Consider the following 288,358-nt stretch of genomic DNA (forward strand, 5'->3'; position numbering starts at 1 on the left):
AGATTTTAGAAGAATATCTCGGCTCTGTTGGCCCCTACAATGCAAGTGAATGGTGACCAGACCTTTTGAAGATCCAAAAATCACATAAATGCCACATAAAAGTAATCCATAAAACTCCGGTGGTTAAATCCATATCTTCAAAAGCGATATCATAGTGAGAAACTATGATCAATATTTAAGTCCTTTTTTACTATAAATCTCCACTTTCACTTTAAGACTGAAACATACTCTAGGTGGTATGTTATTAGTGTGAACTGTCCGCTTATCTTCAAGTAAACTACCGTTATGGCAGAGCAACGGTTTGATGAGAATATTGCTGAGCAAGTAAGGCAAAGTCAATATATTTATTGCAACTTATCTGAATAACACATCCAGTTTAGTAAAACGGACTTTTGAAATTACTCAATCGGCCCTTAAGTACTGAGGTTTGTTACCGCCACAGTAACGCAAGAAGGCATGCTGGTATGTTGCTAATAAATCCAAACGCTTGCATCTGCGTATACGTAATTGTGTGAAGTATGTTTCTGGCCATTACATAAATGAGCTAACAAAAAACATACCGCATTAGCATTTATTCATGTTGTTTAATTTTAATTTCTACATACTGTATACTAAAACCTTTTAAATATTAACATTTTTTGAACACAAACTATCAATGAACAATTGCATATTTACAAATTTACATTAACAACGATTAATAAACGCTGATTAAAAAAGATCATTGTTCCTTGTTAGATCATGATGTTATGCATTAAATAATATTAGCATATAGAAACTTATTGTGTTACCATCAAAATCAAATCAACAAAACCATCATGCCTGATAAATTTAATGGAAGCCCTTTGAAATATTATTCAACCATCAATTTCTCAAGCAGACTGTTAAATTTGCCAGAATAGCAGTGAAGCTATTTAATAATCATGTTGAATGAAAACAAAAAGTGTTTAATCTAACCTAAGCATCATTGTGTCATTCCACAGGAATAAGCTTTCCAATGAGTTTCTCATGGTTTTCTTCAAAATAAGAGGAAGTGCTACTTAATTTTTGATGAAAGCCTTCATAGATATTAAACAGGCTTGGGAAATGACATAAGTGAGTGAAATATCAAACAAGGCCATAACAAACATGGCTAAGCCTGTGGCTTCACAAATTCATGAATTTACTGATTCACAAGAGAGCTGACTGCGGGTGTTTCTGATTTCACAGGATAAAGGTGGTGAATTTGAGTGATGTTCGGTCATTAATCATTTCTGCAGAACAGTAGGAGGCAATGAAACACAGACCACAAGGCACGTTCAAGAGAAAGGACATCCCTTAAGAATGTCTCTCTCCACATGTGCTCAACTCCCTCCAGTTTTCCTTCATGCTTTTTATTAAGACACGTCAAGAAAAAAGAAAGTGCCTTAGATGCCTAAAAATGTAAGGAAATATGTCAGATAAATGTTTGAGCTTGTATAAAAGTCTCCATTTCACCACACAATGACAGAACAAAAAGGTAGGAGCCATGGTGCACTTCCAGAGTAAAAATCGCAGCACTCAATGTGAAGGCTGTAGGAAAGAAAGTCCTTCCAAAGAAACTCCAAGAACCATTTGCTTTAATTTCCTGCTACCAGAGCGTTTCCCTTTTTGATTTGTAACTAGTAGCACCTAATAAACATGCAAATAATAATTTCTAGAGCAAATAGTTTTCCAAAACAATTGTGGCAACATATGTGGACAACAGGATTAAGTTGTGAAATAAAAAGAAAAAATACACCAAGCTATAGAATGTTTTTTTTTTTTTTTTTTTTATCAAATTATTTATTATGTTTCCAGGAGTGTTGGTTATTCATGCTTTTGAGACATAACAAACATTACATCAGAAATTAGCATAATTAATTCTGATTCAAAGTAATGGCCAGCATGATCCAATCACTGCCAACCATGTTAAAATAAAATAATACATTATACATTTTGAATCTATATACTGATTACCATTGTCCCATGTCTACCAAACATTTTGAGTAGTCCAAACATCATCTGCAGCCTGAAACTTTTGATAGGAAGTTTGGATTGAATGGACCTATATATAGATATAGGATGCTCCCTTGCTCCCTGTTTAGTGAATGACTTGTTCGAAATGCACCTTATTTTAATCCTAACTCCATATAAAGCCTCTGAAAGCAACATATTTCAGCTTTATGATGAACCCATTGATTCTCAATGTGATAATGCACAGTAAACATAGGATTTCTAAGGAAAAGATGCAGTGTGGCGTTTCACGATAAATCGCTCAATTTTAAAATGGCGTATTGGATGATGTGACGAGGAGGAGGGCGTGGCCGGTGCTGAGTCACCTAATCAGCCGGGAGGGGGATAAAGACGAGCCGGGGAGAGACACATGCGGCCGCTGTGTGTGTGCACGCATCTGTGTGTTTTATGTTATGTTTCAGTTCTTTTACGTCATTAAAGTTATGTTGACTGTTCTGCCGGTTCTCGCCTCCTCCTTGCCCATCCTGAACCTGTTACACTGGTGCCAAAACCGGGGAAGGATGTGCTGTCGTGGAGTCCTTGCCTCTGCCATCCTCCAGGAGAGGAGCCGTGGCCGTCTGCCAGGGGACGGTGTCGCCACTGCCGGCCGCCGGGTGTTGGAGGAACCGCTGCATTTGCCAGGAAGGGGAGGAGCCATTCCATCTGCCAGATGTCGGAGAACTCGCTGCCGTCCACCAGGGGAGGAGCGGCTGTCGTCCGCCAGAGGGCGGAGTAGTTGCTGAGGAACAGGCGACGGTGTGGAGCGAGGTTTTTTTTCTCTCTCCTCTCTCTCTCTCTCTCTCTCTGTCTCTCCCCCTCACTCTTTCCCTCTCCCTCCCCTCAGGCTCCAGAGAGGTGAGGAAGACCTGCCGGCAGAAGGACGGCTGAAAGGGCAATACCTCCCCTCCAGGAGGAGGAGGAGCCGTTGCCGTCCGCCCGGGGGTGGAAGAGTGGCTGAGGACCAGTCGACAGCGTGTCCGGGGCTGGCGAGCCCGTCTCTTCTCTCTCTCTCTCTCTCTCTCTCTCTCTATCTCTATTCCCCCCGCCCCCACCTCTCCCTCGTCTTCATGTGTCGAAAGTTTACCCTTTACTGACAGCCTCGAGAGTCTCCTGAACTGAGATCAGTCGGTTTAAATGAAGCAAAAATACAATGTTCACGCATGTGTACGTGAGGTCACATGACGTTAAGCCACCTTTTTACTGTCTGTAATTTCTGGACAGTTCTGCTGCAGCTGTGAGCGCCTGCTCATAAAAGGTAAGAGCTATTGGGCTAAAAGGGGTTGCGGCCTGGTCTGCATCATATCATCATCATTGTCCACTTTTCAACCGTCGTTCTCAACTGTCCTATTGATTGAAGGCAAAAAAAATAAAAAAATAATATATAAACCAATTGCACAGGCAATTCTTGTAGTCTCGTAATTTTGCTACCGCATCTTATTGAGTACAAACACAGCATGAAACTCCTGATAATCTGTTAATGTCTTATCTGGTATTATCTTAATTGTGACTGTGTTTGCACCTTCATTTATCCTTCACTGCATATGCATTTTGCAACCACTAAAGTTCCAGTGCTTTATATGTTTATAACACACCTAAGATCATCTTCATTCAAGATGCTATTGTAAACAGTTCCTCAACACATGAGGGAGGAATATGTCTTCTAGAGTTGACAGTCCTTTGAGGGTTCTGCTGTAAGAGAAGAGCCAGAAAATTTACCAGAAAAGCAGCCAGCAAACCATAAGAAACTGATGAAACTGAAACTCATCCTCAAAACAAGGATGGAGTAAACCCCTGCCTTAAGCTTCATCTATACCAGCACCACATGAATCTTACATAGTGCACCTCCACCAAAAGAAAATGAGTGAAACCTCTCATGCATAAATATGGCAAGAACATACTCATCCATTTCACAGCTGTTCTTGGTTAGCGGTTTTCTTAGAATGTTTCACATGAACTCTCAGAGCAGTAAGAGCAAATGAACATGAATCATATTGTCTAAAACTAATCTAGACATGCCATTATATTTCCAGCCTCTGGAATACATTGTGTGTAGTTTGGGTAAATTAGGTAAACTAAACACAGATAAACTAAAGAATATTATTCAAAATCATCAAATTACGGCATCTACTCTTTTATGATGGGAGCATTTAGTTGCTTACTTGCGGTGTAGATGGCGTGCAAGTGTAACTGGACTTGGTAACCTACTGAAAAAACAGCTTAAACCAGCCTAAGATAATTTGTTTGTCTTGGCCGGTTTATGCTAGTTTTCAAGCCTGGCAAAACTGGTGCTCAGCTAATTAAGATGGTCGGCCGGCTGGTCTCCCAGTCTGAATCAATCTAACCAGGATAAGAGACCACCTTAGACCAGCATTCCAGCTTAAAATCATCCATCCACTCTCATATTATGGGAACATTGTAGTTTTGTTGCATCTCTTACCTGCTGTGTAGATGGGGTGCAAGAGGAACTGGCCTAGGTACCCCACTAAAAAAAAAACAGCTAAAACCAGCCTACCTAGTCCTCCAGCCTGGCCAAGCTGGTCTAGCTGATTCTCAACCAGGCTGACCAGCAAATAAGTGCCCAAAACCTCTCTAAAACCAGAAAACCAGAACAGCCTGATCAGCTAAGACCTGCAATCCAGCATTGGTTGGTTTAAGATGGAGGTTTTTTCATCTGGGTATGGACATCAAGAATATTAATCTGATCAGTTCCCCCTTGTCCATTAAATCACATTTAACAGGATGTAGTACGTAGACCGGAACTTACATCACCCTTGTTTCATCTTAAGTCTTTCCAAAAACGTCATTGACATATTGCTGAACATCTGAAAAGTTGATTAATCTCAGTCAAAACCTGAGGCTTCACACAGAGACATGCACTCCTCTCGCATTCGATACCCCACTGACAGCTGAAAACATTGCACACTCACCTTCACATGTGCACAGGCCACAAACTGCAATGTGGAACAAATTAAACTGGTGGAAAAAAAAAAAAAAAAAAATCATTTGGTTATGCAAGAGAAGGTGATGAGAGAAGAATTATATTTTTGAATGAACTAGTAAAGAGGTTGTATATTTTTGAAAGACATAAAATTGTAGAAACATTTCAGTAAAATGTAGATTTGCTTAGACGCAGTGGTGCCTGCAGCTGTACGCTGTGAGTACCATAAGTGCTTGCTTAAGGCTAATTCAGGCAATGTCCAGATCTTTTTGTCGCTTTCCTAACGGCATTGTTTTCAAAGTACATAGTATTGGAGAGCATTTTTGGTGGCATTCAAATGTGGATAAGGGCCGTAAACATTGCTAAATCCATGCGTTTTTTAATGGAAAACATATTTGTGTGGACGTGGCATCAAACTGTCCCAACATTTCAAAAATTCTAAAGTTTTGAAATTTCTCAAGGCAAGTGGATTTAGAATGTTGAGAAACATATGTCATTTTCACACTGCCCCAACAAACAAACTGATCCAACAAAACCCAACAACCACGTTTGTTGCAGTTTATTAAATGTTATACATTTAAATACCTTTTGACCATTATCTTAAGACCATCAAATGGGTCAGGTTTCTGTGCACATAAGATGAAATCCTGCAGCTTCTGATTGGTTTGCTTGTACAATACTTGCTGGCCTTCACTTTGAGCTTACAGCCAGACTGAAGGCGGCAAAGGAAGTAACTCTCACCGCCCACCGCAATTATCTCACGCTCTTTCTAATTGGACAGGAAACACAAGGCCATAATCAATTAGCAGTCTGCGGTGAGCTCAGGAGAAAGAGTCTGGCAAGGCTCTATGTGAAGACAAAATTTGGGGGCTTGTCCAGGATCAGACTAGTGTTAAGCTATAAAAACAGGAACAGTTATGAAATGGGGTCACCAGGGCCTTCCCAGTTGGTGGGTGTAAAGCCGGCCCGCAGAACAAATTGGAAAGCTGATTATTTGAGTCATGTTAGGAGGCCTGCATGCAGCAAAGTATTTTCAGGGTCAGGTAAAAAGGTCAACCACATGTTTAACTGCATCTGAAAAAGAAGTTACAGTGTTGACATTAAACCTTGTGAGGTAAATGTTTATAAGTAGCTGTAGAAGTAAATCTGGACAATTTTATAAATCAAAATGACATATTACATGAAGTGTTTAAATGAGGTGTTAATGCCGCAAATAATAACAAAAGCTTGAAATAGTCTGGTCAAAATGTGAATTTGGCTCACACTATAATTTTATTCAAATGCAAAACAATGTATGAGAGCTTCAGAAAGTACATTTGAAAATCAGATAATCCGTTCTACACACTAAGAGAAGTACTGTAAGGGATAAGACTGGTTTGAGAATTTAGAACATTTTAAGAAAAACAATCAAACAAAACATATCCAGTCCATTTTAAAAAAATAAATAAAATAGGCTTACTATAAGTATTTAGTGTTGTGATGTCATATCCAATACAGCTGAAGAGTATAATGCAAAACCGCATTTTTTATACCCTTCCACAAGATGGCAGCATTTCATTAGCTACAGTATACAGACAATGTGAGACTAAGCTTCATGTAAAGACACAGAATGAGACACCATAATTACTCTTGGTTTACTATGTAACAGAAACATTTTTATGAATATGAACTGACCCCAGAAGAATAAACAAAGGAGCTAAAACAGAAAAATATTTATTACATTTATTGTATTACATTTATTTATTACAAACAAAAATATTTAAGGATTCAGAGTGGGGTTTGCTTGTGCGAGTATCTTTGTTGATGTGCATATGCCTTGACAAAGCAAGCCAAATTTGCATTCAAAATTGCTTGTGGTCTTCACAGTATACCACAATACACTCATTAATGGGGCCTCATTTATAACACGAGTTGAACACATTTCTGCGTAAGTCATATATGAATGATTTACACAGAAATTTGTTCATTAATCCATTTGTACAATGTAAGCATGGCTTTTTAAATTCAATGTACACAAAAGTTTGCTTTGCTCATGTTTCATGAATAAGGACCAATATCTTTATCTGTCATTTATTTTAAATTGAAATGCTTGACCATGAACTGTTTGAAATGACCTTTGACATGCTGAACTGCTGTCTGTCTGTTTCCACAGGGCCGTATCCTGGTTGTCCATCTGTCATACTGCACTATTTAGTTGTACCGTAGTTTCAAGCTTGAAGTATCTGCCCGGTTAGAGCAGCGTTTCTGTCTCTAATGAGAGCGACCGTAATCTGAGCAAGTCTCTCCACAGACCTTTCCCACTGCTCTGGCACCTAAAAATAATATACACATACATAAACACACTGGAATATACAAACATATATTGATCAAAAACAAACAAATGTGAGTGGGTCTTGTGCTTTTCAGTTTTTTCCACTTCTTCGATGTAAAACGTATTCTCAGCATAAGCAGAGGTAACACTCTCTACAGTTTACAGGCTGTGATATTTGGCAAACCAAGAAAAAAAAAAAACATCAGCTCTTCTATTGTGCTTATATGGTTTCAAGTTTGTTTTCAGTTCTTTTGTCTAAAAGTTTGGGGTCTGTTCTCTAAATGGCCTGATGTCAAGGAGGCATTTATGCTTTACATCAGTGATTAATTGCCAGACAACTCAAAGTCTCTCCTGGTCTTCATATTTCCCTGGGAATGGAGTGAGTTCACATTTATAAACTGCATTAGACAGCAGAAATGACAAGATAAAGAGAAAAGCAGTGGCTCTCAACTAGCTGTGCTTCAAGACCCAGATTTTACATTGGACATCAAATGGCGACCCAACAAAGTTCCAAAATTGCTTATCGTACAAAAGTGATTTGCCTAATTTGGCTAGTTTCTACTAAGTAATGAATTTGCACCAAAAAAATGCAAATAAGATGTACTTATTCTGCTATGCTAACTATGAACAATTACATGGTTGGTCGCATTTCATTTTGCATTTTTCCTGCTGTCTGCAACCTTTTCAGAACAGTCCTATGATCCAATTTTTGGTTCACTACCAGTGTTGGGTGTAATTGATTACAAAGTAATTAGTTACTGTAATCAAATTATTTTTAGTCAAAAAAGTATTGTAACTCATTATATTTCAAATTCCTGTAAACAGGCTAGTTACTGACTTTCAATTAAGGTAATTACTTTTAGGTACATTATTGGGTTACACACATTTCTAAAATATCATCTATAATACATTTAAAATACAACTTCATATGTTCATATGTACGTCTATTTGTGTTTCTGTGACAGCTGAAGGGTGTATGACAATGAACTAGGAGGAAATACACTCGCCGAATACTTTATTTGGAACACTATGGTCCTAATAAAGTGCCCAACGTGTCTTCTGCTGTTGTAACTCATCCGCCTCAAGGTTCGACATGTGCATTCTGAGATGCTATTCTGCTCACTACAGTTGTACAGAGTGGTTATCTGAGTTACTGTAGCCTTTCTGTTTCAGTTACAGAAATAATCAAACCAACCCGTCTGGCACCAACAATCATGCCACGGTCGACATAACTGAGATCACATTTTCCCCCCATTCTGATGGATGATGTGAAAATAAAATGAAGCTCCTGACCCGTATCTACATGATATTATGAATTGCACTGCTGCCACACGATTAGAGTAATTTACCCAACACTGGTTGCGACCCACCAGTTGAGAACCACTGCTGTAGAAATAAGTACTTTTCAGCTGATGTTGGACCTAAATCTTGGTTTACTTTAATAACATATGGAGTATAAGTATGTTTCAGATTAAACAAAAAAAAAAAAAATGTCAATTGTTTCCCCTCTTCTCATGGGAGCTCTCCTCTACCACTCTTATATGCAATTTCTCAAATCCATGGATAAAAAGTTCTTAAACTTAAGATTCCTTGTGTCATGACACATATTTTCCATAAAAAAAACTCTACAGGATTCCATTTAAAAGATGGAGGATTAAATAAACCCAAATCTAGTGATTAAAGAAATTAAATTTGTGAAATGTCCAAAATCGTGATAAATTACTGTATTGCGGGGGCTCCTGAACTTCTGCAGCTCTACAATATGTAATGCAGGTTTTAATCTTCATTTAGCAACAATTTGGAAGATAAATGAACAAGAGGAGGAAAGAAGAGGAGGTTTCTTGTTTTTCCTTAAAATGTAATTGTCACTGTTCTCTTACTTAATTACGGGTGCAAAACTCTGAATGAAGAGCCAAAACATCTGTAAGTGGTCAAGAGAAATGACTATAACCTCTTTTACCTCTGAAATCCCCCTACCTTTCAGTTCTAATGTTCTAATGCTACTCCACAGATTTCGCACAGAATTAAAATACATCAAGTTTATGGCACAAATTCCTGTATCATCCAACTTTGTAATGGAGTCTAAAAGAATGAAGAATGACCTCTATGTATTTGTTTAGTCAGAAAATCAAGAACAAATGGGCTCAACCTTAATGCCACCCACATGTACTTCTCGGGTTAAAGGAAAATAGCACAATGTTTTTGGAATATTTACAAATGTAGAAAGACGAAAACCTTGCCTACTTGACCACAGCTAATGACAACACTACTCACGTGGCCTTTTGTGTTTTTGGTGTGACACGACAGCCCAACTGGGAAAATAATATATGAGCAACTCTTCTTTTTTCAACAAAAGATCCCCAAGGAGGATCAAAGTTTTAAGTCCGCAAAAACCTCACACTCCCATGTTTCCAATGAGTAGTAAGCTAGTGAAATATGAATCACATGCCATAAGAAAGCAGTGGATCAACAACTTATTTCCTGGCTGGGGCATATTCGGAGTTGTCATTTTCGAGCTACCACAACATTTAAAAAAATCACAGTGACACATGGGGGGAAAAAAAGATAATAATACCGTTCAGTCAACACAGTAAATGGACATTTACACTCTATTATCTCATTTATGAGTGTGCAGTGGTAATCAAACCCATACAAGGATGAAAAAGGAAAGATCAATCAATATACATAAAAATCTGGTTGACAAAAATGTAAATGGATTATTAGTTTAATGCAACAATACAATTGGATTATTCTTAAAGCTGTGTTGGTGCTTTTAGCAGACACTTTTTATCTAGAGGAACTACAAGTGGCACAATGGTGATACACAACTCATTTACATTTTCATTTAGTCATCTAGCAGATGCTTTAATCCAAAGTGACTTACAAACGATTACTTACAACCCCCTAGGGTTTGAACCTCCAAAACGTTGATTGTCATATAAGTGTGGAAAAAACTGTGATATTCACATGCCTACAGGTAAAAAAAAATTCTAATAAACACCCTCTGGTGTAATGACTCTGAGCTCAAGGCTAGTAATGGTTAAATGAATGGGGGGTGCCTGGTAACTCAGCGAGTACTGATGCTGAGTGAATCCAGCCAGGTCTCCTAAGCAACCAAATTGGCCCGGTTGCTAGGGAGGGTAGAGTCACATGGGGTAACCTCCTCGTGGTCACGATTAGTGGTTCTCACTCTCAATGGGGCGCATGGTAAGTTGTGTGTGGATCGCGGAGTATAGCATGAGCCTCCACATGCTATGAGTCTCTGCGGTGTCATGCACAGCGTGCCACATGACAAGATGCGTGGGCTGACAATCTCAGAAGCAACTGAGACTTGTCCTCTGCCACCCGGATTGAGGTGAGTAACTGCGCCACCATGAGGACCTAGTAAGCAGTGGGAATCGGGCATGCCAAATTAAGAAGGAAAGGGGATAACATTTTTTTTATTTTTTTTAAATGAATGGAAAACACAACCCCATTACCATCAGCACTTTCTTAAACGGTTTAAAAAGGGTATTATGTCAAAAAATATGCCCAACTTAAGCCGCACTTAATGTATGAATGTTATTGCATTAGATTGCAAAATATGTGGCATCTGCAAACAATTGATGCTAGACTTTTCTCTAGAACTAACTTGACCTTTCTGCAATTAGGCCTACTTTTAACCAACAGTTTCAAGGTCATTTTAGTGGAAACATGAAGTTCCTCTCAAAGAAGTCCAAATACTTAAGACCACAGAATATAAACTCACTGAGCTGCACTTAATTAGGAACACTTAATTAGGAACACTATGGTCCTAATAAAGTGCCCGATGAGGTCCTCTGTTTTTGTAGCCAATCCGTTTCAAGAGTCGATGTGTTGTGCATTCTGAGATGATATTCTGGTCACTAAAATTGTACAGAGTGGTTACCTGAGCCTTTCTGTCAGCTCAAACCAGTCTGGCCATTCTCCGTTGACCTCTCTCATCAACAAGGCTTTTCTGTCTGCAGAACTGCCACTCAATGGATGTGTTTTGGCACCATTCTGAGTAAACTCTTGAGACTGTTGTGTGTGAAAATCCCAGGTGATCAGCAGTTACAGAAATACTCAAACCAGCCCATCTGGCACCAACAATCATGCTACGGTCGAAATCACTGAGATCATATTTTTTCTCCATTCTGATGATTGATGTGAACATAAACTGAAGCTCTAGACCTGTATCTGAATGATTTTATGCATTGCACTGCTGCCACACGATTGGCTGATTAGATAATCGCATGAATAAGTAGGTGTACAGGTGTTTCTAATAAAGTGCTCAGGGAGTATATTTTGAGATGGCACAATGCAAATTAACACTTAAAAACGTGCTTTGTTTTGACAGAATTTTTTTAATCTTTTACATAAAAGTACCTTTTCAAAATGGAAAAGGCATCTGGTTCTTAGAGTGACCTGACACAGCTGCAGGGCACAGTTTATGTACATGACTGTCCCATTAATATGATGTCCCATTGTCATGCAAGGAAGTTGGTCGTTCAATCCAAAATTTATATTTCCTTACATTCTTTAGACATGGAAGTGTTGCAGTGTTGAAAAAGTTATGATTCTAAATTTAGATATGAAACCACAATGAATAAATCTAAGACGAACATAAAATAACTGATCCTTAATCAGTATATTTTTCCATAGTATTACATAATTTTTCCATTTCTTAGAGCAGAAGCTTTACTAATGACCTCTATTCTGCTTCATTGTCATGGCCAACACTTAAAAGCACACATGGAACAGGAAATTCGACTCTTGGAATTTTAATTTCTTCAAGTCTCTGTACAGTCAAATGGGATTGCTCGTCTTTTGTGACTTTGAGGATTTTCCATATAGTTTCAGTATCTTTTCCAGGCTTTTATGGGATGGATAAAACATTTGATGGGGCCCTAGGCCAGTGCAGTTCACTTCATAAAGGAAGTCAATGAGACTGGGATGCTGTTTATAACTCCACTAATTGCATGCTACAAAGAATTGAGTTTTTCTTCTAATCCAACAGATCAAAGTTCTATTAAAAGACAATAAAACACTCAGGGTTTAATTGTATCATATGAACCAGATTGACCTCTTTTGCTATCTTAATACTGATCTTACGACCTAAAATACAATAGATCAATTAGGTAATTCCAAAGAAATAAAGACAGAAATGGGAGAAAAAAGAAAAGTGGCTGTAACCTTACAGAAAGTGACTGTGTCCTTTGAATTAGTAATTTAATAGAAAGAAGAACATTTTGAATAGACAGATCAAATCTAAATAATGGACAGCTGACATGCACTCATTTTCTTTCCATTATAAAATTCCCTCTTTTCTTTTTCTTTTTTTTTTTTAATGATGGTCCCATTAGTGGAAAACAATTCCACTTACATCATTTGAAAACTCTTCAAATGATGTAAAACAGACAAACTTATTTTAACCTGAAATGGGCAGAAGTAATTAAGTTCTCTCTATGTTGGCCTCGAGTTCCCCCGATTTGATGAAGTTTTCAGGTTTTAAAAAAAAAATAATAATAATAATAATTTCTTAGCTCTTTAGCATTCCAATATGTTTCAGGAATAATTTATTTTACATGGTAAATAATCTATTACAGAGAAAAAGAAAAAAAAAGATCAAAGAGCATGAACTCTTTTTGTTGCTTTTCATTACAGCATATTACAGATCGAAGTAATTTATTTCACGGAACATCACTGTATAATTATTTTAATAGTAATCCCAGCATGATTTTAGATTGTTCCAAAGGGCATCTTGTATTCTTCAAATGGAAGCAAGAAAATCTGACCTATTCTACAAAGGAGTGAACACGTTCAATGTCACAAATTCGCTTACATTTAATTATTCACCTAGATATAGTGCAGAATCTTAAATATGTTTTACTACTTTTACATCATAACCTTTCATTTGACATTTTTAACATACTAAAACTTTGTTTACTTACAGGTTTAAATTAGATTTTCAATTTGTACTCAGACTTTTGAACCCCATTGTTTATCTACTGTGGTATAAACAGTTCATCTGTACTGGTATATTGTTATAACACCCAGCCCTAATTTTCTTGCACTTTTTTTCTCAATTAAGAAAACTGACTCTTGAGGTAGAAATATGACAGTTAGTGTAGCAGCCGACCACACTATGAGCCCTGCACAAACTGTCCTTGAGAATACCACAGCAGCAATCAACATTTCCAACAACCGCACACTGGTGGGCCCTTTCAAGACAGGGCCTCAGCAATTAGGAATTTAACAATGACAATTTGCACCCTTCAGTCTCGTTCTTTCCAGGCAGTTACTGAGTTCTCTGCTACTCATTCCCAACAGGCCTGCCAGCATCTCTGCTATAATGGTCAATGTAAAAAGCTTCAAACCACTGGATGCCAGTTGAAACAGAAAGAAACATTTTTCACAGCATTGAAGCCAGGTCAATACACCTACTAGACTTTTACTGCCGACACTTTCAGCCAAAGTGAATTTTTTAAGTAGTAAATTTTCAATAAGTAATAGAACTTTTCAGTCATGACATCAATTTGTAATTCAGCCAGGAAGGCTAACTTGCCATGGTTCCCTCTGGAATTTCTAATGGGTTTTTAGAATACTGATTTCTGGCATAGGAGTAAAATAAGGTCTGTTTTTAAAATTATTTTGAGACTTTTGCATTTTGTTCTATAATTTATATTCAAACATGAATTTTGAAATGATAGTGTGCTTTAAAAACGTACATTTCGAACACATGGTTGACAAATCAGACAACTGTTGCAGTTATTATGTAGCAACTTACATTTTTAAAAGCACATAGCGGTTTCAAATTTCACGTTTGAGGTATGAACGTTTGAAATTTAAGTTGTATATCAAAACACAAAAGTCTTTTCATGTAATGTTAACCACAGACTTTATTTTACTCATGTATAGGAAACCGCTATTTAAAAAAACAATTATAAATTCAAGAGAAATCCCATGGCTTAAAAATGTTAATTCACTTCCAGGTTGTAAGACTACAAACAAAACAATTCTTAATAGAGTGCAACAGTCTGGTTCCAAAAGTAAAAGTCCCATTCATTCTTTCCATAGTGGAAATTATTTAAAAACCTTTAAAGACAGACCTACTTTAAGCTCAGAGGTTGTTATTCGATGGTACACTCACTGAGCACTTTATTAGGAACACCTGTACACCTACTTATTTATGTGATTATATAATCAGCCAATTGTGTGGCAGCAGTGCAGTACATAAAATCATGCATCTACAGGTCAGGAGCTTCAGTTAATTTTCACATCAAACATCAAAATGGGGGAAAAAAATGTGATCTCAGTGATTTTGACTGTGGCATGATTGTTGGTGCCAGACGGGCTGGTTTGAGTATTTTTTAATGGTAGACCATCTTAGTTTATAACCACATGTCAAGAGGGAAGTTAGGGTTAAACAGGATAGGTTTTGGGGTTTACAAACAATGATAATTTAACACTGATAAGTATTTAGGAACAGTGACTGACGACAAATTGAATTTTGAACCAAATGTTGATGCTGTCTGTAGGAAAATGGAGCAAAGATTGTTTTGTTTTTTTAGGAAGCTGAAAACATTAAAAGTGTCATTATACAATGATAACTTTATTTTATAAGAGTTTTACTGAATCTGTATTATCTTTCTGTATGATGGCATGGTTTGGCACTATCACTCTTTCAAACAAGTACAGACTGACCAGCATTGTTAAAGTGGCAGGGAAAGTGATTGGGGAAAGACAGGCGCAGCCCAATTATATTTTTAACAAACAGGTTTTAAGTAAGGCACAGTTAATTCTTAGTACTCCAGGTCACCCCTTACAAACAGATTTTGAGGTGCTGCCACCTGGTCGTCGATTTAGAGTGCCAAAAGGCGCTGGTGGTGGTGGTGTAGTGGAAGGTTGTTGGTTCAATCCCCACAGCCACCACCATTGTGTCTTTGAGCAAGGCACTTAACTCCAGGTTGCTCCAGGGGGACTGTCCCTGTAATCAGGGCACTGTAAGTTGCTTTGGATAAAAGCGTCTACCAAATGCAGAAATGTAAATGCAAAAGGCAGGACCAAAAGAATTAAGGACTCATTTGTGTCGTAGCCATTGGATTACTGAATTATTCCTGAAGAGTAATCTGCTATCCTAAATTGTGGTAAACATTGTATATATGCTGTGCTCTTATGTAATTAAACTTTTATCTGTTTTCGATATTATTGGTGTATTTATGTAGTATTTAAGTGTTTGTATAGACTGTGGTACCAGTGCTGCAAATCCAATTTCCCCAAGTGGGACAATAAAGCATTAATGAACTGAACTGATATTCAGAGTAGACAGTGGCACCCTAATGTGGTCTGTTTGTTAATCATTTTTAAAGTATTAGTCTTTGGCACGTAACTTGTCCCACACCTTTTGTGCTAAGGTCATGGATAATACAGTAACTCAAACATGCAGCCTTTAGGGAAGAGGTGTGCTATTACTTTTTTAAGCAATCAGAATTGCAATTTTCACCTGGCAGATGATAAAAAAGTGAACAAATAGACTCAGGAGCCATATCTAAGGAATAGAACATCATAGTCATATTAAAAAAAACTTTTTTAACTTGGGCCAGTAAACAACCACCTAGCAACCATTCAGAACACCCTAGCAACCACCTAACAGTTCTATAGCACCCACCTAAAAGCACCCTAGTAAATGCATAGCAATGCGCTAACAACCACTCTGAACACTTTAGCAACAACAATGCAACGCCCTGGCACTTTTTGCCGAAATGAATCTAATATCGAAAGGGTTAAGACAACCACTGACAAACTCTTTAGTTTAATTTAGTTGAACTATGAACGAATGTCAGCTTAAAGGGATAGTTCACCCAAAAATTTAAATTCTCTCATCATTTACTCAGCCTCATGCCATCCCAGATGTGTATGACTTTCTTCAGCAGAACAAAAATGAAGATTTTTTGATGAATATGTCAGGTCTATTGGTCCTTTCATTGCAAGTGAATGGTGACCAGAAATCTGAAAGTCCTAAAAGCAGATAAAAGCAGAATAAAGTAAACTATACGACTCCAGTGTTTAAATGTATTCAGAAGCGATATGATAGGTGCGAGTGAGAAACAGATCAATATTTAAGTCCTTTCTTTACTATAAATCTCCACTTTCACTTACACTTTCACATCTGAAAGTCTCATGTGGCGCCTGTTTAGTTTCACTTTCACATCTGAAAGTGTAAGTGGAGATTTATAGAAAAAAAGGATTTAAATATTGATCCGTTTCTCACCCACTGCTATTATATCACTTTTTTAAAAATATGGATTTAACCACTTATGAGTCTTATGGATCACTTTTATGATGCTTTTATCTGTTTTTTGGACCTTCAGATTTCTGGCCACTATTCACTTGCATTGAAAGGGCCAACAGACCTGACATATGCATCTAAAAATCTTGGTTTTTGTTCTGCTGAAGAAAGATAGTCATGCACATCTGGGATGGCATGAGGGTGAGTTAATCATGAGAGAATTAAAATTTTTGTGTGAACTATCCCTTTATAAATAAAACTTATAATTGTTTCAAACATAAATTCTAATATACAGTTTGTATTATATAAATCGGCTTATATGGTTTAAGCATCACTTGACAGTTGCTAATCTCCTCTATCATCAGTATTTCTAGAAAAAAAACAGCAGCCAGAGGCGAAAGATGATTCACCTTACTGTTTTTCAAATTGTACCACCAGCACGAATACTGTAAAAGTGGACAGATTTATGGGATTGTGCCTACAAAATGTGTCCTTGCAATGACCCTGTCATTCCCATTCACTCTCACCTCATTTGAGAAGGATCTGCTCACTTTGAGCATCATTATCTCTTTTCGTTTGTGAATGTTTCTTAAACTGGATGGCACGTCCACATTCCTATTGAAGCACTGCGTGGCCCAATGTTGATTCAGGAAGAGCTTGGATAAACAAGTCAAGGTACACTGAAAGAAAATTAAAGTAATAAAGAATGTTTCCATTGTGCAGTTAAAAAGAGACCGCTGTCTATAGTTTCTCATGTCTTAAATAAGTTTCCTCCGTGAATCGTCTGTCTGTCTCGTGCTGTCTTTCTCTTTCTTTGCAAAAGAGCCTCGGGCGTAACCTACCACATTCACGGGAATGGGGCGAAGAAAATACAGGAAGCTTTTGTTTCCATACCTGTGAATACTTTTCTATTTCAACAACTCAGTGTGAGTGATTTCTGTGTTTGTACTTGAGACGTGGCGACAGACAAGTTCCCAAACAATAATAGACCACAATGCTCTCTTCCACTGGCAGATTTGTTGGAAATGGTGAAATATGTAATGATACCATAAGGCCCACATGTAGAAACCAAACATCTGCAGTTAACAATACAACCTATTTAGTTCAACGCATTACACATTACACTTGTGACATCCACTGAAAAGTTGAGGATCAACCTGGGTCATGTATGTTATTTCCTTGATTGCCAAAATGGCATCAACATTGCAAATTGTACATGCCCGCACTTTGACTTGATGCATTAGGAACAAGCCTCATCACGTAAATATTTCACCTCTCCCTCTAACAAAAGGGTGTCATCATGTTACCAAGCTGTCCAAACAAGAATTATCATAGACTAAACAAATCATTGTTTGCAGTCGAGTAAAGGTGAGAGCGTGAGTGCAAAATTGAAGATTGCACAGAGGAACGCAAACCACCTTGCAATGAAGGTCTGCTACACTGTTTATACAGATAAAACATAAACAGCCCGTTGCCCACACTAATACAGAAATTAATACAAGTTGTGCCCTGTTCACATCATGAATGTTAATCCTGAATGCCTGGATAATCTGAATCAGGCAAGGAATTTCTAAGATTGAATCTAAGCCACTAATAAAATATGCATTTTAACCAAGTAAAACCTAATTTTAAACTTTTTTTTTTAGTAACTTATAGATAAAAATAAAAAAAATTAAAGAATGAGGCTTCTGAATCACAGGTCACACCTTTTTATTAGGAGAAATGTGATATGATTTCACCCAAAAATGAAAATTCTCTCATCATTTACTCACCCTCATGCCATCCCAGATGTGAATTTATTTCTTCTGCAGAAAACAAATTGAAAATTTTTAGAAGAATATCTTAACTCTGTGGGTCCATACAATGCAAATGAATGGTGACCAGAACTTTGAATCTTTAAAAAATAAAAAATAAATCCCATAATGGCAGAAAAAAGTAACAAATAAGACTCAAGTGGTTAAATCCATGTCTTCTGAAATTATATGATAGGTGTAGGTGAGAAGAAGATAAATATATATCACCTTTGACCAGTCCTTTTTTACCATAAATCTCCACTTTCACATTCGTCTTCTTTGGGGTTTTTTGACAATTCGCATTCTTCGTGCATATCGCCATCTACTGGTCGTGACCAGACTTAAATATTGATCTGTTTTCCACCCACACCTATCATATCACATATGAAGATATATGTTTAACCATTGGAGTTTTATGGATTACTTTTATGCTGCCTTTTGTGATTTTTGGAGATTCAAAGTTCTGGTCACCATTCACTTCCACTATATGGACCTACAGGGCTATTCTTCTAAAATAGAGATATTCTTCTAAAAATCTTTGTTTGTATTCTGCAGAAGAAAGAAAGTCATAAACATCTGGGATGGCATTAGGGTGAGTAAATGATGAGAGAATTCTTTTTTTTTTTTTCTTTTTTTTTGGGTGAACCATCCCTTTAAGGAATCTGAAAAAAATTAAACATCTTCAAACTGTTTGATCTACATTACAAAATATATATCATGTCCTGAATTAAAGATGTGATCATGGCCTCGATAAACCTTGATTAAGTGGATTTTGGTATAATGTGTGATGGTGAGGATTTTTAATATTGAATGTGATGGTAATGGTGTGTAAAAATAATTCAATTTTTCACTTTTGAGAAAAAATTGAATTAAATTATGTGTTATAAAAATGACATATTGAAGGCCTAAATAAATACAACATAAATTAAAAACAAGTTTTAAAAGTGTCATGTCATGAGGAATAAAATTTTCCTTGATATTTTGACATATAAGAGTTCATTGTACTATAAAAACACTGTACATTTCAGAACTCAAAACTTAATCCCTAATGCAATAAAAGCATTTATTCAAACCAAGCTGCAAAAACGCCTCGTTCTCTATTTCCGCAACTACCCTACATCACCAGGGGCCCATTAAATCATGATCACCTCGAAGGCGAAAAAACATCAACTCCTACTTCACTTCACTGCACCCTTGGCCCCGCCCACTAGTGCTTCAGTTCGTAAACTGAGAGAGAGCAGGACAGACAGGCCTACTATGGCCTCACTATTCCTGAACACCAAATGGGACCCATCTGGAATATTTAGAATTATTTTTGTATATAAACATGCACTAGACAGATGTCTTTGACCATTGTCATGTACTTCTGGCAGCTTTTAAAAGATGCGGTGTCAAGTTACAACTCTGAAAAGGAATAGCCATTCGGTTTCATTCGGCTGCTCTGCCTCTTGTTGTTTTGAGCACATTCTCGTGCCCATCTGCGCTATTTTTTATTTTTGGTGTAGGTAAAGATGCACTAGATGGATGTCTAAATGTGTTTCCGGCAATGTGCATTTCAGTGCAGGATGATACTGGAAACTGGATGTGCGGGCGTCTAGTTCACACCGTGCTTTGGACTATGTATTTGCATCAAATGGAAGTGTCCTCAGCATATTTCAGTGTGGATTGCTTGTTTTTTTTCGGCTCATATCAGCATGGATTGCTTGTGAATCAGTCATAAAACAATTCAAGCTTTGCAAAGGAACTGTTATTGAAGGATGGGACAGTTAAAAACACTTGGACACGATCACAAAACCGTAAGTAACCAGTTCCATTCATTAATATTTCAAATGTCAAGACTGTTTGATAGTTTATGGTGATGACACTCTTTCTACACCGGGTGTGTCCGTTGACGTGATGCAATGACTTGAGGCTGTCTACGCTGGATGCGTCGACACGCACTTTCTAAACTGTTTTTTTTTTCCATACATTTTTATTTACTTTACCAGCACAAAAATATGATGTTTGTATAGACAGTCAGATTAAATCCAATATTATGCTAAATTTGTATAGGTTCTATACAAGTTAAGCTCAATCAACAGCATTTGTGGCATAATGTTAATTACCACAAAAACTAAATCGACTTGTTCCTCATTTATAAAAAAAAATAAAAAATTGTATGAACATTAAGGTGCTTACAATAGAACTGACTGGGGCCAGTCAATAAATGTTAAAATACACAGTTTTAAAAGTAAAGCCACAAGACATAAACATTGTTTGTTTTAAAATATTTGTAGTGTGATCACTTACTATACTTATCTTTGCAAAGTTATACCCAATGTTACAGATTCATTGTCATGATGACGTAATGCTGGTAAACTTTGTAATCTGGTTAACGACCTAATGTCAGTAAATCCCAGATTTTATGACACTGAAATCATGTTAACACGTATAATATTTACCTGTTTTGGCTATACATTTGAAACAGTGTGTATTTTTATGTAAATGGACTGGCCACATTCACTTCCGCTGTAAGCGTCTTAGTATGACTTTTGCTTTTTTTTTTTTTTTTTATTAAACGAGGGACAAGTCAAAATAATTTTTTGTGGATGTAACGGGATAAGGTGGGCAAGGAGGAGGCGGGAACCAGCTGAACAGTTACCGCAAGTTTTAATAACATAAAGGAACTCAAAACATCTTGAACACAAACACAGACACACACACACAGCGGCCGCATGTGGCTCTCTCTCTCTAAACCTGGCGCCTCCGGCTCATCTTTATCCCCCTCCCGGCTGATTAGCCCGATTCAGGGAAAGGTGTGTGTCCTCACAGCCCGGACACGCCCTCCTCCTCATCACAGTGGTAATCAACATTATGCCACCCATATAACCATATATGGTGTGGTTAATGGTTTCCAGTGTTGCATAGGTGAGAGTTCATTCAAATGTTTGAGCTTATCAACAGCTTGACCTGACTTACAACCAAGAAAAGCACTAGGATTTTTACAAAAATATAAAATAGAGAGCCTTCTCAGAGGTGAGCCACTTCAAACAAATCACCTTAACAAAGCTTATGCTAAATCCTGAAACACTCCCGAGCTAAAAACAAGATTATTGCGGAGCGGACATTGAATACCTGACAGTGGGTGGTCGCCTCAAATCTAAAACAAGTGTTCTGCTGTAGACAGGCCGCAGGGGGCAGAGCATGCCACCATGGTCTTTAACTGATTAAATGTTTACAAACCAATTCGGTCATCGCTGGTAAGCATCGACCTCTAGCACAAGAAGGTCTAATTTTTTGTAAATGTTCTCGGATGGAATGTTGTGTCAAAAAGAGTTTGCATGAGTATGCACGAGCATGAGTGGGAAGAGGGGAGCGAATCAATGGCTCATGTAATCAGCCAAATCAAAGCTGAGTAAACACATTCAGTGGGTTAAATTCTTTCCTTTGCAACTCACGTTCACACATGCCAGCATGCATCTGAGACACTAAGGGCATTAAATATCCGTCAAGATACCATATGCTGTCAGGGTCCAGATCTTTTAGTTTAACTCTGTGGTAAAATATCACATGAAAAGCACCCCAGCCTGGAGTTGTCAGCAGGGATCTTCAGGCCTTGACTAAGAAAAATGCAGGGACTTTACTGACTTTTCCTCCAGCAGTGCGTTTGTATGCCAGCCATAGTGATGAGGAAAATGTAAAAAAAAACAAAAAAAAAAAACAACTAGACATGGAGAAAGGGGAAATATTTTGAGAAATGACTCCTGGAACGTAAATCTGACACTAAGCATATTGCCAAATACATTTACACTGTCAAAAGGCAGACTAGTGTAAAAAGAGATGTTAAGGTACTCCATCTTTTTAACAGAGGTGAGTTTTGAGCAATTAAAGGATTTGATTCCTTTTTATGGTTCTTTAATAATTCATGGCATTGCAGGGCTCAACTATAAGAATGGAATGATGGTCGAAGCCTATGTAAAAGTGTTTTAGGCCAGTTGATGTAGTTGTCACTTAACCTATACAGTGCAACAATTTGGTTCCAGAAGTAAAAATCCCATTCATTTTCTCCACAGGGGAATAGATTTTTAGCAAATACTTCTAAACCTTTAAAAACAGACCTACCATGAGCCCCGAGGTTATTAATCAACGGTGTATGTTTCTGTTGAAGCCATCAATCCATGTTATTTAAACTTCATTTAAAAAAAAATTGTGTTTAATAGCAGAATTTCTGGTGAAAACTTACACTATCCATGATCCTGAAGGGAATCGATCCATCAATCAGACAGTCGGGGCGAACAAAGTGCGCCAAATGAGCTTGCAGCGATGCCCTACTCCCACGATGCAATATAAATGACGCAATCGAGTCAGTGCGCCTACACTCTTAAACTACTTTTTATAAACTTAACAATATCAATTTGATTACGTCTTTTGCCATGCTTAATGGGATTGTAGTTCATTCCCTCATTAAAGATATTAAGTACACAGTCTTGTAAATTTGGTTTTTGTCCGCACATCTGGATATATGCCAGGTTATTATGCTCTTCGAGTATTTGATTAATTACTGCTGAAATGATCATTTGCAAAATGTCCAGAAACATCTCTTTTAAATAAAATTAATTTTACCGACTACTTTCATTTGCCGGTAATAGCGGGATGTAAATTGCGCAGGGCAAATTGCATGGAGATTTGTGAATGAAGCACAATCTTTAATGAGCCTAATTTACATAGAAAGGAGGCGTGTTTGCATGGAAAGGAATGACAATGACTTCATTTAAATATTGAAGACGCAGCACAATTTCAGCACCGATTGCGCCCACTAAACATGATTGCGTGTAGTTAGTGAATAAGATGCAGGTATTTGCATTGAAATACTATGTGCAAAAGTGCCGCAACTGTTTAGTGAATCTGGCCCAAAATGTTTGAGTGCTTTTTATAAGTCAAAGTAGCTCTAACCCACACCTCCAATCTAGTTTCATAGTCAGGTTTGCCAACTCCCGACTTTAATTAGCTTTTTTGTCATCTTTAGCCTTGGGGTTCACATACTTTTTACACAGCACTGTGAATGTTCAATGGGATGTGTTCAATAAAGACATGAATGATTATAATTGTTTGCATGTTGTTAGCTTAAGCACATTGTGCTTTGTCTATACTTGTGACTTTATTATAGATGAGATCACATTTTGTGACCAATTAATCCAGACGACCAGTTAATTCCAAAGGGTTCACATACTTTTTCTTGCCACTGTACTTTTGGAACCAAGACGGCTGAAAAAGTGGATGGGTACTCTTGCGCTCTATTATGACAGTGCTGTATTTTTTGGTTTTCATTTGGTTTTCTGTGATGTATTCAACATTGTTGGTACAAATTCTGCTAAATTAAATACGGCAATGAAGTAAAGTTCTAGCTTGTTAACATAGATGAGGATTTTTCAAACTTATGAAAATGGGTTGAAAATGATCAATAAAAAATAAAGTTTTGCCTGGTAAGCCATCGTTTACCAGCAAAAGTATGTTTATGAATATATAAATACCATGGAGATATTGCAAATTAAAAACAATAAATTGTTGGACATAGTACAGAAAATATAATGTTTATAACAACAACAACAAAAGTTAACACATTCTGAAAATATGTTGCTAAAAATAACATTTTTGTGGTGGGGTCATTAATAATATTGGCAGGGCAACTGCTGGCCCAACAGGGGGAAAAAATCCTTATTGTATAATCCTTATTGAGCCCTGTTTTGTATTTACCCTTTTTTTTCTTCCATATTTTTTCCCCCCCTTTTTCTCCCCAATTTGGAATGCCCAATTCCCAATGTGCTCCAAGTCCTCGTGGTGGCATAGTGACTCGCCTCAATCCGGGTGGCGGAGGACGAATCTCAGTTGCCTCCAGGTCTGAGACCATCAACCCGATGTTTCACGCTATTCTCTGCGGCATCCACGCACAATTCACCACCGAGAGCAAACCACATTTATAGCGACTATGAAGCGGTAACCCCATGTGACTTTAACCTCCCTAACAAACAAGCCAATTTGTTTGCTTAGTAGACCAGGCTGAAGTCACTCAGCACGCCCTGGATTCGAACTCGTGACTCCAGGGGGTATTTATCCTTTTAACAAACCTCCATTATGTACAAAAACTCTTTTGTGTAAACCCACAAAATATGAACCTACTGGCAAGCAAAGTTAAGCAAACACCATCTAAAGGCTTTATTGCTGGAAAGACTGTACTGTAAAATTCAGGATGCACCTAGATTGGTAGAAAAACCCAGAAAAACCCTCTAAGTATCCAGTTTCAAAAAACGTTCTTTCAGGTGTGGATCTGTGCAGGTAAGAGAGTCTCTCCCTCTCTTTCTCTTTTCTAAGGAGTAGCTAATCTCCTCTCAGGTTTAAGATTCCTCGGCTGGATGCTTTGAGGAGAAGGAAGTGAGGGGTGGTTAAACTGTGGGACTCTCACAGGAGGGATTAGAGCGGCCATATATCATTGTGACAAGCCTTTTCAGCAAGTGACAGACCACTAGGCCCCGTGTGTGGGAGAGATTCTGTGACACTTCCTGTCACTCATTGGCCAGTCATTGATGGGGCCAGAAATGACCTTTATCACACAGTTAGATCACCTTACTGACACCTTATTTTGATGTACAATATAGTGTTGGAAACTCTATGAAACCAAACAGGTTTTTAAAACCCCTATTACAAAGCCAACATACTTCTAAACTATCCCAAACTTGGGTTAGGGTTTGTTCAAAATACCTACACCATGACCAACATTTTAAACTGTAACTCATCCTAAAGCTTTTAAGCTACATATATCAAACTAGGCTATCTAGTAATGTCTTATATTTTCACTTTCTTTCTTTCATTCATTCTATTTATCCATCCATACATTTATCTTTCCATTTAACTTTCTCTTTCTTCCTTTTTTCTTTCTTTCTTTCTCTCTCTCTCTTTCTAATTATCTTTTCTTTTTTATCCATCCATACATTTATCATTCAAGCTTTCTTTTTTCTCTTTCTTTCTGTCTGGCTTTCTTTCTCTTTTTTTCTTTTTCTTTCTTTCTTTCTTTTTTCCATCCATACATGTATCTTTCCATTTATCTATCTATCTTTGTCCTTTTTTCTTTCTTTTTATCAATCCATACATTAATCTTTCCATTTATGTTTCAGTCTTTCTTTCTTTCTTTCTTTCTTGTTCTTTTCTTTTTATCCATCCATACATTTATCTTTCCATTTCTCTTTCAAGCATTCTTTCTCTTTCTTCATCTATCTATACATTTATCTATCCATGTATCTTTCTTTTTTCTATTTACCATCCAAACATTTGTTTTTCTTTCTTTGTTATCTTTTCGTTTTATCCATCCATTCATTTATCTTTCCATTTATCTTTCAAGCTTTCTTTTTTCTCTTTCTTTCTCTTTTTTCTTTTTCTTTTCTTTCTTTTTTATCAATCCATACATTTATCTTTCCATTTGTTTCAATCTGTCTTTCTTTCTCTTTCTTTCTTTCTAGTTCTTTTCTTTACCCATCCATACATTTATTTTTCCATTTATCTATCTATCTATCTATCTATCTACCTACCTACCTTCATCTCTGCCTCCTTGTTTGTAAGACCTACTGTATATAACCCTCAAACATCAAGGAACTTTGTCAAGCCAACATTCAAAATTTGTCTTGACGAGCTTTCCTTTTCCAGTTAATTCTTCTTATTACTTCATAACATTTCTACAGGTCTGTGTGGCTCCTAGCTGGATACTTCCCTCAGCCTGGATTTAACAGGAACTTAATTGAAAACTCTGCACATTACAAACATACTATGGAAAGTTATTTCTTATATAAGGCTTTTTACTGTAAGTTAACATCACACAAACACATTACATTTCAATATATGTGGAGGGTAATTAGCATGAAATACCCAAGACACTTGGAGGTCCATAACATGGGTGTTCCTGTCATGGTTCTATTGAGAAGCGTTGAAAGAATCAGTCAAATTCTATTAAAACTCTTTGGGTCAAAAATGCAACAAAATAATCACAAATCTCAGGCAATGGAAACTTTTCTAAGTTACTGACCAAACTGGACACAGCTATGGTAAACAGTACCTGGCACAGAACTAAGCAAAAGAATTAATAATACAAATAAATGTGTATTTACAAGACGTTTGTTTACTGATCCTTATTAAATGCCATTGTTCTAAAAAAAATAAAATAAAAAATGTACTCTCAACATGAGCATAGTTCTCCACATGTACCAACATCTGGCAAGAAAAAACAAACCACAAGATTCCAATCAACAATCCTCTTGAAAGACTGCAGCAACATAATTCCCCAACATCATCTTCTACCTCCATCACCACTACCCTTTTCACTGCAAATTTTAACAAAGATTTCTGACAGTGTACTTTTCAAAGTAGTTTTTATGCAGCGTTATCTTAAAAGTTAAGTGTTAAACTTTGTTGAAATAGCGTCACCAAACAATATACAATTTTTCTCAAATAGTAGTTGTGCCTAGGGGTGGAAATGTTTGCTCTGACAACAATTCAATTACAATTCTTTCCTTAAAGATCGGAAATAAATAACTGATGCAAAAACACACACCCACAAACTGCTGAAGAAGTGTTATGATTTGAAAGGTGTTGCTTGGTATTATTTAATAAAAACAAATATTTAAGAGTTAGTTTAAAGTGTGTTCCTTTACCCTTTCTATCAATGCCATGACTTTTCAGATAATAATGTTTAAAACTCTGTGTATATGAAGAAATTAACATATAAAAAAAGTGTCATCTGATTGAAGTCTGTCCCAAATGCACACTTTTATCACTCATGTACCCAAATGGACTTGCAGACAGGGCCTTAATCTTTTTCTCACCCACACCTATCATATCACATCTGAAGATATAGATTTAACCACTGGAGTCATTTTAATTATTTCTATTCTGCGTTTGTGTGCTTTCTAGACCTTCAAAGTTCAGGCCACCATTCACTTGCATTGTATGGATCAACAGAGCTGAAATATTCTTCTAAAAATCTTTGTTCGTGTTCGGCAGAAGAAAGAAAGTCATGCAAATCTGGGATGTCATGAAGGTGAGTAAATGATGAGAGAATTTTTATTTTTGGGAGAACTATCCCTTTAAGAAGAGTTTAATTCTTAAGAATGTTTTGCAAATCTGGGCCCTGATTTTAAAAGCCTTCAGATCTTCTGTTCCATAGTCAAATTCCTTAGTTACTGGACTGTATGAATAATGGAATAGCTTATTCAGTATAGTATTAGGCAATGGAAAGTGTTTATATTTAACCGTTGGTTGATTCAAAACTCCTTAGCCACGACTAGCAGGAGAAAACATCTGAAGCTTTTACCGACATGCGCTGAATCTCAAAAATTATCTCGATAATATCCTATATTAAGAGGCATGGCCGCTAATTTAAAAAACTTCTATCACATATTAAGGTAGTTGGGCAGGTCAGAACTCACAAAGCGAGTCTTGGCAGCAATTTTGCAAAGCATGAATAAGCGCATCTGGGAGGAATTACACTCATTATTACTGGCCCTATGAGAGTGATTTATGCATGGTCTTTTTCTGCACTTCCACTATCTCACAGAAATAAGCATTTTATCACGACGAACACACATTGTCTTCATTCTCTCCTCTGTCCGACACAAACCTGGGGCTCAGTCATGGACTGAACCAGCACTACAAAGAGTCCAGCGCTTCTCTGGCCCCACAATGACGAATGTACGGTGGAGAGTTTTAATCACTTCTCACAGTCACGTCAACAGGAGACACATGTTTCAGACCCACTGACCATGCAGGGAACCGAAGCTCAGAGACCTTTTGTCCAGGCCATATTAAGCTCTTTCAGAAGACAACCTAATTATCTACTACAATTTGCAGCTGCACTCTGGACTTTGTCCTTAATTAGTTTACAATTTACAAAATATTTCAGAGTGGATTTGCATTTATGTCATTTATTGACATTTACATTTATGCATTTGGCAGATGCTCTCATCCAACACTAAATATATACATTTTATCAGTATATGTGTTCCATGGGAACCGAACATATGATTTCAGCATTGATAGCACCATTCTCTACGCATTGAGCTACAGGAACAATGTTTTAGGTTACAACATTTTCTATCTACTCTGAAAAAGTACATTTAGCAGAAAAGATTAAGTACTTTCTTCATTGAATAAGTTAAAGCATGAACTTATAAATATTAAGTAAATTCTACATTTTTTATTCAATTCAAGCATGTAAAAATGAATGCTCTAGCTTATAAGTAAATATTATTTATGACTGTTTATCTTTACAATTCGTCATAATGTATCAATCCTAAAGTAGAACCCCTTGTCATATTTATTCGCTAATTTCAGTAAATTTCACAAGTAAATAAAATAAGTACATTTTATGTAACTTTTTGAAGCTGGTATTCCCAGCATGCACCGGGCTTGAATTATTAATGAGCTTGCATGGTTTCACTGTTTGCAAGTTTATTTTATTGTTGATTTTGTTGGTACGCTTGGTAAATTCTTGTTTTGTGAAGTTAATTTTCTACTCAAAATTACTGTTCATGATCAAAAAGATTATGTTGATTGTTGATTGAATTTTTTTGGGCTGAGGTCTGTGTGCGCAGCTTTGAATCTTGTTTCTATTGTCAGTAATGCAAGGTGATGTTGTCTAATAGACTAAATGGCATGCAATAAGCTGTCATGTGTTACATGATTAAACGTGTTTGCAAAGAAAGTGGGAAATGTTCGTATACAATGTTCATTTAAGTACAGTGTACATCAGATTTGTAAGCAAACGTTACTAAATTAACTGAAATGTTTAAGTTATATGTACTCAATTTAATCAATATTATGTTTGGAAGTTAAGTAAATTTTACTTATTTTTATACCATTAAAATGTACTTAGAAAAATGGTGCAAAAACTTGCGAAATAAAAATTAAGTAAATCTTACTAGTCATTTATTTCAGTGTACAGAATATCCTGAAAACACAACAGGATTGATGTGAACTCAGTAAATACATGTTTTGTTCTAAAATTCTGTTCACAATTCAAATTTGTTCGTTGGTCTCTACAGATCTGTAGCTGGCTTATACAGGACATTAATTTCCTGAATGTTATGATTTCTAATAGAATTGATCCCAAACAATAACACATTTAACTAGATTTTTGTACATTTACTGGAAAAAATGTGAGTGATGCTTGCCTGAATGAAAAAATTGTATGGTGTTGTAGGTGGTTGCCAGGGCATTGCTATCCAGTTGTAAATGTGTTCTGAGTGGTTGTTTCCATGTTGCTGTGCCGTTCTGAGTGGTTGCCTACTGGCCCAAGTCAAAAGAGCTAACCTCCAAGTCTCTATGATATTGAGATCCCTAGATATAGACCTTATTCACAGCAGCACCATTTTTTATTTTTTATCGGAAATGACAACAAGGCTGTAAGGGACAGGCATACAGTATCTTCAATATTTTGTACAGTACATTTGTTTAATGTATTTTTGGATTGTTCCATTGACAAAACATTGAAAAATATCTTTACAAGAAATTTCAGTAGACAAAAAACTCCAGACAACATGAGTTGTGGACAATTAGATGTGATCTATGAGCTTTTTGATAGCTTTATACAGTGCATGTCATTGAAGTCTATCCCTCACAGCCTTGTTTTCATTCCCTTAAAAAAATGACTCCATTTGTCAAAAACTCTGAACTTCATTCAGATATCCCAAAGATGGCACTAATGTGAATAAGGGCTCAGGTTCCTCCTTATATTGCAAGTCAATCAGATATTTTTGTCTGTTTTATCAAAAAAAGTTTGATTAATTCATTAATAATTAATGATTGATTAGAAGTGTAAAAGCACGGTTTGAAAAACTAGGCACAGTTTGAGACATCGTTCATGTCTGTAGCACAAATGGGGTTTGTTCAAATCCATAGCCCTAAATATGAGCAATAGTAATAATGATTGTATACTATAGCGAAGACCACTTATAATCTTATTAAGATGGAAACAATTACCTTGGAGTGATCAGTCTGAATTCCATAAAGCAGAATATTTCCTTGTAAGACTTCAGAGGCCAGACCCATGAAGGCTTTTAAATCATCTGCTTTTTGGGTATCAAAGGACTGCTTTGTCATGTTCAGCTGAACCTGTAAACAAAGGGGGGAAAAAAACAAAATCCACTGAAAACAGGAAAATATAACCCCTTCAAAATCCCTACTTAATAGTAATAATAGCCCCTATTGTGGAAAAAACCTATTTAGAATATTGCTGTGAAATAAGCCAGTTTATTTTACGTTGTTGGGCCCTAAATGTACCCCATTTGCTCTAATATTGTATATTCTCTCAATCTGCAGTGTTTAAAATCTTTTTTTATAAACACTCAGCACTCTCTGTGGATTTAGACAGGTTGTGCTCCCATGCAAAAAGCAAAAACCAGCTCATTACCAAAAAGTTTCCATCGCAACTGACCCAGCATTCACTGATCCGTTAAATTAATGCAATTTCTTTTTCCGTGAGCTTACCTCACATTTTCAGGAAGATGTGGCTTGTACGCACGGTACGCATCAAATAATAACAGGCCTTACTCATTCTGGAAATTGCTTGAAGTAAAACATATTGCTAACAGAGGTCATACCCCTGTGGAAATGGGAAAACTGCTGTTTACTCTGATTCTAATCATTTTTTGCTTTTTTGCAAGCACATTTTCAGTGGGACTTTGCACTGTAAACATGCTGGAGGAAAAAAAACTGCTTGTTTCCCAGGCGGGTCTAGGTGGGTCTAGACTAGCTAAAAACCCCAAAAGCGAATATATTTTGAGTATTTGATATATCGCCCAATCCTATTGATGTTGAAAGCATCTGTGAAATTCAAACAATAAGAGAAAACATAATGATGGGCAGTAGAAGTTATCCAACACAACAATGGAGGGACTGGTCAGGATGCACATATTTCCATTCTGCAAAGTCTGGAATCCCACCACTGGATCCAGACCTCAGAACTGCAGAAGCAGAGATGTTGCATTTTCAAAACACATTTAAGAGGCAAGGTAGTCAAGGTGAGAGAAAGATTACATTTCCAGTGATTAAGATCGTTTGAGGAAAACATGCTGAAAGAGAACCAGGGAACAAAACATCTTGGGTTTTTCAACTCCCAGCAGTGCTGTTAGGCAGATGTGTAGCACACAGATGAAAAATGAATTTTCTTTGGTCAAAACGTTAACATTGATTTTAATTTGACCCCTCTTAGATTGTGTTTGGTTTGGACAAGCTTGTATTTTAAAGGTAATTGCTCAAGCTATCTTCAGTACTGACTAACTTAAATTATCTCAATTACATACAAATAACAGATTAAGTCATGGCTACATCTTGCATTGTAAGAGTTAATATACACTAACATCTAAGCCAAAGATTACAGTTTCTCGAAAATCAGCCAACTAAAAAAAACAATACTGGACCCTGGACAAGAGAACATGAGGGCTATAAATACACAGACAAGGGTAACATGACAACCAATGGGAAAACTGAACTAATAACAAGATAACCAGGCAATGAAACAAGAACCAATGATAAAATAGACTGATAACAAGACTCATAAACCAATGAAAAGACAAGATTAATAAACATGGTGAAACAAGAAGGTCACATGACAAGGAAACCACATGACATGAAACAGGAAGCATGACAATAATTTAAAGATAAAAGACATGACTAAATGAAGAACATGAATCAAAACATGAACAAAAACACATTTAAATGTGACATTTACAATTGCCATCTGATCAGCAAAAACGGGTGATCAAGTGTAAATACCCCCAATGCAAAGACAACTAGGAGTAAGCAATTCACAGGTTCATTTCCCCTATAAAATGTAAACACTGTGGGTTTTTTGGCACTATCAAAACATTGCTGTATGTTTGAGCATCTTGTCCAGCCCGACACAGCAACATTGACCATTCAACAATGGCAGGAGTTTGGGGCAGGACTGTTTGTTTGACCAATGGCAGCAAATCTTCTCTCATTTCTGTGTGTTCAAACACTGAATGTCAGGGTTGGCACTATACCAACAACCTAAGCTTACCATAATCAGTTGGAACAGTCTCAAGTGTAAAAACAATGTAAACCAGATCTTAAAAGTGCTATAAGCAATTTTAGCTGTTCTGAAACTTCCTCCAGACCAGCAGTTGAATTAGCCACGCGCTTTTTTTCTCTCAAAATGCCGCACTCCAAAGACACACACAAACAGACACACTTGAGACTGTTGTGTTGGAGCAGATGGAGGGCAATGGGTCCTCCTGAGCATTTCACCGTCTGACCCCAAGCGTTTCGCGGGAGCAGGACACTGCACTTATACAAACATTTATGGGGTGCCCTGTGAACATGCATAGTGACTGACAGGCAGCAAGTGTTCTGATTGTCTAAACAAATAATCTGATCATCTTTTGCCCCACTGTTTACCAAGCTAAGTGCTGTTACAGAGAACATGTGATATTTCATGGCACCTATTTCAGGGATATCTGACAGTTTATAGGGACATTTACTGCATTTCATTTCATTGAGAAAATCACTTACAACACATTTAAAAGGGTGTTTTGCCATCTGAGACCCAGATTGCTAAGGACAATGGGGTGTACAAGAACTTACCCAAACAATAACTACTGGATATAAACGAGAGTGGTTTGTGTCCTCAAAACTTTTCACCATTTCTAGGACCCCTGAGAAGTTTGATCCATTCTCCTAAAAAAAAAAAAGACATAACAAATAATGTTAGAGTCTGAACAAACTACTTTGCAAGGAGGCTAAACTTTTAACATTATGCCTGAAAATACAACTATGAAAATTCTCAGCAAATGAGATTACTTCTACAAGCAGTGGCCCCAAAAAATATTTGGGCACCCAAGCCACACCTTAATTGAATTAATTAAATTGCATTAGATAACAAAATATAAAATCAAGTTACATCAATGAACAAATGAAGATAAACTAAGTTCACTTCTTTGCCGTTTTCCCAATCACTTTTAACCAGCTGGTCCAAAGGTCATTTTTAGTGGATGTATGAAGTCAGTTCCCCTCCTCAAGTTTACACAGGTGTCCTAGCAGACTAACCATGGGTGTAGTAGATCATCACATTAACTTTGGACATGTTGTACAAAGTTTGACAACCAGAAAGTGTCCAAATACTTTTTGTCTTTATTTTGTACAGTCAATCTATTGCTTTATAATTTAAAGTCAAACAAACGTTTTGTGAAAGTTTTAGCTAGAAAAGTGTGCTTGTGCTATCTTTCTTTAAAATAAATGTCACTTGGCTTGATAGTTTGTTATCCAATACAATGACATTTATACATTCTTAAGTGTGACTAGAATGTCCAAATAATTTTTGGGGCCACTGTATGTTTAACCTGGCATTGCAGTGCATCAATAACATGGAATTACAATGTGTATGTGTACACAAGTGTTGACGTACGGATATCTGAATGAAGTTCAGAGTTTTTGACAAGGAGTCTGAATTAATTTCCTTTGCACATGGAATGATGTCTGTCACCATCTGGCAAAAGCAGAAAAAAAACCCACAAGATTAAATGAAACAAGCAATGTGACAATCATGGCCATCCAAGTACTGATTCACAAATACTTCTAGGTTTTAATGACTCAGCCCATTTTTTTTAATTTTTTTTATAAGAAACAACACTGCATCACATCAAGCACAGATGCTCTGCATACAGCCATATCTAGATTGGAATCCAAAATGAAAATTCTGCCATTAATTTTTGTTTCACCCTCATGTTTATATGATATCATGGACTTCTTTTATGGTGCTTTTTCTGGCCCTTTTAAAGCGTGACAGCATGTGGTAACTATGAAATTGTTTTATAGAAAAATAACAGCACACGGGTTTGGAACAACATAAGGCAACATGGTGAGTAAACAATAACAGAATTTTCATTTATAAGTGAATTATTCCTTTAATGGAAACAGAACAAAGTTGTAATGTCTACAAATGGTGTGCCTGTCCCTGGCAGTGTCTAACATCTTGTACAGAGATGATATAAACAGAAATAAACAGAAGCGTCTGGCACGGATTCAACCTTGACAAGAAAACTGGAAATATGAAATTGTTATTGGAAACACATGTAGGGACTTATTTGCTCTTGAAAGATAACCAACTGCGGCTTTAGGCGTGCTTTGGATTTATGTGGATTATTCCGACATGTGAACCAGGTTGGGCATGAGATCTTGTTTACAGTTTAGCTGAGAATATGGACTTTTTAAGACTTCATAATGACCAAAACCAAAAGAAATTAGTCCAACAAGCAGCACCTTTTACGTCTTCACATAAATCCTGGTAATGCTATAATTGTTCGATACATTTACAAACATATATCCCTTCTCATTGTAATTGGAGATTTGTACATAATTCAACAAGTGAAATCTGCTTTTTCTGGCCAAGGAGTTCACTTTTAACCACAGTAACACACTGCGAATTACCAGGCTGACAATCTAGAAAGCTTGTGTCTTGGTTTAGTCCAAAGTTGACGTAGGAATACATTACAGTCAAGAGTTATGCACGGTCAGTGAAATGCCATCTTACCAGGATTACGTTTAATCAATGGAATTTTATAGTCTCTGATGGATTTACAGTGGAAATCAAGACATTTTTCGTGTGAGATTTACTTACATGGCTTAATCTTATATACACACTACATACGTGTTCTCAGCGCAATATTATCTTAAGTTTCCACAGCTGAGGAATGTGATCACTAGGTTATGATGGACTAAATTTCATGTAAACCCCACAGTTGAGATCCACACCTTATGGTACATCGATTTGGATTTTAAAGCTGAAGTAATTTTTTCTATGTTAAAATACTTTCTTGTATCCCTGCTTAAAGAATTAGTTCACCCAGAAATTAAAATTCTCTCATCATTTACTCATCTCAGTAGTGTATGACTTTCTTTCTTCTGAAGGACACAAACTAAGGTTTTTAGAAGAATATCTCAGCTCTGTGGGTCCATACAATGCAAGTGAATAGTGACCAAAAATTTGAAGCTTAAAAAAAGCACATAAAGGCAGCATAAAAGTAATCCATACAACTCCAGTGGTTTAATCCATGTCTTCTAAAGCGATCTTATCAATTTTGGGTGAGTACAGACCAAAATACAAATCATTTTTCACTGTACATCTTGCCATTGCAGTCTCTACGCACGATCATGATCTTAAGCTTGATTACACTTCCTAGTGCTTGACGCATGCACAGAGTGCTAAATGGTGTTAGAAAGTGTAATCTAGCTTGTTAACATGATCACCAAGGAGACTGCAGATGTCAAGATTTTTAGTGAAAAAGGAGTTATATTTTGGTCGGTTCTCACCCAAAAATGGATTGGATTGCTTCAGAAAACATGGATTAAACCACTGGAGTAGTATGGATTACCTTTATGGTGCCTTTATGTGCTTTTTGGAGCTTAAAAATTTTGGTCACCATTCAATTGCATTGTATGGACATACAGAGCTGATATATTCTTCTAAAAATCTTTCTTTGTGTTCTGCAGAAGAGAGAAAGTCATACACATCTGGGATGGCATGTGTGTGAGTAAATGATGAGAGAATTTTCATTATTGGGTGAACTATTTCTTTAATATGCAGAGACAACTATAAGTAAGCCATTTGCAGGTTGATTTCCATGAAAAGTGTCACTGTGACTGTGGCGCTTTCAAAACAATGTCCTATTTGTTTGAAGCCGACACAGCAACAATGACACAACCAACGTTGTGAGTTTGGAGGCAAGACTACCTGCTTGCCCAACCAATTAAAGACAGAGAAAGTGTTCATGAAACCTATCTGAAAACAGTCATTATTTTTGCAATTCCGTTTGGTGACACTAAAGGTGCAAAATTTCAACATTTTGACTTTAATCTTCTATTTCCAAGCAGAACTAAGAAAACATGTTTGCCCCAACTGAACATGATGAAAGCCTTTGATGAAAACTAGGCGGTAACCTCATATTCTCAGTAGGTTCTTATCTGCATTATACCCTGGTGTAATTATTACATCTTGCTAAAAGGATCACCTTATCTTTCTCTGTTCTTTAAAACCAAAACACATACCCAGAGCCAATGGTACAACCTGTACTCTTGAAACGGGCTCAACTCAAGTCCCACATTGCTATAACAGAGACACTGTAATGGGGAATTAGATTTACAAAAGGCACTGGGACAAATTCGATTCCTCATCTGTAATCTCCGCCTTTTCTTTCATCTCCCTGGAACATGGAAGCATTTCGAGTCACAGGACCATGAGGAGAACTGACCTTGGCCGGCACCTGGGGGAGCGGCAACATCTGGAACCAATCAGGCCTAGATGAACGCTGCGTGGTCTCCTGCGCTCATGTTTGCAACATTATCATGAGGAGGACATGTTCTTGACACCATTTGATAAATAACTTGGAACTGCTACATAGTAGGATGGGCTTCCATGGCACGGAGCCAGAGTGTAACACGTCATATTTCCTTTTTGTGAGTACATAGGTAGATGGATCTCCCGAAGTATCCTACAGCGAGAGCTATAATGTGAAGACATGACTGGAGTTGGACTGATTCCAAAATGAAAGTGGAATAAATGGGAAGGTGGTCACACTTTCACAAGACACCTTATCAATTTCAACGAGTATATCTAATGGTACGGCTAGAGTGTCCCCCAACCATCTGTGATTTCTCATGTAGTAGTAGGGCAGGTAGAAGCTTGATTGGTGAGAAGGTGGAAGGAAACTGGGGTGGAGGCAGTGGAAATGGAGCTGTTCTTAGACAAATAGCTTTTAAAATCAAGATACAAAAAACATTTCAAGCTTTGCTGGAGGACTTTAAAAAACACTGGAACCGAATGATTTTCATAATGTTTGGTTCTGTTAGTGGTTCTTGAACATCCTCATTCCTCCACCAACAAGGAAAGAACATCGTAATAAAAAAACAGTGACAATGTTTATTGCCCCACTTGAATTTACAACGCATTTAAAAAAAAAATTTAATGAGGGGAGAGTTTACAGTCAAGAGAGAGAGACTGGGCGCTGCGAAATATTACAAAGACAATAAATAGACAGCACGTCTTTCAAATGCATTGTTCTCGCTGGATGGATTTCTTGCGCGCCACAACCATTATAGTCTAATTCAAGGATAAATAACTCTTGAATTCGTCAAATGACTCACTCCCTCACTGTCTCAGTCAAATTTTTATTTACTCACTGAACCGTAAGTCATTCATTTTATCATGTTTAACTCAAAAATTAACTTGAAAAAGAACTGTATGTACATAAAGCTTGTGAGACTTAAATCAGTATAATTACTGACTGGTTGTTTAAAGACTGGAAGTTAAAAATACACATTCTGAACAGAGTTTTGTTGTGATTAAAAGTACTTCAAGTAAAAAAATAAAAAATAAAAAAAAACATTACATAATGTTACCAAAAACAGTATTGTTAATGTTTAGTATTTTTGACTAGCATATGGTCAGGGTGATTTAAGGCTGCTTTCTCAAAATTACTAAAAGAATTGTTAACAGAATCATTCATCCAAAGCAGAGACTACTTTAAACAGTGAGTTGAGGCAACAACAATCATAACCATAAACCGATGTCATCTTTAACGTACCATGTTCAGGGTTGCCAGATTTTTTTGGAGTGTTCTGGCCAGCTTGACAGCTTCTGCATCAGCTTCTGTGATGATATAAGCTGACATCGAAAGAGTCTCTACAGGGGAAATGAAAGGAATGCTTGAAGACTAAATGGATAATAAACTACAAACTACAGAGTATCTTTGATATCACTATGAATAAACAAAATTGCATTATTCTGTTTGATCTTTTGGAGGAACAGTGGGTTTTAATGTAATGTAAATAAGAACAAAAGGAAATCCAATGTGCAATTAAAGACTTCAGGGATACAGGATGTTCCTAAGCTTCTCTCACATTGAAGGGCATCAATGTTAATCATAGGTCTTAGTAACAATACATGCATTTAAACTCAAGCTCTTTACTGACCTTTCACCACAAGTAAAAGCAGGGATATAGCAGACTAGGCAAAGGAAATTTAGCCTGCTTTTAACTCTGAAAGTTTACATACTGCCAGAGGGATCCTCTATTGTAAAAGACAGACCTCAGAAAACCGTAAGGGTCCTAATAATCAGCCAAGTACAAAACTGCTCTTTAAAAGGACATTTGTAAGCAATTTGTTGTTTTATTACACTTAGTTGGCAGTGTGGAATCGGGTTACATTCCAACAGTCGCTAATTGCACTGGGTGAAAAGACTGCCACAGTTAAAATCTTAGACCCTGAGTGCATGGAAACTTTACAAAAATCATGCACAGCATCAAAGTCACATAAATACGCACAAATATAGATGACAAAACTTTGAATTCCACATTAATTTTTCATCCAAACCCATAAACTGACTATCTATTTGGTAATTAATAGGTAATTTTTATAATTTCTCATAAATGCTATATAAAAAGGACAGTGTGTGTGTGCATCTTGAAATGGCTGAATGTTTGCCTTTGTGTTTCACAATCTCTTTGCATATTTACACACACACACACATTAGTAACAGTCTCATTTTGCCAAATAGTGTCGCTGGCCATTTAAAACCGTGTCCTGACATTTGAAATATATCATCAAACAGAAATTAAGTCTGCTGTAACTCCAGTGAATGGTGATATTGTATTTCAATTAATGATTAAAAAGGCCTATATTTTTAAGATAAAATAAACTAAATAAAATACCTTTAATAATAGCCTCCGCAGCTGCTAGATCTCTTTTATAGGTCACCTAAAAAGGAAATAATGATGTTTAAGCACTATAAACTTTACAGAAATGGATTGTGGCAAAATAACTGCTTGTGCTTAGCTGGAATATGCCCAAATGTGATTGTAAGTTTTGTGATTGGACAATCTGTTAGCAATGATTTACTACGTGTAGCAATATGCATATGACAGTAGCCCCAAACAAGTATTTGGACATGCTTGGACACTTAAGTCACACTTAATGCACAAATTTCATTGCATAGATAACAACATATCAGTCCAACTGGCATCTGGACACAGATGATGCTAGGCCTTTTGACAGGTGTCCTAGTACAGGGGTTTTCAAGCTGGGGTCCGGAGATCCCCAGGGGGCTGCGAAGGGGTGCTAGGGGTTCAGTGGAAAATTTCAGATCATAATTTTCATAATTATGAAATTTATGAATTAAGAATTTTCATGTTCATAATTTTAAAGAAGTAAAAAGCTTTATTTACCAAGTTTGACATTACTGCTATTTCAGTTTAATCGAAATGTTTCTCTTCAGGTTTATACACTCAACATAACTCAATAATTGGGTAGAAAAAAAAGGTATGTTGACAGCGTATAACAAAGTAGGCTATATATTTTCCAGATAATTAGGGAGGCACCAATTTGATACCATTTTACACACACAAAAAAAAACTACAGGCCAATATCAATATTTTGCCACTTACCTTACTTTGTCATCAGATTACATTTTGTTTAGAAATAACGCATTCAAAATGTTCAAAGAGTTACAAAAGCTATTTTATTATACAGTTTTAAACAATAGAACTCACATTTAGCATATTATTATCACATTACATAGATCATTAGAAATTCATATAAATAATTATTAGCGGTTAAGGCGGTTAAGGCTCTGGGGTTACTGATCAGAAGGTTGGGGGTTCAAATCCCAGCACTGGCAAGATGCCACTGTTAGGCCCTTGACCCTATCTGCTCCAGGGGTGCCGTATCATGGCTGACCCTGCACTCTGACCCCAGCTTAGCTGGGATATGTGAAAAAAGAATTTCACTGTATATGTGCAAATGTATAATGTGTGATAAATAAATAAAATTATTAATTATTAATTATTATTATTATTAAATTTAAATAAATATATTTCTACATATATATATTATTTGGGAACTGCTTTTCAAAACACACATTGTTTCAAAGCAGCTTTATAGAAAGTCATACTTTATTTCATTTATTTTGGTAGGTATTTATTTTTATTACACAAAAATTATTATAAACTTAATACAAAGGAATACATTTACGTATTTAATTATAACTAAACCATCGGTTTTTGTATATCTGCATTTTCTTGTTTCATCTGTTTAAAAGTTTGAAAACCCCTGTCCAATTAAAATAACAACAGATGATATGTAGACATGTTCCAATAAAGTTTGACAACAAGAAAGTGACCAAATACACTTCTTAATTTTGAACAACATATCTGTTATATCATTTGAAACCTAACAAAAGTCTCTGTGCTTTCTATCTTTAAAATCAATGCAACTTGGTTTGATATTTTGTTATATTAATCATAGACATTCAGACATTTTTACATGTGGGTTAAGTGTCCAAATACTTTGAGGCCACTATATATAACATAAATCATATGTATGACAGAAATAAAAGCCAAACCTAATGTCCCTTACTTTCCACAGAGTCGGTGGTCCTTCTATGAGCTTTGCATTTGTGCCACAGTATTGCAGAGCCAAGTGCAGGCACTCTGTGCCAAACTCAAAGTCAAATTCACTGCACTGAAAGGATAAACCAGGACAAAATTAAACAAGAATCTCTCCAGTTCAGTCTTGTTTGGTAAATACTGAATGAATGCACTCTTTTACATAGCTATGAGCAGAGTCACTAATGACTATTGGCTAAATCAAAATGTAAATAAATGCACTAGAGATAAGGAGGCTTTTCAAAATGGTAACATAAGCCAAATCTGCACACATTGAGTGCCCATTAAGCTTTTAAAGGTTCACTGTGTATCAACCGTCATTCAACTCTTATTCAAACACCTGTGGATAGATTAACTCTTAGGTCATAAGGTACTGTTTCTTACAGAAATAAGCATTGGGGCATGTGAGAATTTTGTACAAAAAATGCCCCTGATTCTGTTTCCGTTGAAAAAACTGAATAGAGTTTTTGAAGCTAATCGCTCTAAGACAGCGGGTGGATTACAGGGTCTAAATCATGCCACCCGAGATGATAGGAGGGCAATATCTACAGTCATATTTCATCCAGGGTGGAGTGGAGCGCTTAACTTACAGGGCTCTGTAATTTCAAGGCAAATTAAAGGAGAATTTTTTTTGCAGAGTCTTGCAATCATTTAACCATTGCCATTTTTTGCTTTTCTTCAACGCATAGCCAGTCCCTCACGGGGTTGGCTGTCTTTTCTTTTGTAAAGCACTAGCTCTCAAAGATTCAGTGGTTACCATGCTGAAATGGTATCAGCCATTTGGAGGCTACCACAGAAAGGGGTTTGACATATGGCCTTTGGCTACATCCAAAAACCTGCCTGTGCAATGCTGACTTACTCAAAACACCCACCTGAAATAACCCCTATTGTAAAAAGCGTCAAACCCCATGAATATGACATAAAAAAGAAGTATGTACTACCTTGTCATGCAATGGAAGGGTCTTAAAGAATATTGGGTTTAAAAAGCAAGAAGTATATAAATCTTTGTAGACAATTCCCAGAAGAGTTGGGGTGTCAGATAACGCCTGAGTGGGTTTGATACTATCCATTCTTAAGACTCTTAGGTATTTCTAAATGTCTGGGTCTTATCTTTATTTACAGTTAATTGAGGATGGACAGCTGCAACTTGACATGGAAAACTGATGCTAATGTTCAATATTACAGAGCCAAAAACAACAAGACTGTAAAATCAAAGTTTTCCAGCAGCAAAAACTTCAGCACCCAGGAAATGATTCTCTCAGCAGACCTATGATTCTATATATATTACTTTTGGACACTTCTATCTGTAAGTGAAATGTGAAAGTCTGACTAAGGGGTTAGTCATATTAAAAGATTATGAAGTCTTTACAGCATTAAATCGTCAGTCGGGTACCATGATCTCTATTGGTGTCGGCATCGGCCATTCAGTCCATATAGGTTGACCACTATACCATTAATCTCCTTGTTTTTGCTGCATTTATTGCTGTAAAGACTTCATAATCATTAATGATTTAATGATAGAAAAAGAGACATACATAAAATTCCAATAAAATAATGCAGATTATGGTGCAAATAAAGGTAGATGCTATTTACACCCCAGTGCAAATAGTGGCAAATATTATTTTCACCCCAACCCCATGGTTCAAATAATGGTAGATACTATTTGCACCCCTAATTAAACACTAACAGTATAGGAGCATCTCTGCAGCGTTTTTATTGTGTTGATTTAGAGCCCCACAGACACATTACACTAACCCCTACCCCTTCCCCTAAACCTAACCCTAAACCTCCTTTACAAAATTAACCATGGTTACAGTAACCATAATATCACAATGGTATTTCATAGTAAAATCATAGTAACTACAAAATTAAACATGGTGACTACATAAACAACACCATATTACTGTAGTAATACCATTGTTAATTGCATCAAATCTATGGTTTTTGCCAAAAAACATGGTTACTGCAATGTTACTATAGTAAAACTACCTTCATATTCATTTTATATATTATAATAATTCGTGTAAAGAAAATATTAAGAGAGGAGTCAGGAAACAGAATGGGAGAAAAGACAGCAACAAACTCGGAATCAAACCCGGGTCGAAAAGGCACAGTTTCACCAGCGTTACGCCCCACGCCACTGAAGCAACACTCGCAACAATGCAGTTTGTCGTAAATTTCTATGTTTCTAATAGACTATTGGGGTGCAAATAGCATGCTGTGTGGCAGGTGTTATTTACACCTGTGTGAAAATAGTCACTTTGATTAAATAAACACTTATTTTACACAGTACTTATTGTTGGTAGATTTTGGAACTGACATAAGGGGTAAATACAACTTCTGTGAATCGGCCGAACAGGCATGGTTATCGGCTATTAATACCGATAATCCCAAAAATGGCAGAGTATTGGCTGTTTAATCGGCCTGGCTGATAAAGCAGTCTGTTATATTGTATAAATTAAATACATTTTGGGAAACAAAAAGTGTTAGTTCATGTCTTCAGACAAAGATCTGCACAACTTCACTTTTCTCAACTTGCTGTAAACTACACTTGGTTTTTCATTCACCACTATTAGAAACATAACAATTTCTGTGCAGCCATTGTTTAGGTTGACCTTGAGAGGTGATACTGCAATAAAACTGATTTTACGGTCTGCTAACCCAGTTCGGACTAAATAATTACGGTTTATAATTTTGCTATTTTGCCACACAATGCATTACCACGGGAATAATATTAATAACCATGGTGCCTTAGAGCAGAAGAACCTGCAGAGTTTATGCAAATCTCAGGAACAATCAACAAAAAAGGCAAGCTGCCCCAAGATTTGAGCCCTAACTGCAAGATAACTGCAAGTAATTATTTATGTAAAGACATACATTTTGAAATCCCCAAAATTAGCATAAAAGCCATTTCAGAGGGCCTCAATGTGTGTTTGAGGTTTGTAGTGAGAGAGGACAGTAAAAACTGTAATGGGATTTAACTTTGCACATTAACATTTGAGTTTGGTGCAATCCAATATAGAGAAAACAGTGTTAAGGTTGCTCATACCCGCTGGTAGGCCTGGAAAATGATGTCATAAAGAAATCCTTGAGGCATTTCACTGGCTCTGTATTTTGCTCTCTCCAGTGAGTGGTCCAGGTAGCCCTCTGACGTGGTGGCAATAACCGTAGACACCAGAGGACGTATCGCTCCTGAGGCCTAACAGAACAACAAGGGTGGACAATACGTCAATTCAAAACATGTCCTGTCAGTATAGCTGTTTATTCATTATTACAATATGATTTATTTGAATTTGGAAATTAATCGGTATCATTGATTAAAGACACAGCTAATATTCTTTTGAGTGAATTATAAATATGTCTTCAGCTCCAGTACATTTTGTTAGGGTTAGGGCCATGATGATACAATTCAACTCTTTGCTTTACTTGCGGTTGGGGGGGATAGGGATCATTTGGGGGGCAAAGCCCACCCAGCACGCCTCTAGATTCGGTCCTGCAGCAAATGACTAAAACTACATATTAAGTGTTTGTGTCTTCTGCTGAGATATTCTGTTCTCGATGCATAATGTGTTACTAATTTGTGTTTTGATGTCTTTGCCTTGGAAGGATGGGAGCATGGGATTCATGTTCTGTGACATGTCTTAAAATTAAAGGGATAGTTCACCCAAAAAATTCTCTCATTATTTACTCAACCTCATGCCATCCCAGATGTGTATGGCTTTCTTTCATCTCAAGTCACAAAGACTTTTAGAATAATTTCTCTAGGTCCATGGCATGAGGGTGAGTAAATGATGAGCGAATTTTCATTTTTGGGTGAACTACCCCTTTAAAAGTGCTAATCTATCATAAAATTTTGTCTGTACTACATACATTACTTAGAAACATACATGGCCGAGGTGTGCACAACAAAATAAAATTAGCAAAGCAAATAAAAGCTGAAAACACAAAAATAAGCCACAACACAAAGGAAAAAAACAGTAGTACAAACCCCTTGCTCTTTAGCAGCCAAGGTAATTTTCAGAAGAAGGTCTTCTTCCACAAACGGCCGTACAGCATCATGGATGATGACCACTTTTGGTTTGGGAGTCAATGAGTCATCTGAAGTATTACTGAAGGCCTGAAGTCCATTGAAGATAGACCTGTGTCTGGTGGTTCCCCCATGGACAACTTTTACCTTTGTGTGATTAAATTTTCGGACAATATTCAGCATCAAGTCGTGGTTCTCCTTAGCAATGACAACAACAATAGTTCCAATCCATGACAATCTGTCGAGAAAATACAAGATGGAAAAACAGGTTACCTTTGTGCGACCTTCGGGACATTTTTGTCTTTTGGCTGTGTTAATGCCAACGGCATAAATTTTGACAAATGTTTGTATTTTTGGGGGAATTTTGATATTTCAACCTCAGTTCCTAAAATACATCTATAATACACTGTGTACACAAAATAGTTACACTCAGGACAGAAACCCATTAAAAAAAAGCAATATTTGTTCCCAGTGCCATTAAAGCATAAAATCAAGAATTCTATGATATTATGCTTTCATTCCGGAGCCCTGGCTTCAAAATTATTATTTTTTTATATTTTCCACCAGATGGCGGCATTTTTCTCATGTTTAGCCTATGGAGTAAATACATGCTTTTTTCCTATTTTCTGTTTGCTGTATTATAGGGCACTGCAGGCCAACTGAATAAATTATGCAGCTAAAATTGTGTGGGTGTGTTGGTATGGATGTCAGAGTGTGTTTTGTATGTGTGTATTGAGAAATGCGTGTGTGTGTGTGTGTGTGTGTGTGTGTGTGCGCAGGGTTGGGAGGGTTACTTTTGAAATGTATTCCACCACAGATTACAGAATACATGCTGTAAAATATAATTTGTAACGTATTCCGTTAGATTACTCAAGGTCAGTAATGTATTCTAAATACTTTGGATTACTTCTTCAGCACTGGTAGATTTTTTCACTTGTTTTGACTATAAAAACTCTGCCAGTACAGTAAGACAAAATACACATGTTAAAAATACATTCTTTGAAAAACTGAAATATCTTATGCAGTGTTGTTTCTAAAACAAGATAAATCAAACTGATCTTGTTTTAAGGATTTTTAGATATTTTTACAGGAAAACAATACAAAATGGTTATCAAGAATACGATGTTTGCCCTAATATCAAAGGTCTTTCTAGAAAAAAAGAAATTATGATCCAATGTGAAATTTTCTTGATAAAAAAAATATGATTGTGCCTGGTAACACGTGCATGTAAAATGGACAGAAATAGCACTTAAACTTAGTGTAAAGCTGACAATTTACACAAGGATTATTTCTATTTCTTCTGCTCCAAACTTACTTCAAACTTACTTCAGACTTACTGCTCTGTCTGCTCGTATGAATGTAACACATCATAAGAAAGTGTTTCACCGCTGTTCAAATGCACTTTGGATCGCATCATTTATATGTATAAATGTTTTCCATCTGAAAGGACTAAATATTAAATGAAACAAATGACAATAAAATGCAAAGTAATCTCTTCTGTAAATACTTTTTGAATGTAATTATATTCTAATTATCAATGATTTAAATTGTAACTGTAGAGGAATACAGTTACTTGTATTTTGTATTTTAAATACGTAATCCCGTTACTCCCCAACCCTGTGTATGTGTGTGTGTGTGTGTGTGTGTGTGTGTGTGTGTGTGTGTGTGTGTGTGTAAAAAACAACAGTGGCATTATGTAAACAAACAGTCTGAACAGTTGAAAATGAATGAATATTTGGTAGTTATGTCAGTGAAAGTGGAAAATAATATTAATATATAATATTTTTATGGCAGTTTTTTGACACAGACATTTTTGTCCTCTAAGGTCCTGAGTGTGTGTGTATTTTGTTTTGTTTTGTTTTTATCTGACACTGCACACAAAAATAATAATGCATCAAAATCAATGTTGTTGCTAATCATTGACATATCCCAGACTGTGATAATAAAAAAATTCCCCTTAGCATTTAGTATATGGAAAATAATTCATTTTTTGTGTTTTTTCATAAAAAACAACAGTGGCATTTAATAAACAAACTGGCATTTAAAGGGTTAAAATCTTGAAAATGAATGACTTTTTGGTAGTTATGATCAGGGCTAATGTTGGTTAAAAAAATTTACTCATTGAAAGTGGAAAATAATATAAATATATAATATTATTATGGCAGTTTTCTGACATGGACATTTTTGTCCTCGAAGGATCTCCGAGTACCTTTTTTTTTATTGACGTACAAGGGTTAAAGGGATAGTTCATCCAAAATTGAAATTCTCTCTACATTTACTCACCCTCATGCCATCCCAGATGTGTATGACTTTCTTTCTTCAGCAGAACACAAAGATTTTTAGAGGAATATCTCAGCTCTGTAGGTCCTTACAATGCAAGTGAATGGTGGCCAGAAATCAGAAGGTCTGAAACAGTTCAATATGTAAGTAATTTTTTACAATCAATCTCCACTTTCACTTTAACATTCAGATGTGAATTTCAGATGTGAAAGTGAAATTGGAGATTTACAGTCAAAAAAAATCTTAAATATTGATCTGTTTCTCACTCACACCTATCATATCGCTTCTGAAGACATTGATTTAACCACTGGAATCTTATGGATTACTTTTATTCTGCTTTTATCTGCTTTTAGGACCTTCAGATTTCTGGTCACCATTCACTTGCATTGTAAGGACCTACAGAGCTGAGATATTCTTAGAAAAATCTTCGTTTGTGTTCTGCAAAAGAAAGAAAGTCACACATCTGAGATGGCATGAGGTTGAGTAATTGATGAGAGAATTTTCATTTTTGGGTGAACTATCCTTTTAATACCTGTCAAATGAGACACTACCTATTCATTGGAAAATGGAATGAGGGAACACATTTATTCAGTTTACTTAGGTAAATTCATACAGTTAAAGCTGCAGTAAGTGATATATGCCATTAGCAGCAGCACCAAGCGGAACTGCAAAAATAACTAGATGTAACATTTTCTTTAGAAAATGAGTAGTGCTTGACCGTGCAAACTCACCGCCACAATGTCAGAGCGTTGCTATGCGGTTTCTAAGGAGTTCTGAGTAGATTCTGGTAGTTTTTAGCATTTTGCTATGCAGTTTCTAGGTCCTGAGTCAAAAGAGCACAGTTTAGCCTTCCATTGACCATTCTCACATGTCCGCGTTCGCAAAGCGGAAGTCGTCATAGTTGGTTAAACTTGAATGCCGGTGAATAGACCTTTTTCACAGACTGTGATGACACGTTTCCGCCTTATTTAGCAGCGTAAATCTAAAAAATAAAAATAAAAATATTTTATAAATGTTTTAAATATTGTGTACATTTATAACATTATGCTTACTGTTATATTACCATGCAATTCTTTTAAAAAAATGTATTACCACAGCTGCGAGGGGGTTTCGATTACAGCTGCCGAGAGAGTGACAGTAAATCTGGCATCCTCTCCCATTTTACTGTCTTAATCCACCGCTCTTTATTTTTTCTTCTTCTGGAAAGTCATTCAAACGTAATAGTGTTTTTTATTTCTTTTGCTCTTGGAGAAAATGTGTAAGTGAAAATAATATTTGCTGTGATCTCCCATTCACTCCCATTCACCGCTGTCGAAGTTTACCCTGCAAACGTTTACTTCCGCGTTCAAAAACCCAGAGTGTGAAAAAGGTCTGAGGGGGACCACGGCTTATGTAATTTTTTGCTTACCCATTTGCTCCAACAGCAAAAAAATAAATCAGTGATTACCCTTTCACAGCTTTGCAAAAGAAGATACAAATATACAGTACTAAACAACAGCAGTAAGAAGAAAGAAATAAGCCAAAATTTCTGTCACTTCCTCATCATTTGTGTAAGAAGCCTCATCGCAGATATGGTAACTGATTTTTTACAACTTATTCCAGGATAATATAAAAAAAATAAATGAAATATAAAAAGTGTGCTACATTTACGTTGTTAAAAAAGGCAGAAACGTGTCATAAAAGGTCTGTGAAAAGGGTCCATTGGTCAAACATACAGATAACCCCGCCCCCAACTCACGCCATTGGCAGACAGGTGCCTCCAACTTTTCTGATTGGCTAATACACACAGGCACCGGTCAGATTCTGTTTTTTTTTTTTTATTATTGCCTTTACAGGTAGTAAGACAATTATTTACTGCAGCTTTAAAAGTATGCTTTTGTTACTGGAAAAAAGTGAACAGCTTTTAAAATATTATATTAGAAGCTAGCTTTTGTTTTATTGTACAATTGATCAATTATATCAAGTGCTTTAAGCACTTTCCAAATCTCGCAGCATCTGCAGATGTTCTTAATAAGGATTGCAAAACGCAGCATGCACTGGCCAATGTCTACAAGCAGTAGGTGTCCTTGGACTTCTGCCTGTCCATGGGGGGAAACTAATGGACATAATTGTGACAGGCATAATGATTTATTGCTGTGCTGTTCTGCCTCTAATTCATCTAGCAATAACAAGTCATGTATTTGGTGAATAAAAATAAGTTAAATGTAACGATCAGAGGAAGTCTCACCTCTCGAAGGCTTGAATCGTGTAGCTTATCAGTGGTCTGTCGAGAATCGTGCAGAATTGTTTTGGTGTGGGTAGTCCCATTCTCTCCCCGGAGCCACCGGCTGGCAGCACTACAGCTACCGGGAAATCCACCGCGGTGTGCCCGGGCCGGTCCCCACTTCGCTCTGCGGCACCTGCGAATAGACAGCCGGGATCAAGAGGCCTGTATGACGAAGAACCGCTCTCTTCTTGCATTTCTGCACGATTTTAATATCTTCCTCATATGTACTAACCCTATTCATCGGAAAAACCTCGTAACTTGATTATGCATTGACATCGGCGCGGTTTGAGCAGTATTTCGCCGGAATAATGTTGCGGTTGACCCGCGGTTACTCTGTCACGCTGTCCACCGGCAGACTGACGAAGGTTGACAACAAGCTAATAATAAGACTGCAACACAAGTGTTCTCATAAGTGCCTCAAATGCATGTTTAAATAATCTGCCGAATCAGAACCGAAAATAGTATGATATTTTAATAACCCTTTAACATTATTACTAGGTCTCTTTCTGTATCTCCATATATCTGCATATATATATATATATATATATATATATATATATATATATATATATATATATATTTTTTTTCTTTTTTTTTTTTTTTTTTTTCTTTTAAAATACCTGTTAAGATATTTTAAGTCAACTCCACCCCTTCTTTATATATGCACATTAGCACGTGTGGTTATAGGATCCACAGAAATGCACAAATTATTCACATATAGCCTAATAAGTAAGGATTTTAATAATTAATTTGATCATATTTTCCAAACAAAAACATTGAATGAATCCTGCCACCTGGCTCTATTTACGTTTATATATATATATATATATATATATATATATATATATATATATATATATATATATATATATATATATATATATATATATATATATATATATATATATATATATATAAGTTACAAAAACGTTTCAAGCATGTTCATGTATTTTATTAATGAACCATAATAAGTCCATTAATATACACAGTAATTACTACTTAGAGGTCACAATGCATCACCTTATCATTGTTATACTGAGACACATTGAGATGTTATAATTTTAATGTTTTTACACCATACTGTAACAGCCAATATCAACATTGTCACTATAGTGCAATATCTTGTCTGAATAATGCTTGGACAAACTGAAAATACATGATTTAAAAATATATAACATCAACTTGTACAAAAAATATTATATTTTATAACACAGAAAGGTCCTGCAAAACAATTAATTACACAAAAGACAGTATGTGTGTATTTACAGATACTTAATTTACAAATAGCTATGCATTTCTCAGGTTTGAGAGATGCAGTTATTGTCACTGTTATATATAGCATAGACCTACACTGCAAGTTAAGTAACATTTATGCAATTTTGTTATTCTACACATATCAGGCATTGACGACAAATACAACACAAATCGCAGGTCCATTTCCATTCATTTTGCAAAACAATATGCTGTTGTTGCAGATAATGAGCAATGGTCAGTGTCAGTCTTTTTTGGCATTCGTATGGACATACAGTATCTTTGGCACAGGGTCACCTATGGGATTCTTTGTGAATTTGTTGGTAATGACATTTGTTTTTCTTTCCAATGACTGCAGATAACTTCTGTCTCACTGTGAAGTCAGAGCCCTGCACTCGCTCTCAAATGCAGCACATTTGCTCCAATGAGTAGACCCCACAAGCTCTCATATTTAGTTCGTTTAGATGGGAAAATCAAGTGCTTTGGTCAGTTATAGACCAGAGACTCATGCCAGTTCTCATTGAGCTTGCCGTTCCGATGCCTCCCTTGCCTTTTGGGTTTGTGAGGCATCTGGGTTTGAGTGTATCCATCAGACTTGTTTTCCGATTTGTTGTGTTGCCGTGTGTATCTTTTGCATTTGCAGGAGGTCACTACAGTGATCTTGTAGGTCCTAGTGCTACCATCCTGACATTGGAGCTGAATCCGTTGGGTTCGGGTCTTGTCATTCATGCAGCGCCATTCCTGACTGTTTTGCCGGTTCCAGAACTTTCTACCATATCCACCGATCCAGTTGGGCAGCATCTGCGCTGAAAGGCACTGTCCTGTGCACACCAGTTCTTTAACAGGGTTTATGCTGGTGCACTGTCCATCTGAGATGTACTTTGTTGATCGCAGTTCTCTGCAGCCCACTGGAACACGTTCTATAACAGAAAGTGAAATAAACTTTAGAAGATTTTCAATCAAAAATAATAATAAAAATTCATATCTGACAGATTTTGCAATACTTGGATTGATATCTTTGCTAAGTTTGGAAATAATATAAAAACAATCAGGGCTCCCACAGTGATTTTCAGGCTTGGAAAAGTTGTGGAATTTCTATAGTGAATATATTTTTTCTAGTTCTACAGCTCAGTTCTAAAATATTTCAACAGCTAGAAATTGCCATTTGTGCGTTTAATCTCCATAAAATTATTATTCTTTAAATCTTTATCCACCTCAAACTGTGTCCTTTGAATGAAGTCATTTAAATTCATTGTTCAAAAGGTATGGAACCCCTGCCAAGAGAATGCATCCGGATGTGCTAAAGTGCTTTTAAAATGCTCAGTTAGGGATAGGTCAATTGAGTACCGTAATATTTTCAAGATTTTAGGAGAAAAACTTTAAGAATACACCTTGGTGTTGTGCTGAAGTATACCTTAATGGTCTTTCACCTTTACCTCAACAAACAACAGCAGTATAGATGATGTGCTTTGTTTGGTATATTTCAAGACCCCACCTATAACGGCCCTTCTCTGAACTGGGAGGAAATGGTTTAGGGTACAGATGAATGACGACTAAGAGTCTCTTATTGTTTGATAAGCCATTGCTGCTGGCAATACTGTCAGCATTGTTCTGCCTGGAAGCAATGTCTCCTGTCAGTGTAACCCAAGCCAAAATCCATTCACAGAGCAAAAGCACACCTCAGTTACAATGTGCCCCCCTCTCCATGACAGGAGGTGATGAATGAGGAGTGGAGGGCCATTTTCTACCGCCACACTTCAAGTTATGGCATTTCAAAACAAACAGGGATCCCATAGGAGACTTCCTGAATAACTGAGCTGCACCTACACTCTCCCAGTCTGACGGGATTCACTCAGCGGGCATTGTGCTCAGCTCCCTTTTATCTGCACTGCCCGGTGAGGCTGTGAGCCAAGAGAGTGTGTCATTCATATCATTTTGCCATCCCAATAAGTCACATAAATTCACAACCCTTCTACTGATGGACAATGTTAGAACAAAGCTACTCTTAAAGGGACAGTTCACCCAAAACGAAAATTCTATAATCATTCATTCTCCCTCTTGTTGTTACAAACCTGTATGACTTTCATTCTTTCTTCTGGCAGAATGTGAAGTACTGATAGCCTCAGTCGCCATTCACTTTCATGGCATCTCTTTTTTTCCATACAATAAAAGTGAATGGTGACCGAGACTGAACATTCTGCCTAACATCTCTTTTGTGTTCCGCAGAGGAAATAAAATAATATGGGTATAGTACAACGTGAGGGAGAGTAAATGATGACAGAATTCCAATTTTTGGGTGAACTATCCCTTTAAACCCATGGTTGTCAACCAGGGTCCCCTGGGGGTCCATAGAAATAGTGCAGAGGCTATATGGACAGATATATAAACATATATTCAAGACATATAAAACGTTTTGAATCACCATTAACTATTGATAAGCATTTTACAATGTTGTTTCGACATTAATAAAATATATTATTCAGGTTTACTGAAAAAAAGAAAAAAAAATCTGTTCTTTATATTGGAGTGTGTGGGTTGGGGGGTCCCTGGACCTGTAGCTAATGATTGAAAACCTTTGTCTTAATGGGTTTTTTGTATTGTTTTAGTTAAGTTAAAATTATTAATGGGAGGGAAAAAAAATATCAAGGCAGACTTGGGAAGATCTTCTCAAGGAACGCAAAATAATTTAAGGGGATTAAACTTCATACCAGAATGTCAAAATAAATCTCTTTTAACTATTTTAAAATGCAATATAATTTAATAACATTAATTAGCGTCGTGAAGTGACGCACGTGAACTCACCGCCTCTCTCGTGTGCTGGGAACCCTCTGCTGCCGGTGCGCGCGCGATTCAGAGACGCGTTGCTCTGAGCATCCTGAACGGGACTGACCACATGAGTGTAGAAAATCTCCGTAGCATCGTTCTTCAAAGTCAGACCACTCCTTATTAAAAAGCAGAATAAAAACATAAAATTGCACGATTCGGGTGCGTTTATATACATAATTAAATAACCCACAGACGGTTTCCCGATAACAAGAAGAGAGATGCGCCTTGTGTCTGAATGACTCCCTCAGTCACTATCATATCTTGGGTTATATATGCATGCTCCCGCCTCCAGCGCTGGCCAAAGCTCAGGTGAATTTTTAAACAAGCAGTTTCTCCCCTAAACTAACCACTCCCAGTGAAAAAACATCTGGAATGAAAATGAATGGTTTACTGGCCCCCCCTGAGAGCTCTTAATTCACTTAGGGATATTTGTGTGCAGTTATACTGTACATGTGTATGATTTTTCTTAAATTAAAGAGTGCAATGTTCTCATTGTGAAAAGTGACAGAGATCCATTTACCAGAGTTGTTGGGGTTAATTACTCACTCTGACTGGTTGGAACAATTAAAGTGTCTGGCAAAGGTGTTAAAACAAGTCATTGCAAATGAGTATGAAAATAAATTCTTTTGGAAAAGCTGACAGGTTTGATTGAGTTGATTGATTGATGACAGAGATTGATTCTTGAATGATGGGCAGATGTATGACACCCAAACAGATTAATCACAGCTCTTTTGTCACAATTGATTGTCTTATTTTGTTTGACTGATGCCAATTTTTCTCTTGCTGCATCCAAATATCCTTCCCTACTATATACAGTATATAGTATGCCAAAAACAGTATGCCAATGGAATAGTATGTCAGAATCCTCAGTATTCATAAAACAGTAATTGTGAAATACCTGAATGACCTACTATTTCCAGTGAGATTCTGAAGTGCAGATCGACTGGACACTTTACTATTCCATAATCCCTCTGGAGAGGAGGAGACGTCACGTTAAGAACACTGTTTTAAAAAGAATGGATGTGAACCGCGAGTCGGACGACTCTTTTCAACTAAGTGATATACTGTATATACCAAGAAAGTTGTTCCTTGTGCTTAAATTGTGCTTGTTTAACAAAACCAGAGTAGATTATTTTTGCAGTTATTGTTATTATGTCATATATTCAGGTCACAGGTCAATACCCATGTCCCCAGCTTAAGTATGTCTGAAATATATTCATACATGCATATCTAAATAATGTACTGTTTTACCAGTCGAGAAGTGCATCCATCATCAAATACAGTACATAATATGACAGTACGCGATTTTGGACACAGGGACAGCCTTTCGTGAATGAATTGTTCACTCCAGTTTGTTCACCCCATTCTCAAAAGAATGATTTGTTCACAAATCTGACTGATGCAGTTCTCAACTGACTAACGAAATGATCCGGTCGCAGTGGTTATATTTACTGGAGGGTAAATATTATCAGTGAATGATGACTTAAATGTCGCTCTTTTCAAAATTGTATGGTAATCTGATAGTGTTTTAAGTTCTTTTTGAAGTTAAAAAACATGTAAACTGTCGATTTATGAAAAATAGCTGTGTGAAGCTTTGGTGTTCCAAAGAAAAATAACAGTATACGATTTTGTAATGATGGTTCAATACAAGTTAAACTCAATCAGCATTTGTTGAATAATATTGATTACTACAAAAATTACTATTCCTTTTCTTTAAAAAAAGCAAAAATTTGGTCTACAGCGAGACACTTACAATGGAAGTGAACATGATTTTAGTGTGATAAAATTACCTTTTCTGTGTAAAGTTATAGCCAATTTTACAACTTCGTTGCCATGATGATGCAATGCCAACAACCCCTAAAACGACAGTAGAAATGACGATTTAAACAGCTCAAATAATAACTTTTATAAAATTCACATTTCTGTCTTTAAACGGTCCAAAAAAATGGCCCCATTCATTTCCATTGTAACTACCTCAATGTAACCTCGATTTTTGATTTTTTTTTTTTTTTTTTTTTTTTTTTATAGAAAAGGAGGAACGAGTCTAAATAAATTTTTGTGGTAATCAACATCATGCCACAAATTGTGTCGATTGAGCTAAACTTGTATTGAACCCGGAATATTCCTTTAAACAGATTTAGAGTTTGGGGTTAACTATTCATTGAAGATAAACAACATTTTAGGGGAACGTATGCCCCCTGGTGGCCAAGCAGAACCATCTATTGTAAGTAGGTTTATAGGACTTCAAAAGGTTTGAGTAAAAAATATCTTGTCAAGACTAGTCGTCAGTCCCCGACTTGGTTGATTTGCGCGTTACCCACATGCAGAGAGAGATTCTCTGGTCAAGGGCGCGCGCGTCCACTGACTGCTGAACTATGATTGGTCATCAATCAAACAAGAGTGAAGTGTTTCTCTTAGCAATGGAGATAGGTGTGAGGTAGTCTGCATTTGTCTAGTTATAGTGACTTATTTTAGTTTCCCACCATTGTTATTTTGGCATGACTCACATTTTTTTCTTTATTTTTCTCCCACAAGGAAAATAAAGACGCTTTGCAAAAGTGTGTGATAAACAGTGTTGGGTGTAATGCATTACTAAGTAATTAATTAAAGTAATTAAATTACTTTTTCATAAAAAAGTAAAGAGATTACTCTTTAATTTTTCAGCAATTTAATAACAGTTACTTCTGATGTAATTGCGTTAAATACTGTATAGATAGACTATAGAACAGTTTTATATAAAATAGTGAATTTAAAATCGAAATATAACATCTAATGTTAAAATGTATACTTTCTAATTTAATCCAGTCCCCTTACATTCTTTGGCCAGTTCATTAATAATTTATTTGATTTTATGTGATTTATTTGAAAGAATTAAAAGAACAGTTTCATGTCTATCCTTGTATTTTTCACCTGGTCGAGGTTGATAAGGGTTTTAGAACGTAATGCAATTACTTTTCAGACAGAGTAATTATACAAAGTACAATAATCTAATTACACTGTAGATGTAATTAGTAGTTAGTAATTAATTACTTTTTTAGAGTAACTTACCCTTACCCACTGGTGATAAAGCCTGATGTGGATGTGAGCCAACTTTATCTCTTCAGAAGTAGGGTGAAACGATTAGTCGACGTTATCGACAATAATTTTAGTTGTCAAATAGTCGTTTGATGTCATTTAACATAACATGAGATCACATTAAACTCTGATGATGATGCGCGAGAGCAGCACTGAAGCTCGTGCCTGAGGAGAGGAAGAAAACGCAGCTCACAGTCCAGATGCACTCTAAACTGTTTAAGGTGATGTAGATAGCAAAGTATGAGGGAATTATACAAAAATACCAAATAAGTAAACATAGAAACACTCTCGCTGTGCAATAAGTGGAGCTGCCGCTCCCCTGAAGCAAAACTTGCGTGTCGAGCGTCTTTAAAGGAAACACCCCAGTGTAACATCTTAAATGCAGTTATATTTAATGCATTATAGCTTTATTAAAGTTCAAATAATAAGGAAGCAGATCATGTAAATAACTACAAACTCTGAAACTGCATTTCTCTGCATTTCTCTCTTCTATGAGTTGCGCGAAGTGTCTTGATCTAAGGGGGAGAGATTGAAACTGCATCCGGCTGAGGAACACTCTGTCGCGGGGAAGCTCATCCCTCGAGCGCGCGCGCTTAATGCAGCTAGATTAAAACGTGATGGCTCGCGACTTATTGTATCATAATACAGGTGTGTGTGAGAGAGAGAGAGTTAAAGATGAATAGAAGTGAACAGAAAGGTGATTGCCCCATTATACACTGCAACAAAATATGTTTTTGATTTGTTTTTATTTTGGCTTGTTTTCCTATATAAATATCTAAAACAACTTTTAAACAACGTACATTTACTTTAGCAGTTATACTGCAGAAGAAACTAATTTTATCTGAGAATGTTGAATATAATATTAAAAATAAAAATTTAAAAATATCAAAAAATCCTTTAAAAAATATGCATTCATCTGAGAAGCAGCATATAATATATTTAGACTTGCTTTTAGAGAATAGATCTTGAATACAAGTATATTTAGTCTTTACTGCACTCGCAGAAGTATAACTAAGTGAAAAAATACACTTATATACAAAATACACTTATATTTAAGATACATTCTCTTAAAGCAAGTCTACATTTCTTATATGTTGCTTCTCAAGTAAATGTATTTTTAGACCATTTTAAATGGAAAACAAGAAGAAAAAAACACGATAACAATAGGATTTTTTGCTGTGAATTTTATACTGAATTAAACTTAACAAAAAGTAAAACATTTTCCCCCTTTAATTCAGTGAATATCTTTTAGAGGTATTATGTCTCTATCTCCTTCAACAAAAAATATATTACAAAAAAAGGTTAATTTTGGATATGCAGTTCCCTATTCAACCACTAGAAATGTTGTAAAAGTTGCACACTGCCCTCCTCTATTGAATGACACTGGTTTTGTGCCTCTATCTCCTTCAACAAAAAGCTATTACAGAAAGGTTAATTTTGGACATGCAGTTCCCTATTCAACCACTAGAGGTAAAACGAAAGGTTGTAGAAGTTGCGCACAGTCCTCCTCTATTGAATGACGCTGGTTTCATGTCTCTGTCTCCTTCAACAAAAAAGTTATTACAAAAAGAAAGTTAATTTTGGACAAAAAGAAAGTTAATTTTGGACAAAAAGAATGTTAATTTTGGGCGTGCCGTTCCCTATTCAACCGCTACGGGTAAAATGAAAGGTTGTGAAAGTTGCGCACTGTCCTCATCTATTGAATGACGCTGGTTTCGTGCCTCCATCTCCTTCAACAAAAAAGCTACTACAAAAAGGAAGTTAATTTTGGACATCCAGTTCCCTATTCAACCAGAGGTTGTAAAGGTTGCGCACCATCCTCCTCTACTGAATGACGCTGGTTTCGTGCCTCTTTCTCCTTCGACAAAAAAAGTTTTTACAAAAAGAAAGTTAATTTTGGAAATGCAGTTCCCTATTCAACCACTATGGGTAAAATGAAAGGTTGTGAAAGTTGCGCACCATCCTCCTCTATTGAATGATGCTGGTTTCGTGCCTCTATGTTCTTCAGCAAAAAAGCTACAAAAAGGTGGTTTATATTGGACATGCAGTTCACACACACCAAGCTGTTACAAAAAAAAAAAAAACACTGCATTTTCTCCACGGACCCTTACTTACCGCTATGACAAGAGGAACTCTTCCCAGGGTAACTCGCATTGCAATGGCTTTTGCAGGCCAATGCTCATAATATCGAGAACAATATCAAAAACAAGCTTGTGGGATATTATTAGCTTTCCATGTTTTACAGTAACACTATTTTAGAAAATATTTGCTTAGCCATTTAAGAGTTATCGCCGTTTATCGCTGAATATCGCCAATATGTGGTCAGTCATTTGCCATCTGTGCAGTTTTTAGACAGAAAAGGTTGGCATCCAAAAACATCTACACTTATTCCAAAATGCAATTCACAAAAGCGACCAAAGAAGACTTGTCAAAAGTAAAGCCACAAGACGTCAACAATATGCATGTTAACATGATTTTAGTGTGATAAACTTACTAACCTTTTCTGTGTAAAGTTATTGCCAATTTTACAACTTCGTTGCCATGACGATGTAATGTCAACAAACCTTAAAATAACTAAAAATTATGATTTAAACAACTTTACAGCAAAAATAATACATGAGTTTTAACAGAAGAATTAATGTAAGTGCTTTTATAAAATTGTAAACTTCACATTTCTCCCTTTAAATCCTTAAAACAATGTGGCCCTATTCACTTCTATTATAGTGCCAAACTGTAACCTCGATTTTTGCTTTTTTTAAAGAAAAGTAGGGACGAGTCTGAATAATTTTTTGTAGTAATCAACATTATGCCACAAATGCTGTCAATTGCGCTTAACTTGTACTGAACCTAGAATATTCCTTTAAATTACACCTTTGACTAATGTTTAACCAACACTAATGTTGCAGCCTGAGCCAGGAGTTTTCTAACATTTCTGACATATGTAGGTATTTTGCAACCCAATCCTGACACACGTGCTCCCATAAACCGCATAAAGTCATTTATTGAATTTACCATCAATGCAATGTGATTAAAAATCAATGTATGATTGACAGAAGTTAAACAAGGGGAAAGAAGGCAAGCATTCAAGCTGTTTCGCGTAGAAAGACAGAGGATACTGGATTCTATTGCCTTCGGCAGGCGAGTATTATCGCCTCCTGCAGGAAGGAAAATGACCAACACGATCATGAAACAAACAGGTAATATAAAGCTCCAACTAGAAATTCATTAAGGAAATTAACCAGAATCTGAAGAATCAAAGAACCTAGCCTACCTAATCTAATGGATTGTTTTTGTTCTCAGGTCAACACAGTTTAAGGAAGAGGTTAGTGACGCAAAGACGAACAGATTAAGAATGAAACATCTTAAATGTTTTAACTTAGGCAAACTTAATGTCACAAGAATTTACCTTGTTTTTTTTTTCTTTATCTGCCTTTCTGATGGCACCGGAAACCCATCAGTGAGCAGAACTACACGGAAGTCCATCATACAATTCTTCATTATGAACTGGATTGGTACGAGTATGTCTCAGTGAAACCATCTAGAAGACTCGAGCAAACCTGCAACCAAAATACTAACTGTCAAACTTAGAGCTCCACAACCCTACGCACAAGGGACACTTAGTTTAACCACACATCTGACATGGCCAGACACTAAATTAAATCCCTGAAAAACAGCTATGTCAAGAAACATTTTCAAGACTTAAGAGTGTTTAAGATATGCCCTCTTAAACAGCTGTTGCAAGTGATTTTTGATTTTTTTTTCTTGGAAAAAAAAGGTGATCTAACTGTTCGGTAATAGACTTTATTCACTTTATGAAATATTACGGCATTTCAATATTTACATGTCTTAGAAAAGTAACCACTGCGTACAGCTTTATTATTACGACCGGAAATTGTTTGCCTTATAAGCTGATGCCAACTTCTATGAATCTTATCTCCTGTCATAAAAACAGAAAGAGAAATTTAAGGCATAGTCGTCAATGTCTTGCAGCAATATATTATAATATCTTTCCGAAAGCAAAACCCCCATCACACATACGACTGTCAATAATAAATCAGTTATGATACTATGATTTTCGAAAACATAAATACAACTATTTTCAACATAAACATCAACAGATTATTTCAAATATAAACAATATTTATATTTGTCTCCTGTTGACCCTTCACAGTGTGCAATTGTGTGGCAAAGCCTTCGGTGGTTTTCCCCCGTTTTATGTGCTTCTGAATTTCATCTTCTGTGAGTACCATGAACAATGCTGTTGTAACCTCTGGGTAAGGTCATGGATTGGCTCTCTTTTGACTTAAATGGATCTTTGATTATTATGATGATAACAACAATATAGTTGCTGGATTGAACCTGTGTCTATAGGGTAAATTCTTAATGACTCAGTCTGAAGATACAGGGACTGTGTCAGAGGTAAGATCCTCAGTTTGGTTATCTGATGTGGCGTCACTCTGGCTGACAGAGAGCTCTTCCAAAGTGCCAGTCGTCTCCTCCAATGCTCGATTTTCCTCAGCTATTGGTGAGAAAAAAAGGTGTACTTTCAGTGATGCATGAAAGCAAAGTGCAACCTCAATCCCTTTACGAAAAACGTTCTGTGGCAGTACGATGGTACAATAATGGTTTCAGCTTGTAACACCATGCTGCTCTGATATACAGTATATCATGTTACTAAATGATTACCATATTCATATACTATGGTTTTTACAGGGTATTCCAGAGAATTATATCCCAGAAAGCCATGGTAATACAATGATACTTCTTCGTAAGTGTCATAATTAAAGTTTAGGGCAGATTCGTTTAGGATACCTTTGGCCTGATTTTGTAGTCGTGTGGCTGACTCAGCTTCATGCTTCTCTCTGTTCCTGTAATATTTTACAGACCTTCTTATGGGTGAACCAATGCAGCTTCTGACAAGCCTGGTCACAGTAGATCACCTGAACAAATGAAAAGATCGCTTTTGAGTGGTCTTTGAGAGTTAACTGGTTAATGTCAAGCCTGATTTAACCTCCTGAGACCAGAGCATGATTGCCGTGTGCATTTTTCACTAGCAGCCCCCAATAAACATGCAAAAAAAACAAACAAAAAAAAGTACAAAAGTTTGCCTACCCTTGGAGAATTGGTAATATATGTACCATTTTTAAAGAAAACATGAGTGAGCAGGCAAAACACATTTCTTTTATTTCTTATGGGATTCATATTCAACTGTAGGTTATAACAGAATGGCACAATCATAAAACAAAACATGGCAACAAAGAAAAAAATGAAATGACCCATTCAAAAGTCTGCATACCCTTAGTTCTTAATACTGTGTATTGCCCCCTTTTGCATCAATGACAGCATGCAGTCTTTTGTAATAGTTGTCTATGAGGCCCCAAATTCTTGCAGGTGGTATAGCTGCCCATTCGTCTTAGCAAAATGCCTCCAGGTCATGCAAAGTCTTTGGTCGTCTTGCATGAACCGCACGTTTGAGATCTCCCCAGAGTGGCTCGATGATATTAAGGTCAGGAGACTGTGATGGCCACTCCAGAACCTTCACCTTTTTCTGCTGTAACCACTGGAGGGTCAACTTGGCCTTGTGCTTAGGGTCACTGTCATGCTGGGAAGTCCAAGAGCGTCCCATGTGCAGCTTTAGTGCAGAAGAATGCAAACTGTCTGCCAGTATTTTCTGATAACATGCTGCATTCATCTTGCCATCAATTTTCACAAGATTCCCCGTGCCTTTAGAGCTCGCACACCCCCAAAACATCAGTGAGCCACCATGCTTCACAGTGGGGATGGTATTCTTTTCACTATAGGCCTTGTTGACCCCTCTCCAAACATAGCGCTTATGGTTGTGACCATAAAGCTCTATTTTGGTCTCGTCACTCCAAATTACAGTGTGCCAGAAGCTGTGAGGCGTGTCAAGGTGTTGTCAGGCATATTGTAACTGGGCTTTTTTGTGGCATTGACGCAGTAAAAGCTTCTTTCTGGCAACTCGACCATGCAGCTCATTTTTGTTCAAGTATCATCGTATTGTGTTCCTTGAAACAACCACACCGTTTTTTTCCAGAGCAACCTGTATTGCTCCTGAGGTTACCTGTGGGTTTTTCTTTGGATCCCGAACAATTCTTCTGGCAGTTGTGGCTGAAATCTTTCTTGGTCTACCTGACCTTGGCTTGGTATCAAGAGATCCCCAAATTTTCCACTTCTTAATAAGTGATTGAACAGTACTGACTGGCATTTTCAAGGCTTTGGATATCTTTTTATATCCTTTTCCATCTTTATAAAGTTCCATTACCTTGTTACGCAGGTCTTTTGACAGTTTGTTTCTGCTCCCCATGGCTCAGTATCTAGCCTGCTCAGTGCATCCACATGAGAGCTAACAAACGCATTGACTATTTATACACAGACACTAATTGCAATTTCAAAAGCCACAGGTGTGGGAAATTAACCTTTAATTGCCATTTAAACCTGTGTGTGTCACCTTGTGTGTCTGTAACAAGGCCAAACATTCAAGGGTATTTAAACTTTTGATCAGGGCCATTTGGGTGATTTCTGTTATCATTATGATTTAAAAAGGAGCCAAAGAACTATGTGATAATAAATAGCTTTATATGATCACTTTCCTTAAATAAAAGACAGTTTTTTTGCATGATCAGTCATATTTTCAAAATCAATGCAAAAATGTCACAATTTCTGCTAGGGTATGCAAACTTTTGAGCACATCTGTGTGTGTGTGTGTGTGTGTGTGTGTTATATATATATATATACACACACACATATATATACACGCAAATAGTTTTCCAAAAAATGTGTGTCCTTATTTGGGGACAGCGGGACCAAGTTGGTATTATTGAACAAATTTTCACTAATACCAAGCTATAGAAAGTCAGATGTTTTCAGATGTATAAAATTGTTTACTATGTTTCCAGGAGTGTTAGTTATTCATGTTTTTGAGACGTTACAGTCATCACAGCTGATTTTCTGTAAAGCTGCTTTGGAACAATGTGTATTGGGAAAAGCACAAATAAAAAACTACAAATTATTTGACTTGATTTGACTTTTATTTTACAATGTTTTTTTCTACTTTTGCAACAAACACTCAATGTTCACTCTTTGCACTGTAAAACAAACAAGTGATAGCCAATGCTGAAGCATTTTACCAATCAGAAATTTGCATAATTAATTCTGATACAAGTAATGGCCAACATGTCCAATCACTGCCAACCATGTTAAAATAAAATTATACATTATAAATTCTGAATCTATATAGTAATTACCATTGTCCCATGCCTGCCAAACATGTTGAGTGGTCCAAATATCATCTGCAGCCTGAAACTGAACTTTTGAATGGATGTTAGGAGTTAATGCACTTGGCTGCATAGGAAAGTCATAGGATGCTCCCTTGCTCCCCATTTAGTGAATGACTTTACCTCCAGTGTGCTGTCTGTCTGCACTGGTCTCAGAACAGTTCGAAATGCACCTTAGTTTTATCCAAATTCCATATAAAGTAACATTTTCAGCTTTTGGATGAACTCGTTGATTCTCAGTGTGATAATGCACAGCAAATAAAGCGTTTCTTAGGGAAAAATAGTGCTATATTTAGTGTGTTTAACAGCGTGCCGTTTCTCAATAAATTGCTCAAATTTTAAAATGGCATATTGGATGAAACTAGAGACTCTAATCTTTTGACTCAAACAGGTTTCAATGTAAAAACGTAATGAGGTTTCTTACCAGAAGTAGTTTTGTTGCCGTTTCTCCTAAAGACAAACTCTGCTGAGATTGGCGCCATGTTGTTTTGTCACATGGTTCGGCACGTTAAAAGTTTAACCCTTTACTGACAGCCAAGAGTGTCATGAACTGAGATCAGTCAGTTTAAATGAAATTAAATTATGCATAGCGTATAGTGAAGACAAAGCATAATGTCCGTGCAGGAGATGCAGGGTCGCATGAAGTAAAAAAAAAAAAAAAGTCATCTAAGTCCTGGAAAAGTTTTTGATTTTGATTTAGAAGTTTTTCATGTCTATTAATCAAGTGACAAAAACAAGTGAAAAAATCTGTGCTACCCTGTTTGATTTTTACCATTTTGCAGATGGAGCATCTCCTCTCTGCTCCTTTCTCACCACAGGAGGTACAGAAGTCTGCATCCATGAAACCCACCTGGCCCGTGATGGCCTGAGTGAGCACTGACAAAGCTGTGGGGTCATTACCCTGTCAGAAAAGCACTGGTGAGACTTGAGGAACTTCCACACATGGAACACAATTCTCTCTTTTTTTTTTTTATTTCTTGTTTCTCTGTTACTCTCTAGTGAAAGTAGTCATAAATTTATTACACTCACAGTCTCTTCAATATGAGCACACAGGGGTCACTGCAATGCTTACTCACCACCTCCACTGGAGCAATACTTCGGACCAGCTGCTGTAATAATGTGGCATCACAATATGGAAATTTCCGGATGCACTCCCGGATGAACTTCTCCTGGGACACTAGGAAGCCATCGCTGTCTCGCCCTTTCAGAAGGCTACAAAAGAAGCATATTCAGAGAGAATTCAATTGATAACATTTGTAAAAGAGTTACAAATCAAATTTGGAGGGTTTGGATTTGTACATAAAATAATTAAGACAATAAGAATACAAGTAATAATCCCATGAAGTGACAGTCATAACTTAAATCGTAACTTCAAAGCAGACATACAGTACTTGAATTAAAACTAAGGTTGCTGCTGGAAGAGGTATTAGGGAGGCCAGCAGGGGGTGCTCACCCTGCGGTCTGTGTGGGTCCTAAGGCCCCAGTATAGTGACAGTGACACTGTACTGTAAAAAGGCACCATCCTTCAAATAAGACGTTAAACCGAGGTCCTGACTTTCTGTGGTCACTAAAAATCCCAGGGCACTCACGCAATGAGTAGGGTGTAACCCCGGTGTCCTGGCCAAATTCCCCCCATTGGCCCTTAACAATCATGGCCTCCTAATAATCCCCATCCATGAATTGGCTCTATCAGTCCACTCTCTCCTCTCCACCAATAGCTGGTGTGTGGTGAGCGTACTGGTGCACTATGGCTGCCGTTGAATCATCCAGGTGGATGCTGCACACTGGTGATGTTTGAGGAAAGTCCCCTGTTCACTGTGTAAGCGCTTTGACTGTAGTGTCAGAAAAGCACTATATAAATGTAACGTTCATTCATTCATTCATTCATTATAAGCATTACACTGCAAAGATATCTATACCTCTTGACGAGGCCATCGAGTTTGTCCTGGCGATCTTTTAGGAAAGATCCGCATTTCTGCAGCACACAGCTGAGGTAGTGCATCTTCATGGCCAACACCTCATTCATATCCTGCTGCTTCACACACTTCTCGCAGATTAGCTCCAGAACCTGAAAGACGTCCTAAAAACCTTACTCACTGCCTTGTTAACTCAAATCACTTTCGTTCCAGTTCAACTGAGCATAATCAGGACATGTGCATTAATAGGACATTCAAATATCTTTGCCATTTTCCAGTATGTTTATGTGTCATTTAAACTTAAAATCTCTCTGGATTTGTTGTAATGAATCTCAGATTTGCTATGAAATTTACACGGCACGTAAAAGAGTAAAAATGCAACTGACCTTGTGACACTTCTCAAGTGCCTCCACGTCCATCAGAAGAGGGTTTTCCTTCACCAACATCACTATCTTAAGCCAAACAAAAAGATCATCAAGTCTTATTTGAAACTGCGTTTTATTTGTAGTGGAGTTATCACGGTCATATTGCACAATTTTCAGTCTAAAAAATATTACCTTTACAGGGTTGAGATTGGTACTCATAATAATTTTGTGCAATGGTCCAGTGAGTTTGGTAGGGAGTTTTGGTTCCTTTTCCAGCCCCTGGGGTTTTGTGTAGTAGTCCAGCCTCACTCGGGAGAAGAAATTATTAATGACCGTCACACAGTCATGCTGCCCTGAAAAACATCTGTGCTTAACCTAATTTACTGTACACTTTCAAAAAATAAATAACTTGCTTTCCACTTTCCCTCTTTGAATCTGAACTTAAAGGGGTAATGATATGCCTTTTTTATTATTTTACAATGTTCCTTCAGGTTCACTTAGAACATTAGTAAAGTTATGTATTTGTAAACATGATCATTTTCCACCCTAATTCTGACCCTCTTTTAGAAACCCTTGGTTTTGGTGCTGCTTCTCCTTTAAGACTTGACCGTAAATGCCCAATGTTATGATTGGCTCTCTGCTCTTTACTGACCTGCTCTCTCTACTTGCCATCTCACTGATCACCACTACTAGGCGGACTTCGGAAGTGATAAGGTAAAGTAGGTGTTGATGTGCTGTTTTTGAGGCAGTCAGATGCAAATGATGATCATGTCTACCACAGTGTAACATCAAAATATGAAGGAAGTAGAGAACGAGTCGTTTTGGCAGCTTGGTTTAAACAAATGCTCTTTTTGCAGTGAGGAGAAAGTTTTGAGTTCTGAAACTTACAGTATGTTTTTATAACATACTGTAATATAACAAAGGTATCCGCGTGCACGCACACACACACACACACACACACACACGTTTCCCACAAGACAATAGTGTTTGCATACCAACAAAAGCCGCCATTTGTGCTGCCGTTCTGCCAACTGAGTTCACAGCATCTGTCTCTGCTCCAGCATCCAACATCATCCAGGTGATATCCGTCTTTCCTATATAATGAAATCGTGTACAATTTTAAGTGGATCAGCTCCATTGCTTTGTATATAGGCAACTATATTTCAGCTGTCACAGACTAAAAAATATAGTATTAAAAGACTATTTTTCTATATCTTGAGAACCCATTTTAATCTTCTTGAAATATATCCTTACAAGGTCACTCAAAAAGCCATTTAATATAGATGAAATATGTGTTTATTCTGACCTGAGAGCCCCGCAAACATGAGTGCGGTGTAGCCGTGTTCATGCTCGTTGCAGTTGACATCTGCTCCGTGCTGCAGTAACAGTTTACACATATCTGCCTTTCCCTTGTATGCAGCATGCATGAGGGGGGTCATGCCAAACTGAAAAAGAAGCGTGAAAAATCAAAACAACTGTTAATCAGTGACGATTGTTTCTCAAAAATTTACATATATTGATATATTAACATATTATTGCTGATCTGGGGAAACAGGAAGGCCCTGATTACATTTCCAAAAGCATGAACCTATACTTAATATAATGAGTGTACTTGTTGCTTGCAATGCTGTGTTTTGAATTTGAGCAGGGGTGAAAAATGACTGAGTAATTAAATCTAAGTGAAAATATGTCTGTCCCCTTTAAAGTCAGATAGACGGGAGGATCTTGTTGTTTGTTTGAAGTGGGGAGTTTAGCAAAAACTACACAGAGTATTCAACTGCTCACACAAATGTAAGGCACAAATCAAGCAAATGTTTCCATATATTTTTGGTTTATTTGTTTTAAATCTAACAGGAAGATGAAACAAGAGGTGGCCATTCAATACCATTTTAGACGGCTGCTTTGGAAGCCTCCAAGTATCTCTAACATCTGACTTGGACAGGTCCCTGGAGGAGCCTTTATTGATCTAAAAACCTCTTATCGGTGTATTGTTTTACCCTGAAAAAAAAAAAACTTTTTTTCCCCAATAATGGACCACCACTAACCTTGCAATTTAGCTCAGGGAAAGAATACAATCATGTGCAAAACAAAGAACCAAAAAGACAATTTATAAGCACTACATTTCCTAACCTCATCCAGACAGTTGACCCTGACATCTTTAGATCCAAGCAACCTGGAGGCTTCTTGCACATTTCCTGTAAATATTTAACAATAAAGTGATCAGACACTGCAGCAAACCTAATCTAAATTATACATCAAAAGCCTTACTGCAAGATTTAATGCTTAATATCCATCAAATTCTTCATATAAAACATGTATTTTCATCATCAGGTAATAAAATACTAAGAAAGCTTGAATAAAGTCAATTTTACTGAAACAGATGAGTTGTTATCCCATAATCTGAATATAAATTACAAAGTTTATCAAGACATATGCAGGCTTTTAATCTGCAACAAATCAAGCAGTTATTTAAAAACAGAATGAGAAAAGTGACATGAACACTTGTGATTGATAAATGAAAACATAAATGTGATGATTTTCAGAGACGTTCGCTGTGTTAATCTGTTAATCATGCAATTAGCCTGTTAGCATCATGCTATCATTACCTGCAGAAATAACTTGAAGCAGCTCTTTCTCAGTATTAGTCAGGTCTCCTTTCTTTGGTGCAGACATTATTATAGATTAAAAGACGCTTTTGGTCTTAATAATTGAAAAACAAAATGATTCTGATGGACGTGACAGCACTGCTCTGCAGTGGTTGATTCACAGTGAGTGACTTTAATTCTGACAGTGACAGGTAGTTCGTCGCAAGTGGACTGAACCAACTGAAACGTAGGGGGGATCTGTTTATGCATGTTCCTTTTTTACAATTATTATAGTCCTGTTTTTTAGATATGTTATAATATACCATAGTCTTAGCTTGCTTAAATAGTCAGTTTGTGTTTTGTATAATGTTGCTGTTGTAGAAGGTCATTTTGTACACATTTAGCGACGGGTGCGTAACCCATCTGTTTGTAGGCGTTTCAGTCCCGTGAATTCTAGTAACGTCATTCCGAACATTTATTTTCAAATTAAGAGACACTTTGGCGTAAGTGTGTTTCTTACATGTACTTCTCCTTAGTAGACTATCGGGTCATCAAAATGAAACTGTTTGAGATATAAGTGTAAAATAATAACGACCAGCACCACGAGATAGCAAATACCAGCACGTAAAAATGACACTTTAAAATTCCTGTAAAATAATAATAATAATAACAACAACAACAAATAGTAACAATAGTATATTAATTATTAAAAATTATTATTAATTTATCAAGGATGAATTACATACAAAACATTATACCCGACTTGACAAATTAATATTTTATTGTGTATTTCAAGGTTTCTATGTGAGAGAAAATAAGCACATACAAGTTCATCGATTTACCTTGTGTTTGAAGTGCAGTCAAGCTTTGGCTTATTTCCATACAGATAAAGAATGGACCAATAGCCTGTCGATTAGAATAGTCATACCTGACTAAATCCTGGACAACTTCTTCCTTATCTTAGAGCAGTCTTACCTGAGTACACCTGCGGACTATGGTTTGAGTGTACATGACATTTCATCATGGCTTGTGGTGGGTTTGTTTGTTCCAGAAATGCCCTCTGTTTGCTCAACATTATTTATGTGGTAAGTCTTGAACATTATTGATGTAGAAGTGTATTTATAAGGCAGTTTACACAAATTCTTGTTTTCACTTACTTTTTCATATTTGCATTAAGATTCAAAGAAGTATTCAATGTAAGTACTTTAATTTAAATGAATTATGAGTAACTGTTAGCATGCAGGTAACATTTTACAATAAGGTTCTATTAATTAACTTTATTAATATTAGTTAATGCGTTAGGTATCATGAACTAACAATGAATAATGATTATTAATTTAGGTGGTAACACTTTACAATAAGGTTCCATTCGTTAACATTATTTAATACATTAGGTATCATGAACTAACAATGAACAATGTTTTTTTTTCCAACATTTATTAATCATTGTTAGTTTATGTTAGTAAATAGTGCATAAACTAATGTTAACATATATTACTTTTGATTAAAAAAAAAAAAAAAGTATTACTATATGTTAAAATTAACATTAACCAAGATTAATAAATGCTGTAAAAGTATTGTTCACTTTTAGTTCATGTTAACTAGTGCTGTTAACTAATGTAAACAAATGGAACCTTATTGTAAAGTGTTACCATTTTGGCTAATGTTATTTTATAAATATATTATTGTTCATTGTAATTTCATGTTATTTCATAATGCATTAACTAATGTTAACTGATACTTTCAATGCAAAAACAAAACATTTTTTTCTCAATTCCCAATGTGCTCTAAGTCCTTGTGGTGGCGTAGTGACTCGCCTCAATCCAGGTGGCGGAGGATGAATCTCAGTTGCCTCCGTGTCTGAGACCGTCAATCCACACATTTTATCACGTGGCTTGTTGAGCGCGTTACCGCGGAGACGTAGCGCGTGTGGAGGCTTCACGCTATTCTTTGTGGCATCCACGCACAACTCACCAGGCGCCCCACCAAGAGCGAACCACATCATAGCGACCACGAGGAGGTTACCCCATGTGACTACCCTCCCTAGCAACCAGGCCAATTTGGTTGCTTAGGAGACCTGGCTGGAGTCACTCAGCACACCCTGGATTCGAACTCGCGACTCCAGGGGTGATAGTCAGTGTCAATACTCGCTAAGCAACCCAGGCCCCCTCGCGAAAACAATTTATTAGTAAATGTAGAAATTAATGGTAACAATTTAAAATAAGGTTGTATTCGTTAATATTAGTTTACTACATTACTTAACATGAAATAACAATGAACAATACTTTTAAAGCACATTTTAATCTTGGTTAATGTTAAATTCAACATACAGGTCCACTAATACTTTTTTCTTATTATTATTATTAAAAGTTGAATACATTAACATTAGTTAATGCATTATCAACTAGCGTTAACAATGAACAATTGTATTTTCATAAATTAATGTTAACCAAGCTTAAATGCTGAAATAAAATGTTGTTCATTGTTAGTTCATACTTAATGCAATTACTAATGTTAACAGGTAGAACCAAATGTTAAGTGTTATCAAATTAGCATTCACCAAGATTACAGTAATACATGCTGTTTAAGGATAGTTCATTGTTAGTTAATGTTGACTATTGTGATATCTAATGTAAAGAGCTACAAGTATTGATTCAATTGCCAATGTCCCTCTTGTTGATACAAAGTGAATCCATGAATCTCTTATTTCTTTGTTCTCAGATGGTAAGTCTTCTCATGATTAGTGTAGCAGCATGGGGCAAATGGTTCGGATTGGTCTCCAGTTTCAGAGTGATGGCTGCTGTCATTGCAGTTGGACTCTTTCTCTTTGCTGTGGCCATTGTGGGCTTGTACGGAGCTCTAAAGCATCACCAAGTCCTTTTGTTCTTTGTATCCTTTGCAGTGACCCATTTCTTCAAGAACTCCTCTACTTGTTAATAATTTAAATATGTTTGTGTAAATAAGATTTAATATGCAAATTGAACGCTGAGCAACTCAGTAGCTGCTTTGTCAGCACACTCATGGATCATTTGTTTCTTCTTGACATAAACTAACTATAAGAATCAATCATGCTTGAAATACTAGGCCATATTTTTTATAGACTTAGTGTCTTTTAGTATGCTCTGGAAACTGGTCCAAAACCTACTAATTTATTGCATGTGCAATTTAAGTTTTTTATAATCAACAAATGTTTTATTTGATCCAAATGAAACAAAATACAGCCTTAACTGGTGTTTAGTACATGCTCATTCTTTTCATGGTATTCATAGTGCAGTTTTCAGTATCATGTGCCTGCTTGGCGATTAGTAAAGAACAACAGGTAATTACAATGTCTTTATTACTTTGACATGGTGATACCAGTTTCCTCATTCCTCAAGCAAGGTGGTATTAAATTAAATTTCAAATGCTTTGTTATAGAACCTTCTTCTGGAGATAGGATGGAATAAGTCTGAATCAATGCAGAAGGATTTGGAAAGAACGTTGGATTGTTGTGACTTCAGTGAAGTTAACTACAATGGAACATGTGAAGCAGTAAGAACTTCTCTTTATCCTGTCTAGTCTAATAACAAGGGTTCATGTAATGTGATATCTTCTGGAACTTGTCTGGAAAATATTTACATTTTAATATGTAAATGAAAACAAAAATCAACATGCTTCTTAAATGATAGTTGATAGACCATTCACACCTTTTGAACAAATAGTCTGATGGAGATTACCTGGAATGTGAAGTCATGCAGTGTATACAGTGAGCTTTGGTAAATATGTAGTTTCAAGAACTAATCTTTGTCTTACCCATATTCACCCAAGGCCAAGATTAAAGGTTAATATTTTATAAATCTTCTAATGGTACACAGTAAAAAGTGGTAACCTGCAATTGTTAACCCTTAAAATGAGTTCTGTTGGTGTAACCTAATGTATTCAAGTTAAATAATATTTTTGATTTGAATAAAACCAGTTCATTTAGATTAACCACATGGAGCACAATTTTTAGGTTAACATTTAACATATTTAACAAAAATAAATTAACTGGTTTTATTCAAGTCAAAAATATTAACATTAATGCATCAACTTGAATAAAATAGGCTATGCCAACAAACATAATTTTAAGGGTTAGATCAGGTAGAAATAGATCCTTAAAGGGATAGTTAACCCAAAAATGAAAATTCTCTCATTATTTACTCACCCTCATCCCATCCCAGATGTGTATGACTATCTTTCTTCTGCAGAACAAAAACGAAGATTTTTTGAAGAATATTTCAGCTCTTAAATGGTGACCAGACTTTTGAAGGTCCAAAAAGCAAATAAAAGCAACGAAAAAGTAATCCATAAGACTCAAGTGGTAAATCCATATCTTTCTGAAGCAATGTGATAAGTTTGGGTGAGAAACAGATCAATATTTAAGTCCTTTTTTAAGATCAATCCCCGCTTTCACTTTCACATTCTTCTTCTTTTGTTTTTGGCAAATCACATTCTTGCCGGGGAGGAGAATTTATATTAAAAAAGGACTTAAATATTGATCTGTTTCTCACCCAAACTTATCATATCACTTCTGAAGACATGGATTTAAACATTGGAGTCATATGGATTACTTTTACACTGCCTTTATGTGCTTTATGGAGCATCAAAGTTCTGGTCACCATTCACTTGCATTGTATGGACCAACAGAGCTGAGATATTCTTTAAAAAATCTTCGTTTGTGTTCTGCAGAAGAAAGAAAGTCATTCACATCTGGGATGGCATGAGGATGAGTAAATGATGAGAGAATTTAAATTTTTGGGTGAACTTTCCCTTTTAGTTAACAATTGAAGGTGACCACTTGTTTTACAGTTGTTGGGCATATTTAAAGTTTAAATGTAAGTTTCTAAGGTTGTATTCAACCAAATGTGGACAAAAATAAAACACTTCTAAAATGATGGTTTTGGATGAATTTGACATGGAGATCATGACTGTGTATGAAGTCTTACTGTCTATGTGATGAGCTTTGGTAAATATGTTGTTTTCACTATGGTAGTAAAGTTTATTTTCTGTTTTCTCTCTGTCCTCTCTTTGAACTCAGAACTGTTTCAATGATCACAGTTGTACACCGTGTTCAGTGATAATCCAGGACTATGCTGATGACGCTCTGCATTTTGTTGGAGGAATCAGCCTTTTTTTTTGTTTTACAGAGGTGAGTGATTTTACAGTGGTGTCCATTGTGCTAAAATGTGATGTTTTAGAGTTTGAATGAAGCTTTGAACACATCTGAATGTGATCATTATCATGACATACTAAATTGAAAGAGATTTGTATTTTTCCTGTTTCAGATTTTGGTTGTCTGGCTAGCATACAGGTACAGGAATCAGAAAGACCCTCGACAAAATCCTGGTGCTTTCATTTAAAACACTGTGGTGTGGCACTTGTGTTCTTCTTTTTGAATGGACTTATCATTTGTGCTGTGCTCTCTTAATAACCATATTCATTATGTAATCCGTTTCCAATTTTAGTTTGAAAATAGTAATGTGTTAACTGCATGTGATTACTGCATCTGTTGGGTACAATAACAAATCCAATGTTACATTCATCTGTACAATATTTGCCATTATAATTTTGCTCCATGGTGGACTTCACAATAAATGTTTATTACCACTAAATAAGTAAGTAGGTTAGCTGGACTTGAACTTTGATCCCAATTGACAACTCTTGCAAAGATAAAGATTTGTTATGTAAATTAAAAGAGTTACAGTTTGACAGAAAATAAACTTTATATAAAGACTTGAAACATATAAATCAAACTACAGTATAATGGTCATTATGTTAAGTTCAGTAAGCCAAATTTAAATGTAATGACTTTGTTTGAACACTCAGTAATAATAGACAATAAAACCAAAGCAGGTTTTTGAAGTGAAAATTTTGGATGATTCATAATACAGTATCTTGAGATCTAGAGAACATGTTCTTTTTTAATACTTATTTTTAAGAGTACAGAAAAATGTTAAGGCATGTTCAACTGACTATTGCCAAACATGTCTGAAGCTTACACACTGAAACTTTGCAAACTACACCCAACCCAATTCCAACAGTCTGTCGGACCAGGATATGAGCAGGAAGTGCTACATCATTTATTTGTATTCCACATAACCAATTGTGTAGCACTCCTTTGTTGTTAAACTGCACTGTAAAAAAATGTCTGTACTTTTAATGGTAAAAGACTGTAAAACTGCTACAGAAAAAAAAATAAAAAAACGTTAATTTATTATTGAGTAATTACAGTAAAATATTGTAATATATTTTAAGACAACAGTAGTTTTTACAATAAAATGTTGTAAAAATAAAATTTTTTAGATGTAAAAGGTATGATTTTCCTGTATAATTAATGGTAAAAATTTACATGATGTTTAACAGAAGAGTACATGTACTTTTTACAGTAAATTATTGTTAAAATTACAGTAAAAAACAATAATCAGGTGATCCCACAATTCCCTGCATGACCCATCATATTTCATTATATTTTATGGGAATAGTTTTGTTTCTTTTTATTTGTAATATCAGTTATGTACATTGGGGTGTTCTGTGTTATATTTGATGTAGTTTAGTTAACTGCATTATTTAAATTTTACATGTGTTACCCTGATGGTGTTTAGTGTTTGTGTGAGTGACACTGAGCACTGTCTCTACATGTTTATTGGTCATTGCTCCTGGTAGGGCCACTATTGATGAACTTCATGTCATCATGTGCCCTTCTGTAATTACTATGGGGAGTAACAATACATTATAAAGTGAAAAGCAGTATTTAACAGTTTCAGAAGATTAATATCAAGTTTATGATATGTTTTTACTGTAAATTTAACAGATTTTTTATTTTTTACAGTGCCAGCATCATATAAATTACAACAGTTTTAAACTGTAAAATTTACAGGTTGTTCTGTAAAGTAGTTTTACATTTTTACTGTATTTTTTACATCATTATTCTGGCAACCACAGCTGCCAGTTTTTTTTTTTTTTGTAAAAACAACAGGATTTTTTTTACAGTGTGGTATACCAAATATATTTACTGAGTGCTGTCCTCTGCTGGCTACATACCAACAAAACACCTTCACCTGCTCATTTGCACACAATAGGGGTTTGGATCACAATTAACCACCTGCCTGAGAATTAACATGCAAAGAAGCAATTTTGCATTTTTGTTTCAAATTCAAGTTTTTTTTTTTTTTTACTTTATCTGTATCTAAAAAACTTTTGATCTGATTTTACACACTATTATGCTACAATACTTACCTCAAAACCTAGTTATTAAACTTTTTAGTATGTTATTCATGGTATTTTTAAGCATACAAAAAGAGTTTTTGAAAACATTTTGAAAATTAAAAAGAAAGGAAAATAATCTAGTGTGCAAACTTGCAGCTGTCCTTTATTGCATTTGCGCCACCTTTTTGGTTCAAAGTTTAAGAGGAATGCATTGCATTTGTGTTCTGTTTGGAACAAATTGGAATGTGTAAATTGTATAACTGTATAACTGAATAACATTTATTTGCACATTTATAATCTCTGAAACAGAAGTCATGGTTTTAAAAATTCTAACATTTGTGTTTTTAAAGAGTTAATATTTTACCATATTTTCTACATATAAAACTAAATGCATAAAACCATATCAAAGTAAGTTAAATAATTAGCAAAGACAAATTAAATTTAAGTTTAAAAAAAGTTTGCTATTCTGAAACTTAATCAAATAAATATTTACAGACCAGAACAAATCACAAAATATTCCCAGATTCCCTCAAATAATTCCCCTTTGCTTTCAGTTTCTGTCATTGATTTAGCACGGTTACAGTCAGATTACAGTCACTGATTTCAATAACTTTACATTAAAGTACATTACATAGATAACAGATTTTTCTGAAATAATGTTATGTAGAATACATGTAAAACATGAATTGTGTTCATATGTATGTCTTTTTTTAATCTGTGGCAGCCAGACAATGGAGAAACGTGTGGTGCTGAGTATTTGACTTGCATGAAACAATAAAAAAGGAGGAAATATAAACTTTACGGTGCGGAGAACTTCTATATAAAGTGTCTTAGAAAGAAGCTTAAAATTAATTAGTAATGTGATTACTTTTTTGATGAACTAATCAGGGGCAGTTCTAAGCTCAGTGGATATTCGGGGCTTATCCCAGACCTCTGTGGATACATACATCCTTTGATTAAACATCCTTTTATTAAATATTGAAAAAAAACATGTTTTTTATAATAATAATTAACATACTGTACATGTTACATTTGTGAAGTGTCATTTAAATAAATTAAATCTTTAAAAAAAAAAGATCTTTAAAATCTGAAATTGTGTGCTTTTAACTCTATGTACTGTAAAACGTAATTTAAAAAAACATTATTTTTGTTTCTTTTAGCTTTCCATAGATAAATGCACATTACATACAAGTAGCAGTTTTACATAATCAACCATTTTTTTATTATAATTTTTTTTATTATATTATTTCTATTTATAATATCATTAATTTTAATTATTTTATGAAATTATAACTTATATTATAAATCTCCACTTTCACTTCTATATTCTTCTTCTTTTGTTTTGGCAATTCACATTCTTCATGCATGTCACCACCTACTGGGCAGGGAAGAGAATTTATAGTAAAAAATGACTTAAATATTGATCTGTTTCTCACCCACACCTGAAGACATAGATTTAACCACTGGAGTCATATGGATTACTTTTATGCTGCCTTTTTGTGCTTTTTGGACCTTCAGCTTTCTGGCCACCATTCACTTGCATTGTATGGACATACAAAGCAGAGATATTCTTCTAAAAATCTTTGTGTTCAGCAGAAGATTAGTTATACACATCTGGGATGGCATGAGTGTAGTAAATGATGAGAATTTTCATTTTTGGGTGAACTATTCCTTTAATAAAAGATTTTAGTAAAACAAATGTCCCATAATTCTCAAGGAGGGACTACCATGAGGGGATTCCTGTCCCATATTAAAGCGGAACAATGCTCAAGGGGGACCCCTGAAAACATTTGTGGCTTTACTAAAAACATTCAGGGCTTAAGCCCCGGTAGCCTACCCCTAGTGCCGCCCATGGAATCAAAAATTCAAGACAGTAATCTGATTACAATTTTAGGAAAGTAATTAGTAATTTTTAGTGGATTACTTTTTGTAGAGTAACTTATCCAATACTGTTAGTAACAAGGCATGCACACTGACAGCAATTTAAAGGAATAGTTCACCAACTTGTATACTTTTTAACTACAAATGTTCGCTTCCGTATAGCTTTGTGACGTGCGCTCATGAGAGGGATGACTAAGCTCATTGGTAAGGTCACGCATCACGTGGAGTCAGGAAACACGTCATTGTTTACATTGGTTTTTTTTTATTATTATTATTTGGAAATTATTTTTATTTTATTTTATATTGTTTTTAAATTGTTTTGGACTGTTTAGGTTTGTGAACGGCACAAGTTTCTCTTGTAAACAATGGCGCGCTTCCTGACTCCTCCACGTGACGCGTGACCTTACCAACAAGCTTATTTCATCCCTTTCATGAGCGTGTGTCACAGAGATGTACAGAAGCGAACATTTGTAGTTAAAAAGTATATAAGTATTGTTTTGTTTCTAAAAATAATCAATCGTAGAAGAACTTTATTTGTCAACTGGAGTCATGTGGATTATTTTGCACCCTAAATATGCATGGAGGACATTCACTTGCATTGTTTAGAGGAGGAGGCCTGAAATTAAATCCTAAAAGTCTTCAGTTCTGTTTGGATGAAGAAAGAAACTCAGATACATCTTGGATGGCCTGAGGGTGAGTAAATTATCAGCAAATGTTCATTTTTGGGTGACTATTCCTTTAAAGCAACAATTTAAAGTGACCATAAGTCATTTATTTTCAAAGAGAGTTGGCGTTATCTAGCAACATGAGCAAAAGTGACCACTGGCAATACAACAATGTTGAACAGAGCGGAAACGTATGCAAATGAGCGGCCATATGATGTGGCAACTACCAACGGGAGTGTAGAAGATGATTCACCGCTTGACATAGTTTAAAACAGCTGTTGAGTAGGTATGCCAACTAGCAACATCACAGAGACTTGGAGATGGGTGGTTTAATTGCTGATAGTGCGAACGCCCCTTTACACAGTCAGTTTGACTGTTTGAAAACCATTTCCTCTTGTACATAGCCACAATCTCTTGAATCCGCAAAGTAATCACAATGAAATACATTCTGTTCTCTTAAACAGCTTAAGTCTGTCTTTGCCTAAACTGAAGCTAGAGGTGCCTGCTATGAATACCTCAGAGTGTCTGTCATCTATGATAAATCCTGATGTCTCTGTAAAATCTTGGAGCATTGTTTCAAAACTATCCAAAGTCTCACTGGTATTACAAAGGAAAATAAAGGCTCTGTCTTTGTCAATGACTGATTTTAGGATTTCTCCTTGGACTGTAGGTCCCAGAAGCATCTGCTCACAGTTTATGGAGTAGATAAGAGGAAGAAGGCAGATGCTTATTAGTAAAGGAGTCAATGGGCAATCTTCCTTCAGACCTTGTGTTGGGCAATATGGTGAATCTGATCTAGTGTGCTGACGACTCTTTACATCTGCCTCTGTCATCAACAACAGCTCCAGTACTGATCTAAATCTGTCAGGCAGGTCCGCTGACTTTAAGCTGTTAAACAAATAGGGCCACTTCAATGCACTTGGGTCTACTTTTAATGTAAAAATCAGCATTGGGATTTGGAAAGCACTAGTGAAGTCTTGAACAGAAGCATGTGGGTTGCTTTGACCTGGATTTAAAACATGTTTAATAACACTATTCAACCTCTCAGCCAGAATCAAAGCCAAAATTTTATAATCCACATTAATCACTGAAATCGGACTGCAATAATAATGAATGTTACGGCTGTAGGTATGATCATAGTTTCCCTGACTTGGTGATTCAATAACTAAACAATTGATAGGCTTGAGTTCAAGGATTTGGTTGAAAAATCCTTGCAGGAGGTCAACTAGTTTACTTGCAAAGTGTATATAGAAATGTACTGTTAATCCATCTGATGTTAGACAATCAGACTGAGGTAGGGAAAGTATAGCAACCAGGATTTCCTTCCTCGAAACAGATTCACATAAAACAGAATTCAGGGTGGATCTAATTTCTTCAAATCTCTCTGTTTGGTGTAAATGATCAAGGAAGTTAAGAAGACTCCTGGATGTGCAGGAAACATTTGATGTATGGAGATGCTCAATGTATGATTCTGAACCTAAACACACTAAAAAAATCATACTGTCAAAATTTCAATACATCCAAAAAAAGAGTGCAAAAAACATTTTCTACAATTTAATTGTATGATAAAAACAACAGCAAAAAATCTATCTGCCAGTAAGGTAAGAAAATTTTAATTCAAGGTATGTTCTCTGACAACAGGTCTTAATATCATGCACAATTTTGTTGTCAAGTTAATTTAGATTGTTTTAAGGAATATTCCGGGTTCAACATAAATTAAATCGACAGCATTTTTGGCATAGTGAGCCCGTTTACATGCACACCAATAGGCTGATTACTCTCTAAAATCAGCTTATTTAAAAAATCTGACAAGGCAAGAAATCCGCATTTACATGACATTTGAAATAATCATGTTATTCTCTACTTTTGATGTCAAACGGTGAAGAGGCAAGTGCTCAACATGTGTGCACATTGGATGAGCTGGTAAGAACACCGGGTAAGGTGTTTACATGGCATGCGAAATCGGCATAATGGGCAAAAATCTACCCATGTCGATCGAGTTATTCATTGTCACGATCACGCCAGGCTCTCCCTCACTCACTCAGCCTTCTCACTCACCGGATTACTAATCATGCACATCTGATACACATCAGCCCTCATCACCAGCACTATAAGCAGAGCACACACACTCTCAGTCATTGTCTGGCCTCGTCTGATGCTACAAGACTACTTACCTCGAAACCTACCTACTACGAGCTTCTACTATACCCTACCAGTGTTGTCACCTTGATCTAGTCATTCCCAAGTCAACTTCCAGTCATCCAGTCTTCCCAGTTGCCATCCAGTCATCCAGTCACCCACGTCATCCTCCTGTCTTCCTTCGTCTCCTCGTCTTCTCCCAAGTGTTTGCGTGTGCTCCGGAAACCTGTAAGGCAAACCCTCAGTTGCTACCATACCATCACACATTTCAAGAACCTCTCCTCAGATCATCTTACCTGTTTGAACACTGTGTTCCAGCCGATTCACTATTAAACTTACCTGTGTTACATGTCCCATCTCTCTGTCGTCTTAATCAGTACGTGACAGAAGGCCAAACCATGACGACGAATCCGGCAGGAACTAATCCTAATGATCCTTTCCAATAACTTGTTGATGTTTTACTGCAAACTCTCACCTCTTCTGTTTCTTCACAGTCACCGAGCACTACCGTCACACTTCCTGGTACCACTTGTTCACCGGTATTCAATGTCAGTTCTGTGGTCAATCCAGTGCCCTACTCTAGCTCGGTGGAGGACTGCAATGGCTTTCTGTTTCAGTGTTCGCTCGCCCTGGAGATGCAGCCACAGCGCTTCAATTCTGATAGAGCCAAAATAGCCTTCCTCCTGACATTACTTACCGACAGAGCTTTACAATGGGCAGAACACTTATGGACACAGGCTAGTCCCATCATGCAGTCACTGGATTCATTCTTTGCTCACTTCCGTGAAGTTTTTGGACAACCTGCTGGTGACACCACAGTGAGTGAAAAATTTATTAAACTCCATCAAGGAAAGGACAATTTTCTCAATTACTCCCTCAAGTTCAGAACCCTTGCAGCGGCCAGCGGATGGAACGAACCGGCATTACTTACCACCTACCGTCACGGGCTGAATCCAGTGCTTCAAACCGGACTTCAAATTCCTCAATGCCGACCCGCTGTTTACAAACACGCAAGTGGAGCCCTTTGTCTGGGCAGTCCGGGAAACAGAGCCGGCGTTCTCATCAAAGTAAGACTCAGCACAAATTGACCCCTGCTACCCAGTATTCTACTGGCAAATGTTCAGTCTCTGGAAAACAAGCTCTGCAAGCTGAAAGCGCAGATCTCTTTCCAACGAGAGATGAGGGACTGCTGCATTATCTGCCTTACAGAAACTTGGATGTCTGCGGAGATTCCAGACTCAGCCATTGAACCCGCGGGGTTCTCTGTGCACCGAGCGGACAGAGCGAAAGACCTCTCAGGTAAAAGCAGAGGTGGTGGTATATGTTTTATGATCAACAAATCCTGGTGTGATCAGAGGAACGTATATTCTATCAAGTCTTTCTGCTTTCCTGATCTGGAATTTCTGTGTTGACCATTCTGGCTACCGAGGGAAATCACAGTGCTCATTATCACAGCTGTGTACATCCCCCCACAAGCCGACACAGACCGGGCAATCAAGGAAGTGTATGGGAGTATAAGTGAGCAGGAAACCGCGCACCCTGAGGCTGCGTTCATTGTGACCGGGGACTTTAATAAAGCCAGTTTCAAATCAGTCGCACCAAAATACCAGCACATTAGTTTCAACACATGAGGGGACCAGGTTTTGGACCATTGCTACTCTCCCTTCCGGGATGGCTACAAATCCCTCCCCCGCCCACCATTTGGCAAATCGAACCACTCTTCCATTCTGCTTCTGCCCGCTTACAGGCAGAAACTGAAACAGGAAGCACCCACCCTCAGAACGATCCAGTGCTGGTCGGACCAATCAGACTCTATGCTACAGGACTGTTTTGATCACATGGACTGGGAGATGTTCCGGTCCACCTCTGATGACGACATCGAGCTTTACGCTGATAGCGTAATGTGTTTCATCAAAAAGTGCGTGGAGGACGTAGTTCCGACCAGAACAATATGGATCTACCCGAACCAGAAGCCATGAATAAATAGCGATGTTCACGCGGCACTTACTGTGCGGACCTCCGCTTTCAATTCCGGGAATGCGGAGGAGCATAAACAAATCAGCAGATCAGAACAGCAAAACGCCAGTACAGGAACAAGATTGAAGGACAGCTTAACACCACCAACTCTAGAAGCATGTGGCAGGGAATTAACATCATCACGGACTTTAAAGGGAATAAAAACTCTGTCATGAACACCGCTGCCTCTCTCCCGGATGAGCTAAATACTTTTTATGCATGTTTTGAGGGAAATAACACCGCCCTCGCGGAGAGAGCTCTCGCGGCTGAAGCTACAGAGGTTAGTTCACTCTCCGTCTCTGTAGCGGATGTAACCCAATCCTTCCGACAGGTGAATATCCGCAAAGCCGCGGGCCCAGACGGCATTCCGGGCCGTGTCATCAGAGCGTGCGCGAACCAGCTGGCTGGTGTTTTTACAGACATTTTCAACCTTTCCATCTCTTTGTCTGTAGTCCCCACATGCTTTAAAACATCCACCACTGTGCCTGTTCCAAAGCAATCAAAAATAACTTGCTTAAATGACTGGCGTCATGTTGCTCTGACCCCCACCATCAGCAAATGCTTTGAGAGACTAATCAGAAATTATATCTACTCTGTGCTGCCTCTCTCTCTTGACCCAATGCAGTTTGCTTACTGCAACAACCGCTCCACTGATGATGCCATTGCATCTACACTACACACTGCTCTCTCCCACCTGGAAAAAAATAACACTTATGTGAGAATGCTGTTTGTAGACTACAGCTCAGCATTCAACACCATAGTGCCCTCCAAGCTAGATGAGAAACTCCGGGCTCTGGGCTTAAACAACTCGCTGTGCAGCTGGATCCTGGACTTCCTGTCAAGCAGACGCCAGGTGGTTAGAATAGGCAGCAACATCACCTCATCACTGACCCTCAACACTGGAGCCCCACAGGGCTGTGTTCTCAGCCCACTCTTGTATTCCTTGTACACACATGACTGTGTGGCAACACATAGCTCCAATGCCATCATTAAGTTTGCTGATGACACGACAGTGATAGGTCTGATCACTGACAATGATGAAACAGCCTACAGAGAGGAGGTGCACACTCTGACACATTGGTGTCAGGAGCACAACCTCTCCCTCAACGTCAGTAAGACAAAGGAGCTTGTGGTGGACTTCAGAAGAAAAGACAGAGAACACAGTCCCATCACCATCAATGGAGCACCAGTGGAGAGAGTCAGCAGCTTCAAGTTCCTGGGTGTCCAGATCACTGAGGAACTCACATGGTCCATCCACACTGAAGTCGTTGTGAAGAAGGCTCATCAGCGCTTCTTCTTCCTGAGACGGCTGAGGAAGTTTGGAATGAACCGCCACATCCTCACACGGTTCTACACCCGCACTGTAGAGAGCATCCTGACTGGCTGCATCTCTACCTGGTACGGCAATAGCACAGCCCACAACCGCAAAGCACTGCAAAGGGTGGTGCGAACTGCCAGACACATCATCAGAGGTGAGCTTCCCTCCCTCCAGGAAATATATACAAGGCGGTGTGTGAAAAAAGCTCGGAGGATCATCAGAGACTCCAGCCACCCGAGCCATGGGCTGTTCTCACTGCTACCATCAGGCAGGCGGTATCGCAGCATCAGGACCCGCACCAGCCGACTCCATGATAGCTTCTTCCCCCAAGCAATCAGACTTTTGAACTCTTGATCTCCCACGATCAAAATACATCAGCACTGCACTTTATTACTCTTTATTACCATCACCCTACTGGTCCTGGAGCACTCAACAGCTGATGTGATCCTAGGGCGCCCATGGCTCTTCCGGCACAACCCACAAATATCCTGGAGTATGGGCGACATCCTGAAGTGGGGCTCCATCTGTCACGCTACCTGCTTCCCATGCCTGCCCGTGACCAAACGTCCATGTTCCCCTGTGTTGCAGATAAACTCAACCTCCATTGAGAGCCCTCCAGATCAACTATCTGTGGACATTGCTGCATGTTAGGCCCACTTCCAGGATGTCTTCTGCCCGAGACGAGCCTCCCAGTTACCACCACACCAACCGTGGAACTGTGCTATTTACCTGATTCCTGGTGAACCAGTGCCCAGAGGTAAAATATACCTGTTGTCTCTCCCAGAACAGCACGCCATGGAGGAGTACATGACTGAGGCTCTCAAACAGGGCTACATCAGACATTCCACATCCCCTGCTGCTTCCAGCTTCTTCTTTGTGGCCAAGAAGGGTGGAGGTCAGCGGTCCTGTATCGACTACTGATCTCTAAATAAAATCACTGTCAAGTTCCAATACACACTTCCCCTCGTCCCTGCTGCACTGGAACAGTTGCGTGGAACTACACTTTTCAGCAAGCTTGACCTGCATAGCGCCTACAATCTAATCTGGATCTGGAGTGGGGACGAATGGAAGACAGCCTTTGTTACTCCTACTGGCCACTACGAATACTGGGTCATGACGTAAGGCCTGGTGTTCCAGGGATTCATGAACGAGGTGTTCCGGGAGTACCTCCATCGCTTTGTCCTGGTCTAAATTGATGACATCCTGGTATACTCCCGGAACAAGGCCAAACATCGCCACCATGTTCAACTAGTGCTCGCCAAGCTAAGGGAATACCATCTCTACATAAAGGCTGAGAAATGTTTGTTCCACCAGAGCTCCACCCAGTTCCTTGGTTACATCATCAGTGCAGAGGGCATTAAGATGGATGAGGGGAAGGTGGAAGCCATCAAAACCTGGTCAGAACCTACCACCATCAAAGAACTTCATCACTTCCTTGGGTTTGCCCATTTCTACCGACGATTCATACAAAATTACAGTCACAGCTCCACTGACCTCCCTCCTCAAGAACAAGCCCAAAACTCTATCCTGGTCCCCTGAGGCCACCCACGCCTTCAACCAGTTAAAGGTAGCCTTCACATCTGCTCCACTGCTCCACCATCCCGACCCAGAGAAACCCTTCATTGTGGAAGTGGATGCCTCCACCTCGTGTGTGGGTGCCATCCTCTCACAGCCGCAGGGGAATCCAGCCCATCTCCATCCGTGTGCATAGTTCTCCAGAAAACTCAACCCGGCGAAGCACAATTATGACATCAGCAACAGAGAACTCCTAGCCATCAAATTAGCTCTGCAAGAGCTAATTGGTTGGAGGAGGCCCGTCATCCCTTCCTGGTCCTAACTGATCAACAGAATATCTGAGAGATGCCAAGAGATTGAATCCCCGGCAGGCTCTGTGGGCCCTCTTCTTCACCTGGTTTAACTTTTCCATCACCTATCATCCAGGGTCAAAGAACTGCAAGGCTGACGCCCTTTCTAGACTCTATGCTCCTGAGGACATTTCTGACCAACCCAAATCCATTCTGCCACCCAATCTGGTGGTCAGCCCCATCCAGTGGACCCTGGACGATAGGATCACCGAGACTGCCACCACTGAGCCAGCTCCGCCAGGCTGTCCACCCAACAAAACATATGTTCCGTCATCACAACGTACCCCTCTCATTGAATCCATCCACTCCTCTGTTGGCACTGGTCACTCCGGGACCAATCGTACCCTCTCGCTCTTCCAGGAACGGTTCTGGTGGCCCAGAATGGCCATGGACATCAGAAGGTTCATCCAAGGTTGTGGAGAATGTGCAATAGCAAGAACACCTTGTCACCTTCCGGCTGGAAAACTCCTCCCGTTGCCTGTTCCAAGAAGACAGTGGTCACACCTTGGAGTAGATTTTATGACTGATTTACCTGCATCTAATGAGTTTACCTGCATTGTTGTCATTGTAGATCGATTTTCCAAAGCCTGCTGCCTGATCCCTATGAGAGGCCTGCCCACAGCCTTAGAAACCGCAGAACTGCTCTTCAACCACTTATTCAGGTACTTCGGCCTACCTGAGGATATCGTTTCCAATAGAGGACCAAAATTCATCTCCAGAATATGAAAAGCCTTCTTCTCACTCTTGAGCATGACCGTCAGTCTCTCCTCAGGATATCACCCCCAGACTAATGGGCAAACGGAGAGGAAAATCCAGGAAGTAGGACGCTTCCTCCAAACCTTCTTCCACGGCCATCAGAACTCATGGTACCGGTTCCTGGCATGGGCAGAATATGCCCAGAACTCACTCCGCCAACCTGAGACTGGTTTAACACCATTCCAGTGTGTACTTGGCTACCAGCCACCACTGTTCCCCTGGGATGGGGAACCCTCTGAAGTTCTAGAGAGCGAGAGGGTCTGGGATGCTGCCCACCATCATCTGCAGCGAGCAGTGCGTAGTCATAAGGGACACGCCGATGCCTGGAGATCCTCGACTCCCTCCTTCCAGCCCTGACAGAAGGTGTGGCTCTCCACCAAGGACATCAGGTTGCACCTGCCCTGCAAGAAATTAAGTCCCAGATGCATTGGTCCCTTCACCATCCTGGAACAGGTCAACCCGGTGATGTATAAACTACAATTAACCCCCCACTACAGACTTCACTCAACATTTCATGTATCACTCCTCAAAGCCTTCCACCCATTTGTGTCTGCTTCCTCCACAGAGCCTGGCCCAGCAGAAGAACCCCTCCTGCCACTACTCATGGAGGATGGACCCATCTATGCCGTCAAATAAATCCTGGACTCCCGGTGCCGTAGGGGTCGTCTTGAGTACCTGGTCGACTGGGAGGGATATGGACCAGAGGAACGCTCCTGGGTAGCTTGAGATGACATCCTGGATCTGGCCTTCACTCAGACCTTACACCTAAACCATCCTGATCGTCCTGCTCCACGTGGACAGGGCTGGCCATGGCACCGCGGTGTACGGTCCTCTGGAGCGGCCCGAGGGTGGGGGGGTAATGTCACGATCACACCAGGCTCTCCCTCACTCACTCAGCCTTCTCACTCACTGGAGTACTCATCATGCACATCTGATACTCATCAGCCCTCATTACCAGCACTGTAAGTAGAGCACACATGCCCTCAGTCATTGTCTGGCCTTGTCTGATGCTACAAGACTACTTACCTTGAAACCTACCTACTATGAGCTTCTATTATACCCTACCAGCATTGTCACCTCTGTAGGAAATTCTCTACCATTAAAATCATAATACAATGTCTAGTTGTATCCGCTCACAATTTCTATTGTAAGGAATTAGCTTTAATAAGGGAATTATGATTAATTCTCTTATTGGAGTAATATTATTGTCATGGCTTATTGAAAATAATATTACACATATTTAGGTATAGCTTTGAAGCGAAATCTTTTAAAAACAGGGATGAGATTATTTATCAAAATATACCACAGTCAAATTATCTCTGAATACAGACAAACTTTATTGCTATTCTAAACATAAACTAATCTAACACATAAAACATGAAACAGGTTGGTGAGTAAAGTGACAGAATGTGAAATAAATGATCAATACAGAGAAAATGAACTTTACGGAGTCTGTTGACAATGCCTTAAGAACCATTTATCCTTCTTCGAGTCTAAATCGATTTGTAGTCGGATTACCCAAAGTATTCAACTAATACACCAGCACTTTGAGCAAAAGTCTGGAGATGTACTTGCGTGTTGTTGCGTTTCCTTGCATTGCGTTTCCTTGTGTTGCTTGGTTCTTTGGCGTTTGAAGAAAGTTAATTCCGTCGATGTCTTGGACTGTTATTATCGTGGATAGTTATTGTCTGGATGGCTGATAAAGTGGGCTTTGAAGCGAGGCCTTCTGCAAGGAAGACTCACAACTCCTGTTGGGTGTGTGAACCGTAGAGCAGAGAGTGAGAGGCTTCCTTGGGACGAGTCCCGAGTTTTCCTTGGACTCTACATGGTACGGAGGCTGCGGAACTGGGGCAGTGGTAGCTCAGCGGTTAAGGCTCTGGGTTACTGATCAGAAGGTCAGGGGTTCAAGCCCCAGCACTGCCAAGATGCCACTGTTGGGCCCTTGAGCAAGGCCCTTGACCCTATCTGCTCCAGGGGCGCTGTATCATAGCTGACCCTGCACTCTGACCCCAGCCTAGCTGGGATATGTGAAAAAGAAGAATTTCACCATATATGTGCAAATGTATAATGTGTGATGAATAAAGAAAATTATAATTATAATTATAGAACTGAAGAGCAAGAGACAGGACCAAGACACCATTCCAAGAGCTGAGTTCAAGAAAGAAGAAGAGAGAAGAGAGAAAGTTTTTCCTTGGTAGGGAAGTTTTGAACTGAAATTGACCGCACCCCAAAGGTGTCCTGAGCCAATCAGAAGTGACTTTTCAGTCACATGGTCGACTGGTCTGTCCTTTTCAAAGTTGATTTACAATCCTTTGTGTGAAGAATCCTTACATTCTTCCCACTCAAAATAGTGAATGTTTAATCATGAACATTTATATCTTGAAAACAGTGCGAGAGATATGACATTCGTTGTCATCAACATTCTCTACATAAACAAGCAAGTATTTCCATACTAAATGTGACATGCTTTCATGAATATTACACGTGTAAGTAACAAAACATGAAAAACCCCTAGTTATAAATCATACTGGTTAATTCATTGGTTTTACAACATGGATAATACATTACACGTTATGAGAAACCTGATTGTCAGGGTATATTATCAAGTCAAGCCTTGAATAGTTGCCATTCTTAGTAGAATGGGATGAATCGTACAAGATTAAAGATTATAATCATCATAATCATTTGTCAGTTATAAGTGATTTCAAATCACTAGACATATTTTAAAAGGTACATCAGGCTATTATCATTCATTTGTCAGTTATAAAAGTGATCACAGGTCATAAAATAATTTTCAGGATAATCTAGCAAGGCTAGGTTTTGCATACATTGTGGGTCCATGCGGTCTCTGCTGAGCTAAGAGAGAATGTCTTTGGAATGTGCAGATGGGGAGAGGAGGTGTCCCGGGGGAGGAATGAAATGTCACTGTTTCAGGTCGATGTTGATTTTGGGCCTTGGGACTGTCTTCACGAGTCTCCATTTCCTGATATGGCTGCGGATTTATGCATTAAGGTCACAAGGTGTTACTTGGCTATTTGGTCTTACAGAGGGTTTAAGTTTGTGGAACAAAGAAGGGTCGTCTTATTGGTCAGCTCTATCATTACAAACCCTAGTTTGAGATTAAGCAGGCATGGGAGAGACGGTCTCCTTCAGCAATTTAGGCACCATGGATTTGTTTTATGACTCTCTAATGGCTCGGTGGGGGATCTCTCTGATCTGTGGAATGTGGTGTTGTGTTCATCTAATGGCTTTGTTTGTGGATAATCCTACACCTCAATCTAGTCATTCTCAAGTCAACTTCCAGTCATCCAGTCACCCACATCATTCTCCTGTCTTCCTTCATCTCCTCATCTTCTCCCAAGTGTTTGTGTGTGTGCTCCGGAAACCTGTAAGGCAAACCCTCAGTTGCTACCATACCATCCCACATTTCAAGAACCTGTCCTCAGATCATCTTACCTGTTTGAACACTGTGTTCCAGCTGATTCACTATTAAATTTACCTGTGATACATATCCCATCTCTCTGTCGTCTCTGAGTCCTAGTCAGTACGTGCCAATACATAAGCTGTTTATGGCCTTTACACCAATAAAGGAATGCAGTTAAGCATAAACGTGTAAGAATATGCATGTAAACATGATCAGTGTTGATTACCACAAAAATTTATTTTGACTTGCACCTCCTTTTCTAAAAAAAGAAATGAGGTTACAGTGAGGCACTTCCAATGGAAATGAACGGGGCCAGTCCGTAACTTTTTTAAAAGTATAGCCAAGAAAAGGAGGGGCTGTCAAATATAATTTTTGTGGTAATCAACATAATACCACAGATGCTGTCTATTATGCTTAACTTGTATTGAACCCGGAACATACATTTAAGGATGATTTGATATTTTTACATGAAAACAAAACCAAAATATTGATTATGCTAATTAATAAAGTCTAGTATGTAAAGATATGATCTACCTCCTTGCTCCATGTGTTCCAACTCTTCAGGAAGTTCAAAGGTTTGCATCGTGTCTGAACAACTTGACAGTTTTTGCAAGGCTATTGCCTCACATAGGAGTCTGACCTTCACTCCTGGCCACAAATCTCCTTTCCTTTTGGTCCTTATTCCTGAAATTGTCTTTATTGTCCTTGAGATTTGTTCCATACAGGCCTTATCTTTGAGAAGAAAATAATCAAACTGCGTTTTTGTTCCATCTACTTGAATCTGAATGGATAGAGGGGCGTGATCAGAAACGTAGTCTTCTTTATCTGAGTACTGTGGTCTTTCGTAAATACGACAAGCAGTCACGCTTGTTAAATTGTGACTTTGCAAAAAGAAGTAGTCCAGTCTTGATTGTCCTTTTCCGTCAAAGTATGTAAAGCTTTTTATCTCAGGGTAAAGGCATCTCCAGACATCTACCAAGTTGAAAGTTTCCAAAAAACTCTGCAGAGCATCAAAAGACTTTCTGTGACTTCGGTTTCTTAAATTTGATGTTTTGTCAAGATCAGCATCCATTACTGTGTTAAAATCCCCACCAACCACAAGAAATGCTGTTGGTGGGATTTGGGTAGAAAAATTTGTGAACTGTGAAAACATAATTTTTTCATCATTTGAGTTATATACATTGATAAACACAAAATCGTGCCCGCAAATCTGACAAGAGATTATAATGTATCTTCCTTTGATATCACCATCAACTTTGAAACCACCACATCCGAGGTTCTTTTTGAACAGTACGGCCACCCCACGTGAACTTCCTTTGAATACCGTGAATGCTGCCATGTCATAACCACATTCTAAAGCCTCGATTTTAATGCTTCCTGTTGAGTATATTCTATCTGGACCCACATGAGTTTCTTGAAGAAATACCACATCGGCATTTAGAAGACTTAAATGATGAAAGATCTCAGATTTTTTGTGGTTAAAACCATTTACATTCCATGAAAGAATTGTTAATATTTGCTGCTTGTCATCACTTTCAGTCATCCTGAAGTAATCTCTTATCTTCTCTCAGTTCTGAAGTTCAAAGGAGGTCCCTGAATCAGGCTCATAAATAGTTAACAGGTGTGCACCTTTGAAAAGACAAAACAACACAATGAATATAATAAACTGCAGACATGTGCTTTTTTTTCTAACTCAAAGGACTGGATCTTCTGTCCAGTTGTCACACTACTACATAAGCAACATATTTGTATTTATATGTATTTATAAGCTGTGTCTTTGTTTGTTCTTATCCTTTGTTAGGCTGTGGTGTTTGTGTTCCTGTTTCTCATGTTTAAATGTGTTTTTGTTCATGTTTTGATTCATGTTCTTCATTTAGTCTTTTATTTTAAAATGTTGTTGTCATGTTTCCTGTTCCTGTTTCATGTCATGTGGTTTCCTTGTCATGTGACCCTCTTGTTGCACCATGTTTATTAGTCCTCTCTTTTCATTGGTTTATGTTTATGAGTCTTGTTATCAGTTCTGTTTTATCATTGGTTCTTGTTTCATTGCCTAGTTATCTTGTTATTAGTTTTCCCATTGGTTGTCATGTTACCCATGTCTGTGTATTTATAGCCCTCATGTTCTGTTGTCCAGGGTTGAGTATTGTTGGTGTAATGTCAAGTCAAGTTTTACTGTATATTCTGTTTTTTTTCACTTTGGGCTTACATCTTTGGATTTGTAAATAAACTGCATTTGGGTTCTCACATCATTGTACTCGTCCGTTCCTGTCTTCAGCCTGTCCTGCATGCTTTGTTACCGGCATGGGAAACCTTGCCCAGCCCAGGAAAGGATTGTCAGATTGATAGCTCTTTTTCGATTCTGTGGGTGGTGGTGTATGGCCGTTCTTAGTTGGTGGAGTGATTTGTCTGGTTAATTCTGATAACAAATGAGACTCCGGCATGCTAAATAGCTATGCGGCCCCTGTGCAGTTGGTTTTCAACTTCTTAAAGGGACAAGTGGTGTTCAGCCACACGAGATGGAGCAATAACAGGTCTGTGATGCCCTTAGATGTCCGGGGCTGCACGTGCACCACAGTGGGCGAGACCCACAAGAGACACGGGTAACCCGCTGAACCCCACTCGTGATTGGGACTATTTCCCATCGAAGAGGAATTCCCAGTAAACGTGGGTCATTAGCTCGCATTGATTAAGTCCCTGCCCTTTGTACACCACCACTGACCAATGAAAGATCTTTCACAAGTTTTCCTTTTTGAGTGTAGACATGACCAGACTGTTTACACAAGATGCACAAGATTGGTCATTCCAGACTTACACGTATATTTTTTTTTTTTTTTGTAATTAACATTTTTTATTAAATCTTATAATAACAAGAAACACACACACACACACACACACACACACACATATATATATATATATATATATATATATATATATATATACATATACACACAACATTTAAACCAGGATGCTTAGAGGATGTAAGCCCCGACAGGCCTACAGACTGGGGACTCGATTTGATGGCGCGGCAGAAGCGGAGATCCAGTGTCAGTTGTCCAAAATGTCGGTGATGTTGACGAAGGTTCTTGCTGACTTAGAGGATCTCGCTGTAATACGTTGATCGATTACGGCAATGGAAATAAAATTCTCTGAGATAGTTACAAGAGTGACTGATGTTGAGAGATGAATCGATTTTCTGGAATCTTCGGAGATGGAATTAACCATTAATCCGCCCACAACCAAAGTTGATTTGGAACATCTCCTTGAAAAGCTTGAGAATGGAAGCCGCAGGAATAACGTTCGAATTGTTGGAATTCCTGAGCATGAGGAGGGCAGAGATTTGGTGAAATTCCTAGATGAGCTTTTCCCGAGTCTGCTCGACATAACAGGCCACAAGCTGGAAATCGAGCAAGCTCACAGATTTGCTGAGGGAGACAGGCCCCGATCAATTCTGGCCAGATTTCTTAGATCATCCAATAAAGATCTTGTGTTGTGCCAGGCGAGGAGCAAAGGGAAGCTTTCTTGGAAGAACCATAATATTTTCTTGTTCCCGGACTTTGCGAGTTCGACAAATTTTACACTCACTTGGATCTTTGTCCTTTTTAAGAATCAGACTGATCCGGGCTTGTGTCATGGTTGGAGGAAGCTTTCCATTCTTTAATGATTCAGTATAAACATCTAACAAAAGTGGATCCAGTTCTGTTGCATAGGATCTAAAAAATTCTGTGTCAAAACTATCTGGCCCCGGAGCCTTGCCAGTAGGTAGGAACTTAATTACCTCGTCGAGATCCTCCAAGGTTATCTCAGAATCAAGAGAGTTTTTTTTGCTCAGTCTTCAGTTTAGGAAGATCTAATGGTTCCACAAAGTTTTTAATATCTACATCAGTAGACGAAGACGTGGAACTATAAAGATCAAGATAGAACTCTTTAAAGGCATTATTAATATCAATGGCTGAGGTAAAAATTTCACCACCAGCAGATTTCACTGAGGGAATGATAGAAAGAGACTCTCTCTGCTTTATATATCTAGCCAAAAGCTTCCCTGCTTTGTCACCCGACTCAAAGTATGACTGTCTTGCCCTGAATAACCAAAACTCCACTTTCTGCAACAAAATAGTATTATATCTATATTTCAATCAGGTCAATTCTCTGAGGCCATCAGATGACATACGGCGCTTCAGCTCTGCCTCTGCACTTTTAATATTTCCTTCCAACTCCACAAGTTCTCGTGCTTTGGATTTTTTGATGAATGAGGCATATTGTATGATCCGACCCCTAAGAACCGCCTTAAGTGCCTCCCAAGCCACGCCCACAGAGGATACTGAGAACCAGTTGGTCTCCATGTAAACACTGATTTCAGTCTTTAACATTTGTTGGAAATCAGGATTTTGCAAAAGGGATACATTAAGGCACCAACTATATGATTTATTTTTCTCTATATGTAGCAACATCTCTAAACTCACCAGGGTGTGATCCGAGACTAAAATGTTTCCAACTGAGCAATCAACAACAGATGAAATGAGGGATTTGGATATCAAATAAAGAATAAATCTTATGGACTGATGAAAAAAATTTATAGTCTCTACCAGATGGGTTCAAAAGTCTCCAAATATCTGTAAGATCAAGATTTTTACACATCCTGTGAAGCATCAATGTTTCTCTAGGGGGCTTACACACTTTTGCTTCATTTTTAGATTAAAGTCTCCTCCCAAAATTATATCATGAGGGGAGTCAGCGACTTGCAACATCCCTTCAAGATCTATAAAAAAGCCCTGATCATTAGTGTTAGGTGCGTAAATATTAGCCAAAATCAGACTTTGCCCCTGAATTTCTGCTGAAACAATAATGACTCTTCCTAATTTATCATTAAACTGTTTGATACATTTGAATTGTAATGTTTATTTACCAATATAATGACTCCCTTGCTCTTACTTGAGCCAACACTAAAGAAAACATGTCCACCCCATATCTTCCCACATTTTTCAGCTTCAGCGGGTATTTCAGCGTTGTGGTAGGAGGGACACAATGTCTCGTTCCCTCCATCAGGGAACGGAGGTTACACAAGTAACCACGACGTTCCCTATCTGTCACTCACTCTACGTTGTGTCGATGTAGTGACACTAGGGATCCCTATACGAAACGCCACAATTGGCTGAACTGTGTTACGTGAACTGGCGGTGTGTGGTGGGCAGACTGCTGTGTGCCTCATAGCCAGCACACCAGGTCGACACGTAACCTCCCCCAACATAGTTATGAGTGTCGAACGGCCCTTTTTGGGGACAAGTCGACTACCCAAAGATAGAGACAGGCTTAACCCAGTCGTGGCCTCTTTTCCCCTTCTCTTTTTCCACTCCCTAAAATAGAAGGGGGATTATCCGACTGGGCTGCCAGGTCTAGTCGGGGGGGTGTCCCTCCCAAGGGGAAGACACTGCGGAGACCAACCCTCACCCAAAGAGAGGGGGGATATTTAAGTGGAAGAATATGTCACATGGTCTTTCCAACCATGTGGAGATCCTTCAAGGTAGATCCTGCCCAATGGGGGAGGAGTTACTACAAACATGGAGACTGGGACAGAGGGGTTCTGCCCAAGGAAGACGCAGTTTGCCAGCAGGGAAACAAACTAGGGGAAGATATACACTGAACAAAATTATAAACGCAACACTTTTGTTTTTGCCCCCATTTTTCATGAGCTGAACTCAAAGATCTAAGACTTTTTCTATCTACACAAAAGGCCTATTTCTCTCAAATATTGTTCACAAATCTGTCTAAATCTGTGTTAGTGAGCACTTCTCCTTTGCCGAGATACTCCATCCACCTCACAGGTGTGGCATATCAAGATGCTGATTAGACAGCATGATTATTGCACAGGTGTGCCTTAGGCTGGCCACAATAAAAGGCCACTCTAAAATGTGCAGTTTTATCACACAGCACAATGCCACAGATTTTAGAGTGGCCTTTTATTGTAGAGTTCAGCTCATGAAAAATGGGGGCAAAAACAAAAGTGTTGCGTTTATAATTTTGATCAGTGTATATCGCATGGGGTTAGCCTTACAGGGAACCACCACATGCGGAGCACCTACCCCAGAACAGGGCTCTTAGTTAGCGTGTGTACTGGGCCGGCAGCGAGTCTCTCTGGAAACTCAACTGTCACAGGGCTCGGAGGAAGTCAACCAGGGAACAAAGTTTGTGAACGCTACTGGGAATTAATGGCGCACGTCTTCAGTTCCAAGGGAGGTGGAAGGCGCTATGTGCAAGCGATACACCCGGCCGGCTATCCCGGGCTTATCCGCTTGTGTTGCGTGCCACTACCTGGGACGAAACCGGTTCCACCCGGAGGTTGTAGAAGCTTGCAAAGGTGTTGGGTGTTGCCCAGCCCACTGCTCTGCAAATGTCTCTTAGAGAGGCACCTCTGGCCAGGGCCCAGGAAGCTGCTACACCTCTGGTAGAATGGGCTCATAGCCCTACCAGGGGCGGCATCTTCTGGACGAGATATGCCATAGTTATGGCATCAATGAGCCAGTGGGCAATTCTCTGCTTGGAGACAGCGCTTCCTTTCCGCTGTGCACCAAAGCAGACAAAGAGCTGCTCAGAGATTCTAAAGCTCTGTGTGCAATCCAAATAGATGCGTAAAGAGCACACCAGACACAGCAATGACAGGGCTGGGTCTGCCTCCTCCTGGGGCAGCGCTTGCAGTTTCACCGCCTGGTCCCTAAAAGGGGTGGTGGGAACCTTGGGCACATAGCCCGGTCGGGGTCTCAGGATCACGTGAGAGTAACCCGGACCGAACTCCAGGCACGTTTCGCTGACAGAGAACGCTTGCAGGTCACCTACCCTCTTGATGGAAGTGAGCGCAGTCAGGAGGGCAGTCTTCAAGGAGAGTGCCTGAAGCTCGGCTGACTGCAAAGGCTCAAAGGGGGCTCTCTGTAGACCCTGAAGAACTGCGGAGAGATCCCATAAGGGAATGAGGCGCAGTCTGGAGGGATTCAGCCTCCTGGCGCCTCTTAGGAACCTGATGATCAGGTCGTGCTTCCCTAAGGACTTACCGTCGACTGCATCGTGGTGTGCTGCTATGGCGGCAACATACACCTTCAAGGTGGAAGGGGACAGCCTCCCTTCCAACCTCTCCTGCAGGAAGGAAAGCACTGATCTGACTGCGCATCTCTGCATCTGGGGTCTTCGCGTCGGGAAGAACACCACTTAGCGAATAGACGCCACTTAAAGGCATACAGGCGCCTCGTAGAGGGGGCAATAGCCTGAGTGATCGTGTCTACCACTGCGGGTGGTAGACCACTTAGGTCTTCTGCGTCCCGTCCAGGGGCCAGACATGGAGATTCCAGAGGTTTGGTCGCGGGTGTGAGAGGGTGTCCCGTCCCTGAGAAAGAAGGTCCTTCCTCAGGGGAATTCACCAGGGGGGAGCTGTCACGAGGAGCATGAGGTCCGAGAACCACGTCTGGGTGGGCCAGTAGGGTGCTACCAGGAAGACCTGCTCCTCTTCCTCTCTGACTTTGCTCAGGGTCTGTGCAAGCAGGATCACTGGGGGAAATGCATATTTGCGTAGGCCAGGGGGCCAGCTGTGTGCCAGCGCATCTATGCCGAGGGGAGCCTCGGTGAGGGCGTACCAGAACGAGCAGTGGGAGGATTCTTGGGAGGCGAACAGGTCCACCTGTGCCCGTCCGAATCAACTTCAAATCAGCTGGACCACCTGAGGGTGGAGTCTCCACTCTCCCCTTAGGGAAACCTGCCGTGACAGTGTGTCCGCCGTAGTGTTGAGGTTGCCTGGGATGTGAGTGGCTCGCAGCGAATTGAAGTGCTGCTGACTCCGGAGGAGGAGACTGCGGGCGAGTTGTGACATACAACGAGAGCGCAGACCGCCTTGGCAGTTGACATATGCTACCGCTGCCGTGCTGTCCATCCGAACTAACACGTGCTTGCCCTGGATCAATGGCCGGAACTTCCGCAGGGCGAGCAGAATTGCCAATAACTTGAGGCAGTTGATGTGCCAATGCAGTCACGGGCCCATCCAGAGGCCATTTTGGAGGCATCTGTCGTGACCACGACGCGCCTGGAGACCAGTTCTAGAGGAACACCTGCTCGTAGTAACAAGAGGTCGGTCCAAGGGCTGAAAAGACGGTGACAGACCAACGTGATGGCCACGCGGTGTGTCCCATGGCGCCATGCCCGCCTCGGGACTCGAGTCTGGAGCCAGTGCTGAAGCAGCCTCATATGCATCAACCCGAGCGGGGTGGCCACCGCCGAGGATGCCATATGCCCCAGGAGCCTCTGAAAAAGTTTCAGAGGAACCGCTGTTCGCTGTTTGAACACCTTCAAACAGGCCAAACTGGGCACGCTCGTTCGTAAGGCGCGCCATCAAGGAGACTGAGTCCAACTCCAAACCGAGAAAAGAGATGCTCTGAACCGGGAGGAGCTTGCTCTTTTCCCAGTTGACCCGAAGCCCTAGTTGGCTGAGGTGTGAGAGCACCAGGTCCCTGTGTGCACACAACACATCTCGAGAGTGAGCTAGGATTAGCCAGTTGTCGAGATAGTTGAGAATGCGAATGCCCACCTCCCTTAGCGGGGCAAGGGCAGCCTTTGCGATCTTCATAAAGACGCAGTTTTTGTTTTTAAAAATGTAATATTGCAATTAACATTTACCAATATTAATATATTCTGTTAAAGTGTTTGTTCATGTTAACTAATGTGGTTAACAAATGGAACCTTAATGTAAATTGTTACCAATACCAGTTTAAGGTGTTGAGCTGTTGTTAAAAAAGTTTGATGGTAAAATCCATGAGAAGTGTCCTAAAAACCAATGCAATATGATCATTCAGGAACTGCTGAAAGCATGGGATGAAACTTCACCTGAATATTTAAAATAAACTGCTAGAATACCTGCGGTGTCAAGAGGATTCATGAATGAACAAAGTTTGAAGAACACAGCATTTATTTACATAGAAGTAGTCATTTGTTACATTATAATTGTCTTTACTGTATTGCTTGATAATTTTATAGAATCCTTGGTGAATAAAATTATATATAAAAAAAAATTGTGATTCTAAAGTTTTCCCATTACATGTATTCCGTTACTCCCCAACCCTGTATATATATATATATATATATACAGGGTTGGGGAGTAATGGAATACATGTAACGGGAATACGTATTAAAAATACAAAATATAAGTAACTGTATTCCACTACAGTTACAATTTAAATCATTGGTAATTAGAATACAGTTACATTGAAAAAGTATTTTGATTACTGAAGAGATTACTTTGCATTTTATTGTCAATTGTTTCATTTAATATTTAGTCCTTTCAGATGGAAAACATTTATACATATAAATGATGCGATCCAAAGTGCATTTGAACAGCGGTGAAACACTTTCTTATGATGTGTTACATTCATACGAGCAGACAGAGAAGTAAGTTTGAAATAAGTTTGGAGCAGAAGAAATAGAAATAAACCTTGTGTAAATTGTCAGCTTTACACTATGCTAAAATGCTATTTCTAGCCATTTTTCAGGCACGTTACCAGACATGATCATATTTTTTTATCAAGAAAATTCACGTTGGATCATAATTTATTTTTTACTAGTAAGACCTTTGATATTATGGCAAAAATCTTATTCTTGATAATAATTTTTGTATTGTTTTCCTCTAAAAATATCAAAACAATCCTTAAAACAAGATACATTTGATTTATCTTGTTTTAGAAACAACACTGCTTAAGATATTTAGGTTTTTCAGAGAATATATTTGTAACGTGTATTTTGTCTTACTGTACTGGCAGAGTTTTTATAGTCAAAACAAATGAAAAAATCTACCAGTGCTGAAAAAGTAATCCAAAGTATTTAGAATACGCCACTGACCTTGAGTAATCTAATGAAACACGTTACCAATTACATTTTACAGCATGTATTCTGTAATCTGTAGTGGAATACAGTTCAAAAGTAACCCTGTATATATATATATATATATATTCAACAGTCAATACTTTGCACATTAAATAAATAAAATAAAACTTACCACTTCAAAAAGCATCCTGCTTTACTCAAAGGTATAACAGCAACAAAGATACTACCACTTCCTCTCACCACATAACACACATGCAAATTATTATTTCATAACTGTGATCACATTTCAGCTTGTGTGACTGGACAAATATCATGTAAAACCTCATAGATTGGCTCCTGCTCTCAATGTAAATACATGTTATCTGGCTGGGAGTACATTCCAATGTATAGATACCTCCTCCTCAACTCTGGTTCTATGTATGATAATTTCATGATGGACACACATTAAAATAAGAAGAAAAAATGAGTGTAGGCAAATGTTTAGCCCAAAACTTTAGGTTATGTGTTTTGATGATGAATTCTGAATGAATGATGGTATCTTTTACAGAGTATAAAAAGTATTTGCAATACAAAGTATGCAAAGAGTTGAATTTAAATTCAGGCAAATAGCCTGTTAGCTTTTTAAAGGAAGAGACTTTCTTTCCAAAGGTACTTAAAAGGAAGTGTGTATGTTGTGTAATGTCTGGCGACACGTTTGTGTGTTTGTGTTGCACTGTATTGTTTCTCATTTTTTCTTCCTCTCACTCTTCTATTCTGGACAATACTATTCAAATAAGATATTTTGCTTATTGTTTAAAACCAGTATTACAACAAAACTCATGTGCATCTTTAACAACATATTGTGATTTTATCATCCAGTAATTACTCAGTAAAATTCTCTCACCATTTACTCATCCTTGTGCCATCCTAGACGTGTATGACTTTATTTTTTTCTGCTGAATACAAACTGTAAGGGGGTTCAGTGGAAAGGAGGAGGTGAGAACCGGCTTGACAACTTAAATAATAATTTAATAAACAACTTAAACACACAAACAAAAACCACACAGTACAGCTGCCTGCAATTCTCTCTCTCTCTAACTTTCGTCCCCGGCCGCCTTTATCCCTCGCGCGCCCCATCAGGCTGATTGGGGACCGGGTGTGTCTCATTCCAGCCCGGCCCCGCCCTCCTCGGCTCTACACAAACAAAGATTTTTAGAAGAATATCTCAGCTCTGTGGGGCCATACAATGCAAGTGAATGGTGATCAGCACTTTAAATCTCCAAAAAGCACAGACAGTCGTATTAAAAGTGATCCATAAGACTCCAGTGGTTTAATATATGTCTTCTGAAGCGATGTAATCACATTGGGTGAGAAACAGATTTACTTGCATTGTATGGACCTACAGAGCTGAGATATTCTTCTAAAAATCTTCTTTTTTTTTTTTTTTTTTTTTTTTTTTGTCCAGCAGAGGAAAGAAAGTCATACACATCTGGGATGGCATGAGAGTGAGTAAATGTGAGAATTTACATTTTTGTGTGAACTATCCCTTTAAGTCTCACTAGCCCTAAAGGAATAGTTCACTCAATTATCATTTACTCACCCTCATGTTGTTCCAACCCTATATGACTTTCTTTTTTCTGCAGAACAGAAGAGGAGATAATTAAATTATAATCGAATTCACTCTTGTTAGCATAATTCTACATAATGTTCTCATAATGTTAGAGAAACTCCGGGTTCTGGGCTTAAACAGCTCGCTGTGCAGCTGGATCCTGGACTTCCTGTCAAGCAGACGCCAGGTGGTTAGAATGGGCAGCAACATCTCCTCATCACTGACCCTCAACACTGGAGCACCGCAGGGCTGTGTTCTCAGCCCACTCCTGTATTCCCTGTACACACATGACTGTGTGGCAACACACAGCTCCAATGCCATCATTAAGTTTGCTGATGATACGACGGTGGTAGGTCTGATCACTGACAATGATGAAACAGCCTACAGAGAGGAGGTGTACACTCTGACACACTGGTGTCAGGAGCACAACCTCTCCCTCAATGTCAGTAAGACAAAGAAGCTTGTGGTGGACTTCAGGAGAAGAGATAGAGAACACAGTCCCATCACCATCAATGAAGCACCAGTGGAGAGAGTCAGCAGCTTCAACTCACATGGTCCATCCACACTGAAGTCGTTGTGAAGAAGGCTCATCAGCGCCTCTTCCTGAGACGGCTGAGGAAGTTTGGAATGAACCGCCACATCCTCACACGGTTCTACACCTGCACTGTAGAGAACATCCTGACTGGCTGCATCTCCGCCTGGTACGGCAATAGCACCGCCCACAACCGCAAAGCCCTGCAAAGGGTGGTGCGAACTGCCAGACACATCATCGAAGGTGAGCTTCCCTCCCTCCAGGACATATATACCAGGCGGTGTGTGAAAAAAGCTCAGAGGATCATCAGAGACTCCAGCCACCCGAGCCATGGGCTGCTCTCACTGCTACCATCAGGCAGGCGGTATCGCAGCATCAGGACCCGCACCAGCTGACTACATGACAGCTTCTTCCACCAAGCAATCAAACTTTTGAACTCTTGATCTCCCACGATCAAAATACATCAGCAAGGCACTTTATTACTCTTATATCTCACACCGGATTGTCATATATTATATTATTATTATATTATATTCTCTCTTAACAACACACTGGCAACTGACTATCAACCGACAGCCTGAATGTCAATACAGTACAAAACAACCTACTGTACATTTTATATATACTATATATAATTTTTATTGTATAATGTGTATTCTATATTGTGTGTATTGTATAATGTACATTGTATGTTATTATTTGTATATTGTGTTATATGTAATTATGTGTATATTAGATTTTAAATTGTGTAAAATCTAAATTGTAGATTGGTATATGTCTCATCACTGTCACGACTACTATGTTGCTCGGAACTGCACCCAAGAATTTCACACACTATTGCACTTGTGTATATGGCTGTGTGACAATAAAAGTGATTTGAATTTATTTGAATTCAATGCAGTTGCAGTAGACAGTGATTTATTCATTCATAAAAATAAAAAAAACACTCAAAAGTGTTATTAAAGTAGTCCATGCAACTTGTACACCATTTTCAAAGTCTTCTGAAGCCATACAGTAATTTTTTGTTGTTGTGATGAACAGACCAAAATGTAAGTTGTTTTTAACTGTCAAATCAAATCAAATAATTCAAAAAAGCTCTAAACAGTGTCGAATCCAATGTGGTGGCGATGTTAACATTGTAAAAATGCTACCTCAGTCGCCCAATGGTGGAATCCAGTGAAGTGGTGAAGGAATCTGCGTGTTCGTCTTTTTCATGCGTGTGTGGCTGTAGTGTCATTACTATCTGATTTAGTTAAGACTGAATCTGACTTCATTAATAATTTAATCTGACTCCAATTATATTATACCCTGAATTTAGTTTGAGATTCCAATTATCATTGATCGTCAGCTGATATCTTCTCTAGATTTGGATACTTGATTATACTAATTAATACTATACTTTTATATTGCACTCATTTATTTGGATTCCTGTTATTAGAGTCTACGCACCGGCCGGGTTATACGTAATCATTCCACAGACTGGTCAGTTTTGGATCATTATCCAGAGGTAATTAACTATATTGTGCAGACAAGTTGCTCACTGCATACTTTTATCTGAATAATAGTTTTGTTTAGTCCCCCAAGATCGGCATAAACTTAATTAAAATAACACTACTCTCAACCAGTGGAGTGACTTCTACTATCTGGATAGGCCGACCAATGCTACCGTATCCAGATAGTACTTTTAATTAGATTCCATGGTTTCCTATGTACCCTTGGCCAGAATAATATTAATAGTAATCAGAGGTAATGACTACCATTATTTAGGTGAGTCAACCAACATTTTCTTGTTCTAAATAATTAACATATTTAGTACCTACAGTCTAGGTACAGTACACTTAGTTAATGTCAGAACGAGAGTGAGACAAAGGGACACAAATGCAGAGGAAACAGTTCAAGGATTTATTAACAACAGCAAATGTCAATGGGATAGGTGAGGTCAGGTGACCCCGGCACCGGCTGCAGTGGCAAGAGAAGTCCTAGGTGCGTGGTAGCCACAAAGTGGGCTAAGGGAGGAGTGTGTTTGTAGGATGAGCGTGTGCATTGTGGAAGTCAGGAGCAGATCCATAGGAAGTGTCCGTTGAAGATGGTGTGGTGCGGAACACAACCCAGGTGAAGGAGGACTGGCATTTCCCGGCACAAGGGCAGAGACGAGGAATCCTCCTCTGGCGATTCGTGAGTGGCGAGGACAGGCGTTAGGTGAACTGGAAGGTAACCACAATTCCCTATAAGTGGGCAGAGACAGGCAACCAACAGACACATGAGAAAGCACCAACTAAACAGAGAGAGCAAGGTTAATGCTTGACAGGTCAAACAACTAGCGAAGATAGAGAGGACACACAAGGAATAAATAGGGATTGCAATTAGAGTGAAACAGATGTAGCAAGCACGTTAACCAGTGGCATGATCAGCGCCTCCCCGGGAACGATCAGCGCTCCCATGGAAATGCTGATCATGCGTGCTGGCACCACTTGTGAGACGGTGTAGGGAGAAAAACAAAACAACAGAATAAACCTGCAAAGGCACTGGAGCTGTGACAGTTAATGCCGAATAGTCAGCCAGAAAGCTCAAGTCTCAGAAGACATGCCCAATGCTCTATCAATGCTGAGCCGTTAGTTTGTACTAACACTGATTGCAGATTTGTGTCAAAAAGGACTTAACATAATCTACTAAAGGCAAGAATTTCAGAATAAGTCAGAATAGAATAAAGTTTAACAATTTATTAGTCAGGTAAATATGTATCAAGCCAATTACATAATCAATCAATTCAGAAATAATCAATACAAAACATCTAATTCTCAAAGATGAGTCTTAAGAGAAACAGATGCATACCTAACTTCAGCAAAGTACATAGTGTAAGCACCACAGCGATTTCTGGCTACAGAAAATCCCAGTGAATAATGTAATAATTTTTAATTTAATAATTTCCTTAAATACCCAGACCACAACCAAATGGAATGACAAGAAGAAATTGGGGATGAATAGGTTTGGAAGTCCTGGGATCACACCTTGTCTGCATACTGGAGGTAGGCATGCCCCCAGAATTGGTCAGAATTCCTCTAAATTCTCAAAACTGTGTTATCATGTATTTTACAGTTAAGGTAATGAGACCTTCGTACCTGTCATACTGAGACCTTTTCAATGATATGAAACATGAATAGCCAGACATATAATTAGACATTTGTTACCTACAACATTTAAGTGTGTTTTAAAGTGATTTCGAGCTGAGAGGGGCAGGAGGGGGGGGGTAGTAGGAGAGAGAACAGATATAGAAAGACAACAATGAGGCAATTCTTGCTCAGATGGGTGTGAGATGGTATCTTTACAAGAAAATTTCTATGCTGATTTTCTCAGAGGTCAGACATTTGCTCTTTGCCTCCCTGGGGAGTTTTGTCCTTTGAATGCAAACACCTTGGCACCCTGCCTTACAACATCAAACCTCAAGGGTTCTTGTGTGTCTTATGACCAAACATCATGTGACAAGAACCGATGAGGTTTAATGTTATCGACGTAGCCGCTATATTTGATTTCATGAGTTGAGAGTGAATAATGACTTACATTTTGTTTTGTTCATCAATTAAAGTGATCGTATGGCTTTAGAAGACTTATATTGTGCACAATTCGTGTCGACTAATTTTACTCTGGTTTTATGATTAATAAAGGTATTAGGGATGCACGGATATGGACTTTCTGCACCGATACAGATAACCAATAATTCATAGCCCATTGTGGCTGATACCGATAACCAATATAAATTTTTTTACAAAAAGTTCACATTTTTATTCCTTTAACCTGGAACTGCTTGCTAATTCATTAAAAGCTTCTTATTTGAGAAATATGTGTCATTTAAAAGCTTGGAATTTGGACCTGCTGCTATTTAAGGTTTGGCGGCTGTAACATGAACCTGAAATGTGCCTATATTACAGATGTATGCTGATTTGAATGACAAATTTTGTAAATGACAATTTGTATAAATTGTATTGTGCCAATTTATATAAGTGTGACTCCGTAACAGAGAGATGTTTAGTGCATTAAACCAAAATGAGGCTATAAACTGTATGTAATGAACATTAAACAACAAATCACACAATACAAACCCTAATCTCTGTATACAAAGTGTACTATTTATGCTACCAGCCAGACTTCGAGTGCAGCGGTGGTTTGTACGTGTTATGTATGTGTGCTTATACGTGTCTCATTCACAGACACTCATCTGTGACAGTTCCAGGGGCAGATTTAGGCATGGGTGACATGGGAAGCTGCCCGGGGTGGCATCTTGCCAGGGGTGGCATGATGTTTGGACTAGTTTTAATCACAAAGCTCTGCTGTAAGTAATGATGTGCAATTCAATCCGGGTGGCGGAGGACAAGTCTCAATTGCCTCCGACAATCCACGCATCTTATCACGTGGCTTGTTGTGCATGACGCCGTGGAGACTCCCAGCATGTGGAGGCTCATGCTACCCTCCACGATCCATGCACAACTTACCACGTGCCCCACTGAGAGTGAGAACCACTAATCGTGACCACGAGGAGGTTACCCCATGTTACTCTACCCTCCCTAGCAACCGGGCCAATTTGGTTGCTTAGGTGACCTGGCTGGAGTCACTCAGCACAACCTGGATTCGAACCCACGACTCCAGGGGTGGTAGTCAGCGTCAATACTCACTGTGCTACCCAGGCCCCCTACTCTTTTCTTATTAATTGTTACACTAGCTAAATTGTTAAGCATGTCACTGTAGTTATTTAGTATATTATTATTGTTTTATTGACACGTTTAGAAAGTTAGCTTGGTAACATCACATTGCAAACTAATGCTAGATTTAATATAAAGACTTTTTCGAGTTTGACTGCCTGTCTAAATTATTTTTCATTGTATTCTATAAATAAACACTTCAACATCTTGAAGAACACCCGTAAAATTAACTATGAAGCTTTAAATTAGCCATATGATAATCAATAATGTGCAAACTTCTAACAGCATTTTGCAAAATCAGGTGATCATTAAATTCTTATGGTTATTGCTGATAATATATTTGTTAAGTAAACATGCTTTGCATTTTTCCTCAATGCAAATAAATAAATACATTTAAAAATACTGAAACTTTCCCACCACTAGGCAAAACTAAAAATGTTTACAGCATCATACATTTCCATTTTTCAGTGAAAGGCACCTTAGAAGATTCATGAAATCACTTGGTATGTGGCGGTGGATTTGCGACAGGCCCCTTAATGAAATTCGCCAAGCTGTAATGGTAAAGCACAAGAGATTCTCAGCCACAAGCAAATAACAGTAACAAATTATCGGCGCAATAATAATAGACCATTTTGATTTTTCTGGTTATCTGCAAATATATCGGCGGCCGATATATCGTGCATCCCTAAGAGGCATGGTTATGCAGTTTTGACAAATGTTGCATGGTTTGTACTGATCTGACATTTTGTTTTCTTCTTGCAGTGTGACGCTGATACTCCATGTCAAATTATTGAATGTTTTGTGCTATTTATTAAATCTGATGAAACATCATTTTAAGGATGTTTTTATATGTTGTATTGAGTACAATTTTGCACATCATGAAGAAAAAAAGGGCTTTATGATTTGGTCTTTTAAGGACAGTACCCTTAAAAGACCAAATGTGCACCATTTCCAAGGGTCCATTTTGATATCAGAGCACTGAGGTCCAAGATAGTCTCCAAGGGTACATAGAGTGTTTGCCTCTTTTTGTTCAAGTCGTAAAGGTACAAATACAGCTCTGGAAAAAATTAAGAGACCATTCCAAATGTTTCTTAAATTAGCATCTCCACATACGGTATATGGCAGCCATTCCATTCCAGTCCAGTGTCTGTTGAATTCCTGCTTGAATTTTTGAGCCAGGAGTGGCATAAAATCACCCAACAGCAATGTGAAAGACTGGTGGAAAGCGTGCAAAGATGCACGGAAGCTTTAATTGAGAATCAGAGTTATTCCACCAAAATATTGATTTCTGAACTCTTCCTAAGTTAAAACATTAGTATTGTGTTGTTTAAAAATGAATATAAACGTGTTTTCTTTGCATTATTTGAGGTCTGAAAACACGGCATCTTTTTTGTTATTTTGCCCAGTTGTAATTTTCTGCAAATAAATGCTCTAAATGACAATATTTGTATTTGAAATTTGGGAGAAATGTTGTCAGTAGTTTATAGAACAAAACAAAAATGTTCATTTTACTCAAACACATACCTATAAATAGTAAATCCAGAGCAACTGAACATTTGGGTGGTCTCTTATTTTTTTCCAGAGCTGTATGTACCCATGTTAATGGGTACAGCAGGTGCACCTTTGAGGGTTCTGCCCCAGTGACAAGCTGTTATACCCATAAAGGTAAAATTTGGAGTGTATATGACTGAAGATGCTGATCTTCATGTGCTTTATGGTTAATGGTGCTGATTTCAATATAAGATATTTAATCTGTGCTCAGAGTAAGCACAGAATATAATGGTTAAAAATGGAAAACAAAGAGCTTACAGCTGTTTAAATATAAGTAGTCAACACCTTTAATGACAGTGATGACATGCAGTGAATGCAATGTCACACACAAACTATAGAAAACAAAAGGGACTATTGAGCTAAACGTGCAAGTTCGCTGGCCCTTACCTATGGAACACAGGGCCACTTCAATGCACCTTGATCTAAAAAACAGCAATGGTTTTTAATCAGATGTCATTCTTCAGGTATCACTAATGCTGTCTTGTATAGAGGCATATGGTTTGCTTTTATACAAACACTATTATACCTTTCTGGTAGAATGAATTTTATCATCCACATTAATCAATATAACTGGTCTGCAGTAATACTGAACATCATGCACGGCTGTCAATATGACCTGTAAGAGTGATCACCTGCAGAACACTAATGCAGTCTTGAACAGAAAAGTTGAACAGTTCCTGAACTCTTCCTGAAGTTCTCAACAACTCCCTGAACCTCATTTAGAGAACCTACAAAAGATATGTATTGTTAGTTTCAATGTAATATATACTACATTGCCAAAAGTATGTGGACACATTAACAGCACACTCAATATGTGCTTGTTGAGCATTTCATTTAAAAACCATTAACATTAATAACTCTTCTAGGAAGGCTTTTCACTAGATGATGGAACATGGCTGCAGGGATTTGCTCCCATTCAGACATAAAAGCATCTGTGAGGTCAGGCACTGATGTTGGGCGATGAGGCCTAGCAGGGTTGGGGAGTAATGGAATACCTGTAACGGGATTATGTATTTAAAATACAAAATTTAAGTAACTGTATTCCACTACAGTTACAATTTAAATCATTGGTAATTAGAATACAGTTACATTCAAAAAGTATTTTGATTACTGAAGAGATTACTTTGATTTTATAGTCATTTGTGTCATTTAATATTTAGTCCTTTCAGATGGAAAACATTTATACATATAAATGATGTGATCCAAAGTGCATTTGAACAGCGGTGAAACACTTTCTTATGATGTGTTACATTCATACGAGCAGACAGAGGAGTAAGTTTGAAATAAGTTTGGAGCAGAAGAAATAGAAATAAACCTTGTGTAAATTGTCAGCTTTATGCAACGTTAAAATGCTATTTCTAGCCATTTTACATGCTACCAGGCATGATCATATTTTTTAATCAAGAAATTTCATGTTAGATCATAATTTCTTTTTTTTCTAATAAGACCTTTGATATTAGGGCAAAAATCTTATTCTTGATAATAATTTTTGTATTGTTTTCCTGTAAAAATATCTAAAAATCCTTAAAACAATATCAGTTTATCTAATTTTAGAAATAACACTGCATAAGATATTTAGGTTTTAAATATTTAGAGTTTTTATAGTCAAAACAAGTGAAAAAATGTACCAGTGCTGAAGAAGTAATCCAAAGTATTTAGAATATGTTGCTGACCTTGAGAAATCTAACTGAATACATTACAAATTACATTTTACAGCATGTATTCTGTAATCTGTAGTGGAATACATTTAAAAAGTAACCCTCCCAACCCTGAGGTCTGGCTTGCAGTCTGCATACCAATTCATCACAATTCATTTTCCACACCAGACTCAGCAAATAATTTCATTATTGTCCTGTTGCCTTAAAGTTGGAAGCACACAACTCTTTTAAATGTTGTATGATGCAGCATTGTTGTCTGGGAATTAGACCTGTTAAATAGAAGTGTCCACATACTTTTGGCAATGTAGTGTATTCAAGAATTAAATGATCATTTACGGATAAAGCTTTTTGTGATTCCACTTTAAGTCAGGACAAACTCCAGTTTAGCCATGTACGTACATGAGGGACAAAACTCTAGGTTCTCCCAACAGTACTGTCCTGGTACTGTATATTTAGATAAGACAATTTATTGACAAAGCACATGACAGCATGTATACTTTGGAACAGAATATACATTTTACAGTATGTGAAATGTAAATTGTCAAATGGGGTGGCTAGATCTGAGTTTCTGAGAATAAATAAAGCAACCTTATTACTTTTGTCTGTTGATAGACGGTCCCTGAAAGAGAAAAGGTGTCAATGTGCTGTCTATTTTATTAGCTATTGGATCATATTTCAAACATTACCTATTCTGCTGTTTGCATTCAGAGTCTGGTACAATGTACTGAACTGTGTAGATTGTATCTGTATGCATTTGTTATTCAAGCAAATGTTTCACCTGACTGCTTCCACCAACCATATACTAACTTAGCACTTTATTAAGAACACTATATTACTACTGGGTAGGGCCTCCCTTTGCTCTCAAAACAGCCTTAATTTTTCATGGCATGGATTCCACAGAATGTTGGAAAGTTTCCTTTGAGATTCTGGTCCACTGCTTCATGCAGTTTCTGCAGATTTGTCAGCTGCACATTCAAGCTGTGAACCTCCCTTTCCACCACATTCCAAAGGTGTCCTAATGGATCCAGAACCGGTGACTGGGTGAACATTGTCATGTTCATGAAACCAGTTTGAGATTACTTTTGCTTTGTGACATAGTGCATTATCATGCTGGAAGTAGCCATTAGAAGATGGGTAAATTGTGGCCGTGAAGGGATGAACATGGTCAGCAACAATACTCAAATAGGCTGTGGCATTCAAGCAATGATTGATTGATATTAATGGGCCTCAAGTGTGCCCAGAAATCATTCCCCACACCACTACACCACTGCCACCAGCCTGGGCTGTTGACACAAGGCAGGTTGGGTCCATGGATTCATGCTGTTGGTGCCAAATTCTGACCCTACCATCTGTGTGCCTTAGCAGAAATCAAGATTCATTAGACCAGGCTACGTTTTTCCAGTTTTGGTGAGCCTGTGCCCACTTCAGCCTCAGCTTTCTATTCTTGGCAGACAGACATGGAACCGACGTGGTCTTCTGTTGTTGTAGCCCATCCGACTCAAGGTTCAATGTGCTGCGATGCTATTCTGCTCACTACAATTGTACAGAGTGGTTATCTGAGTTACCATAGCCTTTCTGTCAGCTCAAAGCAGTCTGGACATTCTCCATTGACCTCTCTCATCAATAAGGCATTTCTGTCTGCAGAACTTCCGCTCACTTGATTTTTTTCTGCTTTTGGCACCATTCTGAGTAAACTCTAGGGACTGTTGTTCATGAAAATTCCAGATCAGCAGTTACAGAAATACTCAAACCAGCTCATCTGGCACCAACAATCATACCATAGTCAAAATCACTGAGATCATATTTTTCCCCATTCTGATGGTTTATGTGAACATTAACTGAAGCTCCTGACCCCTATCTGCTTGATTTTATGCACTGCAATGCTGCCATACGATTGGCTGATTAGATAATGGCATGAATAAGTAGGTGTGCAGGTGTTCCTAATAAAGTGCTCAGTAAGTGTAGTAGTTTTTAAATCTTTCGTTTTATTCTTATATCCTTTCTATTAGCTATATTCATTTATTACTTATTTTCTACAAACCTACACTATCTCAACAGCACTGTTTCTTTTTCATTCTCTCTTGTGTACTTGTGCAAGTGCTGACTCTGAATGACAACAAACTGAATCGTGATATTTGGGCATGGTCAAAGATAGATCAGATAGAATGCCGAAAAGGCATTTGATATGGTAGAACGGGATTATCTTTTTAAGATTTTGGAAATGTATGGGTTCGGGAGTACATTTACTGGTTGGATTAAGTTACTTTATAGACACCCTGTAGCAGCGGTACAAACAAATGGGTTAATTTCAGATTATTTTACTTTGGATAGGGGCACCCGGCAGGGTTGCCCTCTTTCCCCATTATTGTTCTGTCTTGCCCTGGAACCATTAGCAGCCATGATAAGAAAGGAGGATGATTTTCCAGGGGTGACGGCGGGAGCTGTGGCGCATAAACTTCTGCTTTATGCAGATTATATTTTGTTATTCGTCTCCGACCCCACTAGATCTATGCCTTGCCTCCACAGAATTATTAACTCCTTTTCCAAATTCTCAGGATACAAAGTCAGTTGGTCTAATTCCGAAGCTTTGGCTATGACAGCATACTGTCCAGTAACGGCCTTACAGCCGGGTGCCTTCCAATGGCCCAAACAGGGAATTAAGTATTTGGGAATTTTATTCCCAGCAAATTTGTCTGATTTAGTCAGAGTTAATTTTGATCCCTTAATAAAAAGGTTTTCGAACGATGTGGGCAGGTGGGCTTCGTTACACTTATCGATGATTGGGAAGGTTAATGTTATTAAAATGAATTGTATTCCAAAATTCAATTACCTGCTACAATCTCTTCCTGTAAATATCCCCCTCTCTTATTTCAAGCAATTTGATAGTATCGCGAAGTCCTTCATTTGGAATGGTAAACGTCCCAGGTTAAATTTCAGTAAATTACATAGGCCGATTGACAAAGGTGGGCTAGGCCTACCCAAGATTTTGTTTTATTATTATGCATTCGGTCTTAGACATTTGGTTCACTGGTCGCTTCCACCTGAGAGAGCCCCTCCCTGGTTTTGTATTGAAAAGGAAGTTCTTGCCCCTATCTCGCCACTGTAAAGCCTTTCGATTAAACTAGCTGGAGAGGTTAAGTCGCACCCCGTTATTTTGCATTTGCACTCGATATGGACAAAAGTGTCCAGAGTGTTTAATTCTGATATTTATTTAAACGTAGCCTCGAGCATATGGCTGAACCCTAAACTATGTATTAATAAGTCCCCTTTTTGTTGGTCAGATTGGATTGTGAGGGGGGTTAATACACTTGGTGACCTGTATGAGGGTGGAGTATTGAGATCTTTTGAAAATTTGATTCAACATTTTCGGATTCCCAGATCTCAATTTTATAAGTATTTACAGCTGCGCCACCTGCTCTGCTCTATTTTTGGGAGTAGCATACACCCCTCTAGAGCAGCAGATACTCTGGAAGTGGTGACTGCTGCTTTTGGGAAGGGTCATGAGGCATCAGTGTATTACTCCGTTAATTCAGAGTCTGGGGGACAGAGCTTTAAATTCTCTCAAAAGATTATGGGAGGAAGATTTAAATTTGTTATTGGAGGAGGGAGTGTGGGCTAGGATCCTAAAAAGCATCAGGTCTCCATCTAAAGATGCAAGGGTTCGCCTCATGCAATTAAGATTTTACATAGATTTTATTGGACCCCCTCTAGATTGTACAGGATTGGTCTTAAAGACTCACCCACCTGCTGGCGATGCCAGTCAGAAGACGTTGACATAACCCATGTTTTTTGGGGTTGTATTAAAATCAGGAATTTTGGTTGAGGATCCAGCGTTTTGTGTGTGACGTACTGGACACTCAGTTTTCATTTTGCCCCAGACTTTGTATTTTGGGTGATGAAGGGGTCCTGAATATAGGAGATATATATATGAAAAGCTGGGTACTAACCAGCGTGATGATTGGCAGACAGCTAATCCTTAGGGGTTGGAAGTCAACTGATGCACCCTCATTTCGTGAGTGGCACACCGAGTTGGGTAAAGTGGCAGCTTTCGAAGAGATGACTTCCAGATGGCAGGGGAACCTGTCGAGTTATGGCAGAAAATAGGGCAGTTATTTGTCTCATTTGGAGAAGTCCTAGCGGGGAGCAATGGGGGGAAACAATTTTATTTATTTTTTTCTTCTTCTTTCCCTATATGTTGAACTTTGTCTTTTCTTTTTTTTTTTTTTTTATGTACTATTTGTGTGTCTGTTTATATGTGGGTATTTATTTTGTATTTGTGTGGGTGGGTGGGTGGGTGGGTGGGTGGGTGGGTGTTATAAAGGGTTTTAAGTTGATTCCTAATGTATAATTTTGTGGTTAAATTTATTCTTGTCCGTCTTGGAATCAATAAAAAATGTTAATAACAAAAATTATGAGGCTTAACTGATAGTCCATTCCTTCCGTATACCTTAAGTATGCACTGTAAAAAAAAAAAAACAATCCTTATGATCCTTTTTTACATTTGATCCCAACCACAGAAAAAGTATTAATATATGTAAAATGTATTAATTTATGCCATGTTTTGAAAAGACGACCCGCAATATTCATCAAAACATCTCCTTTCGTGTTCCACATACAAAAGTCACACAGGTTTGAAACAACTTAATGCTGTTGAGCAAATTATGACAGAATTTTAATTTTTGGGCGACATGGTAAAATATCAAGCAAAATGCATTTGATTTTCCTCACAAAAAAACTAAACACATAATATGCACTAAAACTGGGGCAAAGTTGTTTAATCACAGGCATTTTTTTTTTCATTCATGGTACCACATTACATTGCAAAAAAGACTTATCAGAGCCATGGGAGAGGTAAAAGGCAAGGCAAAATGTTATATATCAATAGAACTTTAAATAACAGCATCATTCTTCGTAGTGTTCAACATTATTAGTTCTGTCCATTTCATTCTTACCTGACATTTCTTTCAGTTACAAAACTGTTTCTGACTGGACTGACTCATTAAAACAGATAATATTTATGGTATGTCCCTCCGGGTCAACCCTAGTCAGAAGACACATTGATCAGATGTTTAGTGTGCATGAGAGCACCACATCCAGTCACACATGATCCACACATAGAACACATAAATCTACTGAACAATGCAAAGATGTGGATCAACTATCAGAACCCTTTAATAAAAACATATCTATAGAAAGGTTTCCTGGGGGAGAGAAGTCATCTGATGACGTGTGTAAATTCCAAGAAATAAAACACAAGCCCCACGCAAGGGACAGGGCTGAGGTGGAAACATGTAAGATGGCTGGTAGGAAAGTTATGAATCTGGAGCAAAGACTTGATGTGTGTTTGGAAACCGTCTAGAATTGTAGTCAGGGTCGTCCTTTACTCGTTTCTTGATGTCATTTTTCAACTGAGAGAAAAGCAGAGATTGTCGATCAGTTTTGTTGAATGTTGTTGTTATATTGCTATTATTATACTGTTACACTTTTTGATTGCTCGGACACGCGCCAGTTTTTTTTATATGTATACACAGCATTTGGACATTTAAGCTACACTTAAATTTACAAATGTCAAAATACTTTTGACACCAATCCATTTCAGTTCAAAGGTTTACTTTTTTTTTGTTTTTTGCTTACATGCATAAGAAATCATGCATGGTTTATTCATAAAATTCCATACAATTGCCCTTAATACAGTCAAATTATCATATAAGATGCTTAAATATATAATAAATGCATAAAAGAAATACTGACTTTTTACCATTCAGTGTCATTACACAGTACCTGTTCACTGTACGTTTCCTGAACTTCTGGTCTTTCTAATTCTCCTTGCAGGGCATTTGGGGCTGTGATGGGTGTTACACCTGCTGACCTCACGGCTTGGCTCACTGCCTCTGAGAGTGACAGTTTGGGCCCATCACTCTTTACCATCTGTGAGACACACATGATAAAATGTCATTGTGCTTTGCAAGCAGAGCAAGGGTATACAAATCTGGCAAGCAGGTTAATGACTGACAGAGAAAAAAAAAAGGAAAGATTAGTCAAGAACAATTTCTGTATGGTTATATATTTCAGAGCAAAGCAGAACTAGAAATATTTATTCCATTACTTTTTATGAATGTATTCATTCCAGGCCTGGAAATCTTAACTGTAAAATTGTTCTATTTTTAGATTATCAGCATTGGTTGTTAGCTGCTTGGTCGATGAACAGAAGATTGTTAGTTACAAACTGTGCTAACAGCCTTGTCAACAGATAAATGTAGATTTTCTCTTTTCAAATAGTAGACAACTTTTTATTAAATATACACATATACATTATATACATATATATATATATATATATATGTGTGTGTGTGTATATGTGTGTGTGTGTGTGTGTGTGTATATATATATATATATATATATATATATATATATATATATATATATATATATATATATACACACACACACACACACACACATATACACACACACACATATATATATATATATATATATATATATATATATATATATATATATGTGTGTGTGTGTGTGTGTGTGTGTGTGTGTATATATATATATATATATATATATATATATATATGTGTGTGTGTGTGTGTGTGTGTGTGTGTATATATATATATATATATATATATATAAATATAAAAAACACAATCGACTGATAGTTGAAGTGAATAACTTTAATTATATTGTAACAATGGCACCTATCAAGGGGTGGGATATATTAGGCAGCAAGTGAACAGTCAGTTCCTGAATTTCATGTGTTGAAAGCAGGAAAAATTGGCAAGCGTAAGGATCTAAGTGACTTTGACAAGGGCCAAATTGTGATTGCTATACAATTGGGTCAGCGCATCTCCGAAACGGCAGGGCTTGTGGGGTGTTCGTGGTATGCAGTGGTTAGTACCTACCAACAGTGGTCCAAGGAAGGACAACCGGTGAACCAGCGACAGGGTCATGGGCGCCCAAGTCTCACTGATGCACGTAGGGAGCGAAGGCTAGCCCGTCTGGTCCGATCCCACAGAAGAGCTTCTGTAGCACAAACTGCTGAAAAATGTAATGCTGACCATGATAGAAAGGTGTCAGAACCCACAGTGCATCGTAGCTTGCTGCTTATGGGGCTCCGTAGCCACAGACCGGTCAGTGTGACCATGCTGACCCCTGTCCACTGCCGAAAGCACCTACAATGGGCACGTGAGCGTCAGAACTGGACCATCGAACAATGGAAGGTGGTGGCCTGGTCTGATGAATCATGTTTTCTTTCAGATCATGTGGCCGGCTGGATGTGTTGTTGTGGCAGGGAGGAGGGCGGGGCCGGGTCTTGATGTTGCACACCCTGCCCCTAATCAGGGTAATCAAGCCCTCGAGAGGAATAAAGGCGACCAGAGGCGGCAGTTCCAGAGAGAGTTAAGGGCAGCTGCCCGGCATGTGTTTGTCTTTTTGTTTTAGTTTATTATTAAATTATTTAAGTTGTTAAGCCGGTTCTCTCCGCCTCCTTTCCATTGAACTGCGTTACAGTCGTTTACCTGGGGAAGAGATGGCAGCAGGATGCACTATGGGAAGAAGGCAGGCCGGTGGAGGCAATGTGATGCTCTGGGCTATGTTCTGCTGGGAAACCTTGGGTTCTGGCATTCATGTGGATGTTACTTTGACACGTACAACCTACCTAAAGATTGCTGCAGACCACGTACACCCCTTCATGGCAATGGTAATCCCTGATGGCAGTGGCCTCTTTCAGCAGGATAATGCACACTGCCACACTGCAAAAATTGTTCAGGAATGGTTTGAGGTGACAAAGAGTTCAAAGGTGTTGACTTCGCCTCCAAATTCCCCAGATCTCAATCCCATTGAGCATCTATGGAATGTGCTGGACCAAAAAGCCAGACCCATGGAGGCCCCACCTCGCAACTTACAAGACTTAAAGGATCTTCTGCTAAAGTCTTGGTGCCAGATACCACAGGACACCTTCTGTTTTGGTGGTACGAGGGGGACCTACACGATATTAGGCAGGTGGTTTTAATGTTGCAGCTGATCGGTGCGTGTATGTATACACACACATACACACACACACATACACACACTCTGCTATATTCACTTATGAGTCAAAACATTATGACCACCTGCCTAATATGCTGTTGGTTCTCCATGTGCTGCCAAAACAGCACCAACTCACCAAGGCATTGACTCTACAAGACCCCTGAAGGTGTCCTGTGGCTCCAAGACATTAGCAGTAGTTCCTTCAAGTCCTGTAAGTTGCGAGGTGGAGCCACCGTGGATCGGACTTGTTGGTCCAGCACATCCCTAAGATGCTCAACTGGATTGAGATCTGGGGAATTTGGAGGCCAGGGCAACACCTTGAACTCTTCATCATGTTCCTCAAACAATTACCAAACATGTGTGCAGTGTGGCAGGGCACGTTATCCTGCTGAAAGAGGCCACTACCATTAGGGAATACCATTGGCATAAAGGGGTGTACCTGGTCTGCAATGATGTTTAGGTAGATGGCACGTGTCAAATTTACGTCCACATTAATGGCCGGACCCAGGGTTTCCCAGCAGAACATTGCCCAGAGCATCACACTCCCTCCACCAGCTTGTCGCCTTCCCACAGTGCATCCTGGTGCCATCACTTCCCGAGGCAAACACAGCACACCTACACAGCCGTCCACATGATGTAAAAGAAAATGGGACTCATCGGACAAGGCAAACTTCTTCCACTGATCCAAGGTCAAGTTCCAATGCTCCCGTGCCCATTGTAAGCACTTTCAAGGGTGGACAGGTGTCATCATGGGCAATCTGACTGGTCTACAGCTACGCAGCCTCATAAGCAGCAGGGTGCGATGCACTGCATGTTGTCACATTTCTCCTGTAACCATCATTAAAATTTTCTGTGACTTGTGGCACAGTAGACCTTCTGTTGGTTCGGACCAAACAGGATAGCCTTCTTGCCCTCACGCATCGATTAGCTTTGGGTGCCCAACACCAAGTTGCCGGTTTGTGGTTCATCCCTCCTCGGAACACTGTCGGTAGATACTCAAAACTGCTGACCCAGAGCACACCACAAGCCTTGCCATTTCAGAGGTGCTCTGACCCAGTCGTCTGGCCATAAAAATCTGGCCATTGTCAAAGTCGCTCAGATCTTTACTCCTGCCCATTTCTCCTGCATTCAACACGTCGACTACGAGAACTGATTGTTCGCTTACCATCTAATCTACCCAGACCTTGACATGTGGCCTTGTTAGGAGATGATCAATGTCATTCCCTTCATCTTTGAGTGGCCATAATGTTTTGGCTCATGTGTGTGTGTGTGTGTGTGTGTGTGTGTGTGTGTGTATATATAAGCTCAAATGGTCTACTACTAACTGTAATTATAATTAGGCATTAAATTGTTTTTCACTGATCAATGAATGTGCATTTGGGCAAAGATAACACCAACTGCCCTCTTAGAGTATTGCTTATATTTAAAAAATAATTTGTTGTAACTTTGCTACTTTTAAAGTGTTCTGAAGAAATAGATAATTTAATGTTTACCTTCCTGCGCTTGGCTGGCATCCCATGAAGATACGCATCAGAGAGAGGAGGTTGGGCCTTCATTTTCCTCTGACTGATCTGATCTTGTCTGATAATGGGAACCCACTCCTACGAACAATAAAGCAGTAGGCTTAATGGCTCACCAAGCCTACACTCAAAACAACATTCAGTCTTACAGTTTCCATGATCTGAATGAATATACATAGATAATGTCAAATGCCTGGGGTATGAAGGACCAGCTCATGGAAACTTGCATTTATTTTTGAATAAGTTGTAGGCTAAAGAATAACAATAACATGTTTAAGAGTTAGAAGTCTTTTTTTTTTTCAGCACTTAAAATGTTGATCGGAAAGTATGGCACTAAATTTGTGCAAATTACTCTGTTTCAGTTCAGAGTAAATGCATAAGCAGGTGAATTTCATGTCAAGAAAATGTACGGGTCATAATTCACCAGAAAAAGAAAAAAAAAAAGAAATTATAAATCGCATAAAGAAAAGGAAGACTATTTTTGATCAAATTATTATTTGTTTTATCGCCACATGATTTGTGACAATTAAGCACATTTCTCCCCCATTTCTCATTACTGTAATGCAAAAAAAATAAAATAAATACATATCCAATTCTCATTAATGTAAATAAACTCAGCAAAAAAGAAATGTTCTCTCACTTTCAACTGCTTTTATTTTCAGCAAAATTAACGTGTAAATATTTGTATGAACATAAAAAGATTCAAAAACTATGACAAACTGAACAAGTTTCACAGACATGTGACTAACAGAAATGGAATAATGTGTCCCTGAACAAAGGGGGGGGGGGGTCAATATCAAAAGTAACAGTCAGTATCTGGTGTGGCCACCAGCTGCATTAAGTACTGCAGTGCATCTCCTCCTCATGGACTGCACCAGATTTGCCAGTTCTTGCTGTGAGATGTTACCCCACTCTTCCACCAAGGCACTTGCAAGTTCCCAGACATTTCTGGAGGGAATGGCCCTAGTCCTCACCCTCTGATCCAACAGGTCCCAGATGTGCTCAGATTGTCTGCAATGACAACAAGCTCAGTCCGATGGTGCGGTGACACACCGCCCCAGACCAAGACGGACCCTCAACCTCCAAATCGATCCCGCTCCAGAGTACAGGCCTTGGTGTAACGCTCATTCCTTCGACAATAAACGCGAGTCTGACCATCACCCCTGGTGAGACAAAACCGTGACTCGTCAGTGTAGAGCACTTTTTGCCAGTCCTGTCTGGTCCAGCGAAGGTGGGTTTGTGCCCATAGGTGACGCTGTTGCAGATGATGTCTGGTAAGGACCTCCCTTACAACAGGCCTACAAGCCCTCAGTCCAGCCTCTCTCAGCCTATTGCAGATAGTCTGAGCACTGATGGAGGGACTGTGCGTTCCTGGTGTAACTCGGGCAGTTGTTGTTGCCATCCTACCTGTCCTGCAGGTGTGATATTTGGATGTACCGATCCTGTGCAGGTGTTGTTACACGTGGTCTGCCACTGCGAGGATGATCAGCTGTCCTTCCTCTCTCCCTGTAGTGCTGTCTTAGGCGTCTCACAGTACGGACATTGCAATATATTGCCCTGGCCACATCTGCAGTCCTCATGCCTCCATGCAGCACGCCTAAGGCACGTTCACGCAGATGAGCAGGGACCCTGGGCATATTTCTTTTGTTGTTTTTCAGAGTCAGTAGAACAGTCTCTTTAGTGTCCTAAGTTTTTATAACTGTGACCTTAATTGCCTACCGTCTGTAAGCTGTTAGTGTCTTAACGACTGTTCCACAGGTGCATGTTCATTAATTGTTTATGGTTCATTGAACAAGCAAGGAAAACATTGTTTAAACCCTTTACAATAAAGATCTGTGAAGTTATTTGGATTTTTACAAAATTATCTATAAAATACAGTGTCCTGAAAAAGGGAAGTTTCTTTTTTTGCTGAGTTTTATTTATTTATATATATATATACACACACACACACACACAAACATTAGGGTTTAATAATAAATCAAAACTATATCATATTTTAGCATCTTCAAAGTAGTCACCCTTTGCCTAGAATTCGCAGACATGTACTCTTGACATTTTCTCAACCAACTTCTTGAGGCATCACCCTGGGATGCTTTTAAACAGTACTGAAGGAGTTCCCATCTATGTTGGGCACTTATTGCCTGCTTTTCTTTATTATTTGGTCCAAGTCATCAATTTAAAAAAAAAAAAATTTTTGTAATTAAATTAATATGGTGGCACAATTATATTTTTGTCTACAAAACTAATTTCAAACACTTAAGCATACGCCTTCAGATCAAAAGATGTGTAACATCATGAGAAACATTTCAGGCAAGTGTTTCAAAACTTTTGACCGGTAGTGTATATGACTGGAAAAATAGTCTTTTATTTGACTGAAAGTCACAAAATGCAAAACAATGCAGGTGCATTTTGAAATGTTTTAACTAATCATCTTGTAATGAATGTCACTTCAGTTCTACTTTGAGTATGAATTATCATATGCAGTAAAAGAACAATATACAAGCACTGTAAAAGGTTTTGCCACAAACGCAACTGACTGGCTTCTCTCCTGTATGATTTCACATGAGTCTCTTCAGACCTGGTTGATTTAAGTTGAGAGCTGCAGTGATTCTGTAGGTGTCTTTGCATAGTGCTTGTGTTTGCCACGGTGTAGGGCACTATTTTCTTACAGTGCTAACATATTGGCTGTGTCTCATTTGGAAGGCTGCGTCCTCCGGAGGTCGCATTTGTCGGCCGCATATGTCATCGAGCTGTCTCGTTTCATTTTTTTTTTATTGGGAATGCAAAAAAGGTTAACAATTGTATAAATGTAAGTGCTTATACATAAAAGGCATTGACAATAGATAAAAAATAAGAAAAAGACAAAAAATAAAAATAAAAAAAATGAAACGAGACAGCCTCGATGACGTATGCGGCCGATAAATGCGACCTCCGGAGGACGCAGCCTTCCAAACGAGACACAGCCTTTGTTCATATCTCGTCTGTCACTCTGTTGCCGTTTATTGTTTCCACTGGGTACATAAAATGCTGCCACACAAACGATTTAAAAGTGGCGGGGGCATCTTCTATGCTAATTTCACCCTCACACTCCATCATGCTGATATCGTGAGACAGCTTTTCACTTCAACGAGAAATATCGTCACGTTTTAATATCGTAAGATCTCGTGGCACGAGATCTTGTCACACCCCTAATATACATACACAGTACTGTGCAAAAATCTTAGTCACATAAGATGTTTCACAAAAGCATTTGTCTTAAGATGGTTAATTATATCTTCAGCTTTAGTGTGTCAATAGGGAATATAAATGTTAGACTCCCAAACATTCCTTTTGCAAATAAAAAAGATTAGAATAGAAGAACAGGGAGCCCTGCAACAGATGTCATGGCCCCCACAAAGCCCCCCACTGAACATGGTGTCAATCTGAGATTACATAAAGAGAAAGAAGCAACTGAGACAGCCTAAATAGATAGAACAACTGTGGCGAATTCTCCAAGAAGCTTGGAACATCCTATCTGCCAACAACCAAGACAAAATGTGTCCAGGTGTACCTAGGAGAATTGGTGCTGTTTTAAAAGCAAAGGCTGTCACACCAAATATTGATGTAGCTTTTTTTTTTATGTTTACTGGACTTTGTATGACATCAAGTGATAAATGAAAACTATTTATGTCATTATTTTTGAAGACATCCTCACTATGCAAAATTTTTTTCACAAGTGCCTAAAAATTTGCACAGTACTGTGTGTGTGTGTGTGTGTATATATATATATATAAAATTCTATTTTTATTATTATTATTATTGTAAAGCTTTCTTACATAATGGTAGTATTTGTTACTGTCTTTAATTTGTGCTGATTTTAACACATTGTATTACAGTATGGTAAAGACAATTTGGTTTCTGAAAAAAATAAAATAAATAAATAAATAAAATGAAAAGAAAAATTAGCTCTTTTTGATTTTGGGGTGAAATATGACCCAGACATGTTTTTTGTGAGATTCACCAACATGGAAAACGAATAATGGTTAAACACAGAAAATAGATAAAGAAAACTCACAGGAGGCAATGCAGCTGCCCAAGCTTCAGCATCCCTCCCTGTCTCCTCTCCTCCGACAGCTTCCTCTCCTTCTCCAGCTGAACCTCCCACAGCTCCTGATTCCTGGGAGGAGGCCAGAGCTTCCTCTGCTGTAGTAGCAGGTGTGGGAGAATGACTGTCCCCCATCTGAACCATGTATGAGAGAGGATATAAATATAATGTAATATACAGTAACCTTAACCATTCCCTTCAAACCCACTTTCTATATTAATTTACCTCCATGTTTTGAGGCTCAGGTTCCTGTGTGTGCCTCTCTGCTGATTCTTGACTCTTTAAGACAGACAGACATCTGTATTGCATTTTTTTTTTTTTAAGTCAACATGAAACAGTAATCACAACCTCTTATTTCTGATGTATTTTAGAAAGTGTGCATTACCAACAACACTGCCCTGCAAAGGCAAAAAGCAGTCACTCCACATTTAGTCACAACAGCGGTATAAATGAAATTGTGTCTCTTAAGACTTTGATCTGTCCTGTGAGAGACGGGTTTGACTCAACTATGCTCAGATTCAGAGAAAACAAAATGAGAGTATTTAATAATCCACATTTGGCTAGACAATTAAAGCCATTCATTCTTAGTTTCAGAGTTGACATACAGTAGTTACTATGTTTTGGCTTTGTGATGCAAAAACAGTAGCCTAAATTAATAGACTGCCCAGCCTAAGTGATTCAGTTCACCTAAGCAAAGTAGATTCGGAGGTGGAGGTGGAGCAAGTTATTGCATTTTATTAAAAGATTAAGGACAAAAAAATTTTTTTTTTCTTTGGAATGACATTAATTTATGAATTGTAAACAATAAGAAAATAGTGTCAATTCTAATTTCATGTTCACTTTAACTGAAAATATTTCACTTAAAAAATAATCGTAAAATAAGTTATATTTAATATATATATATAAATTGTATGTATATATTTATTTACAGGCTTTGTCACTTTTATAGTGTTGGAGACAAAGGGAACAGGAAATTTTAGGGGAGAGAGGTGGAATGGGATTAGGTGAAATTGCAGGAAGGATTCCAACCTGCATAAAAATATTTACAGTAAATAATGAACAATTTTCAAGCATATTCTACACACAGTTTGTATCATGTTTACCAAGACTACATTGACTATGCAAACATCATGCATTACATACTAAACAATGATCAAAACTGTTCTTAAGATAGAATCTTATCTGTAAATGTGCCATGTGAGTAAAATCAAACCTGTGTGTGGATGACATAATGCGTAATTTGTTCCTCTGTGACCGGGATATGCTCCAGTATAACTTGCAGCCTCATGGTCATCATACTGGTTAACCAGTTCACCAGGCTGGGATTAACCTCAGCTGACATTGTTCTCTGGGGAGAAGAGAAATTACAGATTCAGGTATAGACACAGTCAAAACACCATATATGTCTAGCCTAAAGCCTTTCTTAAAACCTAGATTATAAAGTTTGCTATATAAATGCAAACCTCCACCAATATGGAAATGTTTTATTTACAGAGACCGCATCGTAGGCTTCAGAATAGAGAGGAAAGGGGGTGTTGGAATCTGAAATCATCGGTTTTGGGTACTAACAATGCGGTGGTTGATGACAGCAGTAAGGGCACTTTGTTCTCCATTCAGACAGTAGAGGTTGAGGGCCAGACAATCAAAGAGAGCTCGGTTACACAGCTGTAGGAGCCGAGGTCCAAATGTTTGATCTGATGAAATGTAAACACACAAAATATTAGATAATAATGTTCTTCTTTAAAAAAAAAAAACATAATTTACTCCAGTATAACTTTCTTTCTTCCATGGAACACAAACACAAGATGTGAGGGAAAACATTATCCTCAGTCCCCATTCACTTTCATTGCATCTTTTTTCATTAAAAGAAAGTGAATAGTGATTGAGGCTTTCAGTTATTTTGCGTTCCACGGAGGAAATTCACACAGGTCTGGGTTTGAAATAACGAAGAATTTTTGGATGAATTATTCCTTAATACTAAATAAAGAGCAATTAAAATAGTTTTTTTCCCCCTGTATTCTACACAAAAAAATTCCAACAGTGGCTTGAGACATAACTTCAAAGCCAAGACATATAAGAAAATAAAAAACTGTATGCGGATATTTAAAATGTTTTGAATGTGTTGTGTTTCTGAATTTACATGGAGACTGATGTCATCTCACAATGCCTATTGTCTCGACATACCGCTGCAATGCAGTATGTGGGTGGCGATGCCAGTTAGTTGCTGTCTGAGAAAAGACCGGTTTGTCTGGGTGATATCCACTCCATCACGGACTGTGACAGTTGACTAGATGAGATGAACATAAGAGTCACATACATCATTCCCCACTATGTGCTGAGCAGAAATCATTTTAATCTTGGAATGGATCAGGAGGTTCTTACAAAACTTTCTGTGATGTATTCCTCAAGTTCAGCGATTAAATCATTGGCTGCTGTCTATTAAAACAGAAAGAGAAACCAGAAGACATAAAACAAGTAACAGAAATAGACAAAAATAAATAAAAAATAAAAAAAGTGTGCAGGGAAGCAGCCTATTAATTTGGCTCAGGGTCTGTGGTTAGGGCAAAAATGAAAGCAAAAATTATGTATGGATTCTGTGCTGGCCTAGAGAGACAACACACAGATGTGCATGCTAAATTTATAGTTAAAAACTTTGTGTACACTCTCTGAATGCGGTCACAGCGATAACATTGTATATACACACATATGTGTGTTATATTAGTTGCGTGCTAATAGACATGGTTTGTTTGTTTCTTTCATTTTTTACACCATGCCAACTTCTATGGCTATATTCATGACGGGAACCAAGTTTAGTTATTTAAAATAGTTAAATAAGTTAAATGAGGTGTTTAAGATTCATTTTTCCTAAAAACCTTAAAACTAAATTTGGATTCACTTGATTAAAAACCTTTTCAAAAGAATCAACTGAATAATACAGGTTCCTCAGATGTGTAGAGGTATGACAGTCCAGTAAAATATGTTTAATGGATAGTGGATTCTGACAAGATGAGCACTTTGGTGAATTTTCTCCTGAGAGTAAAAATTGGTGTGCGAGTCTTGTATGTCCTATCCGGCATCGTGTATAAATGACTTGATCGCAACGATTATTAAAAGGGAACACATATCTTGTTCCAACAACAAGATTTATTTCTCGTAATTTGTTGTTTAAACATTGATCCCAATCTGACTGCCATTTGTTTTTGATATATACATTCAGAGTTGGTTTCAGATCTGTGGAAGGTATAGGGCATTTTACTAGTTCAGTAGATAGTGCTTTTTTGGCAGCTCTGTCTGCTTGTTCATTACCGGAGATTCCTGAGTGTCCAGGTACCCAGCAGAAAATAATATTAAAACTCTTTGCTTCAAGAGATGACAATTTGATTAAAATCTTCATGATTGTTGGGTGATCAGTTTTAGTAGCTTCCAATGCTTCAAGACATGATTTTGAATCAGTTATTATTAAAAAAAAAAATTGTGGAGCAGTCTCAATAAACTTCAGTGCCAGTAGTAGAGCGTTTGCCTCTGCAGTGAAAACTGAACTTTGGTCAGGGATGCGGATACCCTGACACGGTTTGTTGCAAAAGCTGCTGCCACTTTATTTTCAGATTTAGATCCATCTGTGTATACTGGGATATGTTGTGGGTATACTGCTCTTATGTCCAGAAATTGTTGATGGAAATCATTCGGATGTGTTTTGGATTTTTGGTTCTTTGTTAAATCCAGATGGATTTTAGGCTTTTTGAGATCCCATGGAGGAATTTTGCAGAAATGTGCCTGTTCCACACTGTTTAGATCCACTTTCAGATTCTCCCGATGGGTTTTTATACGTAGGCCAAATGGACGAATGAAACTTGGTTTTTTTTTTTCATATATTGTTGAATGCTGAAGTGGGAAAACTGCTGAATAGGCTGGGTTTTCTTTAACTGTTTTAAGTTTGGTTGCTTATTGTAAGGCCAATTTTAGGCGTCTGATTTCAAAGGAAGGTTCATTGGCTTCCGCATAGAGACTTTGGATTGGTGATGTTCTGTAGGCTCCCAAAGCTAGTCATATACCTTGGTGGTGTACAGTGTCCATAAGTCGTATGTATGACTTCCTAGCTGATCCATAAATGATACTTCTATAGTCCAGCTTTGAGCGTACCATGGTTCTGTACAAGTTCATGAGAGTTGAGCTGTCTGCTCCCCATTTGGTTTTGGGTAAAACCTTTAAAACATGCATAGCTATAAAGCATTTATTTTTAAGTGATTTATTGTGAAGAATAAAAGACAGTTTGTTGTCAAAAGTGATACCAAGAAACCTGTTCTCTTTAACAACTTTAATGGGGACTCCATCCATAAACAGCTCTGGTTCATTGTGTAGCAAACGAAGCTGACAGAAATGCATACAGATGGTTTTTGTTTGTGAGAACTTGAAACCGTTCTGTGTTGACCAGGAGTGCATATTGTTTCTCTTCAATTGTATTTTTCGCTCGATAGTATTCATGTACTTGCTCTTGTAGCAAATGCAGATATTATCTACATATACAGGTGCATCTCAATAAATTAGAATGTCATGGAAAAGTTCATTTATTTCAGTAATTCAACTCAAATTGTGAAACTCGTGTATTAAATAAATTCAGTGCACACAGACTGAAGTAGTTTAAGTCTTTGGTTCTTTTAATTGTGATGATTTTGGCTCACATTTAACAAAAACCCACCAATTCACTATCTCAAAAAATTAGAATATGGTGACATGCCAATCAGCTAATCAACTCAAAACACCTGCAAAGGTTTCCTGAGCCTTCAAAATGGTCTCTCAGTTTGGTTCACTAGGCTACACAATCATGGGGAAGACTGCTGATCTGACAGTTGTCCAGAAGACAATCATTGACACCCTTCACAAGGAGGGTAAGCCACAAACATTCATTGCCAAAGAAGCTGGCTGTTCACAGAGTGCTGTATCCAAGCATGTTAACAGAAAGTTGAGTGGAAGGAAAAAGTGTGGAAGAAAAAGATGCACAACCAGCCAAGAGAACCGCAGCCTTATGATTGTCCAGCAAAATTGATTCAAGAATTTGGGTGAACTTCACAAGGAATGGACTGAGGCTGGGGGTCAAGGCATCAAGAGCCACCACACACAGACGTGTCAAGGAATATGGCTACAGTTGTCGTATTCCTCTTGTTAAGCCACTCCTGAACCACAGACAACATCAGAGGTGTCTTACCTGGGCTAAGGAGAAGAAGAACTGGACTGTTGCCCAGTGGTCCAAAGTCCTCTTTTCAGATGAGAGCAAGTTTTGTATTTCATTTGGAAACCAAGGTCCTAGAGTCTGGAGGAAGGGTGGAGAAGCTCATAGCCCAAGTTGCTTGAAGTCCAGTGTTAAGTTTCCACAGTCTGTGATGATTTGGGGTGCAATGTCATTTGCTGGTGTTGGTCCATTGTGTTTTTTGAAAACCAAAGTCACTGCACCCGTTTACCAAGAAATTTTGGAGCACTTCATGCTTCCTTCTGCTGACCAGCTTTTTAAAGATGCTGATTTCATTTTCCAGCAGGATTTGGCACCTGCCCACACTGCCAAAAGCACCAAAAGTTGGTTAAATGACCATGGTGTTGGTGTGCTTGACTGGCCAGCAATCTCACCAGACCTGAACCCCATAGAGAATCTATGGGGTATTGTCAAGAGGAAAATGAGAAACAAGAGACCAAAAAATGCAGATGAGCTGAAGGCCACTGTCAAAGAAACCTGGGCTTCCATACCACCTCAGCAGTGCCACAAACTGATCACCTCCATGCCACGCTGAAATGAGGCAGTAATTAAAGCAAAAGGAGCCCCTACCAAGTATTGAGTACATATACAGTAAATGAACATACTTTCCAGAAGGCCAACAATTCACTAAAAATGTTTTTTTTATTGGTCTTATGATGTATTCTAATTTTTTGAGATTGTGAATTGGTGGGTTTTTGTTAAATGTGAGCCAAAATCATCACAATTAAAAGAACCAAAGACTTAAACTACTTCAGTCTGTGTGCATTGAATTTATTTAATACACGAGTTTCACAATTTGAGTTGAATTACTGAAATAAATGAACTTTTCCACGACATTCTAATTTATTGAGATGCACCTGTAAACTACAGAGCACATCAGAGCCAATGACTTTTGCAATGCTATTTATTTTAATACTGAAGAGGGTTACTGATAGGATACTTCCTTAAGGTACTCCAAGTCCTTGTTTATGTAGGTTAGACAAAGTGTTTGCTATTTTAACTCTAAAAAGTCTGTTCGATAAAAAACTTTCAATGAAGATTGCCAGTCGACCTCTAAAATTAATTTGAAACAAATCCTTTAAAATTCCATGTTTCCATGTCGTGTCATAGGCTCTCCAAATCAAAGAAGACAGCTACAACATGCTCTTTTCTGGTAAAGGCGTCACTAATAGAGCTTTCAAGACAAATAAGGTGATCTGTAGTGCTTCGACCTTTCCTGAAACCACATTGGGCATTACTTATGTGGTGTTTAGATTCCAGTATCCAGACCAGGCGATCACTGACCATCCTCTCCATTGTTCTGCATAAACAACTGGTTAAAGCTATTGGGCGGTAGTTTATGGGGTCGTTATGGTCTTTTCCTGGCTTTGGAATAGGTATTATTTCTGCTTCATGCCAGGCAGATGGGATTTTTTCCGATATCCAGATGGAGTTAAAAATTCTAAGGAGCATTTTCAGAGAAAGGTGGGGTAGATTCTTTAAAAATTGATAGTGGATTTTATCCAGTCCAACAGCTGTGTCATGGGATTTTTTAATGGCTTGCTGTAGTTCTTCCATAGAAAAAGGTTGGTTGTATGGCTCTGTGTTACTGGAGCCGAAGTTAATCTTTTCTTTTTCTTGAGCAAGAAAGTTCGAAAAGCAGGATGGCAGTTCTCAATAGAAGAATTGATTGAGTTTTTCAAGTTTTTGCTAGAATGTTTGCAATTTCTTGTTTTGAAGTCAAGAGTGTGCCGTGCTGTTTGATGTGTTGTATTTGAGGACCGTTGTTTTTTCCCTTCATTTTCCGTATCAGGTTCCATATTTTGTATGATGGAGTACTTGTTCTAATAGACATGGTAAAACTGTACATGTATGGCTATATTTTGAACAAAGCACTTTCAAACAGACAACTACAATTACTTTCTGGTTTGCGTTTCCTTTTAGTGAAAACAAAACCATCAAACCCTGCAAACATTTATTGGGATATACATCTGCCAACAAGTGCTCCCTGATACTGCTTAAGTATGACTTACAGTGATATTAGCCTCTGTGGGTTCACGGCCTTGCAGAAAGTGCTCAGTGAAGAACTGGGCAAGCTGGGGCTGGATACGACCAAGTGGCTGGTGCTGCCCGTGAAGCAACAACACCATATCCACCATGGAGAAGTTCTGACACACCAGAGCCAGAAGATCACCAAAGAAACCTAAACACACATAACCACATGTAAGTGTAGGACAAGTTTCACACCAAAGCTAAATACTTAAAGAGTCAGTTCACCCAAAGATGAAAACTAAGTCATCATTTACTCACTCGCATGTCATTCTAAACCCATATGATTTTCTTTCTTCCATGGAAGGAAAAGGAGATGTTAGGTATAATTTCTCAGTCCATAAAGGCCCAGATATACTTCATACGAAATAGAAGTACGACCAGGTATGACGTCATTTAAAACTAAATCTGGCCAAAAATAAGGTGTTTTTGCATTCATTTCGATGGTTCGTAACGGCTCGCCTGGGCACACTTTTAGGAAAACTTCTAACAGGCTGCTAAACACCTTGCTGCCATTGGTCCACGTCATCGGTAGGTGTGACCTGAAGCTCCACCTACTACTTTGTTTTCATGCAATTATTTTTTTTGTTTAATTAATCTACAAAAGGAATCAATAGTCTAAAGTGCCCATTCACTAATGTACCATCTGCAGCAAAAGGCATTCAAACATCTCCCCAATGTAAGATATGCCCCTATCATTGTCTACAATCTGAACATTAACACTCTTTTATAAACCTGTCTTTGCAGTAGTATCAGTGTCATCATAAATTACAATAACAGATTTATTCGGCGCATATTTTGGCTGCGTATAGCGTGTTAGCACATTAGCGTCATGAATTCAGAATGTAAACAAGACAAATTAAACATTATCTACTGCATATATACAGTTGAAGTCAGAAGTTTACATACGCTTAGGTTGAAGGCATTAAAACTAATTTTTTAACCACTCCACAAATTTAATATTAGCAAACTATAGATTTGGCAAGTCGTTTAGGACATCTACTTTGTGCATGATACAAGTAATTTTTCCAACAACTATTTACAGACAGATAGTTTAACTTTTAATTGACTATAATCACAATTCCATGGGTCAGAAGTTTACATACCCTAAATTATCTGTGACTTTAAGCAGCTTGGAAAATTATAGAAAATGATGTCAAGCCTTTAGACAATTAGCCAATTAGCTTCTGATAGGTGATGTACTGAATTGGAGGTGTACCTGTGGATGTATTTTAAGGCCTATCTTCAAACTCAGTGTCTCTTTGCTTGATATCATGGGAAAATCAAAAGAAATCAGCCTAGACCTCAGAAAAAAAAGTGTGGACCTCCACAAGTCTGGTTCATCCTTGGGAGCAATTTCCAAATGCCTGAAGGTACCACGCTCATCCGTACAAACAAAAGTACTCAAGTATAAACACCATGGGACCCCACAGCCATCATACCGCTCAGGAAGGAGATGCATTCTGTCTCCTAGAAATGAACACAGTTTGGTGCAAAAAGTGTAAATCAATCCCAGGACCTTGTGAAGATGCTGGAGGAAACAGGCAGACAAGTATCTATATCCACAGTAAAACGAGTCCTATATCGACATAACCTGCAAGGCTGCTCAGCAAAGAAGAAGCCACTGCTCAAAACGGCCATAAAAAAGCCAGACAACAGTTTGCAAGTGCACATGTGGACAGAGGTCTAATGAAACAACAATTGAACTGTTTGACCATAATGACCATCATTATGTTTGGAGGAAAAAGGGTGAAGCTTGCAAGCCGAAGACCACCATCCCAACCGTGAAGCATGGGGGTGGCAGCATCATGTTGTGGGGGTGCTTTGCTGCAGGAGGGACTAGTGCACTTCACAAAATAGATGCCATCATGAAGAAGGAAAATTATGTGGATATATTGAAGCAACATCTCAAGACATCAGCCAGGACATTAAAACTTGGTCGCAAATGGGTCTTCCAAATGGACCCCAAGCATACCTCCAAAGTTGTGGCAAAATGGCTTAAAGACAACAAAGTCAAGGTATTGGAGTAGCCATCACAAAGCCCTGACCTCAATCCGATAGAACATTTGTGGGCAGAACTGAAAAAGCATGCACAAGCAAGGAGGTCTACAAACCTGACACAGTTACACCAGTTCTGTCTGGAGGAATGGGCCAAAATTCTAGCAACTTTATGTGAGAAGCTTGTGGAAGGCTACCCAAAACGTTTGACCCAAGTTAAACAATTTAAAGACAATGCTACCAAATACTTAATGTTTATGTAAACTTCTCACCTACTGGGAATGTGATGAAAGAAATAAAAGGTGAAAGAAATAATTCTCTCTACTATTATTCTGACATTTCACTTTTTTTTTTTTTATTTTATCCCCATTTCTCCCAATTTGGAATGCCCAATTCCCACTACTTAGTAGGTCCTCGTGGTGGCGTGCTTACCTCAATCCGGGTGGCGGAGGACAAGACACAGTTGCCTTTAAGAACGCCAATCCACGCATCTTATCACTTGGCTCGTTGTGCATGACCCCGCGGAGACTCCGCATGTGGAGGCTCATGCTATTCTCCGCGATCCACGCACAACTTACCATGCACCCCATTGAGAGTGAGAACCACTAATCGCGACCACGAGGAGGTTAGCCCATGTGACTCTGCCCTCCCTAGCAACTGGGCCAATCTGGATGCTTAGGAGACCTGGCTGGAGTCACTCAGCACACCCTGGATTCGAACTCGCAACTCCAGTGGTGGTAGTCAGCGTCAATACTCGCTGAGATACCCAGGCCCCCGACATATCACATTCTTAAAGCAGTGATCCTAACTGACCTAAGACAGGGAATGTTTTCTACGATTAAATGTCAGGAATTGTGAAAAACTGAGTTTAAATGTATTTGGCTAAGGTGTATGTAAACTTCTGACTTCAACTGTATTACTTTAAATCTGTGGTTCTCAAGACTAAAATTGGGTGTGTCAGAAAAGTGCGACATGCAAAATGTGCAGTACTGGGGGGCCTCCAGGACTGGTTTGAGAACCGCTGCTTTAAATCATCATCGAGTGGTTAAAACAGCTTCTTTTACTGACCTCATGTGAATTCCACTCATAGAATAAGGCATAAAATAATTGATAACACATTTTAATGTCACATTAGTTTATATTTTACATGTAGCATCCTCATATTTAAATGCTCCTCTAAATACCTCCCATGGCAGCGTGACTGGTGTCTGAATGTTCACAAACAGTATACCATTGTAAACGTCTGTTTAGATCTTTTTACCCTGAACGAATAAGAACTTCTCTGGAAGTATATCAGGGCCTAAACATTCCACCTAACATTTCCTGTTGTGTTCTATGGAAGAAAGAAATTCATACGAGTTGGAACAACATTATTTTATGAATAAATAATGGCAGAATTTTAATTTATGGTACGCTATCCGTTTAAAGATTAGAGATTTGAAAAGAATGAGAAACATTTAAAATGCAGCTTGTCTTAGCAAGCCCCACAAACAAGGAACAAGAAAACAAAATGGACTAAAAGGGAGTCAGAAAAAAGGAGCTCACCCATAGCATCTCCAGTGCCAGAGGTGAAGATGTTACTAGTCTGGGAGAGCCTCTGGATGAACTGAGCGATGCTCTCAGTTTCGTTTTGAGGGGTACCTAGAGAGCCCATCATGGTGGAAAGGACGCCCTGCACTATCCCAGTGAAGAGCTCAGGGTTCAGGCCCTCACCGGCTGCAGCAGCCCCAGGAGCAGACGCTGCATTTGGGGTGGCCCCAGGTGCAGTGGGGGTGGAAGCAGGAGGCTGTCCAGTGGGAGGCTGAGAGAAAAGTGTTTGGGAAGCCTGATGACAGAGATGCATATCATCTTATACATACCAGCATGCATTACAAAGAACAATGAGAAAATGGCAGGCAAAAAGAGACAAATCAAGCAATAAAAGCTGAAACAAAAGACTTATTTGATTAAGTCTATAAAGAGGAAATCTGTTTGCCTGCATGAAATCTGTGACGCCCTGGATGAAGGTTGGGACCCCAGGCATGGTGACTGTTATAGAAGACCCCTGGCCACCTGCAGCAACAGCTCCGCCTAGAAGAGACCCCAACAACTGCTCCAGGTTTCCCCCTAAAGGAGTTTCCTGAGGGGGTGGCGGTGCAGTTCCAGGATGGGGAGTACTGGTGCTGGTACTAGTGCTGGTACTATTAGACTGTGTGGGTCCAGAGCTACTGGTGGTGGTGGATGGAGTGCTTGTGGAGGACGACGTGGAGAAGGTGAATGTATGCTGGGAAGATGTAGAAGTTTGACCGGCTGAGGATACAAAAGAGTGAGACAGATTAAACCATACTTGAATGGATTTGCTGACACTTTCCTTCACATTCAGAAAATGGCTTTAGTTAAGAGAAAAATATGCCCTTCAAGCATGCTGTCCCAAAGACATGAGTGTAGCCATCAGGTATCAATCAAAATACTCAGAGCACATGAAATGTTATCAGTTTGACAAATGAAATTTGAATTGAATTGAACAAGAATTGACAGTTCTTGTATTATTATGCAAATGTACCCATCTGTCCAGCTGCCCCTGTCAGAAGCTGTCCGACCAGACCACCGATCATCTGATTGAGAGCAGCCGGAGGGATGTGCCCAGGCTGAGGGGAAACACAAAAATCCTAATAAAGCATGGTACAAATTAACACACGGTGCTCAAGTGCTGAATCTGAGCCTGACTTAGAATTAAGCGATATAACTTGAGCAAGAATATGAGGAACTATCAACTAAATTAAGTTTTATATTATTTTGTTTACAGAATATCACACTCGCAATCCTGTTGCTGTACTGAACATCAGCACAGCTGTGATTCAGAAGTATGCACGGGGCCACACAATTATAGCTCTGCATCACAGCATGACTTGTTTAACAGTTTTATAAACAAGAAAAAAATATTAAATAACATTTTAGACCGAATACTGATTCCACACTTCTTCATGTGTTCTGCATTGCTTCTAGAGGAAAATCAGCGGAATTATACAAAATAGATGTAAATATGATAAATTATTAAACAGAACTGAGAATATTATACACATATAGCCAAAATCATTACAACATTTTTTAAATGAAATGAAAAATATACATTCACAAAAACTCCAATTTGGACCATTTAAAATAGATTGAAAAGACTGAAAAATAAATGTAAAGATAGAGAAAAATACAAATATTAAAAACATTTGCTTTTACTTTGAGCTTATATAGAAACCAATTTGAATAGTTTTTTTTATGTAAACAGCATTGATTTAAAATGCAATGTATAATAATGAACATGCAAGGGGTGGCAAACGTGTAGAATATTGTTAAGGGAAAGTGTTTGAATTCTCTTTCTAAAATAAGACACTTTTAATTCTTGTCAATATCATGCAAATATGTTTTTACAACTTTAATCTCTAGACTTACAAGTATTCAATTCTCAGTGCGCATGTTCATTTAAATTGTTTATTTATTATTACAAATGACTAATTGGAAAGTTCTCTGATGCAACGAAAGGCATTCAAACATATTGGTCCAAAACAACTCCTAAAATTTCCTGCCCTCTTTGGAATTTACACTTCTGCATTCTAGATATACCATGAGAATTTCATTCACCTGTCCTGGCTGTTGGCCCATCATCGGTGGAACAGCTGCTCTGAGGTTGATAGTGGCCCCTCGTGTGGCAAAAGTGGGACTAGCCATCCTATGTGTAAATGAGGGTCTGGTGAAAACCACTCTAGCCTGTGGGGGGTATGAGGGCATAGGGGGAGGAGTAGAGCCAGAACCAGCATTTGCTGCAGGTGTGGTGGTCTGTTGCCCCTGCTGACCAGCAGAGGCAGCGTTTGCCATGGCCATGGCTTGCTGAGTGGCTTGGTGCACAATGGCTTGCATGAATTCTGGAGGTAGACCAGGAATCTGGACAGTAGTGGGGGCACCTGCAACATGCAAACACACATGCATTTACACACACATATGCTCAGATTGTTACCATTTTTTTGCCTCTCTTATTCACTAACATTCTGCCTAATATCTCAATATGTTTTTCACGAAAGTAAGAAAGTCACACAGGGTTTGGCAAAAAATAATGGTGAGTAAATGACAAAAATATTATTTTTGGTTTAACTATCCCTTTAAGGTAAAATGATCTGTGGATTTACCAGGCTGTCCAGTGCCAGCAGCATTCTGTTGTCCATTAGTCTGAGCAGTGTTTCCTGAGTCTGAAACATTTAAACACTATTAATTTCCATTAAACAATGCACTAAACGTCCAGTACACACAAATGAAACCTACCATCAATGTTCATCTGCATCATTACCACAGGCTCCATGGTTTGATGGCTGATCCGGATTACTCTGGGCCCTGGCTGTCCACCCTGCTGACTGGCTGAAGCAGGCTGACTGGAAGACGTCTGTCCTTGCCCTTGCTGATCTGATTGGCCAGTAGACTGAGGTTGACCCTCAGCTGCTGGTCTGCCATTGGCTGACATGTTCAAAGTCGTTCCAAGATTCACCTAAAAGCAAGATAAATGTTGGAATGGGCATAATTTATTAATTTTGTAGTCGAGTAATCTAACTCATAAAAAAGAAAAGTAACGCACATAAAAAATTATTCACAAATGTGTTAAAATACACCAAGTTTAACTACCTATGCTTTTCTTTTGAAAAAAATATCATTATATATCATTATAGCTACATACTGTACATTCACTCAAGGCAAGATTTAAAAATAACAATTAAAGATAGAAAAAACAAATAATAAAAAAAATCATTTGATCTCACCCGGAGCTTACCTAGAAACTACTTTAAACTGCTGCCATTAGAGAAATGCAAATATACAAACTCTGAGTCTATAAAAAGGATTCAACAAAACTGACGGTTTCTAAAGTAAAGTAAGTAAACTAAAGTAAGTAAACTAAAGTAAGTAAAGTAAAATTAAATATTAATTAATTGTTTGTAATTTAATGTTTTAAATGAATTGATTTATTTGTTTTATCTACTAATCAACAAAATCAAAAGCTTTAAACTGAATTACCATTATAAACACCATTTCCTGAGACTTTGGAAAATCACTTCTACTGAAAACACCTCCACACTCATCTATAAACTGTTCTAAATAAAACGTGAGGAAAAAACATGAAACTTTCACTTTCAGAGTCATGCACCACACGTTTCGCAATGCACAAGTCTCTGCCCCCATTTACACCTTGTATAAAGATGCGTCTCAAGTGATCCAATCACATGTGGTCAGGTGAGACACATCGCTGTTTACACCTGGTCCCATAAATGCATCTCCTGTGACCACTTGTGTTTGTATTTCAAGGGGACAAAGAAAGCGTGGGGGAAAAAAGTACAAATTTAATCAAGCACAAATACGACATTGAGCAGAATATGTAATTTTAGTGAAGTATCTGTATTAACTGAGCTTCAGATTTGTGTGCTTCTCATCTGTGTCCCTGCATGTCGATACCAGACAATCTAAGAAAGTTCTGTGAAGATCTCATGAATATGCAAGCGCTTCTTCAAATTTTCAGATCTGAGGTTTGTATCCTTTTAAAGCCACTCATAACCGTTTTAGCGCAGTAGCTGATTGGCAGGTGCTTCACTGCTGTCCGGGAAGCATTAGGACAGATTAGCATTTACACCTCAAATACGATCTGTTCACAAGCATTTTTGACTTCCTTCGTATGTGGTTTTTGTGATCCTATTACAAAACATTTTTGCACCCCATTAACACTTGTATTTATATCTGAACACTTGGGATTGGATCACGATTTCAAGACGCGAAACACATCTTAATACCACGTGTAAACATGGTCTCTGAGATCACATCCTCACCTGCATGGGGACGTGATGAACGCCCCCTGGGGTCAGAACAGAGGAGGTGTAGTGCGACATGGGCCGAATAACGTGCAGGTGTCGTGGAGGGGTACTCAACAGGTTACAGCGCAAGTCGCTCAGGGCAACCAGGGCGTTGCCTAGGAGACGGAGAGCTTCCCCCACCACATTGAGAATGCGTTGGTCCTCATCCCTCTCTTGGGTCTGTTGTTAAAAACAAAGATACTGTAAAACTATTTTGCCCATTCAATAAGTTAATGTATACTGTATTATATATTGTATTATAAGATCAAAATATAATAATTAAATAATTATGACAACTCTTTCCATGCACTATATACATATGAACAAAGATTAAAAGACCTTATTAAACTGCTATCTGGAATACTTGATTTTAATTGGTCAGTTGTGGAAATCTACAGCCAAATATTTTAGTTAGAATGTTTAATTTTTTGGTTATATATTCCTTAAATTTTTTGTCAGCTGATTACCCAGAAACGCAAAATATTGATATACTAAATGGACTGTACTTCTGTCCCTTACAGCAATATGGTTAAAGGATTAGTTCACCCAAAAATTGAAATTGTCTCATGATTGACTTACCTTTAAGATATCCCAGATGTGTATGTCTTTCCTTCTTCAGCATAACCGAAATGAAGATTTTATAAGCACATTTCAGCTCTATATGTCCATACAATAAAAGTGAATGGGTGCCAGGAGGCTGCTGACTGTTTGAGGGACCAAAAGGCGTGCACTTCCGACTTCCGCCATCATGCTTATGTCACGCGACAGCTCCGTGATGCGTCGATTGCTAGCAGGAAGCATTTTTTTAAACTAATTATTGATTTATTTTTTACACAAACCTATCGATTTGCATCAGAAGACATTAACTGATCGACAGGAGTTGTGTGGAATACTTTTATGCTGCCTTAATATGCCTTTTGGACAGTCGAACAGCCAGCAGCCTGATGGCACCCATTCGCTTGCATTGTATGGACAGAAAGAGCTGAAATGTGCTTATAAATACCTTCATTTCCATTCTGCTGAAGGCACACATCTGGGATGTCTTAAAGGTGAGTCAATCATGAGAGAATTTTTGGGTGAACTATTCCTTTAATAGAGCCCAACAACTAATGAGTGAGCTGCTTACATTATTGTTGTAGTCTGCAGTTGTGGCCGCCTCTAGAATAAGGTGAGCTCTTTGAATGAAGGGCTGAAGTCTCTCCTCTACCCTCCTCAGCTCTGTCAACATCTCCACCAACTCAGCTGGGCTTGGGTGACTGATGGGATTACAGCATCAATTAATTGATCAATTCAGCATCTGTTTTAAAATATGGATCGCCAGGGTAACTCTAATGTATTTGGGCAGCTTATGAGATTGGAGGAAATCAAAAATGTATACAGACATGATGTTTGATTAGGTGTGGAACAGTAACAGTGTATGATAAACCACCACAAGTAAGTGCAGGTGTAGTAAAGAATAGTTCATTTCATTACAGTATTGTGTATTGTAATGAGTTAATAATTAAACACCAAACAGGACAGTTTACACATAAACATAACCTTTAGTTTGGCATGCAAAAAAAGCAAGTCACTGGTGGTGAGAATGTTGGTTTGTTTGACTTTTAACTTGTGAGTAGGATAAAAGAGTTGTGGGAGCTTTGCTTTTCAGTGGCTTAACAAAGGCACCTTAATTTAGGTAAACTCCCACAAATGATTTAAGTTTCTGCGCTGATTTGTGATTGGTGACTAAGACTAACATACTGCCTAACATCCCCTTGATATTGAAAGTCATACAAAACTGGAACAACATGAGGGCGAGTACATGACAGAATTTTCCTTTTTGGGTGAACTATCCCTTTAAGGCAAACTTTAAACTTTTTTTCCTAGTGGTAGCAGCTACTTATCGAATAATATATAGCTCAGCAGTTTGTATGAGCAAGTTGTTAATTTACTAACTAAGTGAGGTTAAATGAGGAGAAAACCACATTTCCTAACGAATAAAATGTGAACAATGTCTAGGTAGATTGAAGTCATGCCTACTGCTTCACTACCGAAACTCTGTCTCCTGGTTTAAAGAACTCCCTCGGTTTCTCCTCACATTGTAGGTGTTTGGTTTTAAAGTATCTTTATATTTCATACAAATTTCAATTCTAAGGGGAAAATAAACCGAGACAAAAGGAACAGACATGGCTATCAGGTATTGTGAAACTGAAAGACTGAAAAACAAAAGGTTAGGTTTCTGTATCAATCTCTTAGTCATTCTATTGAAAGTGCAACACACAGAATCCAACACTTTGCCAATAAATGCACTTTTTCCTTTGGCAATTTACCAGTGATTTAAATGAGGACATGTTCATTGCATACTGATGATTTCAATGAAAAATGAAGCACTTAACCAAATAATTAATTAGATTTCTTAAAAATGTATGTTCATTTTGAGTTTGTTCATTCATTATAAACAGATACTATAGCGTTCAAAAGAGGAAGAGCAGTTCATTTGTGACATGTATCATTATTCACCAGGCTGAGACTCTTCCGAAATGTTAATCAAGAATGATTAGGATTTTCATTTAGATATCCTTCCCTAAATACCACATCCATAACAGGTCTGTTAGATCTATTAGAAGCTCAGTTGTAGTCAGAGTTTAACAGAGTTTTATGTAATTGCATAATTAGGATACAAAAACATTCTGTATTCTGCTACAAAGCATTTGCAAGTATTTAGTTACTCCCCAATTCTGCATGACTGCTGGGTCAAATGTTTGATTTAAAGCTTGTGAGTAAATGTTTAATAACAGATTAAAAATGGCCAGTGATCAGTTTGGCAAAAATCAATCACCAAAAAAGTGCATCCTTAAACCACACATTAAGCAAATAATTCTATTGTGATCGTGACTAAACTGATCTCACCTGAGGCCTGCTGTAGGGGGTGGAGCACCTTCCGTCTGTGTGGAGGAGGAAGAGGATGGTGGGGTGCTGGAAGGAGGAGGGGAAGTGTCCATGGGCTGTGCAGAAGGAGATGGAGTGGAACTGGAGGAGGTGGGTGGAGGTGCAGAGTCCTCCTGGGAAAAGGAGCCAATGATTTCAAGAGAGAGAAAAGGAGAAAGAGTAAGGTAAGAGAGAATGACAGAGAAGAGGGAATGAACAAAGAAAAGGATGGAGGAAATCAATAATCAAATAACAAATGTGCAAGCATATTTATTTCTTCTTGAAACCATGGTATGTAATTAGCAATGCAAGGTACCTCAAGTATTTGGATCAAAGCACTGGTGTCCCTCAGCAAGTTCTCAGCCAATAGCAGACGAAGTCTAGGCTCACTTTGCAATGACTGGTCCAAATCTATTTGAACATTCACAGATCCATTGCCCTGCAAGAAAGCAACAGGGAATAAAAAACACAATTTATAAAATGTATTGTTCTGGTTTTAAATTCTGATTGGATGTGCCATGTTCGAAAAAACTGTGTATTGCAAACGAATGCACAACTGTGACTAGAGGTCAACCGATATAGTTTTTTTAATGGCTGATGCCGATGTCCAGAGAGCAGGGTGGCTGATATATCGCAAAATTGGTTATAATAGTAAATGACATGTACATAAATTGTCTAAAAAATTAATTAACTTATATTTAACATTATATTTACTCAAACTTTCACACAAAACTTTAACTTGGAAAAAATAATAACAAAAACAAATATTTAAAAAAATAGGATTTTGTGTGTTTTAGATGGTAGATAGCAGTTTCTCTTGGTTTCTGTTTAGTCTTTCCATTTAGTAATTGTTTTCACAAAGAAACTGTAATTTGGAAGAAGTAAATAACAACAATGCGCACAGTAGTCTAGCAACCAAGGACTGTATGTGCAAATTAGCAATTGCATTTTCTCACAAAAAGACTGAATCAAACTAATTCACATACAATACATATGAATGTGAAGCACTCTTACTTTAAAGTTGCTCTATTGCTCTTGTGCAGATCCAGCGAGTGCAGCAATCTACTTACCACATCCGGCTTACTCGGCCCAGATGGCCTGATTGGAGTGTCATGGACTGACCGACGCACAACATCTGTTAGTTAGAGGGACACCGTTTTTATCCAAGCTATTATTAAATACGTTTAAGGGGAATTTGAGCGCTCCACTTGAAGAAAACAGATTTGCGCCAGTTTTGTGAAGTTTGTGAATTAAAGGAATAGTTCAACCAAAAGTGTCTCTCATGACTGACTCACCTTTAAGCTATCCCAGATGTGTACAACTTTCCTTCTTCAGCAGAACCGAAATTAAGCTCTTTTTGTCCATACAATGCAAGATAATGGGTGCCATTAGACTGCTGGCTATTTGATGGTCCAAAATGCATATTTAAGCAGCATAAAAGTAATCCATATGACTCCAGTTGATCAATTAATGTGTTCTGAAGCAAACCGATAGGTTGGTGTAAGTACCAAATCGATAATTAAAACATTAACTTTAAATCGTTGCTTCTACCCAGTGCTGTATTTCTATTTGAAATGACTTAACTCTCACGTGACTTTCGTTCCTCTGTTGTATACAAAGCGCGTGCCTCCGACTTCTCGCATGAATGCGCCATTGCGCTTACGTCACAGATGCGTCAACTGCTGGCAGGAAGCAATATTTTAAAGTTAATAAAGTTTTAATTATCAATCTATTTTTTGCACAAACCTACCGATTTGCTTCAGAAGATATTAATTGATCGATTGATGATTTTCATTTTTGGGTGAACTAACCCTTTAAATCGGTTTAAACTAGATATCTACATATTTGCAGTTGATATATGATAGAATTTGTTTTAATATTTGCCCTTTTAACATTAGACAAGATAGTTACCAGTTACAGAGAACCAGGGCTGAAACAATTAGTCGAAGTTATCAACAATGTCGACAATAAAAAAAAAATTGTCGACAAACATTTTTATTATCGAATAGTCGTTTGATCTCATTTAACGTAACATGAGATCACATTAAACTCTAATGATGATGCACAAGAGCAGCACTGCAGTTCGCGCCTGACTGAGGAGAGGAAGAATTACACAGCTCACAATCCAGATGCACTTTAAACTTTCCAAACAGCTTCAGGCGATGTAGATTGCAAAGTATGAGGGAATTATAATGCAAAAATACAAAATAAGTAAATAACACTCTCATTATGGAATAAGTGGAGCTGGAGCTGCCACTCCGCTGAAGCAGAACTTGCATGTCGCGTGTCTTCAAAGTAAACACCCTGGCGTTACATCTTAAATGCAGTTATATTTAATGCATTATAGCTTTATTAAAGTTCAAGTAATAAGGAAGCAGATCATGTAAATAACTACAAACTCCGAAACTGCATTTCTCTGTGTGGTCAGCGCCTCTTCTATGAGTTGCGTGAAGTGTCCCGATCTAAGGGGGAGAGATTGAAACTGCACCCAGCTGAGGCACACTCTGTCGCGGGGAAGCTCATCCCGAGCGTACGCTTGCTGCAGCTAGATTATAACGTGATGGCTCGCGACTTATTGACTCATAATGTGTCACCGTGTGTTTCTTATCGTGACGCAAATTGGCAATACGCAGCTTTATTAATAAGAGAGAGTTGTTGTTTTTTTGTGAGTTAAAGATGGACTGAAGTGAACAGAAAGGTGAGAGAGGTAGTCTTCGCCTGAGGTAGTCTGAGGTAGCAGCTATACTGCATTCTTATTATCAGAGAATGTTGAATTTAATATTAAAGATACAACTTTAAAATATCTAAAAATCCTTTTAAAAAAAGATGCATTCATCTGAGAAGCAGCATATAAGATATTTAGACTTGCTTTTAGAGAATAGATCATGAATATAAGTGTATTTTGTCTTTACTGCACTCACAGAAGTATAACCAAGTGAAAAAATACACTTATATACAAAATACACTTTTATTTAAGACACATTCTCTTAAAACAAGTCTACATTTCTTATGTTGCTTCTAAAGTAAATGTTTCTTGTTTTAAGGATTTTTAGACTATTTTAAATGGAAAGAGACAAAAACACTAGAAAACAACAGGATTTTTTGCAGTGAATTTCTTTACTGAATTAAACTTAATAAGAAGTATTTTTTTCCTTTAATTCAGTGAATGTCATTTAGAGGTACTTTTAAAAGAGGATTTTGCCCTTTATTGTTAGTAAGCACGTTTAATACAACATTTTAAGTTGGGGCACAAGCTGACTAATTGGTTAAGAGCTAATGATTAATCGTTGCAATAATCGCCAAATAATCGTTCTAATTAGGGATGCACCGATCCGATACCTGGATCAGTATCGGGCTCAGATACTGAAGTTTTAGACAGTTCGGGTATCGGTCTGACGAGGCCGATCCAAATCAGTCATGTTCGTTACTGTCGAGCTCCAAAAATGACATAAAAGTACCATAAAAACACCATTAAAGTAGTTCATATGACTCATTTGCATTTTATTCAAAGTCACTTGAAGACAAGTGATAGCTCTGTGAATCGCAAAAGGCTGTTTAATAATTAAATATATAGTATACACGTGCAGCGCTAGCGCGTAAGTGAATGGCGCTGCTCTATTGACACACACACACACACACACAAGCCGCTAGCACTCGCAGCTATTTTTAGCCTTCATGCATGTGCAATATTTGAGCGCTACTCACGAACATCATCTCAGATGCAGATGCTCAATAGTTCGGTTCACTTATAATATGCATTTAAAATGGCACTGGAGGTGCATTTTACCAGAATTTGAATAAGAAGCGAATTAAACTACTGTGAACTTGCCTACAAACAGACACATACAGGACTTCCTGGAGAGTTCAGAATGTCAAAATAAAAGCCCAAGGGTTTTAAAGATCTCAATCATGCACCTTTATATTACTGTATACTACTATTATAATGTATTATTATTATTATCATTTGTTTACAAATTATAACAATATTTAAGTTGAATGGGTTCCAAAAAATAACTGTGTGAATGAAAAGTGAGCTGATATCTTATAACTAAATTGAACAAAAAAAGAGATCTGAATCCTTTAAAGTCCAGATACAAATTGAAAACGTTTTGCGCAAAAAAAAAAAAAAAAAAAAAACGGCTTCTTTTCTAGTGATGACTTACTGTTGATTTTTCTGCTACATTATCCAGTATACTTGTTAACAATAAAGTTTTTCTTAATAAGCTTCACATTTATATTTAAATAATGTGTAGTTAGAGGTTTGTGTTTCTTTACATATTAAAGAGCACACCCAATTAGTTCCACACAATAATGTAAAGATATTCTAAACTGATTATGCAAAAAAACAACACTGGTATCGGATCGGGATCGGCCGATACTGACATTTCCGGTATCAGAATCGGAAGAGAAAAAGTGGTATCGGTGCATCCCTAGTTCTAATAATCATTAGATTAACCAAAACAATCGTTAGTTGCAGCCCTACAGGGAACTGTTTAGAAGAAAGAGAGAGAAAAAGAGAGAGAGAGAGAGAGAGAGAACGAAACACCGAGCACTTTAAACATCATGAGCTCATACGCATTTGTCGCGGATCTGATATGCTGGACCATTTAAATGAGACTATTGCACACCAGTCTATTAATGTGGTAACACGATGGCACTAAAAACAAAAAAAAACTGAGTGGTCATTTACACGTCTCAGACTGCTCCTTCACGTGCAAGCAAGTGATTCTCGGAGCACTCGCGGCATAAGAAACTAATACCCAAGCAAGAAAATGTATCGCCCGATGCCGATAATTTAAAAAACAAATCTGCAAAATATCGATCTACCACTACCTGTGACTGCACTTTCTATATTTATGTGCTAGGTTTTAGCCTACGGTTAGGCTACTAAACTAAATTACTTGGCAGAACATTTGTTTCACTTGTAATAATAAAATATTTATTAAATATTGTTGTCATTTTGCTGATGGCAGGTCGCATCCTTTACATTTACGCATTTGGCAGACATTTATGCATTTATTTTTTATTATCCAAAGTGACTTACTCAAGGTTGACATTTTTTAACAGTTCCAGGCGACCCTGTGCTAACCAAGCAACTTCCTTTAAAAAAATTAGAATACATGACGAACAAAGGCCTGCAAGCCTCAGCTACTGAAGAGCACACTTTAAAAGCTTCAAAATCACACTGGAACTCACCCCGGTACTTGTACTAGCTCGAGGATTCCTAGCACTCTCTCCTAGACCTGTCATCATCTGCTGAATGGACATCTGAAGAAAGACACCACATGAATTAAAAGCAAGTATCCACATTTAATCTACAATTGTCCATTCACATTAAGCCACACATTTATATCCCAAAATCTCTACCTGAATTTGCTGAGGGTCCATTATGTTAACCGGAAGATTAAAAGTACCCAGCATAACATAGCTGTTGCCATTGCGGTCATGTGTAGGTCCGAGAGGGGTCCCCTGAGAGTTGCTGCTAGCATTTGGGTTCTGATTTCCTCCCTGTGTCCCACCAGAGGACCCTGGAATGCCACCCGAGCCGGAGCCCTGCTGGGTAGTCTGTGGTGGGGCACGCTCCACCAGGTGAATGACTTTTCCATCCACATCTGTATAAAACAAGAGATGGCAGGGACAGTTTAGAGAAATCACAAGACTACAACCTCAAAAAGGGGTAAATAATTCAAGGCACATTCTGAGTTGTACTTCAGCAAATCATAAGTTATTTTGGTCAGATATATATATATATATATATACACACACACACACGTGTTAAAGCTGAATGTAATGTTATTCCAAAATCTGGAGGACTTACTTTCTTCTCTGGAACACAAAAAGGTGATGTTGAGCAGAACTACACCTAAGTTACTATTCACTGCCTTTTTTATTATTATTATTATCATAATAAAACAAATAAACAACAAAACAAGCAATGAAAGTCATATGGGTTTGGAACAGCACGAGGATGAGTAAACACTGACAGAATTTTTATTTTATTAAAATTATTTACTCTCCACTTGAGATACCACAGTAGCCTGTTTTTGCTCTGGAAATGAATCAAATTTTCTCTTCATCACGATGACAACACCAAAAACATTCAATCATTTTCTTCTGAAGTTCCCTCGTCCCATGCAAAGCAGATCTGATTCAGAAACAGTTGTTTTCATGCAAATCAACTCACTGTACTCTGTTAAGGTTTTCTCATCTTGAAGCACTCTGCCTTGGTAAATAAGTCTTTGCTTGTCAACAGGAATTCCAACTGAGGGTGAAATGTGCTCCTTGAACTCTTTCACGGTCATCTAAAGAGTGAAACAAGAAGCTGTAATTTTAGAAAACATTCACAAGTAGCTTAAGACTGTGTAAGATCACATGGCTTTTGGAATGTTTTGAGGTGGAATAACGACATGAGGGTAAATCATCAGTATAAAGGACAAATGAAAGTCAAAATGTACATTATGAAAAATCTAGCTCACCTGTGATTGTACTTTGTAACTCCTGCTCTGAGAGTCCAGGGTTTTGACAGTCACCTCTATGTTATTGCTTACTTGCTCTTCCATACTGACTGGAGTATGCTTAAAAAAATCATAACCAGTCATTTGCAAATGTGACACTTTAATACATAAAATCCTATATTAGCCTAAATGACGTTTCTCTGGTACTGTCGTACCAAAGGAAATGTGTTAGGTTACAAACGGGCCACAACCGGCATCTTAACTGCCATGCACACCCCACCTTTCCAGAAGTTTCTTGACTTTACTTGAACCTACATGCTATATACATACAGCCGGTAATATAGCCAATCATAAGTATATAAACCACAAAGATACGTCGATAAGTTCTAAACACCACACACTAGCCGTCTGCTATAGTCATTAGCTGCTACGTAACCACCAAACAATCCAGCGTTTTTAACATAACATAAAAACACGTATTACAGATACATCACTCATTCACCCTTAATAACTGGTTCACAAATACAAATTTTGAACTAATAACAATAATTAGACAAACAAAAGTGTACACAATGTTAGCTCGCTAATACGTTCCCTACCTTGAAACGCTGTTATTCCTGGTAGAAATTAGCTGTTTTATATATATACACTGACCTTTCTAACTTTCTTAACAGTATAGTTGTATTTAGCGTTTGTTGGTACAACACCGACAAAAGCTTCACTAAAACATTTTTAATTAAACGAAGCTAATAGCATCAGGCTATCAAGCTAGCCGGTGACGCGCGGCTGTCTTGAAGGTAACACCCCGTCAGCCAAAGTCTCGCGAGATTCTCATTCGCTGTTACTAAGGTTAAGTTTAAGGTTCATGTAATTGGCAGGGTTAGGGTTAGGTGACAGCTATGGGCAGGGGTAGCTGTAGGGTTTCTGTGGGACCCCAAATAAACACAATAAATACAGTGTGCGAACGTCGCATGCAGCTCTCGCGAGACTTTCTCGCGCGGCAGGCTCGAGAAAGTGTACCATGACGTCACAAAGAACTCATCGACTTCTGCTGTAGAGGAGTACAAGATTGTATTTAATAAATGATTAATTGTCAAAAAATTGTCGGTGTTATTAGTAATGATGATAAGGTTTAAAATAAATTGTGTGTGTGTGTGTGTGTGTGTGTGTGTGTGTTTTGTTACACTTTCTCATCCCATTGTTTACACAAATAAAGATACAGTACATGTGCATTTACAAAGGCCTCTTTGCACAGAGAGAACAGAACTCTTGAGAGTCTCCAGATGTACATCCAACAAAACAATGAACACAAGAAATTGAAATATCACAATATATTCATAGAGTGCTAAAGTGCATTTTTACAAAATCCACCCTTAGGTTCCCGATCGCAGAGCCCCCTTGTCACTTTCAGGGCCATAAGTGGTCACTTATAACTAGAAATGGCCTTAAATGTATATGTTTTTTAAGTGTGGCATATGTGTCCAAATAATTTTGGGGCAACTGTAAATATATGTTCATGTGTGCTATGTAATGGCATGGCGTGCATGTTTTGCTTTTTATCAGTGATCTACGGAACAATGGAAGACCACAATTTCCATTTATGTTATTCATTTATTTTCTGGTTGGAAAGATACAGTATATACTGTACATGCATTTTTTTTATGTCGACACGGTCAGTACTCTTATACCTTTAAACAAAGTTTGCATTGTGTTTGAGTATCTGCATATACAGTACATACATGTAGATACTTAAAATAATGAAACCGGGTAAATCATCTATCGGTCATAATTGCAACATGTCAACATTAAAAGAAATAAAAAATGTTGAGGGTTAAAAGGCAGAAATTTGAAGCTTATAATTTTATAAAAGCACTTAAATGAATTTTTCTGTTAAAACTCATGTATTATTTGAGCTGTAAAGTTTAAAATTTAAATAGTCTAAAGTTTTTTTCTTTAAGATCATTACTGAAGAAATAGCAAATGCACCAAATAAGTTTATTAGGCTGCAATAAATATTTGCAGAAGATACACTATATTGCCAAAAGTATTCGCTCACCCATCCAAATAATTGAATTCAGGTGTTCCAATCACTTCCATGGCCACAGGTGTATAAAATGAAGCACCTAGGCATGCAGACTGCCTCTACAAACATTTGTGAAATAATGGGCCGCTCTCAGGAGCTCAGTGAATTCCAGCGTGGTACTGTGATAAGATGCCACCTGTGCAACAAGTCCAGTCGTGAAATTTCCTCGCTACTAAATATTCCACAGTCTACTGTCAGTGGTATTATAACAAAGTGGAAGCGATTGGGAATGACAGCAACTCAGCCACGAAGTGGTAGGCCACGTAAAATGACAGAGCGGGGTCAGCGGATGCTGTGGCGCATAGTGCGCAGAGGTCGCCAACTTTCTGCAGAGTCAATCGCTACAGACCTCCAAAGTTCATGTGGCCTTCAGATTAGCTCAAGAACAGTGTGTAGAGAGCTTCATGGAATGGGTTTCCATGGCCGAGCAGCTGCATCCAAGCCATACATCACCAAGTGCAATGCAAAGCATCGGATGCAGTGGTGTAAAGCACACCGCCACTGGACTTCAGAGCAGTGGAGATGCTTTCTCTGGAGTGACGAATCACGCTTCTCCATCTGGCAATCTGATGGACGAGTCTGGGTTTGGCGGTTGCCAGGAGAACGGTACTTGTCTGACTGCATTGTGCCAACTGTGAAGTTTGGTGGAGGGGGATTATGGTGTGGGGTTGTTTTTCAGGAGCTGGGCATGGCCCCTTAGTTCCAGTGAAAGGAACTCTGAATGCTTCAGCATACCAAGAGATTTTGGACAATTCCATGCTCCCAACTTTGTGGGAACAGTTTGGGGATGGCCCCTTCCTGTTCCAACATGACTGCGCACCAGTGCACAAAGCAAGGTCCATAAAGACATGGATGAGCGAGTTTGGTGTGGAAGAACTTGACTGGCCTGCACAGAGTCCTGACCTCAACCCGATAGAGCACCTTTGGGATGAATTAGAGCGAAGACTGCGAGCCAGGCCTTCGCGTCCAACATCAGTGTCTGACCTCACAAATGTGCTTCTGGAAGAATGGTCAAAAATTCCCATAAACACACTCCTAAACCTTGTGGAAAGCCTTCCCAGAAGAGTTGAAGCTGTTATAGCTGCAAAGGGTGGGCCAACATCATATTAAACCCTATGGATTAAGAATGGGATGTCACTTAAGTTCATATGCGTCTAAAGGCAGATGAGCGAATACTTTTGGCAATATAGTGTATATTGCCAAAAAAACATTCCTGAGAAGTTTTGGTAAAAGTTTGATCTTTTGTGATTTGTTGAAGACTCTGTGGCTTTAAATAAAATTTTTTGTTAATTATTCATGCAATGCCTAAGTATACATTTTTTTCTTTCAACAAAACATCTTATTCACTAAGATACTGAAAAATGAATTGCCACTAAATGATTATTCGTTGCTTTCTTTGACACTGATTACGCTAAAAAAATAGTTATGCAGCATATTAATTATTGACATTTAAGTACAATGAGGGGGCAATGGAAAATGGAACAAGATGAAATGTGGGTCAAAGTGGGAACCAGAAGAGGGGAAATGGGTCTGTGGAACAGTGCAGAGGTGTTAACTGATGAGAAGAAGACCCATATAAGCATGATATCAATATATGGTACACTAAGCAGAATAAATGCCTGACACTGCACAACTGGGTGAAAGGCACATGGTACTTTATGAGAAAAGTGGCATCTGACATGATATTGGTTATTTAATTTGATAGCCTTAGTGTCATATTAAATAATATTTTGTACTTGAATAAACCTAGTTATTTTAGATGGTTCCACATTCCACACATTTTTACATTATTTGCCAAAACACTTTTTACAGTGTATATTTTATACAATGTTATTCTACATTACTTCCTCCACAAAATATCCCCCACTAGTAAAATATTTATCAATGCATAATAAACATTAATTCATAATCATTATTCAGTACTCTCATGTAACATAGATCTTACACATCTCACAGCCAAAAAAAAAAAAAAAAAAAAAAAAAGAAAGATTGCAGCATTTGATGTGATGGAAACATCAGACTACTGTTTGTTACAATGAATAAAAACATGCACAACCCACTGAAAAAAAAAATCTAGTTTAATGTGTAACTTACATTAGATGTTCAATTACAGTAAGTGAAAACCAATCATGTCTGAGGGGGCTGAAGTGTTTTGGCAGTAGGATCATGCATCAACTCTAGGAGTTGCACAGCTTGTTGAATATTTCCGTTGTCTGCAAAATAACCAAACTGTCTTTTGGTATAAAAGATGAACAAACAGTATCTGCTTTGAGAAGGACGTAAGTTTTTTCCATGATTATGCAACACAATGGCAGTGTAATGGATAAAATAACAGCAAAATCATAGTTTATACTTTAAATCGATATGGCATGAAACTCACACTCTGTTACTTAAATGTTTAAAACAGTTTAATTGCAATTAATTCCAGTAATATCAACATGTACATGGATATTTAGGAAACAGTAGCAAGCCTTTTAGAGTTCCAATTCTCTGTCATGAAGTATCAAACCAGGTTAAACACTAATTTCACTGCTGTCTAGGAGAAAACTTTGTCACATTTACTCACCCTCATGTTGTTTCAGACTTGTATGGGTTTCTTTCTTCAGTGGAACAACATCGGAAATGTTATAGACACAATGTCATTCTCAGTCACCTTTCACTTACGTTGCCTCATTTTTTTGCATCTTTTTTCCATACAATGAAAGTGAATAGTGACTGAGGCTGACATTTCATCTTACATCTGATTTTGTGTTCATTTTTAGGTGAACTATCCTTTTAACCCTATAAAGCTGTGTGGATCAAACAAGATACACAACGTTTGACAGCTCCTGTTTCACTCTCTGTTCAATCTGATGACTCAAACAACCTATGGTATGTAAGTTTCACATGTTTATGGCACCATCTAGTGGTTATTTGTTAAATAAAAAGTGGTTTCAATGTTTATATGTAATGATTATATTGTTCCTGATATTTTAAAATGAGCATTTGCTGAATATAAGCAACTTGTGCTTGAAATCCGTGAATCAAATATTATACAACAGGCTTTTGAGGTATAACTCTCAATCACCATTACATTACATTCATGCCCACCACAAAAAAATCACAGAGCTTTGAAAATTTTAAAATATACATTTTATAAGATATATTTAATTGTGAACTAATATTTCTGTGTATTTTCATGCAGCCTGCTCTGTCATTATAAAGATCTCATTATTTTACATTACAAGCTATTATGATGTCATCTTAGCATAAGTTCCTGAGACCTAGCGAAAAAAGTTTTACAATTTCCCTTTTTAAATGTCAGTATAGTGGTTGGTGCATAAAATACATATGATAAAAACATTTATTGAAAGAAGATTATTTTATTCATATTGTATTTGATGTTCTGAATTGAACTGTGCTACATTTCAATCCATATTTATAGACCAAGGAAAATATGTTGCCATGGCCAAACTCTCAAACATTTGGTATCCCTGAAAAGCCCAGGGAGTCCTCTAATAACGCCCCAAGATTGACCACTGGAGCATGTATGGGCTAAGAAAAACTTAAATAATAAATGTCCTACACAAAAATGAATTGCTGGGCCTCAAGAGGATAATGACATTTAAAGCCTAATGTATCAAATATTATACATAAAATGTGAATTTTTTCGTACAATTTCTTTTTATAGTTTGTCAAATGGTACTAAAACAGTTTAATGTAAAAAAAAAATAATAACAATAATAGAATTTTCTGACAATTCTTTCATATGTAAGACTTTACAGAGATTAAAGAGAGGTTAAAGAGATCTCATTTGTGATTTTTATTTCCCATGGGTTCTGTGCTGTTTGGCAAATTGACAGGTCCATGGTGACTTTTTAATGCCATTCATTTTCAACGCAACAGAAAAGGGGCAAACAAATTGTAGATGAATGAGAGTCCCTCTTAGCAAAGTTTAAAAAGCCTCTCTTTGTGCCACACAATAATTAAATAAAATACAGTAGAGAAACTAAATTGATTATTGACATTAATAATCATTATTACATATTACAGTAAGTCACTACAACAATACATACAGTGGAGTCCAAAAGTCTGTATAAGACTCCCTCCTGAAGTGACTCTTCCAGCCACTAGGTAGCGCCATCATCTAGAGTCACTAACTATGTTATCTATTAAGTTGATTTGTGTCAACTGTGTCTTGTCCTATCTAAGTCTGCCCCAGAAAGAACCGCCATGGAGTAATACATCAAAGAGGCCCTTAACAGCGGGTTAATTCGCCCCTCAACCTCATAAGCAGGGGCTTTCTTCTTTGTGGGGAAGAAAGATGGCGGCCTTCGGCCGTGCATTGATTACCAAGGCCTGAATCGTATCACTGTAAAGAATTGCTATCCGCTGCCACTGAACACAGCTTTCGAGCTCCTACAAGGAGCAACCATCTTTACCAAGCTAGACCTCCGAAATGCCTACCACCTCATCAGGATCCGAGCTGGGGATGAATGGAACTGGCCATTACAAGTATTAGGTGATGCCCTTTGGGCTGGTCAATGCACCAGCAGTCTTCCAGGCATTCATTAATGATGTCCTGCGGGACATGCTAAACAAGTTCGTATTTGTTTACCTCAATGATATTCTCATTTTCTCCCATGGTTACCAAGAGCATGTCCAGCATGTTTGGCTTTTGTTATCTCAACTACTGAAAAACTTTCTCTTTGTGAAGCTGGAGAAGAGTGAATTCTATGTGTCTACTGTCTCTTTTCTTGGGTTTATTGTTTCCAGTGGCAGCATTCAGATGGATCCTGGCAAGGTCTGTGCAGTCCTGGACTGGCCCCAGCCCTGCTCTGTCAAACAGGTCCAGCGCTTCCTGGGGTTTGCCAGTTTTTACAGAAGGTTCATCAGGAACTTCATTTCAATTGCAGAAACTCTAACCGCGCTCACCAAGAAAAAATCCAGGCAATTCCTGTGGACTGAGAGGGCTAGTCGAGCATTCAAGGTACTAAAACAGAGGTTTACTTCTGCACTTATTCTGACCCTTCCAGATCCTGAGTTACCCTTTATAGTGGAGGTGGATGCATCAGACGTGGGGGTTGGAGCAGTCACAGAGAGCCAGGAGTGACAAGAATCAGAGAGGAACTATGACATTGGCAACCGGGAGCTGTTGGCGGTTAAGTTGGCACTTGAGGAGTGGAGACACTGGCTGGAGGGGCCAAACATCCATTCATCATCTGGACGGGCCACAGGAACCTCACTTACATCCAGGAGGCCAAGAGATTGAATTCACACCAGGCCCGATGGGCCCTCTTCTTTAACTTCACCCTATCATACCGCCCAGGCACCAAGAATTCCAAACCAGACACCCTCTCTAGGCATTTTGACCCACCAGAAGTACAGGGCAGACCCGAGCCCATCCTACTGAGTTCAAGAGTGGTAGCAGCAGTCCATTTGGGGATCGAGCTGGCAGTGAAGAGGACCCAACAACACCAAGCCGTTCCAGGTAATGCCCCCCGGGGCACCTCTTTGTGCCTAACTCTGTACGTTCTGATGTGTTGCAGTGGTGCCATGCGTCCCTTCTCTCTGGACATCCCGGAGACACAAGGATTTTGAAATTAATCCAGAGGTGGTTTTGGTGGCCTGATATGGAGAACGATGTCCGGGCTTTCGTGTCTGCCTGCTCTGTATGCGCCCAGAACAAAGAACCCAGAGCCCACCCTCAAGGACTGCTGTTTCCGTTACCTATCATGACACGTCCCTGGTCCCACATCTCCTTGGATTCTGTTACAGGCCTGCCAAAATCACAAGGTAACACAGTCATTTTGGTGGGGGTGAATAGATTCTCTAAAGCATGTCATCTTATACCTTTGCCTAAGATTCCCACTAAGATTCGCCCTTGAGAGTCCCAAACACCTGGAATTTGCATGCAACCACTCATTCAGGTTTTGTGCTGAGGAGCCGAGACTGGGTCCCGGCCATTTCAGTGGGTAGTTCAGAGTTGTGGCAGGAGGGAAACAAAGTTTTGTTCCCTCCATCAGGGAACGGAGGTTACAAAAGTAACCAGGACGCTCCCTATCTGTCACTCACTCAACGTTTTGTAGATGTAGTGACACTAGGGGTCCCTATAAGAAACGCCACATCTATCTGAACTGTGCTACGTGGACTGGCAGTGCAAGACAGGCAAACCATTGTGTGCCTCGTAGTCAGTGCACCTGGCCATCACGCAACCTCCCAAAACACTCCTACAAGCATCGTACAGTCCCCCACACCTTGGGGACAAGATGACTGCCCAAAATGGGGACAGGCCGCCCCAGCCATGGCCTCTTCTCTTCTTTTTTTTCTCCCCAAAGAAGAATGGAAATCGTTCAGCTGGGGGCCATAAATGTCCACGTCAGGGGGGTGTCCATTCCCAGGGGAAGACACTGCAGAGAACACATCCTGCCTGAAGAGGAGGCAATTGTGTGGAAAAACGTCACATGGTCTTACCGAGTCTTGTCAGTAGTGTCACATGTGGAGAAGTCCACATGGTAGGTCCTACCCAGAGGGGACAGAGCTCTACAAACACGGTGACAGGTGGCAGAGGGAAACTCTGCCCAAGGGAGATGCGGTTTATCAACAGGGAAACCGTCTCATGGAAGATACATCACATGTGGTTACAAACAGGCAACCAGCGCATGTGGAGCACCTACCCCAGTACAGGGCCTAATAGCACACGTACTGGGCCGGCATCGATTTTCTCCGTGAACTTGCCTGCCACAGGGCTAAGGAGGAAGGACATCCAGGGTCCACAACCGCATGTCTCCCCCTCCAGGAGGGGAAAGGCACTATACGCAAGTGGTACACCCGGCTAGTTGTCCCGCAAACTTACCTGTTCGTACCTGTCAACACACGGGATGAACTGGCTCAACCTGGAGATTGGGGAACCTCGCGAAGGTATTGGGTGTTTGGGCCCGCTGCTCTACCGATGTCTGCCAAAGAGGCTTCATTGGTCGGGGCCCAGGAGTACGCGTCCTTCAGGTCTACCGCCTTGTATCAATCCTGATGCCAGATGCTTGTTAAAATGTGTTTACACGTCAGTATTTTGAATGGGAGTCTGTGGAAGGCCCGGTTCAGAACTCGCATGTCCGGGATTGGCCGATACCCACCGCCTTTCCTTGGTACGATGAAGCAGGGGCTGTAGAACCCCTTCTTCATCTCGGCCCGAAGGTGGGAGCCCAGTCGAGTCCTTGGCATCAGACTGGACCAACTCGCTCTCCGATGCTGCGATCAAGAGCTCATGCACTTCGCAAGCGGCGAATGAGATCTCGAACTCGCCCTGAGACGAGCCGGCGGTCTCATCCCAGAACTCGACCAGGGCCAACGAGCGTACTGGGAATGGGAGGTCTATGGGGGGTTACCCGGCGGAGCGGCTCCCATTGGGGTCCCAAAATCACCCCCAGTGCTAACCAACACGGCCTCAAACCCGTAGGTAGAAGGACCGAGGCGGGGAGCCGCTGTGGTGGCTTTCCCTCTAACGAAGGAAAGCCACGACCGCAATGTTGCCATGGTCATGTTCTCGCAGTGAGAACATGACCCGTCCACGAACACTGTCTCCGCGTGGGCAGCGCCCAAGCACGTAAGACAGCGATCGTAGCCATCGGAAGCGGAGAGGTAGCGACCGCAACCAGGAATTAAACACAGACGGAAAGGCATCTTTAAAAAGACACTCTCCGTCAGTGCCACTATTTTGTAGGGAAAATATACTCTTTTATTGCAAGAATTTATACTCTTTTAGACTGTCGAAGTGCCCAGGGGCATTCTCTGCATTCCACCGGTGCAAGAGGGGGAGAAGCCGCTGTAATGCGCCGTAAACTCCAACAGTTCTTTAGAGGTGAATGGAACAGCAGAGGATTCAGCTCGCTGAACACAACCGCTCGGCTCCGAAGAAAAAAATCTGAATGAGTGGTTGCGAGCCAGCTCCTTTTATACCCGTATGTCCGAGTATAATGCATGCAAATTCCACTCACCAATTCCCATTCGCCTTTTCTCAAAGATCAGAGGTGTTTTGGGCTGCCAAGGGTGACCCCTAGTGTCACTACATCGACACAATGTCGAGTGAGTGACAGTTAGGGAACTACTGTTTCTTGTTGCATAATGCTTTCTGTTACACATACTATTTTTTTCAAAAGTATATATTATATACTTTACAGTATAAAAGAACATAGGCCCTTACATTCATTCTACTGCTTTATCTTGATTTGGATCTATCTAGGTTTAGATCTGATGTATTTGTATCAGGTACCCAACACAATAGTGGGGAAAGCACAGGGCATTATGTAATTGTGTGGCTAACCTCATAAAAAAATTCACCTCACCGGTTTCCCTTCCACAGATGGAATACTGAACAGAATTAGCCACATGTTCCCAAAGTCTGATCACAGTGTCTCCAATTCTACCTCTATCTACCTCTATTTCAAACTCCTGCACCTGCTCTGAACTCACACATCTACATAAATGGCCATCCTTTCCCCCCTCCCCTACAAATGAAAACAGAGAGACTCTTGCACGTAGCGCAAGACTGACCTGAAAAAAGTACCAAGAACAAGTGTGAGAGTTTCCCACTGAACAGTCTCCACCTACAAACTGTTAATGACCTTCTATTCTTATCGATAAATCTAATCTCATTGCCAACAAACATCTATTTGTACGTTCTTGAGAGTTTCCATCTAACTGAGATGGGGGCCCCCACCTTCATCAACAAGGAAAGAATTGAACTTGCCTTTTTACACTTCAAGGCATTTTTCTTTCATATCTATGCTAAATACAGTACTGTGCAAAAGTGTTAGGCTCATAAGATGTTTCACAAAAACATTTGTCTTAAGATGGTTATTTATATCTTCAGCTTTAGTGTGTCAATAGGAAATATACATTTTAGACTCCCAAACATTCCTTTTGCAAATATAATAGAACAGAAAAGAAGAACAGGGAACCCTGCAACAGATGGCATGACCCCCAACAGAACCCCCACTGAACTCTTCATTACATGAAGAGATGGAAGAAATGGAGACAGCTTAAATAGATAGAAGAACTGTGGTGAATTCTCCAAGATGCTTGAAACATCCTGTCTGCCAACAACCAAGAAAAACCGTGTCCAGGTGTACCTGTGATAATTGGTGCTGTTTTGAAGGCAAAGGTAGTCACACCAAATATTGATTTAGCTTGTTTTATGTTTACTGTACTTTGTATGATGTTAATTGAAATATGAAAACTATTTATGGCATTATTTTTGAAGACATCCACACTATGCAACAGTTTTCACAAGTGCCTAAAACTTTTGCACAGTACTGTATATGACACAGAATATCTTATATGTAGTAGGTATCACAGTATTGTGCCACACTATCAATACAGTAAATGAAATGCTACTAACACTTGCAAATAAGTACCATGATACATTAGCCTGTCTGTGGGCTGTTTATAGTTGCCATGCAACACAGCAACTTGGCACATTAATATAGAATTTAATTGATATTCTAACGGTTTTGAACGTGGCTCATCCAATCAAAGATAGAACTATCTACTTTACCACCAAGCAATAAGGTATTAGAGGCCATGGTATTTTGTAAATGTTTTTACGGTTTAATGGGATAGTGCACCCAAAAATGAAAATTCTCTCATCATTTACACACCCTCATGCCATCCCAGATGTGTATGACTTTCTTTCTTCTGCAGAACAAAAACGAAGATTTTTTTGGAAGAATATCTCAGCTCTTTAGTTCCACACAATGCTATTGAATGGGGTCCAACACTTTCAATCTCCAAAAAGCACATAAAGGCAATATATAAGTAATCCATATGACTCCTGTGGTTTAATCCATGTCTTCTAAAGCAATCCAATCGATTTTTGAGAACAGACCAAAATGTAATTATGTTTTAATTATACTCATTGTACTGTTTGATTGTGTTGCCATTGCAGTCTCTGGGCACAATCATGATTTCAAGCTCAGTTACACTTCTTAGTGCTTGACACATGCACAGAGTGCTAGATGGCGCTAAGAAGTGTAATCGAGCTTGAAATCATGATCACCAAGGAGATTTATAGTGAAAAAGGAGTTATATTTTGGTCTGTTCTCACCCAAAACCGACTGGATCGCTTTAGAAGACACACGTAGACTAAACCACTGGAGGCCTTGTAGGCCATTGTTAAGGCACAACATGCAGTGGAGTAACGTTATTTATTAAGCAATTTTACAGCCTGATCTCATAAAAATGATGTGAATGTGCCAACATTTGTGCAAAATTACATTAGTGGCTTCTTACAAGTATCGTGGCAGATCCGAGAGGAAATGTCCACTACAAGCAAATTAAATTATCTCCTAAACAAATTAGGTTTTAAAGGTTAATTCTCTTTTGAGTTAACTTAACAACACCTACCTCCCTACCCTAAACCTTGAACCTAAACCTAACCAATAGTGTGATTTTGTGGTGCTTTTATAACACTTACGGCACACATGTCGACTTACATGCTCTTCAGGACTCAACCTTGGTCCTGTGCATCGCAAGTGCAACACTCCATCAGATGAGCAACATACAATTTGATTGCACTCGAGCAAGCTTTTAAATGTAGTTGGTTATGTAATGCAAACGTTAAAATGTATCACCTTACAAGTCCTGGACTAAAAGTGTTTAGATGTCATAAGCTAGCATTGTGTGAGGAACAGGGCAAAAAGTAAGTGTGAACAGAGAATCTGCCTTTTTACCCATGATTTGTGTGAAAGGGTATAAAAGTAATTGTTAATGTAGCACTTCTAGTGTTCATTTCACCATGTGAACATACAACAAGTGAAGCAAAAAATTATTTTGCAAAAATGTAGGTATAGTAACGTGATTCTATGACACCAGGTTGGATAAATTTGCTATTCAACATAAATAATGATCAGGTTATGCAGTGATATAATAAACAGGTGTTTCGCATCATAGCTATTACTATTTCATGTATTTTAGGAGTGCTGTATTTACTAATCGTCATCCAATACCCAAAATATCAGTTTTATAATGTAACTTCAAGTACTTAAACAATATCATTTTGGTAAAACATACTGTATAACTGTAAAGAAGCAGGTTGTGTTGAAACTATGGTGTTGCAAAACACTATTAAAGAACCTATGTGTTCCAAGAACCATATAGAGGTGAGATCTCCAGACAAATCAAGTTGTTTTAAATGTGTTTAGAGGATACCTTCACATATACTGTATTCATGGAAAGTGGTCTGTCTATGTTGATGCAGCCAATCAGAATCACTTAAGAGACAACAAACAGGGAACAGCACCAAAGTACATGTGCATGTTTGTCTTTGTGTGGGTTGTTTGTGTAGGACTATGTGGTATGTATGCATGTGTTCATAGGAAAGTACAAGCCACTGAATTGGGGATGTCCCAAAGGGGTTTACACATCCAAGAGAAAAAAAGAAGAAATACAGTGGATCTGAGTGAAAAAAGCAACTTCTTATCAGTGTAAACACGATAGTCACCTTCCCCCACAGAATAAAAAAAAAACACACTCACACACACCTGCATCTTTCAGACACACATCAACCCCCAGTTTCTCCCAGATGAAATCATCTTTTCCCATTTTGCACCAAAGTCTTGTAGAACAGAAGAGAAAGTGTCTGGTTTGATTCGTTTAGGGTATTGGGTATGCAAATATCCACATTTGATGGCCATATCATTAAACTTTCATCTTCATTGTGTTGGCACTGACATCTCTGCATTTTGAGTAACGATAGATATGTCAATTTAAAGGTTTGTACCTTGACATCATTTAGTTGGGTCAGATGGGTCAGCATTCTATATATATATTATAGTGAAGCCCCCTCTATGAAACCAACAAAGCCTGATCACTTTTGGTCCCTTATAACTCATTTCTGTCTAATGATGGTCTGACCATCCACCATCTATCGTGTTTCCAACCACAACCACAGAGTGAAAGAGAGGAAGACAGAGAAAACAGAGAGTGTTAGAGAAAAGGTCCAATGGTAGAAAAAAGAGAGTATGATAAGGGGAAACCCTGTGGGAGAGCCCATGCCTACTGTTGAAGCTCATTCAGACTCAAAGTGACATTTCACACTACAGCACACACTAAGGTGAGTGAAGCAATCTCTATAATTGCCATAGTTCATCTGATATTGCAATTTTATTTCTTTGATTTCTTTATGGCAGGGTCTTAATTCATTAATTAATTCAAGGATTGTTTTTTCCATTGGGGTTTTGATGGTATAGAAGCATGGACTGGAGCCATGGTTCTGCATTTAGCCACAGATTACAGGGAGGATTCTTATCAGTGACAAGTGTAGTTGTACATCCTTATGGAGTGCACATTCAGGGCCACTATAGACAATGATTGGGATATATAAAAATTTGTGGTTGATCCATATGGATTTTCCAACAATCAATTCTTAACATTTATTTTGGTCCCGGACAATCCAGAATATTTGCTTCCACCTTAGCCAATTACAGGTATCTATGTCTTGCTTACAACAGTTATTGGGATAGTTCACCCAAAAATGAACCACCATTCACTTTCACTGAAACTTATTTTTTTCATACAAAGAAAGTGAATGGTGACTGAGGCTGTCATTCTCCCTGACATAGCCTTCTGTGTGCGACGGAAGCAAGAAAGTCAAATGGGTTTGGAACAACATGAGGGTAAGTAAATGATGACAGAATTTGCGTTTTTGTGTGAACTATCCCTTTAATTGGTCAATTATGGTTAATGCTAGTTTGCTTATTAATGCTGGTTGATTAAATGCACCTCAAGATAAAAAGATATTGGAAAATTGAGTGAAATGCTATAAGATAATGATAGACTCTTCGGAAAGCTTCTCCAGACAATTGTCATTTGTGTTATGTAATGCATTTCTTCTTTCCAAGAACAAATTAATTATGCAAATCTTAATGTCACCAAATCCAAATGACACATGAGCAGTTACAATACAATCAAATAAACTTCCATTTGATGATAAGGTGTAATCCATGCATACAATCACATATAATGTTCTACTTCAAATTACTGTTAACACTCAGTACTTTATGTTCTTCCCACCTGTGTGTGAAGTCAGGGTAATATTGTGGCTAACATGGGAAATCACCTTGCTAAGGTGAGAGGCAATCGTACCATTGCTGTTTTTAGACATACACACATGCTGAATATTTTAGGCTGGAAACAGTTTGGGGGAGAATGTCTGTAGCTCAGGCGTCTCTAAGTGAAAACAATATAAAACTTTAATGAGGTTTGTACAGTACATGCATATAAGAGAGTTATTTACATACAACCTCAATGACAGCTTAAGCATATTTGTTCACCATATATTATGTTCTCCTTTTTCTCATTTTTTTGATTGTCATTATTTTGTGGTGGTATTTGAATGGTGTTGTGCGCTTTAAGACTGTACAGGTAGATAAAACCCATGCACCACATGTGGTGGCGTAGTGGGCTAAAGCACATAACTGGTAGGTTATATAAAAGGTTGCTGGTTCAGTACCCACAGCCATCACCATTGTGTCCTTGAGCAAGGCACTTAACTCCAGGATGCTCCAGAGGATTGTCCCTGTAATAAGTGCTCTGTAAGTTGCTTTGGATAAAAGCATCTGCCAAATGCATAAATGTAAATGTAATGTATTTAGGTCAGTAGGCTACAGTGGTTTCTTCCACATCATTCACTGTAAATGATTATCTTTAGTTTCAATGATGCATTTTATTTCCTTTTTCTTGGTTTTTGGCAGTCACGAAGATGACCGGCTCGAGTAATCCCAGGTTCCGTCTTATGATTGGCTGGTGCTGCTTGATGTCTGCAGCTCTAATTATAATGACTGTAATTCTCGCTACAAAGACCGGTTGCCACAATGAGGTACAGTTGCTGATCATGATTATATAGAAATGCTTTCAGTGTAGTTTAAACTGAGTAATAGTTGTCTTGTAGTACCTGATATGTCTTAGCTGCTTGTTTTCAGACAATATGTATAGACTAACTTCCTTTTTTTAATTGTTTCTTCACTAGCACAATACAAACAAGACAGCAAACAGATACAAAGAACACAGTTCAAAAGGTTTGATTTGTTTTGGTCCACTTTTGCACAGTAGAGATTAAAGGAATATTCTGGGTTTAATACAAGTTAAGCTCAATCGACTGTATTTGTGGCATAATATTGATTACCTCAAAAATGTATTTGAACTCATCCCTACTTTTCTTAAAATAAAAAGCCAAATGTTTCTCAAAAGTTACAATGAGGCACTTAGAATGGAAGTGAATGGGGCCAATGCGTAAATGTTAAAATACTCACTGCTTCAAAATTATAGACACAAGACGGAAACGATATGTGTTAACATGATTTTTGTGTGATAAAATCGCTTACTAACCTTTTCTGTGTAAAGTTATAGCCAATTTTACAACTTCATTGCCATGATGACGTAATGTCAACAAACCCGAAAACGACTGTAAAATGACGATTTAAACAACTTTCCTGCTCAAATAATACACAGTTAAGTTTTAACAGAAGAATTAATGTAAGTGCTTTTCTAAAATTATAAGATTCACATTTCTGCCTTTAAACCCTCCAAAAATGGGCCCCATTCACTTCCATTGTAAGTGCTTCAATGTAACCTCGGTTTGTACTTTTTTTATAGAAAAGGACGGATGAGTCTAAAGGATTTTTTGTGGTAATTAACATTATGCCAAAAATGCTGTTGATTGAGCTTAACTTGTATTGAACCTGGAATATTCCTTTAATGGGAAATTATCCCATTATAATAACTGTAATGAAAGTAACAGTCTAATTCTGTATTACAGAAAACGACACCCCTCTTAAAGACCAAATGATAGGTGAGAAATTTTAAACTACTCTTGATAGGGCATTGTTGATTGTGAATAGTGAGCAAAGGTATGTATATTTGACTGTAATACAAATTTGAAATGAACACAAACAATGCAAAGTATCAGTTCTGTCTATAGTCTTATGCTCAAATCTTTTGCTAAGTTATCGTTTTATTTTGGGAAATATACCTTTGGCAATGTTAGTTTCTCATTAGGTTTTAAACAATAGCTTTCAATTTGGAAAGAGAAAATAATTGGGTTTTACTTTCACTTTCAGGTTTCCTGCCTGGCCAGTCTTTCAAAGACTATATCCGTCTAATCAGTGGTGAGCAACATCCCCCCCCCCCCCCCCCCCACTCCCTTTCTCTATGTCTCACTTTCTCTACGTTTCTCGCTTCTGTCTCTCTTCATGAAAAAAGATATTGAGGGACTTTTGATTGTCATTATTTTCTTTGTTTCTCTATTGAATTGAGGAAGTTAGACATGTGGCTCTCTGCTTTTAAAGAATCTATTGTTGTCTAAAAGTGACTTTAATATTACCGAATCTATCTATCTATCTATCTATCTATCTGATTAATTACTTTTAGCCTAAATCTATTTCAAATTTTTAGACAAAGCTTTGCCAAGTCAAAATCAAAGTTTGAACTTAAACTATCTAGCTATACACAACAAACACTTGCTCAGATTCACTTTTACAGATGCACATCGTACCTGTAAATAAGCAGTGTACAACTTGATGTTTTCTTTGAGGTTACGTGAGGTTATTGGGAAGCTCACCTTCACTCTAATAGTAGGAAACTGTACAATTGTTTTTTTTTTTTTTCAAAACACTATCATCGCCTCTATGAGAATGTTGCTTCCACTCATTTATGGCACAAACCAGTTTCGGTGACCACAATGAGTTTTTGAGGTGATGCTGAATTTTTTTATGCAGAGGCGTTGTGAATCAGTGGAAATATAACCAGTGTGTATGTGTGTGTAAGTGTGTACAATTCTGTACATGAGGAAGGAGGTGGACACGTTTCTCTAAAAGTCTCACTTCAGATCCTGTGTGAAGTGCGTTGTCATGTAACATACATGTGGGATGAATAGCGGCTTGGGCCCCCAACAAATGGAACAATGACAGAAGAAAATGAAACTAAGAAGAGCAAGAGAATTAACCCTCATATTATGTTTTGGGTCTAATAGACTCCAAGGCTATTTTGATCTATAACTTGGCAAATATACTTAACATTTAAGTATTAGTTTGATTTCAAAATTTCAACATGAAAACATGCTTCAAACATCCCCATGAAATATGTTACATTACATTCAGCAAAGGCTTTTATCCAAATTCAATTTAAATGCACTATTCAAGGTATACATTGTATCAGTTTGTGTTCTTTGGGAATCAAACCCATGATCTTAGCATTGTTAGCACCATACGCTACCAGTCAAGCTACTGGAACCATTACATTACAGGAAACATTACATTTGTTTGAGGTCTTAGAGATTGAAATCTGAATAAATGCAAAGAAAAAATAATTTACTTTTGTTGGGGTCATGTCACGTGACCCCAAACAGAAGAAACATACATAAAATTAATATTAGTCACATTTCTAAAAAAGTGCATGTCTACTTTGTGGTAAAACAGAGGGCTAAAGCATCAATAACATCAGCCTACTGGGTTTTGATTTGGTCAGAGGAACTAAGCAAACAAATTTAAATGGGAAATAAGAGGCTCATTTTGAAATTGGTCTCTGGGATGCCATATACAACAGTGAAGAGAATCTCAACAGAACATGAGGGTTAAATAATACAATTTAAACTGAATTTTATCTTGGTCGTTTTCTTCAAATGGTTTAGAATTGAAGTTATGCTACTGTACAAATTACATCATCATTTACTCTTTCTTTTTAAGAATTTTAAGGAATGTTCCGGGTTTAGTACAAGTTGATTTCATTTGTGGCATAATGTTGATTACCACGAAAAATTATTTAGACTCATACCTTGTTTTTTATTTATCCCTTCATTTATATATATATATATATATATATATATATATATATATATATATAAATTATAATTGTGGAACAGTAAGGCACTTACAATGGAAGTATATGGGGCCAGTCAATAAACATTAAAATACACACTGTTTCAAAACCACAAGATGTAAATGTTATACTTTTCTGTGTTATGTTATATCCAATATTACAATTTCAGTGCCATGACAACGAAACCCTGTAATCTCTTTATTGGACATAACTTTAGTGTTACATTTTTTTTTATCTGTGTATAAATGTATACATATTGTGGCTATACTTTTATAACAGTGTGTAGTTTAGCTTTTATGGAATGGCCCCATTCACTTTCATTGTAAATTCCTTACTGTTACTGCTTTTTTAACTAAAAAGGGACGAAACGAAATTATTTTTCGTGGTAATTGACATGATGCCACAAATGCTGTTGACTGAACATTCATTTGGCGACTTATGATATCTTTCATATTTAGGATACTGCTTTCAGATTGCACATAATTAATCTCTCTTCCTCAGATTCTGTAGGAGACAGCCAAAAATCCTGGATCTGTAGTCCCACCCCTCTGTGTGACAGCAGCTCATTCTCCCTGAACAACAGCTCTGTGGAAATTAAAACCAGTGGTTTGTACTACATCCATGCCCAAGTTGGCTTCGATCTCAGTCAGCGACACAATCAAGTGACGAAGAAGCCGGAGACTATTACTTTGGTCAAAAATGGCAAGAGAAAGCTTAGTGAGGTCAAACGCTATGAAGCAGGATCTGTGTCAATGATACGAATAGTGCAGCTAAAGGAGGGAGATAGCATCGGACTGGATATACAGGTAGCATCTATGATCCTATCAACTGAGGATTCACATACTTACTGGGAAATTCTATTGCTTTACCATATATATTAATTCTAGGACATATCCTCTCAGGAGCTGAAATTATTTTTCAGACCCTGAGATTGTTTTTGTTCTTAAGGATTATGTAAAAGAAGTAAAGTGTCTGTGGATTTATTCAGAACAAAAAATGCACTGTTCCAAGCTCAGTTCTTTCTAATAACCTATGGTCTAATGAATATGTAAAATATTCATTGTTTGTATGGTTAGTTCTCAAAACTTTTAAGGGTTCCAAAGGAATTATTTCATCCCTTTTGTCTTTTATGTTTGTTAAAATATTTGTAGAGTTTTAAATATATCGTATTTTATATAAAATATTGTAGAGTAATTGTTAAATATTTTTGAGTTATTATATTACAATATTTTGTCTTAAATTCTGATGCAAATGGTTTATTGGTTATTTGTGTATTTTATTTAATTTAATCTATTTTTATTTTTTACATTTAAAGTTTAGGTAGAAGTAAACATGTTCTTTAAAATTTCAGGAATTTCATTATTTAATCAATTCAACTTATGATAAACAAGAGTCAATATGATGCATATGCTTTTAAATAAAGTGTATTTTTGAACTTGAATGTATTTGTAAACTTTTTTAAAAGAAAAGTCTATTCACAGATACACACTGCACGTCACCCAGAAACAAACAAATGATATCCTGCTACCCATTTACTACACATTGCCACATGATGGAGCTAGTCTTTATGAGAACAGCAGTTGAATGTGGCTTTACTGCTGACCTTCTGAAAGCAAACCACTGAATCTTAAACCCACTTAAGCCACAGTCACAAACAGTGTTTTTGATTGATAACCAAACACATCATATCTGGATGGCCCAAGGCATGAGGAAGCTTTTCATCTTTGCAGATCTATGTTTAAGTGAAGGTCAGGGAGGTACTGCATGATATGTATCAAAATTTAGTATACAGTCTGGTTTTAGTTCGTTTTCTAAAACAATGTTGACATTTGACAGTATTGATGGGGTACTGTACAGCACAAACTAAAAATTATTTCCAAAAGCCTACCCTCGCTGAAAAACTGTAACCGCAAGAGGCACTGACAGCTAATTTCATGTGCTGTGAGTCACAATTCTGAATTCCCCGTATCTGTAAATCCTCTTTTTAGTTTATTCCTCTGCCCACACTTAAACCTCATCTCACCCTAGTCAATTCAGTCATGTCATAATGTCGTTGACGAACATTGCAAGTTAAGGATGATTTTTATAATTTATAAAATGCATTTGCAAAAGAGAAAACCGGTAATTTGATGTTGTATAGAAAAGGGAAAAAAGCTAAATGTAAAAATTCTTTCATCATTTACTCGTAAACTTTACCCTTATAACTTTCTATTAGTTGAACATGCTGTCAAAAATCATTTAGGGGAAGAAAAATGTCTAAACAGACTAAAGTTAGGTTTTTCTGTTCTTCTTTCACAAGACAGACATCCCCAAAGTCCTCTATATCACTGAAATCTTAAGAACAATGCACTGTTTCATGTCCATGTACACAACACTTCCCTTTTTGGCCTAAGACATATTTTGTCAGTTTATGGACAGATAGCTATTTAAAAGCATGTTCATGTTTTTAAAACCAAACTCTGACTTAAATGTCACTTTAAGTTACAGTTGAAGTCAGAAGTTTAGATACACAGGTTGAAGTCATTAAAACTAATTTTATAACCACTCCGCAGGTTTAATATTAGCAAACTATAGTTTTGGCAAGTCGTTTAGGACATCTACTTTGTGCATGACATGAGTAATGTTCCAACAATTGTTTACAGACAGATTGTTTCACTTTTAATTGACTATATCACAATTCCAGTGAGTCAGAAGTTTACATTCACTAAGTTAACTGTGCCTTTAAGCAGCTTGGAAAATTCCAGAAAATGATGTCAAGTCTTTAGGCAATTAGCCAATTAGCTTCTGATAGGAGGTGTACTGAATTGGAGGTGTACCTGTGGATGTATTTTAAGGCCTACCTTCAAACTCAGTGCCTCTTTGCTTGACATCTTGGGAAAATCAAAAGAAATCAGCCAAGACCTCAGAAAAAACATTGTGGACCTCCACATGTCCGGTTCATCCTTGGGAGCAATTTACAAACGCCTGAAGGTACCACTTTAATCTGTACAAACAATTGGACGCAACTATAAACACCATGGGACCATGCAACCATCATACCACTCAGGAAGGAGACACATTCTGTCTCCTAGAGATGAACGTATTTTGGTGTGAAAAGTGCAAATCAATCCCAGAACAACAGCAAAGGACCTTGTGAAGATGCTGGAGGTCCTATATCGACATAACCTGAAAGGCTGTCCAGCAAGGAAGAAGCCACTGCTCCAAAACCACCATAAAAAAGCCAGACTACAGTTTGCAAGTGCACATGGGAACAAAAATCTTACTTTTTGGATAAATGTCCTCTGGTCTGATGAAACAAAAATTGAACTGTTTGGCCATAATGACCATCATTATATCCGGAGGTAAAAGGGTGAGGCTTGCAAGCTGAAGAACACCATCCCAACCGTGAAGCGTGTGGGTGACAGCATCATGTTGTGGGGGTGCTTTGCTGCAGGAGGGACAGGTGCACTTCACAAAATAGATGGCATCATGAGGAAGGAATATTATGTGGATATATTGAAGCAACATCTCAAGACATCAGCCAGGAAGTTAAAGCTCGGTCGCAAATGGGTCTTCCAAATGGACAGTGACCCCAAGCATCCCTCCAAAGTTGTGGCAAAATGGCTTAAAGACAACAAAGGCAAGGTATTGGAATGGCCATCACAAAGCCCTGACCTCAATCTGATAGAAAATGTGTGGGCAGAACTGAAAAAGCATGTGCGAGTAAGGAGGCCTGCAAATTACTCCGTTAAACCAGTTCTGTAACTTATTGTGAGAAGCTTGTGGAAAGTTACCCAAAATGTTTGACCCAAGTTAAACAATTTAAAAGCAATGATACCAAATACTAACAAATTGTATGTAAACTTCTGACCCACTGGGAATGTGATGAAAGAAATAAAAGCTGAAATAAATCATTCTCTTTACTGTTATTCTGACATTTCACATTCTTAAAATAGTGATCCTAACTGACCTTAGAAAGGGAATGTTTTCTACGATTAAATGTCAGGAATTGTGAAAAACTGAGTTTAAATGTATTTGGCTACGGTGTATGTAAACTTCTGACTTCAACTGTTCATAAAAAAAATCAACTGCTTGTCACGTAGAGGTTAAAACACCTATACAAAACCAGAAAAAATAGAAAGTGCAGCCTCTACCTTTTCCTGAGTAAAACTTGCTTTAGCATGTAGGATTTGAAGAACTGCTTGTCAGCTAAATTCTATGGTGTTATGCAAACAACTGAACTTTATTTGTGGATGTTAGTTTGTGCATAGTCAACCATTTCCTGTTAGCTTGTGGTTTTGTGCAATCGAATGCAAAGAGCAATCTAAATTCTTCAGAATACTGGCCCCTCCATCCACCTGCAAGATATTGTTTTAGTGTATCTACATAATCACACAGATGGCTATGCAACAGTGTTCGAATCTGTCCATATAGTATTGATATTGTTTCATATTAAGTTATTTGGTAACACTTTACAATAAGGTTCCATTAGTTAACAACATTAGTTAACATCAACTAACAGTGAGCAATACTTTTACAATCTTGGTTAATGTAAATTTCAACATATAGTAATACATCTCTGAAATCAAAAGTTGTGTATGTTAACATTAGTTAATGCACTTACATGAACTAACAATGAACAATTGTATTTTTATTAAAGGAATATTCCGGGTTCAGTACAAGTGACAGCATTTATGGCATTACGATGTAATGTCAACAAACCCTAAAACCCTAAAATGACTGTAAAATTACGATTTAAACAACCTTACAGCTCAAATCATACATGAGTTTTAACAGAAGAATGAATGTAATTTCTTTTATAAAATTATAAGCTTCACATTTTTGCCTTTAAACCCTCCAAAAATTGGCCCCATTCACTTCCATTGTAAGTGCCTCACTGTAACTTCAATTTTTTTTTTTTTTAAAGAAAAGGACAGACAAATCGAAATTATTTTCATCAAAACATTATTTAATTTTTATTTTACATTTTTGCTGTTTAATGAATCGTTTGTGTTTCAGGCAAAATTAGCTTGCGTTACATGGCAACGCAAGCAAAGTGCCAGGTAATAACTACAGTTCATGAGGTGGCATGGAGATTATTTGGTTAGAATGTCTTGTTCCTCTGAACACCTTCATCTGACAAACAGAGCAAAGAAAGACTGTGCTTTTTCAAGCTTGTGGTAAAAGTGCTAACCCAGTGACAGAGATGAGTTGTGAAACCAGCCGTGGTTGTCACAAATCCCTTTCTCCGTGGAGCATTATGAGGACACAAGAAAAGGAAAATGATGTTAGGGGTTAGAACTATGGAACTCATGGGAGGAATCCTTACATAATTATAAACCCAGTCATAATAATGTTTAACCACATTAATTTAACCTTAAACATTGGGGGCTTTCCCACACTTCCCTCTAACATAGCTCTGCCCTTTGATCTACATTGCAGGTGCTCTTTGAAGGTGGCGTCCTCTAGAATTTTCTACAGAGAGCAACCTCAGTCTGCCATGGTCACAGATTTGCAGGGCATGTGAATCTACACTGAATGTATGGCAATAAATATTTTAAAAGAAAATCCAATCTTGCTGTTTGCATTTTAATATGTACTGTAATGTTTTTCTCACTTTGCCAGGTGTAAGTAAATAAACATAGAACACAATTTGAACTTATTAAATAATGAAATAATACAAATTTAATGGTTTAGCTCACCCAAAAAAGAGCAATTCTTTTATCATTCGCTCACCCTTATGTTGTTCCAAACTTCCTTTCGTCCACAGAACACATTTTAGGCAGAATGTTTACACTGCTCTTTTTGTATAGATGGATGTTATTAACCCTTAAATGCATGGTCATTTTCCTATAAAATATAATTTATGGAAGTGCTTACATAGTACCTCGGGTCTCTAAAGACCCTATACACTTTTGGTCTTTTTGCAATTTTGGCATTTTTTGTGTTACACAATTTATAAAAGATAGATTGAGGAATACTAAAGAGGTGTGAGCACAACTCCAAAAAATGGATGAGGTACAGGGGGTGGAATGAAGTCCCGGGTCTCTTAAGACCAGAGGAAAGCGTTTAAGGGTTAAGCTCCAAAAATAACAAAAAACAAAAACAAAACATAAACAAGTATGGACAATAAGCACTAGTATTGACTACTTTTATGATACTTTTAAGAAGTTTTTGTCATTTTTACAGCATTTCAAACATAAGTGTTTTAGGTATGTACAGATTTATTTTGCTGTTGTCCACCGCATCACTTTGATGTTACTTTCCTTACAACTTCTCAAAATATTACTTTATTCTCTTAATACTATGACTTAATTCTCGTAATTTTACTTTATTCTCAAAATATTATGACTTTACTCTAGTAATTGAAGTGCATCAATGCAGAAGAAAACTGACAGAAATGTCACAATTCCACGCAGAATGACTAAAATCCAGAATCTACACATTCTTCTGGGCTATAAAGAAATTCAGACTGGTGCCAGCATGACTGAGTTTGTCGCATCTGGCAAATCTTAACTGCGGGGGAACACAATGAAACTCCTTGGCCTTTGATTTTAATCAGATAAAAAAGTTGATGGACTGTTCTATGACCTCCATGGAAACCCCCATTGTTCTTCAATATAACCAACTCTCTACACTTAAAATTATTATACTAATCATGAAGCTTAATTCATGAACATTTGACATGGACTTTGGACTTGCTTATTTTACTACTTTCAAAATACACAACCATGTGTAGGATTATACTTAAAAAATTGACAAATGCATCCTATGCAGATGATAACCCCGACAATTATGTGTCTTATAATGTGTAATGTATTATCCATGTTTAAAACTAACAAATGAAATATTAGGATGTTTTTATCATGCATTATAACTGAATTATAACTGTAATTCATCTTCTGTCAATGCTCACTTACCAACCCATGTTTATGTTTGTCTGTATGTTAGTTTAGTTGTTTGTTAGTTTAGTTGTATGTTGTAGATTAGTTATAAAGTCTTGTTTGTATTCAAAGAGAATTTGACTGTGTATTTTATCAAACCATATCGGTCCCTAGAAATCTATCGATCCTAAAAAGCTGCATTGCTCATAAACTGTATTTAAATATATTTCTGATATTATTTTCAGTGGCCATGAAATTAATATTACTGTAAGAATTAATCTTACATGCCGATCAACTCATCGCTGCCTGAAGACTTTGATCGGACGTAAACATTAATTATTTGAATATTCCCCAAATCAATCATTAATCCCCTTATTGAGCTAAATTCCTTGCATTAGTGGTTGGAAAATGACGTAGACATAAGCTTAAAGCCAAAAGCTAACCATTATGCAAATTCACTACATATAACTGGTGATGAATGCTGGCAATTGTAAATATACTGTCACAAAGTTGCTAATTCCCAACATAATTTTTACTTTATTCTCACTAGATTATGACTTCAATCTCATAATGCAATGACTTTATTCTTAAAATATTAAAAACATTTCTCAAAATCGTAGATTTTTTTCATTTAACATGGCACTAAAATGCCTTCATAAGATTTAGACATGTTCAAATATTCAGAAACACGTAGCCGACTGGTCAGAACAGAAAATCCCAGAACCTTTACGAGGATACTGCTGCGGGTGAACAAGTTTAATACACAAGCACATATGTATCACTGAATAATGGAGAAACTTTGTATGAGAGAGACCTGTTTAATGCCATATTTATGTATAAATGACATCCAAATCGGACTAATAAAAGTATAATCATTTCCATTTTTGTACGGCTAGATGTAATCAAAATCATCAAATCTCCAAAAGTATGAAATGCAATGTACTATTAACATGTGTGTGTGTGTGTGTTTATGTGTGTTACAAACTTGTTCTGAAACTTCTGATTCTTTGAACACCAAAGGATTTATAAGTATATGTAACATTTCTAAAGTCGTTCAAACATAAAAGGGTTTACATGTTAGTTGCTGTAAATACGTGGATATTGTATGTTTCTATGCCAATGTTCAAAAATACACATGTGATAGAACCATAATTTATACTAATGAGATCATGTATGAATGACATGAGGATGAGTAAATGATGACAGAGGACAAAGCCATTTTAAATACATCACTCAAAATGTTATAGTCTAGTCATTTTCTGCTCTCTCTGATGTAATTTAACAGATAAAACTCTATTTACAGCAGAAAACTTCCGAGTGATATCAGTGGAAGCTCGAACGAGTTGGTATTTTATGTTTGTTAAGGGACAAGCTTCAACGACTACATATAGATCCAAATCACTGCAAATAAATGTCATTTAGCCATGACAACTACAGAAGAGGACCTGATAAATATCACTTCTTGTTGACATGAAATGCATCATTACATCAGATGCCACAAATAAGGCCAGAGGTGTCAGATCATCAACGAACAGCATGGGTAAGATAGAAGGTTGGGCAAGGAACAATTAATGAACAAACAGTTTCCATTGCATTTCCTCAATTAGGCAACAATAGAAAAAAGTGATAGATTAGGGAATAATTACACAAAACGGTGGGTGAGTCAGATGATGCAATTCTGGAGCAGTCATTATGTACTGTATTCAGCATGCCTGCTATATATGTATCAATTATTTTAAAAAGTGACACAAAGCAGCTTGAAGGGATGACTCACTGTGAATGAATACATAAATAAGATCCTGTGTGAGCAAGACAGGAACGAGTTAACAGGCTTTCTTTAGTGTTGACTGAAACTTGGGCGGAAGGGGAGGTAGAGATGGGATGATAGTGAAGGCTGCTGTGGTCTCATACTTTATTTCTTTTTTCAGTGATTAGAGTGAAGGAAGAGTCATAATGGCATTGTTACACAGACAGCTTAAACCACTATATATAGTATAGTCATGTTATGCGGACATTAAGTATATATAATGTACCTCAGAAGCAGCACTATTTTAAACAGAGCACTGTATAGTGGGGTTTGAAAGTCTGAGTCCACAAATTTGGAAATCAGGCCAGCTTGAGAACATGTATTCGACAGGGAGAAATACCAAATACTAAGATACTCTGAAATGTAGTTTTATCCTCAGTGTTGATCAATAAACAGAAAACAATTATCTAATGTATGGTCTAGAGAGGTAAATGTCTTAATGCCAGTTCAGCATCCCCAAAAAACTCAAAACAGCTTTTTATTGCATATTTCAATATTGCATTCCTGAATAACTCCTGATTATCCAATGCAAAGATCTTTCCAGTTGCATGACTTGAAAAGCACAATCCACATCTGCTGAAATTTATCATGGTTTTAGTGGTGGTTTGACAACCCCTAACGTCATATGTTTTCACACTCAAATATTTACTTTGCCTGCAAAGAATATTGCTACAAGCGAAGAAAAATGAATAAAACCTCATTATAACTCACTTTGTGTTTCCTTGGGGTTTAAGAAAACACAAATGACAGATTAAGGTTCAGATTTCAATCAATGGATCTGTATTGCAAAATAGTGAGTTTAGTCATGTTTAACGGTGTAACATAAGAACCATCAGAAAGCTTTTATGACTCCTACATCTCAAAAGAAAATTAACATAAATATACTTCCACTTCAATAAACACTGTAACCTTTGATAGTGAGAGTGAGTTTAAGATAATGTTCAAAAGGGAGCAGAGCCTGAGAGAGAGAGAGAGAGAGAGAGAGAGAGAGAGAGAGAGAGAGAGAGAGATGGAGACTGAAAAGGAGGGAGAAAACAGGTCTGTAAAAGCCAGAAGAATTTCAAGGCGTGGAATCTCCCAGTATAGGAAGTATGTCAGCTGTGTTGAAGCATGCTGTGTTGGAATGGGTTGTGCTATTCCATCATCAGCTCGAAACTGAAAGTGCCTGTGGCTCATTACCATTAACCACTTGGTATCAGGCATCCAGTCAGTTATGGGGCAAGCTTTTATATGAGATTATTAAATATCATATATTTGCTAATGCATTATTATACTTGATTATGAAAGCATTTAAATAAACCAAATAATTTACATTTCTTTAACAAGTCATTAATTAACATTATTGCTTAACAGATCAGTAGTTCATTTAAATTAATATTTTATATGTATGAAATATAAATTACAGTTTTAACATTTCTTTCTATTTAACTGTGCACTAACTAATGATCTGTTAGCTTAAGTGTGTTATTTCTGCGCCATTTGCGCCACCGAACGGAACTGCAAAAATCAACATTGTCTACGAACAGCTTTCCAAATTGTTTTTCCCGTCTTTTAAAATGAACCTACGAATTGCTTACTTATAGTTTGCTCTGTCTGTTAAGCTGGGATAGGATATTTTATTAAGTATTTTATCAAACACCAAAAAACACACTTCAGCTTTAAGCATAATACAATGCAATGTTTACTATTATTCTATTAAAGCAATGTTCCGGGTTCAATACAATTTAAACTCAATCGACAGCATTTGTGGCATAATGTTGATTACCAAAAACAATTTTTTGACTTGTCCTTCCTTTTCTTTAAAAAAAAAGCAAAAATTGAGGTTACACTGAGGCACTTACATTGGAAGTGAATGGGGGCCAATTTTTGTAGGGGTTTAAAAGGGAGAAATGTGAAGCTTATAATTTTATAAAAGCACTTCCATTAAATCTTCGGTTAAAATTGTGCACTATTTAAACTGTAAAGTTGTTTAAATCTTAGTTTTTGCGGTCGTTTTAGAGTGTACAGCACTACGCTGTCATGTCAACAAAGTTGTAAAATTGGATTTAACTTTACACAAAAAAGTTTAGTAAGTGATTTTATTACAGTATCACATTAACATGCATATTGTTTTCATCGTGTGGCTATACTTTTGAAACAGTGAGTATTTTAACGTTTACGGACTGGCCCCATTCTTTCCATTGTGTGCCTCACTATAACCCAGATTTTTGCTTTTTCAAAAGAAAAGGAGGGACAAGTCAAAATAAATTTGTATAATATTCATTTAATGACAGCTATTATAAAGTGCTACCAAAGAATCACCAAAGTCATAACATTTTACTTTTAATGTATACATGTTTACAAGTTTATTGAAAGTGTAAAAGACTTTAATTTTACTGCTAATTAGTATGCAGAGCTGTGTGATAGTACTCAAAGTATGCATATGTGACTGCTATGTCTAGAGAGTGTGTGTAAGTGTGTGGGTGGAAAGTTGGTGTTTGTGAGTTGAAGGCGTTCTTTCCCTTCTCAAACCAACCTCCGTTCCTCAGACTGGTTGTTCACTGACATCACCGGAGTTTCCCCCTTGTTTTGACTATATAAGCTGAAAAGTAAACAGAACTTCATACCACAAACTAGCACAAAAAGGAACACATCGCAGAGAAGTAACAGCATGGTGAAATACGAAACGACTGTAGTAGATCTGGAGGCCGGTGTAGGGGATGTTTATCAGCCGACTGTGACATCCATACCGGTGCAGTCGTCCAGTAGTTGGATTTGGAAGGCGATCGTCTTCATCGGCCTCTGTGCCACAGCTTCTGTCTTCTTTGCCTGGCATTTGATGGTAAGACCAAAATTTTAATGTGGGAAGTTAACCACCATTACTCAAGTACATGGTAGAGTGACCTAATTAAAAGTATTGTTTGATGACGAAACATCTTTCAATATCTTTCACAGAAACAGGACGAAAGGGAAATTCAAATCTTCGAGTCTGGCAAGCAGATCAGCACACCATCAGGTAAATGACATTCTTGGCATACCTTTTCTTGTTTTGAAAGCTAAACCTACTGTTCACTGTTAAAACAACAGAAATTGAACCTACAGACAAATGGAATACTTACTTTGCTGGGCATCTTATGTTAGACGTAGAATGATTAACATCACTGAAACTGACTCCAATCTTCTTATCCACAGAGCATGGAAAAATCCTGAAGCAAATAGCCGAGAACACAAAGGCTGCCATTCATTTACATGGTTAGTTAATCTCAACCTTTGTCTTTGACCTTTCTTTGCACTGGTTCTTACAATACATCAGAGGATATCTCATTTTAGGAGACTTACTTTAGTCTTCACAGTGGAATTCAAACACCTTATCAGATCCTAAAAAACAAAGATTTAAATGGGAAATGTATACATAGATCTATAGACATACTGTAGATGGATGTTACAAATGGCCTGCCAGTTGCAATAAGTCAGGATTTTTCATCAAACATTAGCTAATGTGGCTTGCAGTGTAGTGGAAATTAATATCCACTTAGCCAGTAACAGAAAGCATCCACACCCAAATTTGGCTTGGTTGTGGGGGAGGAGGGTAGAGGCAAGAGGTGGTGAGACTCCCACAGAGGTGATTTCTTCATTACCTACTCCTTTGAAGATAAAGTCCATGAAGAGTTATTACTTCAACACCCCAAAAAAGTGTCATCCTTCAAAACTAGCTTACAAAAAAAAACAGCAAGTTTTTAGGTTACACATTACAAACACAATCAGTATTCGTACAAAGCTTTTAACATTCTTTCTAAGTACCAAGAGTCACATTCTCAAACATTTATTTTCTCTCTCCCCAGGTGCTCTAAAGTCAGGTTCACTGAAGTGGGTCAGCGGTGTGGATCAGTCCTTTGAGCAGGGTGGCCTTAAGCTGGTAGGCGATGACATTCACATTCCCGCAGATGGCCTTTACTTTGTGTACAGCCAAGTGTCATACGCCGTACAGTGCAACTTTGACGAAGACAACGCTGATGACGGACCTCAGAAGTACTTAAGCCACAGTATTAGCCGTTTATCAGATGCCATAGGGAAAGAATGGATGCCCCTGCAGAACTCAATTAAAACCGTCTGCCAATCAGGAGATAGCGAGAAGACCACGTACAGCACTGTCTACCTTGGCGCTGTCTTTAGTCTTTTGGAGGGTGATAAGCTGTCAACCAAAACCACCAGTGTATCTGACATTGAGGAAAATTATGCTAAAACATTTTTTGGAGTGTTTGCATTGTAAGGTTTATGATCCTTTTCTATACGACTTAGTTGCATGACCTATTTTACAAACAGGGATGCCACCAGCACAAAGGCACGGTGTTTTATGTTAAAACTTTGAAAGTATGTTCTCAGGGCATTTGTTTAGAAGTACTTTGACTTATGCTGAGAGCTCTTATTGCATTAAAATGTAATGTTTTGATTCTAAAACAGAATAGATGCAATGAGAGCCATGCACTAAGTACTATGTACCTAGTCATGAGTATACCAAGGGCACTACAACTTTCATGTTTATTTTAAGCTAATACAATATTTATCATCTTACTTATTTCGTTGTAGAAATAGTGAGGAATGTAAATGTTCGAAAGAACTATGTTTTTGCAGCACATTTATTTATTTATAATTTATATTAACGTATTTAATTTATTTTATTGTATCATTTAACTATTTATTAATAGTATGAGTATGTATGCTATAATTTCTTTAATGAACTGTTCTTCATGTCTGGAATTGTTTTTATACACTCCTCTCTGATTCTGACAATTTTACAGTGAAGCACATTACTATCCTCAATAAACTTTAAAGTAATAATGCAATGCAAAAATCTCTTTCCTATCAGGTGCACTGTTCAACACACACATTCCCCTCAAAAAGAAGAAGTAACATCATAATAGGGGATTTTTGCATTCCAGTGTGTGACTCGTAGATCTTTATTCTCCTAAAGAATTACTTCCCTTTATTTGTAGAAAAATGATGTCACTGTTTAACTCCCTCACAAACATTCACTGTTTCCTCCCAAGTGTGACTGCACAACACCCCAGAGCATTGAATTAACAGGACTGCATCCCTTTTCCCATTGCCCTTACACAATTCAGTGCAACTATGGAGCTAATCCAACCATTTTCAGGCCAAGGACCCCTTGGTGGGTAGAGAGATGTAGCCGGAACCACCGTTACATACTGAATAAAATTGAGTGTTGTGTTTTATGCCTATAAAAACATGGATGGTAGGCTACCATATTATTGTATGTACATACTTTATGATGTTTACATTGCAAAGCCATTGAAATAATCATTAAATGCTGCCCTGCTAAAAAAAAAAAAAAACAGCTAAAACCAGCATTAGCTGGTTGGCTAGTTTTAGCTGGCCTTAACTGGTCTGGCTGGTCATGCTGATTTTAGCTGGTCAGGGTGGTCTTAGTTGGTCAGGCTGGTCAGGATGGTCTTAGCTGATCAGGGTGGTCAGGATGGTCTTAGCTGATCAGGGTGGTCTTAGATGGTCAGGCTGGTCAGGATGGTCTTAGCTGATCAGGGTGGTCTTAGATGGTCAGGCTGGTCAGGATGGTCTTAGCTGATCAGGGTGGTCTTAGTTGGTCAGGCTGGTCAGGATGGTCTTAGCTGATCAGGGTGGTCTTAGTTGGTCTCCCAGCCTGACCAGCTAATAAGAGTTCAAACCCCCTCTGAAACTTGTTAACTGACCAGCCTGTCTAGGCTGGGCGACCAGCTAAAACCAGCCAACCAGTTTTTAGCTGGTCTTTTCAGCAGGGATGTACAGCAGGGGTCTGCAACACTTTTTACATGAAGTGACATTTTTAAATTCCCCTGTAAATCCCTGTGCCAAACCTCCTCCAAAAAGACAGATAGATAGACAGACAGAAAAACAGACAGACCCTGTCCATGAAGAATAAAACAACTTTTATAACAATGAGAGTCACCGTCTTGTGTGTGGAACGTCATGGACCCTGTATGCCAGTTTGATAATCTCAGCGGTAACTATTTATTTACGCCAGGCAAGTAAGCTATTGTTCTGAAAGCAAGCTGCCATCTGCTCAACTGCACAGCGCAACTAACGCAAAGCAGACGCGTTTACTCACGCGACATTCCACTGCAGCGCTGCTGAATCTGATGTCTGTCGCGCATTGAGCAGCTCGTGATGAGCGGTGGGCGCGTGAAGGGTTTGTACGGGTTGCGCGCTTCTGCTGACTAACGCTGTTTAGTCACACTTAGATTTGGCATGCAGCTGCGAAGGACTTCAACATGTCGATAATTCATACTCCTGTCTCTCGCGTGCAAGAATACAATCATGTTGAGCTAAAGTTCATACAGCAAAATGTATAGAGTATAATTAAAATAAAAGCTCACCCCACTCTCAAATGGTGTGCAAATTATATAAGGAATTTCTATAGGTAATGAACTCTCGTTCTTCTTGCAGACCCAGTGTTATTCGCGCCTTTTTTCACCGTTGTCCATACCATCTTAAAGGTGCAATATGTAACAATTTTCATGTAATATTAGACCTTTTTTTTTGCCAATGTGTGAACATCAACTTAAAAAATGAGTCCTTCTCGGACTTCCTAGGTTGCCAATTAAATCCTATAGACTGATTTTCATACGAAGGGAGCGGGTCGCTTTTACCGGGATAATCCAAAGTGTGACGTTTATGCGTGCCCGCGAGAGCCTTGCCTCAGTAATCGCTTCTCTTCCGCTATTCAACAGCGACAATAAACTGCAACACTAGGTAATGTTATCCTAGAGATGGAATCCAGCAAACATCCGGCTCCCAGCACAACACCGACTCCTACACAAACTCTGAGTAAGCCAAAAAAAAAAAACAAACAAAAAAAACATTTATCTACTGAATCCCGTCTGGCTAAGCGGGAACATGATCGTGGTCTAGCGAAAACTAGAGTGAACATCGGCAGGGCATTTGATTCCTGGAGGGACCTTCTTTTGGTTTTGGGGATCAAAACCGAACCTGAATAGGGGGTTCTTCTTATTGGACAGGTAAGCTTACATAACTGCAAATCATGTGAAATATAGTGCTATTAGGATTGATCTGTGTAATTTTAGCTAAACTACAGTAACACATGAAATGAATGCTAGACAATGTTCAAGATAATGCAAAAAGCTCCATTCATTAGTGTAACGTAACTTGGTTATACAGAAAATATATACATTCTATTATTATAAAACAATAGCGCATCGATATATCACAATGACAGTTGTGATGGAATCACATCAATACTGAATTGTGTCAACATATTTATAATGTACAGTCTATTTTATAAACAGCTACTGTCATCATCCACCAAATTTAGCTAACAGCTATTGATAAAGCTGTCTAGCTAGCTAACGCCGACATAGGTTATCGTATAAATGCAGTCAATATATCATGCAAAGAAAAGTGATTACTTCAAACTACAGTCTTGCATAGTCAGACCTATATCCACACTTTGTTTTAGCCCTGTTCCAGCACTGGAGAGTCAAATATAATATACAGTCTCAAAGTTTGTAGTAAAACAATCATAACTGTGTAATTTTAATTATGCTACCTCATCTGTCAACATCTCATGAGTCGGTGAATCACGTTCAGTCTCTTTGTACGTTACGTCATTGTTTTGGTCGATACTTGCTCGCTTCCCTATGGAGTGTGTGCCCGAGCATGAGCAACAGGTAGCTGGCTGCAGTTCACTTAACGGCCACAGGTGTCATTAATAACAAGGGTTTCTGAATCTTACATACTGCACCTTTAAAGACCTTTTACACAAACCTTCTTAAGCTTTTGCGATGTACTTGTGATATGAAATCTGTAATAAGTTAATAAATTATGTACTTATGTTTTGTCAACGTACTGTCCGACTCTTGTCCTTACGAAAGGCACTCGAGCGGCCTATTGTTGTTATATGGAGTTATATCTGTGCCACAATAGACCTTATTCACATCAGCGCCATCTTTGATTTTTGACGGGAATGACAACGAGGCTGTGAGGGATAGAAGTACAGACTCTTCAGTGGGTTGTACTGCAGTTTAAAGTGTTTTTGGATCGTTCCGTGGACAAAACATTGAAAAAACGTCTTTTCAAGAACATCCAGTAACAAAAAACTCCAGACAACATGAGTTGTGTAAAATCAGATGTGATCTAGGAGCTTTTTACAGCTTTATGCTGTTCGTGCAATTGAAGAGATGTGAGACTATCCCTCACAGCCTCGTTTTCATTCCCATTAAAAATAAAAGATGGCGTTACCATGAATAATGTCTATAGACCTTTTTAACTGACTGTGATGTCGCGTTTGTGCCTTATTTAGCAATGTAAATCTTGCAGTTTTTTTATATTATACATTTTTAAAATATTGAGTGTAAGTTTATAACATTATGCTTATTGTTATATTACCCTGGAATTAGTTTTAAAAAAACGAATTACCACAGCTGCGAGGGGGTTTCGATTACATCTGCTGAGATAGTGACAGTAAATTTGTAATATAAAAAGTAAAAGTCTTAATCCACCGCTCTCTATTTTTTTCATCTTCTGGAAAGTCATTCAAACGTAATAGTGGACTTTTGGTAGAAAAACTGGCAAATGGGTAAGTGAATATAATATTTGCTGTGATCTCCCATTCACTCCCATTCACCACTGTCGAAGTTTACCCTGCAAACATTTACTTCCGCGTTCAAAAACCCGGAGTGTGAAAGGTCTGGATTCTTTTCACGCGTTCGCGGAGCGGAAGTCGTCATAATTAACTTGAATGGCAGTGAATGGGGGACCACAGCAAATTAAAATTTTGCTTACCCGTTTGCTCCAACAGCAAAAGAAAAAAATCAACAATTACACTTTCACAGCTTTGCAAAAGAAGATACAAATATACAGTGCTAAATAACAGCAGTAAGAAGAAAGAAATAAGCCAAAATTTCTGTCACTCCCTCATCAGCTGTGTTAGAAGCCTCATCGCAGATATGGTAACTGATTTTTTAAAACGTATTCCAGGGTAATATAATACAAAGTACAATGTTATAAATTTACACTAAATATTTGTAAAATTGGAAATACATTTTTTTTGCTACATTTACGTTGTTAAAGAAGGCTGAAAAACGTCATAACAGGTCTGTGAAAAGGGTCCATTCTGTGCGAGCAAGATTATATTTGTAGCACACAAAAATGTTCTGCGCCAAGATGATTTTGAGCACTCAAAAAGTTATTTTGCATCCACTTGAACTCAAGTATAATTTGTAACTTTTGTGGTCACAATCCGGTATTTGATAACACTGTAAAACGTCAACAGATTTCCTTATGTAATATTTAGTATTAAAGCACTTAATATGCACTTTTACCAACCAAATAGCTAATAACACCAAATTTAACCAATTTTAAAGCTAAACCATGCAGCTTTATATTTATGCAAAATTTGAAAACAATCAGATTAAGCAGAATAAAGTTCATAGAGTAAAATTTAGAGAGTATAATTAAAATAAAAGCTCACCCCACTCTATTAAGCGGTGTGCAAATTATACAGTGACTTTTAGCAAGGTAAAACCTCTGAAAGGAATTTCTATAGGTAATTAAATATACTTTAATACTCGTGTCACGCAAAATCTTGTAGACCCAATGTTTTTGGCAGCAAATTTATAATTAGTTAAAATAAAAGCTCTAAAAATGTACGTACTGCACAAAATCTTTTTCTTACTGAGTATTTTTGCCTTGTTTTCTAGTAAACATATCTAAACATTCTTAAAAGAAGATAAATTTACTTGGCAAGCAAAATGGCATAAGAGAGTTTGTCTTGTTTTCAGAGAAATCTAACTAAATTTAGTGAGATTTATGCTATGCTAGCTAAAACTATTTGCCAATGGGGTAAGAAATATAAACTTAATTCAAAGTTCAAACAAGTTCAAACTTGTGAAAACCAGTTCATTTTTCTTACCACATTGGCAGATTTTTTATTTTTTTTTCTTGTTTCAAGAATAAAGTTTATATAAAATTTTGTCAAATTTATCTGAAAACAAGACTTAATATCTTGTGCCATTTTGCTTATCAGGTAAATATATATTGATTTAAGAATATTAAGATATTTTTACTGGAAAACAAGATAAAAATACTAATTAAGAAAAAAAAATTGCAGTGCAGGAATTGTAAAATACATAATAGGAACATTTAAAAAAATGTTGAGTTTTGGTATAGGTTTTGGCTGATTTTGGGGCTAGTTTTGTTTAGGGCTGTCTTGTTACTTTTGGGGGGTGGGCTTCCTTATCTTGCTCCATCATAAAAAATCCCAGCTGTACTCTCAGTGCAAAATAATGAGTTTATTGAATGTTGAAATCCAGAGAGTTTGCATATTTAGAGAAACTTTCTTAAGCTTAAAGGTGCTGTAAGCGTTTATTTTTTTATTTTATTTTTAATGGAATTGTATACAGAAAATGTTCTTTCTCCCTAAAAGATATCACGGAAATAAGTGTCCTATGATATCTCATCAGCCTCAGTGAAAGGACTGCGGGCCGCAGTCACATTCTTTGATCAGCCAATCAGAAGACTTTGATTTCTGCTGTCAATCGCTTTGCAGATTCACATAGTGTAGCAGTTGTCAGCTGAGAAGACATGCTGCTCTACTGTTTGGTGTCAGTCTCAATGCTATCTTTGGAGGGTCGTGTGTCTTAATTCAATGTCTCAGTCTTGTGGATGTTCCATAACTGCTAAAATCGCTTACAACATCTTTAACATACATACATACATACAGGCTCATTTTTGTCCTTTCAAAATGACAAGGGAATTCATATTATTTATACATTTGGAAGTATTAAGTATTATCAGTATTTTCTTGTTGTATAGTGCACACACCTGACAATCAAACAGTACATTTAAAAGGGAAATCCGTAATTTAGAGAAATAGATGCCTTCGAATAACAACAACTCTACCATAATTGTTAGTGGTCACTCTGCTCAGATGTTTACAAAGGTAGAACCACTTCTATCAGTTCAAAAGGCACTGTTTCAGTAATTACAGATTGTACCTTTACTGTGTGCCAAGTGTTACAATATATAGTCACACACCCTGAGCTACATTACTAGAATGCTTATACTAGAGGGAAAACAATGCCCTGTACTATGCTTAGTTGCCCAGCTCACCAACTGTGAATAATTGCTTGTTGCTTGATAGTTTATACATGAGTACTATTCAATGATAAAGATACAAGAATGAAACATGCAACAATGTACATATACTGTCTTAAATAAAAATTTCTAAATATTGTATTATTGTGAAAACATTAAAGTAAAATAAAGTGATTGTCTTGTCATAGAAAATTAATATATAATATTGCAGTTAATGTAAATATACTGTACATAGTGATTGTCAACAAGTACAAAATTCTAAGCATTGACCCAATTTTTAATTGCAAAAAGGAGACTTAGCAGATTAACCTGTTATGGTTATACTGTAGTATGTGATTTGTGCCAGTGTTTATGACATATCTGCTAGAGGATTGGGAATACATAATATTGATACGTTTAAATGTCACAGAGTGGCATAAATATGATTTTAAAATTGTACAAAAGAGTATATTTGTGTATATTTGTGAACATCTACCAATAATACAATGCAACAATTGTGTAGAGGACTCATTTATCTACTACAATTTGTAGGAGGCACAAAAAGATTTTTAAAACCATCTGTAAATGATAAAAAAAAATAATAAATAAATAAATAATTAAAAAAAATATATATATATATATATATATATATATATATATATATATATATATATATATATATATATATATATATATATATATATATATATATAAACAAACAAATAATAAATAAATAAACATAAAAAATATATAGTATTTCACAGACCAAGTACTGCTCTTGAATTTGGGATGAGAAAATTTAACTGGTCAGGCAGCTAGTTTTCGGAGACAACTTTCCACATTCAGAATTCAGCAACAGTGACATCACCAAAAAAAAAAAAAATAATAATATAATAATAATAATAATAATTCATATTAGAACATTTTTAATAAAATATGGTTAGTGGCATTAGCTCCAGGCTCTGTGGTGTCTACAAAAATTGCCCTGGAAGAGCAAAAGCTGCAGAAGCTTTTTTGAGGCCTGTGCTTATTTTTCACATGAACTGTGAAGTACACACAAATCACAAACGTCTAAGATGATTTGACAAACAAAAAAAGTATAAGTAATATAGCGCTCTGACTGTACCCTAATAAATGTTAAAACAATCCAACACTTTTCTTACATAGTCCAGGTCAAAATAAAGCACCCATACTTCATTCACTTCCATTTCATTCTACTCCACTTCTACTACTATGGCTGTAACAAATGTGAGCAGAAGAGGGTGATACAAGGACAGGAAAGCCATTAAAGCACACAGGCACGCAGCCTTAGGGATTAGAGGAGAAAAAGCATATGGGGAAAATAGAGTATCGACCAGACTCAGGTCAAATACCTTTAGGAGTACGTAAATCACAGGTTCAGCTAAAACCTTGTCTCATTTTCTTTGTGATCTGGATGAGAACGAGCAATTCACCAGATACACAGTTGCTGCAATGCAAGGCCTGTCTCATTAAAGCGACACTCAGCTAGTCTTTCAAATGTTAAGTGAAGCACGAAGGCATGCTCTTCTTCAGACACGGTCTTCTTCCACTGACACTTAAAATATATCAAAGAAACATTTGACCGGTTCTGGCTCCAGCACCTCAGTAAAACTTTCTAAACACCCTTGTCCTAGTGTTTAAAAGAAACTTCTATCCAAAGGGATTTACAACGGTCCAATTCCAGTTCTTCTTGAAGAACCCAGATTTAAGTGCTACGCTCAAGGGCACAATAATGACAAAACTCAAACGTGAATTAAGTAACTCATCTCTTTTGGACTTACTCCTGCTCAGAACTTCTAAGCATGCAAACAGCAGTTCAGATCTTTTAATTTTGAGTTAGCCCAATCCAGCCCTCAAGGAAAGTTAGAAAGCTTAATAGATAGAATACCCCCCCCCACCCCCAATAGATTCATACAGTGAAAGCATTTTAAATCGTTTCCAGAATTCTTGAGCTATCAAAAGTAAACAAACAGGAATGTCATGGAAGGTCAGGAAGCCAAACGTTGAGTCATAAACCTGCCAACTTAGAAATAAAGAGAGTGTCCTTAAACTACAGGTTACTAGATATATCTTTGCACCATCCAGAACACCTGGATCATTTATACAGCAGGGGCAAACGGCTGTTGTGGCAGTTGTTTCGGCTCAGTTTGCCTTCGCCCTGGTAGAGGTTGGAGGAATTGGAGAAGGAAGGAGTTAGAGATTGTTTGTCTGTAGCGGGGGAGTAGCTAGGGGGATCCGCCTGAGATGGTGGGACGCTGTGGTTCTGGTTCTGATTCAGGACGGACTGGCGCCTACGAGAACGCAAGGCCTGACGTTCTGCAAGTTGACTCCGTAGTTCTGTCACTCTTTCTTCCTTCTATGCAAAAAATAAAATAAAAAAATGAAATAGCCACATTATACATTTCTCTATTACAAAACTGACAGATCTTCAAACCTCTGCACAGTATTGGAGACCACAAATAAAAATTCGGTCATTATTTGCTCACCATCATGTTGTTCCAAATGAGGGGAACCCAAAAAGGAAAGGTTAGCAAAATGTTCAGGCTGATGTTTTACTTACAGTGAAAGTAAACGGGGATGTACACTGTAGAGCTCCAACAAAGAACAAAAAAGCACCATGGAACTACCAAAAAATTTGTCCATGACTTGTGCACTATATTTCAAGTTTTGAAGCCATACAATATCTTTGTTAGATGTCAAAAACCTTGTCATTCACAATAGCTCGAATCTCATTTGCATTTGCATAAAGACACGTCATGGCAATGTTGATGCCAAACATCATTGCTCACACAAATCAAGTTGCTTCATTAATATGGGCTAGAGGTCTGCAACCCAACCCAGGCCTGGTGGGACCCAAGAACCTGTGGGATTTTGGGCTAGGTTTGGGTTAGTTTTTCAAGCAGACATCGGGTTCAGGTTTGTAATTAATGAAAAAGTAAAATAAACAGCCCTACCTTACTCGTTTCGCGCACGTGCTTTTACTCACAGACACCTGCGAATGGATGTGTTTGGGGCATGATTTTGCGCACGTCTGCTCTGTTTTCCATTTTTTTCCTATGTAAATATTTGCTGGACAGATGTCTCGTATAAAGAGAGTCACCGATTTCAGGTTGGGTTGGGTTCGGGCTTAAAATTGGATGGTACTGTTTGGGTCAGGTAGGGTTAGGTCACATGGTCACGGGTATGGGTTGGGTTTCATTTTACGGCCCGTGAACACCTCTAATATGGGCTACTTTTGATACTTCTTTGTTCCTTTTTGTCTACAGTATTTTGCTATACTTCTCTTTTTGTGTTCCAAAAAAGAAAAAAAAGCCAAACAATTTGGGGGTGAATAAATGTATCCCTTTAAACTTTCATCACAAGAATCCTTCAGCTGGCGCCTTTTTAAAAATCTGTAACTAGCCTTAATTTATGTACGTATATGTGATGCGCTGTAATAAAATAAGTCAGTCGCCATTTTTGGAAAAACTTGATAACTTTTTTATAAAACAAAGCCTCAGTGTTCAAGTTGTGTCAGTTTTATAATTAAATTCAAATGAAACTTTTGTTTTTATGCTCTTTAATGCGGTGCTTGTCAATTTGATAGCATCTCTCCAATCAGCCCTCACCTTTACTACAAACTATAGAAAACATCTACAACAAAAAAACGTATAAATGAACATCAGAGGGGATGTTGAATGACACAATGAAATGATCTAAAATGATCATCTCTATTGTAATTGGGGAAACAGTGTTTCAACCATGGGAAGACATCAATGACATCAACAACTTCCATCTAACAGTTCATTTACCTCAGGAAAGTTATCTAATCTCCATAGTTAAACAATGTTTCATGACAGCCAACATTTAAACTATTATATCAGCAACGGTTTGGGATAGAAACATAAGATTACATCATTAGAACGCAGACTCCTTTTTACTTACAAAATGTGATTCTTGGACAATGCGACACAAAACGATGGAGCATGTGACATATTTCCTCAACTAAACCCTATTCTGTTCACTGAATGAACAGCACATTGTGTATAGTCATGTGCTCTGAAAGTCAAAGACAAGGACGACTACTGCCTTAATTATAATTCATATAATTTTTCCTGTGGATTTCTGAGATTCCATCCTGTGCATTAATTTGTTAATCTATTATCAAGCTGTGTGCACATAAGCAGAGGGAGGAAGGAAGTGAAGGATGGAAGGAGAGAAAAGGAGCACGTGCCTCTTGAATGATCTTCTGGAGTTCCCTGTTCTCACGCTCCAGCTGGCGTGATTTTTCTTCGTCGTTGTTGTTGGTGGAGGAGCTGGTTTTAAGCGTGTCCTGCTGCTCTGATTGCCATTCGCCACGAGTGATCAAACGTCGTATCTGTGGAAATAACAGTTAAAATCTATGAACCATCACAAGAAAAACCACTGAATTAATTAAATACCACCGAAATCAATAGTTCATATGTATAATATTGTGTAGGAGAGGACAGGGGTAATAAGTAAGGGGTTATGCACAGCCAATCTGTCATTTTTCAAAATAAATCCCAACATGAACCGGCAAGTTATTGTATCACCCTGATTTCGACCAAAATAAATGGACATGAAATATTGATTTGAGTTGAAATTATTATGTCAGAGGAAAGAAGCAGTGCGGTGATACGAGTGACATAAAACTAGCACAGTTATGTAGGAAATCAGTTGTCTGGGACAACAGTCAGTTAAATGTACAGTTTTGCGATCATTATACAAAAATATTTGCTGTAGAATGCAATCAGAATCAAGTATTCCAGATAGCCATGTTAAAATAAATATAATATGTTCCTATAGCTCAACTTGTAGAGCATGGCTCTAGCAATGCCAATGTCATGGGTTCAGATTCAACAGATCACACATATTGATAAAATGTATACCTTGAACGCACAGTAAAAGCATCTGCCAAATATTTAAATGTTCAACAAAACATCCATTTCTTATTGAGAATGAAACATAACCAAATGAACTTGCAGTGACAATAGAAACTGTGTCAAGGGAAAGAAAACTGAAATTAGAACAAATGAGAATTTTTTTCCACCATAAAAACAAAACTAGCACAAATGTAGAAGTCATATAAAGCTGATGGGGATTTTATGGGTGCACAGACCTTAGGCACAAAGAGCACAACAAGGGTGATATAGACAGAGAAAATGATGGCCAGGGAGGCAAACGCAAATGAAGCATCCTGCTGAGAGGAGAGGATCATTGTCACTGGAGCAGTAATCATACACAGCACCTGAAAAAAAAGAGAAAATAAAGGTTAATAATGTAGTGATATACACTCACTGAGAACTTTATTAGGAACACTATGGTCCTAATAAAGTGCCAGACGTGGTCTCCTGCAGTTGTAGCCCATCCGCTTCAAGGTTCGACATGTTGTGCATTCTGAGATGCTGTTCTGCGCACTACAATTGTACAGAGCGGTTCTCTGAGTTACAGTAGCCTTTCTGTCAGCTCAAACCAGTATGGTCATTTTCCGTTGACCTCTCTCATCAACAAGGTGTTTCCGTCTGCAGAACTGCTGCTCACTGGATGTTTTTTGGCACCATTCTGAGTAAACTCAAGAGACTGTTGTGTGTGAAGATCCCAGGAGATCAACAGTTACAGAAATACTCAAACCGGCCCGTCTGACACCAACAATCATGCCACGCTCGAAATCACTGAGATGAAAATGTTTTCCCCATACTGATGGTTGATGTGAACATTAACTGAAGCTCCGGACCTGTATTTGCATGATTTCATGTATTGCACTGCTGCCACACAATTGGCTGATTAGATAATCGCATGAATAAGTAGGTGTACAAGTGTTCCAATAAAGTGAGTGTATGTCTGATAATGACTAATTTCTTCTAATTTCTCGACTCTAGAGTTTGTGAGCGATAAACTACCTAGGCCTTGTTCACACTGCAGACAAATCCGATTTGTTTTTTTGTAAATGATTAAATCAGATCTGTTTATTCAGACAATGTGGTTAGTATCTGATATGTTTGTCACAATGCCAAGAGACTTTCTTACACAACAATTCAGTAGATGTCAATGGAAAGAGAAGACGTAAAACTGGAAATGTCCATCATGATGTAAGACAAATCATGCATATGATCTGTCTGAAATCACCTACTCATTCATTTATTCATGATTCACAAGATAGCAAATGCAACATGGTTTGCTATGTGGGGGAAAAGTGAGTGAATTTAGACAGCTGTAAAGACTACTGAACATTGTGCATTGACATTGCAAACGTTTTGTTTTAAAGTTCAAAACATGACTGTTCAACAATGACTTTACTCGGATTTCAAACTACCTATAAATGTGTTCTGGATGGGGTTTGTAAAGTTACAACTTTACAAACTACAAAAAATGAAAAAGGATAGACCAAAACAACACCCCCAAAAAAAATGTTTTTTTAGATTTTGCCTTACTTTTACTTTATTGAGTTTAGAGTTACATTAATAGAAATCTCTGTAAATGTGCCAGTTAAGTTATTACAGCTATATTTTTTTTAAACTTTAAATAAGGCGTTAGTATACCACACTGGCATCACCACTAGAGGGTGTAAATTGCCTTTAAGAAAAAACAACATTGCAGAGCAGAAACTGTGCTGTAAATGAGAACTGAGATATTAAAGAAAGCATGAAATGGAAAAAGTGAGAGATAGAGGGAGAAAGAAAGAGAGAGAATTGTTGATGAAAAAGAGAGAGCTTGTTTTGTCAAAACACTTTTCAGCGGGCAAAAGTGCTAGATTAAGATCTCGTATGACAGTGGAGAAGTCATATCTGGCAAACATTACAGGAAAATAGCTTGTATTTACCAAAATGACACTACAGACAGATAACAGAAGGCATGACCTGACTGTCAAATCTGTCCTGAATCAAAACAACTTGTCTAGAGCAACCATGCTGTTTGATAGTTTTAAAGACCCATTGAAATTGCTTGACGAGCACAGTTTTTTGAAAATGGAAGCAGAGGTAGGGCATAGGGCATACAGTATCAAAGGACACATCCATTTTTATTTAATATTTATTCATTTAAAAGCTACTTTTGTCAACTTTTAGGCAGGGGCGGTTCTAGTCCATTTTGTCTGGGGGGGCCAGTGTGGGGCCAGGTGTGCTTGTAGGGGTGCAACTCTATAATAACTTAAATGGCCCCTGTACACATATAAAACATAATTAGCTGTTTTAATATTTGTGGACATGCAATTTTTTAAAGACAAAAAATGTGTCTTATTTGCCAACTTTAAGTTAATATGTTGAAAATATGTAAACAAATAGGCTCATGACATATGTTTCAATAAGTCAATACACACTAACATTCTGGTTTTACAGAAAGACTATTGCAGTAAAATTCTTAATGAATAAACTCTCAGTAAAATTAATGATAGGCTACACATCAAGATTTTAGGTTAGAATTTAAGCTGTCGGCTATAATCAGCATGTACAGGTCTTGTAAATGGTCACTTTTTTAAGATTCTTTTAAGAATTTTTAATCACATTTTTAAATTTTGCAACGATATCATTAGCACAATTAGGTTAAAGAATATACGACTATATCATACAGGTATAAAACACTGAACTCAAACGGTCAACGCTTGTTGTAGCTGGAGAGTTATGCCTAAAAATGCTCCTATGGCTTCTAAGGGACTGTCAGAAAATTCCACCCATAGCACTAAAATGTCGGAGATGTCCAAGTATTCATTAATTAATTAATCCAATTGAAGTGTAAGTTATGTATACAATTTACAATCTTTAGAATGTGTAAAGGTTTTTTTAATAAGTGTTTAAGACAGAACATGCAAGGCAGTTGCATTGAACACTTGGATACCAGTGATATTTTAGCACAGTGTGTGGACTTTTCAGACGGTCTCTTTTGCACCATAAGCGAATATTTAATAAATATTAAACTTAAATTAAATTTCACCCTGCAAAATATTATTATGCAGTCATAATGCATTGATTTTTTGTTTAAATATAATTGGTTTGGTCTATTTACTGTGATGGGTCACTGAACTCGAAAATGGGATGGAAAATGAGAATCCCACTCTTATCATTCTACCACTCCAAATAACCACTCCACTTTTACCACTCTATTAACACGGGGGCATTAATTTGTATTATATCAAGTGATAGCAGACACCTTGTAATAAAGGTAGCTCTATTCATTTTACCTCCATCTAATTTTTCCTTGTATAGGAGACAACATGTGTAAAAATCAGCTCATCTTACCCCACTCTCCCCTACAATAGCCTATTGATGGCCTCGAAGCTAACAGACTCAGACTAAAAGTCACACAACTCCAATTTTTATTGCATCTGACTCATTTCAGAATGTTGCATCATGGCAAAAAACAGACGTTTATTCCTATGTTTTTGTTTTTGATGATTAACTCAAGCACACTTAAGTAGCATCAAAGCAAGGGATGTTATTTCTGACACAGAGCAGAGATGTGGTGCTGTTCTGGGATTAAATCTGATCTTATTTAAAATAGCTGTAGGACTGACAAAAAGCTGTGATCATGTTCACGTTTCCAGTGAAGTGTTTCTTGTTTCCTCATTAGGTTGTTTTAGTCAGAGTTTAAGCAATTAGGTGCAATTATGCAAATCATCCAGCAAAGCACTTGGAGTTATTGCTGGAATCAAACTGTTTGCAAGCAGTCTAGCAATCCATAGCGCAGCACAAAATGACATTAATCAACACTCCATTCAAAACAAAGTGCTAAAAAAGGCTAGCACGCAAGGTGACATGTCGTCTTTTTCTTGTTAAAAATAGATACACTCAAGGTTAGGATTACATCAGCCTTTACAGTTTGTGTAAAGATCATTTTTATACACTGATTTAGATTAGGTGGGGTGTATGCTAGTGTTTAAAGGGATAGTTCACCCAAAAATATAAAGAACTGACAGCCTGAACCATTAATTTCATTGTATGGTAAAAGATGCAATGAAAGTGAATGGTGAGGCTAACATTCTGACATCTTATTTTGCGTTTCACAGAAAAAAGAAAGTCACACTGATTTGAAACAACATGAAGGTGTGTAAATAATGAAAGGAGTTTTGGGTCAGTTTTAAGTTAACTATCCCTTTAAAGATAAGGGCTGGTGACACTTAAACGCTCATGAAATCTTTACAGTAGAGTACATGGCCTCATGTGTTTCACCCATCAGCACTATGCTGTCAGCTACGGTTAGAGTGCACTTCTATAACAGTATATGCTGTTAAAATAGAAACAGCTGGAAACTACACTTACAGATACATTGTAGATGGCCATGCCAACCGCCCTATGGTCATTAATCTTTTCTGTGGAGATGGACTTTGTCTCATAGGCCAGAAAGATCCCCAGCAGCAGCAGAAGTCCCTTGTAGCCATACACCACACCTGAGGGAAACAGTCATTAGTTATAGTGAGTGCTCTTAAAGGTTTGAGGTGGTCTATGCTTTTGCCAAACTTGGAACTCATGTAAGCCTATTATTCTGTGTTACCTGCAGATATATTCTGTGTGAGACTTTTGTCTAAATAAATACACATTGTAGACACATTTGCAGAATTCAAAAATAGTGTCCAATACACAAACAAACCACTCCAGTTTCATCGAATCAATGATTCTATTGAACCAATTCAGCTTAGTAAATCACACAGATGTAAGGGAGAACTTTAGGAGTAAAACTGATATTTGACACAATCTAAAGTGTATAATTTAATCGAAATATAGCGATAAGAAGTAGCTCACTAAAAATGTATTTTACTACAGAAATTAAATATTAAATATAACACTTCTGATGCGATGACAAGTGCATCAGTGAATTGGGTGTCTGAACCAGTTCATTGAAATGAAAAGAATGAACAAACTGATTCACTGTGCCATATTTCATCCCAAAATCAAAAGAAAGATAAAAAGTTATATTTTGCAACAGACTATTTTAGCACCATTAAGATTTTTGCACTGTTACATTATTTTCATGACAATAAATGAAAGGAGTTTTCTGTGTTCACTACAAGTTAAGCTCAATCGACAGCATTCCGGGCACAATACTGATTGCCACAAAAATTTATTTCGTTTTGTCCCTCCTTTTCTTTAAAAAAAGCTAAAATCTGGGTTACAGTGTGGCATTTATAATCAGGACATTACTGATGTAAAAAACAGCACCATCACTATTTGAAAAAAGTCATTTTTGATCAAATCTAGACAGGCCCATTCCCAGCAGCCATCACTCCAACAACTTATCCTTGAGTAATCATGCTAAATTGCTAATTTAGAACTAGAAAATCACTTGACATTATATCAAACACAGTTGAAAGCTATTTGGTTCGTTAAATGAAGCTTAACATTGTCTTTGTGTTTGTTTTTGAGTTGCCACAGTATGCAATAGACTGGCATGTCTTAAGGTCAGTATTAGGTAAAAAAATGGCAAAAAAGAAACAGCTTTCTCTTGAAATTTGTCAGTCAGTAATTGTTTTGAGGAATGAAGGCTATACAATGCTTGAAATTGCCAAAAAACTGAAGATTTCATACAAAGGTGTACACTACAGTCTTCAAAGACAAAGGACAACTGGCTCTAACAAGGACATAAAGAGATGTGGAAGGCCCAGATGCATCTAAACAAGAGGATAAGTACATCAGAGACTCTAGTTTGAGAAATAGACACCTCACATGTCCTCAGCTGACAGCTTCATTGAATTCTACCCACTCAACACCAGTTTCATGTACAACAGTAAAGAGAAGACTCAGGGGTGCAGGCCTTATGGGAAGAATTGCAAATAAAAAGTCACTTTTGAAACAGAAAAACAAAAAGAAAAGATTAGAGTGAGCAAAGAAACACAGACATTGGACAACAGATAATTGGAAAAGAGTGTTATGGATCTTAACTCCATTGAGCTTTTGTGGGATCAGCTAGACTGTAAGGTGTGTGAGAAGTGCCCGACAAGACAGCCACATCTATGGCAAGTGCTAAAAGAAGCGTGGGGTGAAATGTCACCTGAGTATCTGGACAAACTGACAGCTAGACATGGAGGATTGTTTGATGAAAACTCTTTGAAGTAGTTTAAGAAGTTTGAAGTAATTTTTCACATTATTAATGTCCTGACTATACACTGTGATCAGTTGAATGCCAAGGATCTGCAAAGCTGTCATTGCTGAGGGTTTTTTGATGTGAACTCTTTGAAGTAGTTTAAATCTTTTTCAAATTGTAATTGTCATTATTTACATTATAATTAATGTAAATTATTAATGTCCTGATTATACATTGTGATCAGTTGAATGCCACTTTGGTGAATAAAAGTATCAATTTCTTTCCATAAGAACAAAATCTGTAAATTATTCCAAACTTTTGGCCGCCAGTGAACCTGATAACATGATTTTAGTGTGATAAAATCAATTACTACCCTTTTCTGTGTAAATTTATATCCAATTTTTCAACTTTGTTGACATGACGACGTAACGCTGTAAACCCTAAAACCCTAAATCGACTGTAAAAAAAACAAATGTAAACAACTTTACAGCTCAAATAATAAAATGTTTGTTTTAACAAAATAATTAATGTAAATGCTTTTATAAAATTATAAGCTTCACATTTTTGCCTTTAAACCTTCCAAAAATTGGTCCCGTTCACATTGTAAGTGCCTCACTTTAACCTTGATTTTTGCTACTTATTTCTTATTTATTTTTTTAAGTAAATGAGGGACGAGTTGAAATAATTTTTGTGGAAACATTATGCCACATATAATGTCAATAGAGTTTAACTTGTATTGAACCCGGAATATTCCTATAAGCACATCCTCCCCAACCCCTTTTCAATTCCCATTACTGTAATGCGTTTTTACTTTATAGTTTGTTTATAATTCTCATTATTATCAATAATGATTCTCATTACTGCAATACAGTAATGTAACTAATCTTGTCAGGAAACAATGTTTTTTTTTTATGAATATAAATTAAAGGAAGTACAGCAAATACTACCATGATATACTACCTGTATATTATATATACAGTATATATAAATACTTCAGAATTTAAATAATTGATCTTTTTTTTTTTTTTTTTTTTTAAACTAATGATTTTTGCATTGCATTAAGTATAACTGGGGGGAAATGTGCTTAATTTTCATGAAAATAATGTCACAATGCAAAAATTTAAAGGTCCTAAAAATACAACTTAATATCTCTTGTTCATTTCTAAAAAGTTGTGAAAGAAATTAAAAGTGAAAAAAATTAAAAGAGGCAAAAACAGAGGAAGTGAGTCAAAAGAGAGGGACTAATAAGTCCCATTAGAGTTTAATCTCGTATTGAGTTCAGGGAGGGTTCTTCCTCCGTAATATTATCTTCCCTTACAGTGTGAGAGAATCAGGCTATGAGATCCAGACCTGTGCACTGACCCATATAATTTAATTTTACACTGCAGTGCTTTGATAGGGAGCCATAGCAAGAGGGAGAGTGCAAGAAAGAGATAGTGAGACAGAGAGAGAGAGAGAGAGAAAAAGTGAGTTATAGGAATGTATGTGGAAGAGTGCAAGGAATATAAAATGAATAGGAACTCTTGAGCATATGACAAATTATTAATTTAAATTTCAGAGACAGATTGTGTCAGTGAAGTGCAGCATGATAAGCAGCACAATAGATAATTAATTAAACTCCTGGATACATATAAGATGTTCTAGACCAAGTTAAATGCTTTAACTTAACGAGCAATATGCAGCTGAAATAAGTTTGAAATAAGCAATAACAAATTAGTTTGAAAACATACACAAAAACTTCAAGTATAGATGCTTTAAACTTATAAATACATTACATTAAAGAAATCATTATTCAATTTTTGCTTTTCTGAATAAAATGTGAGTGGTGCTTGCCTGTGCAAAACTTGAAACCACAATGCTACAGTGTTATGGGTGGTTACCAGATGTTGCTCTGTGGTTAATATGGTGTTCTGGGTGGTTGCTATGGTTTTGCTAGGGTGGCTGCTTATTGGCCTCAACCAAAAAGAGCCCACCACCAATGGTCTCTAGATATGGCATGGGTCCCTCTTTCAATGTAAGTCTATGGGTTTTATATGCCTGTTTTATCACCAGCCAGTCAAAATCATCTTAAAAAAGTAATAGCACACCTCTCCTTAACTATTTCCACAGTTTGAGCTATGATTTATTTCCATAACACAAACGGTACAGGATGTTACATGCCAAAATTTAATTCTTAGGCTCAGGGGTTAGGCTAACCCCTAATTGTGTGCAATAGTAATAGTGACGCATGCCTTGGCGTGCATCACCAATAAGAACTGGGGCAGTGGTGGCTCAGCGGTTAAGGCTCTGGGTTACTGATCAGAAGGTCGGGGGTTCAAGCCCCAGCACTGCCAAGATGCCACTGTTGGGCCCTTGAGCAAGGCCCTTGACCCTATCTGCTCCAAGGGTGCCATATCATGGCTGACCCTGCACTCTGATCCCAGCTTAGCTGGGATATGTGGAAAAAAAAGAATTTCACTGTATATGTGCAAAATGTATAATGTGTGATAAATAAATATAATTATTATGAATTATGAACTGAGTCATGAAGTTTTTAGAAACTGAAGACCAAAGAGAAAGGAGATAAGTACTGGAAACATACCAAGCCACGTGTTCATCTTCTCTGAGCTGCAGTGCTCAAGAAGAGGCTGAATCAACACATCTAGATCTTCTTTAGGAGCCTCTTTAGTAAACTTCTGCTCAGAGGAAGAAACAACAGAGAGAGAGAGAGAGAGAGAGAGAGAGAGAGCAAGTTGAAAGGACAGAGATTGAGGTCAATGCAGCAGAGCATAGCACTACAATCCTTCACCATTAACACCTATTTCCATGAGCTTGCTCAGCAGGAAATTCTTAAAGCATTTCAAAGGAAGCACATCATAAAAGTCACAGTAACAACAACAACAACAAAAAAATATATTGGGTAACCACACCTCCACAGTGATGTGCAAGGGGTCCATGATTTGCCAGATAAGCAGAGAGAGTACATCAATCGCCAGCAGAACTGCAACCGTCGCATATAGCTTCCATGGATCCAAGTGCTGCTGGGACATAACAAGAGCATAATCACTAGTCAATGATACACAAGACTCACAATATAGATCAAGATAAGCAATAGCTGTAAATGAGAAAATAAATGTCACATTTACTGTAGGCACGGTCACAGCAGTTGGAGACTTTAAAGGAATAGTTCACCCAAAAATCTGTTATTATTTAACCCCCGTAAGTTGTTGTTTTTGTGGAATACAATAGGAGAAATTTTTGAGGAGTCTTTGCATAGCTTTTGCCATACAATGACAGTTCATAGTCACACAAAAATAAAAACACAAATAAAGCACCATGAATGTATCACAAAAGAACTCCATACAAACTCATGCACTAAATTCCAAGACATTGATGCGTCTTATTTTAACCTGGACACAGATGGAGCTAAACGTGAGCTTAGGCCTGTTCACACCAAATTCATGACGAATTTGTGAGACAAACTTCAGACGAAAGGTCTATTTACATTGAGACCGTATTGAATGAAGCGAAAAAGTAATTCACCCCTGTACAGTAGGCGACGCTGTTGCTGTTCTATTTTTTACTAGTTTCCTGCCTGGACCATTCTGCATTCAGCTGTCAGTGCTAGAGATTAATATACTGAATGCTGTTAAAGCATTTATTTACTGTACCTAATTTTGCATCTGTCATTTTAAGGAATATAGAATCTGTGTTTTTTTATGCGAGTAAAGAACGCTGTTGCATAAAAGTATATCCTATGTCTTAATATTTGCACATATTTGCATATGTTGATATGAGTATATTCCAAACGAACTCCCAAACCCAACTTCTCTTTTTATAATCCCTGGGTTAATGCCTGGATAATATAACACAAGGTACAGTGATATAAATACACGTGGAATAATGTACATTAAGAATAACAGGTATAGTATAAAATATGATGCATAATATTGAAAATAATATAAAAGAAAACACCGACAGTCTATTCTGTATTTAATTATTGGATATTTGTACTTAATTCAGGGTTTCTTGTGCATGGTTAGAAAAGAGCCTGGGTAGCTCAGCAAGTAAAGACGCTGACTACCACAACTGGAGTCACATTTTCGAATCCACGGCATGCTGAGTGACTCCAGTCAGGCTTCCAAAGCAACTAATTGGCCCGGTTGCTAGGGTGGGTAGAGTCATGTTGGGTTAACCTCCGCGTGGTTGCTATAATGTGGTTCTCGCTCTCGGTGGGGCACGTGGTCAGTTGTGGATGCCGCGGAGAATAGCGTGAGCCTCCACATGAGCTACGTCTCCACGGTATCCAATGCACGGATTGACTGTCTCAGACACGGGAGCAACTGAGATTCGTCCTCCGCTACCCAGATTGAGGCGAGTCACTACACCACCATGAGGACCTAGAGCGCATTGGAAGTTGGGCAAACCAAATTGGGGAGAAAAAAAAAAAAAAAAAAAAAAAAACAAAACAAAAACAAAAAAAAAAAAGAAAAAGAAAAGAGCACTGTTACAGGAACACTTCGTTATATTTTCCTTGCAATAAAAAAAAAGGCAGTGAGGTTCTCCCATTCGTCAGTTTTCATCGCAGTCTGAAGAATAAAAAATCGGACCATGATTCGGCAGACAATTTGCTGGACCTGGTGTGAATAGCGCCATAGGAATCCTTTGTTCCAATACAAAATCTCGTTCAGAATTAACGTCCGCACCAAAAAAACAGACTTGGTGTGAATAGGTCTTAACAAATTACGTTTTTTTGTCTGTATCTCAGAAAAAAAGCTATTGAGTGGCTTCAGATCATACTGACTACTTTTTCGTTTTTTGTAAAAAAAAAAAAAAAAAATATTGTTAAAAATATTTTATAACTATAAAATGTTGTATAAGTTGTGTAAAAAATTTGTATAAGTTGTGTACAATTTTTGGACAAATTTGGCTTTGGTTTTCCATGAAAAAAAATAATAACAGCATTTGTTTTAGGAACAACATGCGAGTGAGCAAACTAAAAAAATAAATAAAATGACTGAACTTTCTTTTTTGGGTAAACTATCCTTTTAAAAAAACTACCACTTCAAGGTGCTGTTCTGAATAACACACTTATATTCCCATCAAGGTAAAAGACGAAATTGCTCTGACACCATGACAGTTACATGTTTATTCCATTGCATGGTGGGTAACAGGAAAGGAGAATGCCAATCATCAGCAAACATGACGAAAGTCATGTGTTACAAATGTGGAGTTATTTTCAGTTCTATTCCATCCATTAATCCGTGGCCAAGAGCTCCCTCCAGGCCATCAGACTGAGAAAATGGGATAGAATTGAGCTTTGCACCACACTTTCTCCTCTCTCACTCCCTCAAACACCAGGAAGGCATGAAATGACCAGAGAGCCCCCGGTTTCCACCACATTCTGCATGAGTAACAAGCTTTCTTCAAGTGCTGTTGAACCACTTAGGCAAATCACCCCATTGGGAGAGTTGAAAGTCATCCCAAATGCGGAGCGTTTGAATAATAAATCCCCCTGAAGGTCGGATTTACGTTAAAGAAGTTTAATGCTCATCCATATTCATAGATAGTCCATAGTTGGGGTAATCTGGTCATCTTTTGATGAGGTCTTAGGGTTTCCCTAATGCCGTGTCTTGCTGCTTTAGGACATGGGATCAGAGCAACATGCGTCGCAATGCTAATAGTGTGCCTGTACGATGTCAGTGTGTGTGTTTGTGTTAGAACTTCTCAGAGCTAGAATTTTAGAGAGATAGATAGAGAGAGAGTGAGAGAGAGAGAGAGAGAGAGAGAGAGAGAGAGAGAGAGAGAGAGAGAGAGAGAGGTAGTGTTACTATCGTTTACAAAAACAAAAATGAAATAAGACATTTTTGTTAGCTTAAAAAGAAGAAAACATAATTGCAAAAACTGAAACTAAACTAAAATACATTTTCATGAATCCAAAACTAACTAAAATAAAAAAGACCTCAAATTAATTGTAGGTTTAGTTTTTGATACCCATTATATACATTTTTTTTTTTTAATTCAGTTCAACTGAAATTGAAAACACAGCTAGATATTAAAACGGTAATAAACATATTTATTTAATATCACTTAACGCATTAACATTTCTCTAAAATACTAAGGTGTGCTGAGTGACTCCAGTCAGGCTTCCTAAGCAACCAATTGTCCTGGTTGCTAGGGTGGGTAGAGTCACATTGGGTTAACCTCCTCGTGGTCGCTATAATGTGTGGTTCTCGCTCTCGGTGGGGCGCGTGGTGAGCTGTGCGTGGATGCCGCGGAGAATAGCGTGGGCCTCCACACACGCTACATCTCCGCTGTAACGTGCACAACAAGCCACGTGATAAGATGCGCGGATTGATGGTCTCAGACGCAGAGGCAACTGAGATTCGTCCTTCGCCACCCGGGTTGAGGCGGGTCACTACGTCACCACGAAGACTTAGAGCGCATTGGGAATTGGGCATTCAACATTGGGGAGAAAAAAAAAAGTACTGAAAAAGTCACAGGGGTTTTAAACGACATGAGGGTCATTATTTCTGGGTGAACTTTAGCTTTAAATGCAAATGCACACATACATTTACCCATTCTAAAATAATTTACCTTCCTTTTCTCTTTCTTCTCATCTTTCTTGGTGAAGACAGTGTGAACCCACCAGATCTTGGTGAACATGCTGCCATAGGCTAAACTGAAGCCAAGACCAAGTAGCCACAGGCGAAACTGAGAGAACCAGAGAGAAAGAGAGTACATTTGAGAGCTCAGGTGCAGAGCAGCCATTTTATTACTGCAGTTACAACAAATCATCTAAGGTGCACAAAGGTCATGGCCGAATGGGAGCAAAGGAAGAGAGAAAATGAGAGGAAACAGCAATAAATGCTACCTGGCACACAACAGGGAATTGTGATCTATGGATATGGAGACCATCGATGCCCAGGGGAAAGACAGCAGCCAGCGCCAGCACACAACCCACTGCAGTCATGTTGTTCAGATAGGGCTGAGAGTTCTGAATGTACCTGTTCATGGGGTTAGAATGGACTGGAACTGAATGTTCAGTTACATCACCGGTATATTACCTTCATGCAAAAAGTGCTTCAAAATTTGTTCTGCTGGGCTAAAATACTGTTTTGTAACTGCCATGGGAGCATTTAAAGGTTGATGAAAAATTAAATTTTTCTTCAACTTTCTGAAATAAAAGAGTTTGTGTAGTGACTGAAGGAAGAAAAATTATTAGTCCACACTGGAAATTCCTCAAAGCCATAAAACTAAGAGACTGCCAAAATGGCACCCTAAAGTCTGGGATGGCCCAGCTAAATGAGAAGTTTGTTACATCTGTCTAAAATGTAACTGTCACAAAACAAGGGAGGGGGTCCAGGAAAACCCAAGCTTTTAACACAACATTCCTCAACATCATAAATTAAAGACTCTGCTCTGCTGGTGCCAAGGAGTCTGAGATGACCCACATCTGGCCAATAAAAGGAACAAAGGAGACTTGTCCAGATAGCACATACCTGAAACACTCATGTTAATAATTATTCACATGACTTGAAGACTACTCTTCTGAAGAAACCCCCCATGCCATGCAATCTAAGACACTCTCCTTTTGTCCTTCGATATAAACAGATTGCTACACTTAAATTAGGCCAATAAGATTTGATTCCGTATTTTATGCTGTGTGTTTGTTTTATAAATGGAATCAATAAAAATGGTTAATAAGTGGTGGTGGCATAGTGGACTAAAGCACTGAACTAGTAAGCAGAAGGTTGTTGGTTCGATCCCCACAGCCACCACCATTGTGTCCTTGAGCAAAGCACTTAACTCCAGGTTGCTCCAGGGGGATTGTCCCTGTAATAAGGGCACTATAAGTCGCTTTGGATAAAAGCATCTGCCAAATGCATAAAATGTAAATGTAAAAATGTAATAACAAAATTAAGCCAATAAGGGAGCATGAGGCTTGAAAACTGTCTTTGAAAGGATCCCTTTGAACTCTTCTCAAATCCAAAACTAACTTTTCTTGGGTTTTAACAATGCAAATACATGTATTATGGGTTATAACGCTATTAGAAGACTTCATTGTATTGTTTCTACACTGCACAACGCACAGTCTATTTTTGATAGTAAAATTTGATCTTACACAAATGATTGTAGCTTGAAGTAACCTTTAAAATATGCATAGTGATTTGTAACCACTTATAACTGACAAATTGATGATTATAATCTTGTTTTATTCACGCCATTTTACTAAGAATGTTAACCATTCATGATAAAGCACATCATGTTTGCTATTGTTGAGATTCTTTGTGCATTTTAGGAATGTTAATGTTAATTAATTTTTGATATATTCAGTTGTATCCGAGATATGTAAAATGTATGATTAAAACATGAACTTTTTGAGTGGGAAACGGGAGTCTTTACAAACAAAGGCTCATCAATCACCTTCAGAAGGAGGGACAGAAACGACCATGTGACCCCGCAGAAGACATTTCTGATTGGCTCAGGACACCTTTGGGGTGCGGCCAATCTCAACAGTACAAAAAAATCCCCGCTTTGGACAAACACTCTCTTCCTCCGCACTCTTGCCCTCATGGCTTTAACCTTCTCTGGCGGCCCTCAAGTTCCGTACAATGTAGAGTCCAAGAAATCTCAGAATGCGAAGTTCCAAGGAAACTCTTCTCACTCTCTGCTCTACGACTCACACACGTGATGGGAGTCGTGAGTCTTCCTGGCGGAAGGCCTCGCTTCAAAGCCCACTTCATCATTCCAGCAACAACCCGACATCCACGATCTTAACAGAGGCCTAAAACATCGACGGAACAACCAGAACTTTCTACAAAGAGCCAAAGAACCAAAGCAATGCAAGGAAACGCAAGTACATCTCCAGACTTTGCTGAAAGTACTGGTGTCTCTCTAATATAATTTGAGTTACCCGATTGCAAATCGAGTTAGACTGAATTAAGTATCAATGGTTCTCGAGGCATTGTCTGTAGACTCCATGAAGTTCAGTTTCTCTGTACAGATCATTTCAAATCAAGTTACTCTGTTACAGTTCACTCACAACCTGTTCTTCATGTTTGTATATGTGTTAGTTAGTTTTATGTTGTAGATAAGCAATAAAGTCAAAGTTTGTATTCAAAGATGAATTGACTGTGGTATATTTTGATAAATCATCTCGTCATTTGATTTTTAAAAGATCTGCGCTCTGAAGCTCGAACCATATCTAAACATATTTGTGATATTATTTTCAATAAGCCATGAGAATAGTTTTACTCCAATAAGTGAATGAATCATAATTCACTTATTAAAGCTAATTCCTTACAATAGAAATTGTGATCGGATACAACGAGTCGTTGCATTACATTTTAATGATGGAGAACTTTATTCAGACAAATAGTCTAATTATTTGTAATTTATCTTTCTTATAATGGTGGTCAAATGCGGCTAATTCCATTATAAAATTCCTTACATATCACAATGAAGGTACGCGGACTCTTTAATCCATACCGGGTGCATTTATACTACCAAAAACATACTTAAACATACGTATTCTTATCTTATTTTCCAGTAAAAATATGTTAACATTTAAAAAACAAGATTCAATTTACTTGAGAAGCAAAAGTGTGCAAGATTTTAAAACTTGTTCTCAGAGAATATATCTTGAACAAAATGTTTTTTCTTGTTTTATATGCTTTGAAAAAAAAACTTTATATTTTATGTATTCTTTCTTTATTTGTTTTATACTATATAATTCACAGCAGTTCCAATTATTTTCTGCTTCACTTGAGTATAAGCCTGTATCTCATGCCTCCCTTGACAGGCGGCCACATTGAAAACTCCTGCTAATGCACACCTCATTCATGAACAGAGAGCTCGCAAAAATGTCTCACAAGTTTAGCTCGGCTAATTTGACAACAAAGTTGCAGAGTCAATGTTATCTCCCTGGTTAGTGGTGTTTACTGTATGTAAAGACCCAGACGCTCCACTTTGCTGTTGTCCACCACATCACTTCGATGTTACTTTCCTCACGATTTATTCTTAAAATATAATTTTATTCTCGTAATTTTGACTTTAAAATAAAAATTATGAGAATAAAGTTGTAGCATTATGAGATTAAAATCGTAATATTTTGAGAATAAAGTCAAAATTATGTGAATAAAGTCGTAGCATTATGATATTAAAGTCGTAATATTTAGAGAAAAAAACAAAATTACAAGAATAAAATTGTAGCATTATGAGATTAAAGTCATAATATTTTCAAAATCAAATTAAAATTATGAGAATATAGTTGTAATATTTTGAAAAATAAAGTCAAAATTATGAGAATAATGTCATAGCATTATGAGTTTGAAGTAAAAATTTTGAGAATAAAGTAAAAATTACGAGATTAAAGTTGTAACATTTAGAGAAAAAAATATAAATTACGAGAATAAAATCGTAGCATTATGAGATTAGCGTCATAATATTTAGAGAAAACAATAAAATTAAGAGAATAAAGTTGTAGCATTATGAGATTAAAATTGTAACATTTTGAGAATAAAGTCAAAATTTCAAAATTACGAGAATAAAGTCATAATATTTTGATAATAAAGTCAGTTACGAGAATACAATTTTAGCATTATGAGATTAAAGTTGTAATATTTTGAGAGAAACAATTATGAGAATAAAGTCATAATATATTGAGAATAGTAAAGATTTTGAGAATAAAATCATAGCATTATGAGATTAGTTATATTTTTTGAGAATAAAGTCGTAATACTTTGAAAAAGTCAAAAATAAAGTCGTAGCATTTTGAGATTAAGTCATAATATTTTGAGAATAAAATCATAACATTTTGGGAATAATGTCCAAATTAAGAGAATAAAGTCATAGCATTATGAGAATAAAATAGAAATATTTTGAGAGAAAAAATCACAATATTAACCAGCGTGTCATTATTTTTTGGACATGGCACTAAAACGCCATCGTAATTTAAAATTAAAAAAATAATAATTTTATTTATTTTATGTATCGTGCGACCCCTTTAAAATGCAAAGATGAACATATTCACAATTAAAAGCTCCCGATACTTGATGCTTATTAGAGGTGAGAGGCTATAAAATGTGATTTTTTTTTTTTTAAATGGGCAGGAACTTCCTACAGGGCTTTCTTATACCATGACAATGCACTTTACAGAACTAAAGACAATTATCATAACATTTAATTGTAAGATTTCATACTGTTACAACATACTGTAATTGCATTTGGAATCCTTTTTAAAACACAGGATACTGACCTCACACTGCTGTTATATATGTTGAAGGAAAGGCAAACTATGCCTAGAAGTATTCCCAGACCGGCAAAGACAGACACAGACACAAAGAGCTTCTGGGAAAGATAACGGAACTCTTCAATAACCTTGGTCTGGTCTGCCGGAGGGCCGAGGCCTGTTGAGAGGAGAGAAATCAGTCGGGAGATATCCAAGGAACCAAAAGAGACCCGAGGTGAAGATATGAGGAATGCAGACAGAGCAGAATGGCAGATCAAAGTGTAAAGATCACAGCACAGTGACATCAGACACATGAACATATGCAAAAAAAGAGAGTAAAAAAAAATGACAGCTTGAAGAGCAACAGAGTTATTTCAACTCAGTTCTGAGAGTAATTAGCTGCAAATGTGCTGTCAGACCTCAGAACCACATGGCAAGTATAGAATCCTAATGACAATTTTTTTGACAGACAATTTTCAGTAAAATGAGGCTACTGGATTGGTTTGACATGACAAGTATCTGGTCTGAAAGTGTAAGGAGCTCACAATGCTCACACAATAGCAGGTCCAGACAGAATACTTAGACTTTGTTTTCCACATTTCCTGCATTTCGTTTAGAGAAAACCTACAGAATTTTGTGGAACAGATTTAATGAATGACAGCATTCTAATTCTACAGATAAATGCAAAGCTTTCTGTTCAGTTCTGTGGGAGCCGATTCCATATGGGCTTGCACATTAGAAGAGAGAAGAAGAAACAATCCAGCACACTGCCGTAGCTTGCAAGAAATCCAATATTTATTGAAACAGCAATGTTTTGGTCATGCAACCTTCATTAGAAAATGTGAGCAAATATTTGGATCTAAACACTTCGGTTTTCTTCTCTAACAATGCATGGAAATGTTGCTACTGGGAACCATTTTTTATATGTGGGGGATTTTTAATGATGACATCTGGTATGCAGACATTTGGAAGAGGCTAGAAAATGACTAGTAAATAAGACATTTGGTTTACATGACTAAAGATCAAAGTGGTAAAAATAGCAGTGCACAGGCTGAAAGATGAACCACGTAAAATATGCTAGTTCTGCAAAGCCAATGCACAAATATACTGACAAGGCCATTTCTCCTCTTTAGTATTGATACTTCCGATACCGATGTGGTATCAAGAATATCGATCCTCACATAAAAATATTGATTCTTAATTTATTTTTTTTAACAAGTGATCTTATTATTTAGATTACATGAATATTAATGCATCTCATAAGCTTCGAAGTGGAAAAAAAATAATTATATTAGCAAATAGTTGCATGGCACCGGAACAATTTTTTCTTCCACTCATCTTGACGTGCAGAAATGCTAAAATACACCAGCAGACAGCGCCCACCCTTTCAGTCACAGCGCTCGTTCAAAGAGGGAGCAGTTCTTTCCAGAGGTAATGACAGAAAAACAGCATCTGGAGTTATTCACACTAAGTAATGACAAACCTAGACGTGACATGTATTATAATGGTCTTGTGTGACCATTTTTACAGGTTTATTTAAATTCAGAGTCGTTCAAACATTGATAATGATCTGTAATCCTCGTTAACAAATGATACCCTTATGAAAACTTACCATGGATTTAATGTAGTAATATTGTATTAACCATGACTAGTAACCACGACTGTAGTAACCATGTTTTTTTTTCTTTCTTTCTTTTTGGTTTTGATACAATAAACCATAGTTTTACTACAGCATTACTGTAGTATCCATATGGTAACTTGGTTTTAATAATAGTAACCATACAGTATAATAATATCTATAGATAATTTTTAAGGTTTTATATGTGGCTTATACTAACTCATTTTTAAAGGGTAAACAAAGCAGCCTAATAATTTTCTGTTTAGGCCCATAAATATATAAAACAAATGTAAGTAATAATAAATAAAAACTCATATTATCCCAAAAAATTGGTATAAATTCAATTCAGTATTGGTATCGAGATCGGCAGTATTGGCCTAAAAGTACTTGGTATCGGATCGAAAAGAAAATAAGTGGTATCGCCCATCCCTAGCACGCAGCAGACTTTGCTTAAAAAGATCATACTGGATCTGAGTAAGCACTCCATTTTACTTATCCATGCAACAAATGCATTTTGTTTCTTTATTCTTATTTTATGTTAAAGCACATTATCATGCTGAAAGTGAGTTTGAGACTTCTTTGCATTCCTTATTGTGGTCTTTTGACAAGTCTGAATTAAGTGCAATGCACTGTATTTATAAAAGTAGCTCACTCATTAAATTCATTATAAATTAATCAAGGCAGAGTCGATAGACTTTAAATAAAAAAAAGTTGGCCATAGGAATGTAAAATTCCTATATTTAACTGGTTCAAAGTAGGCTACCTTTGGTAAATGATTATGGGAAATGAAAGATTTAGATGTTTCCTTGCAGGTTCCTTATTTTCTGCATTTGATGTTGTTTTTAAATGAAAGCAATCATAAACTTTACATGTTTGTAATCAGGCACACAGAATTGTTGGCAATATATCGGCTATCGGCCTCCAAATATAACGAACAATCGGTGTGACGAGGAGGAGGTCGTGGCCGGGCCGTGAGGATGCACGCCCGGTGCTGAATCGTCCTAATCAGCTGGGAGGGGGATAAGGACGAGCTGGAGACGCCAGTTAGGGGGGAGAGAGAGAGAGACTCACAAAGCTGTGTGTGTGCGTCTTTGTTTGTTTTGCAGTTTATGTTTGAGTTCAATTTGCTATTAAAGTTTTACGTTGACTGTTCAGCTGGATCCCATCTCCTCCTTGCCCATCTTAAGAACCTCGTTTCAATCAGTTATCGTATTGGCCAAAATGTCCATATCGGTACGTCCCTAGTTTTAATCATGCAATAATGAATATATTTTTAACTGATTTTAATAGTTTGATATTGAAAGTCTTAGAAAAGGCTAAAATAGTCAAATCTATACATAAAGGGCATTCTAAAAGTACCAAAATACATGAAGAAGGCATGGTTAAACATTTCCAAGTAAATTGTGGCATTCATAAAACAAAAAGAAAAAAGCTGAAATATGTTCATTTTAATAAAAATCAACCCCTGGGACAAGTGCCTAGAGCTGAAGAAACACCAAATTATGAATGTACACCTCACTGCAAAAAATAATTCACTTAATCACTATTTTTGTCTTGTTTTCCTAAAAGCAAAGCTCTAAACATCTTGACAAATAATGTGTTTAAGTTTAAACCTTACTAAATATAAGGCATTTAGTGAGGCTCTGAAAACAAGTTTTAAACACCTTATGGAATTTTTCTTATCAATTAAATTAAGGATGTTTTAAGGATATTTCAATATTTTACTGGAAAATAAGACAAAAATACTTTTTTTGTGCGGTTTGCTGATCAGTCCAATCTGCTTATTACTATAGTTATGACCAAAAACAAGATTCCTATGAGAAGAATAATAGCAGTTTTGACAGTTGCCCAGTTGATGTTAAGCTTTATGAAACAGACAATAAAAATGACAGCGACTGAGAAGACTGAGAAAAAATTGTTACAAAGAAATCACTACTGGCTAAAATCTTCTTCATGCTTTCTGAAATAAGGGCAAGAATGTGTTGGTGGAGCTGGTGTGTCTGTCAGGGACAGCCAGGTCATTATTGAAAGCTGACTGTGAGGGACATGTGTCCGTGAGAGACAGCTGGCCCTCAGATTCAAGTGACACAATGTGTTTGTTGATACGTTTCAAAATGTCAGAACAGTGACGGGTCAGGAGTGACGGCCGACATTTGCTACTGCGATTTGGCAGTGATGCTGTGAGAAAAAAAATGCATGTGTGTAAGAGAGAAAGAGTTTATTAAGCTGTGTCCTGATGCATTCTCACAGTAAATGTGATCTAAGAATCAGGACAGGGTGTTGCTATGGAGACTTGGCTTAACAACAGTTTCCACAGCAATTTGGAAGAGAAAGTCATGCTCAAGTGGTTGTCAGGAGCTACGAAGAGATGGGTAAAAAGTAAGGGCATTGTCATACAGTATGGTTCAAACAGGCATAAGAACACGAGTTATGAGTCATGAGTTATGACCCCAGGTTTTATTCTTTATTTGCTTTAAAGGCCACATTTTCATTTGAATAAAAATTATTTTAAAAAGCACAGTTGCTTGAGAATCTCACCCCAAAAGCTGTATCAATTCTAAACTATTCTTTCCACTGAGAACCCAAAGGTCCCAAGGAGGTTCTGGGTTATTTAAGAAGAACATTTGCTTTTTTTGCTATTATCAAGGGGAGAAAATGGCAAGCAATGTCACATGCTCTATGCTCTGCATTTTCTCCACGGGGGAGAGAGGATGCAGTGACTAAATAGGTCATAACTCAGAATTCACATTTTCTGAAAATAGCTGTGATTGGCTGTGGGGAAAAAAGTGAATTTGCAACAGGAGTTACAAAATAATTATAGAACTATTGAGTGAAATGTAAATAAACCTTTAGGGCCTGTTTTATTTGTTGTCAAATGCTTTTCGGGATTTTTTTGCCTTTTATTAGATAGCAAAGTGATGTCTTGTTTTTCATTAAAAATAACTAAACATTCATAAAACAAGATGAATTCACTTGAGAAGCAAAATTTCCGTAAATTATTCAGACTAAGGCGTATTATTTACATAAAATGGAAAAAAGACTAAATATATTCTTATTATACAAAATACGTCAATTTTATAATAAGAACCAACCCTATATTGACCATATTAAGTGATCCACTGATTGCATTAATCATACAATTTCACTTTTTAACCCTTTAAGTTCGAATTGGCCTGCTGGCTTAGAAGCTTACAATGCATGTAGGCATTACGACCAAAACTGAACAAGTGCTTTGAAATTTGCAGACAAATCAGAAGTGTTCCGTTTTTATCATTTATTAATAATTTTATTGTAATCAGTAAACATATTGAACTGATCAAATAGTCATCTGTCATATGTCGTTGGAAAGCTCTCAAAGATTATAATACAACCATCTGATTTGTTGTACTCACAGACAAAAATATAGTGAGTAATAGCTAAGTATATGTCTTTGACATCCAAGTTACATGTAAACAGGTGTTGCTTATAAGCTGCATTTTCATTTATAACTTCACGAAATATAAGCAGAAAATAAAATATCACATACAGTTACTTATGTGATATCGATTATCTTTAAAATGAGCCCACACACAATGTAATCGGATGCATAGATCATTAGATAATCCACATGAAGCACAATGTGCACACAGCACATCTGGCTAAAAACAATTAGCTTTCCTGGATCAGATGAATTCATCGGAAATGAAGTAGTACGTTTTCCAGCGTCATGGAATGCTAAACATATTGTATTAGGACAATACGCTGCAACCAGAGGTGGAAGTCATCCAAATATGGGCAGAGAGGATCGTTCACTCTAATTACATGTGGGCACCGGGTGGCAGTGCCAAGTACATGACACAGACTCAATGATGGCTCAGATGACACAGAATGGAACTGAATGAGATCTCTTTACTCATGCCTGCATGCTTTGGTGAGAGAGCATACCTTTAGTCATTATTGTATATGCACGTGAAATTAGTTCTTATATACAATTACTAGGTTTTATTTATTTGGAGAGGCTTTTGGACACTTGGAGAAATTTTTTGGACACTATGACAAATTATTTTTGTAATGCTACTGTATAACTTTTGATTGCTTTGTTATGTCGACACAAAAATTACAGTTACAGGTGACATGATTGGGAACAAAACAAAAGCTTTTTCAGAGCTACCTTACTTACATTCTGAAATATATAATGTAAAGAGTCTCAGAATTTATCAAAATCTATATAATTTTTTACGTTTTTTTTTTTTTTTTTTTTTAAATGAGACCAAACAATTGACACTCTTTGTTTGTTTTTGTTTTTTTGTTGTTTTTTTTTTTTTTTTTTTTTTTTTTTTGTAGAGTTATAGATCTTTAATTTTGGGCATGCCACTGAAACAGGAAATCTTTAAAAACACATTCAGAGCTTAAAGGGTAAAAAAAAATAAATACAAAAAATACAAAAAATCTAAATATTTCATCTTTAATTCATGTAATTTATATTTAAATCTGCATACATTTTACCATGCATGCATTTTGGAAATGGCCAGCTTTAAAAATTATACCTAAAATCCTGTTTAGTGTACTTAACTGGTAAAGCATTGTGCTAACAATGGCAAGGTCATGGATTCAATAACCAGTTCAATAACCAGTAACCAGTTTCACCATGGTATTTTGTTGTTAATTTACAGTAACCTCAAAATTAACCATGGCTACTATATTAACAACATATTACTGTAGTAACAACATGGTTCATTGCATTAAAACTATGGTTTCTGACAAAAATCATGGTTACTACAATATTACTATAGTAATACAGTGACGCATTCTACACACAAGCGATGCCGAGGCGTGAGAACGACAGACCACGCCTCCAGATCAAACCCTTCTCTGCACTCCTCAACATTCACTGTGACCAAATCACAGCAATGAAATCAACATTTATATAAATTTGTATCTATTATTTTAAGTAGTATTAAAGAAAATATTTAGAGTGGAAAAGGAAATCGGATGGTAAAAGAGTGTGACAAAAGACGGATTCGAACTGAGGTCGCTAGGACAACACTACAAATTTACACCCCATGGCACTGCAGCAACACATATTATCTAGTTTGTCATATATTCCTGTGGTTTCACCAGAATACTGAGGTGCAAATTGCTGCACCTTGTGGCAGATGCTATTTACAACGGGGTGCAAACAGTCACTCCGGATTAAATAAAGTTAACTGGTCTAATAAGAAGTACAAAAAATAGCAAACTTATGATTTAATTACTCAACAATCAAACATTGAAAAGTACATACTGGCTGAGCGCTAATGTCTGAAATCTTTATTAATCACAGACTTTTACCACACTTTTTCCTGTAAAATTGACTGCAGCATTGATTTTCACCATTCAAAAAACAAACCATAGTGAAGCGTGAGGTCATTACTCATCTAATGTAGGGCAGCACTGCTTTGTTATCATCATGCTGGAAGAATCCACTCAATGGGATCACAGCATGAGGACTTGATTAGAGACTAAATCAAGAATGACTCATTGAAGAGGACTGGGCAAGTCCAGCAAATGATCAGCTCTGTATCTCATGGGTAAGATGATCCAGGATTTTTGGTGGTGGCAATTCTATTCCCATTTCTTGGCAGAAAACAAATTTGTAGGGTAACAGGGATGTTACCATTTGGTGATTTGCATTTGTAAATCATTGTCTGGAATTGTATTCTGGCATCCATGTAGGAAAAGTTGCAAGTTGTGCTAGAACTGTGAACTTTTAAGAGATTCTAAGCTATTCTGGTGAGGTAACATCACACCTGACATTACACCCTTGAATAAGGTGTTTCATTGCTTTGATCACAGTGCATTCAACTCTGATGTGTTTTTCAAATCTAATCTTTAGTCCACACTAATAAGTTTTCATTAGCACCTCTCATCCACACTGGAATGGCATTTTCCTCCACTGAAAACAGAGTGTTTCAAAAACGCTCTCCATTACTGCATTCTTTGGAAAATGATGACGTAAGGAAACTTTTCAGTTTTCAAACTTAAATGGGTTAGTGTGGACGTGGTCTTAGAATTGACTGTCAGCACTGTCATTTTGCAAGTAATGGAATTGGATCTTTTTGTTTAGACGTTTAGTGTAGTAAATATACTGTATATATACTGTATATTCAGGGTTCCCACAGTCACGGAAAACCTGCAAACATCAGGGAATTTTAAAATTGTAATTTTAAAAGCCTATAAATCAAAAAGTCATTAAAATTTCTATCATAAATATACTTGATTTACTGAAAAATATACTAATATATTTTTCTAGTTATTCTCTGCTTGTTTCACTGGCAAGAAGTTGCTCTTTGTCAATACAATCTCTATAAAACGACTTTTAAAAATAATTATCAAGTAATCACAAGCGACTGGAAGAGTCATCGAATTCCATAGGTCAAAAGGTGTGGAAACCCAGTACATTTGTCGCCATAGTAATGACTTAACCGTCCACGTGACACCAAGAGACATACAGTAAGGGGCTGTTCAGACCGAACGCATTCTTGCACAAAAAAAAAGATAGACGCACCACAATAAATAGAACAGAATGCAGGTGTCCCGAGATGCGCTTTTAAAAAACGTGTCTAAAAAACAAGCCACTCCTGCGCAAGACGGTGAAAAACAGGGAGATGTGCCGCAGCAGTCATATATGTCTTTCAAGCGCATGTTTACATAGAAAAACGATTAAAAATTAGCGCAGATGGATGCAAAAATGGGTTCAGTATGAACAGTCCCCAAGAGAGTAGTTGTCATTGTGGAAAAGAATGCAAAAAATGGAAATTCATGTCCATTTATGATATCTCAACGTGATGCTTAACTCATTAGGTGCATCAGACAGTATAAGCTTCTGAGACTTTACTGAACTATTCACACATTCATGCATATGTTGTGTTCAGAACTGTTCATTCGTTCACTTGTTCACCGTTCAGTACATACTGAATGCAAACAATGTGAGTAAATGAATTAATTCATACACAGCTGTAGACACTACTGTGCTTTGTGTATGGCGTTACAGTCACGTTGTGTCCTGAATGAGGGGGAAAAAAAACGGCTTGAAATCTGATCTGACCATTTAGACTGACCATTTTAATTGGATTTTAAACCACATATGGATGTTATTTGGGGGGGGGGGGGGGGGATTATTTCATGTGTTTTTTTGCAGTACAGGCAACAAATAACTAAACAGATTTGAGTGGGATACATAAAAAAAAATGTTTTTGCTACCTGTCTGCACAAAGCCTTGGTCAGTCTGAAAAATTAATTACTTTTCCATTTGTCGAAGGGCATTATCACACTTTTTTATTTGATTCGCACTGCGCCATTCACTGCTTTCATCAATACCAGTTTGTCAATCAAGAAATTAGATGAATTGCACAAAGGTCAATGCCGCTGTGAACCGCACCGCTTCACTCCCCAGAGCCTGTATGGCCTTCGCCAGCAGAAAGGGCAACTAATTGTTAGCGATATACTATAGAGCGGGACAGGGCTTTGTCAAGCTAACCGAAATCGATACTGGTAAGCCTCAATCTCAGCGGACGATGTGCGGCTGTGAAAGATGATGGAAGAGGAATGGACAGCGCTGTCTGGTTGAGAAGAGACGGCGGGTTTCTCTTACCAATCCATTTGTCATTTCCGTACCACGACAGGTTGCCTTTTGAACTGTCATAGTATCCAATCTTCTTGTAGCTGCCACCTGAGAAAAAAAGGTAAGATGTGAAATGAAAAAGGACAAAAGCCACAGAGAAAAGAAAAGTGAATACAAAGATAAAACCATTTCTCACACTGACATCTTTCTCATGACTCTAAACATCATACTTCTGTCTGGTATGTGAAATATATACCACCAGTCAAATGTTTTGACACACTTGACTGAATTTATATTATTATTCCTTATGACCTTAAAACCTTTTGATCTACTGTAAAGGCTTATGCTTAAATGCTTGAAATTATTTTTGCAGACAAAGATAAATAGTCTCTACATATAATAATTCCTTATATTTATATAGCGCTTTTCTAAGCACTCAAAGCATTTACATAGTACAGGGAACATCTACTCAATATATATATACCGTATATATACAGTGAATATATATACATGTACATACTGTACATATTTAGTTTGGATTTGTTACGTTACATTATTTTGGTCACTACATAATTTCCATACTTCCTTGTGTACTTTGATAACCTCCCAGCTACAAAAAAAAAAAAAAAACAATATCAGAAATTCTAATAGTTTTAATGGTTACAATGGGAATTGTACTGTATTTGTTTTTTAAGGAATCGAATGGTCCCCGTGAGTCTTTACTGGTAATGTGTTGGCTTCAGTTGATGGCATGTTATATCTAGTGGATAAAATTAGGGACCAATACCAATACTGGAAACCAATACAAACCATTAAAGGAATAGTTCAGGTTCTATACAAGTTAAGCTCAATCGATAGCATTTGTGGCATAATGTTGATTTCCACAAAAATAATTTCGACTCGTTCCTCCTTTTCTTTAATAAAAGCAAAAATCGAAGTTACAGTGAGACACTTACAATGGAAGTGAATGGAGCCAATTTTTGGAGGGTTTAAAGGCAGAAATGCGAAGCTTTTAATTTTATAAAAGCACTTACATTAATTCTTCCATTAAAACTTGTGTATTATTTGAGCTGTAAAGTTGTTTAAATCATAGTTTTTTAGGTTGTTTTAGGGTTTACGGCAATATGTCATCATGGCAACGAGGTTGTAAACTTGGCTATAAATTCACACAGAAAAGGTTAGTTAGTGATTTTATTACACTAAAATTATGTTAACACACATAATGTTTACGTCTTGTGGCTAAATTCTTGAAACAGTGAGTATTTTAACGTTTACGGATTGGTCCCATTCACTTCCATTGTAAGTGCCTCACTGTAACCCAGATTTTTGCTTTTCTTAAAGAAAAGGACAAGTCAAAATTATTTTTTGTGGTAATCAATATTATGCCACATATGCTGTCGATTGAGCATAAATTGTACTGATCCTGGAATATTTCTTTAAATCCTAATGGAATATGACCCAAAACGCACAACAAAAAAACATTTGGAAATGGCTTTAATAGTTATTAGCTGATGTTTCATAATGGTATTTGTAGGGTTTTGTTAGAATTTCTATTGTTTTTTTCTTGTTTTTTTCAGCAGGGCTTGACTAATATTAATTATTCTCCCTGAATTTCAGGGAAAAGGTTAAAAACTTAAAGGTAAAAAAAAAAAAAAAACTACGTTTTTTCCTTTTAACATAAGATTTACCTTGCAATTGCTCAATAAGAGTCCAAGCCATACGGGAACCCTGAGCGTCAAACACTACGTGACCCTACAAGATACATGCAGATCCAAAAAATCATTCTTTATAAAATATACATACTGAACCACAATATTATGAAAATACAGAAAACTGAAATAAAAAAGGCAAATTTTACGGAATATACATGCTGAATCATTCTGTAATCACGTCAGTTAAAACTCATTGTTAGTATTATCAAAATAGGATCATCAGACACCGATGTGTGTCTTTGCAAGTTAAAAATTAAAAGGTGTTCTGACAGATCTGGGAAATGAATGTCTGGAGTATTTTATCTCATTATTATTTCACAGCTGTTTCTCCTTTGTTATTTTAAAAAGTTAATCACCAACTCACAGAGACTCCTTCAAACGAGCTTGTGTTGAGGGCTCGGTATATCTCAGCAGTGATTTCCTTGTTGTTGTAGTTGAAGTCCTCCAATGCCCAGTCTTTGGCCCTCAAAGGGGCCACAGTTTTATTTAGTGCTAGTGCAAGGGCCCACACAGCGTCATATGCCAATGGAGCTTCCTGAAAGCCACCTGTTTCTTCTGGGTTCTTCCCCCCGAGACGTGACATCAGCTTGGCCAGGAACTCTTGGGATGTCTGTGTTTGATTTTGAAGGATTAATGACCCCATCATGACATTGGTCAAAAAAACTGATGTCTTGTTCAATAATTTGACTTCACCAAAAAATGACAATTCTCTAAACATTTACTCACCCTCATGCCATTCCCGATGTGTACGACATTCTTTCTTCTGCCGAACACAAACAACGATTTTTAGAAGAATATTTCAGCTCTGTAGGTCCATACAATGCAGGTCAACAGGGTCCAAAACTTTGAAGGTCCAAAAAGCACATAAAGGTAGCATAAAATAATCCATTCGACTCCAGTGGTTAAATCCACGTATTCAGAAGCGATATGATAAGTGTGGGTGAGAAACAGATCAATATTTAAGTCCTTTTTTTACTATAAATTATCCTCTCTGCCCAGTAGGTGGCGATATGCATGAAGAATGTGAATTATTAAAACATAAGAAGAAGAAGAATGTAAAATTGAAAGTGGCGATTTATAGTAAAAAAAAGGACTTAAATATTGATCTGTTTCTCACACACACCTATCATATCACTTCAGAAGACATAGATTTAACCACTGGAGTCTTATGGGTTACTTTTATTCTGAATTTATTTGCTTTTGGAGCTTTGCAATTATGTCACCTATTCAGTTGCATTGTATGGACCTACAGAGCTGAAATATTCTTCTAAAAATATTTGTTTGTGTTCAGCAGAAGAAAGAGAGTCATACACATCTGGGATGGCACGAGGGTGAGTAAATGAGAGAATTTTCATTTTTGAGTTAACTATCCCTTTAAGATAGGTAAGAAAGCTTTAAATGGTAGTTCAATTTTAAGTAAAATTTAAAAAGTCAACAATAATTATATGAATTAAAAAAGACCTTAAAACTGCTAAGCAGTTGCTAGGGTGTTCTGGCACGATGCTTATTGGCCCAAGTCTAACTTCATCCCAAATACTGCAAAAATCATTCCATTCCTAGATTGATACTTCCATCCCCATATGTCTGCAGTTCTTAATGACAGTTTAATAGGTCACATGACTTTTACATACACTAAGCTTTCTCTGCAGTCAGTAGTCTAACCCTGAAATATTGTAAGAGCTCATCATGATTCACTAACCAGGTTGGAGGCGCCACGGACAATCTCTGGGTTTAGCATGACGATTTCAGTGGTGACATGCCCTTCCACAGCTTCCGTCATATTCTCCACTGTGCAGTTAATAGCTGGATCCTTGATCTTAAACCAGTTGTCTGCATACCAGCCGATGAGGAACCAAACGTACTTCTTACCATAGAGTTTCTCTTTGAAGACCTGCCAAAGATGACACTATGTTTGGAAGATCTGCGCTTAAGTAATAATCATATTCAAATATTAATCTCAGTTAAGCCCCAGTGAGTTAACTCAAGCTAGCAGAGGAATCTAATTGAATTCCGTTATATTGTTTCTGAATACACTGACAGTAACTTACCTCGCAAAACACCTTCCTTGCTTCCGTCTCGTAAAAGAGACCGACAATGATTCTGGCATCTTGTCGCTGGAAAGTTATCCGAAAAAATTGTTAGAGACAACAAAGACTTTGTTCACACTGCACATAAATCTGATTTCTGATCTTTAGGACTGTCATTTTGTAAGTGATGAAATCGGATCCATTTGTTCAGACGGTGTAGTCAATATCCAGTATATCTATCTAGGCTGCCATACTAATGATTTAAAGGGATAGTTCACCAAAAAATGAAAATTCTGTCATCCTTTCCTCACCCTCATATTGTTCCAAACCCTTACAACTTTCTTTTTTCCATGGAACACAAAAGGCAATGTTAGGCAGAGTGTTAGGGACCGATAGCCTCTGTCACCATTCACTTTCATTGAATGGAAAAAAGATGTAATGAAAGTGAATGGTGATTGAGGCTCACATTCTGCCTATCAATTTCTTTTGGCCCCGTTTTCAACTGGTATTACGATGCGTCTCAGTGATTCTATCACATGTGGTCAGGTGAGACACATTGCTGTTTACACCTATTCGTTTAAATGCTTCCTGTGATCAATTGTGTTCGGATATTGTGTAACTGCATGATATTAAAGCACAGCAAAGTCAGAAAAGACAAAGAAAGCATAAAAAAAACGGTACGCTGTTTCTCCCAGATGCGGTTGAAATGTAATCTGAGCACAAACGCAACATGTCTAGCAGAATTATCTGTTATTTTAGTGGATTACCTGTATTAAAGGAGCTTCAGGTGTTCGTGCTTGTCATCTGTGTTGATATCAGACACACTAAAGAAGATCTGTGAGGCTCTTGTGATTGTGTACTGTATGTATCAGCTTTTGTACATTTTCCGATCGGACAGTTATTTCCTTTTAAAGCTGCTCGTAAACGGCAAAGTTTAAAATCTTGTTTTAGTGCAGCAGTTAACTGACAGGTGAGGGGTGGTGCTTCACTGCTGCCGGGACGCATACAGGACGGATTAGTGTTTACACCTCAAATGTGATGTGAACACATGCGATTTTGAACACATTTGTATGTGGTTTCTGTGATCTGATCACAAGAGGTTTTAGACCCCGTTTAGACCTTTATTCAGCGCAGATTTATCGGATTCAAACCATTTATGGATGTGGTTTGTGGAAAATCAGATTTCACATGTTTTTTTTTGCTGTTCAGACTAGAGATCAACCGATAGTGGTTTTTGCCGATACCGATAACTAAGGTGGTGGGGAAAGGCCAATAACCGATTTTATATATCACCATGTGAGATTTAATTATTCACAAGAAAATTGAAGACACGATGTATGTGCTGCGTGGCACGTTTCTATATAGTCGCATTTTTATTTGCATGCTATAGCTTCAATTTAGAACTCTTGATTTATCTAATCAAAATAACTAAATATGCACTGAAGTGAGGATAAAAATATGGATGAATATTGTCAATAATGAAAGATTTATATCCAACAAATCCCCACGAGGTGTCAGTGAATGCTCTTATTTCAATTCTAGATGCTGCTATTATACTGTAATAATAAAATTGTAAAAACTATTGGCATGGATATTTGCCGATAACCAATAGTTCCAAAAAGCAACTATTGGCACAGATTAATCCGTAAATCCAGTATATCGGTCTACCTCTAGTTTAGGCCACAAACAACTCAATGGATTTGAGTTGAATATGCAAAAAAAAAACAAAAAAAAAAAAACATCTATTTTGCTGGCTGTCTGAACAAAGGCAAAAAGACAAAGTAATGCCAGACAACTGACAACAAACAGCAACAATGTTAATTTATCTGGATTTACCTTACCACTATGGATTAACACTAACTATATTTTGCATTTCGCATGTGATTTGCTTTAAAAACCTAAGATTTTATGTAATATTGGGCTAAATATTCAAGTCAGATAAATATAAGCCAAAACAAAGTTGTATTTCAAAATGCTGTCCTAAAAAGGTCTAGGAGATATATCAAATATTTGCAAGGATATTTTGACTATATAAAATTAAATGGCACCATGGATATCGCAATGATTTTAATGTGCTTTTTATTTAGCCATTAAGTTTCCAACAGACTAGTATTGTAATCCTGCCATAATGACTTGCATGAGACAGTAATGATATTTTTTTCTGATTTAATAATTTAATTTAATTTAATAATATAATATAATATAATATAATATAATATAATATAATATAATATAATATAATATAACCATCTGATTTTAAATATCAGTAGAAAATAGGCTGTTAGAGTTGGTAAATTTAATTAAATTCTGTGAATCAGTTCAAACTGTCCATTCAGCACTTTGATTTTAAATTAATCTTTTGCGTCATCACTCAGAAAAGTTCATGAAAGTCTCCAAGAAAACAGTAAAATACAGTATACAGTACATATTATTCTTCCCTGTGTTCATTAGCAAAACACTGCATGGAAAACATGCCTTGATTATTTTTAACAAGATGTTAACTGTATTTAAATTCTTGAATTACACATTTTGAAAAAATCAACAACGCCTGTTTGGTTGAAATGATGTTCTTCTGATTTAAATATCTATCTATCTATCTATCTATCTATATATATATATATATATATATATATATATATATATATATATATATATATAGTCACCATTAATTTACATATACATATATACAGTATATACAGTACTGTGCAAAAGTTTTAGGCACTTGTGAAAAATGTTGCATAGTGAGGATGTCTTCAAAAATAATGACATAGTTTTCATTTATCACTTAATGTCATACAAAGTCCAGTCCAGTCCAAACATAAAAAAAGCAAAAGCAATATTCAGTGTGACCACCTTTGCTTTTAAAACAGCACCAATTCTCCTAGGTACACCTGGACACAGTTTTTCTTGGTTGTTGGCAGATAGGATGTTCCAAGCTTCTTGGAGAATTCTCCACAGTTCTTTTAATTATTTAGGCTGTCTTAATTGCTTCTCTCTCTTCATGTAATCCCAGACTGACTCAATGTTTAGTGTGGGGCTTTGTGGGAGCCATGACATCTGTTGCAGGGCTCCCTGTTCTTCTATTCTAATTTTTTCTATTTGCAAAAGTAATGTTTGGGAGTCTAACATTTACATTTCCTATTGACACACTAAAGCTGAAAATATAAATAACCATCTTAAGACAAATGCTTTTGTGAAACATCTTATGTGCCTAAGACTTTTGCACAGTACTGTATACTTACTGAGCACTTTATCAGGAACACCTGTACACCTACTTATTCATACTTATTATGATTATCTAATCAGCCAATCATTTGGCAGCAGTGCAATGCATAAAATCATGCAGATATGGGTCAGGATCTTCAGTTAATGTTCACATCAACTATCAGAATTGATCTCAGTGATTTCGACAGTGGCTTGATTGTTGGTGCCAGACAGGCTGATTTGAGTATTTCTGTAACTGCTGATCTCATGGGATTTTCACACACAACAGTCTCTAGAGTTTACTCAGAATGGTGCCAAAAACAAAAAAACATCCAGTGAGTGGCAGTTGTGCGGACAGAATGCCTTTCTCAACGGAGGTCAACGGAGAATGGCCAAACTGGTTCAAGCTGACAGAAATGCTACGGTAACTCAGATAACCACTCTCTACAATTGTAGTGAGCAGAATAGCATCTCAGAATGCACAACACATTGAACCTTGAGGCGTATGGGCTACAACATCAGAAGACCATGTCTGGCACTTTATTAGGACCATAGTGTTCCAAATAAAGTGCTCAGTGAGTGTATATTGAATTTAATCAACAGACTGAAAAATATTGATATAATTTTTTAGCCCAGCTATAGTTCAGTATAAAACACTGTCTAACTATGCAACAATAAAACAATAACTGTCAGTTGCACCCTAGACAGCATGCGAGCTGTCACTCAATCTGACGGCGGGGACCAATTCTTCAGAGTGTTGATTTATTTTGCATAAGATTTTCATGTGCTCTGCCTGCTAGCTAGCTACCCGACACAGATTGAGATGAGGAAGTGAGCGGCTGGTGAATTTTTCATCAAAGCACCTTCAGGTTTTTGACAGCCACCGCGGGATCAGTGAGGAAGCTCTGTCTCACGCTTATCTCAATGCCGGCCTCCTTCACTCGCTCTTCCAAATCATCCAACGTCTGGAGAGAGAAAGAGAGAAGAGTGAGAAAGTGGGAGTGACAGGACAGGTGCGATGTTTGTGGAGAGAGGACAGACAGGAAGAGAAAGCATAAAAAGATCAAGGTGGCAAATGAAAGGTAGAAAGGAGGAGAGAGGAATAAATGGGGGGGTCATGAGATGACTGGTCAGAGTGTAGACCAAAGTAAAAAAAAAAAACGATAAAGTAAAGGACAAATGGCAGAAGAAAACAATGTGGATAAAAAAAAAAAGAGACAAAAATGAAAAGACAAAGCAGCAGTAGAACAGTGTTTAAGTTTAAGGGAATTTTGGGTTTAAAGGGATAGTTCATGCACAAATGAAAATTCTGACGTTATTCACTCATCCTCATGTTGGTGACTGAGGCTAACTTTCTGTCTAACATCTTCTTTTGTGTTCTACGGAAGAAAGTAATTTGGGTTTGGAACACATGAGGGTGAGTAAATCATGACAGAATTTTCATTATAGGGTGAACTACCCCTTTAAAACTTTGTTCTATGTAATGGAATTCCTAATTTCTGATGTTATGACACTGTTTGTTTTTTGTTGGCTAAACACAAGAATCAACACATGAGCCCTGTTTGGAAAAGACACATTTTCCCTGAGGAGTTTAGGGAAATTTGTGTTTCACAGACTTTTTAAATTATTCCTGTCTGAATCGATCTATCAATATTGATAAAAAATTCCAGAGAAAGAGTTTTATGTCTAACTCAGCATATACATTTTTTTCAATGCTTATTATTTATGTGAACATTCATCGAATACTGTAACTAAAGCTAATTTTCTTTTTGAGACAAATGAATTGGGGAAAGATGGTGGAAGATGGAGGATGTTAACAAAAGGGAAAGACTGTGATGAAAGTAAATGAGAAAAAAACAATGAGCTGCTGAAGAGTTGGGGATCATTAGCCTGGCGGAATTACACTAGCTCAATATTGAATTGATTCATGAGAGATTTTTGTCTTGATCAATATTCTTAGCAGTTAACATGAAGAAAAATGACTCTTAAAGTCCTCCATCACTTAAGAAGAGTATAATCAGCCACGGTTTTTGCCATTCAGTCTCAGGCATTAACCTTACTCAGAGTAAAGGGGCCACTGAGCTTGCTAACACTTTAGGGGAAAAGGGAACCAAATTAATTTCTTTAAATGGGGTCATACTATTTTAATCATTTAATTTTTCCCTTAGGTCCATTTATGTTCATAAAGTTTTTTTGTGCGCCAAACTTCTCTCTGACCTTTAGAATGAAAGTTTTAGTTCACCCAAAAATCATCAAAAGTCATCATTTATTCACCCTCATGTTGGTCTTTCTTTCCTCCGTAGAACACAACATGAGATGATAGGCAGAAGCTTTCAGTCTCAGACACCATTCAATTTTATTGCATGAATATTCAACAAAAGTGAATGGTGACTGAGGCTGTCACTCTGCCTAACATCTCCTTTTGTGTTTCACAGAAGGGTTTGGAATTAACAATATGAGGGTGAGTAAATGGTAACAGAAATTTTCATTTTTTAGTGAAGTATCTATTTAAATATGCAATTCCTTTAAAGAAATAGTTCACCCCAAAATGAAAATGTTCTCATTATTTACTCACCCTCATGCCATCCCCAATGTGTATGACTTTCCTTCTTCTGGTGAACACATTTGAAGAAAAATAGAAAAATATCTTAGCTCAGTAGGTCCTTAAAATGTAAGTGGATGGTGACCAGACCTTTGAAGCTCCAAAAATCACAGACAGTCAGCATAAATGTCATCCATACGACCCCACTGGTTAAATTAATGTCTTCTAAAGTGAAATGATCGCTTTTGGTGCAAAAAGATCAATATTTAACTACTTTTTAACTATAAACCATCACTTCCGGTCAGCAGCAGTATGCGCATGTGACGTAATCACGTTGGCATGTTCACGCGAGAACTAACGCACGTGCGACACACCCGGAAGAGCAGCGCTGTTTACAACTGAGAAGGAAGAACACTATACAGAAGCTTTGTTGGTTTTGGTTTAGATCTGTATTTGTATCTGTATGTTTTTCACAATGCTGTGTTTGTGTGCTCAGCCTGGATGTCTCAACCGAGAGAAAACGTGAGATTATGTCTGTAACATGCCAACGCGAATACGTAACACCTCACACGAGAGACCGTGTGAACTCAGCCCTCTCATTAAATGAACGCGCATACTGCTGCTGACCGGATGCGATGATATATAGTTAAAAAAGTATTTAAATATTTATCTTTTTCACACCAAAAGCGATCGTTTTGCTTTAGAAAACATTAATTTAACCACTGGAGTCGTATGGATGACATTTATGCTGACTGTCAGTGATTTTTGAAGCTTCAAAGTTCTGATCCCCATCCATTTAAATTTTAAGGACCAACTGAGGTGAGATATTCTTCTAATTTTCTTCAAATGTGTTCTGTTGAAGAAAAGAAGTCATCCACATCTGGGATTAGGATGAGTAACTGATGAGAGAATTTTCATTTTTGGGTGAACTATCCCTTTAAGACTTCTATGTAAACATCCTCTTCACATGTAAATTGAGAGCAAGACATTTCTGCAGGTTAGTTTCACAGAATGGTCTTTATGGACTGGGGAGAAAATGTTGACCTCTGAAAGTTACAGTATAGTATACTTTTTCAATTTAGAATAGTATCAAACTCTTTTATTTCTAAAGGTCAGGGAAAATTCCAATTTTACTGATATAACTTCTTTAAATCCAACAGATAATATTAAATTAACTGTAAATGTAATAAAGAATGAATGGCCCAAACTCCAAGACAAGCATTAAAATTCCACATGCAAAGTGCTAAGACCACACTAATAAGTTTTCGTTTGAAAATGCATTAATTTTGCTATGTTTGTGCGTTTCATCCACATTAGATCACTGTTTTCTTCCACCGAAAATGGAGCATTTAGAAAAAGCTCTCCATTAACGCATACTTTGAAAAATGATGATGTTCAAATGTTCAAACAAGAACAGATTAGTGTGGATGTGGCCATAAAACATGATACATTTCTCAGTTTCGCAGAACTTCTAGTGAGCTACTGCAAGAATCATGTTTGGCACCAGATCACAAAGACACACAATCTTACAGTTTTTCTCACTCTGCTAAGACACATTTCTCAAAACTATAACCACAAAATCAAAACTACTAACTCAATTGTTGAAACCACAAACATTTAGGACAAAATCAAATGCTTTATTCAAAATTGTATAATTATTTATATAATTCAAACTTTCCCTTCAAATGGCTCACAAAACCATCAAATACATGATAAACTGAATGTTCTTTGGAATAATAGAACAACAGAATAATAACATCTTACTACAGTAAATAATCATTTATTATAATACATTTCGAGCATGACATAAAACATTCGTGATTACAGAAATGTTAAGACAGAATTTACAGTAACAGTACAGATTTGCAACTTGTGTGAAACACAGGAATAGTGTTTATAGTTATGAGAAATTACACTTTCTTTTGGAAAATGAAGCTATGGTTTATGATTTGTGGCTTATGGAATGGACTATAGTGTCTATGCAATTGAGAAAAACTGTAACTCCTAGTAATATGACCGATGAAATACACTAAGTTGAATGAAAAGAGAGAGAGCTCTGCATGCATGACTGACCGAGGTAAAGACTTCAGTGGTCTGCTGGATTGTAGCGATCTTTGTCCATCCCCACTTCTGGAAGAGCCGCACACGGGTAGGATTATGCAAAGTTGCTGACGGGTGCGTACGGAAGAAAGTGGGAAAGCGCTGTCGGTTAGATAAGGCTGGAGAGCTAGAGCCGTACGAGAACTAGAGAGAAAGAAAGACAGCATTGAAAATGTTTATTCAGCTATATTGCTGACCTTATTTGATGCATATGAAAAGAAAAAAAAACACTGAGCAAAGAGTGAGTCAGATTTTTCCACACACTGTAGGAGAGATTAAATGTCAACCCAGTCAAGTCAGAGCTTTGTGAACACTTGAATAAATAAGTCAATCTGCTTTGTCATCCACTGCTGATGTGTCAATACCTGGGAAGGTATGACAGAGGAATGCTAACTAGAATTGAATCTCTTTTTTTTTTCAAGCAGTAAAAAAGGTTCCTTGATAACATTTGTCTGAACTATACTGGTGTAATATTTGAACACAGTAATTTAGTTCTCAAAAGCAATCTCTGTTATTATGTACTAGAGTACAAACCCATTGAAAGAGAAAGTTTTTCAGGCATCCTTGGAGAGATGGTTAGTTAAAAGTAACTTCTCTAATTAACATTCAGAAAAATGTCAAACTCAAAGTTTTGTTCACACATGTTAATTTGATGAGGACAAATCAGGGTTAAGAACATTATTTTCCAAAATTGTGCAATAATAGGAGGAAAGCAGTTGATTGAATGAGAATAATTGGAAAACTTTGATTACACTCCCAAATTGCTTAGGGTACTTTGTGTATTCTATTCCTTTGATCACTTATCTCACTTTCTCTTTTGGTTCTCTGATTTTCTTGACAGTTTTCTCAGACTCAGTTCTCAGTTTTTATTCGTCAGCTTCTTCAATACAAACCATCAACAAACTGCTCTCATAAAGTCAACAAGATCACAAGTCCAAATTCTTTTTGTTCCTTGACTCACAAACAATGCAGAACTGTCTGTTCTTTTAATGGCCATTTTACTCTTTCAAATTCATAGTCTACTTTTAGGTAAACTCTAATTTTGATGAAGAAAAAAAATTATATGGAAAATTTCAATTGATTTAAAGTAAAATTATTTTAAATTCCTTAAACAAGATATCCATATTAAGATAATAAAACCTGTTTTCAGAGAATATTTAAAAAAATGCAAAACCACGCTGGTAATTTATATATATATATATATATATATATATATATATACACACACACACACACACACACCACATATTTAATGCCACAACATTAAAACCACCTGCCTAATATTGTGTAGGTCCCCCTCATGCTGCCAAAACAGCGCCAACCCGCATCTCAGATTAGCATTCTGAGATCATATTCTTCTCACCACAATTGTACAGAGCGGTTATCTGAGTTACCGTAGACTTTGTCAGTTTGAACCAGTCTAGCCATTCTCTGTTGACCTCTCTCATCAACAAGGCATTTCCGCCCACAGAACTGCCACTCATTGGATGTTTTTTGTTTTTGGCACCATTCTGAGTAAACTCAAACTTTTTGTTTTGGCACCATCAACCATCCATTTGATTATCTAATCAGCCAATCGTGTGGCAGCAGTGCATAAAATCATGCAGATCGGGAACTTCAGCTAATGTTCACATTAACCATCAGAATGGGGACAAAATGTGATCTCAGTGATTTGGACCGTGGCATGATTGTTGGTGCCAGACGGGCTGGTTTGAGTATTTCTGTAACTGCTGATCTCCTGGAATTTTCACGCACATCAGTCTCTAGAATTTACTCAGAATGGTGCCAAAAACAAAAAACATCCAATGAGCGGCAGTTCTGCAGATGGAAACGCCTTGTTGATGTGAGAGGTCAACAATGGCCAGACTGGTTCGAACTGACAAAGTCTACAGTAACTCAGATAACCGCTCTGTACAATTGTGGTGAGAAGAACAGTATCTCTGAATGCTATTCTGAGCTGCGGGTTGGTGCTGTTTTGGCAGCATGAGGGGGACCTACACAATATTAGGCAGGTGGTTTTAATGTTGTGGCTGATCGGTGTATATACAGAGCAAGCATAACATTGCCCCCAGACGGATGTGAACCAACAACTTTCTGTTCCACAGTTCAGTGTGCTATCCACTGCACGACACAGCCACAACACTGCCAGTCAACAAAGGGACATACCATGCTTAGAGGAATCACAGCCAAGCACAGCTTTTACCATGATCATCTTTATATTCATGTAACTTTTCAACAAAGATGCAAATCAACATTTGATTGGGAAAAGCCCAGCATCTACTCAGAAAGCACAATACAAAAATATCCAGAACTACACACATTTCTAATGCATGACTTGCTGAGGTAGGTATAGATCCAGGAACCTTCCGTTTGACATTTCATGACTTAATCCAAGATGGCAGCCACTGTAATGGGCAGAGTTTTAAAGTAAGGAATCATCAGGAGGAGAGTAATCAGACAAAACAATTTTGTCTCTAGGACAAACGGTTCAAAAGATATGCACAAAAGATTTTTGACATGGTGGTGGCACTATAGAGTATGTCCTAGAGACCCCAAATTTAGTATGGGGGCTATTCATGACCATCCCATCAGTGTGTTAGAGTTAGATAAAAATGTATATGGCACACAGACCACTATGAGATTCCACATGCGTGCTGCCTCAGCCACCAGCGTAGACACGGAGCTGCAGCCTGGCATCAGGACGATCTTTATCGGCTCTGTGTATAGTAGATCATACAGCAGCTTAGTGGCCTCTCCTGGATCACACTGAAAAAAGATGTAAAATTATGGATGAGTTTTCATTTTGGGCTAAATTTTAAATTCTTTTAATTGTGGATCGCAAGACTGCACTTGAGCATGTCATAAACAATCAACAGTTGATGGAATCAGCATAGAAACATGGTACTATCTCATTAGACTGCAGTGTGTACGAGCTGTAGCTGTAAGAAAAGACCTCGTGTGCTGCCCTATTGCAGTTCACTGTGACACATACAGCAGGAAATTGTTCACAAATAAGGGGGTGAAAGCTTGCATGCAGCCGATGTAGTCACACTTGGAGATGGTTCCCTTGGTGCCCTTGGTAACAATCAGCAGAAACACTTAATTACTGGAACAGTTTAACACACTTTCATTTTTGTTAAAGTTAGAAATAAATGAGATGGTGCTAGCCTCAAAATTGAAGTCAGACAGGAACTGTTCTGGACCCCACAAAATATCACTGAAGAAGAATCTTTGCAAAAGCTTTGGCAGGCGTGAGGTGTTTAGTTTGGAGTTCACGTTTATTCAGAGAACGCTGCCAATCCATTGATTTAAATGGGGATGGTGTGTTTCAAATAAGTAGAGGAAAAAGGCACATTTTGCAAAGTGGCGCTCTGTCATGCAACCAAAAGCTGAGGAAATCTTTATTTGCCATATTCCTTGTTTCTTCACACCCTCAAAACAGAGCTTATGCATTCCTATCTGTCCAATCCCACAGCTGGTTTATCTGTGCCAAACTAGAATAAACTGGATCAGTTTGTCAAATATGATTTTGTCTCCTGTTCCAATTCTTTAAATTTGAGTAACTGTAATAGTGATGCAAAACAAAACAAAAGTAACAAAAGTAACACTTTACAATAAGAATCCATTCGTTAACATTAGTTAATGTATTAGGTTTCATGAACAAAGAACAACACAGTTTTAATCTTAGTTAATATTAGTTAATAAAAATACAATTTTCATTGTTAGTTCATATTAGTTCATAGTGCATTACTTAATGTTAACTAATACAACATTTGATGTTCAAAATGTATTAGTATATGAAACTGAAATTAACATTAACCAAGATTAATAAATGCTGAACCTTATTGTAAGTGTTACCAACAAAACAAGTATGAAAAAAGGGTTAGGACATTTTTTCTCTGAATATCTTATCTTACACAATTTGCTTCTCAAGTATCCAATTCCCCCTCTTTTTCACCAATATTTTTGTCACTCTCTACTATATCTGTCTAAAAAAGGAGGCTAAAACATAAAACTTAAAAGAAGAAACACTGAGTCACAGAATGAGTCTATAAAGGTTAAAAATAAAAACTGTAACTTAAAGCGCAAGCCACTATCCAGATCTGTTGCAACCACTCCCTTTGTTTACTACAGAGATCCAAATGCTAAATGTCTCATTCCAACAGAGCAAAACATGTACAAGCCTTCCCATGACTCAGACTGTAATTGAGCCTTTATCTGCTGCTCTGCCGTACATTAACTTTAAAGTGTTGGTTTGTTATTTCGAAGCAGCGATGCTGCGACTTTGAAACCCTAATACAAATGAATAACCCATGCAATGGATATGTAAATCCTTCTCGTTACAATCTGGATACAACAGATGCCAATTAAAACATGGAAAGCACAAGTGTCTCATCAGGGCATCTCTCTCTCTACCTCTGCCTCGCTCTATCATGGTTAATAATTGATCAAAGTTTGCAGGCTGAGCTTTGATATATCCATGGCAACAGTCTGGAGAGGGTGAGTATATCTGTGGAAGGGGGTCCTTGTAAATATTTTCTCTAACACACATACACACACACAGGCTGGACCACAACTTGAACCGGTGCCTCTGACCAGTCCTGCTGGCTTGTTCGTGATTCGAGAAAAAGCAAACAGAAAACTTCAGCAAATTATGATTCCCTAACACAATCGATGTTCGGTTTGAAAAGTAAATCACGATTTTATAGTTTAACCACAACTGTTCATCACACTGTGCGTGAGTTAGGTTTAGCTCCATTGACAGCACAAAACCAAGAATGTTGCCAAATATTCAATATTAGGGGGACTAAAGGTAAAAGAATTAAGAATGTGTCATTGAAAAATGCATATTTATAGACCAAAATTCTGAATATTGAAAACAGTAATTATTAATGAGCCCATTTACATGTACGCAATACGCTGATAACTCCAAAAAATCAGCATATTTAAAAAATCAGAAAAAGTACGAAAACTGTGTTTACATGAGATTGAAAATAATCGTTTAATTAAGGTGGATTGTAAATGTTTCAAATTTTTAAAACATAGGGGGGAGATTGGTAAAGTGGGACAGTTAAGCTCATTGTATCCATATGTATTTCCATAAATTAATAAACTAATCATTGGGAATGAAACAGTTAACTTTTCGAGGTTTCAAATTGATGATTTTACATCAGGATGTGTGGCAGAGCGCATGACCACCGTTTGAAAAAGCAATGGTAAAGAAAAAGACAGAAGTTTGAGGTAAATCAATGTTATAAAAAAGTAAAAGTTGACAATGTTTATAAATGTTACATGTGATGATTTATGATGTGAAATTGTATAAGCAAATGTACAAATGTATTCCAAATCTGTAGATATTTTCAATAGAATCCTGCCTGAAACAAAATCTGGCAATTGGTCAAAAAAGGTTCTTCAAAGGTTCTTTTCTGTAGTATTGAGTATTTCTTCACTTTTGACTACGGTAGGAGACATCCTAAGCTTTCTATAAAGGTATAATATCAGGTTATGTGGCATTTGAATCATAATTAAAAGTGCCAAGAAAAGTAAAGTTTCCAAAAGTGTCCAACTTTATCCATATACACACTATTGTGTATCAAAAACTAAAACTAAAGTGAATTTGTTCATTTTTATTTGAGTTCTTTTCAGAATTATGAAAAAGTATTTATAGTTTAGTTTCAGTTTTTTCCAATTATTTTAGTTCTTTATTTTTCTTTCAGGTAACGAAAATGTTTTATGTAGTTTTCATTTTAGTTTTCTGTTAACAATAATAACACTTGTATAAGAATGTGCATGTAAACACTCAATGGTGCTTGCTAAAGCAAGAACCACTACTACTATTCCTTTTATCCTTAAAGTTAGGGATATGAACAAACCCCTAAAAATAAGCACTAAACTTTGGCGTGTAACTTATCTGGCAACGTTTGTACCAGACATGAATGCTGCCTCAAAATGAGTATTCAGATTTAAAGAGCACCTATTATGGTTTTTCAAATATGACCTTTCATGTAGTGTGTTATATAGCTGTTTGTGAATGTAAAAAATTCTGCAAAGTTTCAAAAATCAAAGTGCACGACAAATGGATTTATTGACTCCCAAAAGAAAGAACCCATTCTAAACACCTGAAACGAGTCGTTAGTAATTCCAGACTTACTTCCTGTACTAACCTATGTAATTTGGTAACAATGCCAATGAAGACCCCGCCTCTGGTCTTCATTGGCTGCTCACGAACAGCTTTGACCCGCCCTCAAACACTACACTAAGTGGTAGACCAACCACAGCAGACTGGGACATCTGACCAATCAGAGCAGAGTATACTCTCTGAAAGGAGGAGTTTAGAATGAATCCTTTAGAACGGATCATTGAATGAGTCGTTTTTGATACTGGGAAAGAAAGGTAATGCTACAATTTAAACTGTGAGCAAATTAAAGTGTTTTTTGACCTTGGATGCATGTAAATCTATTGTGTGAGACCTTAAAAACAAAATTAGGCACATTTAAAAACCATAATAGGTGCTCTTTAAGATTTTCACAAATGATAATACAGACAAAAAATCCAATTGACTTACATTGAAGGAGGGACCCCAGCCATATCTAGACACCAGAAAATCATAGAGACAACAATCTAGCAACCACTTATTAATTGTGCCGGCAGGTTTTGCAAGCATAAGTGCCACTCACATTTCAGAAAATCAAAAACAAACAAATGAACTAATTTCCCAAAAGTGTCATTTTTAATGTGAAAAATAGAAAAAGAGTATTTTTTTTTTTTTTTTTTTTTTTTTGAAGGTCACCCAAGGTATGGCATGGGTTATAAAAACACTATTTAACAAATGTCAAATAAAATTGGTAATTAGGAGGTGACTTTCATGTTTTTCCGAAAATGTTGCTCTGCGTGATAATTGGTTGTTTGAGAGAGATTAAAAGAATGCCCCAACATGCCTGAGATTCTTTGAACGGTAATTTAATGCAAACCCCACATCAAATTTGATTTTCTCCCTTTGTAATTACATTTCTGAAACCAGAAGCAATTTTGATTAGAATCTCATCCAGGTATGAAGTGCTCCCCAATCAAGAGAGAATGCTGAAAATATCTTCCGGCTTAAATGTCAATGAGTCTAAGCGCTTCACACCTGCTCTTCAGTCTCCAATGCACACTAAAACTTTGACATTTATACAGTGTCGACACTCTGCCTCTACATTATTGCATTTTTATTCTTGTGCACCTGCAGAATGTCTTGGATTTTCATTAAGATTCATGAAATACTAGAACTGAGAGATGGAGATCAAAGGTTACATGCACTCAAAGAAAGGAATTTTGCTGCTTGTTCAATTTAATTAATTAAAATAAACTAAAGCAAGACAATTCCAGAACATTTTGTCACAACTTGATTTCATTGCATTCTATCCATTGAAATTTGTAAAATGGAAGTTTACTTAATCCATCTAGAGTTGGGACTACATGAATACTTTCTGTTGTGTTAATGTAGCATTGATGAAACTGGGGCGGGGATTTCCATTTCCCAGCATGGACTCAATAGTGATACTTAATACTTAATGTGATTTTGTGCAAGATGAATTTAAAGGGGGATACTTGTTAGTGTTCAGTGTTTTGTTTTTCGAGATTTAGAAGAGTTTCTGTTATGTTGGAGTTTTGAGGGTTACCATTATGATGGAGTGGAGTTTGAGTTAACGATGAGGACTTCACTGAGCAATTGCTGTGCTTACCATAGCATAGTTACTAAACTACACTCTGTATTGCTTCCAACCTGCATGTATTTAACATGCTAACATTCACTTTCACTAGCTAGTACATAAAGAAATAAAATAGATTTTTTTGAGTAATGTTGACACAGCTCATTTTATTGGGTTTACCCAGATCAACTAGGTTCTTTTTACACAAAGTGTTTGTGTGGAGATTACATAGTAATTTTAAGTTAAGAAAACTAATTTCGAACACGTAGAACCACTGTCCGTGACTGAATCAAGTTCAGCCAAAGAGCTGTTTTTTTTTAGTGATGCTGACATTTGTAGAAATCTCTTAATATCTGGTGTTGTAAAACTACACAATTTTCATGAAACTGTGAAATATTGGTACTGCTTATATAGTTGGCTTCTGTATGACAAATTGCTTGTGCTTTTCCTCATTTGGAAGTCACTTTGGATAAAAGCAACTGCTAAATCGGGGGGTTTCAACCTTTACAGACACAAGAACCCCCCTCCATTCTGCTAAATATCTTCTCTTTCTTCTCCTGGAACATCTGGAATGACATGAGAGTGTAAATGAAGACAGAATTTTGTACTTTTTGGTAAACTATCCCTGCAATACAGGTTATTTGGCTGAACACTGCACTCAGCCTAAAAGTTAATGTTCATCTGCAAGATCATGAGTGATCAGACAGGTACTGCAGATCCTTCTCCTCTCTCATACACATACATGGGTCTGCAGAAGCATCTCCTTATCCTTCCACGATCTACAGGGATGCAAGTTTGTTTGAACTGTGGTTTCACTGGTGGCTGTTGCCATGCCAACCTTCCTTTCCCTGATTCTTCCTCTATATTGAGTGTAATTGCAATGCAGAGTGCAGTTCACCAATCACAACCATGATAGAACACATCTCAGTCCACTTAGCGCACTCTTTAACTGTTTACTAGCCTTTAGGGATGCATAGAAATGTCATGCAACATCAGGGCACTGAACTGCCTCACTTTGAACTTTTGAAAGCGCTACATACTCTTGGGTGGTGATGCCAGAGATATCACAATTGCATTTGTGTGCATATATGTTTATCAGATATTGTATGGTAATCCTAGGATTAAACCCCCACTGATATTTTTGAAGATGTAAGGCAAATTATTTTCTGGTTTAAATGAGCTATCTTTATGGGTGCTGAAGGAATCAAAACTTATTAAGATAACCAACTCAGGAAGAAATGGTCCTCTCCAGCAGTGCATATTGCGCTGAATTAATCTTCATTTTGAAATTAATTGGTAACCTTTACAATACGGTTCCATTTGTTAACATTAGTAACAACAACGGTTGACATGAACTAACAATGAACAATACTTTTACATCATTTATTAATTAATGTTCATTTAAACATATAGTAATACATTTTTTACATCAAAAGTTGTGTTTGTTAACATTAGTTATTGCACTATGAACTAAGATGAACTTACAATGAACAACTGCATTTTTATTAACTAACATTAACAAAGATTATTAAATGCTGTAAACAATACATTGCTAATTGTTTGTTCATGATACCTAATAGATTAACTAATGTTAACCAATGGAACCTTAATCTAAAGTGTTACCAATTAATTTTAAATTCCAATTTAAAAATAAACAGACAAAATTAAAAATAAACAGAACAAATAAACTACAGAATAAACTTTTGAGGCAAACTCTGCAACGCTAATGGCATACATAAGCATATATGGTTAAAGACTTTTAGTGTATTTTTAGGAAGTAAAATTACTTTATGCAGCTGAAGCCTTACAGGCTGCTGATAACAGCCAAGTGAGCTTTGAAATAATAATGTACCGACAACTGCCATGTCAATTTGACGCCAACTCCTGCATCTCAAGATAAAATCATGGACAAAACATTAGGGAAACACCTGCTAAATACTGATCATTTTTGCCATCTTGAAAGAATGTTTGGTACTTATCTATGTTTCACTCCTTGGGCATGAATTAAAATTAGATTAATAACTGAAAGGAAGGTAAACAAAAGTATATCTTCCTTCCTTAGTATTTACTAAAAGCCCATAAATAAAATTAATTAAACTATAGTGTATTTCTTTATGGTTGAAGACACATTATTGCTGGCATAAAGCGTGCAAATCTCTAATAAGGTTAGTGTGGTTTTATGATGGATATATCTAATGATGACATTAAATACATTAGAAATATTTTTGCAAGTATTCAGTAACTCTCTAGCAGATACTTTGTAAGTTATGGCATTGTACTTTCACTTTGCATAATATGATCTCTGGGGAAAATCCACTAGAGAACATTACAGGCACAAGTTCTGGGACAGTTTTCAAATTCAAAATTTAGCATGCTCAGTAAAGTTGGTCAAAGATACTTAAGGTAGTTGTCCAGTACTGAAATTTTAAAACAATAAAAACTCCTTCACATATGCAGATAAAGTAACAAAACTGTAAACGTGTAACAGTATACAATTACGTAGTGGATATGCTTGCATTCACCTATTGGTATAGTTATTGATATTGCAAATGACTATAATAACATGCCATATGTTTAAAGTGGACATTGTAAATGTAAAGTGTTTCCAGGTGCTTACCATGCTGTCATAATGAATGAGCTCCAGCTCATAGTCCGGTAGAATGTCGCTCCGGTTGTTCACAAGATCTAACGCCATCTGGGCTGCAGGGAGACACGCTTGACCACCAGGCCATCCTCCACTCATGGGGAACAGAGCTCCGATGTACAGTTTTTTCTTGCCTGCAATCGCACATGGCCAGGAGAGAAAAATAAGCAGTGCGTAAAGGAGAACCACGTTCCTCCGAACTCTGTCCAAGGTACTGATCCACTCCATAGGTGCCATCAGCATCCAATTTGCTATTAAAATGCTTTCAAATTAAACTGTCCACTGATTAAAAATAAAATCCACACATGCGATTGTTCCAGTTTGTGGAACGCGTAAAGACCGACGCACAAGACATTTCGCGCGCAAAAAGACTTATGTTTAAGTGCGGGTACCATGTGTCGGTCCCTAGTAGCAATATGAAATTGGAGGCTGTTTAACCACAATCTGGATACTCGATGGGCTATATATTTTTACAAAGCATGAGGGGAAACCTTCATAAGTGGTGTGCTGAGGCGAAGCGCTTCAAGCCATGTGTATGATATTTTATCGTCTTGCAGAGTTATTGAACTCCTCTATTCTTTAGTTATTCTCTGGAATCTTTTAGACTCTTTGGAATCTTTAGAAACTTTTACAATTTTCAGAATAGTTTAGAACTTCTTTTAGAATCTACTGAATCTATTAGAATTTTTAAAATGTTTTGGAATCTTGTGACTCTTTCAGAGTCTTCCGAATCTTTTGGATTCTTTGGAATCTTCGGAAGCTTTTAGAATGTTTTTGCCTCTTCTTGCCAGTTTTTAATAAGTGCTACACCACTCCTTTAATATACTTAAACAGAACGCGCTTCGACAAAGTCTAAACCCCAAAAACTACAGAGAATATGCTTTGAATGTTTTGACTAGAAACAAATGCAGCATCGGGCAGTTACTGTTTCTTTTCCTTTCTGAACCACAGACCGTGGGTTTGTAGTACAGCTATGCCATGTTGCACGGCAGTAGAGAAAATCAGGTGGTGTTACGCGACATTGTTGGTGAAAACGCGCTCCGAAAATCCGGTCCTCGGCCGTGGCTTTATTTACCGCGCCGGTCGCGAAACGAGATTAAGTTATAAACTGTCGAGTATATTATTACGGCATCAGAGCAATTCTGCTGCACCATAATCCTTTAATCCACTGGGAGGAAAGGGGGTTAAGATTGACCACCAAATGCAGAGATCCGCACTCAGAGCAGGCAGGAAGAGAGCTGAGGCTCTGAGAGATGAACAGCGCTGTTGTATATAGAGCAGAAGGGGGAGCCTGGGGTAAGGGGGCGTGCTTAAGGTGTATATCCATTATATTCGTCCATTTTTCGAATCACTTTCAGAATCAGGATCACTTTCACTGAATCAGAATCGTTTTCAAAAGCCTTCCAGCTGAGAAATGCTCAATAAACCAAACCTATGCACAACTCTACTGTGAAACACAAAGATCTAAACCATCTGACAGACATACAGAACATAAGTATGTAAGGGTCATTGAAATAAGTTTTGTCCTAAATAAATAAGACATCCTCCATTAAAACATGTTATCAAATAATATTACATACACTGAAAACCCTATTAAGTTCATTGCGCTCATTTGATTGCGTAAACTCGTTCCCTCAATTCCATTGAGTAGTGGGGTCTCCCAAAACTTGAGTATTTAAATTCAATTAACTTGGTTTTCAAGTAGAGTGAACTTAACTATTTAAGTTGAGTTAACTACATGCAAGTAGACTTAACTCAGATTTGAATTTAAATATTGTTGTTTCTACTGTTGTACATTTTAATTGAACTGATTCAATTTTAGACCAAACAACAGCACAGATCAAATAAAGATGATAACTGATTCTAGGTCAGTTATAAAATAATTCTTTACAGAAATGCCTATATGCACAAAGAGGACTAAGATAGTGTGACCAGGGTCCAACTTGACCAAAGAGACACAGATCACCCTAATGGTGACATTACACCAAACATCTATTTGCAACAAAGCATAAATAATACAACAAAAGAGCTAAAACATCTATGAATTCTTAATAACAATTATTTAAATTCCCCAATCTGTTCCCTCTGACCAAGGAAACATAATTCAAGCAGCAAGGGATTGTGGGTAATCCCCACAGCCTCAATTTTGTATTCAATAGTTTGAGTTATTAACACTTCAAATCTTAAGTCTATGGATTTTTAAGAAAAAATAAGTTCAATTAACTTAAATATTTGAGTTATGAGTCCAAAACTTGACATTTCAAGTAATGCTTAACTTAGACAACTTGATTTTTACAGTAATGACAACTTTAGGGTTTACAGTGTAGTATTTGATGTTATACACTCTGTATCTCAGATAGATAGTAGAAAAGATGACAGACAGACAGACAGACAGACAGAGTTGCAATAAAAAGTGTGTGAACACTGGAATTAGCTGGTTTTCTGCATTAATTGGTTGTAGAATGTGATCTCATCTTCATCAAAGTCACAAGTATAGACAAACACAATATACTTCAGCTAACAACACAAACAATTATAATATTTCATGTCTTTATTGAACACATCCCATTAAATATTCACAGTTCTGTGGAAAAAGTAAGTGAACCCTTGAATTTAATAACTTGGCGATCCTCCTTTGGCAGCAATAACCTCAGCAAAACGTTTCCGGTAGCTGTGAATTAGACCTGCAGAACGTTCAAAGGGAATTTTGGACCATTCGTCCTTACAGAACTGCTTCAGCTCAGCCATATTCTTAGGATGTCTGGTGTAAACAGCTCTCTTGAGGTCATTCCACAGTATCTCAATTGGGTTAATGTCTGGGCTCTGACTGGGCCACTCCAAAAGGTGAATTTTCTTTTTTTGAAGCCATTCTGTAATGAATTTACTTTGATGTTTAGGGTCATTGTCCTGCTACATCATCCAACTTCTTCTGAGCTTCAACTGGTGCACAGCAACCCTGACATTATCCTGTAGGACATCTTGATAAACTTGGGAATTCACTTTTACCTTGATGATGGCAAGCATAAGCAGCCCCAAATCATGATGCTCCTTCCACCATTGGGATGATGTTTTCATGTTATTATGCGGTGCCCTTTTTATGCCATACATAGTGCTGCGTGTTCTTCCCAAACAATTCAACCTTCGTTTCATCAGTCCACAAAACATTTTCCCAGTAGCGTTGTGACATGTCAAAGTGGTCTTTGTCAAACTTCAGGCATGCAGGAAGGTTTTTGTTGGAAAGCAGCGGCTTCCTTCGTGGTGTCCTGCCATGGACACGATGCCTGTTGGATGTTTTCCATATAGTAGACTCATGAACAGAGACGTTAACCAGTTCCAATGAGTCCTTCAAGTATTTAGCTGTCACTCTAGGGTTCTTTTTTACCTCATTGAGCATTCTGCGGTGTGCCCTTTGAGTTATCTTGGCTGGACGGCCACTTCTAGGGAGAGCAGCCACAGTACTAAATCATCTCCATTTATACAAAATTTGTCTTATTGTGGACAGATGAATACCTAAGCTCTTCAAGATATATTGTAACAATTTCCATCTTTATGCAAAGCAACAATTCTTGATCGTAGGTCTTCGGAAATATATATATTTTTTTTTTTTTTGTAAGGCATGGGTCCACGTCAGCATGCTTCTTGTGAATAGCAAACTCAAAATGTTTAAGTGCTTTTTATAAGTTACAGTAGCTCTAACCCACAATCTCGTTTCATTAATTGGATGCCAGTTTTGCCAACTCCTGACTCCTAATTAGCTTTTTTTGTCATGTTTAGCCGAGGGATTCATTTACTTTTTCCATAGCACTGTGAATGTTTAATGGGATGTGTTCAATAATGACATGAAAGATTATAATTGTTTGTGTGTTGTTAGCTTAAGCACATTGTGTTTTGTCTATACTTGTGACTTTAATGAAGATGAGATCACATGTTATGAGCAATTGATGCAGAAAACAAGCTAATTCTAAAGGGTTCATATACTTTTTATTGCCACTGTAGATATATATACATATGTGTATATTCTATCTATTTTTTTTTTTTAGATGTTTGGTGTTTTATGTCTTGTACCCTTGTTTATTGTACAGAGTGTCCATGCTGAATTCCACTGTAAGAAAATAGCCCCAAGGGTATAAATAAAGACACTATCTATCTATACTACAAAAAAATATTTTAATCACTGAATTAAAACAGTATTTTGGGTTGTTTTTCAGTAAACACAACTAAAGTAAATTTATATAAATTTAAGAATGTTTAGATATTTTTTACTGGAAAACAGGAAATAGAATATTCAGTCTATCTATCTGCAGTACAGTATCTATCTATATATCCATCCATTCATCCATCCATACATCCATGAGATTTTATTTGTAGAACATCTTTGTACTTGCCCATAATGACAACTCATACAGCACAAATGCTCCAACAGCTCTCGATATTCACTCTCTCCTCTCCCATTCATTCTAAACACTCTAAAACAAGACACTATACCTGAAATTGATGACTTTCACCACTCCTAAACCTCAGCACCCCAGACACTGCTGTGACATTTGGAGCACTCTTTGAATCTGCCCTCTCCATATGCCAGTCATTAATTATTCACTCCTGATCTTTAGTTGTTATTTAATAAAAGAAAGGCTGTAGGTGCCTCCCGCAAGGCTATATAACTGCCACCTAGTTAATGTGATAACTAAATACACAATCTTTTAAAATAGGATGTGATTTAATGTACAAGGTCAATTCTAGTTCATAAAAGAACTGCATCCTATGGAATGTGAAAGAGGGTTTTATAGAAGGTTGGCAAACAAAAAGGTCACTTTTATGCTGTATTATACTTTAACAAGCATGGGAAGAGCAATGTAAACACCAGACCATACAAACATGCTCGAATTTACACTGTGCAGAAATACAAACACAACTTCATACAAGCATACACAGTGGGCAGAGATACACACAGAGCTACACACTTTGGCTGAGTGTTAATCTTCAGCCTGCTGAGAGTGCACTAAGTAGGCGGTGATCTCTCATTGTGCGTAAACACAGGGAGTCAGAGAGAGAGAGCATTTGCATTGCTTGATAGTCTAAATCAGCAGAGCTGAAAGGAATGAAGAATAATGAAAGGAAGGACAGAGGGATTGAGAGGAAACAAAGGCAATTAGATGAATGAAGTCGAGGTTGCTATAGTCGAGGTTGCAGTAGCTCTTGTGTTAATGCTGAGAGAGGCTGGCAGCCTGAAGGATTATAATGAGATTCTATAGTGATAGAAAAACAAGCTGAGGGGAGGAGACACAAAATTGTACAATGGGTAAAGTTATAATGATCTGATGGAACAGACAAGGAGAGTTGGCTTGTACTCGGATACGACGTGCAGTTACATAATAATAATTTATAAGTGGATGACTTTGGGGATAGATAAAAAAAAAATAGTATAGTGTAGAACGGAGCAAGTTGTCACACAGGGAAGTTGTCGCAAGGGCTATATCTCTGTAACTTTAAGGTTTTGTATGTTTTTTTTCAATTACCTAGTTCAAAATGGTCTTAAATTAAAGCAATTTTTCTATCCTTTTAATAAATTTCAAAATCATCATATTTTTGTATTCACTTTTGTGTAAACAAGTAAACACAATAAATTAGTTGATTTTACTTGTAACTTTTCAAAGTAACCCAAACCCGAGAAACTAGTCAAAAGTGAGACAGTAGCCTCAGTCTTCCCTATTTTTATGAATGTTATCTGGGAGTTCTGATATAAAATATTTACATTTTAAATGGAAGAATAATGGAAGAAACATAAATGAATAGGTTGGTAAAACAAGTTGAGATTAAAAATATGCAAAGCAAAAATAATCCAAAATATGTTGCAGTACATAAAGTTTTTTAAATATTATTTTGAACAAAAATTATTATTAGAATTTTTTGTTATTTTTCCAGAGAGTTTCACATGACTAATGGTGAAATACAGCCCTCTTGTGGTTGAAGGAATCTCCACAATTAAGATTGGAAAGCTATTTTGCAACACATATTTTCTATTGGAACAGACATTTGTGTGCCTTTCATAAAACTCTAAACAAAAGCCAATATGTGACATATGCTAAACATCAGACTTTGCTCTGTGTGTTGTTATTTTGCAACAAACTAACAAAGTGGCCTGTTTTTGAAGATTATGATGAGCTATTTCACTAAGAACTTTTTCAGAACTATTTTGGAAATCTTTGGAAATATTATATCTGATTAAAATTATTTGAGGTCTTACCTGTATAGTTCCTGTCATCTAATGATGGACAAATATAGGAGAAAAAGAAAACAAATTAGAGCCACATGTCAAGAGAAGGATTCATGTGAGGAAAACACATACATTTTTTTGTGTTTGTGTGACTGTAAACCTTTAAACATACTTACACACACAGAATGGTTTAGGCGAGTCCCATTTGCCCAGTTTAGTGCAGTGAGAGATGTTGAAACCCTCCAATAGGAAGCCAGCATGGCATCTGTAATGAAGAACTGTGCCCTCTACTGGTTGTCCAGGAGGCTGCAGCGCCACCCTTCCATTCTCAAGAGACATCCATGACCGCGGGCAAACCAATACTGAGGATTTTAACAACACTTTTAGCACATCCTGACCTTTTTTTTTTTTTTTTTTAGCACATGTGGATAATCTTGAAAATACACAGCCTTGAATTGAAATATATGAATGCTGTTGCATTATATGACAAAGTATTAAACCAAGTGACATCTGCAAACAAATTATATTAACTACCTTTACTTTTTACATTAGCAATATCATAACCAACTGGTCGATTCTTTTCATGGAAATGTATGCAAAAAAATAAATTAATTAATAAAAATAAAAAGGTCTACTCCCTTAAAGATATGAATGAAATAAGTGTCATGAGATATCTCACCAGTCTCTGTGACAGCTCTAGACTCTGCAAACTGCAAACAAAAATGTGTCCACGGGCTGCTGTCTCTGATGCTTTCTGCCTGTCAATCATTTTGCACGTTCTCATAGTAGGCCTATTGTAGTTGCAGCGAACTATTAAGCGGTAATGCCATTTTTATGCCATGCTGCTCATAAATGTTGTCAGTTGAGGGCGCTATTTGCTGCTGTTGTTTTTGACAACCGTTTCTGCTGGTGTTGGTCTCAATAAAGCTAATTTGCTATCTTTGGAGTGAGGGGTTTTGGCTAATCCAATGGTGCAGCTTGTTCTACATTGTTCTAATTCTAGAATGGCTAAAATCTCTTACAGCACCTTTAACTGTGGATATGTTCCATTAAGTCTGACAAGCAGAAAGTGTCTAAATGCTTTTTGTTCTAATTTTGAACAGTACATATATGGATTGTTTTCCCCATGCAAAACCTAACAAATGTCTTTTTTATTAAATATTTTGCTTGAAAAGTGTCATGCTTGTGCTATCTTTCTTTAAAATAAATGTCATGTGATTTGATATGATATTTTGTTATATAATGCAATGACATTCAAACATTTCTTAAGTTTGACTTAAACATCCAAATACTTTTTGAGCCTTAAGTAGGCTATTTACAGTGCATCCGGAAAGTATTCACAGCGCTTCACTTTTTCCACATTTTGTTATGTTACAGCCTTATTCTAAAATGGATTAAATTCATTATTTTCCTCAAAATTCTACAAACAATACCCCATAATGACAATGTGAAAAAAAGTTTGTTTGAAATCTTTGCAAATTTATTAAATAAAAAATGAAAAAAAAAAAAATCACACGTACATAAGTATTCACAGCCTTTGCCATGACACTCAAAATTGAGCTCAGGTGCATCCTGTTTCCACTGATCATCCTTGATATGTTTCTACAACTTGATTGGAGTCCACCTGTGGTAAATTCAGTTGATTGGACATGATTTGGAAAGGCACACACCTGTCTATATAAGGTCCCACAGTTAACAGTGCATGTCAGAGCACAAACCAAGCCATAAAGTCCAAGGAATTGTCTGTAGACCTCTGAGACAGGATTGTATCGAGGCACAGATCTGGGGAAGGGTACAGAAAAATTTCTGCAGCATTGAAGGTCCCAATGAGCACAGTGGCCTCCATCATCCGTAAATGGAAGAAGTTTGGAACCACCAGGACTCTTCCTAGAGGTGGCCGCCTGGCCAAACTGAGCGATCGGGGGAGAAGGGCCTTAGTCAGGGAGGTGACCAAGAACCCGATGGTCACTCTGACAGAGCTCCAGCATTTCTCTGTGGAGAGAGGAGAACCTTCCAGAAGAACAACCATCTCTGCAGCACTCCACCAATCAGGCCTGTATGGTAGAGTGGCCAGACAGAAGCCACTCCTCAGTAAAAGGCACATGACAGCCCACCTGGAGTTTGCCAAAAGGCACCTGAAGGACTCTCAGACCATGAGAAACAAAGATTGAACTCTTTGGCCTGAATGGCAAGCGTCATGTCTGGAGGAAACCAGGCACCGCTCATCACATGGCCAATACCATCCCTACAGTGAAGCATGGTGGTGGCAGCATCATGCTGTGGGGATGTTTTTCAGCGGCAGGGACTAGGGGACTAGTCAGGATCGAGGGAAAGATGAATGCAGCAATGTACAGAGACATCCTTGATGAAAACCTGCTCCAGAGCGCTCTGGAGCTCAGACTGGGGCAAAGGTTCATCTTCCAACAGGACAACGACCCTAAGCATACAGCCAAGATAACAAAGGAGTGGCTCTGGGACAACTCTGTGAATGGCCTTGAGTGGCCCAGCCAGAGCCCAGACTTGAACCTGATTGAACATCTCTGGAGAGATCTGAAAATGGCTGTGCACCGATGCTCCCCATCCAACCTGATGGAGCTCGAGAGGTCCTGCAAAGAAGAATGGGAGAAACTGCCCAAAAATAGGTGTGCCAAGCTTGTAGCATCATACTCAAAAAGACTTGAGGCTGTAATTGGTGCCAAAGGTGCTTCAACAAAGTTTTGAGCAAAGGCTGTGAATACTTATGTACATGTGATATATTATTTTTGTTATTTTTTATAAATTTGCAAAGATTTCAAACAAACTTCTTTCACGTTGTCATTATGAGGTATTGTTTGTAGAATTTTGAGGAAAAAAATGAATTTAATCCATTTTGGAATAAGGCTGTAACATAACAAAATGTGGAAAAAGTGAAGCGCTGTGAATACTTTCCGGATGCACTGTATATATTAATCAATACCCATTGCACAGCAGGGACATCAATAACTACACTTACAGCATCTGCTGAGCTGATTCATGTCAGTCCAGGTGCCATTGAGGAGGCACTTTCGGACCTTAGGCCCTACAATAATTCTGCTTCCTCTACAGATGTATTCTATCTCATAGTCCACAGGCAAGATCTGCACACTCCGGATCTACAGAAAGAGTGAGTGCATTTTTTTTAGATTGAATTTGGCATTGCTCAGGGTCTGTCATCCCATCAGAACTGACACTGATGTTTATAACAGTCAGTTTAATGTGCTGCCGTAGACTTCTACCTGTTCCTGAGTCAGTCCTCTGTAGCGTATCCCTCCATCTCTGGGTGGACGAATGATTGCACATCCTGAAAGAGAATGAGTAAGAGAAGGAAAATGGAGGATGAAAGGAATAAATGTGTAATCTCTTTAAAGCTTAAAAACACAAAAATTCCAGGTTATGTTCCTGGCATTCTAAATTTGCATTAAATAAATATTAATTTTGTATCCTGAGTTTGAATAATTGATGAGCTTGCATAGTTCCATTGTTTGCAAGTTGATTTAAACCAGTTGTATTGTTGTTTTTGATGTTGAGTTTGGTAACTTGTTTTGTGAAGTCTGAAGTTCATTTTCTACTCAAAATTATCTGTTCATTATTTAAAAAACTTATCTGTTGATTGTTACCATTATCGTGTGTTAAGCACCAAGTGTTGAGCGCTGTATGCGCAGCTCTGAATTTTGTTTTTATCACCAATAATGCAAGGTGATTTTGTCTAATAGACTACAAAGCATACATTAAGCTTCCCTGTGGAAGGCTTCCATGTGTCATGTGGTACATGATTAAATGCGTTTTAAAAAGCATTAAAATGCCAGCTCACTTTTAAAAGCATGGGTTAATTCAGTGCTATATTGAGTAAAATGTACAAACAAAAAGTGAGTAAAATTTACTTGAAACCGTGTATTGCAAAGTAAACTCTACTTGAGAAGTTCTAATTAAAGTATTAAGAATTGAGTCTTTACTTGAAAATATGGTCTGTTAAATTCACTAGCAATTTCTGCGTGGAAATTGTGTCCAAGGTTTATATATATATATATATATACACACACACACACACACACACACACACAGTACTGTGCAAAGGTTTTAGGCACTTAAGATGTTTCACAAAAACATTTGTCTTAAGATGGTATTTTCAGCTTTAGTGTGTCAATAAGAAATATAAATGTTAGACTCCCAAACATTACTTTTGCAAATAGAAAAGATTAGAATAGAAGAACAGGGAGCCCTGCAACAGATGGTATGGCCCCCACAGAGCCCCCCACTGAACATCGAGTCAGTCTGGGATTACATGAAGTGACAGAAGCAATTGAGACTGCCTAAATAGATAAAAGAACTGTGGTGAATTCTCCAAGCTTGGTACATCCTATCTGCCAATAACCAAGAATAACTGTGTCCAGGTGTACCTAGGAGAATTGGGGCTGTTTTAAAAGCAAAGGCTGTCACACCGAATATTGATGTAGCTTTTTTATGTTTACTGGACTTTGTATGACGTTAACTGATAAATGAAAACTATTTATGGCATTATTTTTGAAGACATCCTCACTATGCAAAATTTTTCACAAGTGCCTTAAACTTTTGCACAGTACTAATATATATATATATATATATATATATATATATATACATATACAGAGTATCATTTAAAACATGTACAGGCTACATATTACTTTTGCAATAAAAAGGGAGTACTGGGATTACAATCCATTTTTCCTCTATAGTATTACCAGAAACACGATCGCAAGAGGACTGAGAGCAGAACATTATTTGAAAGTCAGCTTACAGTACTGAAACAATCTGCCCTCCATTCTCACAAAACAATTGATGTGGACCACTTTAGACAATAGGAAGGGGATATTGTGGAACCTCCTTCTGTGATGTTATATCCAACATACACAGACCCAAACACTGTCCACACACACACACACACACACACACACACACACACACACACAGAGAGAGAGACAGAGAGAGATAGAGACATGCACATTACCTCCAGTCGTTGAATTATGTATAGACAAGATGAGAGTAGGAAGGAAGTAGAAAATTACAAGAAATAATAGCTGCTCCATTACTGCATCTGAACAAGAATGAGAGAGAGAGAGAGAGAGAGAGAGAGAGAGAGAAAGAGACATTAGAAATTACCAATAATATGCTTCATTTCAGCAGGTCAGAATTTATCCTTATTTCAAATCAGTTAAAACTGCTTGTGGCATGATGTGATCTTGCTGGTATTCAGATGTGTTAAACATACTAACAATAACTGGCTGTCTCATGTAATTACACCACACACAGTTGTGGAGGAGGACTCATAGAACATGGAGGCAGCTGCCATCCCTGCACTGTAAAGATTTTATGAGCTTTCTTTCAACCACTCTTACAGTGGAAAGCACATCCAGGGTGGGCCAAACAAGAGCATGCAATACAAACATAAGCACAGTTCAGGAAATCATAGCATTATACAGTGAGAGTTTTCATCAATATTGACTTGTGCTTTGAGTTTGAATACACATAGATAGATAGACAGACAGACAGATAGATGACAGACAGACAGACAGACAGATAGATAGATAGATAGATAGATAGATAGATAGATAGATGACAAAAAAGAATAGAAAGTGACACAGAGTGACAGGAGGAAAGCTTGGGGACTTAAAGCACTCCATGTCTTACAGTTGGGGGACAGAGACAGGAGATGATTCAGTGAGTTGTGGATCAGAGGGATCAGTTAAACTTTAAACACATCTCTACAGCACTCCACCTCATTAACTCCAGTATGGCAGCAAAGCAGGACACTTCAAAATCCTGAGTTCAGAGATTACAGTAATCCAAACATGCACATAGGAGGAATATGGTGCACTAAAAATGATTAGTTTATGTAATGTTTTACTGAAAAAGTATATATATATATATATATATATATATATATATACATACACACATACACACCGATCAGCCACAACATTGAAACCACCTGCCTAATATTGTGTAGGTCCCCCTCGGCCCCCAGCACCAACCTGCATCTCAGAATAGCATTCTAAGATGCTTTTCTTCTCTGAGTTACCGCAGACTGTCAGTTTGAACAAGTCTAGCCATTCTCTGTTGACCTCTCATCAACAAGGCATTTCAGTCCACAGAACTGCTGCTCACTGGATGTTTTTTGTTTTTGGCACCATTCTGAGTAAATTCTAGAGACTGTTGTGCGTGAAAATCCCAGGAGATCAGCAGTTACATAAATACTCAAACCAGCCCGTCTGGCACCAACAATCATCCATGCGATTATCTAATCAGCCAATCGTGTGGCAGCAGTGCAGTGCTTAAATCATGCAGAAACGGGTCAGGAGCTTCAGTTCATGTTTTCAACCATCAGAATGGGGAAAACAATGTGATCTCAGTGATTTGGATCGTGGCATGATTGTTGGTGCCAGACGGGCTGGTTTGAGTATTTCTGTAACTGCTGATCTCCTGGGATTTTCACGCACAACAGTCTCTAGAATTTACTCTGAATGGTGCCAAAAACAAAAAAACATCCAATGAGTAGCAGTTCTGTGGACGGAAATGCCTTGTTGATCTCAGCTAAACGTTACTTTGAGAGGTTACAGTCCCATTTGTGGAAACATTTTCAGCACCATGGACAAGGACTTTCGTTGGGCCCCTAAAACAACAAAAAGCAGCGATGTTTTATTTTTAAATAGCGCTCAATAACATATAGCATTACTATACATAACCTATATAAAAAAAATAATCAAATCTAAATCTAAAATTACTATATTCTCAGGAGGGGATGCTTCCCAGAAGCTTCCACATTAACATGGCTTCATGTAACGCCAGCGAACAGGACAGAAAGGCTGAGATCGAAATGGCATCCTACTCATACTTCTTCTGCCATATGTGTCTATTGCAGAAATAGTATGAGTAGTAGGCTAGTATGCAAATGCAAACTCAGCCAAAGTTTTCAATGTCGCCCGTCGCATCCTGAAAGATTCGAAGCTTCCAAAGAATTCGAAATTAATACGAAGATTCGCGATTCGAAGCGCGAACTGCTCCAACTCGAGTTAGATCGACCTATAAGTACACTGGTAACGAAGTTTTGTGTCCAGTGAAAACCGTATTTCTCCAGAATTTCGTGAAATCACGGGAACACTCCATCAAATAATAAACAAATCAACGCCTTTCATAAAAATACACACAAACGACTCTCAAAAACGCGCAGGCATCAGTTAAAAAGTGATTTACTCACGAAGGCCCGATGCAAGCTCCACCAGTCCCGACCCGAAGAAAGGAAACACAATATCCGTTCAATGAGTGTTCAAGTATATTCTCCACAAATATGATCTTGATGTCGCTTTGATAGTGCAAATAAAGCGTCTGTGCATCACATAACGGGACAGGTTTATGGCTTTTAGATAACTGTTTGTATTGCTTTGCATTAGATCATCGCAGGTGTAAATCACAGGCTACACAGATACATTATCTACACTAGAGCTCGGCAGGCTCATCCTTCCTCCTTCCTTCCTTTCCTTTTTTCACTCCCTCCTCAATCTCACTTAGGCTACTTGTGACGTAACAGAGAGAACGCAGCCTACGTCATTTAATCTTTGCATCACGAGTGATCTTCTGTGCCTTTAACATTTTAAGATATTGCATAATATCTATCCAACAATTTGTCTAATTGCTACATTTGCTGATGTATCCAACTTATGTGTTTTCTGTAAAATGGAAAAAGAAAGTCTGCATCATTTATTTTGTGTAAACATGTAGGCTGCAATCCCTTTGGCAGGATTTGAGTTCTTATTTGTCTCCATTTATAAACTGTAAGTTAATACTATCATTGATATATATATATATATATATATATATATATATATATATATATATATATATATATATATTCAAGTAATAAATATGCACTTGAACACACTGTAAATATTTTATAGGGGGAAAAAAAGTCTTGATTCTTTGCCCAGATTATTTTCATTTTTATTTATTTTTTTAGGTTGAACTAACTCAACTTAAATTTAATAATGGCGAGAATGACACATTTCTAAAATATCATGACCTTATTTATTTCTGCCTGAGAATTTATTTCTCTTGATTTTCTTTGTTGTCTTGTTTCTGTAATTTTCTTATGCCGTGCTAATGTTCTGTTTATGCAATGTGCAATAAAAAAAAATGTCCTTATTAGCTCCTTTCGTCTTACTAAATAATGACAATAATAATATAATAAACTTTAAAGTAAAACTTTATAAAGTACTTTACAGACAGCATATATATGTACATACACACAAATGCACCTACATTCATATTAATTTTAGAGTAGCTTTCCATTCCTCCAGGATTGTCTTCTCCTCTGAGCTGTTCGTTATGGGCACAGTCATTTATTTATACTTTGCTCTTTAATAATTGAGAAGAGATGAGTTCTTTCGAAGAGTCCATTTTCAAGCGACGTTCATGTGCTCTCAGTTATTTGTATTCTAGGTTATTGTTAAAATGTTCTAATTCTCTACGATTCTGTATAAACTTCATGCTCTTTCTTGATAAAATCAATAAAATAAATATCTGATATTTGTGGGATGTGTTAACATCCTTGTGGTAAAACAAAATGGATAGCCATTGCAGGCTGCGATCCAGCTAATCTGTAGGTCCTTTCAATGCAAGTAAATGGTGGCCAGACCTTTGAAATTCCAAAAATCACATAAAGGTAGCATAAAAGTAATCTGTACGACTCCAGTGGTTTAATATATGTCTTCTGAAGCTATCCAATCACTTTAGGTAAGAAACTGATCAAAATGTAAATCCTTTTTTACTATAAATCTCCACTCTCACTTTCAGAATGTGAAAAAGTGAAAGTGGAAATTTACAAGGACTTAAATATTGATCTGTTTGACACTCACACCTATCAAATCTCTTCTGAAGACATGGATTTAACCACTTGAGTCATATGGATGACGTTTGTGCTGCATTTATGTAACTTCTGAAGCCTGAAAGGTCTGGTCACCATTCACTTGCATTGTGAGGACCAACACAGCTGAAATATTCAGCAGAAAAAAGAAAGTCATACACATCTAGGATGGATGAGGGTGAGTAAATGATGAGATAATTTTCATTTTTGTGTGAACTATCCCTTTAAGATTTGCCTAATTGCCATGACTTTTCCAAGCCTGGAGATCACAAATTTGAAGTTGCCTCATATTTCCAGGTTTTCCATGACTGTGGGACCCTGTAATTATTATTAAAAATGCCACAATCCAAATAACCTGGAAAAAAGACTTTAGTTATAGTGAAACTGCAGAAAGAACAGGCCAAAGAAGAAAATATTACAACAGCTCTTTGTTTCTTGCTTTTTCTATTTTGACATCCAAATACCTCTGGAAGGTAGCAAATGCAGTGTAAAATGCAAATGCTGACAGGATGCCAGAGAAAGACCAGAGAGATGACTACAGAGGGAATAAATTACAGTCAAAGTGTCTTATTTCAGTCATATGATGGGGCTTCATTTTCATATCAGAGGAGAGTGTGCTCACCTTCAGGTGGCAGTATATTCACATCACGTAAGACATCACTGCAGATGTCGCCCTTATTCTAGTTCACAGCATCTGAATAACACTGAGGAATGGGTCAGTGCCTTTAGCCTGGTTATTTGTTTTTATTTTTAAGATTAGCCTGGATGATGAAAAACAGGGAAGGAATATTTGGTACTTTTTGTGTCAAGTCAGGTTTCAACTCAAACACAATGGAGCTGCAACACCAACTACTTTTATTTTTAGATTTCTCTAAAAGACAACATGATGTGCATCTTTAAATATACTTATTTTTCAATAATAAGAACAGAAAACTTAAAATTTGTTACCCTGGCCTATATTACACTGAAAATAAAACTTCAACTTCGTGACTATTATGAAGGTAAAATTTTATATACACTCACTGAGGACTTTATTAGGAACACCTGTACACCACCTTATTCATGCGATTATTTAATCAGCCAATCGTGTGGCAGCAATGCAATGCATAAAAACATTCAGATATGGGTCAGGAGCTTCAGTTAATGTTCACATCAACCATCAGAATGGGGAAAAAATTTGATCTCTGTGATTTTGATCATGGCATGATTGTTGGTGCCAAACAGGCTGGTCTGAGTATTTCTGTAACTGTTGATCTACTGGAATTGTCACACACAACAGTCTTTAGAGTTTACTCAGAATAGTGCCAAAAATCATCCAGTGAGTGGCAGTTCTATGGACAGAAAACCCTTATTGATGTGAGAGGTCAACAGAGAATGGCCAGACTGGTTCGAGCTGACAGAAAGGCTACCGCAACTCAGATAACCACTCTGTACAATTGTAGTGGGCAGAATAGCATCTCAGAATGCACAACACATAGAACCTTGAGGCGGATGGGCTACAACTGCAGGAGACCACGTCTGGCACTTTATTAGGACCATAGTGTTCCTAATAAAGTGCTCAATGAGTGTATATCTAATTACATCACACATGTAAAGATATAAGTACATTCCTACCATGTGACTTTCATGTCTCAGTACTGACGTGCCTTAAATTTAGTTAAAAAAAGAAAATAAAAATCCACAAAGTCATATGAATCTAATATTGCATATGTTACCACTGTGCACATCTTCATACAGAACACTAGTTAAGAAAAATAATAATGGGCATCCAATTCTCTCACACTGATGTTTACAGTAGCAAAGACGTGTAAACTCACTAAATACACTTTTCCATCAGATGGAAAAAATGCTGTGAAAACAAAGGTAAAAAAGTTTGAGACACAATGTAAAAGAAAAATACATTCTGAAAACTATTGATTGTCCTTAATAGCAAAACATCAAATGTTTGTGGCAGGCATTTTACAAACCCTGCACTGAGAACTAAAATCATTCAGTGCTTAATTTCTCCAACTGCATAAAATCAGTATTTTTGTTATAATAAAGTTTAAAAAAAAAAAAGGCGTGAGTGCAGTTAAAATAACTAGACAAGCATAAAAGCATGCCTTATGCATGCATATACACTACCGTTCAAAAGTTTGGGGTCACTTGCCTGAAATGTTTCCCATGATCTTAAAAACCTTTTGATCTGAAGGCGTATGCTTAAATGTTTGAAATTAGTTTTGTAGACAAAAATATAATTGTGCTAACATATTATTTTATTTAATTACAAAACTAAAATTTTATTTAAAAAAAATAAAGTTTTTGAAATGGATGACTTGGGCCGAATAATTAAGAAAAGCAGCCACTAAGTGCCCAGCATATAGATGGGAACTCCTTCAGTACTGTTTAAAAAGCATCCAAGGCTGATACCTCAAGAGGTTGGTTGAGAAAATGCCAATAGTACATTTCTGCAAAATCTAGGCAAAGTGTGACTACACTGAAGATGCTAAAATATAACAAAGTTTTGATTTATTTTGAATTTTTTTAGTTACAACACAATTCCCATATTTCCATTTCTATTATTCCATAGTTGTGATGACTTTACTATTATTCTAAAATGTGGAGAAAAAAAATAAAGAATAAGTGACCCTAAACTTTTTACGAATTTAAGCATGTTTTTGAAAATATATGGTAGTATTGGGTTAAGGTATCCAGCCAAAGCACTTGTCGTGAAACACTATTTCAAAGTCAGCATAAGAAAAAAGGCATAAATATTTTCAAAAGTAAATTGATTTTAAATTAAAATAAAGAGAGAGAAAAATAATAGTATATATTTAGACAACTGCATTAGCTAATCATAGGCAGCATTATTCCTTCAGAGAGTATGATTGTGTCAGTAAGTTCACATGCAGTTTGAAAAATCTGATGAGTACAGAGCGAAATTACCTTGCATTATTATTATTATTAAGTCAGCTATAGAGACTATAATAAAGAGTCAGCATATGAGACACTGTTTTATACATTTGCATAGAAAAACTTGGTTCTTGTTAGGATGAAATGGGATTGTGTGATATGTTGATTAGACAAAAAAGTGATAGCAGAGATTACTTGCCTTATCATTGTCAGTCTTTGTCCACTTGATCTGAAATACCCAAATGCGATAACCTTATGTGAGGGTTGGGTACTTGGTTTTAAAAAATATATACATTTCATTCTATTCTGGTCTACTCGGTTTTCAACTTTCAAGTATTGATAAAAATAAATTTCAACAATAAATAATAATAATAATAATAATAAGACTTCTGTCAGTCATTAAATCAACAAAGGTCTTCGTGTAAGTAAAGCGTCAAAACAAAAAAATTAAATGGACAGAACTGATGTATGTACTCACAAACTGACACTTCTGTTGTGCTGTTTGAGAAACTCTTCTAAAATGTCTACATTTGTTTGCCTTACTCCCCCCGTACCCTCCCCCTCTTCCCCTGAAAGACTAACATCACTACTTAAATGACCCAGATGTTCAACTGAGTCACACTTTCCAAGATCTGAGATGATGGTCTGCAAGCTGACACTGGAAAGGGAGTTCGAATCAGATCTCTTCATCTCAGCGGTTTCCATCTCCCCCCACTTGGAGATTCGATGTCTCTCCACCCACTCCATGGCATTAGCCACACCCTCTTTACCATCTACCCAGTCACTTGGTCTGTAGTCTCCAGAGGCTCCACCTTCAGTCTCTGTGCTGCTGTTTGTCTCTGCTCCTACTGGAGGGCTCCGCCCACCATATGTTTTGTTTGATTTATCCTTTGGTTGATCCTGCTCTCTCTGGGCGTGAATCTCCTCGCTGATTTGCTCCAGTTGGCGCAGAGTGCTGGAGTAGTTTACCTTGGCTTTGGAAATATGCTCCTCTAACTCTAAAATCTTTGACTTGTGCTCCTGCAAAAACATTTTTTTTTTTTTGAATATGTTCAACTAGAACACTTCAACTAATTGTTTGAGCAAAGCAATTGGTGACTTTGTTGATCATTTTAAATATCCAGATTTTTATATATCTTCTTACATAATCTTAATTGTTAGTTCACCCAAAAATTTTAATTCAGAATTTACTCACCAACATGTCTTTCCAAACCCATATGATTGTATTTCTTCCATGGAACATGAAAGCAGATGTTCACGCTGCTCTTTTACACAATACAATGAAAGTAAATGGGATGGAAATTGACAGACTCCAAAAAGGACAGAAAATGACCATAAAAGTACTGTAAAGGTAGCCCATACAACGCATCAGGGGTGGGTAAAAATGCATCACGATCTTCATTTGAACGATCTCGATATATAGATTCTTAAATCCCAAGAATGTTCTTTTAATCTATGTGTAACCCACTACATAATGAGGGGAAATCACTCGCGTTTGCAACCAAATTTATGCGACTAAAGATATATGAATATTTGGCAACTGGCTGGTAAATGTTCAGATTTCACTCACCAGTGAAGGAATTGTGTAGTATAGTGGTGGAGTATTCAGCAGCGAGATCCTTTCACTGCGTGTTGAGAGTAAAAGATGTACCATGTAATGTGTCTCCAAAGACGTGATCCATGCAACCGTTTTGCCAATGATCTCTTTTAATACCCTTTCAGTTGTTGATCAAAAACACTGAATTCTAATCAGGCATAGCACAGATGAGATAAAGCCATTCGAGTCTCTCCTATTAATATGCGCTCATTTACAGACGCTGTTTACAGAAATGCTGGGATTCCTTAAAGAGACAAAGCCGTTTTTAGCACGTTCAACAAATCAATGTAAATACTTGTAAACAGTACAAATTTTGCAATTAAACAATAAACATGTAACAAAATATAATATCATATTTAATGATTGAAAACAATGATTTGTTCATTTTTAAAAAGCTGAAATGTGATCAAAATTATGAAAAACTAATAATATTAATTTTAATTAATATTAAATATTAAATATAGCTGCAAGCAGCGATGATGGGCCAAAGCACCATGGGTCCATTTCCACCCGGTGGCTTTCAGAAAACAATGCAATGTGGACACATGCATTTGGCATCTGACATTATTCTAAACAATTCTTAAGCAATTTGGGTATATATAAGAGGACTATTTTAAAGTCTTTTGTAAGAGCTGCCAAGTGGTGGCACTATGACAATGACCCAAAATAGTCACATCCATGTGATTATCCCCCAAGACTAAAAATACATCTAAATCACATATTGCACACAGAAGATATGAGACACTTAATTTTTCCCATTTTACGCCATTAATTTAATGCCTCGCCATGGCAACACCGATCGATATATCAAAAATCTGTTCACAATTTAGCATCTTCAATGTCTTGGCATAATGTTGCCTAAATTTGGTGAGAGTCACATGAATCCCCTAGGAGGAGTATTTATAAGTTCAGGGCCTGCAATTTCCAAAAAAATCCGAACTCATTTCCAAACTCAATCCAAAATGGCCGACTTCCTGTTGGGCGGAGCTAATGACTGTAATTTTGAAAGTTGTCCGGTTTGATGAGAACGATATATGTTCTAAGTCTGCTGACTGTAGGTGAAACTGACCCCACCACTTCAGTCATAAGGTGGCGCTATAGAGCCCCCCCCCCACACCCATGTGTTAACTTTTGCACAGGCCTAATGGCCAACAACTCTGATGTTCGTGTCAAATTTCATGAAATTGTAAGTGTGCCAAGTGCCTCAAACACCCAAATATACGAAAAAAAAGAATAATGCGTTGCCATGGCAACAGTATTTTAAGATATCAAATATTCCTTTACAATTTTACATCAGCAGTGTCTTGACATTATTCTAAAGAATATTGAAGCAATTCATGTAAACTCAAGAGGGCTATTTCAGAGTCTGTTAAAAGTGCAATACTTCCTGCTGCCAGTTGCTGGCGCTATGACCGTGACCCATAATAGCTGCATAAATGTGATCAGCCCCCATTACCATATATACAGCTGAATTTTCATCAAAATCAAACAATGCACACAGAAGATATAAGGCACTTCCTGTTTTCCATTTTTAGCCATAAATGTATTGCTTCGCCATGGTGACACCGTTCAAATATAAAAAATCTGTTCGCAATTTAGCATCTTCAATTTCTTGGCATGATGTTGCACAAATTTGGTGCCAGTCACATTAATCCCCTATGAGGAGTATTTAAAAGTTCAGAGCCTGCGATTTTCAGAAAGTCCAAAATGGCTGACTTCCTGTTGGGCGGAGCTAATGACTTGAGTATGAAGTTGTTCGGCTTGATGAGAACTACAGTGGTGGCCAAAAATATTGGCACCTTTGGTAAATATGAGCAAAGGCTGTGAAAAAAAATCTGCATCGTTTATCCTTTTGAACTTTCATTCAAAAATTTCACAAAAATCTAACATTTAATTGAAGTAAAACAATTGAAAGAGGAGAAATATCTCATTATTAAATAAATATTTTTCTCCAAAACATGTTGGCCACAATTACTGGCACCCCTAGAAATTCTTATAAGTATATTGCCATTCATATTTTACGTTTTAGTGCACCTGGGTAACAAGGCACATGAAATTGTTCAGCCATGACTTCCTGTTTCACAAGGGTATAAATATGAGGTAACACACAGGCCAAATTCCCTTAATCACCAATCACAGTGGGTTAGACTAAAGAATATACAGGTGCATCTCAATAAATTAGAATGTCATGGAAAAGTTCATTTATTTCAGTAATTCAACTCAAATTGTGAAACTCGTGTATTAAATAAATTCAATGCACACATACTGAAGTAGTTTAAGTCTTTGGTTCTTTTAATTGTGATGATTTTGGCTCACATTTAACAAAAACCCACCAATTCACTATCTCAAAAAATTAGAATACACCATAAGACCAATAAAAAAAACATTTTTAGTGAATTGTTGGCCTTCTGGAAAGTATGTTCATTTACTGTATATGTACTCAATACTTGGTAGGGGCTCCTTTTGCTTTAATTACTGCCTCAATTCGGCATGGCATGGAGGTGATCAGTTTGTGGCACTGCTGAGGTGGTATGGATGCCCAGGTTTCTTTGACAGTGGCCTTCAGCTCATCTGCATTTTTTGGTCTCTTGTTTCTCATTTTCCTCTTGACAATACCCCATAGATTTTCTATGGGGTTCAGGTCTGGTGAGTTTGCTGGCCAGTCAAGCACACCAACATCATGGTCATTTAACCAACTTTTGGTGCTTTTGGCAGTGTGGGCAGGTGCCAAATCCTGCTGGAAAATGAAATCAGCATCTTTAAAAAGCTGGTCAGCAGAAGGAAGCATGAAGTGCTCCAAAATGTCTTGGTAAACGGGTGCAGTGACTTTGGTTTTCAAAAAACACAATGAACCAACACCAGCAGATGACATTGCACCCCAAATCATCACAGACTGTGGAAACTTAACACTGGACTTCAAGCAACTTGGGGTATGAGCTTCTCCACCCTTCCTCCAGACTCTAGGACCTTGGTTTCCAAATTAAATACAAAACTTGCTCTCATCTGAAAAGAGGACTTTGGACCACTGGGCAACAGTCCAGTTCTTCTTCTCCTTAGCCCAGGTAAGACGCCTCTGACGTTGTCTGTGGTTCAGGAGTGGCTTAACAAGAGGAATACGACAACTGTAGCCAAATTCCTTGACACGTCTGTGTGTGGTGGCTCTTGATGCCTTGACCCCGACCTCAGTCCATTCCTTGTGAAGTTCACCCAAATTCTTGAATCGATTTTGCTTGACAATCATAAGGCTGCGGTTCTCTTGGTTGGTTGTGCATCTTTTTCTTCCACACTTTTTCCTTCCACTCAACTTTCTGTTAACATGCTTGGATACAGCACTCTGTGAACAGCCAGCTTCTTTGGCAATGAATGTTTGTGGCTTACCCTCCTTGTGAAGGGTGTCAATGATTGTCTTCTGGACAACTGTCAGATCAGCAGTCTTCCCCATGATTGTGTAGCCTAGTGAACCAAACTGAGAGACCATTTTGAAGGCTCAGGAAACCTTTGCAGGTGTTTTGAGTTGATTAGCTGATTGGCATGTCACCATATTCTAATTTTTTGAGATAGTGAATTGGTGGGTTTTTGTTAAATGTGAGCCAAAATCATCACAATTAAAAGAACCAAAGACTTAAACTACTTCAGTCTGTGTGCATTGAATTTATTTAATACACGAGTTTCACAATTTGAGTTGAATTACTGAAATAAATGAACTTTTCCACGACATTCTAATTTATTGAGATGCACCTGTAGTTCTGATGTGCGGCAAAAGGTTGTTGAGCTTTACAAAATGGGAAGTGGCTATAAGAAAATAGCTAAAGCATTGAAAATGCCCATTTCCATCATCAGGGCAATAATTAAAAAGTTCAATCAACTGAAGATCTTAAGAATCGGCCTGGAAAAGGACGTGTCTATATTGTCTCCACGCATAGTGAGGAGGATGGTTCAAGTGGCCAAAGAATCTCCAAGGATCACAGCTGGAGAATTGCAAAAATTTGTTGGGTCTTGGGGTCAGAAAGTCTATCACCTACATCACCACAATTGTTTGGGAGGGTTTCAAGAAAAAAAGCCTCTGCTCTCATCCAACAACAAACTCAAGCATCTTCATTTTGCCAGACACAACTAGAACTTCAAATGGGACCAGATTCTATGGTCAGATGAAACAAAAAAAAAAAGAGCATTTTGGCAGCAAACACCAGAGATGGGTTTTGCGCACACAGAGATAAGTACCACCCAATGCCCACGGTTAAATATGGTGCTGGATCATTAATGATGTGGAGCTGTTTTTCTGCCAGAGGTCCTGGACATCTTGTTCGGATACATGGCATCATGGACTATCAAATACCAACAGATAAAAAAAATCAAAACCTGGCTGCCTCTGCCAGAAAGCTTACAATGGGCCCTGGTTGGATCTTCCAGCAGGACAATGATCCAAAACAAACATCAAAATCAACACAAAAATTGTTCACTGACCACAAAATCAAGGTTCTTCCATGGCCATCCCAGTCCCCTGACCTGGACCCCATAGAAAATTTGTGGAGTGAACTGAAGAGGAGAGTCCCCCAACATGGACCTCTGAATTTGAAGGATCGTTAGAGATTCTGTATGGAGAAATGGTCTCAGATCCCTTGCCAGGTGTTCTCCAACCTCATTAGGCATTATAAGAGAAGACTCAGAGCTGTTATCTCGGCAAAGAGAGGTTTATAGGGTGCCGATAATTATGGCCAATGTGTTTTGGACAAAAATATTTATTTAATAATGAGATATTTCCCCTGTTTGGATTGTTTTACTTCAACTGAAGGTTAGATTTTTGTGATTTTTTTTAATGAAAGATCAAAAAGGATAAACAATGCAGATTTTTTTTCACAGCCTACTTTGCTCATATTTGCCAAGGGTGACAATATTTTTGGCCACCACTGTATACAGTTGAAGTCAGAAGTTTACATACACTTAGGCTGAAGTCATTAAAACTAATTTTTTAACCACTCCACAGGTTTAATATTAGCAAACTATAGTTTGGCAAGTCGTTTTGAACATCTACTTTGTGCATGACACAAGTCATTTTTCCAACACTTGTTTACAGACAGATAGTTTAACTTTAAATGACTATATCACAATTCCAGTGGGTCAGAAGTTTACATACACCAAGTTAACTGTGCCTTTAAGCATTTTCCAGAAAATGATGTCAAGCCTTTCGCCAATTAGCTTCTGATAAGAGGTGTATTGAATTGGAGGTGTACCTGTGGATGTATTTTAAGGCCTATCTTCAAACTCAGTGCCCCTTTGCTTGATATCATGGGAAAATCAAAAGAAATCAGCCAAGACCTCCAAAAAAATTTTTGGTCCTCCATAAGTCTGGTTCATAATTTCCAAATGCCTGAAGGTACCACGTTCATCTATACAAACAATAGTACTCAAGTATAAACACCATGGGACCACGCAGCCATCATACCGCTCCGGAAGGAGACAGATTCTGTCTCCTAGAAATGAACGTACTTTGGTGCGAAAAGTGCAAATCAATCCTAGGACAACAGCAAAGGACCTTGTGAAGATGCTGGAGGAAACAAGTAGACAAGTATTTATATCTACAGTAAAACGAGTCCTATATCGACATAACCTGAAAGGCTGCTCAGCAAGGAAGAAGCCACTGCTCCAAAACCAGCATAAAACATACAGACTACAGTTTTCAAGCACACATGGGGACAAAGATCTTAGTTTTTGGAGAAATGTGCTCTGGTCTATTGAAACAAAATTTTTACTGTTTGGCCATAATGACCATCATTATGTCTGTAGGAAAAAGGGTGAGACTTGCAGGCCAAAGAACACCATCCCAACCGTGAAACATGGGGGTTGCAGCATCATGTTATGGGGGTGCTTTGCTGCAGGAGGTACTGGTGCACTTCACAAAATAGATGGCATCATGAGGAAGGAATATTATGTGGATATATTTAAGCAACATCTCAAGACATCAGCCAGGAAGTTAAAGCTCGGTCGCAAATGAGTCTTCCAAATGGACAATGACCCCAAGCATCCCTCCAAAGTTGTGGCAAAATGGCTTAAGGACAACAAAGTCAAGGTATTGGAGTGGCCATCACAAAGCCCTGACCTCAATCCGATAGAAAATTTGTGGCCAGAACTGAAAAAGCGTGTGTGAGCAAGGAGGCCTACAAACCTGACTCAGTCACACCAGCACTGTCTGGAGGAATGGGCCAAAATTCCAGCAACTTATTGTGAGAAGCTTGTGGAAGGCTACCCAAAACGTTTGACCCAAGTTAAACAATTTAAAGGCAATGCTACCAAATACTAACAAAGTGTATGTAAACATCTGACCCACTGGGAATATGATGAAAGAAATAAAAACTGAAATAAATCATTCTCTCTATTATTCTGACATTTCACATTTTTAAATAGTGATCCTAAATGACCTAAGACAGGGAATGTTTTCTACGATTAAATGTCAGGAATTGTGAAAAACTGAGTTTACATGTATTTGGCTAAGGTGTATGTAAACTTCTGTCTTCAACTGTACATTCCAATTTTGGTGACTGTAGGTGAAAATGTGGGTGCTACAGAGCCCCTCCTTACATGCCCATTTTCAAGAGGGTGCATTTTCAGTGCTTGGGCCCTAATTATTATTTTCATATTGTATTTAGTTAGAAGGTCCCCTGTATAATTAACAGCATTAGCTTGGAGATAATTTATTTTATATGCAAGCAAAAGGGACATTATAACTAAAATATACCCATATGAATCAATATCGAATTGGGAAATCTGTATCAATACCTAGCCCTACAACGTATAGTCATATTTGAAGTAATATGATGCAAGATGTATTGTTTTGATGGTTGCCAAACGACACTGGTTCTTTGTGTTGTAACCATTCATTAAGTTCCGAATGTGATTTTAGAGCTATGGCGGAGGGGAAGATTTTCAATTAACGAATTTCTTAATAAAGACTTTAAAAGACTTGGAATATAGTGCACAAGTCGAACTGATTATATCTTATGGTGCTTTTTTTTTTTTTTTTAATCTTTTTTAGCATCTGTCACCATTTACTTTCATTGTATGGAAAAACATCATAAACATTTTTTGCACAGAACAACGTAATTGTGAGCAAATAATGACTGAATTTTCACTTTTGGGTGACCTAACCCTTTCGTTTAAAGGTCAAGCTCAGTAGAAGTGGTTTTATCTTCCTACATCAACACTACAGTACTGATAACTAAAAAGAACATTTAACAAACCTCTAGAGTGTCATTGAATTGAGCCTTGAGCTCAAAGTAAGGCTTGGACTTTATGATGGCTCTCTTCAGAGACTTTAGCAGCTGCTGCATGTGAGCCTCGGCCTCCTGGCACTGCTGAGTGACACGCATGTGCTCATGTTCACTCTTCAAGCGCTCCTCTTCTGCCTCGTTCACCTGGACATCACGATAACAGTCACCTGCATAATTGCTTAGAGCAATATGTACATGTGTGTGTCCAAAATACACTCAGTGTATGTACATCAATATGAAAATATTTTCACCAGGAAACAGTACTCTTTGTACCTCTTTTAAGTTATATATGGTGTTGATGCACTTGTGATTCAATTTAATATGCATAAGGTCAAATGTGTGTTGGTTTGTACAACTAGTGCCGGTACATACTGTAATTTCAAGGCATAAACACTCTTGGGAAAAAAAAAATGTGTATGAACAATGAACAATAAATACTGTATATTCATTTATCCCACTACTTTCTGCATACTAGTAGTGAAAAGTATGCATACTTGGATGTGGGAATGCTCTAAGGTTTAAGGTTGGAGTGTTTGATGTGCAGAGTGCAGTGAATTACCTTTGAACAGGAAGCTAAGAGGTGCTGGAGGGAAAGTGGCATACCTTTGATGTGGCATGATTCAGCATCTCTTGCCAGGTTGGATCCAGCGTCTTGACTGCAGTGAGGCCTTGTTCAGCCACATGGACCATCTCCCGAGCAGCTAAGTGCATGGAGGCCGCTCTCTCAAAGCTGAGCGCTGCTTTCTGGGTCTCCTGCTGGGCCTAAGGAGGTTGTAACCAATCAAAAAACATGAAATTATATTAAACTGTAATATAAACGGGGAAAAAAAGCTATAAAACTTAAAAACGCACAAGATGTTACACTTGATATGGCCTGAAGTGCCCAGTACACTCAAAAAAAAAAAAAAAAACCTTAATTAAAATACCTAAAGCAACACAATTCTACAACAGTTTGTCACAACTTGATTTCCATTTAATTTTTAAAATGGAAGTTTACTTAATCCATTTAAGTTGGGACTTCATGAATACATTTTGAGGTGTTGATGTTGCATTGATGAAACTGGGGCTGGTATTTGCATTTTCCAGCATGCTTTGCATGGGACTCGGTAGGGAGAGTAAATGTTAAAATGAAATGTTATTTTATGTGTTTTTGTGCAAGATGAATATAAAGGGGAATACTTGTTAGTGTTTAATGTTTTATGTTGCGATTTAGAAGAGTTTCTGTTATGTTGGAGTTTTGGGGGTTACTATTATGGTGAAGAGTGGAGCTTGAGCTAACAATGAGGACAGGTAGATGTCACACATGAAACTGATTGCTCACTTCGTTGAGCAATTGCTGTGCTAACCATAGGATAGTTACTAAACTATACTTCATAGTGCTTCCAACCAGCATTTATTTAGCATGCTAACATTCACTTTCACTAGTTAGTACATAATGTTACACTGACACATCTAAATTTGTTGGGTTTACCCAATTCAACTTGGTAATTCTACACAAAGTGTTTGTGTTGAGATTACATTGTAATTCTAAGTTAAGAAAACTCATTTCAAACACGTGGAACCACAGTCCAAGATTGAATGAAGTTCAGCCAAAGATTTATTTTTGGTGTAAGCAACACTGACAACTGCATTAAAAAAAAATAAACAAAAAGTTGTTTTCTACAACTGTCTTCCTCAATACTAAACAGTGAGTAAGTGCTTGCATACCTCTTTTGCTTTCCTTCGTGCCTCATAATAAGGCCTGGCCTTTTTGATACAGGACCCCAGTTCTGAATTCATTGTCTTGAGTTTAAGCACAGATTCACTCATAATCCTCCTGTGGCTGGCTCGAACCTCCTGACAATAACAATGGAAATCACATGTTTAATTTTTGACAGCTTAATACTACTGAAAGCCTCTGGATCAAGCAGGTCATGTTCATGCAGGAGTGACTTTGGCACTTTCAGAGCATTGTTAATCTTGTGGGCCATCCAGATGATAAGGTGAATGTAATTATGGTAGAAGGTGTCTGGCTGCAAAGGTTGTTTTTTTAATCAGAATTGTATGAAATGGTGGTTGCAAATGTAAGAGAGTCAGAGAAATGTTGTAGGTTTGATTCCAAGTAGGGTCAACCCGACAACTGGGATTACTTATATTATAATCCCATTTGGGAATAGGTAAAAATATTGATTTTCCGATGCAATGCGATCTTCATTTCAACAATCTCGATACTGATTCTGAAATCCCAAGATCGACATTTTACTATATGCGCAACTCTCTACAATAAAAGTAATGATGCAATAACACAATTGGTAACACTTTACAATAAGGTTATTTGTTAACAATAGTTAACAACATTAGTTAACATGAATTAACAATGCATACTTTGACTGCATTTATTAATCTAAATTCATGTTAATTAAAAATCAAAAGTTAACATGAACAAACAATGAACATTTCAATTTATATTAACTAATATTGACAAAGATTAATAAATACTGTAAAAATATATTGTTAATTGTTTGATCATGATCCCAATACATTAATGCATGTTAACGAATGGAATCTTATTGTAAAGTGTTAACACACAATTGAATCTATATTTAGGCTATTGTGTCAAATTACTGCATCACTGTTAAATGTCCTTTTTTTTGCAAATAAAAGTAAAAAGGATAATAAAATGTTCACTTCTCATAAGCATTCGTCCATCAGTGTTCTCTTCAGTTTGGCAGACCAATGCACACGCACATGACAAATCTCTCAGAAATGGGACACAATTTTTAATTATACTGAAAGTGAAAATTATATTATACTGCATAAATAGAATACAATAAACTGATATTGACCACCATTAAACAAATTGTATGGTTAAAGTCACTATGTTAAGAAATATATGATCGTTCACTCCAGCATTTGCTGTGAATCTGGAATATCATCAATTGTCATATTACATTAATTTATAATATCACAGGGCTATACTTTATCTAGCACAATAAATCAAAATAATTACATGTAATACAGTCGGAAACAGGGACAGGGACCTTGCTAAGCTAGTGCTGGTCTATGGCTTGTGAATTCACCCTTATCGTGGTCAATAACTTAAAATACACGTTGTTAAATCCCTTCTTCCTTTTACTGGATGGAACAACAGCTCCGTGTCTCAATGCACAATGGATATTGTCCATTGTCATCCGCAGAAACTTGTGCAAATAACACGTGTGAAAAGTAATTTTCCCCAGAGTCATCTCGACAGCATTTATCAGCGTAGAAAGAAATAGTTTCCAGTGCTGCGGCAGAAGTGTGCCCCCTGAGGCAAAATGCGGAAGTGACCGTGCATAGACTCTATTGTTGATCAAAACCAACATATACATATATATATATATATATATAAAATTGTAATCACAAATAGCATGGATGAGTTGAAGAAGCCATTCAAGTTAATATGCGCTCATTTACAGACGCTCTGACAAAACTGCCGGTTTTCTTAAAGAGATGGTACCAATTTAAAACGTGTTCTACAAATCAATGTAAATAATCAATGTAAATAAATTCTTGTATATAGTATAATAGTATCAAATAAAAGTATAACAATACATTTTCAACATGATAGTGTTATTTATCAAATTAAGTGATTTCATACAGAGAATCACAGCACAATCCTAAATACAACACTGGAGTTATTTTTTGTCAAATAAAGTGCTGCATAAGAGCATCACAAATGTGAGATACTACTTGAATATAATACAATTACTATTGATTTATTATTATTAGTAGTAGTAGTAGTATAATGGTGAATATTACATAATTATACAGAAGTGATCAATTTCTGTCATACTTTTTTTCATTTAAACTGAGCTTTTATTTTGGTCGAGCTTTTATTTTGAAGTGTTTCTGTGTTGTTTTGACCAAGGTGCTCTGACGTAATGATTGCAGCTTCCCAATCCAGGTCGCTACGTGACTCAAATGATTATTAAACCGCAAAAGGCTACTATTTAAATAAATAAATATGTAGTCTTTATTTGATTCGCACTAAAGTGAATTAGCGCTCTGTTTGCGGTCATCTGCTACAAACAGAGCATGCGATGCTCATAATAGCGTTTCCCATGTATGAGCCAAGGATCTCTCAATGGTATGAGCAGTTTGTGTCTTTATGCCTGCACAACACCGGTGTTACACATGTGCACGTGAATAATTTTACTTGCCTTTTCAGCAGATGTTTAATGTGAATTGTCAAGGAGCAAAGAAAAGACAATTTGCACATTATAGAAAATGTTGGTATCATTACGAGTTTACACAAGTAAAATTATTCACGCGCACATCCCCAGTTAACCCATAACACCGGCTCCACACTTTCACAAGCACTCACATTTAAAACGCTGCTCGTGCAAACTATATATTTATCACATTAAATCGCAGCTTTTGCTGTTAAATAATCTCACTATGACATGACGTGATTTTAATTTGCGCGCTGAATGTTTACGTAATGACATTCGTAAATCTGACGGTATCGGTTTTTGGTATCGGAGCATAAGTATGTGAGCTCGGTATCAGGACATCCCTAGAATGCAAGTATTCGTACATTTTTAAAAAGCTAAAATGTGACAAAAATGAAAAAATATATTTATAATTTGTAACATTTATATTTTTATAATGTACCTTGTTAGAAGGTCCACTGTATAATTACCAGTATTAGGTGGGAGATAATTGCTTTCATATGTAAGTAAATTGGAAATTATAAATGAAATATAACCATATGAATTGATATTGAATCGAATAGAAATCTGAATCGAAACAAGAGCTTGTGAAACTCAATCAAATCAGGAAATATGTATCAAAACTCAGCCCTAATCCTATTTAATCATTACTGTAGCAGACTAATGAAAAAGTGTCTTGTAAATTACATGGAACCATATTAAAATAGTAAGCATTCACTTAGGGGCTCTTTCATGAAACACGAGCATTACAAATTTCTCAACACATTCTAACGTAAAGTGTCTCACTGAATTTAATGTATCAATTTACACAAGACTGGTTTTCCAAACCCTTTACAGAGCAATTTGTTCTGCTTGAGTTACATGAAAAAGGCCATTAGTTGAGTTGAGGCATTCTACAGTATATGAGCTAACCCCAATGTCCTTTTGGAAAAAAGCATTCTGAACTTTCACTTACTTGCAGCTCCAGTTCCAACTTGTTGATCTCCTCGCTAGCCTCATTTAGATGCTCTAGTTCCTCCTAGATACAAAAACAGATGGCAGTAGTCACCTAATGGTAAATCAACTGGGCTGCTAACATCAAGGTTGTTGGTTCAATCCAAAGTAGGGGTGAATCTAGAGAGTTAATGAGATTTAAATCCAGCTTTATCACTATTAATCTCTTGATCAACACATTTCGTACAACTTTATAATAACTCTCAACATTAACATTGGCAATTGCAAAAAAATGGATGGATGGAGAGTTATGTTTAAGATCAAAAGTAGTGTTTCCCATTAATTATCTAGACTGTGGTGGCCTGCCACACTCTAATTTGTCCCGCCACAGTTTCATAATGAACCGAAAATATTTTTACACTTCTCAAAATAACACAAAATATCTCTGTAACAGATGTTCGTATTTGGATCAAAAGGGGGAAGTGGAAGACGGTGATTCCCACACAGGAATGACATTTATTAAACTCAAAAACTTGTTCGCTTTACACCGCAACGGTACAGCTTCACACGCACACAAACTCAAGGTGCTTTAATATAAAAAAACAACGGCAGCAGCCAACACGCATGCAGCCTCTCAGCTGGGCTCTCCCTTTCGGTGGACTGGCCCATCTTTTATCTCCCATGACTCTCACTGTGAACATGGAGTTCATCTCAGGTGGATGTCCTTACTGCTTTCTCTCTCCCCAGACAGGCGCTCGGCCACGCCCTCACCTCCACAATCTCTAACGTTGTGTTTTGCACCGTTGCTTCGGCAAAGCATCACTCACTCCAAGTCAATCAGTAATCCAGAGTGCGTAATCTTATAATTAGCTGCAACCGATTTGATTGACAGGCGGCATATGTGTGTGCGCTGAACATGCACGCGTGTTCCTAAAATGCTTGCGCTAAAGCGCACCTGAACGATCAAATACATTTCAAAATTTTGCCAATATGCCCGTCTTGGTGAGGTATTCATGTAAACACAAAGTGATGTCTAAAGTGAACGTAAACAGTGGAGAAAAAAAGAGGATTTGTATTCAAATGTCAGACTTGTAAGTATAAATGTAAGCTAATAGACGTGCTGCCGTCTAGTGTGTCATTATAATAATCAAACAACCATAACAAGAAAACGAGAAAACACTCACTGCTCTTGACTGGGTAACTTTAGTAGCTTTAAAAAGTATTAATGTATTATAATCATACAGTGAAGACCAGTAGTTGTTTTATGTTGCGTTTCATTCTGAATGTTTACTTGAATACTTGATAGCCTACTGCTGTAAAAAAAAAAAAAAATGTAAAGCTCTTAATTTTTATTTTTTGTTCTATTGCTGTTTTTTATTGTTATTTTATTACTGACTGTTTACTAGTCTTGAATAACTAAACAACTTGAAACCATTCTTCCATAATTAACAAATTAGTTCGTTTTATTACCTGTTGTGGTATTTTTGTATGTGTTTTATGTTTTTATGTTCAAATTGTCGATTTTCTTGTGTGTGTTTTTGTTTCTATATATTTTACTGTACAGCACTTTGGCCAACGACCGTTTTTTTAAATGTGCTTTATAAATAAAATAAACTTGAAACTTGGTATTGAAGCTTGTATTGAGAATCGCCAAATTTCACTACAGACTATTGACATTTTGGTATTGTGATAATGTATAGCCTATACTGTACATGGTAGATCTTGCTGCAATAACATGATGAAAAAGTAGATCTCATTCCATGAGAAGTGTGAGCATCCCTGCTTTTAATGGTGGCAATGGAGGCTTTTCTTTATTTGACTACCAAACATAAAACAAATAATTACAATATGACGATAGCCTCCTCCCCTACCCAGTGCAGTTTACATTTCTTTCGCAGAAACTTGAGTTGGTTGCATAGGTACACTATTAGGTTGGGCATCGTTCATAATTTTACAAAAATATACAACAAACTTTGACTTGTTACTTGAGCATGTAACTTAAATGTCCTCCAATTTACTTGTCCGGAGGGCAAGCACATGACAATGCTTAATGTCAAGCCTTGGCTCCAATGTATGCTCTAGTCGATTTTGTGTTTTGACCTTTTGTGAACTGCGTTAAACTCCGTCTCGTTTATGCTTTGTGGGTGTGACTTTTTTTTTTTTTTTTTTTTTTGCCGTGCCATCACCATTCATATCTATACAAGCAATGTGTTTATGATTAAATTACTACTAGAACACAAAATTGCTTAAAAGAGCACAAAGTTCTTCATAGATCTAGCCTCTTAATTTTGCTCTCAAAGTGCACCGGATTGATGCATTTAATTTTAAAAAGTACAAAATTTACTTACGGGGCAGCATGCACCCCGTACCCCTTTAAGGGTCCCAGGTCCACCCACCACAGTCTCACAAAATCCTGTGGGAAACACTGAACAGTGTTTTCTAAATAACTCTGTACTCCAGTGTGATGACTGCATATCTGTTTACCAGGATTCTGGGATCTAGTTTCTCCTCAGGTCGTTTTCCATGCGTCTTTTTTTCCTCTTCGCATATAGATCTGTAGGAGTCTTTATTTTCCGTTTCTATTTCTGTTTTCTCGGATTCCCCATCAGCCTCTCTGCCATCATCGTTCACGTCCTCTGTTTGGTCTCCAACAGATTCTTCTCCACTCTTTTCCTCCACTAAAGGTTCTCCATAACCCGCGGGACTCTCACGCAAACCCGCTGGATCCATTTCCAGGCCTCTGTAGATGTCCAAGATCAAATGCTGCCGAATAACGAGGCGAAAACTATCAGATCCAAAGCGAAACAGAGCAACCCCACACTTGTTTGTATTTTTAAAAATCTCCGTTCATGTCCATGATAGTTAGCTCTGTGCTAGCTACATAAAATTAACTGAAAATAAGACATGAAAATAATTTATGAGTTTAGCGGTGCCTCAAGTGGTAAAGTAATTTAAATGGAGATTAATGGGCAAATATGTCACCACTCGGTCGCATACAGCACACATATTTGACCGAATTTACCCCATAGCTAAACATTGCACTCCGTCCGCCCTTCAACAATCACATGAAATGTGATACGAGTGTGAGGTAAATAGAAAACGCGAAAGCCAACCTTTTAGGACTCTCCAGGCTACTGTAGTTTGAAATGAAGTGAAATGCAAATATGCAATGTGGACAGCGCTTTGGTGCCGCGTGTTTAATAACTGCTCTTTTATGGAAAATTGCTTGTTTCTCCACATTTGCAGATCTGTAAAATTACACATATAACTGTAAATAATAATAAAAACGTCATTTTACTTAGTTATTTAAGTGGTAATGCTTTACAATACGGTTCCATTTGTTAACATTAACACGAACTAAAAATGGACAATACTTTTACATTTATTAATCTTATTTATTGTTAATTTCAACATATATAGTAATGCATTTTTAAATCAAATGTTGTATTTGTTAACATCAGTGAATGCACTTTGAACAATGATCAATTGTATTTTAATTAACATTAACAAAGATTATGATGCCTAATGCATTAGTTAATGTTAACAAATGGAACCTTATTGTAAAGTGTTGCCAATTAAGTAATAAAGAGACCCTTTTTATTTATTTTCCTGTTTGCCTGACAGTGCTTTGATAATGTTTGTTTTATATATTCTGCTATGTGGTGGTGATAATAATATAGTAACAATATTATTCATAATAATAATTAATTATCCTTTTATTAAAATAGTTTTTCCTCTTTTGTAAACCTGTAAAGTGAATATAAATGTAAAAACAATTTAAAAAAAGTATTTTTATTATATTATGTAATAAAGAGACTTTTACTTATTACATTTAACAAAGATTTTATTTCCTCAGAACAAATTACTAGTATTTAAGCACATCACAATCATATTCAAGTGTCAAATGATTCCCCCCACCAAACATATTTATATCACAATTCAATGAAACATACACACAATTTAAGACTACAAACAAGTGAATCAAAAAATCCTACATTTACAGGCACTTGGAGCAGTATTCACAGTTTAAGAAAAATTTGTTATTTTGTTTACATATATTATACCCTCATTTTCTGTTCCTTAACAAATATACTTTCTGTAAAGAAAATGTGTAGAACTAAACAGCATAAGATTTCAGTTTAGATTTACAGCCTAAATGTCAGTTTAGTGACATGACAATAAAGTTATGATGTAGATTGTTTTTGACTCTTTATACTGACATGATATAAACCTGAGGCAAAAAGTCTAAGTGATCAGTTTATCTGCTATTATCTTTGGTATCATATTATATTCATCTTGAAACACCTCTATGATTTTGGAGCTGCAAAACAGAATTTTAAGACATTAACTGTAACTGCTGTGATTTGACATCTGTGAAGGGAATGATGGTAACAGATCTTGAAGACAGGCTTTAACATGCAAGCGCATTATATATGTATACGTGTGTGTGTGCGCACTTTGCACCTGAAATCGTTTTCTTTTGTGAGGTAGGCACAGCCAACCTCAACTCCAACTTGGATCATACCGAGTCCAACCAGCTGGTGGCGCTAAATAGATCCTCTTTCCACGTAAAAGGAAACTAACAACACCTCTATACCCTGCACGTGGGACTCCTGATTTTAGGTCATCCATCACCCCAAGATTGCGAGCCAAGGTTTTAAAACTGTCTGGACTGGAATACTGCACCTGAAACGGGCCAGGTCCAGACAGTTTCCCACTCTGCAAGTCCTCCACAGTTACAACTAGAGCATCGTAAACTTCTTTATCAAAATTCTCATCATATTTCTTCTTATCCAAATAAGACAGGTCCATTTTTGTAAAAGGCACATATTCAGTATTAAGCTTGATAAATTGGAGGTACTTGTCATAAAACTGACCCAAACTCACACCCTTTCGGCCGAACGTTAAAGTTCTGGAAATTTCTGGTCTAATGCAGGACCTGTCTTTGCGCTGATCGGGGTGGCGCATCCAGTCATCCCAAAATGAGGCTGGCCATTTTGGCTCAAGCTCCACCCAGAGGTCCTTGGTGAGCATCCAGCCCAATCCTGGGAAAAAATCTGTCCTGTACAATAGACTTGCTTTACCAGGATCAACATATCCTTCCCTGCCATTGTCATTCCAGGCAGATGCACACCACAGAGTTGGGTCAGAGTTTAAAATGGGATGAAGTGCTCTGAAGTACTCAAAAAAGTCAGGGGCCACCTGGTAAAATAGATCAAACATGCCATCAACATTAAAGTTAAAATGTAACATGCTTTGTAACATTCTTAAATAATGTAGAGTGTAATAGAGCACAACAGTGCCTGCCCACTTTTTCAGACATCTTGGTTGTGGAAGTATTTTTTCTAATCATTTTATAAAATCCTTCTAAGCCATGAACCAAACCAACTAGCTCTGAGGTGAATCACAACATTACAAACTTTGATTTCAAGCTAAAAAGTATTTGAAAACTGAACAAAAAGACAAAGGTAACAGACTGTGCATATAACGACTTTAATAAGGGAATGAACTACAATCCCATGAAGCTTTGCAAATCAGGTAATCAAATTAAAAACAATAGAAAAATATAACACTTATTAATTATAACTACAGAAAGCAGAGACTGACTTGATCATTCACAGTGCGTCATGGAAGTGGGAAGTCACTGCTGGGCTTGTTTGGTGTGCTTTGTTTGCTGCAATTCTCTGACTGGTGGATAGTTTCTCTTCAGTATAATGGGTAGTGTAGTTCATGATGTTTTTAAAAATGAAGAATAAATAATGCATACTGATGGCTTGAACAGAAGCAAATACCATCGATTCACAACATAAAAGCTCATAGTAGGTCTGTCTTTAAGATTAATAAGTTAGCGTTAATAATCTACTCCCGTATGGAGAAAATGAATGAGATTCTTACTTATGATAGCCCCGCTTAAAACTTATATATTGAAGCCAATTTCCACCACACAAAAAAAACGGGATTTCATAAGTCAAAATTATGAGATATAAAGTTATAATTATGATACAATGTCATAATAATGAGATAAAGTCAAAATTATTAAATAAAAAGTCATCTCATAATTTTGACTTACCAAAGCACTTTTTTTGGGCGGAAATGAGCTTCCATACTTTTGCCATTGGTTGAGCCAATGTTGCTGTGTTGGGCTGCTTAAATAAATAAAGCAATGTATTTATAGAACCACAGAACTACAATGTTGGCCAATTTCAAGGGAATCAAACTACAAATGGCTTTCTTATAGTTGTCTATGCATATTAAACTTGAATAGGAGAAAGTATTTTAAAAACGTATACACTTCACATTTAAAAGGAGCAATACGTAACATTGACATCAAGCGTTTAAAATGGGTACTGCAGTCCAAATTCAAAATATTGGAGAGAGTTGTCTCCCCCGCCCCCTCCTCCCCAGACTCTAAGCTCACGCGGGTTGCCAGGTTGAGGACACGCAACAGGAACGAACAAACTGACAATGGCAAGCGATGAGCCTTACACTGTAAGTTAATCAGCTAATGCATATTTTTGCAATGTTTTTAATGTTTGCAAATAATAAACCAGCTCATGTGGATTTTTTATAACTCTGTCAATGTTAGCAAGATGTATTGCTGGCTTCCATGGCTGCAGCGCACTGTGTTTGCCCGCTAACTTGTTTCAAATCTGGCAACCTGGGGTGTGGAAATACTATTGGGAAATGGGCAGTGGGCGGGATCACACAGGCCAAAACACAAACAGAAATTCCGGCCAGGAATAGACATTTCAAAGTAGACTATACTGGCTGTAGCATTGTTTTTGGAGTAGCCAGTATTTCAACTTAGCATGTTTCCTAAATCTCCGATAACATATTATGATCATTTTATGCTTTAGTACAGTAAATATATTACATATTGCACCTTTAACGATAGAGCGTATAAGAAACACATGCACCAAAAGAATACCAGTAAAAAAAAAAAAAAGTTACCTCCAAATCATCCTCCACAACAACAACAGACGAGTACGAAAACGTGTTGAAAACCTGGTTCAGTGCCCAACGGTAATGCCGTGAGATTTTGTAGTAACCCTGGAACTTTTTATGCTGTGCAGGTATGGAGATATCTGAAAGATCAGGCTGTTTAATGTGGGTCAGTTGACTGCCATATGAGGCGATCACCCCGGCTGTTTCTTCGTGTCCGCAGTCCTGGCTCACTATGATTGGGTGGAGCTCGGCCGATGGACGGTGCTCAATGAGTTTGTCAAGGCAGCGTTTCACTGATACACGGTTACAGGCAATGACTAAAATAGGGATCACCACAGGGGCTAAAACTTCTGCATTTGATTTAGGCTTAGCAGCTGTCACACCGTCTTTGTTGTTTTCCCAAAGTGACCTATGGCTCTGGATTTGCAAGAGGATTTTCTTCTGCGATTCTAGCTCGGCTTCAAACGCATTAGCTACACGCATCACCTCACTGATAATATTTCCAAATTTTCCTCCACTTGCTTTTTCCTCAGGTGCAGCCTGGCTTCCATGCTCCACTTTACTAGGAGGGCGCCCCAAGAGGACAAAAAGAAGAATGGCATTCCAAGCTACAAAGACGAAAGCACCACAAATGATAAGAGAACTTCTCTTGCGTAGCATGGCCAAAGACCTGAGGGGTGACGGGACAGGGGACTCAGGAAGGTAGAAGTGGGTGGCAATATGAAGAGGGAATTTAAACAGGAAGGATGGGCAAAAAGAGTCTTGTGGATATAAAAAAAAAAAAAAAAAAATTTCACATGCTTTGCATGATAAATATCTGATAGTTGCTACATACATAAACGAAACTGACATGAAACCAACGGCAGGTAAACAGAGACATATTCCAGGTTTCAGGATTCTGATATAGGTGTTTCATAGCCGAAAGTGTCAAGGTGATTTTCAGCAGGGCCTGTAAAATAAAGAACATAAAAGGATATTAAGAAGAGAAATGTCGGGGAATCCCAGGGTGTGCTGAGTGACTCCAGCCAGGTCTCCTAAGCAACCAAATTGGTCCGGTTGCTAGGGAGGGTAGAGTCACATGGGGTAACCTCCTCGTGATCGCTATAATGTGGTTCGTTCTCGGTGGGGCACGTGGTGAGCGTTGATGGCGTGAAGCCTCCACACGCGCTATGTCTCCATGGCAACGCGCTCAACAAGCCACGCGATTCGCCTCTGCCACCTGGACTGAGGCGAATCACTACACGACCACGGACATTGGCCGTGCACATAAAAGCACATTGGGAATTGGGCATTCCAAATTGGGAGAAAAAGGGGAAAAATCAAAAAAAATAAAAAATAAAAAAAAAGAAGAGAAATGTCACACAAATATCAGTCATTATTTCCATTGATCAAAATATGATTGCATTTCCATATCAAAGAGTTCAAAATCAAAATGTTGGTCTGATAATCCATGCATTTAGGTTTATAACATGTCAAACAGTTACAGAAGTGTCTAAAACTATTTAAACAGTATTTTATCATCCTTGTATAAGGGTCATTGACACTGACATTGTCTGAGGTGATAAAAATGAGAAATCCAGATTGAAATGCATGTGTCAGGTTTGTAGAGATGTAAACTTTGTGTCCATGTTGGTTTCATACATTTTTTAAAAGCATTTTCTAAAAATGTCATGGTGTGAAACCCTCAAGTAAAAGGTATTAAAATTATTTCCTTTCACCTTAAATACATGAGATTGTTCACAACTTAATCTAAAAAAAACAAACACATATTTTAAAATATATTTTAAAAGTATTTATTATTATTATATTTACAAATCAGGTAAAAACATTTTGAGTCAAGACTATCAAGACGTAATCTCAGGATTACTCTATATGACCTGAACAAAATGTGCCTTCTTATAAAAATGTCAAAACATCTGATATTCTTTTAAAACTTCACACAGTCTTTAGGGTCAAAAGGGGTCCTTTTTAAGGAGTGTTATTTTGTTTATTTTTTTTATTTTAAGTTAACAAAATGGCAACCTACATGTTGGTTACACATCCTGACGCTGAATTGGTGAACAAAAGTTTTTTAAATATTAAAAATATATATTTTTTTAAATCGTTTCACTGCTTATTTCTTTAAGAAATAATAATGAAAGATTATTCTACACTACTCATGCAAACATTTATTTATTTTGAAGCTTTTTTTTTTTTTTTTTTTACTGCCTATGGACAGTTACACATGTAATTTTTTTTCTTTAGGCCCCGTAAAAATTTCAAAATGACTTTGAACTTAGTAATTGAAAACATGATGTTCATCACAAAAGAGGTGTATTCAAGTAATTGTTTTGTGTGAACTGCATTAGAGGTAGACCGATATATCGGTTTTGCCGATAGTTGCTTTTTGGAACTATCGGTTATCTGCAAAAATCTATGCCGATATTTTTTTTTTATTATTATTCCTTCATGTTCCTCTGTGGCCGGCACTATTTTGGTTCAATAACCAAGTAATTTAAAATGTAATCGAGGGCATGCAAAGAAAAACGTGCCCTATCATCACATACATTGTGTCACCAATCTTGTGAAAAATAATAAACCTTATTCCTTAAACCTCACCTGGTGAAATATATATATATATATATATATATATATATATATAACTCTTCATTTGGTGAATATATAGGCTATAAAAAGCTTAATTTGGTAAATACTTAAATATAGAGCATTTTAAAGGAACCAAGTCTCCGTCATTTCAAAATAAGTGTCCCTTGTGTGTTTTGGGCTTGTTTACAGTAAAAAGTCCCACATTGTGCACCAAAACTTTTTATTATTACTATTATTATTGGGATTTTGCTTTAACAAAAAACTTAATCTGGGATTTTATTCATGGTGGACTTTTGTAGCCTCCATGTCTTTTGCCTGTTATAGTATAGTTGTTTTTTTAACATTCTTTAAAATGAATTCAAAAACTATCGGCCGATTAATCGGTTATCAGCCTTTCCCCCACATTTGTTATCATTATCAGCAAAATCCGCTATCATCGACCTCTAAATTGCATTTTAATGTATTTTTGTATAACTTAATAAATCTGGACAAAAAAAAAAAAAAAATTGCGTCATGTGGTTGGCCCCGTAATATCATACATCCAGTTTTTATGACTTCATATTAATTGGCATAATTTATGTAATATTTGTACTTTTAAACATCCATTTGTAACACCACATGACTTTTTAAAGTAACTGCAAGAATGCTGAAAATTGATTATGAAAGTTGAAACGCTAAAAAGAAATGCTGAACAGCTGCTGCATTTATTAATGCACTTTCCACAAATATAAATTTTTAACCTTTTCTGTTTATGCCAACTAAACTACCAATTTATCAGGATTATTACAGAACACCTTTTTCTTTTTTACAGTACATTACAAATGAAACTAAGTTAAGTTTAGTATCTAATACATTATTTATATTATTTGACCTTTCTCTTTTGTATTGAATCTGCAAATATGGAAATGCATTATAAGGTGCCACGACAGACAGGCAGATTCCCACGTCGACCAATAATCTCACCTGTAGCTCCTCCAGTCCTCCCTTCACCACAACAGCCCAATAAACAAAACATGTTTATTTAACACCCATAAGAACTGTGTTTAAACAAAACAATGGTAGCGATTAAATTTGACAACATATCTGACTTACGTGAGTCAACTCGCACTCATACTCTGGCATGTTTCTCGTCTTCTTTAGTCTCCCAATGTATTAATACTTCCGTCGATTTAAAGATTAAGACCCGTTTAAACAATTCCATGTCATTAATTTCAATATGATTTGAATTAGACGTGGAATAATCGCTCATTTAAAGCGCATGAAACTTCCTGCCTTCGCGCATAGCCTTCAAGCTTCGTTCAAGAATGTACGTGTACTTGACTTCCGGGTGGCGTCATCTTTAGGAAGTCCCGCCCCCTCCAGGATCTTTGCTCACCTTCATGAGGATACTCATGTAGCACACAAATGCAAAGTTACTGCGTCATAACCTAACTTTTTTGCTTTTTTGTATTTACCTAAAATTATAAAAAGAAAGCGATAAAAAAACATCTCTTTTGTTGCAGAGAATAACGGACTCATTAGAAAGGTCTTGAGTGTGTTATTTGCAGGTATTTATAATTTAATTAGATGTAACTTTATATTCTAAATTTAAGTGTCTTATTGTTAATAATTTATTTCATTTTTTTGTATTAGGCTGGCCCTGTACCTACATCCCCTGTACTGTCTTTGTCTTTGAAATAAAAGAAAGAAAGAAAAAAAAGATTCATGTAGCTACATTTATTGAAAGATTTACATTTTGTGTTAATGGCAGGTGAAGGGTTAAAGGTAGTGTTAAACCTCTGCATACACTTGGCCTCTTGGTGTTTATGCTGATCACGTGAAATGTATCAGCTGTGTCACTGGTGAGTACCCTATTTTAAGAGTGCAGCTATCTAGAGGTGAAAAACACATGTTCTGCTCAGTTAGACAAGGCATGTGCCCTACACATGAATGGGAACATCTGAGCTTTTCTGTGTAATATGGGCTTTATGTCTCGTTTCTATGTAACTTTGAGATTAATGTCTTGTTTGAACAGAGTGGAGAATGATTTACAAGGTAATTCATAAACATATCCTGTGACATTAATCAGAAGGCTGCTACACAGTTGGCAGTGTCGCCTGAGTAAGTTTTGAATGCTCCTTTGTTATTCAATTAGTTTTCCTCAGAACATTCATGATACAGTAGACTCAACACTGCAGGTCCATAATGAGGTTGTACAAACACTGATATTGGTAATAAATAGTTGATTTTACAAGACAACGATTAGATCCTTTCTAAGCACAGCCTCTACTGTTACGGTTTATTTGCTCTCATGTATATTTTAATTCTGTAGTTGGAAAGAAAAGGGGTGAAATATTTTATACACAAGAGCCTGATTTGTATAACAAATTAAGTTCAAATTAAATGACCTCAAAACACCCTTCAAAAGAACGCTTTTGTTTCAAATCTTTAATTTGTAATAGGCAGAACATCAGACACACTGCAGCCTCAGTTTGAATTTATGTCTATTCATGTCTACTCAAGAATATTCTTTTTTGTCCAAAATATAAAAAATTATGTGGGCATAAAAGCTGCTCATTGCTTAAACTTTATCACAATAAGGGGAAATTCAAATGCAAAATCAAATGTGAACTGTACAAAAACACTGCCATACATACACAAAACAATCATACAAGACACTGAACATAAAGTGCAGTTACACTGGCATTGATGTTAATATTTCTGGCAAATAGGAAACAGAGCTGTAAAACACAAAACAATAGATATGTTTGACTGGGTCACTTTCCAAATATCTATCCAGCAATCAATCCATCCAACCGTCCATCCATCCAACCGTCCATCTGTCCATCCATCCATCCATCCATCCATCCATCCATCCAGCCATCCATCCATCTATCAATCCATCCGTCCATCCATCCATCCATCCATCCATCCAGCCATCCATCCATCTATCAATCCATCCGTCCATCCATCCATCCATCCATCCAACCGTCTATCCATCCATCAATCCACCCACACACCCATCCAATCAACTGTCCATCCTTCCAACCGTCCGTCCATCCGTCCACCCATGGAGTCATTTAAGAAGGTGCATTTATGTGATATATTATCATTAAGGTATGCAGCTGAAGACTTATTGCCCAGGTTCGGAGGCTTCTCCTTCCAGCATCTTAGATTCATTGTCCTTATGGTTTTCAGAAGTACATTTGACACATCCACACAGCTTATCACACTACAAAAAAAAACACATTATATTATAGACATCGCCATTAATTAAGGCTGAAACAGAGATTTGACATTTTAGGCAGTATATCCTCTTGCCAATTGCAGACTCAAAGACTACAAAAATATGCAATGATTAATTTCAATAGTGCTTATACAGCAGCAATCACTGTAATATTGAGCCCAAAATTAAATTGAATGATACCATGAATAATTTAGGGCAACAGTAATGAGGTCATGTGATACTGTACCTAATAGTATGTCATTAGGTCTTTGCTACTGTCTTGATGAGTGTTACTAGTACCACTGTACAAAAGTAATGATAGGGGTTAAAATTACTAAGGGAACTGGAATTTTAACATACTTAAATGAGATAATTATGGTACAACAGGGCTAAAGGGCCCCTGGGGTAAAAGGTACTTTTAATTGTATTTTCTCCCAAAACACTAAACAGCAACAAAAACCACCACAGCACTTTCTTAAACACCTGTTTGTCACTATACACTGCAAAATATTCCTGATTAATGTCCTAAGGTCATTGCGTACAATGTCTAAAGTTTGATTTTAAAGTAATTTGATCTAATATTTAATGATTTTCAAAATAAATGTATGTAGCTAATGAGAATCCCTGAAATTATCACATTTATTTGGAGACAAAATACTTATTTGTCATTTTCAGTTTTGCTCACGGTGATTAAATCAAAAGTGAAAAGACAGTATATGGGGTAAAAAGCTCCCCTGTTGCAGGGGCTAGAGGCCCCATAAACCACTTTTTTTTTTTTTTCTTAAGTGGGGGAATATATTTGTTATAAAGAGTGTTTAAAGTGGGCTCACACTGACTGATCCAATTACAATGGAGATCAATTTGTTTATAGAATACTTGAGATGTTATGACATTTCAAATGTGATTGAAATTAACAGAAAATGGTTAACTCTTTTCTGAAGTGGTTATTTTGAATTAGTATTATCTTAATTTGTCACTCAAAAAACATCTTGCTGTCTCAAAAGTATTTGACCAGTTTTGCCCTATAACTATTGTCCCTATTTACACGATATAACTATAACCCCCCTGGTGGACTTTTACCCCAAGTGTGGGTTGAAAGTTCCCCCACCACCTTTTGTAAATAATAATAATAATAATAATAATAATAATAATAATAATAAGCATTTGAATAAAAACAACCTTCATTATTATTTATTTTCATACCAATTATTTTACTCAATCAATATTACATAAAAATACATGTTTATTTATTTAATTATTTTCAATCTTGATACACTTTGTGACCAGCAAAAAGCACATTTTCCTTTAGCAAAAATGCCTTTAGCACCGTTGTACCCTATATCGGTGTAAGGATCTCTCTCTATAAATGATGTAAATATTTCTTCAATCGTAACTGCAAACGGAATAATTTGTGCTTATTTGCTTGAGAAAGTTACACTGCTGAGGTACTGTATAAAGGTACGTTGACTTCTTTTAACCTCTTTAAAATATCATATTACCCACAACTTACATCCGGATGAAACTGGTTCGTCCTCCAGTCTATTCCAAGTTTTTCCCGCACAATATCAGACACTGCGGCTGATAAATATATCAGTCTTTTCTTTAATAACGACAAAAGGCCGAGAGAAAATACCGAATCCACTTCATTTTGGTTCATACTTTGAGAACAGACTATACAAACACAAAAAGTCCATGGATATCGTGAGCTTAGTTTTCGTAAACGCGTGCCATCCATTTGAAGAACCAGGTTGTTTTTGGATAAAACACTATAAAGTTGAGAATTTAATGCGAAACTGTAATAATAAGACTTCGGTTTCGTCGTTGGCCATTGGCTTGCACTGGATACTTTCATGTTGAGCATTTTGCGACATTCATAGTTCTTAGTCTTTGCTGTTGAGCAGTTTTTGACCAGACTGTCACTGTTTTCACAATTCATTTTAGTAGATTTTCTCAGATCGCGCGTTTCAAATCGCGCTTTTACTGACAAAACTCCCGGAATCTCCCCGCGCTCTCTGTGAAATACGAATCCCCAAAGAGCGCGAAAATAAGATTTGTCCGAATTTCCTGGACGCGAATCGGAGTTGGCGTCATATGCCATCCCGAGCCCGTACACTGAAGCCACGGGTTGCTTGTTCGCCTGTTTTCGGGCGAGTATATTCCCCTGGCACCGGAGAACAGCCGATAGGGCTGAAGCAGAAGGTGTAGAAGCCATCGCTTTTCTTTTCTTTTCTTTTCTTTACTTTTGGGATTCTGGTGGTCCTTTTAAATGCCGTCCTTATGAATAATCTCGAACGAAATCAATTGACTTTCCTGAAAAGGGGGAATAAAGCGACCCCAGGGCCAAATTTGACTCCAAATGGCTCCATTTATTTCTGTGTAAGACTTACGTCAGATCGAGGGGTGTCGGTTATTCATCTTACATGAAGGTAATATGGTGTGCTTCACATGGCCCACTCGTGGACAGACCATTTAGAGGGCAAAAATATGTGGGAGCCATCGACCTATATTAATTATATACTCATATTATCTTGTATGTTGCCTAAACAAGCACCAGGTGTGACTTTGCACAGGTATGAGGGCACAGCAATATCTCAAATACGCTATAGTTGTGACTATAGACTTCAAAGTTAAAGGAATATTTAATATAAACTCAGACTCCAACCGTCTAAAACTATAACTTTTTAATGTCTTTCCACAGAATGTACACCTGCGGTATCTGAGAATACTCTGTGCAGTATTCTGGAGGCAATTTTGATGTAGGCTACTCAAAATGTAATCTGGGACTAATTAGTATATGCTTAAAGGAATATTATGGGTTCAGTACAAGTTAGCATTTGTGGCATAATGTTGATTACCACAAAAAGTTATTTTGACTTGTCCCTACTTTTCTATTTAAAAAAAAAACAACAACTAAAAAAGCAGAAATCTGGGTTACTTACAAGAGGAACTTACAATGGAAGTGAATGGGGCCAATAGTAAATGTTAAAATACTTACTGTTTCAAGCTGCAAGACATACAATATGTGTTAGCACGATTTTAGTGTGATCAAATCGCTTCTACTAACCTTTTTTGTGTAAGGTTATATATAATTTTACAACTTTATTACCATGACGACGTAACACCATAAACCCTGTAATCCGGTAAAAATGACAATTTATACAACTTTACAGCTTAAATAATGCAAACGTTTAAACAGAAGAATGAATATGCATTTATAATATTATAATCCTCACATTTCTGCCTTCAAACCTTCCAAAAATTGGCCAAATTCACTTCCTTTGTAAGTGCCTCACTGTAACCTCGAGGAGAGACGAGTCGAAATAAATTTTTGTGGTAATCAACATTATGCCACAAATGCTGTATTTGAATTGATCAAGGAATATTCCTTTATCAGATGTCATGCTGATTTTGATATGCAGACAATAAAATATACAAATAGATTAATATTAAATTATAAACTACCCTGAATAGCTTGTTTCTAATCTTCAAGCTCAAATAATGCTTAAAACCACCAAATTGGAGAGAATCCACACCTCTTGTCCCACTTTGCAATGCATAACATGTTTTTGC

The 288,358-nt window shown here is 37.4% G+C and overlaps 11 protein-coding genes and 1 long non-coding RNA gene across 22 annotated transcripts; 3 read left to right on the forward strand and 9 right to left on the reverse strand.

Moving 5' to 3' along the window:
* Positions 1-6,184: 6,184 nt before the first annotated feature.
* Positions 6,185-49,894, reverse strand: LOC127421871 (D-ribitol-5-phosphate cytidylyltransferase-like). Of its 3 annotated transcripts, XM_051665057.1 has the most exons (11): positions 49,623-49,892; positions 49,352-49,523; positions 44,806-45,082; positions 43,867-44,016; positions 40,789-40,893; positions 39,087-39,132; positions 37,961-38,058; positions 33,787-33,867; positions 32,967-33,059; positions 30,342-30,473; positions 6,185-7,260 (listed from the first exon to the last, which is right to left on the reverse strand). In XM_051665057.1, the coding sequence occupies exons 2-11, from the start codon at positions 49,429-49,431 to the stop codon at positions 7,156-7,158; spliced, it is 1,167 nt and encodes a 388-aa protein (XP_051521017.1). In that variant the 5' UTR covers positions 49,432-49,523; positions 49,623-49,892; the 3' UTR covers positions 6,185-7,155. The 3 variants fall into 3 exon arrangements, with proteins under 3 accessions (XP_051521017.1, XP_051521015.1, XP_051521016.1); XM_051665055.1 differs by having other exon boundaries at positions 49,352-49,893; XM_051665056.1 differs by lacking the exon at positions 40,789-40,893 and having other exon boundaries at positions 49,352-49,894.
* A 541-nt stretch (positions 49,895-50,435) lies between these two features.
* LOC127421874 (sclerostin domain-containing protein 1-like) lies at positions 50,436-60,920 on the reverse strand. The gene is made up of 4 exons (XM_051665061.1): positions 60,412-60,920; positions 59,949-60,099; positions 53,444-53,583; positions 50,436-51,561 (listed from the first exon to the last, which is right to left on the reverse strand). The coding sequence occupies exons 2-4, from the start codon at positions 60,038-60,040 to the stop codon at positions 51,128-51,130; spliced, it is 666 nt and encodes a 221-aa protein (XP_051521021.1). The 5' UTR covers positions 60,041-60,099; positions 60,412-60,920; the 3' UTR covers positions 50,436-51,127.
* Positions 60,328-68,902, reverse strand: LOC127421872 (ankyrin repeat and MYND domain-containing protein 2-like). Its single transcript, XM_051665059.1, is given in 12 exon segments — positions 60,328-61,061; positions 61,355-61,407; positions 61,409-61,482; positions 64,610-64,738; positions 64,914-65,049; positions 65,757-65,905; positions 66,140-66,205; positions 66,311-66,471; positions 67,114-67,212; positions 67,425-67,563; positions 68,249-68,313; positions 68,725-68,902. Coding segments are annotated over 12 exon segments (1,269 nt in total). The 5' UTR covers positions 68,792-68,902; the 3' UTR covers positions 60,328-60,930.
* Positions 68,903-69,052: 150 nt separating this feature from the next.
* LOC127421875 (tetraspanin-13-like) lies at positions 69,053-75,313 on the forward strand. Its single transcript, XM_051665062.1, has 6 exons — positions 69,053-69,788; positions 71,425-71,592; positions 71,942-72,022; positions 72,121-72,234; positions 73,760-73,870; positions 74,007-75,313. The coding sequence occupies exons 1-6, from the start codon at positions 69,726-69,728 to the stop codon at positions 74,079-74,081; spliced, it is 612 nt and encodes a 203-aa protein (XP_051521022.1). The 5' UTR covers positions 69,053-69,725; the 3' UTR covers positions 74,082-75,313.
* A 28,554-nt stretch (positions 75,314-103,867) lies between these two features.
* LOC127422204 (uncharacterized) lies at positions 103,868-114,093 on the reverse strand. The gene is made up of 4 exons (XR_007894139.1): positions 113,814-114,093; positions 108,841-108,936; positions 108,596-108,630; positions 103,868-104,188 (listed from the first exon to the last, which is right to left on the reverse strand). It is a non-coding gene; the product is annotated as an uncharacterized LOC127422204 (long non-coding RNA).
* A 418-nt stretch (positions 114,094-114,511) lies between these two features.
* Positions 114,512-148,816, reverse strand: LOC127422073 (large proline-rich protein BAG6-like). 2 transcript variants are annotated; one of them, XM_051665423.1, is made up of 25 exons: positions 148,598-148,816; positions 148,020-148,118; positions 147,728-147,845; positions 146,911-147,155; positions 146,740-146,811; positions 141,860-141,982; positions 141,526-141,677; positions 139,763-139,892; positions 138,613-138,816; positions 137,069-137,288; positions 136,936-136,995; positions 136,394-136,713; positions 135,321-135,405; positions 134,754-135,067; positions 134,324-134,579; positions 130,765-130,934; positions 125,890-125,943; positions 125,692-125,794; positions 125,077-125,201; positions 124,721-124,855; positions 123,733-123,786; positions 123,478-123,642; positions 119,397-119,504; positions 115,648-115,794; positions 114,512-115,274 (listed from the first exon to the last, which is right to left on the reverse strand). In XM_051665423.1, the coding sequence occupies exons 2-25, from the start codon at positions 148,101-148,103 to the stop codon at positions 115,179-115,181; spliced, it is 3,540 nt and encodes a 1,179-aa protein (XP_051521383.1). In that variant the 5' UTR covers positions 148,104-148,118; positions 148,598-148,816; the 3' UTR covers positions 114,512-115,178. The 2 variants fall into 2 exon arrangements, with proteins under 2 accessions (XP_051521383.1, XP_051521382.1); XM_051665422.1 differs by having other exon boundaries at positions 134,324-134,603.
* Positions 148,817-162,138: 13,322 nt separating this feature from the next.
* On the forward strand, positions 162,139-167,979 carry LOC127422324 (uncharacterized). The gene is made up of 7 exons (XM_051665758.1): positions 162,139-162,169; positions 162,637-162,731; positions 163,809-163,933; positions 164,084-164,132; positions 164,873-164,905; positions 165,174-165,221; positions 167,431-167,979. The coding sequence occupies exons 2-7, from the start codon at positions 162,644-162,646 to the stop codon at positions 167,808-167,810; spliced, it is 723 nt and encodes a 240-aa protein (XP_051521718.1). The 5' UTR covers positions 162,139-162,169; positions 162,637-162,643; the 3' UTR covers positions 167,811-167,979.
* A 9,937-nt stretch (positions 167,980-177,916) lies between these two features.
* Positions 177,917-181,460, forward strand: LOC127422051 (tumor necrosis factor-like). The gene is made up of 4 exons (XM_051665390.1): positions 177,917-178,420; positions 178,534-178,594; positions 178,771-178,830; positions 179,421-181,460. Exons 1-4 carry the CDS (start codon positions 178,250-178,252, stop codon positions 179,846-179,848), a joined length of 720 nt encoding a protein of 239 aa, XP_051521350.1. The 5' UTR covers positions 177,917-178,249; the 3' UTR covers positions 179,849-181,460.
* A 5,935-nt stretch (positions 181,461-187,395) lies between these two features.
* LOC127421982 (gamma-aminobutyric acid type B receptor subunit 1-like) lies at positions 187,396-258,620 on the reverse strand. 5 transcript variants are annotated; one of them, XM_051665261.1, is made up of 25 exons: positions 258,543-258,620; positions 258,264-258,293; positions 251,264-251,350; positions 249,516-249,580; positions 249,254-249,392; positions 246,438-246,623; positions 246,292-246,309; positions 240,021-240,181; positions 232,344-232,478; positions 229,686-229,856; positions 225,934-226,035; positions 221,888-221,953; positions 221,539-221,730; positions 220,204-220,449; positions 219,816-219,879; positions 218,158-218,235; positions 208,955-209,105; positions 204,569-204,701; positions 204,292-204,408; positions 200,625-200,735; positions 200,297-200,390; positions 195,957-196,084; positions 191,825-191,953; positions 190,919-191,062; positions 187,396-189,061 (listed from the first exon to the last, which is right to left on the reverse strand). In XM_051665261.1, the coding sequence occupies exons 3-25, from the start codon at positions 251,340-251,342 to the stop codon at positions 188,801-188,803; spliced, it is 2,970 nt and encodes a 989-aa protein (XP_051521221.1). In that variant the 5' UTR covers positions 251,343-251,350; positions 258,264-258,293; positions 258,543-258,620; the 3' UTR covers positions 187,396-188,800. The 5 variants fall into 5 exon arrangements, with proteins under 5 accessions (XP_051521221.1, XP_051521220.1, XP_051521219.1 ...); XM_051665260.1 differs by lacking the exon at positions 258,543-258,620 and having other exon boundaries at positions 258,264-258,536; XM_051665259.1 differs by lacking the exons at positions 258,264-258,293; positions 258,543-258,620 and adding an exon at positions 255,795-255,930.
* LOC127421983 (SH3 domain-binding protein 5-like) lies at positions 254,495-275,229 on the reverse strand. 4 transcript variants are annotated; one of them, XM_051665264.1, is made up of 8 exons: positions 274,537-275,225; positions 272,075-272,137; positions 268,634-268,762; positions 267,530-267,688; positions 266,897-267,070; positions 258,543-259,084; positions 258,264-258,293; positions 254,495-257,021 (listed from the first exon to the last, which is right to left on the reverse strand). In XM_051665264.1, exons 1-8 carry the CDS (start codon positions 274,780-274,782, stop codon positions 257,006-257,008), a joined length of 1,359 nt encoding a protein of 452 aa, XP_051521224.1. In that variant the 5' UTR covers positions 274,783-275,225; the 3' UTR covers positions 254,495-257,005. The 4 variants fall into 4 exon arrangements, with proteins under 4 accessions (XP_051521224.1, XP_051521226.1, XP_051521223.1 ...); XM_051665266.1 differs by having other exon boundaries at positions 258,647-259,084; positions 274,537-275,215; XM_051665263.1 differs by having other exon boundaries at positions 254,495-258,293; positions 274,537-275,229.
* Positions 275,230-275,888: 659 nt separating this feature from the next.
* On the reverse strand, positions 275,889-282,888 carry LOC127422332 (alpha-1,3-mannosyl-glycoprotein 2-beta-N-acetylglucosaminyltransferase-like). The gene is made up of 3 exons (XM_051665776.1): positions 282,676-282,888; positions 279,004-279,946; positions 275,889-277,254 (listed from the first exon to the last, which is right to left on the reverse strand). Exons 2-3 carry the CDS (start codon positions 279,847-279,849, stop codon positions 276,556-276,558), a joined length of 1,545 nt encoding a protein of 514 aa, XP_051521736.1. The 5' UTR covers positions 279,850-279,946; positions 282,676-282,888; the 3' UTR covers positions 275,889-276,555.
* Positions 282,889-283,852: 964 nt separating this feature from the next.
* On the reverse strand, positions 283,853-287,174 carry LOC127422079 (uncharacterized). Its single transcript, XM_051665432.1, has 2 exons — positions 286,299-287,174; positions 283,853-284,794 (listed from the first exon to the last, which is right to left on the reverse strand). Exons 1-2 carry the CDS (start codon positions 286,998-287,000, stop codon positions 284,696-284,698), a joined length of 801 nt encoding a protein of 266 aa, XP_051521392.1. The 5' UTR covers positions 287,001-287,174; the 3' UTR covers positions 283,853-284,695.
* Between the last annotated feature and the right edge of the window lie 1,184 nt (positions 287,175-288,358).

The sequence above is a fragment of the Myxocyprinus asiaticus genome, chromosome 31, assembly GCF_019703515.2.
Source record: "Myxocyprinus asiaticus isolate MX2 ecotype Aquarium Trade chromosome 31, UBuf_Myxa_2, whole genome shotgun sequence".
In the NCBI taxonomy this organism is placed as follows: domain Eukaryota; kingdom Metazoa; phylum Chordata; class Actinopteri; order Cypriniformes; family Catostomidae; genus Myxocyprinus; species Myxocyprinus asiaticus.

What these genes read in the sequence shown, in the direction of transcription:
- LOC127422073 (XM_051665422.1), bottom strand. Translation starts at nt 148,103, where the DNA reads ATGGAAGAGCAAGTAAGCAATAACATAGAGGTGACTGTCAAAACCCTG. An exon ending in TTCATCACGTCCCCATGCAG is followed by an intron (nt 137,289 to 138,612) that starts GTGAGGATGTGA and finishes TCTTGCTTTTAG; the next exon opens with GTGAATCTTGGAACGACTTT. An exon ending in CTGAGCCTCAAAACATGGAG is followed by an intron (nt 123,643 to 123,732) that starts GTAAATTAATAT and finishes TACATGGTTCAG; the next exon opens with ATGGGGGACAGTCATTCTCC.
- LOC127421874 (XM_051665061.1), bottom strand. Translation starts at nt 60,040, where the DNA reads ATGAAGAATTGTATGATGGACTTCCGTGTAGTTCTGCTCACTGATGGG. An exon ending in ATAAAGAAAAAAAAAACAAG is followed by an intron (nt 53,584 to 59,948) that starts GTAAATTCTTGT and finishes CTTTTTAATAAG; the next exon opens with GAGTGGTCTGACTTTGAAGA. An exon ending in CCCAGCACACGAGAGAGGCG is followed by an intron (nt 51,562 to 53,443) that starts GTGAGTTCACGT and finishes TTTCTGTTATAG; the next exon opens with AACGTGTTCCAGTGGGCTGC.
- LOC127421875 (XM_051665062.1), top strand. Translation starts at nt 69,726, where the DNA reads ATGGCTTGTGGTGGGTTTGTTTGTTCCAGAAATGCCCTCTGTTTGCTC. An exon ending in ACAATGGAACATGTGAAGCA is followed by an intron (nt 72,235 to 73,759) that starts GTAAGAACTTCT and finishes CTTTGAACTCAG; the next exon opens with AACTGTTTCAATGATCACAG. An exon ending in TTTTTTTTTGTTTTACAGAG is followed by an intron (nt 73,871 to 74,006) that starts GTGAGTGATTTT and finishes TTCCTGTTTCAG; the next exon opens with ATTTTGGTTGTCTGGCTAGC.
- LOC127422324 (XM_051665758.1), top strand. Translation starts at nt 162,644, where the DNA reads ATGGTGACTGAGGCTGTCATTCTCCCTGACATAGCCTTCTGTGTGCGA. An exon ending in AGACCGGTTGCCACAATGAG is followed by an intron (nt 163,934 to 164,083) that starts GTACAGTTGCTG and finishes TTTCTTCACTAG; the next exon opens with CACAATACAAACAAGACAGC. An exon ending in CAAAGAACACAGTTCAAAAG is followed by an intron (nt 164,133 to 164,872) that starts GTTTGATTTGTT and finishes TCTGTATTACAG; the next exon opens with AAAACGACACCCCTCTTAAA.
- LOC127421871 (XM_051665055.1), bottom strand. Translation starts at nt 49,584, where the DNA reads ATGCAAGAAGAGAGCGGTTCTTCGTCATACAGGCCTCTTGATCCCGGC. An exon ending in ATCTGGCAACCCTGAACATG is followed by an intron (nt 33,868 to 37,960) that starts GTACGTTAAAGA and finishes TGCTTTTGCCAG; the next exon opens with ATGGTGACAGACATCATTCC. An exon ending in TTCAGACTGATCACTCCAAG is followed by an intron (nt 7,261 to 30,341) that starts GTAATTGTTTCC and finishes TATTATTTTTAG; the next exon opens with GTGCCAGAGCAGTGGGAAAG.
- LOC127422051 (XM_051665390.1), top strand. Translation starts at nt 178,250, where the DNA reads ATGGTGAAATACGAAACGACTGTAGTAGATCTGGAGGCCGGTGTAGGG. An exon ending in TCTTTGCCTGGCATTTGATG is followed by an intron (nt 178,421 to 178,533) that starts GTAAGACCAAAA and finishes TATCTTTCACAG; the next exon opens with AAACAGGACGAAAGGGAAAT. An exon ending in GCAGATCAGCACACCATCAG is followed by an intron (nt 178,595 to 178,770) that starts GTAAATGACATT and finishes TCTTATCCACAG; the next exon opens with AGCATGGAAAAATCCTGAAG.
- LOC127422079 (XM_051665432.1), bottom strand. Translation starts at nt 287,000, where the DNA reads ATGGCTTCTACACCTTCTGCTTCAGCCCTATCGGCTGTTCTCCGGTGC. An exon ending in CGAACCAGTTTCATCCGGAT is followed by an intron (nt 284,795 to 286,298) that starts GTAAGTTGTGGG and finishes TTTTTTTTGTAG; the next exon opens with TGTGATAAGCTGTGTGGATG.
- LOC127422332 (XM_051665776.1), bottom strand. Translation starts at nt 279,849, where the DNA reads ATGTCAGTTTCGTTTATGTATGTAGCAACTATCAGATATTTATCATGC. An exon ending in TTGTGGAGGATGATTTGGAG is followed by an intron (nt 277,255 to 279,003) that starts GTAACTTTTTTT and finishes CTATTTTACCAG; the next exon opens with GTGGCCCCTGACTTTTTTGA.
- LOC127421983 (XM_051665263.1), bottom strand. Translation starts at nt 274,782, where the DNA reads ATGGATCCAGCGGGTTTGCGTGAGAGTCCCGCGGGTTATGGAGAACCT. An exon ending in CACGAAGGAAAGCAAAAGAG is followed by an intron (nt 267,689 to 268,633) that starts GTATGCAAGCAC and finishes CAACCTCCTTAG; the next exon opens with GCCCAGCAGGAGACCCAGAA. An exon ending in CACAACAGAAGTGTCAGTTT is followed by an intron (nt 258,294 to 258,542) that starts GTGAGTACATAC and finishes TGGGTATTTCAG; the next exon opens with ATCAAGTGGACAAAGACTGA.
- LOC127421982 (XM_051665261.1), bottom strand. Translation starts at nt 251,342, where the DNA reads ATGGAGCAGCTATTATTTCTTGTAATTTTCTACTTCCTTCCTACTCTC. An exon ending in TCATTCATTATGACAGCATG is followed by an intron (nt 232,479 to 240,020) that starts GTAAGCACCTGG and finishes ATCTTTTTTCAG; the next exon opens with TGTGATCCAGGAGAGGCCAC. An exon ending in CGGAAATGACAAATGGATTG is followed by an intron (nt 209,106 to 218,157) that starts GTAAGAGAAACC and finishes TCCTCTCAACAG; the next exon opens with GCCTCGGCCCTCCGGCAGAC.